This window comes from Mobula hypostoma, chromosome 1, assembly GCF_963921235.1.
Source record: "Mobula hypostoma chromosome 1, sMobHyp1.1, whole genome shotgun sequence".
Lineage (NCBI taxonomy): Eukaryota > Metazoa > Chordata > Chondrichthyes > Myliobatiformes > Myliobatidae > Mobula > Mobula hypostoma.
Window position 1 is genome coordinate 183,167,056 of NC_086097.1, and position 224,809 is coordinate 183,391,864.

The 224,809-nt window shown below is 47.1% G+C and overlaps 2 protein-coding genes across 2 annotated transcripts; both read right to left on the minus strand.

Annotated features, from left to right (window-relative positions):
- Positions 1–1,599: 1,599 nt before the first annotated feature.
- Positions 1,600–15,012, minus strand: LOC134342706 (pyruvate dehydrogenase [acetyl-transferring]-phosphatase 1, mitochondrial-like). Its single transcript, XM_063041153.1, has 2 exons — positions 14,835–15,012; positions 1,600–5,935 (listed from the first exon to the last, which is right to left on the minus strand). Exon 2 carries the CDS (start codon positions 5,885–5,887, stop codon positions 4,262–4,264), a length of 1,626 nt encoding a protein of 541 aa, XP_062897223.1. The 5' UTR covers positions 5,888–5,935; positions 14,835–15,012; the 3' UTR covers positions 1,600–4,261.
- A 1,692-nt stretch (positions 15,013–16,704) lies between these two features.
- On the minus strand, positions 16,705–216,620 carry tmem67 (transmembrane protein 67). Its single transcript, XM_063051072.1, has 26 exons — positions 216,531–216,620; positions 214,049–214,145; positions 209,698–209,797; positions 207,011–207,077; positions 206,552–206,626; positions 195,499–195,561; positions 187,966–188,115; positions 180,574–180,660; positions 172,789–172,854; positions 166,441–166,597; positions 164,377–164,500; positions 150,062–150,167; positions 149,068–149,124; positions 147,373–147,471; positions 145,795–145,893; positions 140,838–140,924; positions 55,164–55,263; positions 47,925–48,064; positions 30,974–31,114; positions 30,330–30,410; positions 29,822–29,938; positions 26,649–26,765; positions 26,442–26,546; positions 25,350–25,452; positions 17,885–18,027; positions 16,705–16,800 (listed from the first exon to the last, which is right to left on the minus strand). The coding sequence occupies exons 1-26, from the start codon at positions 216,618–216,620 to the stop codon at positions 16,720–16,722; spliced, it is 2,652 nt and encodes an 883-aa protein (XP_062907142.1). The 3' UTR covers positions 16,705–16,719.
- Positions 216,621–224,809: the final 8,189 nt, after the last annotated feature.

The following is a 224,809-nucleotide window of genomic DNA, read 5'->3' on the forward strand; positions in this document are numbered from 1 at the left end:
CATCATTATGTGCTGTGTCATGTGACATGGGTGATCATGGTCTTCCATGTGTCATTTTTCAAAACCTTTGCTTATTCTTTTCTTTATCCATGACCATAATTGCTCAATGAATTTTTCTACATCAGTGGTTTGCCATTGCGTTCTTCTATGCAGTGTCTTTACAAGAAGGGTGTTGCCAGCCTGTATCAATACTCTTTGGAGATTATCTGCCTGGCATCAGCGTTGACGTAACCAGTACTTGTGATTGCACCACCTGCTCCCATGAATTCACACGACCCTGATCGGGAGGGGGGCGGTGGAGATGCTAAGCACCTCACCCAAGGCTGCAAGGATGACCTGCAGGATAGAGGGAAGGAGACATATCTCCACCCCACTACCATGTGACGAATATTCCTTTCTAATATCCAGCTCAGAGTGAAGCACTCACTTTGTACCTTTGCTGCAAGGAGATAACATTTTATCTGCACATTTTTGAACATCATATACCATCCTTCCCTCTCAAAATGGGGTATATACTCCTAACTTCAAAGCAGTGCTCCTTTTTGGCAATTTATAAGGCCTTGTACAGCTTCAGAGAAAAAAAAACACCAGGTACACTAACATGCTAAAAGAGTTCAGTCACCATTGTAAGGCTGGAAATGAAATTATACCCATTAAATGTATAAATGTCAAGGGGATTTAATTTATGTAGTTAGAAAAAGGCTATTTGAGTAGAAAAGTTGTGTGGCAATACCAAGGCATAGATATGCACTGTTTTGGAATAGGATTAGTTTAAATATCAGGAAGTACTTTGTTTCAGGAAGCTGTAGATTTTACATTTTTCCCTCTTTAACTAGTTAATACTGAAACTTCACATTAGATGTCTGCTGCCATCTAGGAGCCAATCATTACCGGTAATTTATTTTCTAAATGCGGAAAAAATTCAAAATCAGAGGTGCAAAGGGACTTGGTTGTCTTCATGGAGGATTCCCTAAAGATTACCTTGCAGGTTGAGTCGGTGGTAAGGAAGGCAAATGCAATGTTAGCATTCATTTCAACAGGACTAGAATACAAGAGCAATAACGAAATGCTGGAGGTTTATAAAGTATTGGTCAGATGGCACTTAGTGAGCAGTTCCCGGCCCCTTATCAAAAAAAGATGCACAGGCATTGGAGAGAGTCCAGAGGAGTGTCACGACAATTATCCCAGGAATGAAAGGGTTAACATATGAGGAGCAATTGATAGTTCTCCGCCTGCACTCACTGGAGCTTAGATGATTGAATGGGGATATCATGGAAATCTATCCAACATTGAAAGGTTGAGACAGAGTGGATGTGGAGAGGATGTTTCCTATAGTGGGAAGTCAAGGATTAGACAGCATGACCTCAGAACTGAAGGACATCCATTTAGAACAGAAATGAGAAAAATTTTATTTAGGCAGAGGGTGGTGAATCTGTGGAATACAATGCCACAGGCAGCTGTGCAGGCCAGTTTATTAGGTATATTTAACGTGGAAGTTGATAGCTTTTTGATTAATCACGGCTTCAAAGGTTAAGGGGAGAAGGCAGGAGAACTGAATTGAGAGGGATAATAAATCAATTGCTCGGTCTTAATTGCATGTTTTCATTCATTCAATATTCTTACAAGATAAATCATTATTGATGGCAGACTAAAATGATGGAATGGAATCTGGGTAAAAACAAGTCACATTTGCTGTCCAGATGAAGGGTCTCAACCCAAAATATTGACTGTCCATTTCCCAATGTAGATGCTATATGATCTGTTGAGTTCCTCCAGTGGTTTGTGCGTCGCTCCAGATTCCAGCAGCAGCAGTCCCGTATCTCCACAGTACTATAGCAGCTCATGACTTCAGTCACGAGCTAGTCAATGAATATTGTCTTCTGTGAATGATACATTGCTGCATAATCAATATCGGTGGAGCTTTTACAGGAATTATTTTGTTGCAGTTCAATTTGAAATTAGTTTTTTAAGACAATACGCTAATACCTGCAATTCATGATGATCGTAGTTAGAAGAGAATGGTTCACTTTTCTCAAATTAACTGCTGGCAAATTCATAAAGAAACAAAGAAATCTGTGTTTTAATTCTTTAGGAGGGGTGCACTTGTGGAACACCTATCAGAACAGATGTTAAAAGGAATCATTATAGCTGCTGTGCTAGAAACCTGGCGTGAATCCCTGCCCTCTGTTGGCACTTCTGAGGCAACAAAATGCTCGGTGTAAAGGCACAGTAGTCTGAAAAGACTGACATTGGGGAAGTGGAGGCCAGCAATGAGGAATGGATCTGAGTGCTGTGTGTCGTCTGGCATTGTGAATACAGGCCATTGCTGGCGACAGCTCAGATCCGATGGTCTTTTCGTTACCTTCCACTGGGAGTGATGGAAGCTGCTGTCTTCTCTTTTCTTGATTACACAGCTCTGCCCAGCACTGAGGTTTCTCTGTAGCAAAAGGCTAAACATAATAGCAAACAGAATACTGAACTATATTATAATAGACAGAAGATGACATGAGGGAGGGAGTGGAATTAATGATTTATTTTGCCTTGAAAGTGAGTTCGTTGGAGGGAAATCAGAGAGACAGGTCAACAGTGTGAAAAACCAGTGTGAAATTGGCATGCAATAGCAAAAGCAAACTTTGTGATTTGCTTAAGAACCAATTGTTTTGATGAGAGAACACTAATGGAAAGATGCCAGGTTAACTGTGTGTAGGTATGTTAGTTCACTGGGATGAATCGTCATCACTATCTATGTAATCTGTGAGTGAATTTTGATTGATTTGCCTTGTTAGCACTGCAATACTACAGTTTTATTAATTAATGTTCAATAATTTCTCAAAATAATAACAAACAACATAACATAACCAATTTCACCATTAGCACTGCTTTACAAAGCTATCAAATTCATATTTACAAATCAACAAGTGAGCACCAATTAATATTTGTAGAAGTGTTCCAAAACACTTCCGTTGCTCTTTGTGAAAAATTTATTTCGAATTCTCCTACACTGGTTCTAAGTGTTAAAACACGCTCCCTTATCCTAAACTTGCCAATCATTGAAAAATTTTATTTTCTCAATAAGCCACAGATGCGCGAAGTGGTCATGTATCACGTGCATTCAAATTCAACGCTAGACAATGTGAAGCCAGGTTGGGAAGGTCAGTCCACAGAGAGACCATTACATTTTAGTGGGGTTACTACATAAATAATTTTTTTTTTTCCACTTGTTATTTGTAACAATAGCTATGGCAAAGAAAGGTCCAATCATGCAGTCCTTAAGGTCTTTTCCATAAGAAATAGATAATTAGATTTAATCCAGAGCAACTCATGCAACAAGATGCAAACATGTGTACCAAATACATCTACTGAAAACAGGGTTGCAGCTTTGCTGCAGTTTGTTTTCATAATTATTTCCTCAAAACAAAAAAAAACTTTTTAAATACATTTCAGTAGCTTTATAATAAATATTCCAACAGCTAAATATTTAATAACTAAAATATCCTGTGCATGCCAAGGAAACAAAAATTACAGTACATAAAGCAATATTTAGAAACCCTCTTCTCTTAACTGTAAGCTCAGGATAAACCTTTGGATATGAGTTTGAAAGGACAATTTTTTTTCTAATATGTATTTATAAAGTTAAAATCACACAAACCTTCCAACAAGCATTTCAGTGGATATTATAAATTTTCTTACAAGAAAAATGGTTGTCTTTGATAGACCTACCGAAAGCTATTTGACTGAATTCTTAAAGAAACAACTTAAGATGGCATCAACAATTATTTCTAAAAGTTTAAAACTTCAAAGTGACTGTTTTGAGCCATCCTGTATTTATACTTAAATTCAAATCAACAAAGCAAAGCATCTGAAATACAAAACAAGCACAAACTTTAACTCCTCCATTTCTACTCTCCATACCAATTTTTATGCAGTGTGGGTAGCAATATATTTACAGTCAGTATAATGTTACAGTATCTCTTTCACGCTACAGACATGACTTCAATTTGAATTGCATTGTACTTGGTTGCCTTCAGACTAATTTCCACTTCATACATGGCTAAGTGTTTAATAAATTACAAATCAGTGTATACCTACCTAGATTTTACTTCCATTACTTTTGTTTTAAATTATTAAATTTGAGCTGTCAATATTCAGATCTGGGTTCTGGAGACTAAGTAGTCATAATGACCTAATCTTAAACTAAAAGTACTATCATTCTATAATTCTTCAACCACCTTTCGCATTTGAACACTTCCCAGCATGAATTTTAGTTTTCTGAATTATGCTTGTAATGTGTATTTATAACATGAGAATTAAACTGCACTACTGTCACGGTTATATCATCTCTGTACATTCGTGCCAGATCTTCAGGAAGACTAAGCATTTTCGATAATCGCGCATGATCGATTGCCCCAAACTCATTGTGACCTACTGCATACCGTATAAGATGAGTTGCAGAATTCTGATCCTCAAATGTAGATGAAATACGAGCTCTTCTCTCCATTAACAATTCATGCATCTGACCAACTGTCACTTTGTAACCCCCAACAGTAATAGGCTGCTGAAGATGGACACCAGTTAGATGTTCCCCAACTATTCTTACAACTTCCTGTCTATGTAATATTTCCCACAGCCCATCTGTGGCTAACACAAGGAACTTATCCTGAGGCCTTAATTTATGGTAAGTGACTTCAGGCTGAGCTGTTAGATATGGGGGAGTGTAATAATTGGGCGGAATAAATTTTGTACATTCGTTTTCATGTAATAGCTCTGGACCAGACTCAAGTACTCGCTTTTGCAGCTCAATGCTCCATTTGAACTTAACGTCACCAAAAGCTCTAAATGGCATTAGCAAACCAAGTAAACGTTCCTGTTTAACAACAGTTTTTGCTTCAGATTTTGGGTGTTCAGATTTAACTCTTTCAACCTCACTTTTATTCTGTGCATTATGGTCATTGGACAGTGTGACTGCAGACCAGGTTCCATCTTCTTCTTGAACACCAAGCACTGCTCTGCTGTCACCAGTATTAGCAATATGCAAATCTACACCATCTATATGTGCAACACAAGCAGTGGCGCCAGAAAATGCCACTTGTAACTGCCAATAATTGAGATGCGAGTTATCACTACGCACTTGAGCTTCTAATGAAATATCATTATCCAGCCTTTTGAACGAATTTATCAGTGCTTCCATGGTGTCAGCTGTCTCCTCTGTATGGAGATCAATTAACTCTTGCCAATAGGTTCTTAAGCTTTCAAAGTACATTTTTGAAGCCTCTTTACTGAAGTAATCATTAGGATGTTTGTGCCATTGTAAAAGTGGCAGTACAACGCGGCCATTATCCACTGCATTCTCTATTTCCAACAAGGTCTCATGACTTAACAAAGAAACAGCAATATAGTAGAAGAGTCGCTCGCTGACTCCCTGTGCACAAGCACAGCCTGCATGACCATCAACAACGCCCAACAGCATTCCCCGAGTCTGCAAACATGTAGCAGCACATCTTCGATCTTCAACTGGAGAATTGGATGGTAACTGGTTAGTGTCAAACCCTAGAACAGAACTAACATTTTTCCCATCAAATTCCGGTACTTTAAAACTGAATTCATTTGCCTTCAAGATGCTGTTAACCTGAGGAGGGGTAAGGCTGTAAGGCTGAACAACTGTGGTCCTGTAATTCCTCAGATGGAGATGACCAAATAACACTACTGGCCTGTGTGATCCAAGTAAGGGAGTTGGTAAAGTCTTTATGAAGTATCTGCCTGTTGTGTGTTGATCAGCTTTAGTAGACAGGCAGTTTTCAAAGCTACAGCGGTGGCGAACTGTGGCACAGACCATACGTCTCTCTCCATTTCGAAGTGCTGAATACACTACTTGCATTGTCACCAACATTTCATCAGGTTATGTTGGAACACAAGAAGATAGACCTTCCAGCATTTCCTATTTAAAAAACACAAAAATTATTCCTTTATTGTATCCCACACAAACTCTTGTGCAAGAGTAAAAATACTCATTATATAGTTTTTAAATCCATTACCCTAGAAAGTATTTTTACATTTGTTGGAAAGTCCCAAGTATTGCAAAACAATTGGAAATCAATATATACCATCAATACAAAAGATAGTTCTATTTTCTTTGAAGTGTAGGAAAGCAAAGAGTGATATCGTTGAAATATAGAAGATCCTGTGAAAGCATTAAAGAGTTGATTTCAGCACACTCCCTGTCCTCTCCTATTAGATTTTTTCTTCAGCCCTTTACTTCTTCCACCCATCCCCTTCTGTCTTCTTCCTTCAATCCTCCTTGTCCACCCACGCACCTACCCCTCTCCAGGCCTCCAGTTTATACTTCTTCCCCTCTCCCTACCTTCTGCCCGCTTCATTTCCAGCCCTATTGAAGGGTCTTGCCCCAAAATGTTGATTGTTTATTCCCCTCCATAGATGCTGCCTGACTCGCTGAGTTCCTCTAACATTTTGTGTGTGTTGTTCAAGATTTCCAGCATCTACAGAATCTTTTGTGTTTAGGGTTAATGTCAAGTTTACACCAATAGTGCTTGGGAAACTGAAAGATCTGTACATAGATAACTCACTTGGACCAGATGGTCAACACCCCAGGGTTCTGAAAGACGTAGCTGAAGAGATAGTGGAGGCGTTAGTAATGACCTATTTAGAACCACTAGTTCCTGGCATGGTTCCGGAGGACTGGAAAATTGCAAATGTCACTCCACTTTTTAAGAACAGCATGAGGCAGAAGAAAGGAAAATATAGTCCAGTTTGCCTGACTTCAGTGTCTGGGAAGATGTGGTAATCCATTATTAAGGATGAGGTTTTAGGGTACTTGGCGGCTCATGATAAGATAGGCCAAAGGAAGCATGATTTGCTTAAGGGGAAATCTTACCTGACAAATCATTTGGAAATCTTTGAGAAAGTAACAGGCACGATAAACAAAGGAGAGTTGGTGGATGTTGTTTACTTGGATGTTCACAAGGCTACTGACAAACTGCCGCACATGAAGCTGCTTAACAAGAGCCCATGGTACTGCAGCAAAGGTCCTAGCATGGCTAACTATCAAGAGACAGACTGGGAATAAAGGGAGACTTTTCTGGTAGTCTGCTGGTGACTAGTGGTGTTCCTCAGGGGTCGGTGATTCTTTTTACACTATATGTCAACAATGTGGATGAAGGAATTAATGGCTTTGTGGCCAGGTTTGCAGATGATACAAAGACAGATGGAGGAGCAGGTAGTGTTGAAGAAGCAGGGAGTCTGCGGAAAGATTGGGTGGCTGGGCCAAGAATTTACAGATGAATATAGTGTAGGGAAGTACATGGTCATGCACTTTGGTAGAAGGAATAAAGTCAGACTGTTTTCTAAATGTTGAGAAAATTGAAAGATCAGAGGTGGAAAGAGACATAGGAGTTCTTGTGCAGGATTCCCTAAAGATTAACTTGCAGGTTGAGTAGGTGGTAAGGAAGGCAAATGCAATGTGAGCATTCAGTTCGAGAGGACGAGAATCTAAGAATAAGGATGTGATGCTGAAGCTTTATATGCTGTTGGTCAGTCTGCATTTGGAATATTGTGAGCAACTTTGATCCCCTTATCTGAAAAAAAGTTGTGCTGGCATTGGAATAGGTTTCGGGGATGAAAGGATTAACGTACAATGAGTGTTTGGTGGCTCTGGGCCTGTTCTCACTGGAGTTCAGAAGAATGGGGGGAGGGGGAAATCTCACTTAAACCTATTGAATATTGAAAGGCCTAGATAGAGCGGATGTGGAGAGGATGTTTCCTATTCTGGGTGAGTCTACGGCCATTTAGAACAGAGATGAGGAAGAATTTCTTTAACCAGATGGTGCTGAATGTGTGAAATTCATTGCCACAGACAACTGTGAAGGCCAAATCATTGGGTATATTTAAAGCGGAAGATGATAGGTTCTTGATTAGTCAGAACATCAAAGGGTATGGGAAGCAGGCAGCATAATAAATCAGGCATGATGGAGAGACTCAGTGGGCCGAATGGCCTAATTCAGCTCCAATGTCTTATGGCTATGAAATTATCTATTTGGATTGTATATAAAACAGTTTTCCATTGTACCCTGTACATTTTTTAAACTTATTTCTTAAAATATCATCAAGCCTGATTTCCTTTACTTAAGAAAATAAAAACTTGTCTTTGACAATTACAACAAAAGTTTACCAGAATAATTCCAGGGGAATAGTTCTATTCATGCAGAATTTAGAAGAATGAAAGACGGACAGTACGTGCGATTTTGGTCCCTATACTTTAAGGATACTCTAAGCCTTGGAGATAATGCAATTCAGATTTATAAGATTGATTCTGAGAAAGAGATGAATATCCTATGAAGTGCAATTGAGGAAGCTGTATGGGCGGCAATCTCATACAATATTACGTATCACTAACAGTTGTAGTCATAGGACAAAGGCAGCGTTGCAATGTGACTCCTTACAGCTGCAACAATTTCACTATATCTGACTTCCAGAGACATTATTGGTGTTGTCACTGGTTTATTATCGTCACATGTACTGAGATACGAGGAAAAAGCTTGTCTTACATACTGTTCATACACACAAGAAAACCGGCGGATGCTGGGAATCAAAGTAATACACACAAAATGCTGGAGGAACTCAGCAGGCCAGGCAGCATCTATGGAAAAGAGTAAACAGTCAATGTTTCAGGCTGACACCTTTCATCAGTCCTGAGAGAATCGCCAGGATGAGTGGGGTCTTTGATTATACTGGCTGCTTCACTGAGGTAGTGAGCACAGAAACCAACAGTTAAATTTGAGGGAAATAAAAAAAAACCTTTTAAAGCTAAAATGTTAACCAAAATACATAAATACATTGGATTTTGGTTAATTGGGTCATATAGGGACCAGTATAATCTGGGCCAATTAAGTAGCTGCCCCAATTAGCGCAAATTTCACAGAAATAGAAAATAAGGAATTACAAAGACAAACTACCATTTAACTTAGTATCAATTTATGTATTTAATTGAAATACAGAACAAATTTGAATACTACCAATTCTATTACAGTACTATAAAACTGCGTATTAGTTCCTAATAGTTATCGACAGAGGAATTCAGGTGTACGCTGCCATGTATGGGTGTCCAGGGAGGTATTGCACCTCTGGTAAAGGGGCTAGTTGTGTCCATTCTGGGGTAGCTCACTCATCTTTGGCTCCCACCGGACACTCAGCTCTCACTATAGCTCCAAGTATCTGTTTGCGTGCAACAGTGGCCACACCCTGGTAAACTGCTTTGACCGGCAGGCTAAACCAGGTGACTATAGTCGGTGGGCTTCATATCCCAGTGAAGTAGGGGCATGCCTGTCCCAGCATGTGAAGTCAGCTCTGGTGGGCTGGGCAGATGAGATCAACAGTGAGATCCATGGCCAAGAAGGTGGTTTTTCAGCGCCTCTTGGAGAGCACAGGGCATGTTAAGGCACAGAAGAAGACATGGTTGACCATTGCAACTAAGGAAGACCTCAGTTTGTGAGGACTATTCATACCACCGGACTCAGACCTCCGAGGTCAAGAGAGTGGAAGTAAGTGCAATAGCTTTTCCACTTTAACTGTTTTACTGTCCTTGTGGATACAACAGACAACCAACACACTGCCATGTTGTTTTGGTTGATTGTAAATGAACAAAATTAGCGCAGACACCTAGTGCAGATAATGGTCTGCCTTCACATAATGCTTTCAACAACTGCATCCTTCAAATCTTCACTTCAAATCTTCAGTGTAACATTCAAGATGATTGTCGATACCTCCAAATTCTTTGTAGATCCTAACTTGAAGTAGTGAAATCGTTTCATTTTCACTCCCGGCCATTTCTGACATCGCCAAGCCTGAATGCTTGAAACTGTAGTAAGCAAAACAATTCTAAATAGTCTTACTGCTTATTTCTCACCAACTATCAGTGACAAAATTCACTGCTGTTTGAATACAATCGACACTATTTAAAAACTGTTCACTCTAAGCACAGTGTAGTACCTAATGTCCGTACAAGTTTACGCGATTGACGCCAGTTAGAAACTGTTTGGCAATAGTTGCAAGACCAGATTAAGTGGCACAATATTCCAAATAAACAAAGGGAAACTTGGCTATTTTCTTATTAGTTTTTGTTCTTTTAGAGTCGTCCCAAATAAGCGGCTACCTTGATTAATCAATGGATCAATTAACCGGAATCCATTGTACATCCAGATATAATCAGGAAGTAAAGTGAAATAATTAAAACAACTTCTGCTTTACATCCTAATTCAAAGATCCACACATGCACTGAAATCTTCAAAGTCTCAGATTCTATGTTAGGTCTTGCCTGGGAAATTCTAGAAAGACTGGCCTCAGATGTGGAAAGCAGCAAGGCAGGTGAGGGAAATTTGTTACAAAGTAAGTCTCAGACTCTTGTTTGAGTGTATGTGTGGAAATCTAGAACTTACTTAAGCTTAACTGGTCAGAAGTGGTCAATCCAGTCACGATTCCCAACATTAACTGTTTCTCTCTCTCTCTCTCTCTCTCTCTCTCTCCCCACAATACGATGCCAGATCTGATGGATCCAGTGCAGACTTCAGCAAGTGAAGTACCACATTCAATCAAGTCTAACAAAGAAATGGAGTCCTGTTTGGATCAGAATCCAGCACAAAACAGTCCAGAAGCTGCTCCTCACTAAAATCTGCAGAGAGATTGTGAAGATCTGAAAGATGACCATAGATTTATCGGTCCTCATCAATTATTTGTACATGACTATTGGTTTAAGAAAATAGATCAGCTATATGTTTTATATGGAACAATCTGTCTCCTTTGCATTCACATAGTGATCCTACCAAGCAGCAGAGACATGGTGTGCCACTGACATTCCCTACAGCATTACTTTTTACTGCTTTGTGAATTAGCAGTTCTTTGGTGTATGTACATATTGCTGTCTCACTTATTTATGAAAAACATTTTGCATTTAAGAAAGGCAATTTGGTTTTAAAAGAGTATCCTCAAAAAGAAGTTCATATTCAAGGAAAACAAATTGATTTTATTGCTCAGTAAAAAAAAAGCACAGCACTATTCCACTTTTGATGTTTAAACTTCATCGATTCCATTGTGTTTTTTTGGTAATTCCGCAAGAAAATGAGTCTCAGGGCAGTTTATGGTGACAGATACAGTGCCTATAAAAAGTAACCCCCCCCGCCCCCCCAGTAAGTTTTCATTTTTTATTGTTTGACAACATCGAATTAGTGCGGATCAAATTTGGCTTTTTTTGGGAGACTGATCAACAGAAAGAGGCTCTCCACTAACAGATATCCACTAGGTCAGTGGTCCCCAATCCGCAATCATCTCTGATCTGGGCCAATATTTACGTACCAGGCAGCACCTAATTAATTAGCTTGTTTATTTCAGCTTTTTTCATAAAGATGTTCGGGTGCGTTCTGACTACGCGGCACTGCTGCATTCTTCGCAGCAATGTATTGGTCCGCGGCCTGGAGGTTGGGGACCACTGCACTAAGTGATCTAAGTTCGATCTCCACTAAGTGATCTAAATTAATTTCAAATATAAATCACAAAATAATTGATTGCACAAGTATTCAACTCTTCAAGTCAGTATTTAGTAGATGCACCTTTGGCAGCAATTACAGCCTTGAGTCTGTGTGGATAAGTCTCTATCAGCTTTGCACATCTGGATACTGTAATTTTTCCTCATTCTTTACAAAACTGCTCAAGCTCAGTCAGATTCTATGGGGATCATGAGTGAATAGTTCTTTTCAAGTACTGTACAGTCACAAATTCTCAATTAGATTGAGGTCTGGACTCTGACTTGGCCACTCCAGGACATTAACTTTAGTGTTTTTAAGCCATTCCTGTGTAGCTTTGGCTTTGTTTGGGGTCATTGTCTTGCTGGAAAACAAATTTTCATCAGACCACAGAATGTTCTTCCAGCTGACTTCAGAGTCTCCCACATACTTTCTTGCAAACTCTAGCCAAGATTTCATGTGAGATTTTTTCCCCAACAGTGGCTTTCTCTTTGCCACTCTCTCATAAAGCTGCAACTGGTGAGGCACCCAGGCAACAGTTGTTGCAGGTGCAGTCTCTCCCATCTTAGCCACTGAAGGTTGTAACTCCTCCAGACTTGTCATAGGTCTCTTGGTGGCCTCCCTCACTAGTCCCCTTCTTGCATAGTCACTCAGATTTTGAGAACACCCTGCTCTAGGCAGATTTACAGCTGTGTCATATTCTTGATGATTGACTGCACTTCAAGGGATATTCAGCGACTAGGAAATGTGCTTGTATCCATCTTCTGACATGCTTTTCAATAACCCTTTCATAGAGTTGCTTGGAGTGTTCTTCTATCTTCATGGTGTAGTTTTTGCCAGGATACTGACTCACCAGTAGATGGACCTTCTAGATACATGTGTAATTTACTACAATCAATTGAAACACATTGACTGCACGCAGGTGATCCCCATTTAACCAATTATGTGACTTCTAAAACCAATTAGCTGCACCAGAGATGATCTGTGTGTCATATTAAAGGGGTGAATACTGATGCATCAATTATTTTGTATTTTCTATCTGTAATTAATTTAGATCACTTTGTAGAGATGTTTTTACTTTGACATGAAAGGGTTTTTCTGTTGATCAGTGTCAAAAACAAACCAAATTAAATCCACTGTGATTCAATGTTGTAAAGCAATAAAACATGAGAACTTCCAAGGGGGGAACTGTACGTCCTTTGACAAAACATTTATTTTGAACTTTGAACATTCTCCTACTATGAATATCATGTTTAGTAGATATTAAAATCAGCATATCTAATGAAGTTCCAACAATTTTCAGTGTAGTGTTGTGCACAGTTCCAGTATACCAATTTAGAAAAAGGTATATAGTGTTGGTCATATTCCAAAAAAGAATGACCAGACTAATTCCTAGGACAGAGGGTTGTCCTTTCATCAATGACTAAAGAAATCCAACCTATATTCTTTAGCGTTTATAAGAACAAGGATGATCTTACTAGAACATATAAGAACATCAATTGTATAACTAGCTAACCTGTCGAGACTGGGGGAATAATCTCAAATAAGGGGCAAAGTTATCAGGTGAGAGGAATGGCATTTAAAACTGAAATTATGGATCACTGGAATTCTCTGTCATGGGTAGGTTGTGGAGACAAAATCACTCGGGATATTCAAAGAGGAAAATATATTTTTGAAAGACCAGGTTATTAAGAGCTATGGAGAACTGACACAGAAGTACAGATGAGAAGACCTGGGCCAATCAATTATGATCACATTGAATGGCAGGGCAGGTAGCCTCTATCGAAATGATGTTTCAGGCTGAGACTCTTCTTCAGGACTGGAAAGGAAGGGAGAAGACACCAAAACAAAAAGGTGGGGTGGGGAAGGAGAACCAGCTAGATGATAGCTGGCACAGGAGGAGGCCATGTACTGACATGGCAGAAAGTGAATGGGGATAAGAATGAAAATGGTTCTCCACCAGGAAATTCTGTTTTTGGAAGATGGCGCAGAGGTGCTCAACAAAGCAGGGTCCCAATTTATGTCGGGTCTCACCGATCTAGAGGAGGCTGCATCAGGAACACCGGATACAACAGATGGCACCAACAGATTCGCAGAGAAGTGTTGCCTCACCTGGAAGGACTGCTTGGAGGTAAATGGACAATGCCAGGAGGGAGATTAGTGGTGAGGAATGACTGGACAAGGAAATCACGGAGGGAGCCAAACCAGCAGAAAGCAGAGTGGGGGTGGAGGCAAAGATGCATTTGGAGATAACATCCCATTGAAAAGTGGCAGAAGTTGTGGAGACTGATGCATGGATGCAGAGGCTCATGGGGTGGTGGATGAGGACAAGAAGAACTCTATCCCTGTTAAGGCAACTGGAAGATATCCAGAAAATGTATGAAATACGGGTGAGGGCAGCATCAAATGTGGAGGAAGGGAAAACCTCATCCTGAGAAGATGCAGCTGAGACAAAGGAACTGAGAAGTAGATATCGCATTTTTACAGGAAACAGAGTGGGAAGAGGTACAGTCAAGATAGCCACGGGAATTGGTAGGTTTATAAAAGATGCTGGTTGACAGTTTGGTCTCCAGAGAGAAAGGCGAAGGAAGTGTCAGAATGGACCAAGTGAATATAAGGGCAGGTGGAAGCTGGAGACAAAGTTGATGAAATTGACGATCTTAGCATGAGTACATGAAGCAGCACCAATGCAATTGTCAATGTAGCGAAGGAAGAGCTGGGGAGCATCACCAGGGAAGGCTTAGAACATGAATTGATCTACGTAGCCAAAGAAAAGGTAGGCATAGTTGGGGCCCACGCAGGTGCCCATGGTTACCCTTCGAGTCCATACAAAGTGGGAGGATCCGAAGGAAAAAATTGTTGAGGGCGAGGACGAGTTCTGCCAGACAGAGGAGGGGAATTGGTTGGGTCATTTCTTTGTTCAACCCGAGCCATTAACTGTTCCTCCCGCACTGCTAGTCTGCATCTCACACTATTTCAATCGCAGGGATATTTTGACGAAGAGTCGTCAGCAGCATTTGTAGATTCACACCGAACCTTCGGAGCGCCAAGAGCGCCGCTTCCGGTCAACTTGTTTCAAACGCTTCCGGCTGGAAGATAGTTCTTGCCGCGCACCGGCACCGGCACCGCGCAGTAACTTCGCCGGCTCACAGGCAAGACAGGTTATGGGTGCCCGCCCATCCAGCCCTCGGTACAGACAGACGGCTGACTGAAAGGTGGATGAGGCGCCACCTCACCGTGTACTAGAACCCAGCCTGACCGACACAACCAAACCCAGCCTGCTGGACGTCACGGACAACCGGCACCAACCTGGGCGGCGCTGGCGCTGACCCTCGTCCTTCGTCCTCGGTCCCGGGGGAGGTCCCGCGAACTGAAGTACCTGACTTCCACCCAGAGCTCCTCGCGACCGTTTGACATTGACACCAGCCCTTCTGCCGCGTTCTGATTGGTTGCTACGGGGGCCGGGCTGGAATGACATGAGGCGTCGTGGAAGTTCCTATTGGCTAATAGCCGACCGCGCCTCTGATCTGAACCCTGCCGCTGTGCTCTCGCTGAGCGTGCCCGTCGGAAGCGGGTTGCCGCGATTTATATCCCCTAATCAGTTAGATTCCCAGTGTCACTCGCTTCTGGACTTCTCAATTAGGATAAACAATCTCTTCATATTAATCCCGCTCAGAATTTTGTATATCTTAACGTTTTAAGGGATGTTCAGATATCAGAAAACTATGATCACCAGAGTTTTCGATCTGACAGCATTAGCCAAGGTTCCTTCTGGACCAGACAGATGAATTACTATTTATCCTGACTGTTACCGCATATATTTATTTGCCAAAGGGAAATTTCTGCAAAAATGTCTCTTGATTTGCTGACTTGTACTACTTCTGGTGCCCCTCCAGCTAAATGCTCCATTCATCAAATGAACCAGTAAAGTTATTCAGCACTGCATGCTACCTACAGGGAATGTATTTGCTTTTTGTTTCTTCTGTCATCTACCCACAACATATTCTGCCACATTTATAACCTCTGTATTTTACTAGATGGTGTGCTGCCTCTTCAGTTTCTGACACAAAGTGAGTTCAAGCTCTGCCACTATGCAAATAAAATAAAAATTCTTAGAAATTGTCAGACTTGGTGAGTCATTCAGAAATTATGTGCATTGATATAAATCAGTCTTTTTAAAAAAATATAAATTACAAGTAGTATCAATTTTGAAATTAAAAGGACAGCCAATGGAAACAAACAGTACTGCTGACAGAGCACAGGTTGCTTGTCCACAGGAGTCCGCTCAATAGATACGGCTTGTAAAGTGACCCGACCGAGAAATTCTTTTATGTATCAGCCAGACATAACAGAACACATCAGTTTTAATTGGCCTACATCAAACCAAGAGTCAGACATCTTTAGCTCAGTTATTTTGCACCCTCGTGCCAGAGATCAATGAGAGATTGCAGACTGGACTGGTGGTATTATTTATCACAACAAAAATGGCATAGGCACCTTTGCTCCTTTTACCAATATTTGATATATTTGTGTCCCAGTGAGTACCCTGCTCCAAAACTAAATTATCAAAAATACCTCAGAATATTACAATCCTCTTTTGAATCTATACATAATGGGATACACAAACTATAAACTTCTTTGAAAATTATTTAATTGCAAAAACAAGATTGGTTGAAAGACAACAATTATAAACGTTTTTCAATATCGCCCTTAAGATTCAAAATGTAAATTTGATTCACACATTTGTACTGATGTTCTAATGTGGTTTAGAAGCATGAAAGAGCAGAAGCTAAGCATTTTCCAAGGGAAGAGAAAACACCACTAAATGTTACATTAAAGCCCCTCCAGGGGCTTAATTATAGAACAACAGGGACAAAAATAACCCACCTACCAATTATGTAGCAGAATATTGCTTGAGATAAGATTTGAGGAAAGATAAAGGAATGGGAAAAAGACTTGATAAATATATGTTAGTAAACAAATGCCAAATTGTTAATAAAATCACATTGTTACATTAACAGAGATAACTTGGAAAAGCAGTATCATTACCATACGTTTGTATTCACAACAAATGCAAACTTATTTATCTTGTTTAATGGGAAATATGTGAAACTATGCTGGAGTAAGAAATGTTTTCAATTCTAGAGTTGAGTGGATGTGCATCCTCCCAAATGTATGTTAAATTTCTGTGATTTCAGAGAAGGAACCTTTCATCAATCAATGCTTTCTCAGCCAAGTTCTTGCGTCCCATCGCATTTCGAATGAACTGAAAAACCTTTGAATTGGAGAGGAATATTAACATTTTATTGAATATTTATAGAAAAAAGAAGATTATACCACAGAAGAAAACCATTCAACCCACCAAGCTTGTGCCTATTTTTCTGCAACAGCAAATCAATTTAGTCCCAATCCCCTGACTTCTCTAATAACTTAGCAAAAAATTAAGATTCTTTCTCCCCTCTGCAATATGGTAATATAGACAATAACTTCACAAGTAGTAGCTGCTCTTTGGAACCTTGTCAGCCCACATTTTGAGGATTTTTCCCTCCTCTTTATAGTAATATATGGTTCAGTTTTTACAATATTATGGAAAAGGAGTAGATGGGAACTCAATAATACAATCTCAAAGATCCACTGCTTGATTTCCCTAGTTCAAAAGGGCAGAACAAAGATAAGAAAAATTAATTGCAAAAAAGTAGGTCAATCTCCTGCACCACTATGGTGGAACAATCACTGATCATGGAAATAGCACTCCAAATCTTCACTAACTATAAAAATCATTACAGCTAAGCTTAATCCTTCTAATGTAGAAGAGCATTTCCAAAGTACAAAATAAAGGAGGGGTGAAATTTCTCTTTGTCTGCCAGTATAAGCATCCTCGTCACCCATTACTCAATATTAACGAACAATGTTCCATTCATTCATAATAATAATAAACAAAATGATGTAAGCGATGTAAAACATGCTCCTCATTGGAGCTGATTTTGTTGTTGTGTGGGTTTAAATCAGAAAATGCCAGGAATTCTTAGCAAATCAGGCAGCATCTGCAGTGAAAAATGTAGTTATTTCACTAATTTGTTAATGTTTCATTAGAATGGTTCTGATAAACAGTCATTAGCAGAAGCATTGGGCTGAATCATTCTTACTCCAGCCAGCAGTTCTGTTGAGAAGGCTATGTATTTGTCTTTCTACTACTAGACTTAGCAATGGGTCTGGTAATGAACTACTGGGGCTTGCTGAGCTTGGGAGTAGAGTACACAGTGCACTTGGCCATAGCTAAACTGTCAGAAGGACAATAAACTCACACATTTTTCCTGCTTGCACTACTTATGTGTTCTAAGTAACAAATGCACACATACCTTTTGTTGTATGTAAGTTAGAAAGGAAGCAAGAATAAAATTTTGAGCAGCTAAATCCACAATACAGAAGAACAATGTATCAAAAATAAGAAGTGTTCCTTCGTTGCCATAGTATAGCACATCAGTGAATGAATAGTTTTCATCTGCAAAGAACAAACTATTTTAGTGACAACACAAAGTAAGTCAATAGTGTCATTAACATATACTTTAGAATCCATAAGAATTGAGGGTTTATTTTGTTTCAAGTTATGCACATTCAACCTGATGTGATGAAACTTTACCACTCTTTTCTAATCTTGAAAAAAGCTCTTTACAAAGATGTAGCAAGAGCTACCCCTTTTCTGAAGCCTGTTGCTATTAGCAATCTTTTCAAAACAATCCATGACATCCAGCAGTTATGAAAACATTAAACTGGCTGAGCAAATGAATATATGAGCATATGAAGAAACAAAAGCACATTTTTATCAGAACTTTTAAACATGATTTAGATTGTCACACAGAGGTCAGAGCATAGATTTGTAAGGGCAGAATCTGAATTTTATGATCTTCTTCAAAAAGATTTATTTTGAAATTACTTATTTAAAATAATCCTATTCTATGAATAAATTAAAGCACAATGTAATTTTTTCAGGACATTACCTTTCTTAAACACTAATTATATTTTAGAAGGTGTATCTTTAACTATTTGCTGAGCATAATCTTTTCAGAATATGTTTACTTGAATTTATATCAACTTTAGTGATTTCCCTTAATTGAAAATGAGGTTTAAAAAGAGCCCGGGGCCTTGTGGAAATTTTTGGTGGTCTGTAATCGTCATGAGAGGTTGTTCATTGGTGAGGCTGCACAAAGTTTAGAAAGAGCTTGGAGCTTTTTGGAAATTTGCGATGGACTGATTTTTTTTGGTTCTCGGCAGGAGCCAACATAAAGAAGAGAGGTGTAGCATAGCGGCCATTGTTGGAGTTGCCGGGCTCAGGCTCCGCATGCTTGGTGAGAACAGGTGCAGGCTATAACTTAAGCTTGAGAAGTTAGAGGCGTAACAAGAGCAGGCAGCATAGTAGTTCAGAGAAATGCTCCTACTGTGAGATGTGGGACTTCAGGGTCCCAACGGTCTCCTTGATGACTACATCCGCAGGAAGTGCACCTGTAGGGTAACGTAACTGGGAGAAATGTACATAATTCACAACCACTGACATTGAGTTGGGGTTTCATTGTAAAAGGCTGGTCTGACGTGATGACATTTTTACGTTAAGAGTTTTTGAGCACGCTTTTGTTGTGTAGGTTTTGGGGTTCATTAAAATGTGTTACGAGAATCGTTAAATATACAATGCCTCACTTCATTTTATTTGCAGAAATCTACTCACCCAACTTCAGCTCCTGACTGACAAGGTTAACGAATTGGAGCTGGAGGTGAATGTATTTAGACCACGTTGGAGGCTACAAACCTCATAGATGAGACCTTCACTGAGGTGGTCTTACTGAGTGCAGGTTTTCGGTGATCGTCAGGAGAAGTAAGGTAAGTAGGTAGTCAGTGCAGGGTTGCCCGGTAGCCATTCCCCTCAGCAACTTCTATACCCCTTTGGATACTGCTGCGCAAGGATTACCTATCAGGGCACAGCAGCAGCAGCCAGGGCAGTGACACTGTGGCTGGCTCTGAGGCTCAGGAGGGAAGAACAAAATCAGAGAGAAGGATAGTGATAGGAGACTCGATGCTTGGGGGGGAGGGCGGGGGTGGTGGGAAACAGCAGATACTATGGCCTCGAAACAGAAGCCAGGATGGTGTGTTGCCTCCCAGGTGCTAGGGTCCAGAATGTCTCAGAGCAGCTGCAGAAGATTCTAAAGAGAGGGTCAGCAGCCAGAGGTCGTGGTGCATATTGGCACCAATGACATTGCTAGAAAGGGGAAAGAGGTCCTGCACAGTGAGTATAGGGAATTATGGAAGAGGCTAAAGAGCAGGACATCTAAGGTAGTAATCTCTGGATTAATCCCAGTTCAAGTGCTAGATAGGGCAGGAATAGGATGATAGTACAGATGAATAAGTAATTGAGAGTGTGGTGCAGGGTACAGGGTTTCCGATTTCTGGATCATTAGGATCTCTTCTTGGGAAGGTATGACCTGTACAAAAAGGATGGGTTACACCTGAACCTGAGGGGGACAGATTTGCTCGAGCTTTTGGGAAGGGTTTAAACTAATTTTGCAGGGGGATGGGAACTGGAGTGATAGGGCTAATGATGGCGCAATTGGAAGACAACTTGATGCATTGTGTAGTCAGACTGTGAGGAAGAATAGGCAAATGAAAGGGAAAAATTGCAGTAAGTGGGATGAGCTGAAGTATAAAATGAGGGCAAAACCATAAAGGATGATGAATACAGGACCGATGAATACTGGTGTGTACTTGAATGCATGTCATGTACAGGATAAGATAGATGACATTGCAGGGTTAGAGATTAGCAGACATGATTTTGTGGGTGTTACTGAGTTGTGGTGGAAAGAAGCTTGATTGATTTAATGAGATACAGCACAGAATAGGTCCTCCTGGCCCTTTGAGCCATGTCGCCCAGCTATCCCCGATTTAGAAACATAGATAAACATGGAAAACCTACAGCACAATACAGGCCCTTCAGCCCACAAAGCTGTGCCGAACATGTACATACTTAGAAATTACCTAGGGTTACCCATAGCCCTTAAGTTTTCTCAGCTCCATGTACCTATCCAGGAGTGACTTAAAAGACCCTATCGTATCTGCCTCCACCACCGTTACTGGCAGCCTATTCCACGTACTCACCACTCTCTGCGTAAAAAAACTTACCCCTGACATCTCCTCTGTACCTTCTTCCAAGCACCTTAAAACTGTGCTCTTTCGTGTTAGCCATTTCAGCCCTGGGAAAAAACCTCTGACTATCCACATGATCAATGCCTCTCATCATCTTACACACCTCTATCAGGTCACCCCTCATCCTACGTCACTCCAAGGAGAAAAGGCCAAATTCACTCAACCTGTTTTCATAAAGCATGCTCCCCAGTCCAGGCCACATCCTTGTAAATCTCCTCTGCACCCTTTCTATAGTTTCCACATCCTTCCTTCCAGTGAGGTGATCAGAACTGAGCACAGTACTCCAAGCGGGGTCTGACCAGGGTCCTATATGGCTGTAACATTATCTCCCGGCTCTTAAACACAGTCCCACGGTTGATGAAGGCCAATGCACCGTATGCTTTCTTAACCACAGAGTCAAACTGTGTAGCAGCTTTGAGTGTCAAATGGACTCGGACCCCAAGATCCCTCTGATCCTCCACACTGCCAAGAGTCTTACCATTAATACTATATTCTGCCCTCATATTTGACCTACCAAAATGAACCACCTCACACTTATCTGGGCTGAACTCCATCTGCCACTTCTCAGCCCAGTTTTGCATCCTATCGATGTCCTGCTGTAACCTCTGACAGCCCTCCACACTATCCACAACACCCCAACCTTTGTGTCATCAGCAAATTGACTAACACATCCCTTCACTTCCTCATCCAGGTCATTTATAAAAATTACAAAGTGAAAGGGTCCCAGAACAGATCCCTGAGGCACACCACTGGTCACCAACCTCCATGCAGAACATGACCCATCTACAACCACTCTTTGCCTTCTGTGGGCAGCCAGTTCTGGATCCACAAAGCAATGTCCCCTTGGATCCCATGCCTCCTTACTTTCTCAGTAAGCCTTGCATGGGGTACCTTATCATATGCCTTGCTGAAATCCATATACGCTGCATCTACTGCTCTACCTTCATCAATGTGTTTAGCCACATTCTCAAAAAATTCAATCAGGCTCGTAAGGCATGACCTGCCTTTGACAAAGCCATGCTGACTATTCGTAATCATATTATGCCTCTCCAAATGTTCATAAGTCCTGCCTCTCAGGATCTTTTCCATCAACTTACTAACCACTGAAGTAAGACTCACTGGTCTATAATTTCCTAGACTATAGTACTCCCATTCTTGAATAAGGAACAACACCTGCAACCCTCTAATCTTCCGGAACCTCTACCATCCCCAGTCATGATGCAAAGATCATTGCCAGAGTTTTGAGCCCTATATCTTAAAAAAGGATGTGCTGGCATTGGAGAGGGTCCAGATGAGGATTTTGGGAATGAAATGGTTAATGCTATAACTTGCTGGAGTTTTGAAGAGTGAGGGGAGGATCTCATTGAAACCTGTTGAATATTGAAAGGTTAAGATAGAGTAGATGTGGACAGGATGTTTTGGTAGTCTTGGACCAAAGGGCACAGACTCAGAATTGAGAGATATCCATTTAGAATAGAGGTGAGGAGTAATTTCTTTAGCTAGATGGTGGTGAACCTATGGAATTCATGGCTGTGGAGACCAAGTCATTGAGGTTGATAGGTTCTTGATTAGATAGGACATCAAATGTTATGGGATGAAGTCTGAGAATGGGGATGAGAAGGATAATAAATCAGTCATTGTGGAATGACAGTGAAGACTTGATGAGCCAAATGACCTAATTCTGCTCCTATGTCTCAATGGCCTTATGGAAAGAAGATTATCACAGAAATTGTGGAAGGCATCAAGTTACTGCCAGCAACTTTGCATTTAGTTGTATTTGAATTTCCTTGGATTTGCTTTCAGTTCCCAGAAATATGATAAAAAAAGGAAATCATTTCAGAATCTTGATGCAATCCAGGTTATTTTGTTTCTGACATTTCTTAATGCAGTTTGTGTAGCTGGTGAACAGTTTAATTTGTAAGCTGCTTGTTGGAAACAAATATCTGTGTTCAAAATACATACTACAGAGTCTCTGTGGGTGGAAGTTAGGAACAGGAAGGGGTCAATAACTCTACTGGGTGTTTATTATAGACTACCCAATAGTAACAAGGACATTGAGGAGCAGATAGGGAGACAGATTCTGCAAAGATGTAATAATAACAGGGTTGTCGTGTGGAAGATTTTAATTCCTCAAATATCAATTGGCGTGTCCCTAGAACGAGGGGTTTAGATGGGGTGGAATTTGTTAGGTATGTTCAGGAAGGTTTCGTGACACAATATGTAGATAAACCTACAAGAGGAGAGACTGTACTTGATCTGGTATTGGGAAATAAACCTGGTCATGTGTCAGATCTCTCAGTAGGAAAGCATTTTGGAGATAGTGATCACAATTCTATTTCCTTTAACATAGCATTGGAGAGGGATAGGACCAGACAAGTTAGGAAAGCATTTAATTGGAGTAAGGGGAAATATGAGGCTAGCAGGCAGGAACTTGGAAGCATAAATTGGGAACAGATGTTCTCAGGGAAATGTACGGAAGAAATGTGGCAAATGTTCAGTGGATATTTGCGTGGAGTTCTGCATAGTTTCGTTCCAATGAGACAGGGAAAGGATGGTAGAGTACAGGAACCATGGTGCACAAAGGCTGTTGTAAATCTAGTCTAGAAAAGAAGAGCTTATGAAAGGTTCAAAAAACTAGGTAATGATAGAGCTCTAGAAGATTATAAGGTTAGCAGGAAGGAGCTTAAGAAAGAAATTAGGAGAGCCAGAAAGGGCCATGAGAAGGCCTTGGCGGACAGGATTAAGGAAAACCCCAAGGCATTCTACAAATATGTGAAGAGCAAGAGGATAAGACATGAGAGAATAAGACCTGTCAAGTGTGACAGTGGAAAAGTGTGTATGGAACCAGAGGAGATAGCAGAGGTACTTATTGAGTACTTTGCTTCAGTATTCACTACGGAAAAGGATCTTGGTGATTGTAGGGATGACTTATAGCCGACTGAAAAGCTTGAGCATGTAGATACTAAGAAAGAGGATGTGCTGGAACTTTTGGAAACCATCAAGTTGGATAAGACTCCGGGACCGGACGAGATGTACTCCAGGCTACTGTGGGAGGCATGGGAGAAGATTGCTGAGCCTCTGGTGATGATCTTTGCATCATCAGTGGGGACGGGAGAGGTTCCAGAGGATGGGAGGGTTGCGGATGTTGTTCCATGATTCAAGAAAGGGAGTAGAGATAGCCCAGGAAATTATAGACCAGTGAGTCTTACATCAGTGGCTGGTAAGTTGATGGAGAAGATCCTGAGAGGCAGGATTTATGAAAATTTGAAGAGGCATAATATGATTAGGAATAGTCAGCATGGCTTTGTGAAGGCCTGATTGAAATTTTTGAGGATGTGACTAAACACATTGATGAAGGTAGAGCAGTAGATGTGATGTATATGAATTTCGGCAAGGCATTTGATAAGGTACCCCATATAAGGCTTATTGAGAAAGTAAGGAGGCATGGGATCCAAGGGAACATTGCTTTGTGGATCCAGAACTGGCTTGCCCACAGAAGGCAAAGAGTGGTTGTAGACGGGTCATATTCTGCATGGAGGTCAGTGACCAGTGGTGTGCCTCAGGGATCTGTTCTGGGACCCCTTCTCCGTGATATTTATAAATGATCTGGATGAGGAAGTGGAGGGATGGGTTAGTAAATTTGCTGATGACACAAAGGTTGCAGGTGTTGTGGATGGTGTGGAGGGCTGTCAGAGGTTACAGTGGGACATCGATAGGATGCAAAACTGGGCTGAGAAGTGGCAGATGGAGTTCAAGCCAGATAAGTGTGAGGTGGCTCATTTTGGTAGGTGAAATATGATGGCGGAATATATTATTAATGGTAAGACTCTTGGCAGTGTGGAGGATCAGAGGGATCTTGGGCTCCGAATCCAGAGGACACTCAAAGCTGCTGCGCAGGTTGACTCTGTGGTTAAGAAGGCAAATGGTGTATTGGTCTTCATCAACCAAGGGATTGAATTTAGAAGCTGAGAGGTAATGTTGCAGCTATATAGGACCCTGGTCAGACCCCACTTGGAGTACTGTGCTCAGTTCTGGTCACCTCACTACAAGAAGGATGTGGAAACCATAGAAAGGGTGCAAAGGATGTTGCTTGGCTTGGGAAGCATGCCTTATGAGAACAGGTTGCGTGAACTCAGCCTTTTCTCCTTAGAGCGATTGAGGATGAGAGGTGACCAGATAGCGGTGTACAAGAAATTGAGAAGAATTGATTGTGTGGATAGGCAGAGGCTTTTTCCCAGGGCTGAAATAGCTAGCATGAGAGGGTATAGTTTTATGGTGCTGGGGAGTAGGTACAGAGGAGATGTCAGGGGTAAGTTTTTTACTCAGAGAGTGGTGAGTGTGTGGAATGGGCTGCCAGTGACGGTGGTGGAAGCGGATACAATAGGGTCTTTTAAGAGACTCCTGGACAGATAAGTGGAGCTTAGAAAAGTAGATGGCTATGGGTAACCCTAGGTAATTTCTAAGTATGTACATGTTCGGCACAGCTTTGGGGCCGAAGGGCCTGTATTGTGCTGTAGGTTTTCTATGTTTCTATATAATGTAGCAATGAAAGATGAGGTATTAGAATCTTATTGCAAATACTGCAGAAAATTCAAGAAAGAAGGATATTTAAGGGTTCAAAATTTGGAATAGTACCATTATAAAAAATCGTCTTGTCCAGTGGTTCATGCAATTCCATCCCAATTAGTCTTTCCAATAACAGTTTATCTTGTACAATATAATCCATGTCTTGAAGAGCCTGTAGCCATACAAAATTATAATATTAAGGCTTTTTTAAGTGTCAGCATTATTAGCAGTATAACCTTGATGGACCAGGGATACAACACTATGATAACAAATTGCCTAGTACAACAGTATCAAGGGCAAACTAAGCAATGGCTCTTCAGAACATTTAAAACCATCCTGGATGTCACATCTCTGTTAAATTGCATGACCAGTCTCATGCAATTGAAATCAATTTCTGCTTTCATATCCTTTCAAATAAAGTGAATTACTTCACATCTTCACCTATTTTATTCCCTCTGCTCTTTTTCCCCTTCCTTAACCTCTCTCTATGTCACCACGGACACTGTGGCTGCCTCACAATTTACCTTCCCATCTAGCCTTAGCAGAACTTGATAAAGCCTGGCTTTTCAAGTGGCTTGCAGGCTAAAACTAGCCAACTGAAAATGGTATCTTATTTTCTGACAGTTAACTAAGATCTCAAGCTGAAATTCAGTGATGTTCAATAGGCCAGAATCAGTCTTGTACATATGTCATGGAGATACAGGAGAAGCAGATGCTGTAAGCTGGAGCAAAATAATAAACTGTTGGAGGAGTATCACCCAGAAGCATCGATCATCCTTCTGTTTCCATGGCTCCTGACTGACAGTTCCTCCAGCAGGTTATCTTTTACTGTTGGATAAATTGCCTTTGTCTTTTATTTTCTATTGGCAGCTTTTATGGATGGACAGTCTATAGAATACTGCTCAGATGCTCACTCTGTGTCTTTGGCACCATGGAAAGTATTAATAAGTCTGGGACACAATCCTCTATATCTACAAATATATAGTGATCTGCTAAAAATTAAAATGTACTAATCAGAATTCTGATTTGATACAAAAAGGATTGGAGGTCAAGGTAAAGTAAATATCTTGCGATAACTAATAGAAACATAAAGACTTGACACAGGCCAACAGAATATCTAATTGTCATCTGTAAAATGATCAGAAACAACAGTATGCTTACGTGATCAATGAATGATCCAAGAAATCTATTTGTGGTATTATAAGCCTTCATTCTAAGTGCAACAGCATCCTCAGAATTATTCGCTAGGCGGCCAGGTGTTCTGGTCTACAAAATTGATTTCAAATAAAATCAGAATAGAGCACTTAACTGTTTTCTAAACAACTTGTTTATTGACCATGCCTTATGGTAATAAATTAGTACACAAACCAAATATAGCGGTTCTTGAATCTTGTCATATTGCTCCCTGAATTTGCTTGTGATGGATATTTGAAATGTCTCAATTTCTGTGTTGGGAACCAAGCCTCTTTGACCACAAAGATTGTCCTATAAAGGAATAATTATTTGTGATCAGAACATGTTCATTTACTTTACTTTATTGTCGCCAAACAATTGATACTAGAGCATACAATCATCACAGCGATACTTGATTCTGCACTTCACGCTCCCTGGAGTACAAATCGATAGTAAATATTAAAAATTTAAATTATGAATCATAAATAGAAATTAGAAAAGGGAAAGTAAGGTAGTGCAAAAAAACTGAGAGGCAGGTCCAGATATTTGGAGGGTACGGCCCAGATCCGGGTCAGGATCCGTTCAGCAGTCTTATCACAGTTGGAAAGAAGCTGTTCCCAAATCTGGCCATACGAGTCTTCAAGCTCCTGAGCCATCTCCCGGAGGGAAGAGGGACAAAAAGTGTGTTGGCTGGGTGGGTCATGTCCTTGATTATCCTGGCAGCATTACTCCGACAGTGTGCAGTGTGAAGTGAGTCCAAGGACGGAAGATTGGCTTGTGTGATGTGCTGGGCTGTGTTCACGATCTTCTGCAGCTTCTTCCGGTCTTGGACAGGACAACTTCCATATCAGATTGTGATGCACCCCAGAAGAACGCTTTCTACGGTACATCTATAAAAATTAGTGAGGGTTTTAGGGGATAGGCCAAATGTCTTTAGCTTTCTCAGGAAATAAAGGCGCTGGTCAGCCTTCTTGGCAGTGGACTCTGCTTGGTTGGACCAAGTCAGGTCATTTGTGATATTGACCCCGAGGAACTTAAAGCTTTTGACCTGTTCCACTTGCGCACCACCGATGTAAACTGGGTCGTGCAGTCCGCTACTCCTTCTGAAGTCAACAACCAATTCCTTGGTCTTGCTGACGTTGAGGGATAGGTTATTGTCTTTGCACCATGCCACCAGGTTCTCAATTTCCTCTCTGTACTCAAACTCATCATTACCCCAGATACGGCCTACAGTTGTGGTGTCATCAGCAAACTTATATATTGAGTTAGATGGAAACTTGGCTACACAATCATTTATTATACTGATATGTATTCACTTAATTCTTTTTGATTTAAATAATAAGAGAACAAATAAATGAAATAATAAAAATACATGGCCTTGAGATTTTTAAGAAAACATAAAAGAGAAGTCTTTTCAGACAGTAATCTACTAATAGAATATTACCTTTTGCCTGAATGCATTGGTAGATTATTGAATTGAACTCATAATTTATTGGATTCATAATCAGTAGGTGTAGCTCCCACCGAAGTGGATATAGAAAACTAGTCATGGAAGGAATTTATTTGTTTTCGCTAAAATGATGCATTGTAGGAACAGAAATGCTCAAAATTAGTAAATTATTAATTTATAAAATATTGAAGAAATGGTACCTAAAAAGTAATATTACCATAAGCACTCACATGCAAAATTTCTCAGTTTGAAGTTGTATGCTGTTCAATTTATAATTATAATAACACAGGTACAATATAATGGATAGTTTTTGATGGGTTTAAAGGAAAGCAGTAAAGTATATTATGAGAGCAGAAATATTTTCAAACATGCATCTTTAATCATTATGAATCCCATAAAATAGATATGTCTGAATCCTCACATAGACTAGAAAATATAATGTAAAGTGGGTTTATCTCTACGTAGGTAATTGAAATAAACTGCACCATGAATGTTGTGACATTAGAAAGAAAAACAGAAAATTCTAAAAGGCCAATGAAAGAGAAGTTAAAAACGCAAACACGAGGAAATCTGCAGACGCTGGAAATTCAAGCAACATACATCAATGTTGCTGGTGAACGCAGCAGGCTAGGCAGCATCTCTAGGAAGAGGTACAGTCGACATTTCGGGCCGAGACCCTTTGTCAGGACTAACTGAAAGAAGAGCTAGTAGGAGATTTGAAAGTGGGAGGGGAGGGGGAGATCCAAAATGATAGGAGAAGACAGGAGTGGGAGGGATGGAGCCAAGAGATGGACAGTTGATTGGCAAAAGGGATATGAGAGGATCATGGGACAGGAGGCCCAGGGAGAAAGAAAAGGGGGAGGGTGGGGAAAACCCAGAGGATGGGCAAGGGGCATAGTGAGAGGGACAGAGGGAGAATAAATAACAGATGGGGTACAAGGGGGAGGTGGGGCATTAGCAGAAGTTTGAGAAGTCAATGTTCATGCCATCAGGTTGGAGGCTACCCAGACGGAATATATGGTGTTGTTCCTCCAACCTGAGTGTGGCTTCATCTTCACAGTAGAGGTACCCCATCCATTATTTATTTATATACACACATTCTTTTTCTCTCTCTCTCCTTTTTCTCCCTCTGTCCCTCTCACTATACCCCTTGCCCAGCCCATCCTCTGGGTTTTCTCCCCCTCCCCCTTTTCTTTCTCCCTGGGCCTCCTGTCCCATGATCCTCTCATATCACTTTTGCCAATCAACTGTCCAGCTCTTGGCTCCATCCCTCCCCCTCCTGTCTTCTCCTATCATTTTGGATCTCCCCCTCCCCCTCCAACTTTCAAATCTCTTACTCACTCTTCCTTCAGTTAGTCCTGACGAAGGGTCTCGGCCTGAAACGTCGACTGCACCTCTTCCTAGAGATACTGCCTGGCCTGCTGCGTTCACCAGCAACTTTGATGAAAGAGAAGTGGTAGTTTAACATTACAGGAACAAACATCTGTGGACTCATTTGTCCAGATCTTGGTGACCTGACCCGTCTGCCAGAATCATTGTTCTGGTACCCACTCCTCATGCCTGTGGCTACCAAGCCTGTAAACGAAAGCCTTTGTGGCTTTGATTTCTCTCAAAGGCAAAACTGACTAGGATGTTGATCTGAGAAGTTACTGCTTCTTCGATGCTCTTTAAGTGTTTGCAAAGCTGTCTTTGCTGTCCACGAAACCTATAATTAATAATTTCAAGTATCTTTCACATTTAGAGGACTTGATAGAAAATTTCTTTGTATCATTCTGGGGATGGCAGCAAGTCTAGGATTATTCCTGTAAGGACATTAACAATTCCACATTTCACAGTTCAAACACATTGTTTACTTTCACTATTCTTTACTTTTATTTTGGTTGATAACTTTATGTAGATTTGTATAAAAATATTATACCGCTTCTCTCTTCAGATTAAGGTCCATTTCTTCCATATTAGTGTCAGCATGGCCATGTACAGACCTCCCATGGATATAGTATCCGAAGCATCTGTGTGACAGAATAATAACGGATATCTGCAAAATACCAATGAAAATGTAGAATAAATGTCTATTCAGAATCAGAATCAGGTTTAATATCACTGGTATATGTCATGAAATTTGTTGTTTTTGCAGCAACAGTATACTGAAATACATAATAAAAACGTGAATTACAGTAAGAATATATATTTATAATAGTTAATTAAGTAGTGAGGTAGCACTCATGGGTTCAATGTTCATTCAGAAATCCGATGGCAGAGGGGAATAAGCTGTTACTGAATTGTTGAGTGTATGCCTTCAAGCTCTTGTATCTTCTTCCTGATGGTAGTAATGAGAAGGGGCCATGTCCTCTTTTTATTTTGTGAAAGCAATTACAAAATATGTGGAAACATTTTTTTGTAAAGATGTCAAATTTTACAGTACTCACATTGCTGACTGAGCAGACATCAATAAACTGACTTATTCTATCTTCCACAAATCGTTCATAAAAACTTGTGCAGAAAATTATCTACAAACAAAATGTAATTACTTAACTATTTCAAAATGATTACTCTTCATTTACACATATAAAACTGGCCTACTTACAAAGTTATATACATACTAAATATGAACACACCAAACTAACAGAAATGTCAGTAATTCTTAGACTAAACACAGAATTTCACACTTGAGCATGCAAAGTGCTATAACTATCTTTAATATAATTAATTTTATTGATTTTTAACCAATTGATTTAAATAATATGGGGAACACTCAAAACATTTACTGAGTCTGGAAGAACTAAGCTCCATTGAAAGGAATCAATGACCTTTATTAAAAGTTAGGAGGAATGGGAATTAAAATTACCTGTGTTCTTACAGTCCTATACCTGACCATTAATAATTCCTATAGGAACATTAATAATTCTTTCACAATTTCACAGGAATATCATTAATATCAAAACTTTACTACAGTATTAGTTATTGGTGAACACTTTTCCTGACTGTAGAATGGAAGAATAAGAATTATGAAAATTAATTTTGGCCCTGGTGACTGTTTCATGACTGTGTATCTTTCCATTTACACATTTACCTGAATAAGACTGACAGACAGCCAAACAGTTGTAGCTACACCATATCTCAGAATACGGCTGGACGGTGTAACACTGCTTTCAGAAATGTTATTCATTTTAGTATAAGGATCCATTGTAGCTAGATTTGCAAAGCCAACAACCTAAAGAGAACAAAAGAAAGTCAATTTACTTTCAGCTTGTGATAGATTAAAAGTGTTACTAATTGAATTATAAATTCTGTTTTTTATTTATTTAGTGATACAGCACAGCAAATGGCCCTTCTGGCCGAATGAGCCTATTCCAACCATTACATCTGTGTGACCAATTAACCTATTAGCCTATACGTCTTTGGAATGTGAGAGGAACTCCGAGCATCTGGAGAATGTACAAATTCCTTGCAGGCAGTGGCGGGAATTGAACCCATGTCTTTACGCTAACTGCTAAGCTACCATGCTGCCCTGGTACAATAAATCTGATTATAAAATCAGATTTGGAACAATAGAAACTTTAAATTGCATCATGTTACATTGCAAATCCTAGATACTAAAATTGCAACAAAGGGGTTTATCATTAAATCAGCACAATAGAGTGTTTGTTTCAAGTTACACGTTTTCCTGCCTTGGAAAATTCCGTGTAGGCTTTCTAGTGCAGATGTATAAGCATGTTTCCTAAGCATCAAGCATAAATAATGACTGGCAGTGGTGTAAATAATGTTGATATTTTCAACTGAGTACAGTTCTGCCTTAGAGCAGTAGCTGGGTTAAGAAAGTGATTTCTTGACTTGGTGATCTATTCATGTGAAGGTAGTAATGTCAATCCTTTTATCTTGATCCACCACTGCAAAGCTCCTTTTGATTCATTTTCATTATATTTTCGGAAGTAAAACAGATAATACTGGAAATACTCATTAAGCAAGGCAGCTGATAATTTGAGTATTTCCAATGTTTTTTAAAAATTTATTGCAGATTTTGTTGCTGCTTGGTGAAACATTTTGAGATTTATTCCTTTATTAAGTTATTGCATTAAACCAGAATATTGTTGTTATTAGCAATACCAGCCAGAGTGAAAACAAATGCCTTTAATTTTTGATCACCACTGTTAGTTCTCAGCCAGTGCCCATCCTGCAATTAATTTTAGGCACTTTAGGTTAAACGAAGAGAAACTAATGTTCTGCTTCCCATTGCTTTCTAGAGACATTTCCTGGAGAAGGCATTTGCTGTTGTATTAGGATAAGGTCAATCTTTACCGCTATGCCATCAGAATGAAAAGGTAGCCGCTGTTAAATTATGTAGGTTCAGGAATGAATAATGACCACTCACAAAAAGTTGATATCTTTGGAGTTGTATGCTGTAAGAATAAGTGGTGCTGATATTCAGTTCTAAGCAACTAATTGTGTATGGTTAAATTTTGCCAACAACATGATAGATGCATAACATGAATTTCTGGAATACATTATACACATGTAGATTTTCACTGGTAAATGTGGACTTTAGATAAGTCTACATTAAAAACTCTCAAGTTAAGGAGTGCCATATGGTGAAAGAAGCATAAATTAATTAGAAAATATTTAAAAGAGTACTCTACAAGACTTCTGTCTCCAAAATATTTGGCTGAACCATTAAGTTGCTGAATGATCTATGTGCTCTTTTGTTCTATGTGCCTTTAATTGGGATCCCTCACCCAAAGCACGTCCAAAGTTTAGACATATTGTCCAGGAATTTTAGGTAATTTAAATTTTACTACATAAAACAAGGCTGTTTGTTGCGTTACATCTATGCCCCAAGTCTCCTAAATACTTGTAATATTTTTTTCTCATTTTTCTTTTTAAGATTCAATAGCTTGTGATAGATCATTTATTGCCCTTAAGGCTTTCTAAAGGCATCACAATAAAAAATCTGTTATTTATCTATTTATTTGAGATACAGCATGGAATAGATTCTTCTGGCCCTTCAAGTTGTGCCACCCAGCAATCCTCGATTTAACTCTAGCCTAATCACAGGACAATTTACGATGACAATGAACCTCCTGTTACACCTTTGGACTGTGGGAGGAAACCAGAGCACCTGGAGAAAACCCATACATTCCATGGGTGGATGTACAGGCTCCTTACAGAACTCTGAACTCTAGTGCCCTGAGCTGTATTAGTGATGTGCCAACTACGCTACCACTTCTCCTTTTGTTTTTCGACTGATCAGCAATAAATTCTTGCTTTATCATATCAATTCATTAACCATTTCCCCCTAATTTACTACCTTAAAATCTCTCATTGTTTTAAATTTTTCTGTTGGGTCAACAGTTTTTCTTCTTTATTTCAATGAAAGTTCTCAGTTTTCTCTCGCCTACTTTAATATCTGAAATAAATGAAGCATTGTCTGTTCCTACACTGTTCCATGAAGGATTCCCATGAATTTTGCTATCAATATCCTACAATTGCTGTAAAAAAGTGATGAAATATCGGAATTAATTCTTTGCAGAGGTACTAAGCTATTCCTGATTTTAGCACCGTCCATTGGACCATCTGAATTACACAGACTTCAGGCTGCAGGCCCAAATCTGATGTAACACAAAAGTCAAGGTATTTGGTAATGCATGTAAAGGTACAGTGTAAGGTGTACATGTGGTGACATGAACTGAGTTTGCGATGTGGTTTGGTGAAGGTGGTTTTGAATTGCTGTGCCCAGATTTCAATCCAAAATTCTTGAAACAGAGCTAAATCTGTATTGTTAATTCATATTGCAGAAGTTGTTAGCCCTTCATGGAAATCTGCTATTCATTGATTATAAAATACTTCAGTATGTTAGTAATTTGGATGATAGAATTGATGGCTTTGTGGCCAAGTTTGCAGATGTTACGGAGGTAGGTGGAGAAGCAGGTAGTGTTGAGGAAGCAGGGTGTCTGCAAAAGACAGATTAGGAGAATGGGGAAAGAAGTGGCAGACGGAATATAGTGTCGGGAAGTGTATGGTCATGCACTTCGGTACAAGAAATAAAGGCATAGACTATTTTCTGAATGTACAGAAAATGCAAAAAACAGAGGTGCAAAGGAACTTGGGAATCCTTGTGTAGGATTTCCTAAAGGTAACTTGCAGGTTGAGTCAGTCGTAAGGAAGGCAAATGCAATGTTAGCATTCATTTTGAGATAACTAGAATATAAAAGCAAGGATGTAATGCTAAGTCTTTATAAGGCATTGGTCAGACCATACTTGAAGTTTTGGCCCCTTTATCAAAGAAAAGATGTGCTGGTATTGGAGAGGGTCCAGAGGATGTTCACAAGAATGATTCCAGGAATGAAGGGTTAAAGTATGAGGAATGTTTGAAGACACTGCACCTGTACTCACTGGAGATTCAAAGAATGAGGAGGGATCTCATTGGAACCTATCAAACATTGAAAGGCCAAGATAGAGTGGATGTGTGTAGGATGTTTCCTATAGTGGGGGAGTTTAGGAGCAAAGGGCACAGTCTCAGACTAGAGGGACATCCTATTAGAACAAAGGGGTGAGAAGGAATTTCTTTAGCTAGAGGGTTATCACAACAGGTCAACAGCAGATGCCATTTTATTGGCTCTTCACTGAATCTTGGAACATCTAGACATCGAAGGTGCATACATCAGGATGTTCTTCATTGACTACAGCTCAGCATTCAATAATATCCTTCCCTCAAAACTAATCAATAAGCTTCAAGTCTGGCCTGAATACCTTGTGCAACTGGATCATCGATTTCCTCACTTGCAGACCCTAGTCAGTTCGGATTGGCAACAACATCTCCTCCACGATCTCCATCAACAGAGATGCATCACAAGGATGTGTGCTTAGACCCTGCTCTACTCACTTATGACTGTGAGGCTAAGCACAGCTCCAATGCCATATTTAAATCTATGACAGCACCCACTGTCATAGGTCAAATCAAAGATGGTGACGAATCAGCGTATAGGAGGGAGATTGAAAATCTGGCTGAGTGCTGCCACAACACCTCTCACTCAATATGAACAAGAGCAAGGAGATGATTATTGACTTCCGGAGAAGCATCAGAAACTGTAAGTTGCTCACTGTTATCATTTCAGAGAATTGTACTGGACCCAGCACTTAAGTGTCATTAGGAAGGAAGCATGGCAGTGCCTTTAATTTCTTAGAAGTTTGAGAAGATTTGGCATGTCATCTGAAACTTTTACAAACTTATTTAGCTTTGTGGTGAGAGTATATTGACTTGTTGCATCATGACCAATGCTCTTGTACAGAAAAGCCTACAAAAAGTAGTCAATATGGCCCAGTCCATCATGGGTAAAGCCCTTCTCACCATTGAACATATCTTCATGGAACGCTGTTGCAGGAAAGCAGCATCCATCATGAAGGACCCCCATGATCTAGGCCATGCTCTCTTCTCATTGCTGCCATCAGGACGAAGATACAGGAGCCTCAGGACAGGTTCAGGAACAGTTATTACCCCTCAACCATCAAGCTTGAGAACCAGAGAGGATAACTTCTCTCAACTTCACTTGTCCCATCAGTGAACTGTTCCCACAACTTATAGTCTCATTTTCAAGGACTCTTCATCTCATGTTCTCGATATATCTTGCTTATTTATTTATTTTTATTATTATTATTATTTCTTTTTATTTCTCTTTCTTCTTGTATTTGGACAATTTGTTGTTTTTTTGTATATTGGTTGTTGTCTGTTCTGTTGGGTGTGATCTTTCATTGATTCCATTGTGTTTCTTGTATTTACTGTGATTGTCTACAAGAAAATTAATCTCAGGGTTCTATATGGCATATATGTAATTTGATCATCATCACTGGGTGCCGTGCCCAGTTTGAGCTTTAACTGCCATGGCCCACACACTCCTGTTTTGGGTCAAGTGGATCAATTTATTGGTATTCATTTCCAATTCTCTGGCTGCTGTCTCCATCATCATTTGTCTTTGTCTTCCTCTTGCTTTCTTCCCTTCAGTCTTTCCTATGATTACTGTGCATTCTAACTCCTCTTTCCTAATCACATGTCCAATGAAGTTACATTGCCTTTTCATGATCTCATACATTATTTCTCTTTTTGTGTTTGCTCTGTTCATGACATCCTCGTTAGATATTCGTTTCGTCCATGATATTCTTTGCATCCTCCTCAAAAACCACATTTCTGCTGCTACAATTCGTTTCCTCATGTTACTAGATATTGTCCAACATTCTGAGCCATATAACATAACTGGATAAACATAATGTTTCAGTACTCTGAGGCAGGTTGTCATGCCTAGTTTAGTATTGGTCAGTATACTCTTCATTCTCGTAAAGGTGTCTTTTGCCATCCCTATTCTTCTTTTGATGTCCAAGTTGCACCTGCCATCTGATATCACCCAGTTTCCCAAGTAGCAAAAGTTCTTTACTTGTTTTATGTCTTCCCCATTTATACTCAGCCTGAAGATAGGATTCTCCTTCTTTTTGGATATCACCATACATTCTGTCTTTTTGCAACTGATAGATAGACCCATTTTTTGCACTTTCTTCAACAATGATATCAATTAAGTTTTGCAGTTCTTCCTCCGTACTTGCAATTAACACAGTGTCATCTGCATATCTGAAATCATTGATGTTTTCACCACCAACTTTGATTCCCAAGTTGTCTCTTATTTTTTGTAATATTGTTTCACTGTACACATTAAATAAGTCAGGGGAGAAAACACACCCTTGTCTAACGCCTCTCTTGATTTTCATAAACTGACTCACTTCTCCATCTATTCTTACAGCGGCAGTTTGTTCCCAGTACAGATTTCTGATTAGTGGAGGTTTTTCGAATCTAGATCTAGAGTTTTCTGTAATATTTCAAATAACTTATTGTGCTTCACTTTATCAAATGCTTTTGTGTAGTCTATAAAACAAACAAACAAATCTTTTTGCGCTTGACTAGCTCGTTCTGATAGTATCCTTAACATCAATATTGCATTTCTTGTACCTTTGTCTTTCACAAAACCACATTGTTCTTTGCCTACTTCAGCTTGTATCTTACTTTTAGCTCTTGTCATTAAAATTCTTAGAAGTATCTTGGTGATATGACTCATTAAACTTATGGTCCTATGTAATTCACATTCTATTGCTCCAGCTTTCTTAGGAAGAGTGATAAATACTCATTTTTTCATCTCTTCTGGTATTATTCCAGTCTCATAAATGTCATTGTTTAAATCAGTAAGTTTTTCAATTCCATAATCTTCAAGGGAAATAATTTGTTCTGTTACTAACTCATCAGGACCTGCTGCCTTTCCTTTCTTCATCTTATTTATTACATTACGAACTTCAGACTTTAAAATACTTGGACCGTCAATGTTTTTCTTAATTTCTGGTTTTTCGCCTCGATCGTCTTCAAACAATTCCTGAATATACTCAGTCCATCTGTTCATAATCTCATCTTTTTTCATGATAATGGTACCATCCTTTGCTTTCAAACATCCACCTGAAGAACAGAGGAGCTTTTTACCAGTGATATTCTTGATTTGTTGATGTAACCTTTTTGGATCAGTAATAGGGATTCTTTCTATTTGCTCACATTCCTGGATTAACCATTCTTCTTTGGCTTTTTGACATAAGCTTTTAACTTTTTAAATCTAAGGACTTATATTCTATTGGATTTGCTTTCTTCCATCTCCTTTCTTCCATTAGATTTTTGATTTCATCTGTCATCCATTTATTCTTTGTGCTTTTTTCTTTTTTAGGAATCACTGACTTTGCTGATTCTACCAAGGCATCCTTTAGAGAGTTACATTTCATTTCTACATGATTGCTACCATCTTCAACAGATTCTATTTCTAGACTTTGAAATCCATTCCTTACTTCAATTGTAAATTTTTGCCTTAAGTTTTCTTTAATTAATTGCAAGTAGTCAAGGGACTGTTCGAGTATTTTCTTCTTTAGTTTTTTAAGTTTTACTTTTACACTATTACAGTCTGCACCTGGATATGTGTTGCATTGAGTCACTGAGTTTCTAAACCTTTGGTTTATAGTAATAAAGTCAATTTTATTTCTAGTGTTATCACCTGGACTTTTCCAGGTCCACAAGCGTCTTAGATGGTTTTTAAAGTAGGTATTCATAATGACCTGATTATTCATTTTGCACCATTCTATCCATTTCTCACCTCTTTCATTTCTGTCCCCTAGTCCAAATTTTCCTGTGGTATTTCCATTAGCACCTTGTCCTACTTTAGCATTTGGTCTCCCATGACAATAACAATACCTTGAGATTTGCATCCATTCTTTGCTTGTTCAAGCTCTTCATAGAATTTATCTATATCCTCATTTGTTCCATCTGTTGTTGGTGCATATACCTTGTACAATTGCTAAATCAAACGGTTGTCCTCTGAATCTAACAAGGAGCATTCTTTCTGATTTTGCCCAATGTCCTAAAACACTTTTTGCCATGTTTTCATCCATAAGGATTCCTACTCCATTAGTATGGGATGTTCCACAAGAATAAACTAGTGTTTTATTTCTAATCTGACATGTTCCAGCACCTACCCAACAAACTTCGCTAATTCCCATGATGTTAATCTTTAGTCTTTCCATTTCATTTATCACATTGTCCAATCTTCCTGCTTGATATAGGGTTCTTACATTCCAAGTGGCAATAATTTTCTTTTGTGTTACTTTAATTTTATGAGCAGTAGCCTGATGACGGTCAGGGATCCCCTGCTGGCCAGAATCAACCCTACCAATCGAAACATCTTCAGGGTTGTCTTGAAGATCCTCTTGACGCTGTTGTTGTGTGATACATTTTGTGAGTTTGACCATGGTTTTCTTAGCAAATTGCAATGGTGGTTTGCTATTGCCTACCGTTGGGCGAACTAAAGAAATCCCATTTCTCTTCCCAAATGGCAGAGGCGAGGATAGGTTCCAAATTTCAGTCCTGGGTATGACTCTAACCGCAACCGGTGATGAGGCTCTGATTGGGGACTTTCAGAGCTTTGAGGAAAGTGGAGTTACCCCTTAGCCATTCATTGCTCCCAGGGCCGCTCTGGCCCGGAGCGGTACCACCTGCAAGGGTTCCTGCTCAGGATAAGAGCGAAGGCCAGCGACAGATCCGGCAGGTTCAGTAACTGAACTCATGATGGAGAAGGCGGATGTAATTTGATAAGAAATTTATTTTGAATTTTTGTGAATCTGTGGATTTCACTGACATTAGCAGCTGTGTAGACCAAGTGATCGGATACATTTAAAGAAGAGGTTGGTGGATTCTTGGCATCAAAGGTTACGGGGGAGAAGGCAGAAGAATGGGGTTGAGAGGGATAAAAAAATCATCCATGATGGATTGGTAGAGCAGACTGAATGGGCTGAATGATTCAGCAGACTCGATGGGCCACATGGACTAATTCTGCTCCTGTGTCTCTATGATCATATAGTATTATGGTTTTGGGATTATAAAATTGGTATTGAAATGTAACTCTTTCATTGAAATATCATTTTTCAGGATACCTGAAATACCTAGTCAATCAAAATTATGGAAAAAATGGTGAGTATTAGGGTGCAAAAATATTGAATGTGGCATTAAGAAATGAACAATGATTATGCATAAATAGCACAGTGTGCTAAATAGCATACATACTTCTTCAAATCAAGAATGTACTGTACATTGTAATTTGCTTGCATATCCTTCCCCATGCCACCTACCACAAGAAGTATTTTTAGGCATGGGGATTTCCTGATACACATTTTATAAAAAATGATTGCTTCTCCGCACTCTTCACTACATTATGGAACTGATTGTTCTTAAATGCCTTCAATTAACATATCACAGAGATATAGAGTGTAACACTATTACAGCACCAGTGACCTGGGTTCAAATCCTTACAGACCCACTGCCTGAAAGAAGTTTGTATATTCTTCACATGGCTATGTGTTTTTCCTCTGGGTGCTCCAGTTTCCTCCCACATTCCTAACTTCAGAGTTCGAAGTACATTTTATTATCAAAGTACATATATGTCACCAGAAACAACACTGAGATTCATTTTCTTGTGGGCATTCTCAATAAATTATAACCATAACAAAATCCTTTGACAGGTTTCTATGCTATCCAGAACACCATCAATCTTCATTTTCTCTGCAGACTTACTAACACCCTCATCTATGCTTTCATCCAGCTATGAATTCAAACAGCCAATTCACCATGTATTCCATGCATTTTAATCATCTAAATGATCCTCCTATGAGGGATCTTGTCAAATACCTTACTAAAATTCACGTAGTCAACATCCACAGCTCTACCTTCATCAATCACCTTAATCATTTCCTCTGAAAAGCTCAACCAAGCTAGTAGGACGTGACTTTCCCTGCACAAGGTCAAGCTGTCTGTCGTAATTAGATCATGGCTATCAAATTGCTCATAAATGCTATCCCCAAGAATCAACTCCAGTAAATTCCCTATCACTGACACAACATTTACCGATTTGCATTTTCCAGGAATATCCCTATTTCTCTTCTTAAATGATGAAACAACATCAGTTACTCACCAGTCCTCCAGAAACTTACCTGTGGCTAGAGAGGACCTGAAGATATACTGTAGGTCAATGCCTCAACTATCTCATCATTTGTCCCTCTCAATAACCTAGGGTATATCTCATCAGGCCAAGCAAATTAGCACACTCCGCATTGGTCTCCCTGTCCTCCATGTCTCTCTCTTTGGTAAATATCAATATAAAGTACTCACCATCATGAACTCCCACAGCCCCAATGACCCTGTGATTTCAGTCTCTGAGACTGATGCTCAAGGTTCAAAATTAAAAGTGGATTTATTGTCAAAGTACATATATGTCATCATGTACAACACTGGGATTCATTTTCTTGTGGGCATGCTCAATAGATCTATAGAATAATAACAGAGTCAATGGAAATCCATCCAACCAGGACAGCATTTCATGTCGATGTGTTCAATGGTTTGGGGGGCTCTACCTGTGATGAGACTGGGCCGTATCCACTACTTATTGTAGGATTTTTCATACATGTGCATTGGTGTTTCCAGGCTATGATGCAGCCAGTCAATATACTCTCCACTACACATCTATAGAAGTTTGACAAAGTTTTAGATATCTTGGCGAATCTCCAAAGTTCCTTAGTCTTGCTGACATTGAGTAAGAGATTGTTGTTATAACATCATTCAGCCAGATTTTCAATCTCCCTCCGATATGCTGATTCATCACCACCTTTGATTCGGTCTACGGCAGTGATATCATCAGCAAACTTGTTTATGGCATTGGAGATGTGCTTAGCCACACAGTCATAAGTGTAAAGTGAGTAGAGCAGGGGACTAAGCACGCAGTCTTGTGCACCTGTGCCGATGGAGATTGTGGAGGAGATGTTGTTGCCAATCTGAACTGACTGGGGTCTGCATGTGAGGAAATCCAAGATCCAACTGCACAAGGAGGTATTGATGCTGAGGTCATGAAGCTTATTGATTAGTTTTGAGGGGAAGTTAGTATTGAATGCTGAGCTGTAGTTGATAAAGAGCAACCTAATCACCCTTGCTGTCAAGGTGTTTCAGGGTTGAGTGAAGAGCCAATGAGACAGCATCTGCTTTGGGCCTGTTGCTTCGATAGGAAAACTGGAGTGGATCTCAGTCGCATCTCAGGTAGGAGTTGATATGTTTCATCACCAACCTCTGAAAACACTTCACCACTGTGGATGTAAGTGCTACATTGAGGTAGGTCAACACACTCTTCTTGGGCACTGCTATAATTGAAGCCTGCTTGAAGCAGATGGGTACCACACACTGCTGAAGTGAAGGGTTAAAGTTCCCAGGGAACACACCAGCCACTTGATCAGCACAGGTCTTTAGTATTTGGCCAGGTACCCCACCTGAGCCAGATGCTTTTAATGGGTACACCCTCCTGAAGGCTGCTCGCACATCAGCTTCAGCGATTGAAATCATAGGATCATCGGGGGGGATGAGGGAGTTCATGATGGTTCCTCCATGTTTTGATGGTGAGAGTGAGCATAGAAGGCATTGAGCTCATCTGGAAGTGAAGCCCTGCTATCTCCACTGTTGCTTGTTTTAATGTTAAACGAGGTGATATTATTCGTCCTGCCATAACTGTTGCCTATACATCGTTAATTCAAATTTGGTCTAGAATTGCCATTTTCCCTGTGAGATGGCTTTCCAGAGATCGTACCTGGACCTCTTGTAACCTTTTTGGTCACCAGACTTGAATGCCTCTGATCTGGCTCTCAGCAGATTTCAGATCTCATGGTTCATCCAAGGCTTCTGATTGGGGAAGACTGTGAATGATTTTGTGGGGATACACTCGTCCACAGCTGTTTTAATAAAGTCTGTCACAACCATGGTATATTCATTCAGATCTCCAGATGAATCCTTGAACACGGCCCAGTCCACCGACTTCAAGCAATATCATAGCTGCTCCTCTGTCTCCTACGACCACCTCTTTGTTATTCTAATCGCTGGAGTTTTGCTCTTTAGCTTTAGCCTGTATGCAGATAGGACAGCCAAGTGATCGGATTTACCAAAATGCAGTCTGGGCGTGGAATGGTAGGCACTCCGGCACTCCTTATCTTGGTATAACAGTAGTCCTGTATATTGGGACCTCTGGTGCAGCAGGTTATATGCTGGTGGCAACTGGGCAGGTTTTTCTTCAAACAAGTCTGGTTGAAGTCTCCGACTATGATTTGAAATGTGTTGGGTTGAACTGTTTCTTATTTGGAGACGGCATCATGAGTATCGCAAGCACTTGATTATAGTTGGAGGGCAGTTGTGATAGGGGACTCGATAGTAAGGGGGTCAGATAGGCGATTCTGTGGACGCAGTCCAGAGACCCGGATGGTAGTTTGCCTCTCTGGTGCCAGGGTCCCGGATATCTCTGATCGTGTCCAAGATATCCTGAAGTGGGAGGGTGAGGAGCCAGAGGTCGTGGTACATATAGGTACCAATGACATAGGTAGGAAAAGGGAAGAGGTCCTGAAAGGAGAATATAGGGAGCTAGGAAGGGAGTTGAGAAAAAGGACCGCAAAGGTAGTAATCTCGGGATTACTGCCTGTGCCACGTGACAGTGAGAGTAGGAATGCGATGAGGTGGAGGATAAATGCGTGGCTGAGGGATTGGAGCAGGAGGCAGGGATTCAAGTTTTTGGATCATTGGGACCTCTTTTGGTGCAGGCGTGACCCGCACAAAAAGGACGGGTTACACTTGAATCCTAGGGGGACCAATATCCTGGCAGGGAGATTAGCGAGGGCTACTGAGGTGACTTTAAACTAGAATGGTTGGGGGGTGGGAATCAAATTAAAGAGGCTAGGCGAGAGGAGGTTAGTTCACAACAGGGGGATGGAAAAAGTAGTAAGGAGAAAAGTAAAAGTGGCAGGCCGACAAATCCAGGGCAAGCATCAAAAAGGGCCACTTTTCAACATAATTGTATAAGGGCTAAGAGAGTTGTAAAAGAGCGCCTGAAGGCTTTGTGTGTCAATGCCAGGAGCATTCGTAACAAGGTGGATGAATTGAAAGTGCAGATTGTTATTAATGATTATGATATAGTTGGGATCACAGAGACATGGCTCCAGGGTGACCAAGGATGGGAGCTCAACGTTCAGGGATATTCAATATTCAGGAGGGATAGACATGAAAGAAAAGGAGGTGGGGTGGCGTTGCTGGTTAAAGAAAAGATTAACGCAATAGAAAGGAAGGACATAAACCGAGAAGATGTGGAATCGATATGGGTAGAGCTGCATAACACTAAGGGGCAGAAAATGCTGGTGGGAGTTGTGTACAGGCCACCTAACAGTAGTAGTGAGGTCGGGGATGGTATTAAACAGGAAATTAGAAATGTATGCAATAAAGGAACAGCAGTTATAATGGGTGACTTCAATCTACATGTAGATTGGGTGAACCAAATTGGTAAAGGTGCTGAGGAAGAGGATTTCTTGGAATGTATGTGGGATGGTTTTTGAACCAACATGTCGAGGAACCAACTAGAGAGCAGGCTATTCTAGACTGGGTTTTGAGCAATGAGGAAGGGTTAATTATCAATCTTGTCGTGAGAGGCCCCATGGGTAAGAGTGACCATAATATGGTGGAATTCTTCATTAGGATGGAGAGTGACATAGTTAATTCAGAAACAAAGGTTCTGAACTTAAAGAGGAGTATGAGACGTGAATTAGCTAAGATAGACTGGCAAATGACACTTAAAGGATTGACGGTGGATATGCAATGGCAAGCATTTAAAGATTGCATGGATGAACTACAACAATTGTTCATCCCAGTTTGGCAAAAGAATAAATCAAGGAAGGTAGTGCACCCATGGCTGACAAGAGAAATTAGGGATAGTATCAATTCCAAAGAAGAATTAGCCAGAAAAAGTGGCTCACCTGAGGACTGGGAGAAATTCAGAGTTCAGCAGAGGAGGACATAGGGCTTAATTAGGAAGGGGAAAAAAGATTATGAGAGAAAACTGGCAGGGAACATAAAAACTGACTGTAAAAGCTTTTATAGATATGTAAAAAGGAAAAGACTGGTAAAGACAAATGTAGGTCCCCTACAGACAGAAACAGGTGAATTGATTATGGGGAGCAAGGACATGGCAGACCAATTGAATAATTACTTTGGTTCTGTCTTCACTAAGGAGGACATAAATAATCTTCCAGAAATAGTAGGGGACAGAGGGTCCAGTGAGATGGAGGAACTGAGCAAAATACATGTTAGTAGGGAAGTGGTGTTAGGTAAATTGAAGGGATTAAAGGCAGATAAATCCCCAGGGCCAGATGGTCTGCATCCCAGAGTGCTTAAGGAAGGAGCCCAAGAAATAGTGGATGCATTAGTGACAATTTTTCAAAACTCATTAGATTCTGGACTAGTTCCTGAGGATTGGAGGGTGGCTAATGTAACCCCACTTTTTAAAAAAGGAGGGAGAGAGAAACCGGGGAATTATAGACCGGTTAGCCTAACGTCGGTGGTGGGGAAACTGCTGGAGCAGTTATCAAAGATGTGATAACAGCACATTTGGAAAGCGGAGAAATCATAGGACAAAGTCAGCATGGATTTGTGAAAGGAAAATCATGTCTGACGAATCTCATAGAATTTTTTGAGGATGTAACTAGTAGAGTGGATAGGGGAGAACCAGTGGATGTGGTATATTTGGATTTTCAAAAGGCTTTTGACAAGGTCTCACACAGGAGATTAGTGTGCAAACTTAAAGCACACGGTATTGGGGGTAAGGTATTGATGTGGATAGAGAATTGGTTAGCAGACAGGAAGCAAAGAGTGAGAATAAACGGGACCTTTTCAGAATGGCAGGCAGTGACTAGTGGGGTACCGCAAGGCTCAGTGCTGGGACCCCAGTTGTTTACAACATATATTAATGACTTGGATGAGGGAATTAAATGCAGCATCTCCAAGTTTGCGGATGACATGAAGCTGGGTGGCAGTGTTAGCTGTGAGGAGGATGCTAAGAGGATGCAGGGTGACTTGGATAGGTTGGGTGAGTGGGCAAATTCATGGCAGATGCAATTTAATGTGGATAAATATGAAGTTATCCACTTTGGTGGCAAAAATAGGAAAACAGATTATTATCTGAATGGTGGCCGATTAGGAAAAGGGGAGGTGCAACGAGACCTGGGTGTCATTATACACCAGTCATTGAAAGTGGGCATGCAGGTACAGCAGGCGGTGAAAAAGGCGAATGGTATGCTGGCATTTATAGCAAGAGGATTCGAGTACAGGAGCAGGGAGGTACTACTGCAGTTGTACAAGGCCTTGGTGAGACCACACTTGGAGTATTGTGTGCAGTTTTGGTCCCCTAATCTGAGGAAAGACATCCTTGCCATAGAGGGAGTACAAAGAAGGTTCACCAGATTGATCCCTGGGATGGCAGGACTTTCATATGAAGAAAGACTGGATGAACTAGGCTTCTACTCGTTGAAATTTAGAAGATTGAGGGGGGATCTGATTGAAACGTATAAAATCCTAAAGGGATTGGACAGGCTAGATGCAGGAAGATTGTTCCCGATGTTGGGGAAGTCCAGAACGAGGGGTCACAGTTTGAGGATAAAGGCGAAGCCTTTTAGGATCGAGATGACGAAAAACTTCTTCACACAGAGAGTGGTGAATCTGTGGAATTCTCTGCCACAGGAAACAGTTGAGGCCAGTTCATTGGCTATATTTAAGAGGGAGTTAGATATGGCCCTTGTGGCTAGGGGGATCAGAGGGCTGGTGCAGGGTTCTGAGTTGGATGATCTGCCATGATCATAATAAATGGCGGTGCAGGCTTGAAGGGCCGAATGACCTACTCCTGCACCTATTTTCTATGTTTCTATGGTGGTATGTAAGCTCGGTCAGGATCATGGATGAGAACGCTCTAGGTAAACAGAACAGACAGCATTTGACCATTAGGTTTTAGAGCATCCTTCAGGACTTATGACTGAGGTTAAGCACAGCTCCAATGCCATATTTAAGTTTGCTAATGACACCACTATCATTGGTCAAATCAAAGGTGGTGACAAATCAGTGTATAAGAGGGAGATTAAAAATCTGGCTGAGTGGTACAACAGCAACATCTCACTCAATGTCAGTAAGACCTTCATACTTACTTCAGGAGAGGGAAACCGGAGGTCCATGAGCTGGTCCCAGAGGTGGAGAAGGTCAGCAACTTTAAATTACTTGGTATTATAATTTCAGAGGATCTATCCATGATCCAGTATGTAAGTGCCATTATGAAGAAAGCACAGCAACTCCTCTACTTTCTTGGAAGTCTTCAAAGATTTGACATGCCATCAAAAACTCATCATGACTTGGTATAGAAACACCAATGCCCTTGTATCGAAAAGCCTACAAAAAGTAGTCGATGTGGCCCAGTCCATCAAAAGTAAAGCCCTCTCCCCTATTGAGCACATCTACATGGAGTGCTGTCGCAGAAAAGCAGCATCCATCGTCAAGGACCCCTATCATCCAGGTTATGCTTTCTTCTTACTGTTGCTGTTACAAAGAAGGTACAGGAGCCTCAGGGCCCACCACCATGTTCAGGAACAGTTATTACCCCACAACCATCAGGCCCTTGAACCAGAAGGGATAACTTTACTCAATTTCATTCGCCCCATCACTAAACTGTTCCAACAACCTATGGACTCACTTTCAATGACTCATTTTCTAAATATTTTTCACACAGAGAGTGCTGGGTGCATGGAATTCACAGCCAGCGGTGGTGGTGGAAGCGGATACAATAGGGTCTTTTAAGAGACTTTTAGATAGGTACATGGAGTTAGAAAAATAGAGGGCTATGAAGTAGGGGAATTCTAGGCAGTTTCTAGAGTAGGTTACATGGTTGGCACAGCAATGTGGGCCAAACTGCCTGTAATGTGCTGTAGATTTCTATGTTTCTATTGCTTATTTATTCTTATAATTTTGTTTTTTTCTTGTTTTGTATTTGTACAGTTTGTTGCCTTTTGCACATTCGTTGTTCTCTGTCCTGTTGGGTGTGGTCTTTCATTGATTCTACTGTGTTTCTTGTATTTACTGTAAATGCCCGCAATAAAATGAATCTCAGAGTTGTATATGGTGACATACATGTAGTTTGATAATACATTTACTTTAAACAATACTTGTGCTGAATGAAAATGTGCGCTAAAATCTAATGAATCACAGAGTTGCTGATAATAGGTAATGACACTCTGTATTTTTGTCTTGGATACAAGGTAAATTTCAGTATTGGGAAGTACTGTAAAGTTTCATTCTGCAGGCTCTAAAAACTACTCATCATTCCCTCACACATGCATACATTTACCATACTATATACCTCCATTCTGTAAACACATACAATATTTTAAACATTTATCACGTTATGGAGAAAGCAGGTAATCTGATATCTGTGTACATTCCCTCATCTAATCACAACTTCCTTTCCAGAAATTGATTTTATGACATCTGAAGTGTGTTACTTGATTACATTTATCTATTCCTTTAAGAATCTTGAAATTCATACTTTATTTACTTCTGTAACAGATGTTAAACTTACTTCCAAAAGAAAAACAACAGCAAGAACTTGAAAAACAGGATTAATTTTCCTGATAGTCTGAATATTATTCCATTCATTTGCAACAAAATATGTTCTCCAGATGCTCACAGGAGCTGGTGCAGTCATTATATCACCTCCACCTACAAACAAAGAGCAAACAGGTAATAATATGTAAAATGGAAAAATGTGTTCAGTATGTAAAAATAGAAATTCAAACCAAGATAAAGAATATGCTAGAAATGCATAATACCATCATTGGGATCTATGAAAAGAAAATGTAGGTTGAAATTTCAGATGGAACTTAGTTTCATAAAGACCAAGCTTAGGTATAGTATCTTATTATTCTCCTGTGCCCTCAGAGGCTCTCTGAACATCCATCATTATCACTGCTGGCTTTGTCTTCTACTGTATTTTCTTTACAGTGGGCAGTAATGGAAAAGAAGAAGCCTCTTGGTGACTGGGAAAGAAGATGGGAAGTCACAGTTTTGCACAGATTCTTTGCCAGAACTTACCTAGGGAGGGGAAAGAAATGTCAGTCTTTTACCCTTCTTTTAAAGTCCTTTATAAGATATAGCCATCATTTACAAAAGCGAACTGTGTTGCCCGTTTCTGGTTCAATCGAGAGGTTTGTGCTGTCATCTTTTTTTAATTGGTGGAGGCCCTCTGATGAAGTACTTAACTTTCATGGTTATTGTGTAAGGAATTCCTGGATTCAGGCAGAATGGTGATGAAGGAACTGTGATCATTTCCAACTCAGGATGGTGTGTGACTGGGAGGGAAACCTGTAGGTAGTTGTTCTCCATTTTTAATTGTCTTGGTGACAGAGGTCACTTAGAGCATAATGGGAGCAGGAGTGGATCACTTGGACCCTCAAGTTTACCGCATAATTCAATATGATTCTAGATGATCTGCTTGAACATCATCTTCTCTTCTGTACTCATTTCTCATATCACTCAATTCCTTGATCTTTCGAATATTTATCCCCTTTATTGTTTGTAATTTATATAAACAATTTGGAAGTGAATGTACAGGGCATGGTTGATAAGTTTGCCATTGATACTAAGTAGGTGGTATTATACATACTGTGGAAGGTCCTGCAAAATTCTTGATTGTCATATGGGCTAAGGAATGACAAATGGCTTTTAATCTAGATATATATGAGGTGTTGCATTTTGGGAAATCAAACCAAGGTAGGATATTTATAGCGAATGGTAGAGCCCTGGGTAGTGTTATGGAATAGAGGGACTTGAAGATTGCCAAAGATGACACCTTAGGTAGATAGGGTGGTGAAAAAGACATTTAGTAGCTGGCCTTCATCATTCCGTGGTATTGAATATAGGAGCTGGGAAGTTATGATGCAGTTATATAAGATGTTGACCACGCCTCACTTGGTGCACTGTGTACAGTTTTGGTCAGTCTGTTCTAGGAAAGATGTTAATAAACTACAGAGAGTGCAAAAAGGTTTACCAGGGTATCGCCTGGACTTGGTAACCTGAGTTACAAGGAGAGATTGGCATTGACAAGATTTCATTCGCTGAAACAAAGGAGATGATCTGATGGAGGTATATAAGATCATGAGGGGGCATAAACTAGATGAAAGCGCATAGTCTTTATTCTAGGGAGAGGCTGCTAACAACAAAAGGCAAAGGTTTAAGATTAGAAGTGAGAGATTAGAAAGGGATATCTGGGCAGCCTCTTTATTCAGGAATGGTGCATATTTGGAATGAGCAGCCAGAAGCAGTAGCTGAGAGAGGTAAATTTTCAACATTTAAAAGCCATCCAGATAAGTACAGGGTTAGGAGAGGTTTAGAAGCTTATGAGCTAAATGCAGGCAGATGGGACTAGCTCAATGGTCAATACAGTCAGCATGGAAAAGTTGGGCCAAAGAGTTTGTTTCCATGACTCAATGACACTGGATGACTAACTATTTCTTCCTTGAAGATAGAATCTACTGTTTTGCCAATCATAAAAGATAAGCTAAAGAGGCCTGTGGTTTTCCTCATTTTGTTTTTCTCCCTTGAGCAACAGAGGCATATATGTGATTTTCCAATCCAATGGTACCTTCCTAGAACTCTGAGGCTTGGAAAACCACAAGCAATGGCTCCTCCCACTTCAGAGCTACTCAGGTGCAGGCCATCTGAACTAGCAACTTGTCTGCCTCTTGTCCCATTAATCTTACTAATATCTTATTTTTCATTACAGTAATTGTACTTTTTTCTATAGTATTTAAAACTCGGCCACTTGAAATCCTCAGGATGCATGCCGTGTCCTTCATCATGAAAACTTATACAAAATATTGACTTAAGTCATTTCCTTGTTTCCTGTTATTAATTTCCCAATCACAGTCTCTAGGGGTCCCAAATTTATGTTAGCTATCTTCTCCATTTTTATATAATCATAAATGCCCTTGCTGTTTGTTTTGATATAACTTAAACATTTTCTCTCAAAGTCAGTTTTCTCCCTCCTTATTAACATGTTCATCTTTTAATGCTGTTTCTTGTAAAATTCCCAGTCCACTGGTCTACCAATTGCCCCTGCCATCTTATATGTTGTAGTCTCTGATTTAGTATTATCCCTTACCACCTTTGTTAACCATGGATGATTTGTCATTCTCCTGGATCCCTCTTTATAAAGGGATTAATTTCTGCTGAGTACGGAGGAATGATGCAGGGCATTTTACAGATGATACACATAACACCTGCAGTGCATTGGTGGTGAGGGAGTGAATATTTAGCATGATGGATGGGCTGCCAGTCAACAGGCTTTGTCCAGGATAGTTCTGAACTCTTGCAGCAGTATTCACTCAGAGGAGAGTTTTCCATAATATTACTGTCTTATACTTTGTTGATGGAAGAAAGCTCACACATTGTTTCTGACCTGTTCTTATAGTATATTATTTACAGTATGTGGCTGATCCATCAAATTTCTTGTCTATAGTTAACCTGCAGGATGTCAATGGTGGAGTATGGTGATGGGAATATACTGATACTGAAAATCAAAGGCAGAGGGCAAGACTCCAAACAATTGGGTGGTTAGACAAAATGTCTTAAGAAAATTTGTCCTTAATGTTTCTGTGCTTTGAAGTTTCTGTTATCCAAGTTTGTTGCTCCCCTTCAGTACTCCTGTTGTCCTGTGTTTCTGTGCTCATTCAATATACAACAGTTCAGCACAGTACAGGCTCTTTGATACACGATGTCGTGCCAACTTTTTAACCTATTCCAAGTTCAATCTAACACTTCCCTTTTTTCTTCAAAGAAAATAGATTAAATCTTTAAAAGCTCTCAAAGTAATTTGTCTAATTTGAGTAAATTTACTGTGCCTTTCCTGCAGCCTCAAAATCATTCACCAAGTGAACCAAACAATGTCAATCTGCTGTTGGCTGATTTTTATTTGAAATTAGATCATCATAACACTGCAGCCTAATAGCTTAATTGCTTTGTTCTTCACTGCATGACTCTTCATATGGAACTTAACTCAATTCTATACTGTAACACTTCTGCATCTCTAAGAGTGTGATTAGATTTGTCCTTGGCTCTATCTACTTGCATTTCTCTCAATGCCATTCGCCAAATATTGTCAATGAGAACCCTGACACCAGACTTAATTGGAGGGGATTTCCTTCTAAATTGGTTATTTGCACATTGTATTCTGCCTTTGCATTAAGATCTGTCTGTGGTAGTCTATTTTCAACTACTGCACTGCTGCTAACACAGGTCACCACGTTCAGTGAATAACTAAGTTTGTGAAAGGCTGCTAGAGAACTTCATTGACATGTGATCTCAAAGTCAGCACATCACGGAAGCTAGCCTCTCCTTTACGGACCCAGTCTGTATGTTTTGCTGCCTCAGTAAAGCAGCCGGTAGAATCAAAGACTACACCCATGCCCAGACATACTCTCTTCTCTCCCCTGCCATAGAGCAGAAGATGCAAAAGCCCAAAAGCGTATACCACCAGGCTTAAAGACAGCTTCCACTCCATGGTTATATTACTATTGAATGATTCCCTAATAAGATAAGATGGAATTTTCACTTCACAGTCTATCTCATTACAATCCTGCACCTTATTGTCTACCTGCACTGCACTTTCTCTGTAGCTGTTACACTTTATTCTATTGTTTTACCTTAAAGTACCTCAGTGCACTGTGTAATTAATTGATATGTATGAATAGTATTTAAGGGAAGCTATTTGCTGTACCTTTGTACATGTGACAATAATAAACCAATTCCAATTCAATGATGATAAAGAATTATTTTAATTACACCTGATGGGCATGGATTGAAGATTGATTATAGTCTAGAAGACAGAATCAGAATATAAGGTCCTCTGAGGTTGGAAGGAGTGCCCCATGAATTAATTCTTGACTCTAAATCCTTTATGATTTTCATTAATGACATAAAGGATGGGGTAAAGTGTAATCTATCCAAGTTTTGTTGAAGACATAAAAATAAGTGGGAGGGTATGCCCAATGAGATATTATGGTTCTGCAAATAGATATAGATTTTTTAAATCCATTTAAACATTTTCTCACCATTTCAATTACATTACTTCTTGCAGATGAATCTGTGTTTTAACCTACACATAAAAACCTCCAAACTGCGAAAAGACAATGGTTTGGAAAGTCTAAAAATGAGAGAGCAAGTTATTTCTTGTTTACCCTTCTGAGGTAATTGAAAACTCTATTTAACTTTGATTCTTTAAAAATTTAATTAACTTGCACAAAGTTTTGCATATCTATCAACCTTGTACTCACAATGTTGCATTGGCTCTTAATTTAGTAATGCATCATTTGCTTAATTTTCATCCTTGTTTCAAACCTTTCTATTGTCTTCTCCTTCCCTAATACTACAATCTCCTCCAGCCCCACAACCATCCAAGGTATCTGCAATATCAATTGTTCTTTTCATCATCTCAGAATTAAATAACTCCACCAGTAATAGCCATGCCTTTACCTGCCAAGAACTCAGCACAGAATTTTTTCCTTCCCATCTCTCCTTCTTTAAGAAAGTTGAACCATTTCTCCTTTTTTATATTATATGTGGCTCAGAGTCAAATTTTGGTTCATTACACTCCTATCAAGAACTTTGGGATAGTTTTTCCATGCTAAAAGCAGTATATCAATATAAATTGAAGTTGAAATATTGATTGTTACTGTTGTTCTGAGGCCACACTAACCATGAGTATACTACAGAAGTTAAGATTTAGTTGTAGAAATCTAACGATAACCAATGACATCTGATGAAACATAAGCAGTTTAGGAGGACAAACCTGCTAATAACCAAAGTGGAGGGATGAGCCCTCCAAATAATACTGGCAGAGATTTCTAATTGAATATGAATCTATAAGTTATTAAATGAATTATTGTCACAATGAGCAAAGCACTGAGATAGCCCAATTTTATGATTGTGTCCTACAGCCATCATTGGATCTGAATTTGAATTTCCTAAATTGTTCTGTCACGTTCACTGAATGTAGGATCCTGAGCCAATATGATGCAGGATGAATGCCCACTTAACTGGGTATATAAACATATGATTTATGTTTTCAAGGCCATACCAATGGATTTCTCAGCTGCACATTTTTCCAAGTCAAGTGTCCTGGGTATTCTATGGTGCAGTGCAAGTTCCTAGTGTGTTATGTAGTAAAAATCTTAATGCTGTGTTTCATTAATTATAATCAGATCCTCTGCGTATATGGTAGCAGTCATTAATATATGGTGATGCTCTTTTGTATCTGATATTCACCGTGATGTTATTGCAAGAAGATATACTATACAGAAGAGCCCATGAATAGACAGCACCAAAGTAGGCCTTAGAAAACTGAGGCCAGATTTGACATTATTTAAGAAAATCCTGCCATTAACAAGGAGTCTCTGTCATCTAGTTCTTTCAGGTGAGTTTCTGCTTCTTTCTCAATTGCTGACACACCCAACTACTGGCACACTGAAATCCATGAGCAACTTCCAGGTCATATCCCAGTTGTTCTTCCTGATTATGTATAAGGCATTGGTAAGGCCAAATTTGAAGTATTGTGTACAGTTCTGGTCACCGAATTATAGGAAAGATGTCAATAAAATTGAGAGAGTACAGAGGAGGTTTACTACAATGTTGCCTGGGTTTCATCTCCTAAGTTACAGAGAAACAAGTTAGGTCTTTATTCTTTGGAGCGTAGAAAGTTGAGGGGGGACTTGATAGAGATGTTTAAAATTATGAGGGGGATTGATAGAGTTGACGTGGATAGGCTTTTTCCATTGAGAATGGGGGAGATTGAAACAAGAGGACGTGAGTTGAGAGTTAAAGGGCAAAAGTTTAGGGGTAATATGAGGGGGAACTTCTTTACTCAGAGAGTGGTAGCTGTGTGGAATGAGCTTCCAGCAGAAGTGGTTGAGGCAGGTTCGATGTTGTCGTTTAAAGTTAAATTGGATAGATATATGGACAGGAAAGGAATGAAGGGTTATGGGCTGAGTGCAGGTAGGTGGGACTAGGTGAGAGTATGAGTTCAGTACGGACCAGAAGGGCTGAGATGGCCTGTTTCCGTGCTGTAATTGTTATATGGTTATATATATTATCCTCTCAAGTGCTCCCAATCTTTCTATATCATCACCCCTGTGCCAAATCATTTCCCTCACAAAACATAAGATTATCTGCACCATGCAATGCGGACTCTACCCCTACTTCCCATCTTCTTGTCACAGTTTCTACCTTCTAATCTTCTCCACAAACACCACACATATAAGCCCACTTCCTCTGCAAACTCTGTTCCCTGCATTTCCAGAAAATCAGATATAATGGCATTGTGAGAGTTTCTTCACACAAGGCTTATGCTGTGCATGATTGCCTTGGAAGTTGAAAATGATCTGTTTGAGGTGTGGTCTAAAACATCTTTACCAGCCCATCGTAATTTTTAGGGCAATATCCCCAACAACTCCGTATCTATTGAGCTAATGGTAAAACTCAAAGTAACCCAGGATCACATACTGTAAACTGATGGAAACAAGATTTCTGCCAAGGCAGGTGAAGTTTTCCAGTTCTAACATGCTGCGAGAGATATGACCAAAGGTTCTTTTAAAAATACGCATGGTTATTAATCAGCTCACTCACAAATATTTTCTGTATTTTTATAGAGCTTCCAAAAACTAATACTAACACACCAAAAATATTTTAAATATTTTTGTCAAGATTTAACATGAATTTAATAAGACAAATAACAGGCAAATATGATGGAAAAAATTGCAAAATATACCTGCAATAGATTTGATGATCTTGCCTTTGGGTCTCTCCCAGTCAATAAAAAAGATATCCACAGTTAACTGGTTTCCTAGTTTGTGTAATAGCTGAAGAAACTAAGAGAAAGGGTATTCACAGTGATGAGAAGCAAAGTACGTGGCAGAAGTTATCAGGAATTGATTAGAGAAAACACAGTATTATGATTAATTACTAAAATAGAGGAAGTAAATAACCTAAGTACAATTCAATCACAAACCGGAGAAAATCTGCAGATCCTGGAAATCCAAGCAACACATACAAAATGCTGGAGGAAATCAACAGGCCTGGCAGCATCTAGGAAAAGAGTACAGAGTACGGAGAAGTATACATCTTCCCCTCACCTCCATCTTCTGCTTTCCACAGGGATTGCTCCCTACATAACTTCCTTGTCCATTCGTTCCTCCCCATTGATCTCCCTCCTGGCACTTATCCTTGCAAGTGGAACAAGTGCTACATCTGCCCCTACACCTCCTCCCTCACTACTGTTCAGGGCCTTAAACAGTCCTTCCAAGTGAGGCAACACTTCACTTGTGAGTCTGTTGGGTCTATGTATTATGTTTGGTGCTCCCGGTGTGGCTTCCTGTATATCGGTGAGACCCGACGTAGATTGGGAGACCGCTCCGCCAAGCACCTACCTCCATCCGCCAGAACAAGCGGGATCTCCCAGTGTCCATCCATTTTCATTCCCCTTCCCATTCTGATATGTCCATCCATGGCCTCCTCCACTGTTGTGATGAGGCCACACTTAGGTTGGAAGAATGGCACCTTATATTCTGTTTGGATAGCCTCCAACCTGATGGCATGAACATTGATTTCTCAAACTTTTGGAAATGCCCACCACCACCCCCCATTCACCATTTCCCATCCCCTTTTCTCTCTCTCATCTTATCTCCTGGCCTGCCCATTGACCCCCCCCCCACCTCTGGTGCTCCTCCCCCCTTTTCTTTCTTCCATGACCTTCTGTCTCTTTCACCAATCAACTTCCCAGCTCTTTACTTCATCCTTCCCTCTCCAGGTTTCACCAATCACCTTGTGTTTCTCTCTCCCCTCCCCTCACCTTTTAAACCTACTCCTCAGCTTTTTTTCTCCAGTCCCGCCAAAGGGTTTCAGCCTGAAACATCAACTGTACTCTTTTCCTAGATGCTGCCTGGCCTGCTGAGTTTCTCCACCATTTTGTATGTGTTACCTGAGTACTATTAATAGGATATGGAATTGTGAAAAGTATTGGCCTGGATTTTGCCATCAATGGTGAAACTAAGGAACTCTTCGTTAACCTGTTCAGAAGAGGAAATGATCATTGAGGCATGGGCTTCTCCTTTCTCAATGCTGCTAGGCACCAATTAAATTAAATCTCTGGCAGCCAATCTTTGGAATGTGGGAGAAAGCAGAGCATCTGGTAAAATGCTCATGATCATAGGAATCATGTGTAACAGAAGACAAAGAGTGGTTGTAGATGTGTCATATTCTGCATGGAGGTCGGTGTGCCTCAGGGATCTGTTCTGGGGCCCCTTCTCTTCGTGATTTTTATAAGTGACCTGGATGAGGAATTGGAGGGATGGATTAGTAAATTTGCTGATGACACAAAAGTTGGGGGTGTTGTGGATAGTGTGGAGGGCTGTCAGAGGTTACAGCAGGACATTGACAGGATGCAAAACTGGGCTGAGAAGTGGCAGATGGAGTTCAACCCAGGTAAGTGTGAGGTGGTTCATTTTGATAGGTCAAATATGATGGCAGAATATAGTATTAATGGTAAGACTCTTGGCAGTGTGGAGGATCAGAGGGATCTTGGGGTCCGAGTCCATAGGACACTCAAAGCTGCTGCGCAGTTTGACTCTGTGGTTAAGAAGGCATAAGGTGCATTGTCCCTCATCAACCATGGGATTGAATTTAAGAGCCGAAAGGTAATGTTACAGCTATGTAGGACCCTGGTCAGACCCCACATGGAATACTGTGCTCAGATCTGGTCACCTCACTACAGGATGTGGAAACTATAGAAAGGGTGCAGAGGAGATTTACAAGGATGTTGCCTGGATTGGGGAGCATGCCTTATGAGAATAGGTTGAGTGAACTTGGCCTTTTCTCCTTGCAGTGACGTAGGATGAGAGGTGACCTGATAGAGGTGTATAAGATGATGAGAGGCATTGATTGAGTGGATAGTCAGAGGCTTTTTCCCAGGGCTGAAATGGCTAGCATGAGAGGGCAGTTTTAAGGTGCTTGGAAGTAGGTACAGAGGAGATGTCAGGGGTAAATTTTTTACGCAGAGAGTGGTGAGTGCGTGGAATGGACTGCCGGTGATGGTGGTGGAGGTGGATACAATAGGGTCTTTTAAGAGACTCCTGGATAGATACATGGAGCTTAGAAAAATAGAGGGTTATGGGTAACCCTAGGTAATTTCCAAAGTAAGTACATGTAAGGTTTCTATGTTTCTATGTTTCCACATGGTCAGCAGTAAAGATCATGGTTAAACACAGGTCATTGGAGCTACACACATCAAAGTTGCTGGTGAACGCAGCAGGCCAGGCAGCATCTCTAGGAAGAGGTACAGTCGACGTTTTGGGCTTTTACTAGCTCTTCCTTCAGTTAGTCCTGACAAAGGGTCCCGGCCTGAAATGTCGACTGTACCTCCTCCTAGAGATGCTGCCTGGCCTGCTGCCTTCACCAGCAACTTTGATGTCTGTTGCTTGAATTTCCAGCATCTGCAGAATTCCTCGTGTTTACAGGTTATCGGAGCTTATTTGAAGAGCTTTTACTTCTTGAAATATTTAACATTGGGTTTTATTGTACATACAAATAAAATAAGTGATTTAGAAATGAAACATTTAACCTTATGACTTGGAGTGCTACTAAACATTTCTACACATCTCATGCCAAAATGATGTTTTCAGTGTACTTCTCTGTAAGGATAATCTCAGATATCAAACTGATATTCAATCATTATGCAGAAGATTACTGAACAGTGGCTAATGGAGCAATTCCTTAAAAATTAAACAAATTTGTGATTTATTCTTTAAATTACATGACTACTGAAATTATGAGAACATTTCTAATTTACATGACCACTCATCATAATCCAATCCATCTACCTTCACATTTATTTGTTTTTGTATTTTTCTGAATTCTTTCGAAAGAGTTGAAGACCTTTATTTAAATACTGAAGCAACTAGAATTGTGTACAAAATATTCTGAGTAGGTTCATGCAAATGATATATATTGGTGAATTATTATTCTGACTCAATAGCAAGTTTTGTAAATACCCTCAGTGGCCACTTTATTACATACTCTAATGTGTTATGCAGATATCTAATCAGCCAATCATGCGGCAGAAACTTAATGCGTAAAAGCATGCAGACATCATCAAAAGGTTCGGTTGTTGTTCAGAAAAAAAGCGATCTAAGTGGTTTTGATCCTGGAATAATTATTGGTGCCAGATGTGGTGGTTTGAGTTTCTCAGAATGTCAGTCAGGATCAGGCCAGCGTACAATGCTTCCTCGCTTGACATCTTCCAGATTGCCTACAAAAATGTCTATTTTACTTCTTTTACACCTGTTTTTCATTTTAATTGTGTTTCTGGGACTGGTAGAGCCTGTGATTTACAGTTAGGAGATCAAACAGTTGATCCAGCATTTTGCTGTCTCAGAGAAGATTCTGGGAAGCGAGTCCATACTCAGACAGCGTCGATGTGAACAAACTTCGAGATGGTGCTGATTAAAGTGTACATTAATCGCCAATTAAAACATCGAGGAATACTGAAACATTAAGACGAATGCAGAAGGTGAGCAAGAGTTTAATGCTAACTGCCTTCCTTTTGATCGCTGCCAGGGAGACTGTGAGCAGCCTATTGCTGTGTGGCTCAATATGGCAAGTGGGTAGGCCTCTCTGCATTTGTGTAGTGTCCTTCTCTTTTGATAATGAAGGAAGATGATATCGTGGTTCTGCGTTTATGGATTGGACTATTGTGTTTATAGACTGCGGATCTTTATCAGACTTATGGCTGTTTTTATTGTGTTTTTTCGCCTGTACCTTTCCATTTTGTTGTGCAAGGTGAGGGGTTTTAGGGTTGATGTTCTCACTTCATTCTGTTCATTTTTTTGTGTTGGGGGTCGATGATCTTGGTCTGTTTTGTGCGGGGGAGGGTGGGTTTGATTCTCTGTGAACAACTGTCATCTTTCTTCTTCAGGAGAAGAAGAATCTCAGAGATATATATGGATACATAAAATAATAAATGAACCTTTAAACCTTTGATCTACTGGGATTTTCACGCTCGAGTCACTAGCATTTACAGAGAATGGTGCAATAATCAAACAAACATCAAGTGCGTGGTAGTTCTGTGCACAAATAGGTCTTGTTAATGAGAGAGGTCAGAGGAGAATGGCTACACTGGTTCAGGCTGACAGGAAGGCAACAGGTGGTTATTTGAGTTACTGTTACAACATATGTGCAGAAGGGCAACTCTGAATGCACAACACATTGAACCTCGAAGAACCCAGCAGAAGACCATGACCATACACTCAGTGGCCACTTAATTAGTTCCAGGAGGTACGTAACTGAGTGTATACATCTATACCTAATGCCAGTCACAATAAAAACCAAACAAATATGAAACTGATTTCCTATGTACAATCCTTAAGTACTTGTCTTCCATCTAAGTTTGCTTCTCTTGCTCGTAGTTCTCACCCAGTTGTTCCAGTACTTTTGGTTAAAGCCAGCTGCTGACCTGCAGTGGAAGGAGGCTTCGCATGGTTTAAAACATGTCCATCCAAGAATTTCTAGCTTTTTTTGCACTCTTTTTACATAAACAGCAGCAATCTGGACTGATTGGCTGACATCTAGTGACTAAGTACTGGTGGAGGTGAGGGCAAGAATGGCAGAACAGGAAACTTATGCTCCATGGAGCCACTGTTTCTTTCCCAGTGCAGTGTCTTAACAATCCTTGCAATCTGTTTGAATACAGGTTATCATTGTGGATATCCATCTGTCTTCAGACTCTGAGTGATTATCAGATGATATATCTGTGTTCTACCAGACCTGCCAATCATTGTGGATATCCATCTGTCTTTTTTTATACCTACTTCTTCCAACTCCTCTCCAGGAGCACGTATATGATACCTGCTCTTCAAGGATTTTATATCGTCTAAATTTACCTGCCCTGACTGTATGTCCATCCTGCCCCACAATATTTGTTCACTGCAATACTTATTTGGAGGAAATCCCCACACACCTTGGATTGGAAGTTTGATAACAACTATGACAATTCAGAGACAAAGAAGGTGGCAATATGTTAGTGGTGAGATAGAGGTGGACACTGATAATGACACTGTATTTTCAGATGATGATGCGGAGCTGCAGCATGTAGATAAATATTAGGAAGGGGCAAATGAGGGACACTGTGGGCAACATTGCATGATTCAGGAAGAGAAGCAGTTGCCGGTGATTCTTCAGCAAAAGCTGAACATATCGGAATGAAATTAGGTTAGGGCAATCTCACAGAGTTGGAGGATGGAGAAAGATGCTAGAAAGAGATGACGTGCTCATATCAAGAATGGCTGAGAAGTTAAGCAAGGGAAAGCTAATCATGGCCAGAGATACAGAGGATGCTATATGAGATTTTATTAAGTATAGCATTCAATGACAGAACTGTATTCCACCACAGTCTGCAAACTTATGGTCCAGCTTCTCCATCACTTTAGCATTATTAGATAATCAACAGCCAGTCCTGGCTCAATAAGGAGTTGAGAAGATTAATAGGTAACAACTCAGTGAATGAAGTTACTGTATTTCTGAGAACAGTATAAGCATTACTCTATAGAAGCAAGTAATCTCATAACCAAAGCTCTGTAGCTCACCAGTTTTGCTGTATTCATTCATGAATGAGAGTGAACAACTAAACAACTAACAGGAAGGGAAGGCTCTATAGACAATCCAATCTTCAATGTTTATAGATGGTATGGGAAAAAAAAACTCATGACTGAATCCTCTTTATCCAGAAATCATGAGAAGATGATCCACACTTGTTTTCTTTTGAGGTTGTCAGAGACCAACCTTCACTCATTTTAAGTCTTTTGATATCAGGAAACGGCTGAATGCAATTGATAAAGACAATGAACCATTGCGCATTTCAAGCTCTGCTGCTAAGCAAGTACTCAGTACTAGTTGTATCATTAACCAAGTGCAACAACTCACCAAAGTGGAAAATTGTTTTTTGCTGATATGAAGGAAATCAAATTTCATCTAGATTCCATACAAGAGAAAATCTGCAGATGCTGGAAGTCCAAGTAACACACACAAAATGCTAGAGAAACTCAGCAGGCCAGGCAGCATCTATGGAAAAGAGTACAGTCAACATTTTGGGCTGAGACCCTTCAGCAGGACTGGAGAAAAAAGGATGAGGAGTCAGAGTATAGGAGTCATTTAGATTTTTGCTCAAGGAATCGACTCACACTCAAGTACAAAGTGACGGAAAATCAAGCCATAAGGTCAAAAGCCAAATATGAGTTTATTGTCCTATGCACAAGATGATATGTGCACAGGTGCAATGAAAAACTTGCAGCAACATCACAGGAAAGCACACCAGTGCCCCTACTTCCTCAGGAGTCTGCGGAGATTTGGCATGTCATCAAAAACCTTAACAAACATCTAGAGATATGTGGTGGAAAGTGTACTGACTGGCTACATTATGGCCTGGATTGGGAACACCAATGCACCTGAGCATAAAATCCTACAAAATATACTGGATTCAGCCCAGTACATCACGGGTAAAACCTTCGCAACTATTGATCACATCTACATGAAACACTGCTGTAGAAAAACAGCATGCATTATCAAAGATCTCACCCCCATGCTCTTTTCTCAATGCTGCCATAATGATCTTGAACAAAGGGGGATAACTACACTTATTTAAGGACACTTTTATCTTGTTATTTCATGCTCGTTATTTATTACTATTTATTTATATCTGCATTTGCAGTTGGTTATCCATTGATCCTGTTTACAGTTACTGTTCTATAGATTTGCTAAGTATGCCTGCAGAAAAGAACCTCAGGGTTGTACATGGTGTACTCTGATAGTAAATTTTACTTTGAATTTTGAACATAGCATCACACACACAACATTCACAAAGAAAACATAAATAAAGATAAGATGTATGCAATTTTGATGAGAAAGAACACAATTAGGGAAAAGAAAAACAAAGTCCATTGTAGAACAAAGTGTTTAATGTAGTCATAGATTTGCTATTCTGAGGTAGCAATTAGGGTTGTGTAGTTTGGTTCAAGAACCAAATGGTTGAAAGGAGGCAACTATTCTTGATTCTGGTGTTGTGGGTATTTCAGCTTTTGTACCTCTTGCTTGATGGTAGCTGTGAGAATTTGGCATGGTCAGGATAATGGAGAACTTAGACAATAGATGTTGCCTTCTTGAAGCAACGCATCACATAGATACTACCAATGGTGGGGAGAGATATGCCCATGGTGCATTAAACTGAATACATTGCTCTCTACAGCTTCATGTTCCTATGCATTCATATTACTGTTCCAGACCAAGATGCAACCAGTCAGGGTAATTTCAACAGTATATATGTAGAAGTTTGATAGAGCATTTGGTGGCATACCAAATGTCCTTAATTTTCTAAGAAATTAAAGACGCTGACATATAACCATATAACAATCACAGCACAGAAACAGGCCATCTCAGCCTGCCTAGTCCGTGCCAAACGCTCACTCTCACCTAGTCCCACTGACCTGCACTCAGCCCATAACCCTCCATTCCTTTCCTGTCCATATAGCTGTCCAATTTAACTTTAAATGCCTTCTTTGTGAGTGACCTGAGTTCCTCCAGCACTTTGTGTGTGTTGCTATGCCTTCCTTGTGACTGCATCTATGTCCTGGGCCCAGGGCAAGTCATCAGAAATGTTAACATCTAGGAATTTAAAGCTACTGACCCTCTCCACTGTTGATCCACAATGTAGACTGGTGTATGTTCACCTTTCTTAAGTCATCAAATTGATTCCTTAGCATTACTGACATAGAGTTCTTTCGGCCTAACTCAACCAAGCGTCCCATCATGATTCTGCACACTGACTTATCGCCGCCTGTGATTTTTCCAACAACACTGGTGTCATCAGCGAATTTGTATGGAACATTGAAGCTGTACTTAGCCACACAGTTGTGTACATAGGGAACAGAGCAGGGTCTATGCACCTGTGTTGATAGAACATGAGGAGGAGATGTTGTTACTGATCATTACTGATTGAAGTCTGCTGATGAGGAGGTCAAGCATCCAAATGCAGAAGGTAAAGAGGGCCATGTCTTGAGCTTGATGATAAGTTTACATGGAATGACTGACATGCAGTCATACAGTCCAACTCCCAACTCATCCATGCCAGCTGTGTTGCCCATCAAGTTAGTCCCATCTACCTGCATTTGGCCCATAGACCTCTAATCTTCACCTTTCCATGTAGTTAGTTAGATAAATGCTGCTAATATGTCAGATCAACCACAGGTTCTGGCAGCTCATTCCAAATATGCACCACCCATTGCATGAAGAGACTGCCCCTGATCTTCCATTTAAGTCTCTTGTCTCTGATCTTAAATGTATTACCTATTATTTTTAAACAGAAGAGATTCTGCAGATGCTGGAAATCCAGAGCAACACACTCAAGATGCTGGAGGAACTTAGCAGGTCAGGTAGTATCTATGGAAATTAATAAGCAGTCAATGTTTTGAGCCAAGACCATTCATCAGGACTGGAAAGGAAGGGAAAAGATGCCAGAAGAAGAAAGTTTGGGGGGGGGGGAGGGGAAGGAGCACAAGCTAGATAGTGATAGAAGAAGCCAGGTGGGTGGGGGAGGGGGATGAAGTAAGAAGCTGAGAGATGATAGGTGGAAAAGGCAAAAGGCTGGAAAGAAGCAATCTAATAGGAGAGGAGAGTAGACCATGGGAGAAAGAGAAGGAGGAGGGGCACCGGGGGAGGTGATAGGCAAGTGAAGAGAAGAGGTAGACGTAAGAGAGGGGGCAGAGTGGGAAACTGAAAAAAACAGAAGGGTGAGGGGAAGAAAATTACTGGAAGTTGGAAACATTGATGTTCATGCCACTAGGTTGAAATGTAAGATGTCGCTCCTTCAACCTGAGAGTGGTTTCATCTGGCAGAAGAGGAGGCCATGGACCGACATGTCAGAATGGAAATGAGGATTGGATCTAAAATGGATGGCCACTGGGAAATCCTACTTTTTGCCAATGGAGTAAAGGCGCTCGACAATGCAGTCCCCAGTCTACATTGGGCCTCTCTAATGTAGAGGAGGCAGCATTGGAGCACTGGATACAGATATTAATACAGGTATTATAAACCATGCTTTGTACATTTATCTTTAAACCATTTATATAAATTATAAACAACAAGGTCAGAGCACCAACACCTGTGACTCACCACTAGACACAAGCCTAGAGTTTGTCAAATAACCCTCCACAATCACCCTCTGCTTCTTACGACTAAGCTAATTATGAATCCAATCCACTATCCCTCCCTGCCGTGAGGGACCTTGTCAAAGGCCTTGCTGAAGTTCATACAGACAACATTCTTTATCCTAGCCTTATCTAAGAACTGCAAGAGAATTGTTAGAAATGACTTCCCACACACAAAGACTTGCTGATTGTCCCAAATCAGACCCTGTCTCTCTAAATAGTGGTAGGACTGCTTTCTCAGAATGCCCTTCAGCAATTCAAGTTTAATTATCTTTCAACCACATATGAATATCAACAAACAAACAGGCATTCGTCCAGGGCCAAGGTGCAAAACACGTTACCAACAGCACACAGCACATAACACATAAACACAAGACAATCTGCAGATGCTGGGGTCAAAGCAACACTCACACACATGCTGGAGGAACTCAGCAGGTTGGGCAGCATCCTTGGAAAAGATCGGCCGACGTTTCGGGCCGGAACCCTTCGTCAGGACGCATAACACATAACACAAATAACACATATTTTTATGCTTTCAGTAAAACATTCAGTAATAAAGAAAAAATAATACTATAGCCCAAGTTCCTGATCAGACCGGCATGGCACAGTAAGTTGTCCTGGTCCACCTTGTTCTTTTGCTGAGCAAACACCAGAGGACAACACTGAGCAAATACAGGAGAGCAGCACTGATGGAAGAGGCCAGCCCCATCCACAGAGGCCTCTCACATACTCTCTCAGTGTTTCCACCCTGGACAACTACAACAGGCGACCCCATGGTCTAGGCCTAGTTCTCATCACTACTGAAGCAAAGCAGCTTCTCCACTATTGGTCTCGCCAATGAACCAGTGAACCAGACTTACAGTATTCTACATTACCAGTGTCAAACAAGAGCTTGCAATCACAATAAAAATGTCCAAGGAAACCACTCACCTGGATACACAAGTCCAGGCGACAACACAACAATGGTATGCAATAACTCCAGCTCCAATGCTATTGAGTGACTTGCTGATAGGAGAGTACTGCACTACGTGTGTCATGGTCTGGTCCGTGAAGTCCGTATTCTGGTTCACGGTCCGGTCCATCAACCCTTGCTCCAGGTTTTCCTGTCTACCCTGTTTCTGTTCTTGTTGAGCTCTAACTGAGGCAGCTGATGCTTGTTTGGGCTGGCTGCATAAATACCTTAAGGGCGTGGCTGCTGGATTGTTCTTGTCCTTACTTCTTGTATCCCTTCCTCTGCCTTCTGTTTCCTAGCCTGAAGCCCTGCCTTGTGTCTTGCCGGTAACTCTCGCCTCGCCTGAAGTTCTCATCTCGCCTTGCTTTGCCAGAAGCCTTGTCTTGTCTTGCCGGTAACTCTTGCCTCATCTGAAGTTCTTGTCTCATCTTGCATTGCCAGAAGCCTTGCTTTGTCTTGCTGGTAACTCTCACCTCGTCTTGCCTGCAGTCTTGACCTGGAGCCGTCCTGGAGCCATCCTGGAGCCACCCTGTACCTAGATCCCTTCCTGTCCCTTGCCTCTGCCCAGGTAAAGCCAGGCCATCTTGCCATTACCTACGGTTGGTTCTGTCCCTTCCTGTTCCATGCCTCTGTTGGGTGGTGATCCGCGCCCTGCCCAGGAGTTCCGTGCTCTGCCCAGGAGAACCGTGCCCTGCTCAGGAGGAGCCTGCCTAGCCTCAAGCCTGAAGACTCCAGCCTCCTGCCTAGCCTCAAGCCTGAAGACTCCAGCCTCCTGCCTAGCCTCAAGCCTGAAGACTCCAGACTCCAGCCTCCAGCCTCCTGCCTCCTGCCTAGCCTTAAGCCTCGTCTACCGCCTCCTGCCTCCTGCCAAGACACACCTCAATTCTCCAGCCTCCTTCCTCCTACCTAGCCTCAAGCCTGAAGAATCCAGCCTCCTGCCTCCTTCCGAGCCTAAAGCCTGAAGACTCCAGCCTCCTGCCTAGCCTCAAGCCTGGTCTCCAGCCTCCTGCCCCCTGCCAAGCCTCGCCTCGTCTCCAGCCCCCTGCATCCTGCCAAGCCTCGACTCAAGTCTCCAGCCACCTGCCAAGCCTCGCCTCAAGTCTCCAGCCTCCTGCCTCCTGTCAAGCCTCGCCTCAAGTCCCTAGCGTCCTGCCACCTGCCAAGCCTCGCCTCGTATCCAGCCTCCTGCCAAGCCTCGACTCAAGTCTCCAGCCTCCTGCCAAGCCTCGCCTCAAGTCTCCAGGCTCCAGCTTCCTGCCAAGCCTCGCCTCAAGTCTCCAGCCTCCTGCCTCCTGCCAAGCCTCGCCTCAAGTCTCCAGCCTCCTGCCTCCTGCCAAGCCTCGCCTCATCTCCAGCCCCCTGCATCCTGCCAAGCCTCGACTCAAGTCTCCAGCCACCTGCCAAGCCTCGCCTCAAGTTTACAGCCTCCTTCCTCCTGCCAAACCTCGCCTCAAGTCCCTAGCATCCTGCCTCCTGCCAAGCCTCTCCTCTAGTCTCCAGCCTCCTGCCAAGCCTGCCAAGCCTCGCATCAAGTCTCCAGCCTCCAGCCTCCTGGCAAGCCTCGCCTCAAGTCTCTATCCTCCTGCCTCCAGTCAAGCCTCGCCTCAAAGCTCCAGCCTCCTGCCTCCTGCCAAGCCTTGCCTCAAGTCTCCAGCCTCCTTCCCCCTGACAAGCCTCGCCTCAAGTCTCTGCCTCCTGCCTCCTGCCAAGACTCGCCTCAAGTCTCTTTCCTCCTGCCAAGCCTTGCATCAAGTCTCCAGCCTCCTGCCTCCTGCCAAGATTCATCTCAAGTCTCCAGCCTCCTGCCTCCTGCCAAGCCTCGCCTTGTCTCTAGCCTCCGGCCTCCTGCCAAGAGTCATCTCAAGCCTCTAGCCTCCTGCCTCCTGCCAAGCCTCGCCTCAAGTCTCCAGCCTCCTGCCTCCTGCCAAGCCTTGCCTCAAGTCTCCAGCCTCCTGCCTCCTGCCAAGCCTCACCTCGTCTCCAGCCTCCTGCCTCCTGCCAAGCCTCACCTCGTCTCCAGCCTCCTGCCTCCTGCCAAGTCTCACCTTAAGTCTCCAGCCTCCTGCCTCCTGCCACCTCGCCTCAAGTTCTAGCCTCCTGCCTCGCATCGCCTTGCCTCAAGTCTCCTGCCTCCTGCCAAGCCTCGCATCACGTCTCCAGCCTCCTGCCTCGACTCATCTCAAGCCTCTAGCCTCCTACCTAGTACCAAGCCTCGCGTCATCTCCAGCCTCCAGCTTCCTGCCTAGCCTCAAGCTTGAAGTATCCAGCCTCCTGCGTCCTGCCAAGCCTCGCCTCAAGTCTTTAGCCTCCTGCCTCCTTGCAAGCCTCACATCAAGTCTCCAGCCACCTGCCGAGCCTCGCCTCAAGTCTCTAGCCTCCTGCCTCCTGCCAAGCCTCGGCTCAAGTCTCCAGCCACCTGCCAAGCCTCGCTTCAAGTCTCCAGCCTCCTCCTTCCTGCCAAGCCTCGCCTCAAGTCTCCATCCTCCTGCCTCCTGCCAAGCCTCGCCTCAAGTCTCCAGCCTCCTGCCAAGCCTGCCAAGCCTCGCATCAAGTCTCCAGCCTCCAGCCTCCTGGCAAGCCTCGCCTCAAGTCTCTATCCTCCTGCCTCCTGTCAAGCCTCGCCTCAAAGCTCCAGCCTCCTGCCTCCTGCCAAGCCTTGCCTCAAGTCTCCAGCGTCCTTCCCCCTGCCAATCCTCGCCTCAAGTCTCTGCCTCCTGCCTCCTGCCAAGACTCGCCTCGTCTCTTGCCTCCTGCCAAGTCTCGCATCAAGTCTCCAGCCTCCTGCCTCCTGCCTCCTGCCAAGACTCATCTCAAGTCTCCATCCTCCTGCCTCCTACCAAGCCTCGCCTCAAGTCTCTAGCCTCCTGCCTCCAGCCAAGCCTCGCCTTAAGTCTCCATCCTCCTGCCTCCTGCCAATCCTCGCCTCAAGTCTCTGCCTCCTGCCTCCTGCCAAGACTCGCCTCGTCTCTTGCCTCCTGCCAAGTCTCGCATCAAGTCTCCAGCCTCCTGCCTCCTGCCTCCTGCCAAGACTCATCTCAAGCCTCTAGCCTCCTGCCTCCTTCCAAGCCTTGCCACAAGTCTCTAGCCTCCTGCCTCCAGCCAAGCCTCGCCTTAAGTCTCCATCCTCCTGCCTCCTGCCAAGCCTCGCCTCAGTCTCCAGCCTCCTGCCAAGCCTCGCCTCGTCTCTAGCCTCCTGCCTCCAGCCAAGCCTCGTCTTAAGTCTCCAGCCTCCTGCCTCCTGCCAAGCCTCGCCTCCGTCCCCAGCCTCCTGCCGCCTCACCTCAAGTCTCCAGCCTCCTGCTAAGCCTCGCCTCAAGTCTCCAGCCTCCTGCCTCCTGCCAAGCCTCACCTCGTCTCCAGCCTCCTGCCTCCTGCCAAGCCTCGCCTCAAGTCTCCAGCCTCCTGCCTCCTGCCAAGCCTCCAGCCTGAAGACTCCAGCCTCCTGCCTAGCCTCAAGCCTGAAGACTCTAGCCTCCTGCCTAGCCTCAAGTCTGAAGACTCCTGCCTCCTGCCAAGCCTCGCCTCAAGTCTCCAGCCTCCTGCATCCTGCCAAGCCTCGCCTCAAGTCTCTAGCCTCCTGCCTCCTTCCAAGCCTCGTCTCATTTCTCCAGCCACCTGCCAATCCTCACCTCAAGTCTCCAGCTTCCAGCCTCCTGCCCTCGCCTCAAGTCTCCAGCCTCCTACCTCCTGCCAAGCCTCTCTTCAAGTCTCCAGCCTCCTGCCTCCTGCCAAGCCTCGCCTCGTCTCCAGCCTCCTGCCTCCTGCCAAGCCTCGCCTCAAGTCTCTAGCCTCCTACCTCCTGCCAAGCCTCGCCTCAAGTCTCTAGCCTCCTGCCAAGCCTCGCCTCATCTCCAGCCTCCTGCCTCCTGCCAAGCCTCGCCTCAAGTCTCCAGCCTCCTGCTTCCTGCCAAGCCTCGCCTCATGTCTCTAGCCTACTGCCTCCTGCCAAGCCTCGCCTCATGTATCTAGCCTCCTACCTCCTGCTAAGACTCGCCTGAAGCCTCTAACCTCCTGCCTCCTGCAAAGCCTTGCCTCGTCTCCAGCATACTGCCAAGCGTCGCATCAAGTCTCCAGCCTCCTGCCAAGACTCACCTCGTCTCCAGCCTCCTGCCTCCAGCCAAGCCTCGCCTCAAGTCTCTAGCCTCCTACCAAGCCTTGCCTCCAGCCTCCTGCCTCCTGCCTAGTCACGCCTCACGTCTTCAGCCTCCTGCCAAGCCTCGCCTCAAGTCTCCAGCCTCCTGTCTCCTGCCAAGCCTCGCCTCAAGTCTGCAGCCTCCTGCTTCCTGCCAAGCCTTGCCTCATCTCCAGCATCCTGCCAAGCCTCGCCTCAAGTCTCCAGCCTCCTGTCTCCTGCCAAGCCTCGCCTCAAGTCTGCAGCCTCCTGCTTCCTGCCAAGCCTCGCGTCAAGTCTTTGCCTCCTGCCTCCTGCCAAGTCTCGCCTCAAGTCTGCAGCCTCATGCTTCCTGCCAAGCCTCGCCTCGTCTCTGCCTCCTGCCTCCTGCCATGACTCGCCTCGTCTCCAGCCTTCTGCCAAGCCTCACCTCATCTCCAGCCTCCTGCCTCCTGCCAAGCCTCGACTCAAGTCTTCAGCCTCCTGCCTCCTGCCAAGCCTTGCCTCGTCTCTAGCCTCCTACCTCCTGCCAAGCCTCGCCTCAAGTCTCTAGCTTCCAAACTCCTGCCAAGCCTCGCCTCAAGTCTCCAGCCTCATGCTTCCTGCCAAGCCTCACCTCGTCTCCAGCCTCCTGCCTCCTGCCAAGCCTCGACTCAAGTCTTCAGCCTCCTGCCTCCTGCCAAGCCTCGCCCCGTCTCTAGCCTCCTACCTCCTGCCAAGCCTCGCCTCAAGTCTCTAGCCTCCAGACTCCTGCCAAGCCTCGCCTCAAGTCTCCAGCCTCCTACTTCCTGCCAAGCCTCGCCTCAAGTCTCTGCCTCCTGCCTCCTGCTAAGACTCGCCTCAAGTCTCTTGCCTCCTGCCAAGCCTCGCATCAAGTCTCCAGCCTCCTGCCTCCTGCCAAGACTCATCTCAAGTCTCCAGCCACCTTCCTCCTGCCAAGCCTCGCCTCGTCTCCAGCCTCCTGCGTTCTGCCAAGTCTCGCCTCAAGTCTCCAGTCTCCTGCCTCCTGCCAAGCCTCGCCTTGTCTCCAGCCTTCTGCAAAGCCTCACCTCGTCTCCAGCCTCCTGCCTCCTGCCAAGCCTCGCCTCAAGTCTCCAGCCTCCTGCCCCCTGCCAAGCCTCGCCTCAAGTCTCCAGCCTCCATTCTCCTGCCAAACTCGCCTCAAGCCTCTAGCCTCCTGCCTCCTGCTAAGCCTCGCCTCAAGTCTCCAGCCTCCTGCCTCCTGCCAATCCTCACGTTAAGTCTCTAGCCTCCTGCCAAGCCTCGCCTCAAGTCTCCATCCACCTGCCTCCTGCCAAGCCTCAAGCCTGAAGACTCCAGCCTCCTGCCTAGCCTCAAGTCGGAAGACTCCTGCCTCCTGCCAAGCCTCAAGCTTGAAGTCTCCAACCTCCTTCCCCCTGCTAAGCCTCGCATCAAGTCTCCAGCATCCTGTGTCCTGCCAAGCCTCGCCTCAAGTATCTAGCCTCCTGCCTCCTGCCAAGCCTCGCCTCAAGTCTCCAGCCACCTGCCAAGCCACGCCTCAAGTCTCTAGCCTCCTGCCTCCTGCCAAGCCTTGCCTCGTCTCCAGCCTTCTGCCAAGCCTCACCTTGTCTCCAGCCTCCTGCCAAGCCTTGACTCAAGTCTCCAGCCTCCTGCCTCCTGCCAAGCCTCGCCTCAAGTCTCCAGCCTCCTGCCTCCTGCCAAGCCTAGCCTCAATTCTCCAGCCTCCTGCTTCCTGCCAAGCCTCGCCTCAAGTCTCTGCCTCCTGCCTCCTGCCAAGCCTCGCCTCGTCTCCATCCTCCTGCCTCCTGCCAAGCCTTGACTCAATTCTCCAGCCTCCTGCTTCCTGCCAAGCCTCGCCTCAAGTCTCTGCCTCCTGCCTCCTGCCAAGCCTCACCTCGTCTCCAGCCCCCTGCATCCTGCCAAGCCTTGACTCAAGTCTCCAGCCACCTGCCAAGCCTCGCCTCAAGTCTCCAGCCTCCAGCCACCTGCCAAGCCTCGCCTCAAGTCTCCAGCCTCCAGCCTCCTGCCAAGCCTCGCCTCAAGGCTCCAGCCTCCTGCCTCCTGCCAAGCCACGCCTCAAGTCTCCAGCCTCCTGCCAGCTGCCAAGCCTCGCATCGTCTCCAGCCTCCTGCCCCCTGCCAAGCCTCGCCTCAAGTCTCCAGCCTCCTGCCTCCGCCAAGCCTCGCCTCAAGTCTCCAGCCTCCTGCCTCCTGCCAAGCCTTGCCTCGTCTCCAGCCTCCTGCCAAGGTTGCCTCAAGTCTCCAGCCTCCTGCCTCCTGCCAAGCCTTGCCTTAAGTCTCCAGCCTCCTGCCTCCTGCCAAGCCTCGCCTCACCTCCAGCCTCCTGCCTCCTGCCAAGCCTCGCCTCGTCTCCATCCTCCTGCCTCCTGCCAAGCCTTGACTCAATTCTCCAGCCTCCTGCTTCCTGCCAAGCCTCGCCTCAAGTCTCTGCCTCCTGCCTCCTGCCAAGCCTCACCTCGTCTCCAGCCCCCTGCATCCTGCCAAGCCTTGACTCAAGTCTCCAGCCACCTGCCAAGCCTCGCCTCAAGTCTCCAGCCTCCAGCCTCCTGCCAAGCCTCGCCTCAAGGCTCCAGCCTCCTGCCTCCTGCCAAGCCACGCCTCAAGTCTCCAGCCTCCTGCCAGCTACCAAGCCTCGCCTCAAGTCTCCAGCCTCCTGCTCCCTGCCAAGCCTCGCATCGTCTCCAGCCTCCTGCCCCCTGCCAAGCCTCGCCTCAAGTCTCCAGCGTCCTTCCCCCTGCCAATCCTCGCCTCAAGTCTCTGCCTCCTGCCTCCTGCCAAGACTCGCCTCGTCTCTTGCCTCCTGCCAAGTCTCGCATCAAGTCTCCAGCCTCCTGCCTCCTGCCTCCTGCCAAGACTCATCTCAAGTCTCCATCCTCCTGCCTCCTACCAAGCCTCGCCTCAAGTCTCTAGCCTCCTGCCTCCAGCCAAGCCTCGCCTTAAGTCTCCATCCTCCTGCCTCCTGCCAATCCTCGCCTCAAGTCTCTGCCTCCTGCCTCCTGCCAAGACTCGCCTCGTCTCTTGCCTCCTGCCAAGTCTCGCATCAAGTCTCCAGCCTCCTGCCTCCTGCCTTCTGCCAAGACTCATCTCAAGCCTCTAGCCTCCTGCCTCCTTCCAAGCCTTGCCACAAGTCTCTAGCCTCCTGCCTCCAGCCAAGCCTCGCCTTAAGTCTCCATCCTCCTGCCTCCTGCCAAGCCTCGCCTCAGTCTCCAGCCTCCTGCCAAGCCTCGCCTCGTCTCTAGCCTCCTGCCTCCAGCCAAGCCTCGTCTTAAGTCTCCAGCCTCCTGCCTCCTGCCAAGCCTCGCCTCCGTCCCCAGCCTCCTGCCGCCTCACCTCAAGTCTCCAGCCTCCTGCTAAGCCTCGCCTCAAGTCTCCAGCCTCCTGCCTCCTGCCAAGCCTCACCTCGTCTCCAGCCTCCTGCCTCCTGCCAAGCCTCGCCTCAAGTCTCCAGCCTCCTGCCTCCTGCCAAGCCTCCAGCCTGAAGACTACAGCCTCCTGCCTAGCCTCAAGCCTGAAGACTCTAGCCTCCTGCCTAGCCTCAAGTCTGAAGACTCCTGCCTCCTGCCAAGCCTCGCCTCAAGTCTCCAGCCTCCTGCATCCTGCCAAGCCTCGCCTCAAGTCTCTAGCCTCCTGCCTCCTTCCAAGCCTCGTCTCATTTCTCCAGCCACCTGCCAATCCTCACCTCAAGTCTCCAGCTTCCAGCCTCCTGCCAAGCCTCGCCTCATGTTTCTAGCCTACTGCCTCCTGCCAAGCCTCGCCTCAAGTATCTAGCCTCCTACCTCCTGCTAAGACTCGCCTGAAGCCTCTAACCTCCTGCCTCCTGCAAAGCCTTGCCTCTTCTCCAGCATACTGCCAAGCGTCGCATCAAGTCTCCAGCCTCCTGCCAAGACTCACCTCGTCTCCAGCCTCCTGCCTCCAGCCAAGCCTCGCCTCAAGTCTCTAGCCTCCTACCAAGCCTTGCCTCCAGCCTCCTGCCTCCTGCCTAGTCACGCCTCACGTCTTCAGCCTCCTGCCAAGCCTCGCCTCAAGTCTCCAGCCTCCTGTCTCCTGCCAAGCCTCGCCTCAAGTCTGCAGCCTCCTGCTTCCTGCCAAGCCTTGCCTCATCTCCAGCATCCTGCCAAGCCTCGCCTCAAGTCTCCAGCCTCCTGTCTCCTGCCAAGCCTCGCCTCAAGTCTGCAGCCTCCTGCTTCCTGCCAAGCCTCGCGTCAAGTCTTTGCCTCCTGCCTCCTGCCAAGTCTCGCCTCAAGTCTGCAGCCTCATGCTTCCTGCCAAGCCTCGCCTCGTCTCTGCCTCCTGCCTCCTGCCATGACTCGCCTCGTCTCCAGCCTTCTGCCAAGCCTCACCTCATCTCCAGCCTCCTGCCTCCTGCCAAGCCTCGACTCAAGTCTTCAGCCTCCTGCCTCCTGCCAAGCCTTGCCTCGTCTCTAGCCTCCTACCTCCTGCCAAGCCTCGCCTCAAGTCTCTAGCTTCCAAACTCCTGCCAAGCCTCGCCTCAAGTCTCCAGCCTCATGCTTCCTGCCAAGCCTCGCCTCAAGTCTCTGCCTCCTGCCTCCTACCATGACTCGCCTCGTCTCCAGCCTTCTGCCAAGCCTCACCTCGTCTCCAGCCTCCTGCCTCCTGCCAAGCCTCGACTCAAGTCTTCAGCCTCCTGCCTCCTGCCAAGCCTCGCCCCGTCTCTAGCCTCCTACCTCCTGCCAAGCCTCGCCTCAAGTCTCTAGCCTCCAGACTCCTGCCAAGCCTCGCCTCAAGTCTCCAGCCTCCTACTTCCTGCCAAGCCTCGCCTCAAGTCTCTGCCTCCTGCCTCCTGCTAAGACTCGCCTCAAGTCTCTTGCCTCCTGCCAAGCCTCGCATCAAGTCTCCAGCCTCCTGCCTCCTGCCAAGACTCATCTCAAGTCTCCAGCCACCTTCCTCCTGCCAAGCCTCGCCTCTTCTCCAGCCTCCTGCGTTCTGCCAAGTCTCGCCTCAAGTCTCCAGCCTCCTGCTTCCTGCCAAGCCTCGCCTCAAGTCTCCTGCCTCCTGCCAAGCCTCGCCTTGTCTCCAGCCTTCTGCAAAGCCTCACCTCGTCTCCAGCCTCCTGCCTCCTGCCAAGCCTCGCCTCAAGTCTCCAGCCTCCTGCACCCTGCCAAGCCTCGCCTCAAGTCTCCAGCCTCCATTCTCCTGCCAAACTCGCCTCAAGCCTCTAGCCTCCTGCCTCCTGCTAAGCCTCGCCTCAAGTCTCCAGCCTCCTGCCTCCTGCCAATCCTCACGTCAAGTCTCTAGCCTCCTGCCAAGCCTCGCCTCAAGTCTCCATCCACCTGCCTCCTGCCAAGCCTCAAGCCTGAAGACTCCAGCCTCCTGCCTAGCCTCAAGTCTGAAGACTCCTGCCTCCTGCCAAGCCTCAAGCTTGAAGTCTCCAACCTCCTTCCCCCTGCTAAGCCTCGCATCAAGTCTCCAGCCTCCTGTGTCCTGCCAAGCCTCGCCTCAAGTATCTAGCCTCCTGCCTCCTGCCAAGACTCGCCTCAAGTCTCCAGCCACCTGCCAAGCCACGCCTCAAGTCTCTAGCCTCCTGCCTCCTGCCAAGCCTTGCCTCGTCTCCAGCCTTCTGCCAAGCCTCGCCTTGTCTCCAGCCTCCTGCCAAGCATTGACTCAAGTCTCCAGCCTCCTGCCTCCTGCCAAGCCTCGCCTCAAGTCTCCAGGCTCCTGCTTCCTGCCAAGCCTAGCCTCAATTCTCCAGCCTCCTGCTTCCTGCCAAGCCTCGCCTCAAGTCTCTGCCTCCTGCCTCCTGCCAAGCCTCGCCTCGTCTCCATCCTCCTGCCTCCTGCCAAGCCTTGACTCAATTCTCCAGCCTCCTGCTTCCTGCCAAGCCTCGCCTCAAGTCTCTGCCTCCTGCCTCCTGCCAAGCCTCACCTCGTCTCCAGCCCCCTGCATCCTGCCAAGCCTTGACTCAAGTCTCCAGCCACCTGCCAAGCCTCGCCTCAAGTCTCCAGCCTCCAGCCACCTGCCAAGCCTCGCCTCAAGTCTCCAGCCTCCAGCCTCCTGCCAAGCCTCGCCTCAAGGCTCCAGCCTCCTGCCTCCTGCCAAGCCACGCCTCAAGTCTCCAGCCTCCTGCCAGCTGCCAAGCCTCGCATCGTCTCCAGCCTCCTGCCCCCTGCCAAGCCTCGCCTCAAGTCTCCAGCCTCCTGCCTCCGCCAAGCCTCGCCTCAAGTCTCCAGCCTCCTGCCTCCTGCCAAGCCTTGCCTCGTCTCCAGCCTCCTGCCAAGGTTGCCTCAAGTCTCCAGCCTCCTGCCTCCTGCCAAGCCTTGCCTTAAGTCTCCAGCCTCCTGCCTCCTGCCAAGCCTCGCCTCACCTCCAGCCTCCTGCCTCCTGCCAAGCCTCGCCTCGTCTCCATCCTCCTGCCTCCTGCCAAGCCTTGCCTCAAGTCTCCAGCCTCCTGCTCCCTGCCAAGCCTCGCATCGTCTCCAGCCTCCTGCCCCCTGCCATGCCTCGCCTCAAGTCTCCAGCCTCCTGCCTCCGCCAAGCCTCGCCTCAAGTCTCCAGCCTCCTGCCTCCTGCCAAGCCTTGCCTCGTCTCCAGCCTCCTGCCAAGGTTGCCTCAAGTCTCCAGCCTCCTGCCTCCTGCCAAGCCTTGCCTCAAGTCTCTAGCCTCCTGCCTCCTGCCAAGCCTCGCCTCATCTCCAGCCTCCTGCCTCCTGCCAAGCCTCGCCTCGTTTCCAGCCTCCTGCCTCCTGCCGAGACTCGCCTCAAGTCTCCTGCCGCCTGCCAAGCCTCGCCTCAAGTCTCCAGCCTCCTGCCTCCTGCCAAGACTCATCTCAAGTCTCCAGCCTCCTGCCTCCTGCCAAGCCTCGCCTCGTCTCTAGCCTCTGGCCTCCTGCCAAGACTCATCTCAAGCCTCTAGCCTCCAGCCTCCTGCCTCTAGCCAAGCCTCGCCTCAAGTCTCTAGCCTCCTGCCAAGCCTCACCTCAAGTTCTCCAGCCTCCTTCCTCCTGCCAAGCCTCAAGCCTGAAGACTCTGGCCTCCTGCCAAGCCTCAAGCCTGAAGACTCTAGCCTCCTGCCTAGCCTCAAGTCTTAAGACTCCTGCCTCCTTCCAAGCCTCGCCTCATGTCTCCAGCCACCTGCCAAGCCTCGCCTCAAGTCTCCAGCTTCCATCCTCCTGCCAAGCCTCGCCTTGTCTCCAGCCTCCTGCCAAGCCTTGCCTCAAATCTCTAGCCTCCTGCCAAGCCTCGCCTCAAGTCTCCAGCCTCCTACCTCCTGCCAAGCCTCGCTTCAAGTCTCCAGCCTCCTGCCTCCCGCCAAGCCTCGCCTCGTCTCCAGTCTCCTGCCTCCTGCCAAGCCTCGCCTCAAGTCTCTAGCCTCCTGCCTCCTGCCAAGCCTCGCCTCAAGCCTCTAGCCTCCAGCCTCCTGCCTCTAGCCAAGCCTCGCCTCAAGTCTCTAGCCTCCTGCCAAGCCTCACCTCAAGTTCTCCAGCCTCCTTCCTCCTGCCAAGCCTCAAGCCTGAAGACTCTGGCCTCCTGCCAAGCGTCAAGCCTGAAGACTCTAGCCTCCTGCCTAGCCTCAAGTCTTAAGACTCCTGCCTCCTTCCAAGCCTCGCCTCATGTCTCCAGCCACCTGCCAAGCCTCGCCTCAAGTCTCCAGCTTCCATCCTCCTGCCAAGCCTCGCCTTGTCTCCAGCCTCCTGCCAAGCCTTGCCTCAAATCTCTAGCCTCCTGCCAAGCCTCGCCTCAAGTCTCCAGCCTCCTACCTCCTGCCAAGCCTCGCTTCAAGTCTCCAGCCTCCTGCCTCCTGCCAAGCCTCGCCTCGTCTCCAGTCTCCTGCCTCCTGCCAAGCCTCGCCTCAAGTCTCTAGCCTCCTGCCTCCTGCCAAGCCTCGCCTCAAGTCTCTAGCCTCCTGCCTCCTGCCAAGCCTCGCCTCAAGTCTCTAGCCTCCTACCTCTTGCCAAGACTCGCCTGAAGCCTCCAGCCTCCTGCCTCCTGCAAAGCCTCGCCTCAAGTCTCTAGCCTCCTGCCAAGCCTCGCATCAAGTCTCCAGCCTCCTGCCAAGACTCACGTCAAGTCTCCAGCCTCCTGCCTCCAGCCAAGCCTTGCTTCAAGTCTCTAGCCTCCTGCCAAGCCTCGCCTCGTCTCCAGCCTCCTGCCAAGCCTCGCCTCAAGTCTCCAGCCTCCTGCTTCCTGCCAAGTCTCGTCTCATGTCTCTAGCTTCCTGCCTCCTGCCAAGCCTCGCCTCAAGTCTCTAGCCTCCTACCTCCTGCCAAGACTCGCCTGAAGCCTCTAGCCTCCTGCCTCCTGCATAGCCTCGCCTCGTCTCTAGCATACTGCCAAGCCTCGCCTCAAGTCTCCATCCTCCTGCCTCCTGCCAAGCCTCACCTCAAGTCTCCAGCCTCCTGCTTCCTGCCAAGCCTCGCCTCAAGTCTCTGCCTCCTCCCTCCTGCCATGACTCGCCTCGTCTCCAGCCTTCTGCCTCCTGCCAAGCCACGACTCAAGTCTTCAGCCTCCTGCCTCCTGCCTAGACTCGCCTCAAGTCTCTTTCCTCCTGCCATGCCTCGCATCAAGTCTCCAGCCTCCTGCCTCCTGCCAAGCCTCGCCTCAAGTCTCCAGCCTCCTGCCACCTGCCAAGCCTCACCTCAAGTCTCCAGCCTCCTGCCCCCCGCCAAGCCTCACATCAAGTCTCCAGCCTCCAGCCAAGCCTTGCCTCAAGTCTCCAGCCTCCTGCCTCTAGCCAAGCCTTGCTTCAAGTCTCTAGCCTCCTGCCAAGCCTCGCCTCGTCTCCAGCCTCCTGCCAAGCCTCGCCTCAAGTCTCCAGCCTCCTGCTTCCTGCCAAGCCTCGTCTCATGTCTCTAGCTTCCTGCCTCCTGCCAAGCCTCGCCTCAAGTCTCTAGCCTCCTACCTCCTGCCAAGACTCGCCTGAAGCCTCTAGCCTCCTGCCTCCTGCCAAGCCTCGCCTCGTCTCTAGCATACTGCCAAGCCTCGAATCAAGTCTCCATCCTCCTGCCTCCTGCCAAGCCTCACCTCAAGTCTCCAGCCTCCTGCTTCCTGCCAAGCCTCGCCTCAAGTCTCTGCCTCCTCCCTCCTGCCATGACTCACCTCGTCTCCAGCCTTCTGTCTCCTGCCAAGCCACGACTCAAGTCTTCAGCCTCCTGCCTCCTGCCTAGACTCGCCTCAAGTCTCTTTCCTCCTGCCATGCCTCGCATCAAGTCTCCAGCCTCCTGCTTCCTGCCAAGACTAATCTCAAGTCTCCAGCCTCCAGCCTCCTGCCAAGCCTCGCCTCGTCTCCAGCCTCCTGCCAAGCCTCGCCTCAAGTCTCCAGCCTCCTGCCACCTGCCAAGCCTCGCCTCAAGTCTCCAGCCTCCTGCCCCCCGCCAAGCCTCACATCAAGTCTCCAGCCTCCAGCCAAGGCTTGCCTCAAGTCTCCAGCCTCCTGCCTCCTGCCAAGCCTCACCTCGTCTCCAACCTCCTGCCTCCTGCCAAGACTCGCCTCAAGTCTTTTGCCTCCTGCCAAGCCTCGCATCAAGTCTCCAGCCTCCTGCCTCCTGCCAAGACTCATCTCAAGTCTCCAGCCTCCTGCCTCCTGCCAAGCCTCGCCTCGTCTCCAGCCTCCTGCCTCCTGCCAAGCCTCGCCTCGTCTCCAGCCTCCTGCCTCCTGCCAAGCCTCGCCTCGTCTCCAGCCTCCTGCCTCCTGCCAAGCCTCGCCTCGTTTCCAGCCTCCTGCCTCCTGCCAAGACTCGCCTCAAGTCTCTTGCCTCCTGCCAAGCCTCGCATCAAGTCTCCAGCCTCCTGCCTCCTGCCAAGACTCATCTCAAGTCTCCAGCCTCCTGCCTCCTGCCAAGCCTCGCCTCGTCTCTAGCCTCCGGCCTCCTGCCAAGACTCATCTCAAGCCTCTAGCCTCCAGCCTCCTACCTCCTGCCAAGCCTTGCTTCAAGTCTCCAGCCTCCTGCCTCCTGCCAAGCCTCACCTCGTCTCCAACCTCCTGCCTCCTGCCAAGACTCGCCTCAAGTCTCTTGCCTCCTGCCAAGCCTCGCATCAAGTCTCCATCCTCCTGCCCCCCGCCAAGCCTCACATCAAGTCTCCAGCCTCCAGCCAAGCCTTGCCTCAAGTCTCCAGCCACCTGCCTCCTGCCAAGCCTCACCTCGTCTCCAACCTCCTGCCTCCTGCCAAGACCCGCCTCAAGTCTCTTGCCTCCTGCCAAGCCTCGCATCAAGTCTCCAGCCTCCTGCCTCCTGCCAAGACTCATCTCAAGACTCCAGCCTCCTGCCTCCTGCCAAGCCTTGCCTCGTCTCCAGCCTCCTGCCTCCTGCCAAGCCTCGCCTCAAGTCTCCAGCCTCCTGCCTCCTGCCAAGCCTCGCCTCGTTTCCAGCCTCCTGCCTCCTGCCAAGACTCGCCTCAAGTCTCTTGCCTCCTGCCAAGCCTCGCATCAAGTCTCCAGCCTCCTGCCTCCTGCCAAGACTCACCTCGTCTCCAACCTCCTGCCTCCTGCCAGGCCTCGCCTCAAGTCTCTAGCCTCCTACCACCTGCCAAGACTCGCCCGAAGCCTCTAGCCTCCTGCCTCCTGCAAAGCCTCGCCTGAAGTCTCCAGCCTCCTGCCTCCTGCCAAGCCTTGCCTCGTCTCCAGCCTCCTGCCAAGGTTGCCTCAAGTCTCCAGCCTCCTGCCTCCTGCCAAGCCTTGCCTAAAGTCTCCAGCCTCCTGCCTCCTGCCAAGCCTCGCCTCAAGGCTCCAGCCTCCTGCCTCCTGCCAAGCCTCGCCTCGTCTCCATCCTCCTGCCTCCTGCCAAGCCTTGCCTCAAGTCTCCAGCCTCCTGCTCCCTGCCAAGCCTCGCATCGTCTCCAGCCTCCTGCCCCCTGCCATGCCTCGCCTCAAGTCTCCAGCCTCCTGCCTCCGCCAAGCCTCGCCTCAAGTCTCCAGCCTCCTGCCTCCTGCCAAGCCTTGCCTCGTCTCCAGCCTCCTGCCAAGGTTGCCTCAAGTCTCCAGCCTCCTGCCTCCTGCCAAGCCTTGCCTCAAGTCTCTAGCCTCCTGCCTCCTGCCAAGCCTCGCCTCATCTCCAGCCTCCTGCCTCCTGCCAAGCCTCGCCTCGTTTCCAGCCTCCTGCCTCCTGCCGAGACTCGCCTCAAGTCTCTTGCCTGCTGCCAAGCCTCGCATCAAGTCTCCAGCCTCCTGCCTCCTGCCAAGACTCATCTCAAGTCTCCAGCCTCCTGCCTCCTGCCAAGCCTCGCCTCGTCTCTAGCCTCTGGCCTCCTGCCAAGACTCATCTCAAGCCTCTAGCCTCCAGCCTCCTGCCTCTAGCCAAGCCTCGCCTCAAGTCTCTAGCCTCCTGCCAAGCCTCACCTCAAGTTCTCCAGCCTCCTTCCTCCTGCCAAGCCTCAAGCCTGAAGACTCTGGCCTCCTGCCAAGCCTCAAGCCTGAAGACTCTAGCCTCCTGCCTAGCCTCAAGTCTTAAGACTCCTGCCTCCTTCCAAGCCTCGCCTCATGTCTCCAGCCACCTGCCAAGCCTCGCCTCAAGTCTCCAGCTTCCATCCTCCTGCCAAGCCTCGCCTTGTCTCCAGCCTCCTGCCAAGCCTTGCCTCAAATCTCTAGCCTCCTGCCAAGCCTCGCCTCAAGTCTCCAGCCTCCTACCTCCTGCCAAGCCTCGCTTCAAGTCTCCAGCCTCCTGCCTCCCGCCAAGCCTCGCCTCGTCTCCAGTCTCCTGCCTCCTGCCAAGCCTCGCCTCAAGTCTCTAGCCTCCTGCCTCCTGCCAAGCCTCGCCTCAAGCCTCTAGCCTCCAGCCTCCTGCCTCTAGCCAAGCCTCGCCTCAAGTCTCTAGCCTCCTGCCAAGCCTCACCTCAAGTTCTCCAGCCTCCTTCCTCCTGCCAAGCCTCAAGCCTGAAGACTCTGGCCTCCTGCCAAGCGTCAAGCCTGAAGACTCTAGCCTCCTGCCTAGCCTCAAGTCTTAAGACTCCTGCCTCCTTCCAAGCCTCGCCTCATGTCTCCAGCCACCTGCCAAGCCTCGCCTCAAGTCTCCAGCTTCCATCCTCCTGCCAAGCCTCGCCTTGTCTCCAGCCTCCTGCCAAGCCTTGCCTCAAATCTCTAGCCTCCTGCCAAGCCTCGCCTCAAGTCTCCAGCCTCCTACCTCCTGCCAAGCCTCGCTTCAAGTCTCCAGCCTCCTGCCTCCTGCCAAGCCTCGCCTCGTCTCCAGTCTCCTGCCTCCTGCCAAGCCTCGCCTCAAGTCTCTAGCCTCCTGCCTCCTGCCAAGCCTCGCCTCAAGTCTCTAGCCTCCTGCCTCCTGCCAAGCCTCGCCTCAAGTCTCTAGCCTCCTACCTCTTGCCAAGACTCGCCTGAAGCCTCCAGCCTCCTGCCTCCTGCAAAGCCTCGCCTCAAGTCTCTAGCCTCCTGCCAAGCCTCGCATCAAGTCTCCAGCCTCCTGCCAAGACTCACGTCAAGTCTCCAGCCTCCTGCCTCCAGCCAAGCCTTGCTTCAAGTCTCTAGCCTCCTGCCAAGCCTCGCCTCGTCTCCAGCCTCCTGCCAAGCCTCGCCTCAAGTCTCCAGCCTCCTGCTTCCTGCCAAGTCTCGTCTCATGTCTCTAGCTTCCTGCCTCCTGCCAAGCCTCGCCTCAAGTCTCTAGCCTCCTACCTCCTGCCAAGACTCGCCTGAAGCCTCTAGCCTCCTGCCTCCTGCATAGCCTCGCCTCGTCTCTAGCATACTGCCAAGCCTCGCCTCAAGTCTCCATCCTCCTGCCTCCTGCCAAGCCTCACCTCAAGTCTCCAGCCTCCTGCTTCCTGCCAAGCCTCGCCTCAAGTCTCTGCCTCCTCCCTCCTGCCATGACTCGCCTCGTCTCCAGCCTTCTGCCTCCTGCCAAGCCACGACTCAAGTCTTCAGCCTCCTGCCTCCTGCCTAGACTCGCCTCAAGTCTCTTTCCTCCTGCCATGCCTCGCATCAAGTCTCCAGCCTCCTGCCTCCTGCCAAGCCTCGCCTCAAGTCTCCAGCCTCCTGCCACCTGCCAAGCCTCACCTCAAGTCTCCAGCCTCCTGCCCCCCGCCAAGCCTCACATCAAGTCTCCAGCCTCCAGCCAAGCCTTGCCTCAAGTCTCCAGCCTCCTGCCTCTAGCCAAGCCTTGCTTCAAGTCTCTAGCCTCCTGCCAAGCCTCGCCTCGTCTCCAGCCTCCTGCCAAGCCTCGCCTCAAGTCTCCAGCCTCCTGCTTCCTGCCAAGCCTCGTCTCATGTCTCTAGCTTCCTGCCTCCTGCCAAGCCTCGCCTCAAGTCTCTAGCCTCCTACCTCCTGCCAAGACTCGCCTGAAGCCTCTAGCCTCCTGCCTCCTGCCAAGCCTCGCCTCGTCTCTAGCATACTGCCAAGCCTCGAATCAAGTCTCCATCCTCCTGCCTCCTGCCAAGCCTCACCTCAAGTCTCCAGCCTCCTGCTTCCTGCCAAGCCTCGCCTCAAGTCTCTGCCTCCTCCCTCCTGCCATGACTCACCTCGTCTCCAGCCTTCTGTCTCCTGCCAAGCCACGACTCAAGTCTTCAGCCTCCTGCCTCCTGCCTAGACTCGCCTCAAGTCTCTTTCCTCCTGCCATGCCTCGCATCAAGTCTCCAGCCTCCTGCTTCCTGCCAAGACTAATCTCAAGTCTCCAGCCTCCAGCCTCCTGCCAAGCCTCGCCTCGTCTCCAGCCTCCTGCCAAGCCTCGCCTCAAGTCTCCAGCCTCCTGCCACCTGCCAAGCCTCGCCTCAAGTCTCCAGCCTCCTGCCCCCCGCCAAGCCTCACATCAAGTCTCCAGCCTCCAGCCAAGGCTTGCCTCAAGTCTCCAGCCTCCTGCCTCCTGCCAAGCCTCACCTCGTCTCCAACCTCCTGCCTCCTGCCAAGACTCGCCTCAAGTCTTTTGCCTCCTGCCAAGCCTCGCATCAAGTCTCCAGCCTCCTGCCTCCTGCCAAGACTCATCTCAAGTCTCCAGCCTCCTGCCTCCTGCCAAGCCTCGCCTCGTCTCCAGCCTCCTGCCTCCTGCCAAGCCTCGCCTCGTCTCCAGCCTCCTGCCTCCTGCCAAGCCTCGCCTCGTCTCCAGCCTCCTGCCTCCTGCCAAGCCTCGCCTCGTTTCCAGCCTCCTGCCTCCTGCCAAGACTCGCCTCAAGTCTCTTGCCTCCTGCCAAGCCTCGCATCAAGTCTCCAGCCTCCTGCCTCCTGCCAAGACTCATCTCAAGTCTCCAGCCTCCTGCCTCCTGCCAAGCCTCGCCTCGTCTCTAGCCTCCGGCCTCCTGCCAAGACTCATCTCAAGCCTCTAGCCTCCAGCCTCCTACCTCCTGCCAAGCCTTGCTTCAAGTCTCCAGCCTCCTGCCTCCTGCCAAGCCTCACCTCGTCTCCAACCTCCTGCCTCCTGCCAAGACTCGCCTCAAGTCTCTTGCCTCCTGCCAAGCCTCGCATCAAGTCTCCATCCTCCTGCCCCCCGCCAAGCCTCACATCAAGTCTCCAGCCTTCAGCCAAGCCTTGCCTCAAGTCTCCAGCCACCTGCCTCCTGCCAAGCCTCACCTCGTCTCCAACCTCCTGCCTCCTGCCAAGACCCGCCTCAAGTCTCTTGCCTCCTGCCAAGCCTCGCATCAAGTCTCCAGCCTCCTGCCTCCTGCCAAGACTCATCTCAAGACTCCAGCCTCCTGCCTCCTGCCAAGCCTTGCCTCGTCTCCAGCCTCCTGCCTCCTGCCAAGCCTCGCCTCGTCTCCAGCCTCCTGCCTCCTGCCAAGCCTCGCCTCGTTTCCAGCCTCCTGCCTCCTGCCAAGACTCGCCTCAAGTCTCTTGCCTCCTGCCAAGCCTCGCATCAAGTCTCCAGCCTCCTGCCTCCTGCCAAGACTCACCTCGTCTCCAACCTCCTGCCTCCTGCCAAGACCCGCCTCAAGTCTCTTGCCTCCTGCCAAGCCTCGCATCAAGTCTCCAGCCTCCTGCCTCCTGCCAAGACTCATCTCAAGTCTCCAGCCTCCTGCCTCCTGCCAAGCCTTGCCTCGTCTCCAGCCTCCTGCCTCCTGCCAAGCCTCGCCTCGTCTCCAGCCTCCTGCCTCCTGCCAACCCTCGCCTCGTTTCCAGCCTCCTGCCTCCTGCCAAGACTCGCCTCAAGTCTCTTGCCTCCTGCCAAGCCTCGCATCAAGTCTCCAGCCTCCTGCCTCCTGCCAAGACTCATCTCAAGTCTCCAGCCTCCTGCCTCCTGCCAAGCCTCGCCTCGTCTCTAGCCTCCGGCCTCCTGCCAAGACTCATCTCAAGCCTCTAGCCTCCAGCCTCCTACCTCCTGCCAAGTCTTGCTTCAAGTCTCCAGCCTCCTGCCTCCTGCCAAGCCTCACCTCGTCTCCAGCCTCCTGCCTCCTGCCAGGCCTCGCCTCAAGTCTCTAGCCTCCTACCACCTGCCAAGACTCGCCCGAAGCCTCTAGCCTCCTGCCTCCTGCAAAGCCTCGCCTGAAGTCTCTGCCTCCTCCCTCCTGCCATGACTCGCCTCGTCTCCAGCCTTCTGCCTCCTGCCAAGCCTCGACTCAAGTCTCTAGCCTCCTGCCTCCTGCCAAGCCTCACCTCGTCTCCAGCCTCCTGCCTCCTGCCAGGCCTCGCCTCAAGTCTCTAGCCTCCTACCACCTGCCAAGACTCGCCCGAAGCCTGTAGCCTCCTGCCTCCTGCAAAGCCTCGCCTGAAGTCTCTGCCTCCTCCCTCCTGCCATGACTCGCCTCGTCTCCAGCCTTCTGCCTCCTGCCAAGCCTCGACTCAAGTCTTCAGCCTCCTGCCTCCTGCCAAGACTCGCCTCAAGTCTCTTGCCTCCTGCCAAGCCTCGCCTCAAGTCTCCAGCCTCCTGCCTCCTGCCAAGACTCATCTCAAGTCTCCAGACTCCTGCCAAGCCTCACCTCATCTCCAGCCTCCTGCCTCCTGCCAAGCCTCGCCTCGTTTCCAGCCTCCTGCCTCCTGCCAAGACTCGCCTCAAGTCTTTTGCCTCCTGCCAAGCCTCGCCTCAAGTCTCCAGCCTCCTGCCTCCTGCCAAGCCTCGCCTCAAGTCTCCAGCTCCTGCCCCCTGCCAAGCCTCGCCTCAAGTCTCCAGCCTCCTTCCTCCTGCCAAGCCTCGCCTCAAGTCTCTTCCTCCTGCCTCCTGCCAAAACTCGCCTCAAGTCTCTAGCCTCCATTCTCCTGCCAAACTCACCTCAAGCCTCTAGCCTCCTGCCTCCTGCCAAACCTCTCCTCAAGTCTCCAGCCTCCTGCCTCCTGCCAAGACTCATCTCAAGCCTCTAGCCTCCTGCCTCCTGCCAAGTCTTGCCTCAAGTCTCCAGCCTCCAGCCTCCTGCCTAGCTTCAAGCCTGAAGACTCTAGCCTCCTGCCTAGCCTCAAGTCCGAAGACTCATGCCTCCTGCCAAGCCTCGCCACATGTCTCCAGCCTCCTGCATCCTGCCAAGCCTCGCCTCAACTTCTCCAGCCTCCTGCGTCCTGCCAAGCATCGCCTCGTCTCTAGCCTCCTGCCAAGCCTCGCCTCATGTCTCCAGCCACCTGCCAAGCCTCGCATCAAGTCTCCAGCCTCCTGCCTCCTGCCAAGACTCATCTCAAGTCTCCAGCCTCCTGCCTCCTGCCAAGCCTCGCCTCGTCTCTAGCCTCCGGCCTCCTGCCAAGACTCATCTCAAGCCTCTAGCCTCCAGCCTCCTACCTCCTGCCAAGTCTTGCTTCAAGTCTCCAGCCTCCTGCCTCCTGCCAAGCCTCACCTCGTCTCCAGCCTCCTGCCTCCTGCCAGGCCTCGCCTCAAGTCTCTAGCCTCCTACCACCTGCCAAGACTCGCCCGAAGCCTCTAGCCTCCTGCCTCCTGCAAAGCCTCGCCTGAAGTCTCTGCCTCCTCCCTCCTGCCATGACTCGCCTCGTCTCCAGCCTTCTGCCTCCTGCCAAGCCTCGACTCAAGTCTTCAGCCTCCTGCCTCCTGCCAAGACTCGCCTCAAGTCTCTTGCCTCCTGCCAAGCCTCGCCTCAAGTCTCCAGCCTCCTGCCTCCTGCCAAGACTCATCTCAAGTCTCCAGCCTCCTGCCAAGCCTCACCTCATCTCCAGCCTCCTGCCTCCTGCCAAGCCTCGCCTCGTTTCCAGCCTCCTGCCTCCTGCCAAGACTCGCCTCAAGTCTCTTGCCTCCTGCCAAGCCTCGCCTCAAGTCTCCAGCCTCCTGCCTCCTGCCAAGCCTCGCCTCAAGTCTCCAGCTCCTGCCCCCTGCCAAGCCTCGCCTCAAGTCTCCAGCCTCCTTCCTCCTGCCAAGCCTCGCCTCAAGTCTCTTCCTCCTGCCTCCTGCCAAAACTCGCAACAAGTCTCTAGCCTCCATTCTCCTGCCAAACTCACCTCAAGCCTCTAGCCTCCTGCCTCCTGCCAAACCTCTCCTCAAGTCTCCAGCCTCCTGCCTCCTGCCAAGACTCATCTCAAGCCTCTAGCCTCCTGCCTCCTGCCAAGCCTTGCCTCAAGTCTCCAGCCTCCTGCCTCCTGCCAAGCCTTGCCTCAAGTCTCCAGCCTCCTGCCTCCTGCCAAGACTCACCTCAAGTCTCCAGGCTCCTGCCTCCAGCCAAGCCTCGCCTCAAGTCTCTAGCCTCCTGCCAAGCCTCGCCTCAAGTCTCCAACCTCCTGCCTCCTGCCAAGCCTCAAGCCTGAAGACTCCAGCCTCCTGCCTAGCTTCAAGCCTGAAGACTCTAGCCTCCTGCCTAGCCTCAAGTCCGAAGACTCATGCCTCCTGCCAAGCCTCGCCACAAGTCTCCAGCATCCTGCATCCTGCCAAGCCTCGCCTCAACTTCTCCAGCCTCCTGCGTCCTGCCAAGCATCGCCTCATCTCTAGCCTCCTGCCAAGCCTCGCCTCATGTCTCCAGCCACCTGCCAAGCCTCGCCTCAAGTCTCCAGCCTCCTACCTCCTGCCAAGCCTCGCCTCAAGTCTCCAGCTCCCTGCCTCCTGCCAAGCCTCACCTCATCTCCAGCCTCCTGCCTCCTGCCAAGCCTCGCCTCAAGTCTCTAGACTCCTGCCTCCTGCCAAGCCTCGCCTCAAGTCTCTAGCCTCCTACCTCCTGCCAAGACTCGCCTGAAGCCTCTAGCCTCCTGCCTCCTGCAAAGCCTCGCCTCAAGTCTCAGCCTCCTGCCAAGCCTCACATCAAGTCTCCAGCCTCCTGCCTCCTGCCAAGACTCACCTCAAGTCTCCAGCCTACTGCCTCCAGCCAAGCCTCGCCTCAAGTCTCTAGCCTCCTACCTCCTGCCAAGACTCGCCTGAAGCCTCTAGCCTCCTGCCTCCTGTAAAGCCTCGCCTCAAGTCTCCTGCCTCCTGCCAAGTCACGCCTCACATCTCCAGCCTCCTGCCAAGCCTCGCCTCAAGTCTCCAGCCTCCTGTCTCTTGCCAAGCCTCGCCTCAAGTCTGCAGCCTCATGCTTCCTGCCAAGCCTCGCGTCGTCTCTGCCTCCTGCCTCCTGCCACCTCGCCTCAAGTCTGCAGCCACCTGCTAAGCCTTGCCTCAAGTCTCTAGCCTCCTGCCAAGTCTCGCATCAAGTCTCCAGCCTCCTGCCTCCTGCCAAGCTTCGCCTCATGTCTCCAGCCTCCTGCCTCCTGCCAAGATTCGCCTCAAGTCTCCAGCCTCCTGCCCCTGCCAAGCCTCACATCAAGTCTCCAGCCTCCAGCCAAGCCTTGCCTCAAGTCTCCAGCCTCCTGCCTCTAGCCAAGCCTTGCTTCAAGTCTCTAGCCTCCTGCCAAGCCTCGCCTCGTCTCCAGCCTCCTGCCAAGCCTCGCCTCAAGTCTCCAGCCTCCTGCTTCCTGCCAAGCCTCGTCTCATGTCTCTAGCTTCCTGCCTCCTGCCAAGCCTCGCCTCAAGTCTCTAGCCTCCTACCTCCTGCCAAGACTCGCCTGAAGCCTCTAGCCTCCTGCCTCCTGCAAAGCCTCGCCTCGTCTCTAGCATACTGCCAAGCCTCGACTCAAGTCTCCATCCTCCTGCCTCCTGCCAAGCCTCACCTCAAGTCTCCAGCCTCCTGCTTCCTGCCAAGCCTCGCCTCAAGTCTCTGCCTCCTCCCTCCTGCCATGACTCACCTCGTCTCCAGCCTTCTGTCTCCTGCCAAGCCACGACTCAAGTCTTCAGCCTCCTGCCTCCTGCCTAGACTCGCCTCAAGTCTCTTTCCTCCTGCCATGCCTCGCATCAAGTCTCCAGCCTCCTGCTTCCTGCCAAGACTAATCTCAAGTCTCCAGCCTCCAGCCTCCTGCCAAGCCTTGCCTCGTCTCCAGCCTCCTGCCTCCTGCCAAGCCTCGCCTCAAGTCTCCAGCCTCCTGCCACCTGCCAAGCCTCGCCTCAAGTCTCCAGCCTCCTGCCCCCCGCCAAGCCTCACATCAAGTCTCCAGCCTCCAGCCAAGGCTTGCCTCAAGTCTCCAGCCTCCAGCCTCCTGCCAAGCCTCGCCTCGTCTCCAGCCTCCTGCCTCCTGCCAAGCCTCGCCTCAAGTCTCCAGCCTCCTGCCACCTGCCAAGCCTCGCCTCAAGTCTCCAGCCTCCTGCCCCCCGCCAAGCCTCACATCAAGTCTCCAGCCTCCAGCCAAGGCTTGCCTCAAGTCTCCAGCCTCCTGCCTCCTGCCAAGCCTCACCTCGTCTCCAACCTCCTGCCTCCTGCCAAGACTCGCCTCAAGTCTCTTGCCTCCTGCCAAGCCTCGCATCAAGTCTCCAGCCTCCTGCCTCCTGCCAAGACTCATCTCAAGTCTCCAGCCTCCTGCCTCCTGCCAAGCCTCGCCTCGTCTCCAGCCTCCTGCCTCCTGCCAAGCCTCGCCTCGTCTCCAGCCTCCTGCCTCCTGCCAAGCCTCGCCTCGTTTCCAGCCTCCTGCCTCCTGCCAAGACTCGCCTCAAGTCTCTTGCCTCCTGCCAAGCCTCGCATCAAGTCTCCAGCCTCCTGCCTCCTGCCAAGACTCATCTCAAGTCTCCAGCCTCCTGCCTCCTGCCAAGCCTCGCCTCGTCTCTAGCCTCCGGCCTCCTGCCAAGACTCATCTCAAGCCTCTAGCCTCCAGCCTCCTACCTCCTGCCAAGCCTTGCTTCAAGTCTCCAGCCTCCTGCCTCCTGCCAAGCCACACCTCGTCTCCAGCCTCCGTCCTCCTGCCAGGCCTCGCCTCAAGTCTCTAGCCTCCTACCTCCTGCCAAGACTCGCCCGAAGCCTCTAGCCTCCTGCCTCCTGCAAAGCCTCGCCTGAAGTCTCTGCCTCCTCCCTCCTGCCATGACTCGCCTCGTCTCCAGCCTTCTGCCTCCTGCCAAGCCTCGACTCGTCTTCAGCCTCCTGCCTCCTGCCAAGACTCGCCTCAAGTCTCTTGCCTCCTGCCAAGCCTCGCCTCAAGTCTCCAGCCTCCTGCCTCCTGCCAAGCCTCGCCTCAAGTCTCCAGCTCCTGCCCCCTGCCAAGCCTCGCCTCAAGGCTCCAGCCTCCTGCCTCCTGCCAAGCCTCGCCTCAAGTCTCTTCCTCCTGCCTCCTGCCAAAACTCGCCTCAAGTCTCTAGCCTCCATTCTCCTGCCAAACTCACCTCAAGTCTCCAGCCTCCTGCCTCCTGCCTCGTGCCAAGACTCACCTCAAGTCTCCAGGCTCCTGCCTCCAGCCAAGCCTCGCCTCAAGTCTCTAGCCTCCTGCGAAGCCTCGCCTCAAGTCTCCAGCCTCCTGACTCCTGCCAAGCCTCAAGCCTGAAGACTCCAGCCTCCTGCCTAGCTTCAAGCCTGAAGACTCTAGCCTCCTGCCTAGCCTCAAGTCCGAAGACTCATGCCTCCTGCCAAGCCTGGCCTCAAGTCTCCAGCCTCCTGCGTCCTGCCAAGCCTCGCCTCAACTTCTCCAGCCTCCTGCGTCCTGCCAAGCATCGCCTCGTCTCTAGCCTCCTGCCAAGCCTCGCCTCAAGTCTCCAGCCTCCTACCTCCTGGCAAGCCTCGCCTCAAGTCTCCAGCTCCCTACCTCCTGCCAAGCCTCACCTCATCTCCAGCCTCCTGCCTCCTGCCAAGCCTCGCCTCAAGTCTCTAGTCTCCTGCCTCCTGCCAAGCCTCGCCTCAAGTCTCAGCCTCCTGCCAAGACTCACATCAAGTCTCCAGCCTCCGGCCTCCTGCCAAGACTCACCTCAAGTCTCCAGCCTCCTGCCTCCAGCCAAGCCTCGCCTCAAGACTCTAGCCTCCTGCCAAGCCTCGCCTTGTCTCCAGCCTCCTGCCAAGCCTCGCCTCAAATCTCCAGCCTCCTGCTTCCTGCCAAGCCTCACCTCATGTCTCTAGCCTCCTTCCTCCTGCCAAGCCTCGCCTCAAGTCTCTAGCCTCCTACCTCCTGCCAAGACTCGCCTGAAGCCTCTAGCCTCCTGCCTCCTGTAAAGCCTCGCCTTGTCTCTAGCATACTTCCAAGTGTCGCATTAAGTCTCCAGCCTCCTTCCTCCAGCCAAGCCTCGCCTCAAGTCTCCTGCCTCCTGCCAAGTCACGCCTCACATCTCCAGCCTCCTGCCAAGCCTCGCCTCAAGTCTCCAGCCTCCTGTCTCTTGCCAAGCCTCGCCTCAAGTCTGCAGCCTCATGCTTCCTGCCAAGCCTCGCGTTGTCTCTGCCTCCTGCCTCCTGCCACCTCGCCTCAAGTCTGCAGCCACCTGCTAAGCCTTGCCTCAAGTCTCTAGCCTCCTGCCAAGTCTCGCATCAAGTCTCCAGCCTCCTGCCTCCTGCCAAGCTTCGCCTCAAGTCTCCAGCCTCCTGCCTCCTGCCAAGCCTCACCTCGTCTCCAGCCTCCTGCCAAGCCTCGCCTCATCTCTAGCCTCCTGCCTCCTGCCAAGCCTCACCTCGTCTCCAGCATCCTGCCAAGCCTCGCCTCAAGTCTCCAGCCTCCTGCCAAGCCTCACCTCAAGTCTCCAGCCTCCTTCCTCCTGCCAAGACTCGCCTCAAGTCTCCATCCTCCTGCCAAGCCTCACCTCAAGTCTCCAGCCTCCTGCCTCCTGCCATGACTCACCTCGTCTCCAGCCTCCTGCCTCCTGCCAAGCCTCGACTCAAGTCTTCAGCCTTCTGCCTCCTGCCAAGCCTCGCCTCAAGTTTCCAGCCTCCTGCCTCCTGCCAAGCCTCGCCTCGTCTCCAGCCTCCTGCCTCCTGCCAAGCCTCGCCTCAAGTCTCTAGCCTCCTGCCTCCTGCCAAGCCTCACCTCAAGTCTCTGCCTCCTGCCTCTTGCCAAAACTCGCCTCAAGTCTCTAGCCTCCTGCCAAGCCTCGCATCAAGTCTCCAGCCTCCTGCCTCCTGCCAAGACTCATCTCAAGGCTCCAGCCTCCTGCCTCCTGCCAAGCCTCGCCTCGTGTGTAGCCTCCTACCTCCTGCCAAGCCTCACCTCAAATCTCTAGCCTCTAGCCTCCTGCCAAGCCTCGCCTCAATTCTCCAGCCTCCTGCTTCCTGCCAAGCCTCGCCTGAAGTCTCTGCCTCCTGCCTCCTGCCAAAACTCATCTCGTCTCCAGCCTCCTTTCTCCTGCCAAGCCTCGCCTCATCTCCAGCCTCCTGCGTACTGCCAAGCCTCGCCTCAAGTCTCTAGCCTCCTGCCTCCTACCAAGCCTCGCCTCAAGTCTCTGGCCTCCTGCTAAGCCTCGCCTCAAGTCTCTGCCTCCTGCCTCCTGCCAAGCCTCGCCTCAAGTCTCTAGCCTCCTGCCTCCTGCCAAGCCTCGCCTCAAATCTCTAGCCTCCTGCCTCCTGCCAAGCCTCGCCTCAAGTCTCTAGCCTCCAGCCAAGCCTGGCCTCAAGTCTCTAGCCTCCTGCCTCCTTCCAAGCCTCGCCTCAAGTCTCTAGCCTCCTGCCTCCTTCCAAGCCTCGCCTCAAGTCTCTAGCCTCCTGCCTCCTGCCAAGCCTTGCCTCAAGTCTCTGGCCTCCTGCCGAGCCTCGCCTCAAGTCTCTAGCCTCCTGCCTAGCCTCGCCTCGTCTCTAGCCTCCTGCCAAGCCTCGCATCAAGTCTCGTTTCTAGCTTATAGCCTGAAGACCCCAGCCTCCTGCCAAGCCTCATCTCTAGCCTCTAGCCTCAAGCCTGAAGACCCCATCCTTCTGCCTCCTGCCAAGCCTCGCATCAAGTCTCGTTTCTAGCTTCTAGCCTGAAGACCCCAGCCTCCTGCCAAGCCTCGCCTCAAGTCCCTGCCTCATCCCTCCTGCCATGACTCGCCTCGTCTCCAGCCTTCTGCCTCCTGCCAAGCCTCTACTCAAGTCTTCAGCCTCCTGCCTCCTGCCAAGACTCGCCTCAAGTCTCTTGCCTCCTGCCAAGCCTCGCATCAAGTCTCCAGCCTCCTGCCTCCTGCCAAGACTCATCTCAAGTCTCCAGCCTCCTTCCTCCTGCCAAGCCTCGCATCGTCTGCAGCCTCCTGCCTCCTGCCAAGACTCGCCTCGTCTCCAGCCTTCTGTCAAGCCTCGCCTCGTCTCCAGCCTCTTGCATCCTGCCAAGTCTCGACTCACGTCTTCAGCCTCCTGCCTCCTGCCAAGCCTCGCCTCAAGTCTCCAGCCTCCTGCCTCCTGCCAAGCCTCGCCTCAAGTCTCCAGCCTCCTGCCTCCTGCCAAGACTCATCTCAAGCCTCTAGCCTCCTGCCTCCTGCCAAGCCTCGCCTCGTCTCCAGCCTCCTGCCAAGCCTCGCCTCAAGTCTCCAGCCTCCTGCCTCCTGCCAAGCCTTGCCTCAAGTCTCCAGCCTCCTGCCTCCTGCCAAGACTCACCTCAAGTCTCCAGCCTCCTGCCTCCAGCCAAGCCTCGCCTCGTCTCTAGCATACTTCCAAGTGTCGCATTAAGTCTCCAGCCTCCTTCCTCCAGCCAAGCCTCGCCTCAAGTCTCCTGCCTCCTGCCAAGTCACGCCTCACATCTCCAGCCTCCTGCCAAGCCTCGCCTCAAGTCTCCAGCCTCCTGTCTCTTGCCAAGCCTCGCCTCAAGTCTGCAGCCTCATGCTTCCTGCCAAGCCTCGCGTCGTCTCTGCCTGCTGCCTCCTGCCACCTCGCCTCAAGTCTGCAGCCACCTGCTAAGCCTTGCCTCAAGTCTCTAGCCTCCTGCCAAGTCTCGCATCAAGTCTCCAGCCTCCTGCCTCCTGCCAAGCTTCGCCTCAAGTCTCCAGCCTCCTGCCTCCTGCCAAGCCTCACCTCGTCTCCAGCCTCCTGCCAAGCCTCGCCTCATCTCTAGCCTCCTGCCTCCTGCCAAGCCTCACCTCGTCTCCAGCATCCTGCCAAGCCTCGCCTCAAGTCTCTAGCCTCCTGCCTCCTTCCAAGCCTCGCCTCAAGTCTCTAGCCTCCTGCCTCCTTCCAAGCCTCGCCTCAAGTCTCTAGCCTCCTGCCTCCTGCCAAGCCTTGCCTCAAGTCTCTGGCCTCCTGCCGAGCCTCGCCTCAAGTCTCTAGCCTCCTGCCTCCTGCCAAGACTTGCCTCAAGTCTCTGGCCTCCTGCCAAGCCTCGCCTCAAGTCTCTAGCCTCCTGCCTCCTTCCAAGCCTCGCCTCAAGTCTCTAGCCTCCTGCCTCCTGCCAAAACTCATCTCGTCTCCAGCCTCCTTCCTCCTGCCAAGCCTCGCCTCATCTCCAGCCTCCTGCGTTCTGCCAAGCCTCGCCTCAAGGCTCTAGCCTCCTGCCTCCTGCCAAGCCTCGCCTCAAGTCTCTGCCTCCTGCCTCCTGCCAAGACTCGTCTCAAGTCTCTTGCCTCCTGCCAAGCCTCGCATCAAGTCTCCAGCCTCCTGCCTCCTGCCAAAACTCATCTCGTCTCCAGCCTCCTTCCACCTGCCAAGCCTCGCCTCGTCTCCAGCCTCCTGCGTTCTGCCAAGCCTCGCCTCAAGTCTCTAGCCTCCTGCCTCCTGTCAAGCCTCGCCTCAAGTCTCTGGCCTCCTGCCAAGCCTCGCCTCAAGTCTCTGGCCTCCTGACAAGCCTCGCCTCAAGTCTCTAGCCTCCTGCCTCCTGCCAAGCCTCGCCTCAAGTCTCTAGCCTCCAGCCAAGCCTGGCCTCAAGTCTCTAGCCTCCTGCCTCCTTCCAAGCCTCGCCTCAAGTCTCTAGCCTCCTGCCTCCTGCCAAGCCTCGCCTCAAGTCTCTAGCCTCCTGCCTAGCCTCGCCTCGTCTCTAGCCTCCTGCCAAGCCTCGCATCAAGTCTCGTTTCTAGCTTATAGCCTGAAGACCCCAGCCTCCTGCCAAGCCTCATCTCTAGCCTCTAGCCTCAAGCCTGAAGACCCCATCCTTCTGCCTCCTGCCAAGCCTCGCATGAAGTCTCGTTTCTAGCTTCTAGCCTGAAGACCCCAGCCTCCTGCCAAGCCTCGCCTCAAGTCTCTGCCTCCTCCCTCCTGCCATGACTCGCCTCGTCTCCAGCCTTCTGCCTCCTGCCAAGCCTCTACTCAAGTCTTCAGCCTCCTGCCTCCTGCCAATACTCGCCTCAAGTCTCTTGCCTCCTGCCAAGCCTCGCATCAAGTCTCCAGCCTCCTGCCTCCTGCCAAGACTCATCTCAAGTCTCCAGCCTCCTTCCTCCTGCCAAGCCTCGCCTCGTCTCCAGCCTCCTGCGTTCTGCCAAGCCTCGCCTCAAGTCTCTAGCCTCATGCATCCTGCCAAGCCTTGCCTCAAGTCTGCAGCCTCCTGCCTCCTGCCAAGACTCGCCTCGTCTCCAGCCTTCTGTCAAGCCTCACCTCGTCTCCAGCCTCCTGCCTCCTGGCAAGTCTCGACTCACGTCTTCAGCCTCCTGCCTCCTGCCAAGCCTCGCCTCAAGTCTCCAGCCTCCTGCCTCCTGCCAAGCCTCGCCTCAAGTCTCCAGCCTCCTGCCCCCTGCCAAGCCTCGCCTCAAGTCTCCAGCCTCCTGCCTCCTGCCAAGCCTCGCCTCAAGTCTCTGCCTCCTGCCGCCTGCCAAACTCGCCTCAAGCTCTAGCCTCCTGCCTCCTGCCAAGCCTCACCTCAAGTCTCCAGCCTCCTGCCTCCTGCCAAGACTCATCTCAAGCCTCTAACCTCCTGCCTCCTGCCAAGCCTCGCCTCGTCTCCAGCCTCCTGCCAAGCCTCGCCTCAAGTCTCCAGCCTCCTGCCTCCTGCCAAGCCTTGCCTCAAGTCTGCAGCCTCCTGCCTCCTGCCAAGACTCGCCTCGTCTCCAGCCTTCTGTCAAGCCTCGCCTCGACTCCAGCATCCTGCCTCCTGCCAAGTCTCGACTCACGTCTTCATCCTCCTGCCTCCTGCCAAGCCTCGCCTCAAGTCTCCAGCCTCCTGCCTCCTGCCAAGCCTCGCCTCAAGTCTCCAGCCTCCTGCCCCCTGCCAAGCCTCGCCTCAAGTCTCCAGCCTCCTGCCTCCTGCCAAGCCTCGCCTGAAGTCTCTTCCTCCTGCCTCCTGCCAAAACTCGCCTCAAGTCTCTAGCCTCCATTCTCCTGCCAAACTCACCTCAAGCTCTAGCCTCCTGCCAAGCCTCACCTCAAGTCTCCAGCCTCCTGCCTCCTGCCAAGACTCATCTCAAGCCTCTAGCCTCCTGCCTCCTGCCAAGCCTCGCCTCGTCTCCAGCCTCCTGCCAAGCCTCGCCTCAAGTCTCCAGCCTCCTGCCTCCTGCCAAGCCTCAAGCCTGAAGACTCCAGCCTCCTGCCTAGCCTCAAGCCTGAAGACTCTAGCCTCCTGCCTAGCCTCAAGTCTGAAGAGTCCTGCCTCCTGCCAAGCCTCGCCTCAAGTCTCCAGCCTCCTGCCTCCTGCCAAGCCTTGCCTCAAGTCTGCAGCCTCCTGCCTCCTGCCAAGACTCGCCTCGTCTCCAGCCTTCTGTCAAGCCTCGCCTCGACTCCAGCTTCCTGCCTCCTGCCAAGTCTCGACTCACGTCTTCATCCTACTGCCTCCTGCCAAGCCTCGCCTCAAGTCTCCAGCCTCCTGCCTCCTGCCAAGCCTCGCCTCAAGTCTCCAGCCTCCTGCCCCCTGCCAAGCCTCGCCTCAAGTCTCCAGCCTCCTGCCTCCTGCCAAGCCTCGCCTCAAGTTTCTGCCTCCTGCCTCCTGCCAAAACTCGCCTCAAGTCTCTAGCCTCCATTCTCCTGCCAAACTCACCTCAAGCTCTAGCCTCCTGCCAAGCCTCACCTCAAGTCTCCAGCCTCCTGCCTCCTGCCAAGACTCATCTCAAGCCTCTAGCCTCCTGCCTCCTGCCAAGCCTCGCCTCGTCTCCAGCCTCCTGCCTCCTGCCAAGCCTCGCCTCAAGTCTCCAGCCTCCTGCCTCCTGCCAAGCCTCAAGCCTGAAGACTCCAGCCTCCTGCCTAGCCTCAAGCCTGAAGACTCTAGCCTCCTGCCTAGCCTCAAGTCTGAAGAGTCCTGCCTCCTGCCAAGCCTCGCCTCAAGTCTCCAGCCTCCTGCGTCCTGCCAAGCCTCGCCTCAAGTCTCTAGCCTCCTACCTCCTGCCAAGCCTCGCCTCAAGTCTCCAGCCTCCTACCTCCTGCCAAGCCTCGCCTCGTCTCCAGCCCCCTGCCTCCTGCCACGCCTCACCTCATCTCCAGCCTCCTGCCTCCTGCCAAGCCTCGCCTCAAGTCTCTAGCCTCCTGCCTCCTGCCAAGCCTCGCCTCAAGTCTCTAGCCTCCTACCTCCTGCCAAGACTCGCCTGAAGCCTCTAGCCTCCTACCTCCTGCAAAGCCTCGTCTCGTCTCTAGCATACTGCCAAGCGTCGCATCAAGTCTCCAGCTTCCTTCCTCCAGCCAAGCCTCACCTCAAGTCTCTAGCCTCCTACCAAGCCTTGCCTCAAGTCTCCTGCCTCCTGCCAAGTCACGCCTCACATCTCCAGCCTCCTGCCAAGCCTCACCTCAAGTCTCCAGCCTCCTGTCTCCTGCCAAGCCTCGCCTCAAGTCTGCAGCCTCATGCTTCCTGCAAAGCCTCGCGTAAAGTCTCTGCCTCCTGCTTCCTGCCACCTCGCCTCAAGTCTGCAGCCACCTGCTAAGCCTTGCCTCAAGTCTCTAGCCTCCTGCCAAGCCTCGCATCGTCTCCAGCCTCCTGCCTCCTGCCAAGCTTCGCCTCGTCTCCAGCCTCCTGCCTCCTGCCAAGCCTCAGCTCGTCTCCAGCCTCCTGCCAAGCCTCGCCTCATCTCTAGCCTCCTGCCAAGCCTCACCTCGTCTCCAGCATCCTGCCAAGACTCGCCTCAAGTCTCCAGCCTCCTGCCAAGCCTCACCTCAAGTCTCCAGCCTCCTGCCTCTCCTCAAGTCTCTGCCTCCTGCCTCCTGCCATGACTCACCTCGTCTCCAGCCTTCTGCCAAGCCTCACCTCATCTCCAGCCTCCTGCCTCCTGCCAATCCTCGACTCAAGTCTTCAGCCTCCTGCCTCCTGCCAAGCCATGCCTCAAGTTTCCAGCCTCCTGCCTCCTGCCAAGCCTCGCCTCAAGTCTCCATCCTCCTGCCTCCTGCCAAGCCTCACCTCAAGTCTCTGCCTCCTCCCTCTTGCAAAACTCGCCTCAAGTCTCTAGCCTCCTGCCAAGCCTCGCATCAAGTCTCCAGCCTCCTGCCTCCTGCCAAGACTCATCTCAAGGCTCCAGCCTCCTGCCTCTCCTCAAGTCTCTGCCTCCTGCCTCCTGCCATGACTCACCTCGTCTCCAGCCTTCTGCCAAGCCTCACCTCATCTCCAGCCTCCTGCCTCCTGCCAATCCTCGACTCAAGTCTTCAGCCTCCTGCCTCCTGCCAAGCCACGCCTCAAGTTTCCAGCCTCCTGCCTCCTGCCAAGCCTCGCCTCAAGTCTCCAGCCTCCTGCCTCCTGCCAAGACTTATCTCAAGGCTCCAGCCTGCTGCCTCCTGCCAAGCCTCGCCTCAAATCTCCAGCCTCCTGCTTCCTTCCAAGCCTCGCCTGAAGTCTCTGCCTCCTGCCTCCTGCCAAGACTCGTCTAAAGTCTCTTGCCTCCTGCCAAGCCTCGCATCAAGTCTCCAGCCTCCTGCCTCCTGCCAAAACTCATCTCGTCTCCAGCCTCCTTCCTCCTGCCAAGCCTCGCCTCGTCTCCAGCCTCCTGCGTTCTGCCAAGCCTCGCCTCAAGTCTCTAGCCTCCTGCCTCCTGCCAAGCCTCGCCTCAAGACTCCAGCCACCTGCCAAGCCTCGCCTCAAGTCTCTGGCCTCCTGCCAAGCCTCGCCTCAAGTCTCTGGCCTCCTGCCTCCTGCCAAGCCTCGCCTCAAGTCTCTGGCCTCCTGCCAAGCCTCGCCTCAAGTCTCTAGCCTCCTGCCTCCTGCCAAGCCTCGCCTTAAGTCTCTAGCCTCCTGCCTCCTGCAAAGCCTCGTCTCGTCTCTAGCATACTGCCAAGCGTCGCATCATGTCTCCAGCCTCCTTCCTCCAGCCAAGCCTCACCTCAAGTCTCTAGCCTCCTACCAAGCCTTGCCTCAAGTCTCCTGCCTCCTGCCAAGTCACGCCTCACATCTCCAGCCTCCTGCCAAGCCTCACCTCAAGTCTCCAGCCTCCTGTCTCCTGCCAAGCCTCGCCTCAAGTCTGCAGCCTCATGCTTCCTGCAAAGCCTCGCGTCAAGTCTCTGCCTCCTGCCTCCTGCCACCTCGCCTCAAGTCTGCAGCCACCTGCTAAGCCTTGCCTCAAGTCTCTAGCCTCCTGCCAAGCCTCGCATCGTCTCCAGCCTCCTGCCTCCTGCCAAGCTTCGCCTCGTCTCCAGCCTCCTGCCTCCTGCCAAGCCTCAGCTCGTCTCCAGCCTCCTGCCAAGCCTCGCCTCATCTCTAGCCTCCTGCCAAGCCTCGCCTCGTCTCCAGCATCCTGCCAAGACTCGCCTCAAGTCTCCAGCCTCCTGCCAAGCCTCACCTCAAGTCTCCAGCCTCCTGCCTCTCCTCAAGTCTCTGCCTCCTGCCTCCTGCCATGACTCACCTCGTCTCCAGCCTTCTGCCAAGCCTCACCTCATCTCCAGCCTCCTGCCTCCTGCCAATCCTCGACTCAAGTCTTCAGCCTCCTGCCTCCTGCCAAGCCTCACCTCAAGTTTCCAGACTCCTGCCTCCTGCCAAGCCTCGCCTCGTCTCCAGCCTCCTGCCTCCTGCCAAGCCTCACCTCAAGTCTCTAGCCTCCTGCCTCTTGCCAAAACTCGCCTCGTCTCTAGCCTCCTGCCAAGCCTCGCATCAAGTCTCCAGCCTCCTGCCTCCTGCCAAGACTCATCTCAAGGCTCCAGCCTCCTGCCTCCTGCCAAGCCTCGCCTCGACTCTATCCTCCTACATCCTGCCAAGCCTCGCCTCAAATCTCTAGCCTCCAGCCTCCTGCCAAGCCTCGCCTCAAGTCTCTAGCCTCCTGCTTCCTGCCAAGCCTCGCCTGAAGTCTCTGCCTCCTGCCTCCTGCCAAGACTCGTCTCAAGTCTCTGCCTCCTGCCAAGCCTCGCATCAAGTCTCCAGCCTCCTGCCTCCTGCCAAAACTCATCTCGTCTCCAGCCTCCTTCCTCCTGCCAAGCCTCGCCTCATCTCCAGCCTCCTGCGTTCTGCCAAGCCTCGCCTCAAGTCTCTAGCCTCCTGCCTCCTGCCAAGCCTCGCCTCAAGTCTCTGGCCTCCTGCCAAGCCTCGCCTCAAGTCTCTGCCTCCTGCCTCCTGCCAAGACTTGTCTCAAGTCTCTTGCCTCCTGCCAAGCCTCGCATCAAGTCTCCAGCCTCCTGCCTCCTGCCAAAACTCATCTCGTCTCCAGCCTCCTTCCTCCTGCCAAGCCTCGCCTCGTCTCCAGCCTCCTGTGTTCTGCCAAGCCTCGCCTCAAGTCTCTAGCCTCCTGCCTCCTGCCAAGCCTCGCCTCAAGTCTCTGGCCTCCTGCCAAGCCTCGCCTCAAGTCTCTAGCCTCCTGCCTCCTGCCAAGCCTCGCCTCAAGTCTCTGGCCTCCTGCCAAGCCTCGCCTCAAGTCTCTAGCCTCCTGCCTCCTGCCAAGCCTCGCCTCAAGTCTCTAGCCTCCTGCCTCCTGCCAAGCCTCGCCTCAAGTCTCTAGCCTCCTGCCTCCTGCCAAGCCTCGCCTCAAGTCTCTAGCCTCCTGCCTCCTGCCAAGCCTCGCCTCAAGTCTCTAGCCTCCTGCCTCCTGCCAAGCCTTGCCTCAAGTCTCTAGCCTCCAGCCAAGCCTGGCCTCAAGTCTCTAGCCTCCTGCCTCCTTCCAAGCCTCGCCTCAAGTCTCTAGCCTCCTGCCTCCTGCCAAGCCTCGCCTCAAGTCTCTAGCCTCCTGCCTAGCCTCGCCTCGTCTCTAGCCTCCTGCCAAGCCTCGCATCAAGTCTCCAGCCTCCTGCGTCCTGCCAAGCCTCGCCTCAAGTCTCTAGCCTCCTACCTCCTGCCAAGCCTCGCCTCAAGTCTCCAGCCTCCTACCTCCTGCCAAGCCTCGCCTCGTCTCCAGCCCCCTGCCTCCTGCCAAGCCTCACCTCATCTCCAGCCTCCTGCCTCCTGCCAAGCCTCGCCTCAAGTCTCTAGCCTCCTGCCTCCTGCCAAGCCTCGCCTCAAGTCTCTAGCCTCCTACCTCCTGCCAAGACTCGCCTGAAGCCTCTAGCCTCCTGCCTCCTGCAAAGCCTCGTCTCGTCTCTAGCATACTGCCAAGCGTCGCATCAAGTCTCCAGCCTCCTTCCTCCAGCCAAGCCTCACCTCAAGTCTCTAGCCTCCTACCAAGCCTTGCCTCAAGTCTCCTGCCTCCTGCCAAGTCACGCCTCACATCTCCAGCCTCCTGCCAAGCCTCACCTCAAGTCTCCAGCCTCCTGTCCGCTGCCAAGCCTCGCCTCAAGTCTGCAGCCTCATGCTTCCTGCAAAGCCTCGCGTCAAGTCTCTGCCTCCTGCCTCCTGCCACCTCGCCTCAAGTCTGCAGCCACCTGCTAAGCCTTGCCTCAAGTCTCTAGCCTCCTGCCAAGCCTCGCATCGTCTCCAGCCTCCTGCCTCCTGCCAAGCTTCGCCTCGTCTCCAGCCTCCTGCCTCCTGCCAAGCCTCACCTCGTCTCCAGCCTCCTGCCAAGCCTCGCCTCATCTCCAGCCTCCTGCCAAGCCTCGCCTCGTCTCCAGCATCCTGCCAAGACTCGCCTCAAGTCTCCAGCCTCCTGCCAAGCCTCACCTCAAGTCTCCAGCCTCCTGCCTCTCCTCAAGTCTCTGCCTCCTGCCTCCTGCCATGACTCACCTCGTCTCCAGCCTTCTGCCAAGCCTCACCTCATCTCCAGCCTCCTGCCTCCTGCCAATCCTCGACTCAAGTCTTCAGCTTCCTGCCTCCTGCCAAGCCACGCCTCAAGTTTCCAGCCTCCTGCCTCCTGCCAAGCCTCGCTTCAAGTCTCCAGCCTCCTGCCTCCTGCCAAGCCTCACCTCAAGTCTCTGCCTCCTGCCTCTTGCAAAACTCGCCTCAAGTCTCTAGCCTCCTGCCAAGCCTCGCATCAAGTCTCCAACCTCCTGCCTCCTGCCAAGACTCATCTCAAGGCTCCAGCCTTCTGCCTCTCCTCAAGTCTCTGCCTCCTGCCTCCTGCCATGACTCACCTCGTCTCCAGCCTCCTTCCTCCTGCCAAGCCTCACCTCATCTCCAGCCTCCTGCCTCCTGCCAATCCTCGACTCAAGTCTTCAGCCTCCTGCCTCCTGCCAAGCCACGCCTCAAGTTTCCAGACTCCTGCCTCCTGCCAAGCCTCGCCTCAAGTCTCCAGCCTCCTGCCTCCTGCCAAGCCTCACCTCAAGTCTCTGCCTCCTGCCTCTTGCAAGCCTCGCCTCAAGTCTCCAGCCCCCTGCCTCCTGCCAAGCCTCACCTCATCTCCAGCCTCCTGCCTCCTGCCAAGCCTCGCCTCAAGTCTCTAGCCTCCTGCCTCCTGCCAAGCCTCGCCTCAAGTCTCTAGCCTCCTACCTCCTGCCAAGACTCGCCTGAAGCCTCTAGCCTCCTGCCTCCTGCAAAGCCTCGTCTCGTCTCTAGCATACTGCCAAGCGTCGCATCAAGTCTCCAGCCTCCTTCCTCCAGCCAAGCCTCACCTCAAGTCTCTAGCCTCCTACCAAGCCTTGCCTCAAGTCTCCTGCCTCCTGCCAAGTCACGCCTCACATCTCCAGCCTCCTGCCAAGCCTCACCTCAAGTCTCCAGCCTCCTGTCCGCTGCCAAGCCTCGCCTCAAGTCTGCAGCCTCATGCTTCCTGCAAAGCCTCGCGTCAAGTCTCTGCCTCCTGCCTCCTGCCACCTCGCCTCAAGTCTGCAGCCACCTGCTAAGCCTTGCCTCAAGTCTCTAGCCTCCTGCCAAGCCTCGCATCGTCTCCAGCCTCCTGCCTCCTGCCAAGCTTCGCCTCGTCTCCAGCCTCCTGCCTCCTGCCAAGCCTCACCTCGTCTCCAGCCTCCTGCCAAGCCTCGCCTCATCTCCAGCCTCCTGCCAAGCCTCGCCTCGTCTCCAGCATCCTGCCAAGACTCGCCTCAAGTCTCCAGCCTCCTGCCAAGCCTCACCTCAAGTCTCCAGCCTCCTGCCTCTCCTCAAGTCTCTGCCTCCTGCCTCCTGCCATGACTCACCTCGTCTCCAGCCTTCTGCCAAGCCTCACCTCATCTCCAGCCTCCTGCCTCCTGCCAATCCTCGACTCAAGTCTTCAGCTTCCTGCCTCCTGCCAAGCCACGCCTCAAGTTTCCAGCCTCCAGCCTCCTGCCAAGCCTCGCTTCAAGTCTCCAGCCTCCTGCCTCCTGCCAAGCCTCACCTCAAGTCTCTGCCTCCTGCCTCTTGCAAAACTCGCCTCAAGTCTCTAGCCTCCTGCCAAGCCTCGCATCAAGTCTCCAACCTCCTGCCTCCTGCCAAGACTCATCTCAAGGCTCCAGCCTTCTGCCTCTCCTCAAGTCTCTGCCTCCTGCCTCCTGCCATGACTCACCTCGTCTCCAGCCTCCTTCCTCCTGCCAAGCCTCACCTCATCTCCAGCCTCCTGCCTCCTGCCAATCCTCGACTCAAGTCTTCAGCCTCCTGCCTCCTGCCAAGCCACGCCTCAAGTTTCCAGACTCCTGCCTCCTGCCAAGCCTCGCCTCAAGTCTCCAGCCTCCTGCCTCCTGCCAAGCCTCACCTCAAGTCTCTGCCTCCTGCCTCTTGCAAAACTCGCCTCAAGTCTCTAGCCTCCTGCCAAGCCTCGCATCAAGTCTCCAGCCTCCTGCCTCCTGCCAAGACTCATCTCAAGGCTCCAGCCTCCTGCCTCCTGCCAAGCCTCGCCTTGTCTCTAGCCTCCTACCTCCTGCCAAGCCTCGCCTCAAGTCTCTAGCCTCCTGCCTCCTGCCAAGCCTCGCCTCAAGTCTCTAGCCTCCTGCCTCCTGCCAAGCCTCGCCTCAAGTCTCTAGCCTCCTGCCTCCTGCCAAGCCTTGCCTCAAGTCTCTAGCCTCCAGCCAAGCCTGGCCTCAAGTCTCTAGCCTCCTGCCTCCTTCCAAGCCTCGCCTCAAGTCTCTAGCCTCCTGCCTCCTGCCAAGCCTCGCCTCAAGTCTCTAGCCTCCTGCCTAGCCTCGCCTCGTCTCTAGCCTCCTGCCAAGCCTCGCATCAAGTCTCCAGCCTCCTGCGTCCTGCCAAGCCTCGCCTCAAGTCTCTAGCCTCCTACCTCCTGCCAAGCCTCGCCTCAAGTCTCCAGCCTCCTACCTCCTGCCAAGCCTCGCCTCAAGTCTCCAGCCCCCTGCCTCCTGCCAAGCCTCACCTCATCTCCAGCCTCCTGCCTCCTGCCAAGCCTCGCCTCAAGTCTCTAGCCTCCTGCCTCCTGCCAAGCCTCGCCTCAAGTCTCTAGCCTCCTACCTCCTGCCAAGACTCGCCTGAAGCCTCTAGCCTCCTGCCTCCTGCAAAGCCTCGTCTCGTCTCTAGCATACTGCCAAGCGTCGCATCAAGTCTCCAGCCTCCTTCCTCCAGCCAAGCCTCACCTCAAGTCTCTAGCCTCCTACCAAGCCTTGCCTCAAGTCTCCTGCCTCCTGCCAAGTCACGCCTCACATCTCCAGCCTCCTGCCAAGCCTCACCTCAAGTCTCCAGCCTCCTGTCCGCTGCCAAGCCTCGCCTCAAGTCTGCAGCCTCATGCTTCCTGCAAAGCCTCGCGTCAAGTCTCTGCCTCCTGCCTCCTGCCACCTCGCCTCAAGTCTGCAGCCACCTGCTAAGCCTTGCCTCAAGTCTCTAGCCTCCTGCCAAGCCTCGCATCGTCTCCAGCCTCCTGCCTCCTGCCAAGCTTCGCCTCGTCTCCAGCCTCCTGCCTCCTGCCAAGCCTCACCTCGTCTCCAGCCTCCTGCCAAGCCTCGCCTCATCTCCAGCCTCCTGCCAAGCCTCGCCTCGTCTCCAGCATCCTGCCAAGACTCGCCTCAAGTCTCCAGCCTCCTGCCAAGCCTCACCTCAAGTCTCCAGCCTCCTGCCTCTCCTCAAGTCTCTGCCTCCTGCCTCCTGCCATGACTCACCTCGGCTCCAGCCTTCTGCCAAGCCTCACCTCATCTCCAGCCTCCTGCCTCCTGCCAATCCTCGACTCAAGTCTTCAGCTTCCTGCCTCCTGCCAAGCCACGCCTCAAGTTTCCAGCCTCCAGCCTCCTGCCAAGCCTCGCTTCAAGTCTCCAGCCTCCTGCCTCCTGCCAAGCCTCACCTCAAGTCTCTGCCTCCTGCCTCTTGCAAAACTCGCCTCAAGTCTCTAGCCTCCTGCCAAGCCTCGCATCAAGTCTCCAACCTCCTGCCTCCTGCCAAGACTCATCTCAAGGCTCCAGCCTTCTGCCTCTCCTCAAGTCTCTGCCTCCTGCCTCCTGCCATGACTCACCTCGTCTCCAGCCTCCTTCCTCCTGCCAAGCCTCACCTCATCTCCAGCCTCCTGCCTCCTGCCAATCCTCGACTCAAGTCTTCAGCCTCCTGCCTCCTGCCAAGCCACGCCTCAAGTTTCCAGACTCCTGCCTCCTGCCAAGCCTCGCCTCAAGTCTCCAGCCTCCTGCCTCCTGCCAAGCCTCACCTCAAGTCTCTGCCTCCTGCCTCTTGCAAGCCTCGCCTCAAGTCTCCAGCCCCCTGCCTCCTGCCAAGCCTCACCTCATCTCCAGCCTCCTGCCTCCTGCCAAGCCTCGCCTCAAGTCTCTAGCCTCCTGCCTCCTGCCAAGCCTCGCCTCAAGTCTCTAGCCTCCTACCTCCTGCCAAGACTCGCCTGAAGCCTCTAGCCTCCTGCCTCCTGCAAAGCCTCGTCTCGTCTCTAGCATACTGCCAAGCGTCGCATCAAGTCTCCAGCCTCCTTCCTCCAGCCAAGCCTCACCTCAAGTCTCTAGCCTCCTACCAAGCCTTGCCTCAAGTCTCCTGCCTCCTGCCAAGTCACGCCTCACATCTCCAGCCTCCTGCCAAGCCTCACCTCAAGTCTCCAGCCTCCTGTCCGCTGCCAAGCCTCGCCTCAAGTCTGCAGCCTCATGCTTCCTGCAAAGCCTCGCGTCAAGTCTCTGCCTCCTGCCTCCTGCCACCTCGCCTCAAGTCTGCAGCCACCTGCTAAGCCTTGCCTCAAGTCTCTAGCCTCCTGCCAAGCCTCGCATCGTCTCCAGCCTCCTGCCTCCTGCCAAGCTTCGCCTCGTCTCCAGCCTCCTGCCTCCTGCCAAGCCTCACCTCGTCTCCAGCCTCCTGCCAAGCCTCGCCTCATCTCCAGCCTCCTGCCAAGCCTCGCCTCGTCTCCAGCATCCTGCCAAGACTCGCCTCAAGTCTCCAGCCTCCTGCCAAGCCTCACCTCAAGTCTCCAGCCTCCTGCCTCTCCTCAAGTCTCTGCCTCCTGCCTCCTGCCATGACTCACCTCGTCTCCAGCCTTCTGCCAAGCCTCACCTCATCTCCAGCCTCCTGCCTCCTGCCAATCCTCGACTCAAGTCTTCAGCTTCCTGCCTCCTGCCAAGCCACGCCTCAAGTTTCCAGCCTCCAGCCTCCTGCCAAGCCTCGCTTCAAGTCTCCAGCCTCCTGCCTCCTGCCAAGCCTCACCTCAAGTCTCTGCCTCCTGCCTCTTGCAAAACTCGCCTCAAGTCTCTAGCCTCCTGCCAAGCCTCGCATCAAGTCTCCAACCTCCTGCCTCCTGCCAAGACTCATCTCAAGGCTCCAGCCTTCTGCCTCTCCTCAAGTCTCTGCCTCCTGCCTCCTGCCATGACTCACCTCGTCTCCAGCCTCCTTCCTCCTGCCAAGCCTCACCTCATCTCCAGCCTCCTGCCTCCTGCCAATCCTCGACTCAAGTCTTCAGCCTCCTGCCTCCTGCCAAGCCACGCCTCAAGTTTCCAGACTCCTGCCTCCTGCCAAGCCTCGCCTCAAGTCTCCAGCCTCCTGCCTCCTGCCAAGCCTCACCTCAAGTCTCTGCCTCCTGCCTCTTGCAAAACTCGCCTCAAGTCTCTAGCCTCCTGCCAAGCCTCGCATCAAGTCTCCAGCCTCCTGCCTCCTGCCAAGACTCATCTCAAGGCTCCAGCCTCCTGCCTCCTGCCAAGCCTCGCCTTGTCTCTAGCCTCCTACCTCCTGCCAAGCCTCGCCTCAAATCTCTAGCCTCCAGCCTCCTGCCAAGCCTCGCCTCAAGTCTCCAGCCTCCTGCTTCCTTCCAAGCCTCGCCTGAAGTCTCTGCCTCCTGCCTCCTGCCAAGACTCGTCTCAAGTCTCTTGCCTCCTGCCTCCTGCCATGACTCACCTCGTCTCCAGCCTTCTGCCAAGCCTCACCTCATCTCCAGCCTCCTGCCTCCTGCCAATCCTCGACTCAAGTCTTCAGCCTCCTGCCTCCTGCCAAGCCACGCCTCAAGTTTCCAGCCTCCTGCCTCCTGCCAAGCCTCGCCTCAAGTCTCCAGCCTCCTGCCTCCTGCCAAGCCTCACCTCAAGTCTCTGCCTCCTGCCTCTTGCAAAACTCGCCTCAAGTCTCTAGCCTCCTGCCAAGCCTCGCATCAAGTCTCCAGCCTGCTGCCTCCTGCCAAGACTCATCTCAAGACTCCAGCCTCCTGCCTCCTGCCAAGCCTCGCCTTGTCTCTAGCCTCCTACCTCCTGCCAAGCCTCGCCTCAAATCTCTAGCCTCCAGCCTCCTGCCAAGCCTCGCCTCAAGTCTCCAGCCTCCTGCTTCCTTCCAAGCCTCGCCTGAAGTCTCTGCCTCCTGCCTCCTGCCAAGACTCGTCTCAAGTCTCTTGCCTCCTGCCAAGCCTCGCATCATGTCTCCAGCCTCCTGCCTCCTGCCAAAACTCATCTCGTCTCCAGCCTCCTTCCTCCTGCCAAGCCTCGCCTCGTCTCCAGCCTCCTGCGTTCTGCCAAGCCTCACCTCAAGTCTCTAGCCTCCTGCCTCCTGCCAAGCCTCGCCTCAAGTCTCCAGCCTCCTGCCTCCTGCCAAGCCTCACCTCAGGTCTCTGCCTCCTGCCTCTTGCAAAACTCGCCTCAAGTCTCTAGCCTCCTGCCAAGCCTCGCATCAAGTCTCCAGCCTCCTGCCTCCTGCCAAGACTCATCTCAAGAATCCAGCCTCATGCTTCCTGCAAAGCCTCGCGTCAAGTCTCTGCCTCCTGCCTCCTGCCACCTCGCCTCAAGTCTGCAGCCACCTGCTAAGCCTTGCCTCAAGTCTCTAGCCTCCTGCCAAGCCTCGCATCGTCTCCAGCCTCCTGCCAAGCTTCGCCTCGTCTCCAGCCTCCTGCCTCCTGCCAAGCCTCAGCTCGTCTCCAGCCTCCTGCCAAGCCTCGCCTCATCTCTAGCCTCCTGCCAAGCCTCGCCTCGTCTCCAGCATCCTGCCAAGACTCGCCTCAAGTCTCCAGCCTCCTGCCAAGCCTCACCTCAAGTCTCCAGCCTCCTGCCTCTCCTCAAGTCTCTGCCTCCTGCCTCCTGCCATGACTCACCTCGTCTCCAGCCTTCTGCCAAGCCTCACCTCATCTCCAGCCTCCTGCCTCCTGCCAATCCTCGACTCAAGTCTTCAGCCTCCTGCCTCCTGCCAAGCCACGCCTCAAGTTTCCAGCCTCCTGCCTCCTGCCAAGCCTCGCCTCAAGTCTCCAGCCTCCTGCCTCCTGCCAAGCCTCACCTCAAGTCTCTGCCTCCTGCCTCTTGCAAAACTCGCCTCAAGTCTCTAGCCTCCTGCCTCCTGCCAAGCCTCGCCTCAAGTCTCTAGCCTCCTGCCTCCTGCCAAGCCTCGCCTCAAGTCTCTAGCCTCCTGCCTCCTGCCAAGCCTCGCCTCAAGTCTCTAGCCTCCTGCCTCCTGCCAAGCCTCGCCTCAAGTCTCTAGCCTCCTGCCTCCTGCCAAGCCTCGCCTCAAGTCTCTAGCCTCCTGCCTCCTGCCAAGCCTTGCCTCAAGTCTCTAGCCTCCAGCCAAGCCTGGCCTCAAGTCTCTAGCCTCCTGCCTCCTTCCAAGCCTCGCCTCAAGTCTCTAGCCTCCTGCCTCCTGCCGAGCCTCGCCTCAAGTCTCTAGCCTCCTGCCTAGCCTCGCCTCGTCTCTAGCCTCCTGCCAAGCCTCGCATCAAGTCTCCAGCCTCCTGCGTCCTGCCAAGCCTCGCCTCAAGTCTCTAGCCTCCTACCTCCTGCCAAGCCTCGCCTCAAGTCTCCAGCCTCCTACCTCCTGCCAAGCCTCGCCTCAAGTCTCCAGCCCCCTGCCTCCTGCCAAGCCTCACCTCATCTCCAGCCTCCTGCCTCCTGCCAAGCCTCGCCTCAAGTCTCTAGCCTCCTGCCTCCTGCCAAGCCTCGCCTCAAGTCTCTAGCCTCCTACCTCCTGCCAAGACTCGCCTGAAGCCTCTAGCCTCCTGCCTCCTGCAAAGCCTCGTCTCGTCTCTAGCATACTGCCAAGCGTCGCATCAAGTCTCCAGCCTCCTTCCTCCAGCCAAGCCTCACCTCAAGTCTCTAGCCTCCTACCAAGCCTCGCCTCAAGTCTCCTGCCTCCTGCCAAGTCACGCCTCACATCTCCAGCCTCCTGCCAAGCCTCACCTCAAGTCTCCAGCCTCCTGTCTGCTGCCAAGCCTCGCCTCAAGTCTGCAGCCTCATGCTTCCTGCAAAGCCTCGCGTCAAGTCTCTGCCTCCTGCCTCCTGCCACCTCGCCTCAAGTCTGCAGCCACCTGCTAAGCCTTGCCTCAAGTCTCTAGCCTCCTGCCAAGCCTCGCATCGTCTCCAGCCTCCTGCCTCCTGCCAAGCTTCGCCTCGTCTCCAGCCTCCTGCCTCCTGCCAAGCCTCAGCTCGTCTCCAGCCTCCTGCCAAGCCTCGCCTCATCTCTAGCCTCCTGCCAAGCCTCGCCTCGTCTCCAGCATCCTGCCAAGACTCGCCTCAAGTCTCCAGCCTCCTGCCAAGCCTCACCTCAAGTCTCCAGCCTCCTGCCTCTCCTCAAGTCTCTGCCTCCTGCCTCCTGCCATGACTCACCTCGTCTCCAGCCTTCTGCCAAGCCTCACCTCATCTCCAGCCTCCTGCCTCCTGCCAATCCTCGACTCAAGTCTTCAGCCTCCTGCCTCCTGCCAAGCCACGCCTCAAGTTTCCAGCCTCCTGCCTCCTGCCAAGCCTCGCCTCAAGTCTCCAGCCTCCTGCCTCCTGCCAAGCCTCACCTCAAGTCTCTGCCTCCTGCCTCTTGCAAAACTCGCCTCAAGTCTCTAGCCTCCTGCCTCCTGCCAAGCCTCGCCTCAAGTCTCTAGCCTCCTGCCTCCTGCCAAGCCTCACCTCAAGTCTCTGCCTCCTGCCTCTTGCAAAACTCGCCTCAAGTCTCTAGCCTCCTGCCAAGCCTCGCATCAAGTCTCCAGCCTCCTGCCTCCTGCCAAGACTCATCTCAAGGCTCCAGCCTCCTGCCTCCTGCCAAGCCTCGCCTTGTCTCTAGCCTCCTACCTCCTGCCAAGCCTCGCCTCAAGTCTCTAGCCTCCTGCCTCCTGCCAAGCCTCGCCTCAAGTCTCTAGCCTCCTGCCTCCTGCCAAGCCTCGCCTCAAGTCTCTAGCCTCCTGCCTCCTGCCAAGCCTTGCCTCAAGTCTCTAGCCTCCAGCCAAGCCTGGCCTCAAGTCTCTAGCCTCCTGCCTCCTTCCAAGCCTCGCCTCAAGTCTCTAGCCTCCTGCCTCCTGCCAAGCCTCGCCTCAAGTCTCTAGCCTCCTGCCTAGCCTCGCCTCGTCTCTAGCCTCCTGCCAAGCCTCGCATCAAGTCTCCAGCCTCCTGCGTCCTGCCAAGCCTCGCCTCAAGTCTCTAGCCTCCTACCTCCTGCCAAGCCTCGCCTCAAGTCTCCAGCCTCCTACCTCCTGCCAAGCCTCGCCTCAAGTCTCCAGCCCCCTGCCTCCTGCCAAGCCTCACCTCATCTCCAGCCTCCTGCCTCCTGCCAAGCCTCGCCTCAAGTCTCTAGCCTCCTGCCTCCTGCCAAGCCTCGCCTCAAGTCTCTAGCCTCCTACCTCCTGCCAAGACTCGCCTGAAGCCTCTAGCCTCCTGCCTCCTGCAAAGCCTCGTCTCGTCTCTAGCATACTGCCAAGCGTCGCATCAAGTCTCCAGCCTCCTTCCTCCAGCCAAGCCTCACCTCAAGTCTCTAGCCTCCTACCAAGCCTTGCCTCAAGTCTCCTGCCTCCTGCCAAGTCACGCCTCACATCTCCAGCCTCCTGCCAAGCCTCACCTCAAGTCTCCAGCCTCCTGTCCGCTGCCAAGCCTCGCCTCAAGTCTGCAGCCTCATGCTTCCTGCAAAGCCTCGCGTCAAGTCTCTGCCTCCTGCCTCCTGCCACCTCGCCTCAAGTCTGCAGCCACCTGCTAAGCCTTGCCTCAAGTCTCTAGCCTCCTGCCAAGCCTCGCATCGTCTCCAGCCTCCTGCCTCCTGCCAAGCTTCGCCTCGTCTCCAGCCTCCTGCCTCCTGCCAAGCCTCACCTCGTCTCCAGCCTCCTGCCAAGCCTCGCCTCATCTCCAGCCTCCTGCCAAGCCTCGCCTCGTCTCCAGCATCCTGCCAAGACTCGCCTCAAGTCTCCAGCCTCCTGCCAAGCCTCACCTCAAGTCTCCAGCCTCCTGCCTCTCCTCAAGTCTCTGCCTCCTGCCTCCTGCCATGACTCACCTCGGCTCCAGCCTTCTGCCAAGCCTCACCTCATCTCCAGCCTCCTGCCTCCTGCCAATCCTCGACTCAAGTCTTCAGCTTCCTGCCTCCTGCCAAGCCACGCCTCAAGTTTCCAGCCTCCAGCCTCCTGCCAAGCCTCGCTTCAAGTCTCCAGCCTCCTGCCTCCTGCCAAGCCTCACCTCAAGTCTCTGCCTCCTGCCTCTTGCAAAACTCGCCTCAAGTCTCTAGCCTCCTGCCAAGCCTCGCATCAAGTCTCCAACCTCCTGCCTCCTGCCAAGACTCATCTCAAGGCTCCAGCCTTCTGCCTCTCCTCAAGTCTCTGCCTCCTGCCTCCTGCCATGACTCACCTCGTCTCCAGCCTCCTTCCTCCTGCCAAGCCTCACCTCATCTCCAGCCTCCTGCCTCCTGCCAATCCTCGACTCAAGTCTTCAGCCTCCTGCCTCCTGCCAAGCCACGCCTCAAGTTTCCAGACTCCTGCCTCCTGCCAAGCCTCGCCTCAAGTCTCCAGCCTCCTGCCTCCTGCCAAGCCTCACCTCAAGTCTCTGCCTCCTGCCTCTTGCAAGCCTCGCCTCAAGTCTCCAGCCCCCTGCCTCCTGCCAAGCCTCACCTCATCTCCAGCCTCCTGCCTCCTGCCAAGCCTCGCCTCAAGTCTCTAGCCTCCTGCCTCCTGCCAAGCCTCGCCTCAAGTCTCTAGCCTCCTACCTCCTGCCAAGACTCGCCTGAAGCCTCTAGCCTCCTGCCTCCTGCAAAGCCTCGTCTCGTCTCTAGCATACTGCCAAGCGTCGCATCAAGTCTCCAGCCTCCTTCCTCCAGCCAAGCCTCACCTCAAGTCTCTAGCCTCCTACCAAGCCTTGCCTCAAGTCTCCTGCCTCCTGCCAAGTCACGCCTCACATCTCCAGCCTCCTGCCAAGCCTCACCTCAAGTCTCCAGCCTCCTGTCCGCTGCCAAGCCTCGCCTCAAGTCTGCAGCCTCATGCTTCCTGCAAAGCCTCGCGTCAAGTCTCTGCCTCCTGCCTCCTGCCACCTCGCCTCAAGTCTGCAGCCACCTGCTAAGCCTTGCCTCAAGTCTCTAGCCTCCTGCCAAGCCTCGCATCGTCTCCAGCCTCCTGCCTCCTGCCAAGCTTCGCCTCGTCTCCAGCCTCCTGCCTCCTGCCAAGCCTCACCTCGTCTCCAGCCTCCTGCCAAGCCTCGCCTCATCTCCAGCCTCCTGCCAAGCCTCGCCTCGTCTCCAGCATCCTGCCAAGACTCGCCTCAAGTCTCCAGCCTCCTGCCAAGCCTCACCTCAAGTCTCCAGCCTCCTGCCTCTCCTCAAGTCTCTGCCTCCTGCCTCCTGCCATGACTCACCTCGTCTCCAGCCTTCTGCCAAGCCTCACCTCATCTCCAGCCTCCTGCCTCCTGCCAATCCTCGACTCAAGTCTTCAGCTTCCTGCCTCCTGCCAAGCCACGCCTCAAGTTTCCAGCCTCCAGCCTCCTGCCAAGCCTCGCTTCAAGTCTCCAGCCTCCTGCCTCCTGCCAAGCCTCACCTCAAGTCTCTGCCTCCTGCCTCTTGCAAAACTCGCCTCAAGTCTCTAGCCTCCTGCCAAGCCTCGCATCAAGTCTCCAACCTCCTGCCTCCTGCCAAGACTCATCTCAAGGCTCCAGCCTTCTGCCTCTCCTCAAGTCTCTGCCTCCTGCCTCCTGCCATGACTCACCTCGTCTCCAGCCTCCTTCCTCCTGCCAAGCCTCACCTCATCTCCAGCCTCCTGCCTCCTGCCAATCCTCGACTCAAGTCTTCAGCCTCCTGCCTCCTGCCAAGCCACGCCTCAAGTTTCCAGACTCCTGCCTCCTGCCAAGCCTCGCCTCAAGTCTCCAGCCTCCTGCCTCCTGCCAAGCCTCACCTCAAGTCTCTGCCTCCTGCCTCTTGCAAAACTCGCCTCAAGTCTCTAGCCTCCTGCCAAGCCTCGCATCAAGTCTCCAGCCTCCTGCCTCCTGCCAAGACTCATCTCAAGGCTCCAGCCTCCTGCCTCCTGCCAAGCCTCGCCTTGTCTCTAGCCTCCTACCTCCTGCCAAGCCTCGCCTCAAATCTCTAGCCTCCAGCCTCCTGCCAAGCCTCGCCTCAAGTCTCCAGCCTCCTGCTTCCTTCCAAGCCTCGCCTGAAGTCTCTGCCTCCTGCCTCCTGCCAAGACTCGTCTCAAGTCTCTTGCCTCCTGCCTCCTGCCATGACTCACCTCGTCTCCAGCCTTCTGCCAAGCCTCACCTCATCTCCAGCCTCCTGCCTCCTGCCAATCCTCGACTCAAGTCTTCAGCCTCCTGCCTCCTGCCAAGCCACGCCTCAAGTTTCCAGCCTCCTGCCTCCTGCCAAGCCTCGCCTCAAGTCTCCAGCCTCCTGCCTCCTGCCAAGCCTCACCTCAAGTCTCTGCCTCCTGCCTCTTGCAAAACTCGCCTCAAGTCTCTAGCCTCCTGCCAAGCCTCGCATCAAGTCTCCAGCCTGCTGCCTCCTGCCAAGACTCATCTCAAGACTCCAGCCTCCTGCCTCCTGCCAAGCCTCGCCTTGTCTCTAGCCTCCTACCTCCTGCCAAGCCTCGCCTCAAATCTCTAGCCTCCAGCCTCCTGCCAAGCCTCGCCTCAAGTCTCCAGCCTCCTGCTTCCTTCCAAGCCTCGCCTGAAGTCTCTGCCTCCTGCCTCCTGCCAAGACTCGTCTCAAGTCTCTTGCCTCCTGCCAAGCCTCGCATCATGTCTCCAGCCTCCTGCCTCCTGCCAAAACTCATCTCGTCTCCAGCCTCCTTCCTCCTGCCAAGCCTCGCCTCGTCTCCAGCCTCCTGCGTTCTGCCAAGCCTCACCTCAAGTCTCTAGCCTCCTGCCTCCTGCCAAGCCTCGCCTCAAGTCTCCAGCCTCCTGCCTCCTGCCAAGCCTCACCTCAGGTCTCTGCCTCCTGCCTCTTGCAAAACTCGCCTCAAGTCTCTAGCCTCCTGCCAAGCCTCGCATCAAGTCTCCAGCCTCCTGCCTCCTGCCAAGACTCATCTCAAGAATCCAGCCTCATGCTTCCTGCAAAGCCTCGCGTCAAGTCTCTGCCTCCTGCCTCCTGCCACCTCGCCTCAAGTCTGCAGCCACCTGCTAAGCCTTGCCTCAAGTCTCTAGCCTCCTGCCAAGCCTCGCATCGTCTCCAGCCTCCTGCCAAGCTTCGCCTCGTCTCCAGCCTCCTGCCTCCTGCCAAGCCTCAGCTCGTCTCCAGCCTCCTGCCAAGCCTCGCCTCATCTCTAGCCTCCTGCCAAGCCTCGCCTCGTCTCCAGCATCCTGCCAAGACTCGCCTCAAGTCTCCAGCCTCCTGCCAAGCCTCACCTCAAGTCTCCAGCCTCCTGCCTCTCCTCAAGTCTCTGCCTCCTGCCTCCTGCCATGACTCACCTCGTCTCCAGCCTTCTGCCAAGCCTCACCTCATCTCCAGCCTCCTGCCTCCTGCCAATCCTCGACTCAAGTCTTCAGCCTCCTGCCTCCTGCCAAGCCACGCCTCAAGTTTCCAGCCTCCTGCCTCCTGCCAAGCCTCGCCTCAAGTCTCCAGCCTCCTGCCTCCTGCCAAGCCTCACCTCAAGTCTCTGCCTCCTGCCTCTTGCAAAACTCGCCTCAAGTCTCTAGCCTCCTGCCTCCTGCCAAGCCTCGCCTCAAGTCTCTAGCCTCCTGCCTCCTGCCAAGCCTCGCCTCAAGTCTCTAGCCTCCTGCCTCCTGCCAAGCCTCGCCTCAAGTCTCTAGCCTCCTGCCTCCTGCCAAGCCTCGCCTCAAGTCTCTAGCCTCCTGCCTCCTGCCAAGCCTCGCCTCAAGTCTCTAGCCTCCTGCCTCCTGCCAAGCCTTGCCTCAAGTCTCTAGCCTCCAGCCAAGCCTGGCCTCAAGTCTCTAGCCTCCTGCCTCCTTCCAAGCCTCGCCTCAAGTCTCTAGCCTCCTGCCTCCTGCCGAGCCTCGCCTCAAGTCTCTAGCCTCCTGCCTAGCCTCGCCTCGTCTCTAGCCTCCTGCCAAGCCTCGCATCAAGTCTCCAGCCTCCTGCGTCCTGCCAAGCCTCGCCTCAAGTCTCTAGCCTCCTACCTCCTGCCAAGCCTCGCCTCAAGTCTCCAGCCTCCTACCTCCTGCCAAGCCTCGCCTCAAGTCTCCAGCCCCCTGCCTCCTGCCAAGCCTCACCTCATCTCCAGCCTCCTGCCTCCTGCCAAGCCTCGCCTCAAGTCTCTAGCCTCCTGCCTCCTGCCAAGCCTCGCCTCAAGTCTCTAGCCTCCTACCTCCTGCCAAGACTCGCCTGAAGCCTCTAGCCTCCTGCCTCCTGCAAAGCCTCGTCTCGTCTCTAGCATACTGCCAAGCGTCGCATCAAGTCTCCAGCCTCCTTCCTCCAGCCAAGCCTCACCTCAAGTCTCTAGCCTCCTACCAAGCCTCGCCTCAAGTCTCCTGCCTCCTGCCAAGTCACGCCTCACATCTCCAGCCTCCTGCCAAGCCTCACCTCAAGTCTCCAGCCTCCTGTCTGCTGCCAAGCCTCGCCTCAAGTCTGCAGCCTCATGCTTCCTGCAAAGCCTCGCGTCAAGTCTCTGCCTCCTGCCTCCTGCCACCTCGCCTCAAGTCTGCAGCCACCTGCTAAGCCTTGCCTCAAGTCTCTAGCCTCCTGCCAAGCCTCGCATCGTCTCCAGCCTCCTGCCTCCTGCCAAGCCTCAGCTCGTCTCCAGCCTCCTGCCAAGCCTCGCCTCATCTCTAGCCTCCTGCCAAGCCTCGCCTCGTCTCCAGCATCCTGCCAAGACTCGCCTCAAGTCTCCAGCCTCCTGCCAAGCCTCACCTCAAGTCTCCAGCCTCCTGCCTCTCCTCAAGTCTCTGCCTCCTGCCTCCTGCCATGACTCACCTCGTCTCCAGCCTTCTGCCAAGCCTCACCTCATCTCCAGCCTCCTGCCTCCTGCCAATCCTCGACTCAAGTCTTCAGCCTCCTGCCTCCTGCCAAGCCACGCCTCAAGTTTCCAGCCTCCTGCCTCCTGCCAAGCCTCGCCTCAAGTCTCCAGCCTCCTGCCTCCTGCCAAGCCTCACCTCAAGTCTCTGCCTCCTGCCTCTTGCAAAACTCGCCTCAAGTCTCTAGCCTCCTGCCTCCTGCCAAGCCTCGCCTCAAGTCTCTAGCCTCCTGCCTCCTGCCAAGCCTCGCCTCAAGTCTCTAGCCTCCTGCCTCCTGCCAAGCCTCGCCTCAAGTCTCTAGCCTCCTGCCTCCTGCCAAGCCTCGCCTCAAGTCTCTAGCCTCCTGCCTCCTGCCAAGCCTCGCCTCAAGTCTCTAGCCTCCTGCCTCCTGCCAAGCCTTGCCTCAAGTCTCTAGCCTCCAGCCAAGCCTGGCCTCAAGTCTCTAGCCTCCTGCCTCCTTCCAAGCCTCGCCTCAAGTCTCTAGCCTCCTGCCTCCTGCCGAGCCTCGCCTCAAGTCTCTAGCCTCCTGCCTAGCCTCGCCTCGTCTCTAGCCTCCTGCCAAGCCTCGCATCAAGTCTCCAGCCTCCTGCGTCCTGCCAAGCCTCGCCTCAAGTCTCTAGCCTCCTACCTCCTGCCAAGCCTCGCCTCAAGTCTCCAGCCTCCTACCTCCTGCCAAGCCTCGCCTCAAGTCTCCAGCCCCCTGCCTCCTGCCAAGCCTCACCTCATCTCCAGCCTCCTGCCTCCTGCCAAGCCTCGCCTCAAGTCTCTAGCCTCCTGCCTCCTGCCAAGCCTCGCCTCAAGTCTCTAGCCTCCTACCTCCTGCCAAGACTCGCCTGAAGCCTCTAGCCTCCTGCCTCCTGCAAAGCCTCGTCTCGTCTCTAGCATACTGCCAAGCGTCGCATCAAGTCTCCAGCCTCCTTCCTCCAGCCAAGCCTCACCTCAAGTCTCTAGCCTCCTACCAAGCCTCGCCTCAAGTCTCCTGCCTCCTGCCAAGTCACGCCTCACATCTCCAGCCTCCTGCCAAGCCTCACCTCAAGTCTCCAGCCTCCTGTCTGCTGCCAAGCCTCGCCTCAAGTCTGCAGCCTCATGCTTCCTGCAAAGCCTCGCGTCAAGTCTCTGCCTCCTGCCTCCTGCCACCTCGCCTCAAGTCTGCAGCCACCTGCTAAGCCTTGCCTCAAGTCTCTAGCCTCCTGCCAAGCCTCGCCTCAAGTCTCCAGCCTCCTGCCTCCTGCCAAGCTTCGCCTCAAGTCTCCAGCCTCCTGCCTCCTGCCAAGCCTCACCTCCTCTCCAGCCTCCTGCCAAGCCTCGCCTCATCTCTAGCCTCCAGCCTCCTGCCAAGCCTCGCCTCGTCTCCAGCATCCTGCCAAGACTCGCCTCAAGTCTCCAGCCTCCTGCCAAGCCTCACCTCAAGTCTCCAGCCTCCTGCCTCTCCTCAAGTCTCTGCCTCCTGCCTCCTGCCATGACTCACCTCGTCTCCAGCCTTCTGCCAAGCCTCACCTCATCTCCAGCCTCCTGCCTCCTGCCAATCCTCGACTCAAGTCTTCAGCTTCCTGCCTCCTGCCAAGCCACGCCTCAAGTTTCCAGCCTCCTGCCTCCTGCCAAGCCTCGCTTCAAGTCTCCAGCCTCCTGCCTCCTGCCAAGCCTCACCTCAAGTCTCTGCCTCCTGCCTCTTGCAAAACTCGCCTCAAGTCTCTAGCCTCCTGCCAAGCCTCGCATCAAGTCTCCAACCTCCTGCCTCCTGCCAAGACTCATCTCAAGGCTCCAGCCTTCTGCCTCTCCTCAAGTCTCTGCCTCCTGCCTCCTGCCATGACTCACCTCGTCTCCAGCCTCCTTCCTCCTGCCAAGCCTCACCTCATCTCCAGCCTCCTGCCTCCTGCCAATCCTCGACTCAAGTCTTCAGCCTCCTGCCTCCTGCCAAGCCACGCCTCAAGTTTCCAGACTCCTGCCTCCTGCCAAGCCTCGCCTCAAGTCTCCAGCCTCCTGCCTCCTGCCAAGCCTCACCTCAAGTCTCTGCCTCCTGCCTCTTGCAAAACTCGCCTCAAGTCTCTAGCCTCCTGCCAAGCCTCGCATCAAGTCTCCAGCCTCCTGCCTCCTGCCAAGACTCATCTCAAGGCTCCAGCCTCCTGCCTCCTGCCAAGCCTCGCCTTGTCTCTAGCCTCCTACCTCCTGCCAAGCCTCGCCTCAAATCTCTAGCCTCCAGCCTCCTGCCAAGCCTCGCCTCAAGTCTCCAGCCTCCTGCTTCCTTCCAAGCCTCGCCTGAAGTCTCTGCCTCCTGCCTCCTGCCAAGACTCGTCTCAAGTCTCTTGCCTCCTGCCTCCTGCCATGACTCACCTCGTCTCCAGCCTTCTGCCAAGCCTCACCTCATCTCCAGCCTCCTGCCTCCTGCCAATCCTCGACTCAAGTCTTCAGCCTCCTGCCTCCTGCCAAGCCACGCCTCAAGTTTCCAGCCTCCTGCCTCCTGCCAAGCCTCGCCTCAAGTCTCCAGCCTCCTGCCTCCTGCCAAGCCTCACCTCAAGTCTCTGCCTCCTGCCTCTTGCAAAACTCGCCTCAAGTCTCTAGCCTCCTGCCAAGCCTCGCATCAAGTCTCCAGCCTGCTGCCTCCTGCCAAGACTCATCTCAAGACTCCAGCCTCCTGCCTCCTGCCAAGCCTCGCCTTGTCTCTAGCCTCCTACCTCCTGCCAAGCCTCGCCTCAAATCTCTAGCCTCCAGCCTCCTGCCAAGCCTCGCCTCAAGTCTCCAGCCTCCTGCTTCCTTCCAAGCCTCGCCTGAAGTCTCTGCCTCCTGCCTCCTGCCAAGACTCGTCTCAAGTCTCTTGCCTCCTGCCAAGCCTCGCATCATGTCTCCAGCCTCCTGCCTCCTGCCAAAACTCATCTCGTCTCCAGCCTCCTTCCTCCTGCCAAGCCTCGCCTCGTCTCCAGCCTCCTGCGTTCTGCCAAGCCTCACCTCAAGTCTCTAGCCTCCTGCCTCCTGCCAAGCCTCACCTCAGGTCTCTGCCTCCTGCCTCTTGCAAAACTCGCCTCAAGTCTCTAGCCTCCTGCCAAGCCTCACATCAAGTCTCCAGCCTCCTGCCTCCTGCCAAGACTCATCTCAAGAATCCAGCCTCATGCTTCCTGCAAAGCCTCGCGTCAAGTCTCTGCCTCCTGCCTCCTGCCACCTCGCCTCAAGTCTGCAGCCACCTGCTAAGCCTTGCCTCAAGTCTCTAGCCTCCTGCCAAGCCTCGCATCGTCTCCAGCCTCCTGCCAAGCTTCGCCTCGTCTCCAGCCTCCTGCCTCCTGCCAAGCCTCAGCTCGTCTCCAGCCTCCTGCCAAGCCTCGCCTCATCTCTAGCCTCCTGCCAAGCCTCGCCTCGTCTCCAGCATCCTGCCAAGACTCGCCTCAAGTCTCCAGCCTCCTGCCAAGCCTCACCTCAAGTCTCCAGCCTCCTGCCTCTCCTCAAGTCTCTGCCTCCTGCCTCCTGCCATGACTCACCTCGTCTCCAGCCTTCTGCCAAGCCTCACCTCATCTCCAGCCTCCTGCCTCCTGCCAATCCTCGACTCAAGTCTTCAGCCTCCTGCCTCCTGCCAAGCCACGCCTCAAGTTTCCAGCCTCCTGCCTCCTGCCAAGCCTCGCCTCAAGTCTCCAGCCTCCTGCCTCCTGCCAAGCCTCACCTCAAGTCTCTGCCTCCTGCCTCTTGCAAAACTCGCCTCAAGTCTCTAGCCTCCTGCCAAGCCTCGCATCAAGTCTCCAGCCTCCTGCCTCCTGCCAAGACTCATCTCAAGGCTCCAGCCTCCTGCCTCCTGCCAAGCCTCGCCTCGTCTCTAGCCTCCTACCTCCTGCCAAGCCTCGCCTCAAATCTCTAGCTCCAGCCTCCTGCCAAGCCTCGCCTCAAGTCTCCAGCCTCCTGCTTCCTTCCAAGCCTCGCCTGAAGTCTCTGCCTCCTGCCTCCTGCCAAGACTCGTCTCAAGTCTCTTGCCTCCTGCCAAGCCTCGCATCAAGTCTCCAGCCTCCTGCCTCTTGCCAAAACTCATCTCGTCTCCAGCCTCCTTCCTCCTGCCAAGCCTCGCCTCGTCTCCAGCCTCCTGCGTTCTGCCAAGCCTCGCCTCAAGTCTCTAGCCTCCTGCGTTCTGCCAAGCCTCGCCTCAAGTCTCCAGCCACCTGCCAAGCCTCGCCTCAAGTCTCTGGCCTCCTGCCAAGCCTCACCTCAAGTCTCTAGCCTCCTGCCTCCTGCCAAGCCTCGCCTCAAGTCTCTAGCCTCCTGCCTAGCCTCGCCTCAAGTCTCCAGCCTCCTGCCTCCTGCCAAGCTTCGCCTCAAGTCTCCAGCCTCCTGCCTCCTGCCAAGCCTCACCTCGTCTCCAGCCTCCTGCCAAGCCTCGCCTCATCTCTAGCCTCCTGCCTCCTGCCAAGCCTCACCTCGTCTCCAGCATCCTGCCAAGCCTCGCCTCAAGTCTCCAGCCACCTGCTAAGCCTTGCCTCAAGTCTCTAGCCTCCTGCCAAGTCTCGCATCAAGTCTCCAGCCTCCTGCCTCCTGCCAAGCTTCGCCTCAAGTCTCCAGCCTCCTGCCTCCTGCCAAGCCTCACCTCGTCTCCAGCCTCCTGCCAAGCCTCGCCTCATCTCTAGCCTCCAGCCTCCTGCCAAGCCTCACCTCGTCTCCAGCATCCTGCCAAGCCTCGCCTCAAGTCTCCAGCCTCCTGCCAAGCCTCACCTCAAGTCTCCAGCCTCCTTCCTCCTGCCAAGACTCGCCTCAAGTCTCCATCCTCCTGCCAAGCCTCACCTCGTCTCCAGCCTCCTGCTTCCTGACAAGCCTCGCCTCAAGTCTCTGCCTCCTGCCTCCTGCCATGACTCACCTCGTCTCCAGCCTTCTGCCAAGCCTCACCTCCTCTCCAGCATCCTGCCTCCTGCCAAGCCTCGACTCAAGTCTTCAGCCTTCTGCCTCCTGCCAAGCCTCGCCTCAATTTTCCAGCCTCCTGCCTCCTGCCAAGCCTCGCCTCGTCTCTAGCCTCCTACCTCCTGCCAAGCCTCGCCTCAAATCTCTAGCCTCCAGCCTCCTGCCAAGCCTCGCCTCAAGTCTCCAGCCTCCTGCTTCCTGCCAAGCCTCGCCTGAAGTCTCTGCCTCCTGCCTCCTGCCAAAACTCATCTCGTCTCCAGCCTCCTTCCACCTGACAAGCCTCGCCTCGTCTCCAGCCTCCTGCGTTCTGCCAAGCCTCGCCTCAAGTCTCTAGCCTCCTGCCTCCTGCCAAGCCTCGCCTCAAGTCTCTGGCCTCCTGCCAAGCCTCGCCTCAAGTCTCTAGCCTCCTGCCTCCTGCCAAGCCTCGCCTCAAGTCTCTGGCCTCCTGACAAGCCTCGCCTCAAGTCTCTGCCTCCTGCCTCCTGCCAAGACTCGTCTCAAGTCTCTTGCCTCCTGCCAAGCCTCGCATCAAGTCTCCAGCCTCCTGCCTCCTGCCAAGACTCATCTCAAGTCTCCAGCCTCCTTCCTCCTGCCAAGCCTCGCCTCGTCTGCAGCCTCCTGCCTCCTGCCAAGACTCGCCTCGTCTCCAGCCTTCTGTCAAGCCTCGCCTCGTCTCCAGCCTCCTGCCTCCTGCCAAGCCTCAAGCCTGAAGACTCCAGCCTCCTGCCTAGCCTCAAGCCTGAAGACTCCAGCCTCCTGCCTAGTCTCAAGTCTGAAGAGTCCTGCCTCCTGCCAAGCCTCGCCTCAAGTCTCCAGCCTCCTGCGTCCTGCCAAGCCTCGCCTCAAGTCTCTAGCCTCCTACCTCCTGCCAAGCCTCGCCTCAAGTCTCCAGCCTCCTACCTCCTGCCAAGCCTCGCCTCAAGTCTCCAGCCCCCTGCCTCCTGCCAAGCCTCACCTCATCTCCAGCCTCCTGCCTCCTGCCAAGCCTCGCCTCAAGTCTCCAGCCTCCTGCCTCCTGCTAAGCCTCGCCTCAAGTCTTTAGCCTCCTACCTCTTGCCAAGACTCGCCTGAGGCCTCTAGCCTCCTGCCTCCTGCCAAGCCTCGCCTCAAGTCTCCAGCCTCCTGCCAAGCCTCGCCTCAAGTCTCCAGCCTCCTGCCTCCTGCCAAGCCTCGCCTCAAGTCTCTGCCTCCTGCCTCCTGCCAAAACTCGCCTCAAGTCTCTAGCCTCCATTCTCCTGCCAAACTCGCCTCAAGCTCTAGCCTCCTGCCTCCTGCCAAGCCTCACCTCAAGTCTCCAGCCTCCTGCCTCCTGCCAAGACTCATCTCAAGCCTCTAGCCTCCTGCCTCCTGCCAAGCCTCACCTCGTCTCCAGCCTCCTGCCAAGCCTCGCCTCATCTCTAGCCTCCTGCCTCCTGCCAAGCCTCACCTCGTCTCCAGCATCCTGCCAAGCCTCGCCTCAAGTCTCCAGCCTCCTGCCAAGCCTCACCTCAAGTCTCCAGCCTCCTGCTTCCTGCCAAGCCTCGCCTCAAGTCTCTGCCTCCTGCCTCCTGCCATGACTCACCTCGTCTCCAGCCTTCTGCCAAGCCTCACCTCGTCTCCAGCCTCCTGCCTCCTGGCAAGCCTCGAATCGTCTTCAGCCTCCTGCCTCCTGCCAAGCCTCACCTCAAGTTTCCAGCCTCCTGCTTCCTGCCAAGCCTCGCCTCCTCTCCAGCCTCCTGCCTCCTGCCAAGCCTCGCCTCAAGTCTCCAGCCTCCTGCCTCCTGCCAAGCCTCACCTCAAGTCTCTGCCTCCTGCCTCTTGCCAAAACTCGCCTCGTCTCTAGCCTCCTGCCAAGCCTCGCATCAAGTCTCCAGCCTCCTGCCTCCTGCCAAGACTCATCTCAAGGCTCCAGCCTCCTGCCTCCTGCCAAGCCTCGCCTCGTCTCTAGCCTCCTACCTCCTGCCAAGCCTCGCCTCAAATCTCTAGCCTCCAGCCTCCTGCCAAGCCTCGCCTCAAGTCTCCAGCCTCCTGCTTCCTGCCAAGCCTCGCCTGAAGTCTCTGCCTCCTGCCTCCTGCCAAGACTCGTCTCAAGTCTCTGCCTCCTACCAAGCCTCGCCTCAAGTCTTTAGCCTCCTACCTCCTGCCAAGACTCGCCTGAAGCCTCTAGCCTCCTGCCTCCTGCCAAGCCTTGCCTCAAGTCTCCAGCCTCCTGCCCCCTGCCAAGCCTCGCCTCAAGTCTCCAGCCTCCTGCCTCCTGTCAGGCCTCGCCTCAAGTCTCTGCCTCCTGCCTCCTGCCAAAACTCGCCTCAAGTCTCTAGCCTCCATTCTCCTGCCAAACTCGCCTCAAGCTCTAGCCTCCTGCCTCCTGCCAAGACTCATCTCAAGCCTCTAGCCTCCTGCCTCCTGCCAAGCCTCACATCGTCTCCAGCCTCCTGCCAAGCCTCGCCTCATCTCTAGCCTCCTGCCTCCTGCCAAGCCTCACCTCAAGTCTCCAGCCTCCTTCCTCCTGCCAAGACTCGCCTCAAGTCTCCATCCTCCTGCCAAGCCTCACCTCAAGTCTCCAGCCTCCTGCTTCCTGCCAAGCCTCGCCTCAAGTCTCCATCCTCCTGCCAAGCCTCACCTCAAGTCTCCAGCCTCCTTCCTCCTGCCAAGCCGCGCCTTGTCTGCAGCCTCCTGCCTCCTGCCAAGACTCGCCTCATCTCCTGCCTTCTGTCAAGCCTCGCCTCGTCTCCAGCCTCTTGCCTCCTGCCAAGCCTCGCCTGAAGTCTCTGCCTCCTGCCCCCTGCCAAGTCTCGTCTCAAGTCTCTGCCTCCTGCCAAGCCTCGCCTGAAGTCTTTAGCCTCCTACCTCCTGCCAAGACTCGCCTGAAGCCTCTAGCCTCCTGCCTCCTGCCAAGCCTCGCCTCAAGTCTCCAGCCTCCTGCCCCCTGCCAAGCCTCGCCTCAAGTCTCCAGCCTCCTGCCTCCTGCCAAGCCTCGCCTCAAGTCTCTGCCTCCTGCCTCCTGCCAAAACTCGCCTCAAGTCTCTAGCCTCCATTCTCCTGCCAAACTCGCCTCAAGCTCTAGCCTCCTGCCTCCTGCCAAGCCTCACCTCAAGTCTCCAGCCTCCTGCCTCCTGCCAAGACTCATCTCAAGCCTCTAGCCTCCTGCCTCCTGCCAAGCCTCACCTCGTCTCCAGCCTCCTGCCAAGCCTCGCCTCATCTCTAGCCTCCTGCCTCCTGCCAAGCCTCACCTCGTCTCCAGCATCCTGCCAAGCCTCGCCTCAAGTCTCCAGCCTCCTGCCAAGCCTCACCTCAAGTCTCCAGCCTCCTTCCTCCTGCCAAGACTCGCCTCAAGTCTCCATCCTCCTGCCAAGCCTCACCTCAAGTCTCCAGCCTCCTGCTTCCTGCCAAGCCTCGCCTCAAGTCTCCATCCTCCTGCCAAGCCTCACCTCAAGTCTCCAGCCTCCTGCCTCGCCTCACCTCGTCTCCAGCCTCCTGCCAAGCCTCGCCTCATCTCTAGCCTCCTGCCAAGCCTCGCCTCGTCTCCAGCATCCTGCCAAGACTCACCTCAAGTCTCCAGCCTCCTGCCAAGCCTCACCTCAAGTCTCCAGCCTCCTGCCTCTCCTCAAGTCTCTGCCTCCTGCCTCCTGCCATGACTCACCTCGTCTCCAGCCTTCTGCCAAGCCTCACCTCGTCTCCAGCCTCCTGCCTCCTGCCAAGCCTCGACTCGTCTTCAGCCTCCTGCCTCCTGCCAAGCCTCACCTCAAGTTTCCAGCCTCCTGCCTCCTGCCAAGCCTCGCCTCGTCTCCAGCCTCCTGCCTCCTGCCAAGCCTCACCTCAAGTCTCTGCCTCCTGCCTCTTGCCAAAACTCGCCTCGTCACTAGCCTCCTGCCAAGCCTCGCATCAAGTCTCCAGCCTCCTGCCTCCTGCCAAGACTCATCTCAAGGCTCCAGCCTCCTGCCTCCTGCCAAGCCTCGCCTCGTCTCTAGCCTCCTACCTCCTGCCAAGCCTCGCCTCAAATCTCTAGCCTCCAGCCTCCTGCCAAGCCTCGCCTCAAGTCTCCAGCCTCCTGCTTCCTGCCAAGCCTCGCCTGAAGTCTCTGCCTCCTGCCTCCTGCCAAGACTCGTCTCAAGTCTCTGCCTCCTGCCAAGCCTCGCATCAAGTCTCCAGCCTCCTGCCTCCTGCCAAAACTCATCTCGTCTCCAGCCTCCTTCCTCCTGCCAAGCCTCGCCTCATCTCCAGCCTCCTGCGTTCTGCCAAGCCTCGCCTCAAGTCTCTAGCCTCCTGCCTCCTGCCAAGACTCGCCTCAAGTCTCTGGCCTCCTGCCAAGCCTCGCCTCAAGTCTCTGCCTCCTGCCTCCTGCCAAGACTTGTCTCAAGTCTCTTGCCTCCTGCCAAGCCTCGCATCAAGTCTCCAGCCTCCTGCCTCCTGCCAAAACTCATCTCGTCTCCAGCCTCCTTCCTCCTGCCAAGCCTCGCCTCGTCTCCAGCCTCCTGCTTTCTGCCAAGCCTTACCTGAAGTCTCTAGCCTCCTGCCTCCTGCCAAGCCTCGCCTCAAGTCTCTGGCCTCCTGCCAAGCCTCGCCTCAAGTCTCTAGCCTCCTGCCTCCTGCCAAGCCTCGCCTCAAGTCTCTGGCCTCCTGCCAAGCCTCGCCTCAAGTCTCTAGCCTCCTGCCTCCTGCCAAGCCTCGCCTCAAGTCTCTGGCCTCCTGCCGAGCCTCGCCTCAAGTCTCTAGCCTCCTGCCTAGCCTCGCCTCGTCTCTAGCCTCCTGCCAAGCCTCGCATCAAGTCTCGTTTCTAGCTTATAGCCTGAAGACCCCAGCCTCCTGCCAAGCCTTATCTCTAGCCTCTAGCCTCAAGCCTGAAGACCCCATCCTTCTGCCTCCTGCCAAGCCTCGCATCAAGTCTCGTTTCTAGCTTCTAGCCTGAAGACCCCAGCCTCCTGCCAAGCCTCGCCTCAAGTCTCTGCCTCCTCCCTCCTGCCATGACTCGCCTCGTCTGCAGCCTTCTGCCTCCTGCCAAGCCTCTACTCAAGTCTTCAGCCTCCTGCCTCCTGCCAAGACTCGCCTCAAGTCTCTTGCCTCCTGCCAAGCCTCGCATCAAGTCTCCAGCCTCCTGCCTCCTGCCAAGACTCATCTCAAGTCTCCAGCCTCCTTCCTCCTGCCAAGCCTCGCCTCGTCTGCAGCCTCCTGCCTCCTGCCAAGACTCGCCTCATCTCCTGCCTTCTGTCAAGCCTCGCCTTGTCTCCAGCCTCTTGCCGCCTGCCAAGTCTCAACTCACGTCTTCAGCCTCCTGCCTCCTGCGAAGCCTCGCCTCAAGTCTCCAGCCTCCTGCCTCCTGCCAAGCCTCGCCTCAAGTCTCCAGCCTCCTGCCTCCTGCCAAGACTCATCTCAAGCCTCTAGCCTCCTGCCTCCTGCCTCCTGCCAAGCCTCGCCTCGTCTCCAGCCTCCTGCCAAGCCTCGCCTCAAGTCTCCAGCCTCCTGCCTCCTGCCAAGCCTTGCCTCAAGTCTCCAGCCTCCTGCCTCCTGCCAAGACTCACCTCAAGTCTCCAGCCTCCTGCCTCCAGCCAAGCCTCGCCTCGTCTCTAGCATACTTCCAAGTGTCGCATTAAGTCTCCAGCCTCCTTCCTCCAGCCAAGCCTCGCCTCAAGTCTCCTGCCTCCTGCCAAGTCACGCCTCACATCTCCAGCCTCCTGCCAAGCCTCGCCTCAAGTCTCCAGCCTCCTGTCTCTTGCCAAGCCTCGCCTCAAGTCTGCAGCCTCATGCTTCCTGCCAAGCCTCGCGTCGTCTCTGCCTCCTGCCTCCTGCCACCTCGCCTCAAGTCTGCAGCCACCTGCTAAGCCTTGCCTCAAGTCTCTAGCCTCCTGCCAAGTCTTGCATCAAGTCTCCAGCCTCCTGCCTCCTGCCAAGCTTCGCCTCAAGTCTCCAGCCTCCTGCCTCCTGCCAAGCCTCACCTCGTCTCCAGCCTCCTGCCAAGCCTCGCCTCATCTCTAGCCTCCTGCCTCCTGCCAAGCCTCACCTCGTCTCCAGCATCCTGCCAAGCCTCGCCTCAAGTCTCCAGCCTCCTTCCTCCTGCCAAGACTCGCCTCAAGTCTCCATCCTCCTGCCAAGCCTCACCTCAAGTCTCCAGCCTCCTGCTTCCTGCCAAGCCTCGCCTCAAGTCTCTGCCTCCTGCCTCCTGCCATGACTCACCTCGTCTCCAGCCTTCTGCCAAGCCTCACCTCGTCTCCAGCCTCCTGCCTCCTGCCAAGCCTCGACTCGTCTTCAGCCTCCTGCCTCCTGCCAAGCCTCGCCTCAAGTTTCCAGCCTCCTGCCTCCTGCCAAGCCTCGCCTCGTCTCCAGCCTCCTGCCTCCTGCCAAGCCTCGCCTCAAGTCTCCAGCCTCCTGCCTCCTGCCAAGCCTCACCTCAAGTCTCTGCCTCCTGCCTCTTGCCAAAACACGCCTCGTTTCTAGCCTCCTGCCAAGCCTCGCATCAAGTCTCCAGCCTCCTGCCTCCTGCCAAGACTCATCTCAAGGCTCCAGCCTCCTGCCTCCTGCCAAGCCTCGCCTCGTCTCTAGCCTCCTACCTCCTGCCAAGCCTCGCCTCAAATCTCTAGCCTCCAGCCTCCTGCCAAGCCTCGCCTCAAGTCTCCAGCCTCCTGCTTCCTGCCAAGCCTCGCCTGAAGTCTCTGCCTCCTGCCTCCTGCCAAGACTCGACTCAAGTCTCTGCCTCCTGCCAAGCCTCGCATCAAGTCTCCAGCCTCCTGCCTCCTGCCAAAACTCATCTCGTCTCCAGCCTCCTTCCTCCTGCCAAGCCTCGCCTCATCTCCAGCCTCCTGCGTTCTGCAAAGCCTCGCCTCAAGTCTCTAGCCTCCTGCCTCCTGCCAAGCCTCGCCTCAAGTCTCTGCCTCCTGCCTCCTGCCAAGACTCGTCTCAAGTCTCTTGCCTCCTGCCAAGCCTCGCATCAAGTCTCCAGCCTCCTGCCTCCTGCCAAAACTGATCTCGTCTCCAGCCTCCTTCCACCTGCCAAGCCTCGCCTCGTCTCCAGCCTCCTGCGTTCTGCCAAGCCTCGCCTCAAGTCTCTAGCCTCCTGCCTCCTGCCAAGCCTCGCCTCAAGTCTCTGGCCTCCTGCCAAGCCTCGCCTCAAGTCTCTAGCCTCCTGCCTCCTGCCAAGCCTCGCCTCAAGTCTCTGGCCTCCTGACAAGCCTCGCCTCAAGTCTCTAGCCTCCTGCCTCCTGCCAAGCCTCTCCTCAAGTCTCTGCCTCCTGCCTCCTGCCAAGACTCGTCTCAAGTCTCTTGCCTCCTGCCAAGCCTCGCATCAAGTCTCCAGCCTCCTGCCTCCTGCCAAGACTCATCTCAAGTCTCCAGCCTCCTTCCTCCTGCCAAGCCTCGCCTCGTCTGCAGCCTCCTGCCTCCTGCCAAGACTCGCCTCGTCTCCAGCCTTCTGTCAAGCCTCGCCTCGTCTCCAGCCTCCTGCCTCCTGCCAAGCCTCAAGCCTGAAGACTCCAGCCTCCTGCCTAGCCTCAAGCCTGAAGACTCTAGCCTCCTGCCTAGCCTCAAGTCTGAAGAGTCCTGCCTCCTGCCAAGCCTCGCCTCAAGTCTCCAGCCTCCTGCGTCCTGCCAAGCCTCGCCTCAAGTCTCTAGCCTCCTACCTCCTGCCAAGCCTCGCCTCAAGTCTCCAGCCCCCTGCCTCCTGCCAAGCCTCACCTCATCTCCAGCCTCCTGCCTCCTGCCAAGCCTCGCCTCAAGTCTCTAGCCTCCTGCCTCCTGCCAAGCCTCGCCTCAAGTCTTTAGCCTCCTACCTCTTGCCAAGACTCGCCTGAAGCCTCTAGCCTCCTGCCTCCTGCCAAGCCTCGCCTCAAGTCTCCAGCCTCCTGCCAAGCCTCGCCTCAAGTCTCCAGCCTCCTGCCTCCTGCCAAGCCTCGCCTCAAGTCTCTGCCTCCTGCCTCCTGCCAAAACTCGCCTCAAGTCTCTAGCCTCCATTCTCCTGCCAAACTCGCCTCAAGCTCTAGCCTCCTGCCTCCTGCCAAGCCTCACCTCAAGTCTCCAGCCTCCTGCCTCCTGCCAAGACTCATCTCAAGCCTCTAGCCTCCTGCCTCCTGCCAAGCCTCACCTCGTCTCCAGCCTCCTGCCAAGCCTCGCCTCATCTCTAGCCTCCTGCCTCCTGCCAAGCCTCACCTCGTCTCCAGCATCCTGCCAAGCCTCGCCTCAAGTCGCCAGCCTCCTGCCAAGCCTCACCTCAAGTCTCCAGCCTCCTTCCTCCTGCCAAGACTCGCCTCAAGTCTCCATCCTCCTGCCAAGCCTCATCTCAAGTCTCCAGCCTCCTGCTTCCTGCCAAGCCTCGCCTCAAGTCTCTGCCTCCTGCCTCCTGCCATGACTCACCTCGTCTCCAGCCTTCTGCCAAGCCTCGACTCATCTTCAGCCTCCTGCCTCCTGCCAAGCCTCATCTCAAGTTTCCAGCTTCCTGCCTCCTGCCAAGCCTCGCCTCGTCTCCAGCCTCCTGCCTCCTGCCAAGCCTCGCCTCAAGTCTCCAGCCTCCTGCCTCCTGCCAAGCCTCACCTCAAGTCTCTGCCTCCTGCCTCTTGCCAAAACTCGCCTCGTCTCTAGCCTCCTGCCAAGCCTCGCATCAAGTCTCCAGCCTCCTGCCTCCTGCCAAGACTCATCTCAAGGCTCCAGCCTCCTGCCTCCTGCCAAGCCTCGCCTCGTCTCTAGCCTCCTACCTCCTGCCAAGCCTCGCCTCAAATCTCTAGCCTCCAGCCTCCTACCAAGCCTCGCCTCAAGTCTCCAGCCTCCTGCTTCCTGCCAAGCCTCGCCTGAAGTCTCTGCCTCCTGCCTCCTGCCAAGACTCGTCTCAAGTCTCTGCCTCCTGCCAAGCCTCGCCTCAAGTCTTTAGCCTCCTACCTCCTGCCAAGACTCGCCTGAAGCCTCTAGCCTCCTGCCTCCTGCCAAGCCTCGCCTCAAGTCTCCAGCCTCCTGCCCCCTGCCAAGCCTCGCCTCAAGTCTCCAGCCTCCTGCCTCCTGCCAAGCCTCGCCTCAAGTCTCTGCCTCCTGCCTCCTGCCAAAACTCGCCTCAAGTCTCTAGCCTCCATTCTCCTGCCAAACTCGCCTCAAGCTCTAGCCTCCTGCCTCCTGCCAAGCCTCACCTCAAGTCTCCAGCCTCCTGCCTCCTGCCAACACTCATCTCAAGCCTCTAGCCTCCTGCCTCCTGCCAAGCCTCACCTCGTCTACAGCCTCCTGCCAAGCCTCGCCTCATCTCTAGCCTCCTGCCTCCTGCCAAGCCTCACCTCGTCTCCAGCATCCTGCCAAGCCTCGCCTCAAGTCTCCAGCCTCCTGCCAAGCCTCACCTCAAGTCTCCAGCCTCCTTCCTCCTGCCAAGACTCGCCTCAAGTCTCCATCCTCCTGCCAAGCCTCACCTCAAGTCTCCAGCCTCCTGCTTCCTGCCAAGCCTCGCCTCAAGTCTCCATCCTCCTGCCAAGCCTCACCTCAAGTCTCCAGCCTCCTGCCTCCTGCCAAGCCTCACCTCGTCTCCAGCCTCCTGCCAAGCCTCGCCTCATCTCTAGCCTCCTGCCAAGCCTCGCCTCGTCTCCAGCATCCTGCCAAGACTCGCCTCAAGTCTCCAGCCTCCTGCCAAGCCTCACCTCAAGTCTCCAGCCTCCTGCCTCTCCTCAAGTCTCTGCCTCCTGCCTCCTGCCATGACTCACCTCGTCTCCAGCCTTCTGCCAAGCCTCACCTCGTCTCCAGCCTCCTGCCTCCTGCCAAGCATCGACTCGTCTTCAGCCTCCTGCCTCCTGCCAAGCCTCACCTCAAGTTTCCAGCCTCCTGCCTCCTGCCAAGCCTCGCCTCGTCTCCAGCCTCCTGCCTCCTGCCAAGCCTCGCCTCAAGTCTCCAGCCTCCTGCCTCCTGCCAAGCCTCACCTCAAGTCTCTGCCTCCTGCCTCTTGCCAAAACTCGCCTCGTCACTAGCCTCCTGCCAAGCCTCGCATCAAGTCTCCAGCCTCCTGCCTCCTGCCAAGACTCATTTCAAGGCTCCAGCCTCCTGCCTCCTGCCAAGCCTCGCCTCGTCTCTAGCCTCCTACCTCCTGCCAAGCCTCGCCTCAAATCTCTAGCCTCCAGCCTCCTGCCAAGCCTCGCCTCAAGTCTCCAGCCTCCTGCTTCCTGCCAAGCCTCGCCATGAAGTCTCTGCCTCCTGCCTCCTGCCAAGACTCGTCTCAAGTCTCTGCCTCCTGCCAAGCCTCGCATCAAGTCTCCAGCCTCCTGCCTCCTGCCAAAACTCATCTCGTCTCCAGCCTCCTTCCTCCTGCCAAGCCTCGCCTCATCTCCAGCCTCCTGCCTCCTGCCAAGCCTCGCCTCAAGTCTCCAGCCTCCTGCCTCCTGCCAAGCCTCGCCTCAAGTCTCCAGCCTCCTGCCCCCTGCCAAGCCTCGCCTCAAATCTCTAGCCTCCAGCCTCCTACCAAGCCTCGCCTCAAGTCTCCAGCCTCCTGCTTCCTGCCAAGCCTCGCCTGAAGTCTCTGCCTCCTGCCTCCTGCCAAGACTCGTCTCAAGTTTCTGCCTCCTGCCAAGCCTCGCCTCAAGTCTTTAGCCTCCTACCTCCTGCCAAGACTCGCCTGAAGCCTCTAGCCTCCTGCCTCCTGCCAAGCCTCGCCTCAAGTCTCCAGCCTCCTGCCCCCTGCCAAGCCTCGCCTCAAGTCTCCAGCCTCCTGCCTCCTGCCAAGCCTCGCCTCAAGTCTCTGCCTCCTGCCTCCTGCCAAAACTCGCCTCAAGTCTCTAGCCTCCATTCTCCTGCCAAACTCGCCTCAAGCTCTAGCCTCCTGCCTCCTGCCAAGCCTCACCTCAAGTCTCCAGCCTCCTGCCTCCTGCCAACACTCATCTCAAGCCTCTAGCCTCCTGCCTCCTGCCAAGCCTCACCTCGTCTACAGCCTCCTGCCAAGCCTCGCCTCATCTCTAGCCTCCTGCCTCCTGCCAAGCCTCACCTCGTCTCCAGCATCCTGCCAAGCCTCGCCTCAAGTCTCCAGCCTCCTGCCAAGCCTCACCTCAAGTCTCCAGCCTCCTTCCTCCTGCCAAGACTCGCCTCAAGTCTCCATCCTCCTGCCAAGCCTCACCTCAAGTCTCCAGCCTCCTGCTTCCTGCCAAGCCTCGCCTCAAGTCTCCATCCTCCTGCCAAGCCTCACCTCAAGTCTCCAGCCTCCTGCCTCCTGCCAAGCCTCACCTCGTCTCCAGCCTCCTGCCAAGCCTCGCCTCATCTCTAGCCTCCTGCCAAGCCTCGCCTCGTCTCCAGCATCCTGCCAAGACTCGCCTCAAGTCTCCAGCCTCCTGCCAAGCCTCACCTCAAGTCTCCAGCCTCCTGCCTCTCCTCAAGTCTCTGCCTCCTGCCTCCTGCCATGACTCACCTCGTCTCCAGCCTTCTGCCAAGCCTCACCTCGTCTCCAGCCTCCTGCCTCCTGCCAAGCATCGACTCGTCTTCAGCCTCCTGCCTCCTGCCAAGCCTCACCTCAAGTTTCCAGCCTCCTGCCTCCTGCCAAGCCTCGCCTCGTCTCCAGCCTCCTGCCTCCTGCCAAGCCTCGCCTCAAGTCTCCAGCCTCCTGCCTCCTGCCAAGCCTCACCTCAAGTCTCTGCCTCCTGCCTCTTGCCAAAACTCGCCTCGTCACTAGCCTCCTGCCAAGCCTCGCATCAAGTCTCCAGCCTCCTGCCTCCTGCCAAGACTCATCTCAAGGCTCCAGCCTCCTGCCTCCTGCCAAGCCTCGCCTCGTCTCTAGCCTCCTACCTCCTGCCAAGCCTCGCCTCAAATCTCTAGCCTCCAGCCTCCTGCCAAGCCTCGCCTCAAGTCTCCAGCCTCCTGCTTCCTGCCAAGCCTCGCCATGAAGTCTCTGCCTCCTGCCTCCTGCCAAGACTCGTCTCAAGTCTCTGCCTCCTGCCAAGCCTCGCATCAAGTCTCCAGCCTCCTGCCTCCTGCCAAAACTCATCTCGTCTCCAGCCTCCTTCCTCCTGCCAAGCCTCGCCTCATCTCCAGCCTCCTGCGTTCTGCCAAGCCTCGCCTCAAGTCTCCAGCCTCCTGCCTCCTGCCAAGCCTCGCCTCAAGTCTCCAGCCTCCTGCCCCCTGCCAAGCCTCGCCTCAAGTCTCCAGCCTCCTGCCTCCTGCCAAGCCTCGCCTCAAGTCTCTGCCTCCTGCCTCCTGCCAAACTCGCCTCAAGCTCTAGCCTCCTGCCTCCTGCCAAGCCTCACCTCAAGTCTCCAGCCTCCTGCCTCCTGCCAAGACTCATCTCAAGCCTCTAGCCTCCTGCCTCCTGCCAAGCCTCGCCTCGTCTCCAGCCTCCTGCCAAGCCTCGCCTCAAGTCTCCAGCCTCCTGCCTCCTGCCAAGCCTTGCCTCAAGTCTGCAGCCTCCTGCCTCCTGCCAAGACTCGCCTCGTCTCCAGCCTTCTGTCAAGCCTCGCCTCGACTCCAGCCTCCTGCCTCCTGCCAAGTCTCGACTCACGTCTTCATCCTCCTGCCTCCTGCCAAGCCTCGCCTCAAGTCTCCAGCCTCCTGCCTCCTGCCAAGCCTCGCCTCAAGTCTCCAGCCTCCTGCCTCCTGCCAAGCCTCGCCTCAAGTCTCTGCCTCCTGCCTCCTGCCAAAACTCGCCTCAAGTCTTTAGCCTCCATTCTCCTGCCAAACTCACATCAAGCTCTAGCCTCCTGCCAAGCCTCACCTCAAGTCTCCAGCCTCCTGCCTCCTGCCAAGACTCATCTCAAGCCTCTAGCCTCCTGCCTCCTGCCAAGCCTCGCCTCGTCTCCAGCCTCCTGCCAAGCCTCGCCTCAAGTCTCCAGCCTCCTGCCTCCTGCGAAGCCTCAAACCTGAAGACTCCAGCCTCCTGCCTAGCCTCAAGCCTGAAGACTCTAGCCTCCTGCCTAGCCTCAAGTCTGAAGAGTCCTGCCTCCTGCCAAGCCTCGCCTCAAGTCTCCAGCCTCCTGCGTCCTGCCAAGCCTCGCCTCAAGTCTCTAGCCTCCTACCTCCTGCCAAGCCTCGCCTCAAGTCTCCAGCCTCCTACCTCCTGCCAAGCCTCGCCTCAAGTCTCCAGCCCCCTGCCTCCTGCCAAGCCTCACCTCATCTCCAGCCTCCTGCCTCCTGCCAAGCCTCGCCTCAAGTCTCTAGCCTCCTGCCTCCTGCCAAGCCTCGCCTCAAGTCTCTAGCCTCCTACCTCCTGCCAAGACTCGCCTGAAGCCTCTAGCCTCCTGCCTCCTGCAAAGCCTCCTCTCGTCTCTAGCATACTGCCAAGCGTCGCATCAAGTCTCCAGCCTCCTTCCTCCAGCCAAGCCTCACCTCAAGTCTCTAGCCTCCTACCAAGCCTTGCCTCAAGTCTCCTGCCTCCTGCCAAGTCACGCCTCACATCTCCAGCCTCCTGCCAAGCCTCACCTCAAGTCTCCAGCCTCCTGTCTCCTGCCAAGCCTCGCCTCAAGTCTGCAGCCTCATGCTTCCTGCAAAGCCTCGCGTCAAGTCTCTGCCTCCTGCCTCCTGCCACCTCGCCTCAAGTCTGCAGCCACCTGCTAAGCCTTGCCTCAAGTCTCTAGCCTCCTGCCAAGCCTCGCATCGTCTCCAGCTTCCTGCCTCCTGCCAAGCTTCGCCTTGTCTCCAGCCTCCTGCCTCCTGCCAAGCCTCAGCTCGTCTCCAGCCTCCTGCCAAGCCTCGCCTCATCTCTAGCCTCCTGCCAAGCCTCGCCTCGTCTCCAGCATCCTGCCAAGACTCGCCTCAAGTCTCCAGCCTCCTGCCAAGCCTCACCTCAAGTCTCCAGCCTCCTGCCTCTCCTCAAGTCTCTGCCTCCTGCCTCCTGCCATGACTCACCTCGTCTCCAGCCTTCTGCCAAGCCTCACCTCATCTCCAGCCTCCTGCCTCCTGCCAATCCTCGACTCAAGTCTTCAGCCTCCTGCCTCCTGCCAAGCCACGCCTCAAGTTTCCAGCCTCCTGCCTCCTGCCAAGCCTCGCCTCAAGTCTCCAGCCTCCTGCCTCCTGCCAAGCCTCACCTCAAGTCTCTGCCTCCTGCCTCTTGCAAAACTCGCCTCAAGTCTCTAGCCTCCTGCCAAGCCTCGCATCAAGTCTCCAGCCTCCTGCCTCCTGCCAAGACTCATCTCAAGGCTCCAGCCTCCTGCCTCCTGCCAAGCCTCGCCTCGTCTCTAGCCTCCTACCTCCTGCCAAGCCTTGCCTCAAATCTCTAGCTCCAGCCTCCTGCCAAGCCTCGCCTCAAGTCTCCAGCCTCCTGCTTCCTTCCAAGCCTCGCCTGAAGTCTCTGCCTCCTTCCTCCTGCCAAGACTCGTCTCAAGTCTCTTGCCTCCTGCCAAGCCTCGCATCAAGTCTCCAGCCTCCTGCCTCTTGCCAAAACTCATCTCGTCTCCAGCCTCCTTCCTCCTGCCAAGCCTCGCCTCGTCTCCAGCCTCCTGCGTTCTGCCAAGCCTCGCCTCAAGTCTCTAGCCTCCTGCCTCCTGCCAAGCCTCGCCTCAAGTCTCCAGCCACCTGCCAAGCCTCGTCTCAAGTCTCTGGCCTCCTGCCAAGCCTCGCCTCAATTCTCTGGCCTCCTGCCTCCTGCCAAGCCTTGCCTCAATTCTCTGGCCTCCTGCCAAGCCTCGCCTCAAGTCTCTAGCCTCCTGCCTCCTGCCAAGCCTCGCCTTAAGTCTCTAGCCTCCTGCCTCCTGCCAAGCCTTGCCTCAAGTCTCTAGCCTCCAGCCAAGCCTGGCCTCAAGTCACTAGCCTCCTGCCTCCTTCCAAGCCTCACCTCAAGTCTCTAGCCTCCTGCCTCCTGCCAAGCCTCGCCTCAAGTCTCTAGCCTCCTGCCTAGCCTCGCCTCAAGTCTCTAGCCTCCTGCCAAGCCTCGCATCAAGTCTCGTTTCTAGCTTATAGCCTGAAGACTCCAGCCTCCTGCCAAGCCTCATCTCTAGCCTCTAGCCTCAAGCCTGAAGACCCCATCCTTCTGCCTCCTGCCAAGCCTCGCATCGTCTCGTTTCTAGCTTCTAGCCTGAAGACCCCAGCCTCCTGCCAAGCCTCATCTCTAGCCTCTAGCCTCAAGCCTGAAGACCCCATCCTTCTGCCTCCTGCCAAGCCTCGCCTCTAGCCTCAAGCCTGAAGACTCCAGCCTCCTGCCTCCTGCCAAGCCTCGCCTCCAGCCTCAAGCCTGAAGACTCCAGCCTCATCCTTGCCTAGTTCTGTGGTCCGAGCCAGAGGCAAGACCCAGGTACTGGGTCCTTGTCCAGTCTCTGGCTCGGAGTCCAAGCCCAGGCTCCTAGCTCTCTGGTCCAGTCCTGTTCCGGGTTCCCTGTTTTCATGTCCATGTCCTTGCCCTCAGCCTGTATCCTAGTCCTGTCCCTAGTCCTTCAGTGTCTGTGTCTTGTACTTGGGTCCGTTCCCAGCCACCTCTCTATGACAAAGTGATGTTTTTAGTATCCAGTAACAACTTGCGATTGTTAAAAAAGATGTACAAGATGAACAAATACACCCTTGATTAGATCCGGAGCAATCACTGCATCCAAGCGTTCTGCCATCTTACTGCAAGAATTTACCTATCACTGAAGTTAGGCTCACTTGCCTGTAGATTTTTGGCTTATTTTTGCTCCATTTTTTAAACAATGGCACCACATTAGTCAAGTCCTGCAGCTAAAAATGATGTAACAATTTCGCAATGTCTTCCTGGAAGGTCCAAGAATGCAACAGGTGAGGCCTTGGGGATTTATTCACCTTAATGCAGATTCATATGTGGTTCAAGACATCATTACTCATTTCCCTTATTCCCTTAGCCTACATCCTTTAGTCCACAGTAAAAATTGAAGAGAAATATTCATTAAAAATCTCACCGCTTTTTTTTGCTTCCACATACAAATGGCAATGCTGATTCTTAAGGAAACCTATCCTCTTCTGGTCACATTTTTACTATTAATATGGATTTTGTGTTTCTTTGTCTGCTAGATCCTTCTCATATCCTCTTTTTGCCCTTCTAACTTCTCTTTTAAGTGTACTCACACTTCTTATAGTTACCACTGAGATTCACTAGTTCCCAATTGTTTATGCAGTGTTTGCCTTCTTGATTTCTTAAGCAGAGCCTCAATATGGTTTACCAACTTGGGTTCTCTAAATCTGCAAGCTTTGTCTTTCAACCCAGCAGGAATATTTAGGCCCTGACTTCTTGACATCACACTTTTAAAGGCATCCAACTTGGCAGACACTCTTTCCCTGAGAGCCATCTTGCCCAGTCAATCACTGTAAGATCCAACCTAATAGCTCCAAAATTTGTGTTTGCTAAATTCAAACACCTTAACCCATGAATCAGCCACTCTGTAACTGTTTTAAAATTAATCGAATTATGGTCACTGGGCCAAAGAGCTTGCAAACAGGCACTTCTGCTACTTGTCTTACCTCATTTCCCTTGAGGAGGTCCAGTGTTGCACTTCTCTAGCAGGTGTCTCTATTTATTGATCAAGGAAGCTTTTTTGATATATATTTTATCAATTCTAACCCGCCCAAACCTTTCACACAATGGTTGCCCAGTCAACATTAAGAAAATTAAATTTGCCAACTAATACTACTCTATTACGTTTACAACCTCTCTATATTTCTGCTCCTTCAGTACACATTGACTTTCACAAAACTTATAATACAATCTCATCAGAGTTACCATTCCATTTCTAATTCTAAGTTCTACCCATATGGCGTCACTGGATGCTCCTTCAAGAATATCCTCTCCAAGCACCAAAGTCATGCCCTCTGCAATTCTCTCACACCTATAACATCAAAATTAGAATCAGGTTTATTATTACCGGCATGTGACGTGAAATTTGTTAACTTAGCAGCAGCAGTTCAATGCATACATAATCTGGCAGAGAGAGAGAGAAAAAAAAACATAATAATAAACAAGTAAATCAATTGTGTATATTGAATAGATTTTTTAAAATGTGCAAAAAGCAGAAATGCTGTATATTAAAAAAAAAGTGAGGTAGTGTCCAAAGTTTCAATGTCAATTTAGGAATCGAATGGCAGAGGGAAAGAAGCTATTCCTGAATTGCTGGGTGTGTGCCTTCAGGTTTCTGTATCTCCTACCTGATGGTAACAGTGAGAAAATGGCATGCCCTGGGTGCTGCCTTTCTGAGACACCGCTCCCTAAAGATGTCCTGGGTACTTTGTAGGCTAGTGCCCATGATGGAGCTGACTAGATTTGCAACCTTCTTCAGCACTTTTGGTCCTGTGCAGTAGCCCCTCCATACCAGACAGTGATACAGCCTGTCAGAATGCTCACCATGGTACAACTGTAGAAATTTTTGAGTGTACATGCCAAATCTCTTCAAACTCATAGCCACTATCTTGCCTTCTTTATGACTACATCGATATGTTGGGAGCAGGTTAGATCCTGAAACACTAAGTTGCCAGTGCTGCCCTTCCCTCAGCCAATTTCTGTTTTGGCTATAACATCCCAGACCCCAGAGCTAATCTACACTCTGAGTTCATCCAGCTGACGTGTCAAGCTTCTTGAAATAAATGCATTTAAAACAATGGTATTTCTTCCCCTTTTACTGTGCTCTTCTCAAGCGTCACAATGAAATTTACTCTCATTGACTGGACTGCAGTGTTAACCCCTGTGTTAACTCTCTCATCAGCCGCTCTGCTGCTCAGGACCCTACCCCGGGCCATACAATTTTGTTGAACTCCAAGTAGTAGTCGATGAACAGAAGCTTGATATGTGCACTCCTGTTGTCAGCAGAATGAAGAGCCAGAGAATTTGCATCTGCTGTTGACCTATTGTGGTAGTAGGCAAATTGAAGCTGGATCATCTCTGAACCAGGAGTTAAATTGCACCAGCCTGTCAAAGCACTTCTTAAAGTTGGCCTTAAGTATTGCAGTTGATATAAGTAAATGATTGTAGTCATTTAAGCAAGTTCTTGTTGGGCACTGGTACAAAGTATGTCATTTTGAAGCAGGTGGGAACCTCAGCCCGCAGATGCAAGCTAGTGAATATATTTGTCAATACTCTAGCCAGTTGGTCCACACAGATCATTAGTACGCAGTCATCTGAACCGGGTGTTTTTCATGAGTTTACTCTCGTGAAGGATGCAGAGACATCAGCCTCAGACGATGGGTGGCTAAGGCGGGTGTAGAGAAATTGGACAGATCAGAAGGAGCAAGAAAAGGGACATAGAGCGCGCCGTTTACATGAAATTGGAGAATTCAATGTTCATGTCATCACGTTGTAAATGACTCAGGCAGAATACAAGATGCTCGTCCTCTAGTTTGTGCTTAAATTCATCTGGTAGTGGAGAAGACCAAGGATAGACAGGTTGGTGTGGGAATGGAGATGGGAATTAAACGGCTAGCAACTAGGAGCTTCAGAAGACCTCGGCACACAGAACAAAGATGTTTGACATAGCAGTCATCCCCAGTCTGCACTATGTTTAACCAACATTTTTGTTTGTGTGAATGTATTTTACTGCTACCTTATATGTGTCTTGTGCTGTGTGTGACTGTTGGTACTGTGTTTTGCACCTTGCACCTTGGCCCTGAGTAACACTGTTTCATTTGGCTGTATTCACGGGTAGTATGTATGGTTGAATGTCAATTAAACTTGAACTTGAACTTAAAGGCCATGTTAGGAGCACTGAATGCAATATACGAAGTTTGAGAAGATGCACGTGAATCTGTCTCACCTGCAAGGGCTGTTTGGGGCCTTCAACGGTGGTGAGGGAGGAGATGTGGAGACAGTAGTTATGGCTCCTTATGTTGCAGGGTAAAGTGCCGAAGGGTATGGGATGCTCGGTTGGTGGGGAGGAATGAGCAAACTGGGGAATCATGGACTGTGTGATCCCTATGGAATGCAGAGAGGTTTGGCAGGTGGCAGCATTTTTCTGTACGTTACACATGGCAAATGAAGGTGCAAAACCTTGGTCAGAGCCCCAGCAATTTTATCCCCTGCTCCCTGTAGCACGCACTGTCATATAATAATTATTCCCTGACTGGGCTCCTGGACAACAATACATCATAGTAAAATCTTCATCTTTGTTCACTAATTACTCACAGCAGGTTAGCAGTGTAAATTCCTCTGATCCTTTTGTTCTTTGTTATTCGATCTGTACAAATGTAACCGGGTGACCGTCGGATCTTATTCAGTATTGTTAAAAGTGTACTTAGGCATCCATCCGGGTAATGCTAGAATAGTTGTCTGTGCCTTTAAGGGAGATGGTGATGTCATTACGCATGTGCAGTATAGTGGGGAGACCACTTTGTTTCTGCTGAAGACGCTGGTGGGGCGTTGGAATTGAGTTCCTCCCAGAGATACTGGGCATGGTGAGGAAAGGTGAGCATTAATTGACGATATCCATGTGAATTCGTTTATGCTTGTTGGCAAATCGAGAATATCGGTAGTTTGACATGTTTTGCATGTGGATGCTATAGATTTTCTCAAATAAATGACTCAACGCTGGATCGCGTGGCTTAGGCAAAGTTCCTCACGATCCAAGTAGAATTGCCACTACCGTATTAGTACCGTATTAGTTCTGGTATTTTTTATACTGCTTTCGCAATTCTGTCCATACACAAGCGTGTGGATCGAAAGTTAAATTGAGATTGTAATGGCAAGAACTGGTTGTAAATTCGTTTGTTTTGTTTCGCGACCCTCTTCTGTAACTTAAACATTTAAAACAGATATAAGGAATTAAAACCCGAAAGAAGTATTTGTTGCCCTGCGTGTGTACTTTTCCCCAGGCTACACATATATAGTGCATTTAATTTCAACTCATCGGTTTTACATTAGAAAGGAGAATTTGTTGAAAGGATTTGAATTTTGCATGCTTAACAGTCCTAGATCAATGTTATCTATATTCTTTAAAAATACATACCTTCAGTGAAAATGCACTGGCCACAGAATAAATAAAATGGGTCTCTTGGCTTGGTGTTGGTAGAAAAACAAAAAGAACCTTTTGACCCTAAAGAAACAGATGATCTCTAAGCCAATGCTAAGGTCATGTTAAAGCATCTGTACAGTAAATAACATTTTAAATGAATTTATAAGGAGCTTCACAGAAGATTGATGTACAGAAATGTCACTATAGGAATTTCTCGGGACACTCTCCTGGGCTCAAACATCTTCAGCTGCTTCATCTGTCTTTCTTTCTACCAAAAGCTTAAAAGTGGGATATTTGCTGGTGAATGCATGATATTCAAGTCCATTCACAATTTCTCAGCAAACACAGCTGCTTATGACTGCAGCTAGTGTGAACTAAACAGGATTCAGGCATAGGCTGATGAGTGGGAAGTAGAATCACTACCACAGAAGTGTAAGACAATGGCCATCTTTACCTATTGTTTTCATCACCATCAGTGTCCTGGGGGGTCACTACTGATCAGAAATTCAACTGGAGCATTCTGTGATAATGTGACCTCAAGAGAGCAGGTACCTCTGTAATGGGTGTCTCAATTTCTGACAATCTACTGCCTTTCCATCATCTACAAAGCACTAACTGGGAACACGATAGAATATTTTTCATTTGCCTAGATGAAAGCAGCACCAACAAATCTCAGAAACCATCAAAAATAAAGCAGCCTGTTGTAATCAATATTCTATAAAATACCCCTCAATATACTGTACAGTCTCTCTGCCACTGCCACACAGTGGCTGCAGTGTGTAATATCTACAGGCCCTCTACTAAACCCTCAACCTCTATCACCGAGAAAGACAAGGACAACAGGCAGATGAAAGTAGCACATCCTACAGTTCACTTCAATGTTTTGCACCATTCTGACTTGGAAATATATTGCTGGGCCTTCACTGTCATGGTGTCCAAATCCTGGAACTCCCTCCCCAACAGCAATGTGGAGTACCTTCACCAGAAGGACTATAGCAGTGCAAGGTGGTGGCTCATCACCTTCTCAAGGGCTATTAGGAATGGACAATAAATGTTGGTAATGCCTAGATCCCAAAAGCAAATTCTCAAAATTTGGTAGTGTGGAGGAGCAGAGGGATCTTGGGGTACATGTCCACAGATCCCTGAAAGTTGCCTCACAGGTGGATAGGGTAGTTAAGAAAGCTTATGGGGTGTTAGCTTTCATAAGTCGAGGGATAGAGTTTAAGAGTCGCGATGTAATGATGCAGCTCTATAAAACTCTGGATAGGCCACACTTGGAGTACTGTGTCCAGTTCTGGTCGCCTCACTATAGAAAGGATTTGGAAGCATTGGAAAGGGTACAGAGGAGATTTACCAGGATGCTGCCTGGTTTAGAAAGTATGGATTATGATCAGAGATTAAGGGAGCTAGGGCTTTACTCTTTGGAGAGAAGGAGGATGAGGAGAGACATGATAGATGTGTACAAGCTATTAAGAGGTATAGATAGAGTAGATAGTCAGCGCCTCTTCTCCAGGGCACCACTGCTCAGAACGAGAGGACATGGCTTTAAGGTAAGGGGTGGGAAGTTCAAAGGGGATATTAGAGGAATGTTTTTTTACTTAGAGAGGGGTTGGTGCATGGAATGTACTGCCTGAGTCAGTGGTGGAGGCAGATACACTGGTGAAGTTTAAAAGACTACTAGACAGGTATATGGAGGAATTTAACAGAAATAAATCTAAGACAGTGAGCAGTAAAGATGTCAGGAAAGACAGGCAGGTGATGGGGCAAATGTGTAGCCATTGGGATGAGTTGAAGTGCAATAAAGTTGCAGTGAAATCAAAGCAAAAAGTATCAAATACTGGTCTTAAGGTGTTGTACTTAAATGCACGCAGCACAAGGAATAAGGTGGATGATCTTGTTGTACAGCTACAGATTGTCAGGTATGATATTGTGGCCATCACTGAGACCTGGCTAAAGGATGCATGTCTCTGGGAGCTGAACGTCCAAGGATACACGGTGTATCGGAAGGATAGGAAGGTAGGCAGAGGGGGAGGCGTGGCTTTATTGGTAAGAAATGATATTAAATCATTAGAAAGAGGTGATATAGGATCGAAAGGTGCAGAATCTTTATGGGTTGAGCTAAGGAATAGCAGGGGTAAAAGGACCCTGATGGCAGTTATTTATAGGCCTCCAAACAGCTGCAGGGATGTGGACTACAAATTACAACTGGAAATAGAAAAGGTTTGTCAGAAGGGCAGTGTTATGATAATTGTGGGGGATTTTAACATGCAAGTAGATTGGAAAAATCAGGTCGGCACTGGATCTCAAGAGAGAGAATTTGTAGAATGTCTGCGAGATGGCTTTTTAGAACAGCTTGTTGTTGAGCCCACTAGGGATCGGCTGTACTGGATTGGGTATTGTGTAATGAACCAGAGGTGATTGGAGAGATTGAGGTGAAGGAACCCTTAGGAGGCAGTGATCATAACATGATTGAGTTCACTGTAAAATTAGAAAAAGAGAAGCCGAAATCTGATGTGTCGGTGTTTCAGTGGAGTAAAGGAAATTACAGTGGCATGAGAGAGAAACTGGCCAAAGTTGACTGGAAAGAGACACCGGCGGGAAAGACGGCAGAGCAGCAGTGGCTGGAGTTTATGCGAAAAATGAGGAATGTGCAAGACAGGTATATTCCAAAAAAGAAGAAATTTTCGAGTGGAAAAAGGATGCAACCGTGGTTGACAAGAGAAGTCAATGCCAAAGTTAAAGCAAAGGAGAGGGCATACAAGGAAGCAAAAATTAGTGGGAAGACAGAGGATTGGGAAGTTTTTAAAACCTTACAAAAGGAAACTAATAAGGTCATTAAGAGAGAAAAGATTAACAATGAAAGGAAACTAGCAAATAATATCAAAGAGGATACTAAAAGCTTTTTCAAGTATATAAAGTGTAAAAGACAGGTGAGAGTAGATATAGGACCGATAGAAAATGATACTGGAGAAATTGTAATGGGAGATGAGGAGATGGCAGAGGAACTGAACAAGTATTTTGCATCAGTCTTCACTGAGGAAGACAGCAGGATACCGGACACTCAAGGGTGGCAGGGAAGAGAAGTGTGCGCAGTCACAATTACGACAGAGAAAGTACTTAGGAAGCTGAATAGGCTAAAGGTCGATAAATCTCCTGGACCAGATGGAATGTACCCTCGTGTTCTGAAGGAAGTAGCTGTGGAGATTGCGGAGGCATTAGCGATGATCTTTCAAAAGTCGATAGATTCTGGCATGGTTCCGGAAGACTGGAAGATTGCAAATGTCACTCCGCTATTTAAGAAGGGGGCAAGGAAGCAAAAAGGAAATTATAGACCTGTTAGCTTGACGTCGGTGGTTGGGAAGTTGTTGGAGTCGATTGTCAACGATGAGGTTACAGAGTACCTGGAGGCATATGACAAGATAGGCAGAACTCAGCATGGATTCCTTAAAGGAAAATCCTGCCTGACAAACCTATTACAATTTTTTGAGGAAATTACCAGTAGCATAGACAAGGGAGATGCAGTGGATGTTGTATATTTGGATTTTCAGAAGGCCTTTGACAAGGTGCCACACATGAGGCTGCTAAACAAGATAAGAGCCCATGGAATTACAGGAAAGTTACATACGTGGATAGAGCGTTGGCTGATTGGCAGGAAACAGAGAGTGGGAATAAAGGGATCCTATTCTGGTTGGCTGCCGGTTACCAGTGGTGTTCCACAGGGATCAATGTTGGGGCCACTTCTTTTTATATTGTACATCAACAATCTGGATTATGGAATAGATGGCTTTGTGGCTAAGTTTGCTGACGATATGAAGATAGGTGGAGGGGCTGGTAGTGCTGAGGAAACGGAGAGTCTGCAGAGAGACTTGGATAGATTGGAAGAATGGGCAGAGAAGTGGCAAATGAAGTACAGTGTTGGAAAGTGTATGGTTATGCACTTTGGCAGAAAAAATAAACGGGCAGACTATTATTTAAATGGGGAAAGAATTCAAAGTTCTGAGATGCAACGGGACTTGGGAGTCCTCGTACAGGATTCCCTTAAAGTTAACCTCCAGGTTGAGTCAGTAGTGAAGAAGGCGAATGCAATGTTGGCATTCATTTCTAGAGGAATAGAGTATAGGAGCAGGGATGTGATGTTGAGGCTCTATAAGGCGCTGGTGAGACCTCACTTGGAGTACTGTGGGCAGTTTTGGTCTCCTTATTTAAGAAAGGATGTGCTGACGTTGGAGAGGGTACAGAGAAGATTCACGAGAATGATTCCGGGAATGAGAGGGTTAACATATGAGGAACATTTGTCCGCTCTTGGACTGTATTCCTTGGAGTTTAGAAGAATGAGGGGAGACCTCATAGAAACATTTCGAATGTTAAAAGGCATGGACAGAGTGGATGTGGCAAAGTTGTTTCCCATGATGGGGGAGTCTAGTACGAGAGGGCATGACTTCAGGATTGAAGGGCGCCCTTTCAGAACAGAAATACGAAGAAATTTTTTTAGTCAGAGGGTGGTGAATCTATGGAATTTGTTGCCACGGGCAGCAGTGGAGGCCAAGTCATTGGGCGTATTTAAGGCAGAGATTGATAGGTATCTGAGTAGCCAGGGCATCAAAGGTTATGGTGAGAAGGCGGGGCAGTGGGACTAAATAGGATAAAATGGATCAGCTCATGATAAAATGGCAGAGCAGACACGATGGGCCGAATGGCCTACTTCTGCTCCTTTATCTTATGGTCTTATGGTCTTAAGGTGGGGGGTTATATGGGAGGTAGTATTTGAGCGTCGGCACAACATTGTGGGCCAAAGGGCCTGTAATGTGCTGTACTATTCTATGTTCTATATTGTGAAATACATAGAAAAATAAATATATTTTGTGTAAATATTAATTATACTTAGAAAATATCAATAAATTAGATTGAACATAAGCTGATGTATATGATCATGTTAAATACGTAGTGATACCTTAAAAAATATAAGCCAATAAAGGCCTGTTCCAAATGTCACAATAAAGAAGGTGTTTGCCAGGTCTCCCAAATAAAACAGCATGAACTTCAAAACAGTCTGAAATAAGAGAAAATTCATGTTTAACTGAAAAATATCCATACAACACTTCTATGGATTCAGTATAATGCTGCTTAGATAATCAAGCTATTGTTTTGTCTACTGTATATGTATTTATACCACGCCAAACGCAAATTCAAATTCAATGCTGTAATGTCCTCTTGATCAAAATAAATGGCCATATCCAGATGCAAATCGGGGTTGCCACATTTTTATGTGGCATGCTCTAAAGGAACTTCAATAATAGCATTCATTGGCTAACTGAACATTTCTCAGTGTAAATGATAGTCACACAGGAAGCCACAGATGGATTTTCAGTCTACATTGAGTTAGGTGATTTCAGCCACAATAGCTGTGCATGCACTGGCACATGACATCAGCTTGGCTTATTGACTTGTAAACTTCTATACTCAAAATTTTGTTGAGGTACTGGAGGTCAGTACCAAATGTGAAATGCCCTATAACAAGGAGTCATTGGCTTTAGAATAGGACATTAAGGGAAAATGCATACGTTCTGTACGTACTAAACAAAGGCTGTCTACTTGCCTTATTAATTTGAGCAACACACACAAAGTTCTGGAGGAACTCAACAAGGCAGTCAGCAGCTATGGAGGGGATAAACAGTTAATGACTTGGACCGATGCTCTTGATCAGGACTGGAAAGGAAGGGGGAAGAAGCCAGAATAAGAAGGTGCAAGCTGGTAGGTGATAAGTGAAAACCAGGTGAAGGGGAAGATGGGTGGGGTGGGGGAGATGAATAAGAAACTAGGGGGTGATAGTTAGAAGGGTGAAGAGTTGACAAAGGAGGAATCTGATAGAAGATATTGGGCCATGAAAGAAAGGGAAGGAGAAGGGGCACGAGAGGGATTAATTTTCTTTAATCCATTTTTTTCAGATGGATCACGAAGCATCTTCTTAGATTCAAAAGGTAAAATCTCCATGGATTATCAAAATAGATACCAGTTGGGCTTGTTTGTCTGCAGTTAGTATGTGCCAAAACTACTTATTTCTAGTACTCTTCTGCAGTAATATATAAAGTTCAAAATATGATGCCCATATTATTTGGGGGAAGATACTCTGCTCATTAGGGATCTTTCAGGAACAGGAAACTATTAAAGGGGAAAGCAATTCACGTAGCATCTGAAGCAAGCAGAAGCATATTACTTGACTCATATGCATTCCTTCCCGGTTGGGATATGATACATTACATTGAAAGAAAGCAAGAGGAGACTAGAAATTATATTTAAAACATTTGAAGAAAAACAACAAGAACAAATTTAATTTCATATTTGATTACTTTCTAGTTTTAAGCTTCTGTAGAGGCTTGCCATAAGTGCATACTAGAAATACAAGTGTTTTTCACATATATTTTGACCTATTAACTTTTTATTTTTACACAAAGTCAGGTTCAGTCCATGTGCTATGAGAAGTTGAGATGTGATATACTCGTCTTAATAGTGCCTCTTAAATTCTACATACTGGAATATCAATCAACGGAGATCCAATTCGTCTTTTCCAACTGGCTGTCTTTACCACTGAATATATAGTTGATAAGCCTGCCAAGAAACCAAGCGCAATCTAAAGCAGAAGAAAACAGTTAAATATGCATGATAAAAAAAATTACTGATTATATTTTTTTCTGCTCATCATCCTCCCAATACCCTCTGATTCTGAGAGTGAATTAGTCCAGCTTGAGCACTCAGGACTTGGTGTTTATAGAGGCACACAATCACAGTGAGATACAGAATGGAAAAGTTCCTTCAGCCCATTGAGTCCATGCTGACCGCTAACCACCCGCTTACTCTAATCCTACATTAATCCCGCATGTTATTCTACCATTATTTTGATCAACTCCACCAACACTCGTCTACCATATGTGCTAGGGACAAGTTACAGTGGCTAATTAACCTATCAGTCCAAACATCTTTGGCATGTGGGAGGAAATCGAACCACCCGCCCATGTTGTCATAGCAGGAATGTGAAAAAAGACAGCACCCATGGTCAAATTTGAACCCAGGTCTTTGGTGATGTGAGGCAACAACTCTACTAGCTGTGCCACTGTGCTGCTCCATATCCTTTAAATGGACATTAAAGTGGCTTCCTCCTTTCTCAAAGTGAAAAATCCATATCTCCCTGTCAATCACAGTCAAGATAATATTTAATATAAGTTGAAAGATACATAAGATAAACTTAAATTTGGAACATTGACCTTTTGGTAAATTTAAAATAGATCCTGCAAACTTATTTTTCAATGCTTGACAAAACTAATTTCTGTAAAATAAGAGAACTATGTTGCATGATGAGGTATCAGACTCTTTAAATGCAGAATCCAGGTTCTATTTTAGAAACAGTATAGAAAATTGGACCCTCTGCTGATAATGATGATGTTCTAGAAATGTTTGTATTTTTTTAATTTAGGAGTATTACACAACACATCTATATACGTTTGCACCTAACTTTTTTAATGAGATACTTTTTTTGGGAATTATGCCCAGCCAACAAAAAAGAATTCACAAGATGTGTCTAACATTATGTGAAAATCACCTCTTGAAATTATTTTGATAAGTAAAAATTAATATTTCAAGAGGTGAGTTTAACAGAAGTCTGAGGCAAAAATGTACATATACCTTAACAGACCCTTACACTGTCATTTGTCCCTGGCACACAGATGAATGTGGTAGGATTAATCAGACCACAAAGTCAAGGCTTGTGACTATCCATCAGCACAGCTCCACAGCTATACTGGTATCGCAGCATAATATTAGTTTTTCCACTATAACCACTATATATGTGACAATCAAGATAGACAAATTTATTTAAGAATATTTTACCTACTATTCAAAAATGAAATGAGAAACAATAAATAAGCTATTTTGAAACAAGTTTTGAATGAGGTAATGTAATTTACTTCATAGTAAACAAAGTACCATTTGGAATTCAGTCTGATTATAATAAACAGGCTGAGCTGATGTTGGATCGACATAAGCAAGATTAACTGATACACTTTAAATACTTAACATCAAACTTCCAGTAATAGACACAGATGATAAAAGCTCAGTTTGAGGTAAAGACATACAATAATGACATTGGATGCTATGAAAAACAAAAAGTAGACAGTACGTTGTTGTTTTAACTTTTAGTTTAAATGACAGGCTAACTCTTACAGAATATTACCTTTGTATTTTGAAATGCTGTAGTCAAGTCCATTTGATATTCAACAGAAAAAGATATCTGTAGAGTATATGAAAAAAACAGCAAATAAAGCATTAGTTTGGTGCAACCAAATTATAGTGACACTTATAATCCATCATAAGTCTGAAACCCATTCTGTTTGGAACCCCAGATACCTCAGCATATTGGTTATTGGTTTGAGGTATAAGTTGGGGGATCAGTGTATGAACTGTATTGTTAGCCAGATGTGTGGCAGGAGCCAGGGTTAGGTTTGAAGCACCAAGGGTAGGAACATGGACAAATATGCGGCTGGAGCCGGTGTCTGAAGTTCATGTATATTTCTTTCTCTCTTTAAATTCATTAAATTCAGTAGAAAATGTATACCATATCTAATATGTAAAAAAAAAAGTGAGTGAAATAAAAATGTGTTGGTACAACATCCAACAGTTTTAAAAATCTGCAAATCTGGCATAACGAAGCCCTGAAGATGCCAGAGTTTGTGAGACTTTGTTATGTATATTCACTTGTAAAGATAGTTTCCCAATCTTCCTGAAACCTTTCTTTAATCTGTACAGCTAGTTTGCTGTTCATTATTGCTTATTTTAATATAATTTAACAAATTTAAAAAGTTACATTTTTGCCTAAATTTGGAAGATTAAACCCAATGTTTTCTGGTTGCTACAGATCATGAGCAATGAATAGTACAACTCACTAATTAGAGTATAAAAGCTTACGAGGAGGATGCAAGAGAATGGGTTTGAGAGGGATAATAAATCAGGCATGATGGAATAGTAGAAATGATGGGCCGAATGGCCTAATTCTGCTCCTCTGTCTTATGGTTTTATTATTTAAGGATATAGAAGTTTCACATAGAAATACTAAAGATTATATCAATGGTTCAGTCTTCAACAGACTTCATGACAAAATTAACATGATAACGAGTAACGCCTATGTTCATAATTGAATGTGTTTTTTTCAAAAAAGGAATCATACTTACTGAAATAGTTTGTTGATCTGGATTTTGAATCTTCACATCTGTGTAAGAGATAGTCATAACAGGAGGAACGATCTTTCCTTGTAGAGTATCGGGCTTAAGAATTACACTGCAAAATCAATATGATAACACCAAAACTTTCTTGAGTGTTCATTAATTCAAACACAGACTAAATAATTTTAATATCCAAATCTAATTATTATAATTTTAATTGAACAAAATCCCAAATAAATTAGCTGACTCAAATATTCCAGCGTTTGGCCAAGAACAATGTAAATACAACTATTTAGTACCTCAACCATGTCCTCTGACATAAGATTTCTCTTCTGATCTCTTAAGCTGCATTTATCTTCTTTGCAGTTCACGTGTGTGTGAAATATATTTGCATGTAAACCTCTTATAAACAATTCACCAAGTCACTCAGAGCTAAGTGTCTCACAGAGCTCTGTGATTTCCACTATTTTGATGATGAAACACAATTTATTTTTCATGTCAAAATGGGTGGTTTCACAATTGTTGTATTATCCTCCACTTGTAAGATCCTTGTTGTCCCACCTACTAATATCCTCCTCGCATCCTCTTCACACCTGAGCTTCCCATATATGTGTGTGTATCGGCAAATTCAACAACAGTTGTATTGTTTTCCTGTACCCAGCAGGAAGCTTGAGAAGAGTTTAGTTGTCATATATTTCATGCCAGGAAAGCACTAGATCCTTTTTCAACAACAGTGCCTCAATGCCTTCCTCTAAGTCATGTATCTAAATCGTAAATAGTTGAGGCCCAAGTACTCATCTCCATGCTACACACCCTGTTACATTTTGCCAGTCAAAAGAAGGACCTTTTTTTTTGTTTCCTGATGGCCAGATTCCTTATATCTACACTGGTATGTTTCCTCCAAAATGATGAATTTTTATTTTCTACTATAACCTTTGATATGGCACCTTATGCCTCTGGAAATCTGGATAGTACATTCACCAGTTTCCCCTTTATCCATGGTAAGTTATTTCTTCAACGATTTTATTGCATTAACAGCATAATTTATCATCAAATCATAGAGTCATACAGCTTGGAAATGTGTCCATTGGCTCATCATATCCATTGAAAACTCTCAAGTACAGAACCTACCTATACTAAACCCATTTCCTGGCGCTTGGTCCAAATCCTTCTGTGCCTTGTTACCTTTTCAGGCAGTGCATTCCAGACTGCTGAAAAGAATTTTCCTTGGCTCAGCTTTAATCTGTTATTCCTGAATTTAGACTAATGCCTGGTTTACGTACCTCTGTTATTAGATGTTTCCCACTATCCATCCTTTTCATGCACCTCATAATTTTGTATACTTGTCATATTTTTTTCTGTCAGCTCTGTTTTACATTCCACTTTTTTTTTACCAACTTCTGGCTTTAATTTCTTTAACCTTCTCCATCATGTATCTAGTTTGGAGTTGAAATATTTTCATCTTTAAGGTCCCTAATTATTCAAGTAAAATATTTCCAAGCCTAGATTACATTTTACTTGGGCCAGACCAGATTTGGCTTTCTTCCAATTACATTTTTTTAAAACTTGAAATGGTCTATATCCTCTCTCAAGGCCATTTTAAGCCTTACAATATTAGGGATACTGTTACCCAGATACTTCAGCACTGATCAGTGCTCCAATTGGCCTTTTTCCTTTTCCAGAACTAAGTCTAGCAATGCTATTTTCCTCGTTGTGTCAAAGTAGTACAGGAAAACAAAGGTATCTTGAAAACACTTCAGAAACTTCACTTTGCTGTAGACACAGACCAGCACATCTCAGAAATCAGCATTCCCTTGTGAATTCTGTTTATATTTCTAACTGGTTTGGTAAAGCGGACAACGTAATCAAATACCAACTCTGCTCTGGACATCTTTTCTGCGCACCGTACCCCCCACCTCTCACCATCCCATCAGCCAAAAGATACAAAAACCTGGAAACTTGTACTGCTAGGCTCAAGAACAGCTTCTATCCTTCTGTTATTAGACCATTTAGGCTATAACTCATTATAGCCTTGCACCTTATTGCCTACATGAACTGCATTTCTTTCTGTAACACTTCATCATGCATTCTCTTATTGTTTTCCCTTGTATACAGTACTGTGCAGAAGTCTTACGCACCCTACACACACACACACACGCACACACACACATGCACACACGTATATGTAAGGGGTTTCTTCTCACAACACACATCAAAGTTGCTGGTGAACGCAGCAGGCCAGGCAGGTTAGTCCTGACGAAGGGTCTCGGCCTGAAACGTCGACTGTTCCTCTTCCTAGAGATGCTGCCTGGCCTGCTGCGTTCACCAGCAACTTTGATGTGTGTTGCTTGAATTTCCAGCATCTGCAGAATTCCTGTTGTTTGAAGGGGTTTCTTCTTTTATGTTACTGCGTAGGCTAATCAAAATGGCTTCTTTGTTATGTTAACTGCTGAGAAAGTTCTCTTGCTAGCAGCTTGTTTGGGTTATAGAGGAAGTTGTATTCAGTTGCTAACCAATTGGGATAGATGTTATTCTTTCTTGTGGGTCTGTAGGCTATAATGATGCACGGGCTTTTGGGGAGAAGGCGCGATGAGGAGAGAGAGAGAGAGAGAGAGAGAGAGAGAGAGAGAGAGAGAGAGAGAGAGTGGACGCGATGCTGTAAGCTGGCCGATGGGATGGATCCTGAGCCGGAGTCCAAGGTCCAGGGTCTTCAACGAGGAGAGGAGACGAAGACAGACTCATGTGGAGCGTCTGGTCGATCACCGTGGTTGGTCCCAGGCGGCGGGTCGAGGTGGTCAGAAGGGATCGAATGGTGAAAAGAGGATCATTACTAGAGCTCCAACTGTTTGTGCATGAAGAGGTTGAACTTTGATAAGTCTGGTGCCTTTTACTTTCCTTTTATATTTTATCTCTATTAATTACATAGTTCCAGTAATATCTATAAATTGTAATCATTTACTCGTATATGGTGTATTGTCTGTTATTTGGTGGGGTGGGTACATCACACAGCATCCACACAAACTTACCCAGTTTTGCGGGGCCAAAGTCTGCTTCCCCTAGCTGACAGCGAGTTGGGCGAGCCTGAGGCTTACCAAGGGCTACAGATATATATGTATATATAGTGGGATTGGGATGACCAGAAATGCTCACAGTACTCCAGGTTTAGTCTCACCAATGGCTCATACATTCTCAACATTATATCCCAACTTCTGTACACAATCAATTGACCAATGAAGGCAAGCATGCCACGTACCTTCTTCAACACCTTATCCACATGTGTTGCCGCTTTAAGGGAACCAAACATGTACCCTCAGGTCTCTCTGTTCTACAATATTCCTCAGTCCCATCATTTACTTTTTAAGTCTTACAATGGTTTCACTACATGAAAATGGCAACACCTCACATTTGTTGAAGTTGATTTCCATCTGCCTTTCCTTATTCCATTTGCCTAGTTCATCTGTATCCTGATATAATCTTAGATGACCTTCCTCAGTGTCCACCATACACCAATTTTGGTGTCTGCAAACATACTAACCAAGTTAATAATATTGTCATCCAAATCATTAATATAACTGACAAACATCGCCAATCTCTGCTGCATACCACTGGTCACAGATCTCCAATCTGAATATCAGCCTTCCACTACCACATGTGAAGTTCTACAAGCCTGTTGCCGCCAGTACAATCTTCTATGATGTGGTGTGCTGGGGATGTGGCATCAACATGGATGATGCCAACAGGACCCTATGGAAAACCCTGGCAATTCTGGACATTGTTTCTCACTGTCTGCATGCCACCTTGGCTGAACAGAGGAACACTTTTAGTAATAGACTAAGACAAATGTACTGCTCCAAAGAGCACTGTATGAGGTCATTCTTACCCTTGGCCATTAGGCTCTATAATGAGTCAACCTGTAACCGGGGAAGTGATGACCCCCCCACTCCTGTTAGACTGTTTGAAGTAACTTATTTATTTATTCTTTCTTACTTCTCTTCTAATATTTGTATATTTGTATATCTGTGAACTTGTGCACTTGTATTGCTACTGTGACAATGTAATTTCTTTGGAATCAATAAAGTATCCATCTATCTATCTACCACCCTCTGTTTCTTTGTATCAAGCTAAATTTGTAACCCTGGATCCATGTGATCTCACCATCCAGACTAGTCCATCATATGAAGAAGAAGAAAGAAGAAAGTCCTTAACTCCGAGTGGAGTCATCGGGACGCCATCATGACGCATTTTTTAGCAGGCTTTCTTATTTTTACGAGGCTGAGTTGCTAGCTTGACGCTCAACCCAGCACGGATGCTAAGTGTGCAAGGGAGCCAGCTGGATTCAAACTCGAGAGCCTTCACTCCGAAGTCTGGTGCTGATGCCGCTACACCACCAGCCGGCTATCCATCATATGAGACCTTGTCAAAGGCCTAGCTGACATCTACAGACATATCTACCACCCTGCCACCATCAATCTTTTTTGTTACCTTCTTGAAATATTCAATTAGATTTGTATGGCACGATTTCCCATGCACAAAGTCCCGCTAACTTTCCCTTATCTGATCCAAACTTTCCAAATGCTGGTAGATCCTTGTTATGCTTGTAACTCTAGAAACTAATCAAAAGAAAAATACAGTAACCAGGAAATGGGTCTACAGTACTTTCTTTTTACTTTTTTTTGTTAGCGAGGCGCACACGTATGACGTGGTGGCATAATGAGGTATAGCATTCACATACTTCTACACATAAGCTGTAATGAATTATGTAAACAACAAAGAATGCTTGATGAAACAATATACTTACAATATTAAATCAAACATTACTGAAATATTAAATTTACAACACTCATCCCTACTTAGTTATAAACTCCAACTCTATATACAATGCATCTCAACATACACACACACACACACACACACACACACACACACACGCACACACACGCACGCACACACACACGCACACACACACGCACGCACACACGCACGCGCACACACACACACACACACGCGCACACACACACACACACACACGCACGCACGCACACACACACGCACACACACACGCACGCACGCACACACGCGCACACACACACACACACACACACGCACACACACACACACACACACACACACACACACACACAGTATACTACATAATACAACTACTACATAGACATCTGCAGCATAGTAAATTTTAGATTGTCCCATTCAGGACTGAAGATTTAATTGCTGTGCAGGATTTCTTACTCTTGTGGGATAATGTATTTCCTGGCAAGGGGAAGAGGGTAATCACTCGGCTTGGCAGATGAGACTTGTGGCTGTGAAACTATCTCAGGTTCTGGCGTCTCCTCCATGATGGTTGCAGGAGTTGACTCTGGGACTGTGGGAAGTGGTTCTGACAGCTCTGGACATCTTTCTTCTCAAACAATTGACTCTGCTCTCAACTGATCAATATGTTCTCTCCAGATGACATCAGACACAATCTTCACTGTGTAGGAGAGTAGTCCAGTTCTGACATAAATCTTTCTAAGTGTCCACTTTAGATCACCTCTGTAGACCCTCACCAGGACTTCTTGTGTAGGAATGAAACGTCGAGCCTCCTTGTTTGAGGAGCCTTCAATTTCTCTCAGCTGTTTGTCTTGCATACTCCTTCTGCATTGAGTTGGAGCAGAGCACATTTCCAACTTTCAAACTGCTTGGGTAATGGGTAGTTCACAGGCGTTCAACCTTGCTGTACCCTGGAGACAACCTGTACTCACTTAACTTGGATCTCAAATCTGCAATTCCAGCAGTCATGGAACAGTCTTAGAAACAGAGTACCTTATGCAAGTTTTATGCTTTTCTTGCAATTTAAAAAAAATAGAACATAGAACACAGGACAGACCATTTGGCCCATAAAGCTGTGTATATCTTGATGCTGATTTATACTATGTGTCTTCCTTCTGTTTATCATCCATGTCCTTCTGTTCCTTTTGTATTCACATATCTATTTAAAAGCCTCTTAAACTCCACCAAATTGCCTGGTTCCACTACTATCTCTGGTAATCCAATCCAGGCACCTACCCCTCTCCATGTAAAAAAAATTGCTCCTCATGTCACTTTTAAACTTGTCCCTCATATCTCCTTTAAAGTTACACCCTCAAACCTTAAAAGCATGTCATCTTATGTTAGACATTTCTATCCCAGCGAGCTGAGTCTGACTGTCTACCCTGTCTATGCCTCTCATAATTAAAAAAAAACTTTAACAGGTCACCCCTCAGCCTCTGACGCTCTAAGGAGAACAGTCCAGCTTTGTTCAGCCTATCCTTGAGCTCAGGCCTTTTAATCTAGGCAGCATCCTGGTAAAATTCTTCTATACCTTTTCCACAATTTCTACGTCTTTCCTTCCCAATAAAGCTCAGCAACGGAATCAGGATCAGCTTCAATATCACTGGCATACGTGAAATTTGTTGTTCTGCAGCAGTAGTGCATTGCAATTTATAATAATTTTTAAAAAAAACTATACTCACAGTGAGAAATATATATAAAAATTAAATCAAGCAAACCAGGAGCAAAAGAAGTGAGATAAAGTTTATGACTTCATTGTTCATTTAGAAATCTGACAGCAGAAAGGAAGAATTTGTTCCTGAAACATTGAGTGTGTCTTCAGGCTCTTAAACCTCCTAGTTCATGGTGGCAAAGAGAAGAGGGTAATGATAGATGCCACCTTCTTGAGGCATTGCCATTTGAGGCTAGTGCTCAGAGTTTACAACTTTCTGCAGCTTTTTCTAATTCTGTATAGTGGTCCTTCCATACCAGACAGTAATGCAATCAGTTAGAATGCTCTCCAAAGGACACCTGTAGAAAATTGCAAACTGACATATCAAGTCTCCTCAAATTCCAAATGAAATATAGTCGGTGTCGTGCCTTCTTAATAACTGCATCAATATGTTCCCCCCAGGATTGGTCTTAACCATATAACCATAAAACAATTACAGCACGGAAACAGGCCATCTCGGCCCTTCTAGTCCGTGCTGAACTCTTACTCTCAGCTAGTCCCACCGACCTACACTCAGCCCATAACCCTTCATTCCTTTCCTGTCCATATAGCTGTACAATTTAACTTCAAACGACAACATCGAACCTGCCTCAACCCCTTCTGCTGGAAGCTCGTTCCATACAGCTACCACTCACTGAGTAAAGAAATTCCCCCTCATGTTACCCCTAAACTTTTGCCCTTTAACTCTCAACTCATGTACTCTTGTTTGAATCTTCCCCACCCTCAGTGGAAAAAGCCTATCCACATCAACTCTATCTATCCCCCTCATAATTTTAAATACCTCTATCAAGTCCCCCCTCAACCTTTTACGTTCCAAAGAATAAAGACCCAACTTGTTCAACCTTTCTCTGTAACTTAGGTGATGAAACCCAGGTAACATTCTAGTAAATCTTCTCTGTACTCTCTCTATTTTGTTGACATCTTTCCCATAATTCGGTGACCAAAACTGTACACAATACTCCAAATTTGGCCTCACTAATGCCTTGTACAATTTCAACATTACATCCCAACTCCTATACTCAATGCTCTGATTTATAAAGGCCAGCATGCCAAAGGCTTTCTTCACCACCCTATCCACATGAGATTCCACCTTCAGGGAACTAAGCATCATTATTCCTAGATCCCTCTGTTCTACTGCATCCTTCAATGCCCTACCATTTACCACGTATGTCCTATTTTGGTTAGTCCTACCAAAATGTAGCCCTCACATTTATCAGCATTAAACTCCATCTGCCATCTTTCAGCTCACTCTTCTAACTGGCCTAAATCTCTCCGCAAGCTTTGAAAACCTACTTCATTATCCACAACTCCACTGATCTTAGTATCATCTGCATACTTACTCATCCAATTTACCACCCCATCATCCAGATCGTTAATGTATATGACAAACAACACTGGACCCAGTACAGATCACTGAGGCACACTACTAGTCACTGGCCTCCAATCTGACAAACAGTTATCCACCACCACTCTCTGGCGTCTCCCATCCAGCCACTGCTGAATCCATTTTACTACAATATTAAAACCTAACGATTGAACCTTCCTAACCAACCTTCCATGTGGGACCTTGTTGAAGGCCTTACTGAAGTCCATATAGACAACATCCACCGCTTTACCCTTGTCAACTTTCCTAGTAACCTCTTCAAAAAATTCAATAAGATTTGTCAAACATGACCTTCCACACACAAATCCATGTTGACTGTTCCTAATCAGACACTGCCTATCCAGACAATTATATATACCATCTCTAAGAATACTTTCCATCAATTCACCCACCACTGACATCAAACTCACAGGCCAATAATTGCCAGGTTTACTCTTAGAACCCTTTGTAAACAATGAAACAACATGAGCAATATGCCAATCTTTCGGCACCATCCCTGTTTCTAATGACATTTGAAATATTTCTGTCAGAGCCCCTGCTATTTCCACTCTAACTTCCCTCAAGGTCCTAGGGAATATCTTGTTAGGATTCGGAGACTTATCCACTTTTATATTCCCTAAAAGGTCCAGTACCTCCTCTTCTTCAATCTTCATAGTTTCCATAACTTCCCTCCCTGTTTCCCTTATCTTACACAATTCAATATCCTTCTCTTTAGTGAATACCGAAGAAAAGAAATTGTTCAGAATCTTCCCCATCTCTTTTGGCTCCACACATAGCTGTCCACTCCGATTCTCTAAGGGACCAATTTTATCCCTCACTATCCTTTTGCTATTACTATAATGGTAGAAATACCTTGGGATTTATTTTCACCTTACTTGCTAAAGAGACCTCATATCTTCTTTTAACTTTTCTAATTTCTTTCTTAAGATTCTTTTTACATTCTTTATATTCCTCGAGTACCTCATTTACTCCATGCTGCCTATATTTATTGTAGATATCCCTCTTTTTTCGAACCAAGTTTCCAATATCCCTTGAAAACCATGGCTCTCTCAAACTTTTAACCTTTCCTTTCAACTTAACAGGAACATAAAGATTCTGTACTCTCAAAATTTCACCTTTAAATGACCTCCATTTCTCAATTACATTCTTCCCATAAAACAAATTGTCCCAATCCACTCCTTCTAAATCCTTTCGCGCCTCCTCAAAGTTAGCCTTTCTCCAATCAAAAATCTCAACCCTGGGTCCAGACCTATCCTTCTCCATAATTATATTGAAACTAATAGCATTGTGATCAATGGACCCGAAGTGCTCCCCAACACAAACCTCCATCCCCTGACCTATCTCATTCCCTAATAGGAGGTCCAACACTGCCCCCTCTCTAGTTGGTACCTCTATGTATTGCTGCAAAAAACTATCCTGCACACATTTTACAAGCTCCAAACCATCCAGCCCTTTTACAGTATGGGCTTCCCAGTCTATGTGTGGAAAAATTAAGATCTCCCACAATCACAACCTTGTGCTTACTACAAATATCTGCTATCTCCTTACAAATTTGCTCCTCCAACTCTTGCTCCCCATTTGGTGGTTTATAATACACCCCCATAAGTGTTACTACACTTATTCCATTCCTCAATTCCACCCGAGTAGCATCCCTCGACGAGCCCTCTAATCTATCCTGCCAGAGCACCGCTGCAATATTTTCTCTGACAAGTAATACAACACCTCCCCGTCCTGTCCCTCCCATTCTATCACACCTGAAGCAATTAAGTCCAGGAATATTTAGTTGCCAATCACACCCCTCCTGTAACCATGTTCCACTAATAGCTACCACATCATACTTCCAGGTATCAATCCATGCTTTCAGCTCATCCACCTTTCTTATAATACTCCTAGCATTAAAATAAATGCATTTAAGAAATTTTCCACCCCTTACTCTCTGTTTATCACAAACGGTGCAAACAACTTTACTATTTTCTTTTTCTTCCTTCTTCCCCACATCTGTTCCTACACTCTGGTTCCTCTCCCCCCCTTGTATCTAGTTTAAATCCACCGGATCCTCTCTAGCAAACCTACCTGCAAGAATATTTGTCCCCCTCCAGTTCAGATGTAAACCGTCCCTCCGGAACAGGTCCCATCTTCCCTAGAAAACTGCCCAATTATCTATAAACCTGAAGCTCTCCTTCCTGCACCATGTCTTCAGCCACGTGTTGATCTGTGCTATCTTACTATCTCTAAACCCGTCTGCATGTGGCACTGGTAGCAATCCTGAGATTGCTATCCTGGAGGTCCTGTCCTTTAACTTGGCGCCTAACTCCCTAAACCCACCTTTCAGGACCTGCTCACTCTTCCTACGCACGTCATTGGTCCCTACATGGACCACAACATCCGGCTGCTCACCCTCCCTCTTGAGAATACTGAGAACTCGATCCAAGATATTGCGGACCTTGGCACCAGGGAGGCAACAGACCATCTGGGATTCTCGATCTCTTCCACAGAACCTCTTATCTGTCCCCCTAACTATCGAATCCCCTATCACTACTGCTCTCCTCTTTTCCCTCCTTCCCTTCTGAGCTGAGGGTCCAGTCCCGGTACCAGAGATGCAACCACTACAACTTGTCATCTCCATCAACAGAATCCAAAACGATGTACTTATTATTGGTGGGAATGGCTACAGGGGTGCTCTGCTCATTCTGTCCATTTCCCTTCCCTCTCCTGACAGTCACCCAGCTACCTGTCTCCTGACTCTTCAGAAATTTTGATGCCCAGGAACCTTAAACTGCTCACCCTTTCCACTGCTGATCCCTTGATGAAGACCAGTATGTGTTCCCCCAACTTTTACTTCCTGAAGTACACAATCAATTCCTTGGTCTTACTGGTGTTGAGTAAAAAGTTTTGCTGCCACACCACTCAACTAACTGATCTATTTCCCTCTTGTACACCTCCTTGTCATCATCTAAAATTCTGCCAAAAATATCTCTTGAAAACCAAACTTCCCTATACTTATTATTTTTACTTTTTATTTTGACAGGCACATACAATCTTTGTACTCTCAAAATTTCACTCTTGAAGGCCTCCCACTTACCAAGTATGCCTTTGCCAGAAAACAGGCTGTACCAATCGACACTTGCCAGATCATCTCTGATCCCATCACAATTGGCCTTTCTCCAATTTAGAATCTCAACCCACAGGACCAACCTATCTTTTTGCATATTTACTTCGAAATGATTGGAATTGTGGTCACTAGATGCAAAGTGTTCCCCTAGATAAATTTCTGTCACCTGACCTATCTCATTCCCTAATAGCAGATCCAGTATCACATGGTCTCTTGTTGGGACTTCTACATACCAAAGAAGGAAACTTTCTTGAACACATTTGGCAAACTCTGTGCTACTTAATCCTTTTACAGTATCTGATTCCCAGTCAATACGTGGAAAGTTAAAATCACCTACTATAGCAACCTTATGTTTCTTGCAGCATTCTGTGATCTCTCTACAAATCTGTTCTTCTAAATACCATGGGCTAATAGGTAGTCTGTAATACAGGCCTATTAACATGGTCATACCACTCTTATTTTTTATTTCCACCCATAATACCTCACTGGACGAGTTCTCCAGTCTGTCCTGACGGAGCACTGCTGTGACATTTTCCCTAACTAGTAATACCACCCTTCCTCCTTTAATCCCTCCCACCCTGTCATGTCTAAAACAACGGAACCCTGGAATATTGAGCTGCATGTCCTGCCTTTCCTGTAACTAAGTCCATGCCCTGAATTCATCTGCCTTTCCTATGATACTTCTTGCATTGAAATATACACAGCTCGAGACACTAGTCGCAACATGCCCAACATTTTGATTTCCGATTTTGTCTGAGTCTTACAATATGTGTCACCACAACCTCTCCATTAACTGTTCTGGCAATCTAGTTCCCATTCCCCCGCAATTTGGGTTTAAATCCCACTGTGCAGCATTAGCAAACCTTCCCATAAGGATATCAGTTCCCCTCCAGTTCATGTGCAAACCGTGTCTTCTGTACAGGCCCCACCTTCCCTTTGATTTGGCTCAGCTACTCCAGAGCCTGTCTGATACTGGACTGAGGTGCAACATACACCACGACCTGGATGATGGCGGAAAGCTCCCTTGGCAGATAAAATGGACGACACTTGGCTGCTAGATGCTGCAGGTCAGGTGGGTAGGATTGAGTCAGAACCACCATGTCTGTGCACCATGATGAGTTAATCATAAAGCATACTCTGCCTCCTCTACCTTTAAAAACTGAGCTGTTCTGTCTTTGTGAAGAATGGTGAATCCACCAGGCTGCAGCGATGCATCCAAAATGGCAGGGGATAGCCTTGTTTCCATGAAGTAAAGTACACAGCACACCCTGATGTCCCCCTGGTACTGCAATCTTGCTCTGTGATCTTCAATTTTGTTTTCCCAAGACTGTACATTAGCCTGCAGGGTGGTCAGGAGTGGGACTCTAAAGCCTCCGAGTTTGAATCGTACCTGCAGACTAGCTTAGCTTCCGTGCTTCGGCTTTCTTAAAAGGGAACTGCACTCGCAACCCAAATCTGCCATCTACCGATATCTGGAGTCTGCCAATATCGCCAGATTTGAGCATTGATAGAATTTTGAGCATCTTAAGATATAGTTGCTTACTGAAGTACATATGGCTCTGTCTGTGGATTTCAGCTGTGGTAGTCCTAAATGGGAGTATTTGATGATTCCCATTGGAGCTGCATACAAAGAGCCGCCACTCAATAGCGGAAACCATCCTTTACTTCCTCAAGACGCTAAAGAAATTTGGTATGTTCTCATCGAAACTTACCAACTTTTATTGAAAGCATCCTATCTGGTGTGGTGACAGCTCTGCCCAAGACCGCAAGAAACAGCAGGGAGTGGTGACCACAGCTCGGCACATCATGGAAACCAGCCTCCCCTCCCTGGATCTGTCTACACTTGTCAATGTATCAGTAAAGTAGCCAGTGTAATCCAGAACAACACCTAGAGGATACAAAAGCCTGAAAGCACTTAACACCAGGCTCAAAGGTAGTTTCAACTCTGCTGTTATAAGTTCCTTAGGATGTTAAGATGGACTTTTGACCTCATGATCCACACTGTTATGATATTGCACCTTATTGTCTACCCACATTGTACTTTTTCTGTAACTGTTGCACTCTATTCTGCAATCTGTTATTGTCTTACCTTGTATACCTCGATATACAATATAATAATTTGTTCTGTTTTAGCAGTATGCAAAACAAGCTTTTTGCTGTACCTTGGTACATATGACAAGAATAAACTAATACCACTTCCAATCAGCAATTTTTTCAGTTCACTTCTAATGGTATTTCTTGTGAAAATCAATGATGTAGAACAGATATGCCGTTTTGTTATTTGATTTTTGATCTTGATGCTGAAAATATTTGTGTAAAGCTGAAAATTACCATTGTGCAAAAATGTCAACCCCAGTGTAAAAAATCAGAACATATAGACATTGAACTATTACTCTAGCACTGTTTGACTGTGTTGCAGACCAGCAGCAGGTCACACACACCAGTGCCGAGAAACAGGATTCCAGCTGATTCTGGGGCACTAAAAAGGGTTGTATTTACTGTTAATGCCAAAAGAGATCTACTGAAAAATAACTGAAAAACAGATTTGCACCCAGAAACGTGCTAAGTAGAGAGATCACTCAGTTCAGTAGCTATCAGTGCTGTCATTCTGATGGTGTGTCAGCAGTTAAAGGTAGACTCGCCATGGCAGCTGGAAGGCGTTTACACATTTTATGATTGACATGCTGGAGAGAGACTCTGCAAGGGAGTCAACTTCCACATTCAGTCAAAGGAAACATGCAAGATCTGGTCAATAAGTGTCTGGAGGGCAGACCTGTGTGCCAAGGGGCTTGAAGAACTGCAAGGGCCACCATAAGAAGAACCTGGCAATATTTGTCTGTTCCAGACATTGCAAACCATATACAATGCAGCAATGTGAAAAGATATATTGGGTGTTTTGCCTGTAGATCGGAAATCCTCATCATAAAGCATAGCTTTTCATAAAAGTTTGAGTTACTCATGAGGTGCTACTCATCAAGAAATGCAAAGATATTATAAGCAAGTTAGGTAATTAAACATTTATTCATATGATGATTAGTCCAGATAAACTGGAAAGCAGGATTTAAGTGATTTTATGCATTACTTAGGCTCCACTGCCAAATTATTAGTGCACTATATTGGCAGAAATAATTGCAGAATGGTGTGGAATGCTTGGCTTACACTGGGGAGTATGGTTTTGCAGGGCCCTTATGGCTATCCCTGTATCAGGGAGCTACTGCTAGCCTGTGTTAATAGTGCTTCCTTCCGCACAGCAAGGAAAGAATTTCTCTGTTTCCATGTCAAAGTTCTCTTACCTGATTTTTAAGTAGCTAGCAACTCTAATCACTCTTGGCTGGCTATCTATGTTCCTTTCACGACCACTTAGGGTATCCACCAAGAAAATACGTCTGGTTAAATACCAACTATTCATCGTGTTATCTGTGATTCAATAAAAATAAATTAAAAGTTGAACTTGAAATTCAGCTCAAAATCAAATATGAATTGTTCAGCATTCTTGTCATATCCATTAAACCCCCAATAATTTGGCATCCAATTGTTTAGAAATTCTAATGACTTAGGCTTGCTTACTGGTCTAAAATGTGAGACAGGAATCCAGATTGTGGAACAATTGCACAGTTGGAGCTAGAGTTAATTCTAGAACATCAGGATTAGAAATATGGATTGGTTTGCAGCCAGAGGCAAATTCCCTGCTTCACCAGGTTCACTAGAAAAATTATTATACCATTGTGTAACATGTAAAAGATGTAAAATAAAAAAGTGCAATGAAAATAACATTCAGTAGTCTGGAAAATCTGCTGGTGCCACACTATTAAAGCCCCAAGAGAGACAGAATATTGGAATTTTACTATGTTGGGAATAACTATCAGGAAATTGTGCAACTGCACACCATGATTTTCAGGCTATTAAAATTAACCTTTGTAATATCACAGCCTAGAGTTTCTGCAATGTCCCAGCAAGCATTCACTAGAGTACTAGGAGTACTAACATAGAAAATCCCAAGCAGAAGCTTTTCTTTTCATTTTCAATGTGTTATGAAATCTCCAATTTTATACAAGTGCTTTTTCCAAGTAATTTTACTTTAGTTCCTTTTGTTTGTTTTTTTTTTCAGCTGAACCAAAGGCTATAATTCTGAAATTTCTGCTATTGCATTATTTAATTTACTGCTAAAGAGGCTCTGGCAATTATCCAGTATAGATGACATCTCAATTTTTGTTCCTTTTTGTAGGAAATGCCATGATTTTGTTGAACTATTCCCATGATGCTTTGATTGACATTAGAGATTCTTGTGACCTTCTCTTATACGGTTATGGTTTTACTTCTGACATTGTTGGACTGGCTTCTATGACCGGCTTCACAGTTATACCTGTAACGAACATCAAATCCCCCAAACATCTATCAAGCATGAATGGTGTCTAAAGGATGTTCAATTTGCTAATACAATTTTGTTACAAATAGTTCTTTAAAAATAGGGCTTCTCTAAAGTTAAACATGAATACAGAATATGAGGTTCTCCTGTCTCTCCCTTTATTCAAGATAAATCATTTGAAAATCAAGAACACATAGATCTGAGCACTGGCATCCATGCTTAATTTAACTCATAACAAAAGACCATTGAACAGTTGTCTATCTGAGTATTGACACCATTTTCTGTTTTTATTTGTAATAAATATGTCTAAGGTTCGTAGTCACAAGTATAATGGATTGCACATAAAAGTAAATTAAGATTGATATTTTCTGGGCCAAACATTATCCTCCAATCCCAGAAATAAAAATAATTTGAGTAATTTGGTAAATGATGGAATAGTCTTTTCCTTCTTATTTCATTGCAATGTTAAATTAAGTGAAATTTGAATTTAGGAAACGTATAAAAATTTATGAGCTAAAACCATTTTGTTAGGAGTTGCCTAGGCTTAACTTCTATTCATAGTTATATGGCCATACACTCCACTCAAGCTCATAACCAAATTAAACATGATCAAATAACACACAAATAAAATGTAACCACCCTTAGCATTTTAAATTCATGACCACAGTTTGAGATTATTTGCAGTTAAAGTTTCAATAAAATAAAACAACTCAGCCATCACATAATATAAAGGAAAAGCAAAACAGATTAAAAATCAATAGAAAGCTCTATTTCAATAGAAGTTTTCATAACACCTAGTATTAAAATATCATTTGAAAAACAAGTTTTTAAGTCACTTTGCTGTACTGTTAAAAGATGCACATAATTGAGAGAGCATTTCCACCAAAAGTCCAATGATACCTTCCTTGGGATAGATTTGCTGTACGTAACTAGCTTAATGAGGGGAATCTGCAGAATAAACATGAGTAATTCAACAGAACACTATGCTTACCTTGATTTATGAATTTTCCATTATATTGAAGATTTAAATTATGAACTGCGATAGCTCTTAGTTTATCCTCACCATCCTCTCCTTTGTAAAGTATGTAAATGTCATAAAAGTAAGTTTCACCATATGTAGATAAAAGTTTCGAAACAGGAAGTGTACACTGTTCAAAAATTAAAATATATAAACTGTAATTGGTTACAGTACATAGATATTTTTTGAGGCAAAAAGTATGTAATACTTGAATTTCCTTAACACCATCCAGTTCAGGTGCTTTATTTCGCAGTGTAAAGTTTAACATGTTTTTATTGGTTTGATTATTTATTCCTGATTTGCCCAAAGAGTTTGATTATTCCTCTTGCAAAACACGACCCTCCAATGTGTTAATATCTCACGATGCTTAACACTGTGACTGGAATTCTTCAATGACCTACTTGCAACCTTTTCTCCTCTTGTTGTCATGTACAGTTCTTCATGAAGATCTGAATTATTTTAGAACATATTAAGCTCCACCATCTTTATACATCACAGATTCTCATTTTAAAATTTATCAGCAATCTTCCAGCTTTTAATTTCTATAATTTCCTCTAGATCACATCATTATACAAGTTTCTTGTTGAAACCTTGTTTTTTCAGCATGTCTACCTTTCTGTTTCTGTGTCCCTCACCTAACATTCATCAACATCCTCCTAAGTGTTCTCAATGGCTGCTAATATTGAATGAGGGATCTTTAGGGGGTGGGGTTTCAAGTTCAAGTTCAACTGTCATTCAACTATATATGAACACCCATGAATACGGCCAAATGAAACAGTGTTACTGCAGGGCTAAAGTACAAAACACACTACCCACAGTTTTACATAGCACAAGGCACACATAGCACATAGAACATTAGTAAAATACAGTCACATAAAAAAAATAGTCCAAGTCCCTGAGTCCATTAATGTTGCAGCAGTCTGCAGTTAAATAGAATACATCTTGTCTTCTGCTGAAGGAAAAAGAAGTGGCAAATGAAATACAATGCGGGAAAGTGTATGGTCGTGCACTTTGGTGGGAGAAATAAACAGACAAACTATTATTTAGATGGGGAGAGAATTCGAAACGCAGAGATGCAAAGGGACTTGAGAGTCCTTGTACAAGATACCCTAAAGGTTAACCTCCAGGTTGAGTCAGTTGTGAAGAAGGTGAATGCAATGTTAGCATTCATTTCTAGAGGTATAAAATAAAAGAGCAGAGATGTGATGTTGAGGCTCTATAAGGCACTCGTGAAACCACACTTAGTGTTGTGTGTAGTTTTGGGCTCCTTACTTAGAAAGAATATACTGACATTCAAGAGGGTTCAGAGAAGATTCAGGAGAATGATTCCAGGAATGAAAGGGTTACCTTACAAGGAACATTTGCCAGCTCTTGGGCTGTATTCCCTGGAGTTCAGGAGAATGAGGGGGGATCTTATAGAAACATTCTGAATGTTAAAAGGCCCAAACAGATTAGATATGGCAAAGTTATTTCCCATGATAGTTGATTCTAGGACAAGAGGGCACGACTTCAAGATTGAAAGACGTCCTTTTAGAACTGAGATGCGGAGAAATTACTTTAGTGAGAGGGTGGTAAATCTGTGGAATTTGTTGCCACGAGCGGTTGTGGAGGCCAAGTCACTGGGTGTATTTAAGGCAGATAGATAGGTTCTTGATTAACCAGGGCATCAAAGCCTATGGGGTGAAAGTAGGGGAGTGGGGATGACTGGAAGAATTGGATCAATCCATGATTGAATGGCGGAGCAGACTCAGTGGGCCGAATGGCCTACTTCTGGTCCTATATCACTGACTCCACCATTTATATTGCATCACACCGCATCCAGCAATCCAGCAGAGTGTACCGACTCTCGCCTCTCTCCTCGGTGGCTGCAAACAGACGACACCGTGGCTTGAGCCCTAGTCCTCACTACGACTGAGGCCAAGCAGCTCTCCCGCAGTCCACCCCCACCATTCGCCGATTAGCAGTGAATCAGGCTTGCAGAATTCCACATCAACCATGCTCAACGGGGTCTTGTGCTTGCAAGAAAAGCAACTAAGATGATCACTCGCTGTAAGACTGCACACGGCCTTGGTGCACCAACATCTCTCTAATGCAGGCAGCAGCACGATCTGCATGAAGTCCAGCTCCTTTACTTTCTATGCCAACGAGCAACTCACTGACAGGGTAGACCTGCAGTACTTTAAGTTCTTAATGTACAGCAAAGTCTTGTGATTGTAAAAATAAGTTTTTAAAAATACTTTTGGTTGGCCCCATAGAAGCACTGCATCTGAGCACACCACCATCTTATTGGAAGTCCAGTTTGTGCTCAGGGCTAAAGGTAATAGGCACCCCTAAGACTTTAATAATTGTAAGATAATTTAGAAAGTTCACAGAAAGATAAAAGTGAGTAAAAACCCAAGTGCCTTGACATTGTGTTGCTGACTGCCCTCAAGGAATGGCTGTGACATCATCAAGTATTCAATGTTGTGGGGCCGGGGGGTGCAGTGTGTATTTTACTGACTGAAAGGGGGTGAAAAATACTGTTTACAGTTTTACAATTAATTTATTCAACTGATCAAGTATATAAATTTTAAATATTTCAAACAGTATGTAAAAACAAATTTTAAAATTTTATTTATTTATCTAGATACTGAGCCAATTAGGACATTCTGGCCCTTCGAGCTGCACTGCTCCACAACCCCTGACAATCTCATTCTAACTCCAACCTAATTAGGGGACAATTTACAATGACCAATTAGCCTATCTGGTATGTCTTTGAACTGCAGGAGGAAGCTGGAGTTCCTGGGGAAAACCCACACATCCCCCAGGAGGACGTACAGAGATTGCTTACAGATGATGCTGGAATTGAACTCCGAACTCCAGTGCCCTGTGCTGTAATAGCATTGCACTAACCATTATGCTACCGTACAGCCCAATAAAAATAAATAAATGTTAATCATAAAGATATTACTTGCTGTCAAAGCTAACATTTATTACTCATCCCTAAAAGACCCTTAATAGGTGTTGCTGAACCAATAGTCAGAGCGCAAAATAGAAGTGGTAGAGGCAGATACTATAACAATGTTTAAAAGACGAATAAACTCTTTTTGGGCTTCTAGCCAGGTATAGATATCGATTTTAACCAACATTTTGATGACAGACTCTGCCATCTTCTTCAGGGATGATGCCTGGGCATCTTCAGTCCTGTGGTATATATAACCCTGTTGTCCATCCCTCCTGATTGATTAGTCATCATCCAATCAGGCTTCCGCTGTTCCACCTTGTTTACGATGGAATTCCAGTTCTTGGAGTGAGATCTTCATTTTTGTTAAAATTCTTTTCCTCTAGTTTTATTTCCACGTCTTCCTTCACCAGGTGATCCCAAAAGCCATTGGCATGGTACAGTAGTTTTGTGCCGTCAAAGTCAATCCTGCCGCCACTACGAATGCAGTGTTCTGCTGCCATCCATTTCTCCAGGGAACCCAACAAGGTACACTTCCTGTGGTCCTCGATGCAGGTTTCCACTGTGTGTCCTGTCCCCATATACGTTGCTCCACATTCATAGGGAATCTTGTAAACATCAGCCATCCTGAGTCCCAGGTCATCTTTGAACTACATACACTGTGATTTAAGCCTCCCTGCTGGTTTGTGGATGGTTTTAATCCTGTAATTCTTCAGGATCCTAATGACCCTTCCAGAACTTTGGAAATATAACGAAAACAGGTGGTAGTGATAAGCAGAAGGAATCTGTCCGCAGAGCTTGTCATCGAAACGTCGGTTAAAATCAATACTCGTACCCGGCTGGAAGCCCGAAAGAGTTAATTCGTCATATATGCCATGAAAGCACTAGATCCTTTTTCGATGTTTAAAAAATAGTTAGATAGATACCTGATAGGAAATGTGTTGAGGGGTATGAGCTTAAGTGGGCATATAATATCAGCAGAAACAGGTATCCGTCACATTTTCAGATTCTAAATAGTTTACGCTGTCTTTCTCCCAAGCTAATGAGGAAATATTAATGCTATAGAAATTTATTGCTCCACAGAAGATTACTAATCCGGTTGAATAGATCAGAATTTACATGAAGTTTAAGTTCAAGTTTATTAAGAGACAGAATCTACAAGCATTTGGATAGACCGGGACTTATTAGGGAGAGTCAACATGGCTTTGTGCGTGGTAGGTCATGTTTGACCAATCTATTGGAGTTTTTCGAGGAGGTTACCAGGAAAGTGGATGAAGGGAAGGCAGTGGAAGTTGTCTACATGGACTTCGGTAAGGCTTTTGACAAGGTCCCGCATGGGAGGTTAGTTAGGAAAATTCAGTCGCTAGGTATACATGGAGAGGTGGTAAATTGGATTAGCCATTGGCTCAATGGAAGAAGCTAAAGAGTGGTAGTAGAGAATTGCTTCTCAGAGTGGAGGCCTGTGACTAGTGGTGTGCCGCAGGGATCAGTGCTGGGTCCATTGTTATTTGTCATCTATATCAATGATCTGGATGATAATGTGGTAAATTGGATCAGCAAATTTGCTGATGATACTAAATTGGAGGTGTAGTGGACAGTGAGGAAGGTTTTCAAAGCTTGCAGAGGGACTTGGACCAGCTGGAAAAATGGACTGAAAAATGGCAGATGGAGTTTAATACAGACAAGTGCGAGGCATTGCACTTTGGAAGGACAAACCAAGGTAGAACATACAGGGTAAATGGTAAGGCACTGAGGAGTGCAGTAGAACAGAGGGATCTGGGAATACAGATACAAAATTCCCTAAAAGTGGCGTCACAGGTAGATAGGGTCGTAAAGAGAGCTTTTGGTACATTGTCCTTTATTAATCAAAGTATTGAGTATATGAGCTGTTTGTATGGGAGGTGTATGGAGGGATATGGTCCGTGTGCAGATCAGTGGGATTAGGCAGAAAATGGTTCGGCACAGCCAAGAAGGGCCAAAAGGCCTGTTTCTGTGCTGTAGTTTTTCTATGGTTTCTATTGACATTCAGCCATATACAGCTAAACCAAATGATGTTTCTCTGGAACTAAGGTGCAAATCAGTACACATATCACATACAGCAGATAAAATAATAATAACACAATAATATTGAGATAATAAAAAATAATGTAGATGTACATATTAATATAAATTGCAAGTATGACATACAGTTGAAAATACAACAGTATAATATACCGGCGCTGTCATAAATCTTGTGCACTGTATGGTAGCAGAGTGTTCAGAAGTCTCACCACCTGGGAGAAGACGCTGTTACCCAGCCTAACAGCCTTTGTTCATAAACTGCGGTTCCTTCTGCTTGATGGTAGGAAGTCAAAGTGATTGTGGAATGGATGGGAGGGGTCCTTGACAATTCTGAAGGCTCTACAAACAGTACTTCTGGTTTATGTCTTGTATGGGGGTGGGGGGGGGTAGGACAGAAACCCCGATGATTCTCTCAGCAGTCCTCACAATCTGTCAGAGTCATAGAATACTACAGTACAAAAACAGGCTTATCGACCTATTTTAATCTGTGCTGAAACATTAATCTGCCTAGTCTCATCGTCTCAGACCATTACCCTTCATACCCCTCTCATCCATGTCCCTACCCAAACTTCTCTTAAATGTTGAAATCAACCCCGCATCTTCCATTTGCGCTGGCAGGTCGTGTGACATTCTCCCCACCTTTTGAGTGAAGAAGTTACTCCTCGGGTTCTCACAAATCATTTCACCTTTCACCCTTAACCCATGACCCAGCCTCATGCAACCTCAATGGAAAAAGTCTGCTTGCATTTTCCCTATCTATACTCCTCATAATTTTGTATAACTCTGTCAAATCTGCCCTCAATCTTCTACGCTCCCAGGAATGAAGTCCTAATCAATTCAAACCTTCACTACAACTCAGGTCCTGTTGCAAGAAATGTCTCGCAATTCCCATACCAAATGGTGAAATAGCTGGTCAGGACCCTCTGGGTGGTACTCCAGTAGAATATAATTAGCATGGGGATGAGGAGCCTCACTCACCTCATTCTCCTCAGGAAGTGGAGGTGATGCTGTATTTAGGTAGTGTTGAGGAACCAGGTGTGATCATTGGTGACATGAACTCCAACAAACTTGGTGCTCTGGACTCTTCCATGGAGGAGCTGATGATGTACAGTAAGGAGTGGTCAGCCTGCACCATTTTTATGAAGTATAAAGCTGAGGTAGAAAATATCCATTGGTGTATAAATGGATATTTTTCACATTTGTGTAATGAGTAGCTTATTGTTGGAAAATAATATGAAATAAACAGGTTTGAACTTTACAACCCTTGGCATAGCACCTTTGTTAGCCATTATCAATAAATAAACATTAATCATGCTCACGCTTTGTTGATACGTGGTTCCAAAAATATAAGCAGCATTCAGCTTCGATATGGTATCTGGACACAACTGTAAAACCAATAATTAAACTATCAGACAAATTGGCATATACATAATGCCACTATTACAAAGATACAAAATATTTTTGTTGCAGAATTCAAGAATTTCTCCAAACTTTCATTGCCCTGTGCTTTTGTGATGTGAATAATAATCAAGTTAGCAGTGCACACAGATAAAATGGACAAAATAAAGGGAAAAGTAAAATCTTGTCTGACAAATTTATTGGAATTCTTTGAAAAATAATAGGCAGAATAGACAAAGGAGAGTCAATGGATGTTTATTTGGATCTTCAGAAGGCCTTTGACAGGTGCCACAGGAGGCTACTTAACAAGAAAAGAGCCCATGGTACTACAGCAAAAGTACTAGCATGGATAGAAAATTGGATGATGAAATTGATGGCTTTGTGGTAGAGTTTGCAGATTATACAAAGACAGGTGGAGAGCCTGGCAGGGTTGAGGAAACAGGGAATCCGCAGAAGGACTTGGAAAGATTAGGAGAATGGGCAAACAAGTGGCAAGTGGAATATAGTGCAGGGAAGTGTATGGTCACACACTTTGTTGAAAGGAATAAAGGCACAGACTATTTTCTAAACCGGGAAAAGAATTCAAAATTCAGAGGTGCAAAGGGACTTGTGAGTCCTTGTGCAGGATTCTCTAAAGGTTAACTTGCAGGTTGAGTCAGCAGTAAGGAGCACAAATGCAATGTTAGCATTCATTTCAAGAGGACTAGAATATAAGTGACTTTATTAAGAAGTGTTGTTGAGGCTTTATAAGGCATTGATCAGACCACATTTGCAGTATTTTGAGCAGTTTTGGGCCCCTCATCTAAGAAAAGATTTGCTAGCATTGGAAAAAGTCTGGAGGAAGTTCATGAGAATGATTCCATAATTGAAAGGGTTAATGTGTGAGAAGCATTTGACGGCTCTGGGTATGCACTCGCTGAAGTTTGGAAGAATGAGAGTATCTCATTGAAACCTATTGAAAACGGAGACACCTCCTTCTCCCTTATTAGGGAGAGAGAGCGAGCCTGTGGTATGTCGTATACTGGGTGAAATGCAAAGTCTTTGGGGTAACTGCAAGTATGTGTCTTTGCTATTGCTTTGCTCACACTTGAGTGCTCGGTGGCAGGTGCCAATGTTTTTTTTTGCCAGTGGGGGAGGGGGTTTGTTGCTTGCTGCCACCTATGCATGGGAGGGGAGCTGGGGGGTACTTTGGGGTTCTAACATTTAACTGTCATTCATTCTTTGGGGCACTCCTGTTTTCGTGGTTGATTGTGAAGAAAAGGCATTTCAGGATGTATATTGTATACATTTCTTTGACATTAAATTGGACCTTTGAACCTATTGAATATTGGAAGGCCTAGACAGAGTGGATGGGGAGAGAATGTTTTCTATAGTGGGTGAGATAATGTATTTCAGTAATTTTTGAGTAATATTGTAAAAACAATCAAAAAAAAAACACAGGATAAGATGTTAATATCCCTTGTGCCTACGGGTTGTGAGCATTTGCTCGAGACTGCCTTGATGTTGGGAATGGCATGCAGGGGTCTTCAAGTGGCACCCTCTTTCCTCAATGTTTCATTGATTAGCCCGCTACCTGATGATGACTTCTAGCATCCCAGAGTTACTGTATGTTGTGTCCTCCCACTCTCTTGATGTTGTCTCGGAGCTCTTGCTTGATCCAAAGCCACTGACTGCTTCTTTCTGCTGCCTCTGATGGCTTGCCTTAGATCCTTCAGCAATTTGATGGTGGATGCAGCTATAAATCCTCTACACCCCACGTTCAATGAACAAACTTTATTTCTCCAGTTCTTCGTTGAGCTTCAGCTGCTATATCTGCATAGTGCAGCCTCTTGTGCTCATACGTTTCAGCCACAGAATCCTCCCATGGGACTGTGAGTTTCACAATGTAGACAATCTGTAATGAATTGGACCAGAGAACCAAGTCTGGCCTGAAGTTGGTGGTAGCAATTTCTGGTGGAAAGGTGAGTTGTTTATTAACATGCGCCAGCAAATTTCCAGTCACGGGCCATATTCATCTGTCCTGTTTCTGGCTTAGGAGGTAGATTTTTTGGTCTTTTTGCTCCCTCCCAGACGAATGCTGCTGCTGTCAGAGTGGGTTGCTATCCTCTTGGTCTTGATTGCCACTGCCAGACTCTTCAAGACCTGGTTGTGATGCCACATGTATCTGCCTGTGTGAGGCTGGTTTTGCAGCTTGCTAGGATATACTTGAGGGTTTCCGGAATTGAGCACAGGGCACAAGTTGGGTCCTCACCAAACCACTGATGGAGGTTTTTTTTGTGAAGGAAGTGCATCATATGTAACTCTGATGAGAAAGCTAAGTCTGTTTGCTTCCATCTCCCATATGTCTTTCCAGCTGATTTTCCTTCTCTCAGTGCTTTCCCACCACATCCATTGCCCCTGCTTAGCCAGGGAGACAGCCTTTGCACTTCTGTCTGACTCCTCTTGTCATCACACTTCCTTGACAACCATGTTCTTTCCCTCTGGAATTGTGGCCTTGCGCCAGGTGGGTCTACTTGCTGTCAAACCAAAGCTATATCTGCCCTGTTGGACTTGCCCCACAATGTCTCCATGCCTAAGGGCTGCTGTTGCTTGCTGGACCGCATCAGCTGGGCTCCATTTCCACCCAGATGATAAGGTCCATGCAGCATTACTGATGGTCTTGTCACAAGAGTCTTTGAGTGTCATCTGTGGGTGTACCTTAGAACACTTGAATTCTTCTGTAAGGCTAGTGAAAGGCAGTTCGACTCCTTTACCATAGAGACCGATGTTACTGATACACCTTGGGACTCCGAGCCACTTCTTTATGAACGTGATGGCTTGCTCGAGCTTCTTCACGGTTGTTAGTGGGACCTCATAGACAATGAGTGGCCACATCATCCAGGGTAGGAGTCCAAACTGCAAGTGCCAGACCTTCAGTTTTCCAGGCAGCATGGTCTTTTTGATGTTATCCAGGCCACTGGCGATGTGTTGTTTCAGTTGCTGCACGTGCTCTTCGTCCATGAGGCTGATGTTTTACCATCTACCCAGGCTTTTTACAGGCTGTTTAGACACTGTTGGAACTGGGTCACCACTGCTGAAGAACTTTATGTCTTTCAGCATTCCCTTGACTATGGACTTGCTGGGTTTGATTTTCATTCTAGCCCACTTGATGTTTTCCTGCAGCTTACCAGGTAGTCGCTTGGTGCATGTTACAGTAGTGGTCAGTGTTGTTATATTGTCCATGTACGAAGTCCAGCACTTGTTCTTTCACTGCCCACCACCCATCTTGAAGCCCTGATAATGACCTCCATTGTGAAGGCCAGGGGTGAGATAGTGAACCTGCCATAATGTCTACTTCCCATCTCTGCCATATTATGGTAAAATCTAATGTTGTGAAGCAAAATTGCAGGTCTTGGATGTACAACTTCACCAGCATTGTGATGGGCTCTGGTATCTTGAAGAAGTCAAATGCTTCCCAGGAGTGCATGGAGAATTGATCCAAATGCATTGTCAAGGTCCAGGAAGATCACAAAGAGATTTCTTTTTTCCTTCGTAGCTGCTCGGATCTGGTGCCATATCATGCTTGTATGTTCCAAACACCTGGAGAACCATGGAATTCCTGCTTTCTGTACAGATGTATCAATGTACTTGTTCCTCTCCAGTTAGCTGGCCAGCCTCTGTCCTATTACAGTGAAGAGGATTCTCTCCTTGATGTTCAAGGCAGATTGGTTGAAACTGACTGATGCTTTCAGCATCTTTTTCTTTTGGAATCAGGACACCGACAGCCCTTTGCTTATTGTTGTTTGCATAATTCATTATGGGTTATAAATATATGAATGGTGTATGTCATTACAGCACCATGAGATATGTGCATGCTTCATTAAAAGTTAAGAACGAAGTGGGCATGTTTATTCCCAGGTCCATGCTTTTTTTTTGATTGTTTTTATGTTTTGGAGTTACAAAATATAACATCTAGGACACAACTAGAGCCTCAGAGTAGAGGGGTGTCGATTTAGAACAGAGATGAGAGGGAATTTCTTTATCCAGCGAGTGGTGAATCTTTGGAATTAATTGCCAAGGACAGCTGTGGAGGCCAAGTCATCGAGTATACTTAAAGCGGAGGTTGATAGCTTCTTGGTTAGTTGGGAGAAGAGGGTTGAGAGGGATAATGAATCAGCTATGATGGAATGGCGAAGCAGACTTGATAAGCCGAGTGGCCTAATTCTGCTCCTATATTTCATGGTCTTAAAATCTGACAGCAGCTTCTGGAGTATACCATGCACACTTAAACTCTGAAATGCAGAAACTGTAGTTTGCTGCTCTGTCACATGGGAATCTTCCTCCAATATAATCAGTGGAAATCAGTGAAATAGCAACAACATTTATAAGCTTACTTCATTGTAAAAACTCTGAAAATATCTTGTCTTTTTGAATGACCTGCAGGCTGGAAAATTTGTGCAATGAACATATAGCAGCTTAAACTGCTGCAAGTATGCCAGGCCCTGTGAAATAAATAGGGAGAAATTGCTGCCGGTTTAACAATGGAGAGAGCTTTTAATTTACATTTTATTTTGATTTTTTTAAATTCATTTACTTTAAATAAATTGTTTTGTTCTAATCATGTGTGAATGTTTTAGTGTTTTAATGTATTAAATATAAACTCATATTTTGCAATATATATGTTTATATTTTCTATATTAAATACAAATGTCAACTGTACTTTTTTCCATGGATGCTGCCTGGCCTGCTGAGTTCCTCCAGCACTTTGTGTGTGTTGCTTGTATTTCCAGCATCCGCAGATTTTCTCTTGTTTGTGATTCACCCCAACCCCCCCCCCCCACCCCCCGGCCTGGAAATTCTTATGTTTCATTGTTTCACAACACTGAATCACAGCAGATTTAATTTGGCATTTTTTGACACTGATCAATAGGAAAATAACTCTTGTGTCAAAGTGAAAACAGATCTCTACAAAGTGATCTAAATTAATTACAAATATAAAACACAAATCAATTGATTGCATAAGTATTCACTCCTTTAATATGACACAGAAAATCATCACTGGTGTAGCCAATTGGTTTTATAAGTCATGTAATTATTTAAATTGAGATCACCTGCCTGCAGCCAATGTTTCAATTGATTGTGGTAAAAATACACCTGTTCAACTGCTGGTTAGTCAGTATCTTGGTAAAAACTACATCATAAAGACAAAAGAATACTCTGAGCAGCTCTGTGAAAAGGTTATTGAAAAGCACAAGTCAGGAGATGGATACAAGAAAATTTCCAAGTCACTGAATATCCCTTGGAGTACAGTTAAGTCAATCAGCAGGAAATGGAAAGCATGTAGCACAGCTGCAATCTGCCTAGAGCAGGCTGTCCTCAAAATCAGTGTGCAAGAAGGGGACAAGTGAGAAAGGCCACCAAAAGACCTGTGACAATTCTGGTGGAGTTACAAGTTTCAGTGGCTGAGATGGGAGAGACTGCACAAGCTATAATTACTGCTGGGTGCTTTACCAGTTGCAGCTTTATGGGAGAGTGGCAAAGAGAACTCAAATGAAATCTCCGCTAAAGGCCATGTGGGAGACTCTGAAGTCAGCTGGAAGTTTCTATGGTTTGATGAAATCAACATGGAGCTTTTTGGCCATTAGACTAAATGCTGTACATTATCAAAAACACATCCATCCCTACTGTGGAGCCTGGTGGTGGCAGCATTATGCTGTGGGGATGCTTTACTGCAGTAGGTCCTGGGAGGCTTGTGAAGGTAGAGGATAAAGCAAATGCAGCAAAATACAGGGAAACCCTGGAGGAAAACCTGATGCAGTCTGCAAGAGAACTATGACTCAGGAGAAGATATCTTTTCCCTAACAGGACAATGACCCAAGCCTAAAGCCAGAACTACACAGGAATGGTCTAAAAACAAAGAAGTTAATGTCCTGGAGTAGCTAAGTCAGAGTCCAGACTCAATCCAATTGAGAATTTGTGGCTGGACTTGAAAAGGGCTGTTCACTCACAATCCTCATGTAATCTGACAGAGCTTGAACAGTTTTGTAAAGAATACAGAAAAATTGCAATGACCAGATGTGCAAAGCTGATAGAGACCTAGACACACAGACTCAAGGCTGTAATTGCTACCAAAGGTGCATCTAGTCAACACTGATTTGTAGGGGGTGAGTAATTATGCAATCAATTATTTTGTAATAAATTTAGACTAATTTATAGAAATTTGTTTTCACTTTGACACGAAAAGATCTTTTCTGTTGATCAGTGTCAAAAAAGCCAAATTAAATCCGCTGTGATTCAATGTTGTAAAACAATAAAACATGAAAACTTTGGGGGGTGGGGGGGTGGTGAATACTTGTTGTAGGAACTGTAATGTTCAAAGTGCATTTACTATCAATGTATAAATTATACAACATTGAGATTTATCTCCTTACAGACAACCACAAAATAAGAAACCCAAAAGAACCCTTTAAAATAAAATCCATAAAAATCCAATGTGCAGAGAGGAAAAAAAATCAAATTGTGCAAGCAATAAAAGCAAGCAAATAGCATTCAGAACATAGGTGAGTCCATAGACATTATCTGGAGCAGCCAGAAGAGGCCCACAGCCTCTGTCTCAGTTCATCACATAGGAGAGGAAAACGTCACAGATCCCACAGACACAAAGCCTGGTGCAGCTGCAGAAGGCCCATATCCTCAGCCTCAGTGCAGTGGAGCGTGGAGCAAACGTCGCGAAGCAACAAGCAGAACCGGCCCAACCCACACCTCTGGTCCCGACACCTTGCCTTATCAATCTACTTGGTCCAGTATATAAATCGCCCAAACATCGGGTCGTTCCTCACTCTTAAGAGTCAGGCCCTTTTGCATTGATGAGGTCTGAGCCTGGACCCTGCTGCCATGTCTCAGCCTGTAAATGACCTTTCCAAATTGGCCTGCAGCTTAGATCGATCGAACCTCACTTTTGCTTTAGGTGGATGGGCTCCAAAACTCCTCCAATTTGACTTTTCTCCGCTTTGCTCTTTCCAACTCCGTCTTGAACCTGCCTCGACCTTGCTCCCATCACTTCTCCTCGAACGTGCCTTGACCTTACTCACATCCATATGCCTCGACCTTTGAGTCAGCCTCACCTTCAATTGACTCTTCATTGTTTGTGGTGATTGTAATATTTTACAGAAAAAGTATTATTATGAAAGTATTTAGTTGTACTTCTTACTTTGAGAACCACCAGTAAGTTGCTGCCTGCCTTCAGGAGCACCATCTTAAAACAAAAGTGTTATAATGTCTGGAGTATATACACATTTTTGGGAACACAACTAGCAACTTGTACTTGGAAAGGACCTCTACTGCAACATGCTACACTGAACCATGTCAATAAGCTGGAAGAAACAGCATGATTCAAAGGCCATGACTGGTGACTCGGAAGACTCGCATTCAGGAGAAGATCCAGGTCAATGTGTTTTTCAACATTAAATAATAATCATATGATTATATAGGGAACATTATTTTAAAATGCTTTAAAATAAAACAAACATTATTAAGGTTCAATAGATCTCATTAACTGATTCTGATACCTTGACAAATAATTCTGGTAAAAGTTTAACTGGAAATATTGTACTAGAATTCAACTCATTTTTTCAGACATCCAAATTGAAAATATGAAGTGTTATTAGCTTTTTGATGAATAGAGAATTATCAAGTTATATTTTATGTAATTATTTTAGAAATATTACCTGCAAAGTACCTCCAGTTACTTTTTCCCAATTAAGAAAATAACCACGAGCATCATATTTGGCAAGGATAAATTGTAATTCCATATGCTGCAAGCAGTAAAACATAAACAATGAAAAAGAAGCAATCACATTCACAACTTACAAAACTGTTTGTATTTAAGGTGAAGGGTGCTGTGTAATAAATCTCAACACCTGGCCAGGTATCAGCTGCTGATGAAAATAAATAGCTTTGATCACTGAAGTAAAGGGTGTTTGGCTAACCTGGCTGAATTTTTTTAAGGAGGTCTGTAGCTTGGTGGATTGATGGTGAAATCTTGAATAGAGTGTGCAAGGCAAGGCAAGTCCATAGAACAAACCTTACTGACAAATGCTCACTATCCAGAAGAAATAACAATGGTTCCTTTACCTTAAACTACCTGGCAAGAAAAATGAAACAACCTGTTATCCTGGTATGTTAGAATCTAATGTCTTAGGTAATCTAATGATTTGTTGTTGCATAATTAAAAGATAGTGATAGAATTGTGTAGCCAGAACTACAGTGTCAATGGTTGTAAGTATTTTAGACTAGGTCCATGCCTCTGAAGTACTTTGGAAGGCAATACTAAAGTGATTAACCAGCTGAGAAGAATCAATACATTCAGAAGGGGAAACCATGTAAGTAACGTACAACTTCACTAGCTGTTTACTTAAACATGGTCTATTAAAGTTGTATTTGCTTGGACACTGTGCCTGCTTTATTTAATGCACGTGGTATGCAACTATCATGTTATTTGAATACAGTGGCACTAATTTCCTCCTTCAAACTGGTTTAAGGATCATTTTAAAATCCTTGACATTCCTGTTCATTATCAGTTCCACTCATTAGAATTTTCTTCAATCTTCAACACACAAAAAAGATTATAAATGAACTCAGTAAATACTACCAGCAAATCAGTCTTGTGCATTCAATTAATGACTAGATTTAATTGTCACATGTACACCAAAATATCAAAACTTTTGCATCAATGAGCAACACTGACCAAAGATGTGCTGGGAGCAGCCTGCAAGTGTCATCACACTTCTGGCCCCAACGTAGCATGCCCACAACTTAGTAACCCTAAGATGGATATCTTCGGAATGTGGAAGGAAATCCATGTTGTCATGAGGAGAACGTAAAGACTCCTTATAAATAGCGGCAGGAATTGACTACCTTCTGTCTTTGCCTATACTAAACTGCTGATGGTTCTCCCTGATGATTGCCATACGGGAAATGGCAAACTGCTGGCCTGTGCCTCATTGGAGGACAATCTCGATCTGCTCTGGGTCCGAAGGACATAGTTTCACATTAAAGCATTTAAGCTCGAGGTCCAGCAGTCTCAGTTGATTGACCAGCAAGGCATATGCAAGGTAACAGGGAAAAGAGCTGAAGTGTTATTGGCATTTGAAATGTAGGGAGTCTCTTCATGTTTCTTGGAACTTCTGTCACTCTTCCTGTTTTTTTTTGTTTCATTATAAAGACCTGGGCATTCATTGGCAAGGCCAGTGTTTACTGGCATCTGGAGAAGTGGTAATGAGCCACTTTACTTATCTGCTCCAAATATGATGATAATGTTCAAGATTTGGATGTGGGAATGAAATGTAATATTTCCAAGTTGGTGACTTTGAAGAGTGAAGTGGATTTCAAAGTGATTTACATAAGGTGGGCAAGTGGACAAATGCATGGCAGCTGCACTGTAATGTGAGATGATCTACTGATTCTAAATTGGAAAGAAAGATTATCTCGGAAGCACAAGAGGCCTGTTGTGCTTGTAGATCAGTTGCTGAAAGCAAGTGTTTAGGTGCAACAAATAGTTGGGAAGGCAGTTGGATTTCATTGCAAGAGGATTTGTGCCTATCTTGTGGCAGCTGTGCAAGCCTTAGTGAGATCCGATCTAGAATTCTCTGTGCTGTTATGAACACTTAATCTAAGAAAGGATGTTTTTAGCATGGAGAGATTACAAAAAAGGCTTTCTAAATTGATTCTTATGGCTGCAGGACTGATGGATGAGGAGAAATTGGGCCAATTCAGTATATATTCACTGGAGTTTGGGAAAATGAGATGGGATCTCATTGAAACCTATACAATTCTAAAAAGACTAGATATTCTTGGTGCAGGGAGGAATGAAAATTATATAAACCTTGTGAACTGAAGGGATAATTGATAGAGATCATTGATGGTTGTTCTGAGAGTAATGAATTGATCAGCAGATGAGGTTTCTGAGCGCAGCTGATGGGTTGGAGATAGATTGAGTTCAGTCATCTTGAAAACTCATGTCAAATCACGAAAACTCTTTGTGCACCAACGTCATGCCCTTGGAGCTAGCTACTCTCATGGTACTGATTATTGGAGTTAAGGCAAGGGACTGGAAAGTTAGAAGGGAATTGAGGAAAGATTTCTTTCACTCTATAGATGTCTGGAATCTGAAACCCAGTGTCAGTGGGAATGGTGGAGGCTGAAATTCTCATAATATTTAATAATATTTTATTCAATATTTAGATGAGCACTTGAATTGCCCAAGTATAAAAAGCTACTTGCAAACTGTTGGTAAATGAGATTAATATAAATGGTTGCTTGATAGTCATACAAACATGAAGGGCTGAAGGTGGAGTCTTTAGGACTTCATTATTCAATATTCATTGTACCTCATGCCTCCCTATAGTTACACAAATCTTCACTGTACTGCTCACTAAACATGCTCAAGTATTGGCAGCAATGATAGGGGACTCTGTGAATGCAGGAAAGAAACACGGATGGTAGTTTGCCTCCCAGGTACCAGGGTCCGGGATTTTTCTGATTGTGTCTACGATATCCTGAAGTGGGAAGGAGAACAGCGAGAGGTTGTGGTACATATTGGTACCAACGACATAGGTAGGAAAAGGGAGGAGGTCCTGAAAACACACTACAGGGAGTTAGGAAGGAAGTTGAGAAGCAGGACCACAAAGGTAGTAATATCGGGATTACTGCCTGTGCCACGTGACAGTGAGTATAGGAATAGAATGAGGTGGAGGATAAATGTGTGGCTGAGAGATTGGAGCAGGGGCAGGGATTCAGATTTCTGGATCATTGGGACCTCTTTTGGGGTAGGTGTGACCTGTACAAAAAGGACGGGTTGCACTTGAATCCCAGGGGGACCAATATCCTGGCGGAGAGGTTTGCTAAGGCTATTGGGGAGAGTCTAAACAAGAATTTTTGGGGGGTGGGGACCGAACTAAAGAGAAGGAGGAAGAGGCAGTTGGCTCACAAAGAGAGAAAGCTTGGAGACAGTGTGAGAGGGAGGATAGGCGGGTGATAGAGAAGGGACGCGCTCAGGCCGATGGTTTGAGCTGTGTCTATTTTAATGCAAGGAGTGTTATGAACAAAGCAGATGAGCTGAGAGCACGGATCAGTACTTGGAACTACAATGTTGTGGCCATTACAGAGACTTGGATGGTTCAGGGGTAGGAATGGTTACTTCAAGTGCCAGGCTTTAGATATTTCAGAAAGGACAGGGAGGGGGGCAAAAGAGGTGGGAGCGTGCCACTGTTGATCAGAGATAGTGTCACGGCTGCAGAAAAGGAAGAAGTCATGTAGGGATTTTCTACGGAGTCTCTGTGGGTAGAAGTTAGGAATGGGAAGGGGTCAATAACTCTACTGGGTGTTTTTTATAGACCACCCAATAATAACAGGGACATCGAGGAGCAGATAAGTAGACAGATTCTGGAAAGGTGTAATAACAACAGGGTAGTCGTGGTGGGAGATTTTAAATTCCCAAATATCGATTGGCATCTCCCTAGAGCGAGGCGTTTAGATGGGGTAGAGTTTGTTAGGTATGTTCAGGAAGGTTTCTTGACACAATATGTAGATAAGTCTACAAGAGGAGAGGCTGTACTTGATCTGATATTGGGAAATGAACCTGGTCAAGTGTCAGATCTCTCAGTGGGAGAACATTTTGGAGATAGTGATCACAATTCTATCTCCTTTACCATAGCTTTGGAAAGGGATAGGAACAGACAAGTTAGGAAAGCGTTTAATTGGAGTAAGCAGAAATATGAGGCTATCAGGCAGGAACATGGAAGCATAAATTGGGAACAGATGTTCTCAGGGAAAAGTACGGAAGAAATGTAGCAGATGTTCAGGGGATATTTGCGTGGAATTCTGCATAGATAAGTTCCAATGAGACGGGAAGGATGGTAGGGTACAGGAACCATGGTGTACAAAGGGTATTGCAAATCTAGTCAAGAACAAATATGAAAGGTTCAAAAAATTGGTAATGATAGAGACCTAGAAGATTATAAGGCTAACAGGAAGAAGCTTAAGAAGGAAATTAGGAGAGCCAGAAGGGGCCATGAGAAGGCCTTGGCGGACAAGATTAAGGAAAACCCCAAGGCTTTCTACAAGTATGTGAAGAGCAAGAGGATAAGATGTGAGAGAATAGGACCAATCAAGTGTGACAGTGCAAAAGTGTGTATGGAACCGGAGGAGATAGCAGAGATACTCAATGAATACTTCGCTTCAGTATTCACTATAGAAAAGGATCTTGGCGTTTGTAGGGATGACTTACAGTGGACTGAAAAGCTTGAGCATATAGGTATTAAGAAAGAGGATGTGCTGGAGCTTTTGGAAAGCATCAAGTTGGATAAGTCACCGAGACTGGACGAGATGTACCCCAGGCTACCTTGGGAGGTGAGGGAGGAGATTGCTGAGCCTCTGACCATGATCTTTGCATCATCAGTGGGGATGGGCGAGGTTCTGGAGGATTGGAGGTTATAACCATATAACAATTACAGCACGGAAACAGGCCATCTCGGCCCTTCTAGTCCATGCCGAACTCTTACTCTCACCTAGTCCCACTGACCTGCACTCACCCCATAACCCTCCATTCCTTTCCTGTCCATATAGTTGTCCAATTTAACTTTAAACAACAACATCGAACCTGCCTCAACCACTTCTGCTGGAAGCTCGTTCCACACAGCTACCACTCTCTGAGTAAAGAAGTTCCCCCTCATGTTACCCCTAAACTTTTGCCCTTTAACTCTCAATTCATGTCCTCTTGTTTGAATGTGCTACCTGCAAGGCAAACTATGTACAGGTGCTAGTTAATCACATACTCTGGACTCTACATTCATGTGATTTAGCTTACAGCTTCTTTCTTTCTTTCTTTCTTGATTCTTCAACAGTCAACTGCATATATAGAGGCCTCACTTTGATGTGTCAATTCTTACAGTTAAACATATTCCTAATTATATTAAGTGGTAGCACCCAATTTCTTTTTACTTTGTCACTAAGTTGAAAGTTCATTTATACTCTAAAGTTCTGTTATCAGGATACTGTAGAGTTCCTGGTATTGCATAAGGAATAATAATTTAATTTATTTCACTCCATGTTTCATCAATAAGGCAGTGCATGGAAAAGAAAACCCATGTACTTACTTTAGTGGAATTAAAATGAAATAATGTTTGAAATGGTTCTTGTTCGAGAAGTCTAGGTCCAAACCCATACTGAATATCAAAGTATAACCAGGGCAGATTCCTTCGCCTGAAAGGAAGGTAGATTGTCAATAAATAACTTTTGGTATATACGAATGTGAGAATAAGGATTGGTGCGACAGTTCAAAATGTAAAATTTTTTCATTTTATTCTGACATTTTTCCATCAGAAACATATATACTGTATGTACTTCTGAATTTCTTTCTGTTTCGCTTTATTGGAGTCAGTAGATCATCCACATGCAAGAGTCTCATCTGGACAGTTATGACTCATCATAAATAATATTAGTCATAGAGTAATAGAAAAGTAGAGTACAGAAACAGGACCTTTGGCCCATCTAGTTTGTGCCGAAACATTTAAACTGTATATTCTCATCAACTTACACCAGGACCATAGCCTTCCATAGCCCTACCATCCACGTATCTATCCAAACTTTTCTTAAACGTTGAAATTGAACATTTATGCACCACTTGCACTTGCAGCTCCTTCAACACTCTCATGAGCCTCTCAGTGAAGAAGTTTCCCCTTGTGTTCCCCTTAAACTTTTCACCTTTCACTCTTAAGCCATGGCCTCTCATTGTAGTACCACTCAACCTCAGTGGGAAAGGCCTGCTTGCATTTACCCTATCTATACTCCTCATAATTTTGTATACCTCTATCAAACCTCACATCAATCTTCTACATTCCAAGCAATAAAGCCCTAACCTATTCAATCTTTCCATATAACTTAGGTCCTCTAGATCTGGCTAAATCCTTGCAAATTTTCTCTGTACTCTTTCAACCTTGTTTACATCTTTCCTGTAGGTCGGTGACCAAAACTGCACACAATACTCCAAAGTAGGCCTCACCACCCTTATATAACTTCAATATAACATCTCATTTTGTGTACTCAAAACTTTGATTGATGAAGGCCAATGTGCCAAAAGCGTTCTTTATGACCCTATCTACCTGTGATGCCACTTTCAATGAATTATGGACCTGTCTTTCTAGATCCCTTTGTTCTACCACACTCCTAAGTGGCCTACCATTCACTCTGTAAGACCTACTCTGGTTGGTCCTACTGAAGTGCAAAACTACGAACTTGTCTGTATTAAGTTCCATCTGCCATTTCTCAGCCCATTTTTCCAGCTGGTCCCGATCCCTCTGCATGCATGCTCTGATAGTCTTCCCCACTGCCCACTACATCCCCAAACTTGATGTCATCCACAAATTTCCTGACCCAGTTAACCACATCATCATCCAGATCATTGATATACATGACAGATAACAACAGACCCAGCACCGATGCCTGTGGTACTCCACTAGTCACAGGCCTCCAGAGAGGCAACTGTCTACTACAACTCTCTGGCTTCTCCCACAAAGCCAATATCTAATCCAATTTACAACCTCATCTTGGATGGTAAACAACTGAGCTTTCTTGAACCACCTCCCATGCAGGACCTCGTCAAATCCATGTAGACAACATCCACTGCCTTCATCAGCTTTCCTGGTAACTTCATCAAAAAGCTCTATAAGATTGGTTAAACCATGCACAATGTTTTATTGGAGTTCTTTGTTTTGTGGCTGCAGGTAAGGTTGTATATAGTATACATACTTTGATACTGGTGATCCATTTGGGAATTGTGAAGGAAATACAGTATAAGGTTCTGTATTTAGAGGATGAAGTGAACAGGGTGCAGAAATTGATACTAGAACAATATTTATTCCTTTTAGCTGAAGTCCTCAGTATTTTAGTGGAATTAACATTGATAGAATAGTGGCAAAATTTTGACAAGTATCTTAGAAAATGTTAAAGTAGAAAATTTCCTATGACAAAAATGCAAATTAATTAAAATACCAATGCGCTAACTGCTCAAACAGGAAATTCATATACTCTTTAACCACAGCATTTTCTTACCATGAAGATACTGAATGGGTATTTCCTAAGCTTATTGTCTCCTTAAATATTGTGTGATAAAGGGTACAAGCATCATTAGGAGTTGTTGCCATGTCTATTGAATTCATGATCATGACACACATATTCCCTACAGCCTGACAGGCAGTAAGATTTGCAAATCTCTGAAAAAGAAATGAACTAAAACAGTGAACTTGTTAATTAACATAAACATACGCAGCTTACTAATGATTCTTCTGCACTAAACTATGTAATGGCTACGTAAATAGCTTGCAAGCTTAGCATTTACTTGTATTATAGAATCAGAGCCTTTCATGTTTTCCAAATAGCATTTTTAATTATCTGAATTAATTCATTATAAACATTTAAGTAAGTTATTAAAACAGAAAAGAAAGGAACATTTTATTCAAGAGTTTACAAACCTAAATTTCAAGCAGTCACTCCTACGCTATAGATGAACTTATGTGATACAATCAGAGAGTCATTGAGTCATACAGCACGGAATCAGACCCATCAGCTCAACTTGTCCATGTTGACTAGTTGCTTACCTGAGTTAGTCCCATTTGCTTGTATTTGTCCTTATCCTCAGGGTTTCCAACCTGGACCCCTTGCTTAATAATATTGTCATAAGAAAGGTTGGAAACCCCTGCTCTAAACATTTCTCACCCATATATCTGTCCAAATGTCTTTTAAATGTAGTAATAAACACCTCTGCCACTTCCTCCGGCAGCTCACTCCTCGTACCTGCCACACTCTGTATGATAAGTTACTCCTCGGGTCCCATTAAATCGTTTCCCCTCGCTCTAAAACTATGGTGACTATCCTGGTAAAAAGATTGTGAACATTCACCTTATCTATGTTCTTTCTAAATCTTCTATGCCACAGTGAAAACAGTCTCAGCCTATTCAGTCTCTTTCAAGTTGTAATTTATTCTCAAATCTTGAGATTCATTTTCTTGCGGGCATTCACAGTAGATACAAAGAAGAACAATGGAATCAAACAAAGACGGCAAACAACCAATGAGCAAAAGAAGGCAAATACAAAAAAAATATTAATAACATGAGTTGTAGGGTCATTAAAAGTGAATCAATAGATTGTGCAACCAGTTCAGTGTCAAGGTGAGTGAAGTTATCCACATTGGTTCAGGAGCCTGATGGTTGAGGAGTAATAATTGTTCCTGAACTTGGTGGTATGGGACATAAGGCTCCAGCACCTCCTTCATGGTGGCAACAGCAAGAAGAAAGCATGGCCTGGCTGGTGGGTATCCTTGATGATGCATGTGGCTTTCTTGTGGCAACACTCCTTGTGGATGTGTTCAATGGTGGGTGGGGGGCATTAACTATGATGGACTGGGTATCTACTACTTTTTTTGAAGCCTTTTCCATTTATATGCATTATTGTTTCCATAACAGCCATGATGCAAACAGTCAGGATACTCTCCACTGTGCATTTATGGAATTTTATAAAAGTTTTAGATGACATGCTGAGCCTGTGCAAACTTCTAAGAAAGTAGAGGCTCTGGCGTGCCTTCTTTGTAATGACACTTGTGTGCTGATCCCAGAACAGATCCTTTGAAATGATAATGTCAAGGAATTTGAAGTTGCTGACCCTCTCCACCACCGATCCCCTAATGAGAACTGGATCATGGGCCTCCAATTTCCTCTATCTATACGCAATAATCAGCTCTTGGTTTTGCCGTTGTTGAGTGAGAGATTGTTGTTGTGACACCATTCAACCGGATTTTCAATCTCCCTCCTATGTGTTGATTCGGCTTATGACAGTGGTGTTGTCAGCCAACTTGAATATAGCATTGGAGCTATAATTGGCCTCACAATCATAAATATAAAGTGAGTAGAGCAGAGGGCTAAGCACGCAGCCTTGAGGTGCACCTGGGCTGATGGTGATTGTGGAGATGTTGTTGCCAATCGGAGCCAAACGGGGTTTGCAAGTGAGGAAGTCAAGGATCCAGTTGCACAAGAAGTTCTTGGACTTAATTAGTTTTGAGGGGAGGGTGTTGATTACAGCTCTGTATTCAATAAAGTATATCCTGATGTATGCATCTTCACCATTTTGATTTTTCTGAACTGAATGGAGAACCAAGGAAATGGTATCTGCTGTTGACCTGTTAAGACGTTAGGCAAAATGGAGCGGTTCCAAGTTACTTATCAGGTAGCAGCTGATATGTTCCATCACGAATCTCTCAAAGCACATCGTCATAGTTGATGTAAGTGCTACTGGCCGACAGTCATTGAGGCACGATACCATGTACTTCTTGGGCACCAGTATGACTGAAGCCTACTTGAAGTAGCTGGGTACTTCAGACTGCCGAAGCAAGAGGTTAAAGATGTCAGAAAATACTCTAGCCAGTTGATTAGCACAGGTCTTCTGTAATTGGCCAGGGAGACCATCTGGGCTAGACACTTTCTGTGGGTTCACTCTCCTGAAGGATGCTCTCATGACAGCCTCAAAGACTGAAATCACAGGGTTCTTTGGGGCTATGGGTGTTTGTGAAGGTGCCTGCATGTTATATACAAACCCCATTTCCAGAAAAGTTGGGATATTTTCCAAAATGCAATAAAAACAAAAATCTGTGATATGTTAATTCACATGAACCTTTATTTAACTGACAAAAGTACAAAGAAAAGATCTTCAATAGTTTTACTGACCAACTTAATTGTATTTTGTAAACATACACAAACTTAGAATTCGATGGCTGCCACACACTCAACAAAAGTTGGGACAGAGGCATGTTTACCATTGTGTTACATCACCTTTCCTTTTAATAACACTTTTTAATCATTTTGGAACTGAGGATACTAATTGTAGTAGATTTGCAATTGGAAATTTTGTCCATTCTTGCTTGATATAAGACTTCAGCTGCTCAACAGTCCGTGGTCTCTGTCGTCTGATTCTCCTCTTCATGATGCGCCATATATTTTCAATAGGAGATAGATCTGGACTGGCAGCAGGCCAGTCAAGCACACGCGCTCTGTGTCTACATAGCCACGCTGTTGTAGCCCGCGCAGAATGTGGTCTGGCATTGTCCTGCTGAAATAAGCGTGGACGTCCTGGGAAGAGACGTCGCCTTGATGGCAACATATGTCTCTCTAAAATCCTAATATACGCCTCAGAGTCAGTGGTACCTTCACATACATGCAACTCACCCATGCTGTGGGCACTGATGCACCCCCATACCATCACAGATGCTGGCTTTTGCACCTTTCACTGATAACAATCTGGATGGTCATTTTCATCTTTGGCACGGAGAACTCAACACCCGTTTTTCCAAAAACTAGCTGAAACGTGGACTCATCTGACCACAGCACACAGTTCCACAGTCTTTCGGTCCATCTGAGATGAACTCGGGCCCAGAGAACTCGGTGGCGTTTCTGCATAGAGTTGATGTATGGCTTCCTCCTTGTGTAATATAGTTTCAAGTTGCATTTCTGGATGCAGCGACGGACTGTGTTGAGTGACAATGGTTTTCTGAAGTACTCCCGAGCCCAGGTGGCTATAATTGTCACAGTAGCATGACGGTTTCTTAGGCAGTGCCACCTGAGGGCTCAAAGATCACGCGCATTCAACAGTGGTTTCCAACCTTGCCCTTTATGCACTGAGATGTCTCTGAATTCTCTGAATCTTTTCACAATATTATGTACTGTAGATGTTGAAAGACCTAAATTCTCTGCAATCTTGCGTTGAGAAATGTTCCTTTTGAACTGACTAACAATTCTCTCATGAATTTTGGCACAAAGGGGTCAGCCACGACCCATCCTTGCTTGCAAAGACTGAGCCTTTGATGGACGCTACTTTTATACCCAGTCATGATACCTCACCTGCTACCAATTAGCCTGCTTAATGTGGAGTCTTCCAAACCGGTGTTACTTGAATATTCTGTGCACTTTTCAATTTTATTTTAACTCTGTCCCAACTTTTGTTGAGTGTGTTGCAGCCATCAAATTCTAAATTTGTGTATATTTACAAAATACAATTAAGTTGGTCAGTAAAATTACTGAAAATCTTTTCTTTGTACTTTTGTCAGTTCAAAAAAGGTTCACGTGAATTAACATATCACAGATTTTTGTTTTTATTGCATTTTGGAAAATATCCCAACATTTCTGGAAATGGGGTTTGTAGATCAAAGTGAGTATTAAAGGCATTGAGCTCATCTTGGAGCAAAACCCTGTCGTTATTCATGTTGCTTGGTTTTACTTTGTAGGGGATGACAGCATTCAAGACCTGCCACAGCTGTTGAGCATCCTTCTGTGATTGAAATTTGGTCCAGAACTACCATTTCACATAAGATGGTAGTTCAGAACGTTGATAAGGTAAATATGGATGACCACTCTTAGAGAGGTCCTATATTCTCCCTAGTTACTCATCTATTTTAAATATGTGTAACCAGGTGACCGTCGAATCTTACTCATTATCGTTAAAAGTGTACTTGGGCATCCGTCCGGGTGAAGCTAGAATAGTTGTCTGTGCCTTTGGTGGAGATGGTGATGTTATTACGCACGCACGGGATAGTGGGGAGACCATTTTTGTTTTCTGCGGAAGAAGCTGGTGGGGCTTGGGATTAAGTTCCTCCCAGAGATACTGGGTATGGTGAGGAAAGGTGAGTATTAATTGATGATATCTATGTGAATTCGTTTATACTAATTGGCGAATTGAGAATATTGATAATTTGACATGTTTTACATGTGGATGCTTTAGATTTTCACCAGTGAAGGCATCGGCACTGGATAGCATGGCTTGTGCAGAGTTCCTTACTGGCCAAGTAGGTCAGTCTTCCTGTAATTTAACTACCAGGCAATATCTTGTAGAAGTTGTGCTAAAATGTACCTTTTGTCTAACTTTATTGTATCATGACTGATGGTGAATGTAACAGCATAACGTGAATGTTTAGTCTCTGTTTGGAAGTTAAGCATGTGTGTACTAAAAGGGAGTAGACATCTTAGTTGAAATGTATTCGCTTACATTTTCCCTGCTATGTATAAGATACAGGGTTGGTGGGATTCTAATGTTGTTTGTATTGTGTTTCTTCAAAATTGCCACTACCGTACTAGTTTTGTATTAGTTCTGTGCGGTTTGCTTTATGTATTTTTATACTGCATACGCAATTCGTTGATACACAAGGGTGTGGATTGAAAGTTAGACTGAGACTGTAATGGCAGGGACTGGTTGTAAATTCGTTCGTTTTGTTTTGAGACCCTCTTCTGCCACTAAAACATCTAAAACAGATAAAGGAATTAAAACCCGAAAAAGTGTTTGTTGTTCTGAATGTGTACTTTCTCCCAGGCTACATATGCTTATTTAATCTCTTAAGATTCTCCTTTACTTTAACTGCCAAGATACTTCATATCACTTTCGACCCTCTTGATTTCCCCTACAGCCCTTATACCCCTGAAGGAATACACTTGATCATAGCTGTCTATATCTGACATATTCCTCTCTTTTTCCTACCAGAGCCTCAAAATCCTTCATTAGTGAGGGTTTCTTATCGTGCCAGCGCTCTCCTTCGTTCTCATGGGGACATGTTGGCTCGTCACACTTCCAATCACACTATTAAAAGCCTCCCATTTACAAAACATCGTTTACCTGTAAACATCCTCTCTCAAATCAAGCTTTGCAAATTCCTGTCTAAGCTTTCAAATGCTTGGTTTACCGAGAGAAAACAGTTGGAATTAACAGGTGCAAGATGATGCATTTTGGGAAGTCAAGAAAGGGCAGGATATGTACATTAAATGATAGGGCACACAGAAGTTTTGATGTACAAAGGTGTTAAAGTCCATAATTTTCTGAGAGTGGCAACGTACGTTGGGTCGAGAATGCACAAGTTAAGGGTATAGGTTATCAGAATTGAGGCATTATTTTGCAAATTTTTGAAATTTGGAGCATAGTGTGCAGTCTGATAAGGACCCATTTGAAAGCTGAGAGACTCTGAGTCCATGATGAAAGTAAATATGTTTTACTATTATTACACGTGGCTTTGGTGAAATCATGCTTGGAGAATTGTCCATATTTTGGACTCCTTACTTAAAGAGGATATACTTGCTACATAGCAAATGTAGTGAACATTCATCTAAGTGGTTCCTGGGATGGCAAGTCTGCCACATGAGCAGTAATTGTGCAGTCTAGGCCTCTATTTGAGCTTTACAAAGATGACAAATGATCTCAAAGAAACATGCAAAATCGATTGAGGAATCGACAAGGTAGACCAGGATGTTTCTCTTGATTAAGTAGTCTGGAATTAGGGTCCATAGTCTCAAAATTAACAGTAGTTCATTTGGACAGAAATGCAGAGTCCAAACAAAAACATGGTAAATTTTTGAAATTCCCTGGAGGATTGTGGAGGATAGTGTTCCAAAAAAATAAATATATATTTGGATATTGCAGGAAATAGGGAGCATTAAGCCGGGCTAGGGAATGGTGTTTGCTATACTATACATATGCCATGTTGAGGCTTCAAAGACCAAATGACTTAACCCTATTCCTTTATCTTACATGTTTATATAAAGATCATATTCAATGATAAGGCCAGGTAGATATTTGCGACATTACAGATATGGAAGGTGGGGAGAAGAGGGGTCAATACTTTGAGATTCCAAACAGGAATTCCAAATGTCCTGCTGTATTTAACAGGAGAACATAATTTAGCATTTTCAGCAAGATTGATCAACTATTTGGAAGTCCACAGCACCAAATTACATTTTTATGTGGAACTGAAATGGAGATCAAGATTAAGTTGGTAAAATGGAGATGCAGTTTATTTCTTTAAATCAACGTCAGGAGTTTGTGGAGATCAAGAATTGAAGATTAGTCAGAGACCATTAATACACACAATCAGAGTGGATAAGGAACAGGATGAGACTATGGAATTGAGAGGAGTGGTTGGGACAGGGTTGAGTGATTGGGGTGGGTGTGTAGAAATCTTGGGAGAAGTAGACAGAATTGTCAAGAGTGAGATGGGCTAGTTAGTTCTCTATAATAATGGCAAAATCTTTTGGGGTTAGAGTAACTACCTACTCCTGATGGACACAAAGACATTAATTTATGCAGTCATTCACTTCTGGCTCCTCTTATCTGCCTAGTTTTCTATGTCTCAAAACATTGCCAACACAAACTAAGATTCTAATTCCTGTTAAAGCAGAGATACATAGCCTCCTTAATAGCATGTATTAACTCATTAGTTTTCTGAGTGTGCATGAGTCTTCCAGCCACTAACCATCTCCATTAAAATCATATCTAGGTGGAACAGTTCAGATTTGAGAATTCAGCCATGTGTAATCCTGCCTATTCCTGGGGATACAGATATTGTTCAATTCTGCTGTTGTCTGTACAGAATTTATACATTCTCCTCATGAGTGCATGGGTTTCCTCCTGATGCTCTGTTTTCTACCCACATTCCAAAGACGTACAGGTTGGTAAGTTAATTGGCCACATGGCTGTAATTGGGCTGTGTGGGCTCGTTGGACTACTAGGGTCAGTTACCGTGCTGCATCTCTAAATAAAATACATTTCCCCCAAAATACATATTCAAAACTGACCAGGCATGCAATAGCTGATGCTTTCAAATGAGCAGCAAACCAAGCAGATGAAACTTTGAAACCCTGCAAAAATTACAGGAAATAGTCTCGATAGTAACTTTGAACAATGCCTCACAGTTCCCAAATGAATACATTTACATAATTTTCATCTTAAAATAATACCCAGGTTATATAATTATTTTATTACATTGTTTGTAATCAGATCATACACTGCTACTGCATCTACACAATGAAATCCTTTAAAGATTTGTAGCTGTAAAAGGATCTAGTGCTTTTCCAGCATATATGACAAATAAACTCTTCTCGGGCTTCCAGATGGTACAGGATTTTAACTGACGTTTTGATGACAAACTTTGCCATCTTCATCAGAGATGATCAAAATTGATACCTATACCTGACTGGAAGCCTGAGAAGATTTGTAGCTATTTACTGTTTAAAATCTTCAGGCTGTATTTGTCAGGAAACATTCTTTCATGAGTTAAGATAGAAATATAATTTTAATAAAGAACAATTTTAAATTAATGACAAATAGGAGAAAATGTGCAGCTGCTGGAAATCCAACCAACATATACAAAATGCTGGAGAAACTCAGCAGGCCAGACAGCATCTATGGAAAACAGTAAACAATCAATATTTTGGGCTGAGAAAGAAGATGAGAAACCAGAGTAAGAAGGTGGGGGGAGAGGAGGAAGAAATACAAGGTAGCAGGTGATAGGTGAAAGTGGATTCAGTCTTATGAATTCAATCAAATGTAAATCCAGAAGCCATGTCCAGCGGGATTCCACCACCAAACACATCTTTCCCTGTTCCCCACTTTCCGCTTTCTGCAGGGATCGCTATGGGACTCCCTTGTCCATTCGTCCCTCCCGACTGACCTCCCTCCTGGCACTTATACTTGCAAGCGGAACAAGTGCTACACCTGCACCTAAATCTCCTCCCTCACTACCATTCAGGGTCCCAAACAGTCCTTCCAGGTGAGGCAACACTTCATCTGTGAGTCTGTTGGGGTCATCTACTGTATTCGGTGCTTCCAGTGTGGTCTCCCGTATATCGATGAGACCCAACATAGATTGGGAGACCGCTTTGCTGAGCACCTATGCTCTGACTGCCACAAAAAGCAGGATCTCCCAGTGGCCACCCATTTTAATTCCACTCTCATTCCCACTCTGACATGTCAGTCCATCATCTCCTTTACCCTTTACTGCCACCAAGATGCCACACTCAGGTTGGAGGAACAACACCTTATATTCTGTTTGGTCGTCTCCAACTTGATGGCATGAACGGAGATTTCTCAAACTTCAGTAATGCCCCCCAGCCTCCACGTAATCATTACCTATTTCCATTTCCCTTTCTCACCTTATCTCCTTACCCGCCCATCACCCTCCTCTGGTGCTCCTTTCCCTTCCCCTTTCTTCCATGGCCTTCTGTCCTCTCCTATCAGATTCCCCCCTCTCCATTTATCTCTTTCACCAATCGACTTCCCAGCTCTTTACTTCACCCCTTCCTCCCTCCCGGTTTCACCTGTCACCTGCTACCTTGTATTTCTTCCTCCCCTCTCCCCACCTTCTTACTCTGGCTTCTCGTCTTTTTTTTTGCTCCAGTCCTGATACAGGGTCATCAACTGTTCATTCTTTTCTATAGATGCTGCCTGCCGTGCTGAATACTTCCAGCAATTTGTGTGTTTAAATTAATTACTTCACTTTCAAACAAACATGAGGAATACTATTGTCTTCACTCATCCAAAATGGTAGATTTTTTTTGTTGCTCTCCTGAGCTATCAATTCCAACAACAAAGATTGAACTAATAAGCAAGAAAATATGAACACCCAGGCAGTAATAAAAGTTATTGGATGTTTTCACAAATAAACACGATTTACAATCTGGGCTGCCGAATCAAATGGCAGATATCAAATTACAGATAAACAGCTCTGAGCAGGTAATTTTTACACGGCCGGAAAACTGCATGGCACTTTAATTTTTTTTGTAATTATGCATACTATTGATGTTTAGAGTGAAAATTGAAGAAGTCACATACTTTTGATTATACTTATTAATTGAAGAGTATAATGAAATAAAGTACAACAAAGAAAATCCTTCATGTTTCATAAACTTTTTCTCATCCATCTTTGTTACAAATTCATTGTTTATCTCTCTCTCTCTCTCTGGCTATCCACCCCATGGGATGATGATGGTTCCTTTCAGTCAGTTAGTGGGGAACCCCACTCCTCAGAAAGGAACAGCATGTGCGTGATTGGATTTTAGGTGAGCAGGGGTTTGCACAGGTCCAGACCTACCCTCTCGACATCCCCTCCCAGATCCAGTAGCATGGCTGGGGGAAGTTCTGTTGCAATGAATGGCCAGACCAAGCTTCGATGCAAGGGATGCCCTTTCCGCACTTCACAGCATATGTTTGTTAGATGGCCGTTGACCCTACGAGAGGGTTCATCTGCTCTTCGACAGGTCTTGTTTTTCGTCCTGCAGGTTTCTAGCCACCCTCCTCACCAGGCAAGCCTGGTGGGGGAGCTGGTTTAGTCGCTGACCACCTGACCATGCGACAGGTAGTACTGGGTTACATGGCATCAGTAGCACTCAGACGAGTGACCTGACCTTATTTATAAACATTGTTTATAAACACTGTCCAGATTAAAGATATATCGTAATCCTCATTAGATCATCCAAATGTTTCACCTCTAGTCTGCTTCTGGTTTTACATTTATTTGAATTCATAACACTGAACCCACTTAGAAGACTGAAATATTCCAACGATGTCAACAACTTTTGACAATTCTTCGAATTCTTCTTTTCTAAGCAAGTAGTTCAACATATCAATGAAACATCTTAATTGAACCAGTCCCAACTTTCGCAGAAATGACAAATTTGAAATCACAATATTGCTGCAATATTTGAGGCATCACTATCGTCATAGTTCATAATAGTAGCAGAGTATTTTTTGTCAATGTTGTACAACATTCTCTTTCCAAGTTCAAAAATTGGTTGCATTTGCAATAACAACTTGGTCAAAAGCTTTTCTTTCTCTTAACTCTTTGTCGGGAAATCTACTATCCAAGTGATTATGCTCATGTTGAAAGAGTTGAATAAGAGTCACAGAATGAACGTTAGAACTTGTAGATACAAGCAGATCTTTCACTTTGTCAGTCCAATAAACGGTATCGCCTAGAATCTGTGACCATAACTTGTCGACATCGGCGTTCAGTGGGCTAATGATTTATTAACGATGAGCTACTGACTTCCATTCTGTGTGTATTGTTACAATTTATAACAGTGTTGTAACTTGAAACACTGACAATGTAAGTAAGTCGAAGCTCTAAAATGTAGCAAAGTAAAGATTATGGTACATTTATTATTTAGAACATTTATTGATTATATGCATTAACATAATTACAGGGTATTCCACAATTATATTAACATTGATTTCAAAATTATACCAGCATAATTTCAAAATTATATTAACATTATATAAAATAAAATTGCAGCTGCTTGGCAACAAAGGATGTGTGTGCAGAGCATTTCAGTTACTGCTTGGCATGCAACTGTGCATCTTAGAGGGAAGAATGCTAGCAAAGAAAAAGTTGATACCAAGTAAATCTACTGAAACCAACATATAAAAATTAAGATATAAAAGATGATCCCAAAGATGCCAGCTCAATACATTGCCAAATGGAGGATTGTGCCAATCATTACCAGGATATCAAGATCATGGAAATTTCAACACCGGAAGGACCTTGATCTAATACTCCTCACCTTGTTCACTAATCGAAAGAAAAACAAGGAAGTCTGAGAGATGCGTGTAAACTTTGTATTTTTACTTTTAGTGAGGTGTGCACTTGTGATGTGGTCATGTAATGATGTATGCCATTCACATACTTTTCGCCAGGTCACTATAGCTGGGTGGTATGGCGCAGATTCCATTTGTTTTCAGAAATGGCAAACTGTTCAGCAACAAATTGTGATCCATTGTCACTAAGTTTCTGGAATACCAGTCCCTGAGAAGAGGCTTCTCAGCACATCAACAATGTGCAAGTCTGTAGTGGAGGCTACTGGGAATACTTCTGGCCACATTGTAGCTGCATCCACTACTATCAAGAAATTTGTGCCCATGAATGGTCTGGCAAAATCTACATGAGTCCTCTGCCAGAGCAATGTATGCCATTCTCAGGGATGGATGAGTGCTGCTTTTGGCATCTTCTGGACAAGTTGGCATCCGGAACAGTGCATGGCAAGCTACTCAATCTGCTGATCTATCCCAGGCCACCTGACAAAGCTTCGAGCCAACACTTCCATTCTGACCATGCCTAGCTGGCCAACATGTAGCTCCTCCAACACTTTAGATCTTAGTTTGACACAACTCTCAATCCCCACATAAAGAAACCTCCATCAAGGGGCAGTTCACCCCTGTGCTGGTAAAAATGGGGGAAGTGGGATTTCTGCTGCACATTCCAGCCATTTTGGGTTACCATGTAAACATGTGACAGTGTAGGGAATTTCCTGGTTTCCCTTTGGATTGCCTCTGTTGTAATAAGGAGACTTTCAATTTGCATTAGGGAAAATATGTCAAAAGGAACATCCTCTTTTGTAAATTTTTCAGGTACTGTACTTCAGACAATCCATCATCATTTCCATGATTAGTTGTCCTCTTGAATTCAATATTATAATGGTGTCATCCAAGAAACAGAGACCCTAACTTTGTATTCATGGTGCTGGTGTTAATGGAACACCCTCCTGTGGATTGAAAATAGACATTAGTGGTTGATGATCATTAATGAGGGTAAACTTTCTCCCATACAAGTACTGGTTGAAATGTTTTACATCCCAAACCAGACTCAAGGCCTGTCTATCTTTGCTTAATTTTTCTCTGCAGCGGTAAGGGAATGTGATGCAAAGGCTATGGGCAATTAACTTCCATCATTCATAATGTGACATGATGCACCTATACCATAAGGCGAGGCATCACAGAAAAGTTTCACTGGATGATATAGATCATATTATTTGAGTACAGTGTCTGATGCCACCATTTTCCTTACCTTTGGAAAAGCTCCTCACACTGCTTTGTCCATTGCCATTTCTCCTTGATCTGTAGTAATGAGTTCAAGGGCTGGAGCACAGAAGCCAGGTTTGGCAGGAACCTGTTTTAGTAATTGACAAATTCTAAAAAAGGACTGCAACTGTGAAACGTCCTTTGGTCTTGGGACTTCCACCATTGCTTGAGTTTTGTTAGCACACATGTAAATCTTGTGCATCAATGGTGTGACCACAGTAAGTGATGCTTGGTTTAAAGAATTCACACTTGATGTGTTGTGCTCTAACCCTATAATCTAATCTTTTTAACATTGTCTTCATATATTGAAGACATTCCTCGTGATCCTCACTGGCAACACTGAATTCCTGGACAGTCTTGCAGCTCTAGGTCCATAGCTTTCTGTCAGAATGAAAGTGTAGGTCCAAAAATAAGCCTATTATAGCAATAAAGTCCTGTGTGAGTTTATGGTGAGAAATACTTTGGACTCTTCTTCCATCTCCATCTGTAGGTAGGCCTCAGCTAAGTCCACTTTGCTTAAGTGTTATCCTCCAGAAATGGTAGTGCATTGAGGAATACTGTAGAACAAAGAGACCTGGGAAGACAGATCCATATTTCATTGAAAGTGGTGTCACAAGTAGATAGGGTCGTTAAGAATGCTTTTCGCACATTGGCCTTCATAAATCAAAATACTAAGTAGAGGAGATGGGATGTTATGTTGAAGTTATATAAGATATTGGTGATGCCTAATTTGGAGTATTGTGTGCAGTTTTGATCACCTACCTACAGGAAAGATGTAAACAAGGTTGAAAGAGTACAAAGAAAATTTACAAGGACATTGCAGGGACTGGAGGACCCAAGTTGTGAGGAAAGATTGAATAGGTTAGGACTTTATTACTTGGAACGTAGAAGATTGAAGGGAGATTTGATAAAGATATACAAAATTATAGGGGATATAGATAGGGTAAATGCAAGCAGGCCTTTTCCACTGAGGTTTGGTGAACTACATCCAGAGGTCATAGGCTAAAGGTGAAAGGTGAAAAGTATAAGGGGAACATGAGGGGATACTTCTTCATTCAGAGGGCTGTGAGATTGTGGAATGAGCTGCAAGCACAAGTGGTGCATGCGAGCTCGATTTCAATATTTAACAGAAGTTTGGATAGGTACATGGATAGTAGGTGTATGGATGGCTATGGTCCCAGTACAAGTTGATGGGAGTAGGCAGCTTAAATGTTTGACGCAGACTAGATGGGCTGAAGGGTCTGTTTATGTGCTGTACTCTTCTATGAGTCTATAACTCCATAAAGGTTTTCAAAGATATCCTCCATCCTGGACAGAGGGTATTGATCTACCTTTATCACTGGATTGATGGTGACCTTAATATCACCTCGGATCCTGACAAACCCATTCTTCTTGGGTACTGGGACCACTGGTGTTGCCTATGGGCTCCACTCAACCTTGGAAAACACTTCTTCAGTTTCCATGCAATCTAGCTCACTGGCTACTTTGTCACAGATGGTATAAGGAACCGGATGGGCTTGGTAAAACTTGGGTGTGGCATTTTCATTTAACACTTATTTTATCCTTGATATGTTTCAGTTCTCCAATACAATCCTTGAACACTGCTTAGCATCATCCAGTACCTTTCTTAATTCATTTTCTGTTGCCTCTTTTGCACGCTATATGCAATGCAAATGGTGGATGGATCTCCAATCAAGTTATAGTTGTCTCAGTCAATCACGACCCCACGATGTGGGCCCTCCTGTTTTTACCATTTACAAGCACAATGTGGCTTGTTGGTTGTTGTATTTCACTATTTCAAATGTCATTCCCACAGGAGTTTTTTTTTCTCTCCAGTATAAGTTGTTAGTTGGATATCTGCAGGTTTCACTTCAGTATCTTTGAAATGCAATTCAACCTCATTTTGTGGAGTGACTAAAACCGCCGAGCCAGTGTCCAATTTCACTTTAATTAATTTGCCGTTCACTTCTGGTGTAAGCCATATTGCTTATCTCATGTTAGTTTTTACATGTAAATTTCAAGGCTACTCAGTCCTGAGTCATTCTCATCATTATCAGATTTTTTATTAACAGCATGCAGATTAGTGCACCTTTTGAAATTTCAACTTTACTTTTTATTTTTTTCTCTTCCCTGTGCAGTCCATTTATTTTTGTCTGCCCGATATACTCTTTATACAATAAATATTCTACTTTGTCGCATTTTCTGCATGTTGTGCCTTTAAACCTGTATTAGTCTGGTGTATATAAGCTCCTGCCACAATGGTAACGCAATTCGTTTGGTCAGGTAGGTCTCTGTTCAGATGTTGAATTTCGTTCACGCGTGCATTCATTCCTGACTGCAACTCAATCGCGACTCTGACCGTTGTTTCCATTGATACAACCATTACAACTACAACTACTTTCAAGTGTGAGTTTTGCTTCAGTTAGTAGCTGTTTTTGAATGCTTGCTTATAATATTCCACAAAATAAACAATCTTTCAGTGCACCATTAAGCCAATGACTGAACTGACAATGGTCAGACAATCTCTTCCATTCAGCTACCCCAGCGGCCTTTTGATTTAGCTTATGAAAACTAAAGTGTTCTGCAACCAGCAATGGTTTCATTTCTAAATGTTCCTGCATTATATTCATGATATCAGCAAAGGAGGGAGGAGAAGATGGCGGCGCGACACAGCGCGCACGGCCTCTCCGGTAAATGATATCTGTATTTGTTAAGTAGGATGCCGTGCACAATCCTGATTTGATGGAGACAGACGTGAGAAGCATGGAGGAACATCTGGAGAAACTTCTGAAATGCCTGCTTCGCTGCTGCTGCTACTGTGCAATCAAGAATCTCCGGAGGGGAAGGCCCCAAATCCCTCGGCTTTGCTTGTTGCTTGGCGGCCGGGGCCGGGGTCGAAGCGCTCAGCAGAGATGGTGCTCAGTGCTCAGTGTTGGAGGGCTAGTCGGAGGCTCAAAGCTTTCGGACGGACTCGAGTCGGCTGTGGTCGGGTGCTTCCAGGGTGCTGCATCGGCAAGTTTGCGGCGCTGGAGGTTCATGGCGGGGAGAGTTTTCTTCCTTCTACCGTCTGCGTGAGATGAGGGGGCTATCGGGACTTGAGACTTTTTTTTATCATGCCCATCATCTGTTCTTTATCAAATTATGGTACTGCTTTGTACTGTTGTAACTATATGTTATAATTATGTGTTTTTTGTCAGTTTTTTAGTCCTGGTCTGTCTTGTGTTTCTGTAATATCACACTGGAGGAACATTGTATCATTTCTTAAATAGGTCTTAAATAGGTTTTTTGAGTCTGTATTTACTAAGGAAGCTGGCATGAAATCTATGGAATTGAGGAAATCAAGTAGTGAGACCATGGAAACTGTACAGATTGAAAAGGAGGAGGTGCTTGCTGTCTTGAGGAAAATTAAAGTGGATAAATCCCCGGGACCTGACAGAGTGTTCCCTTGGACCTTGAAGGAGACTAGTGTTGAAATTGCAGGGGCCCTGGCAGAAATATTTAAAATGTCGCTGTCTACGGGTGAAATGCCGGAGGATTGGAGAGTGGCTCATGTTGTTCCGTTGTTTAAAAAAGGATCGAAAAGTAATCCGGGAAATTATAGGCCGGTGAGTTTAACATCAGTAGTAGGTAAGTTATTGGAGGGAGTACTAAGAGACAGAATCTACAAGCATTTGGATAGACAGGGGCTTATTAGGGAGAGTCAACATGGCTTTGTGCGTGGTAGGTCATGTTTGACCAATCTGTTGGAGTTTTTCGAGGAGGTTACCAGGAAAGTGGATGAAGGGAAGGCAGTGGATATTGTCTACATGGACTTCAGTAAGGCCTTTGACAAGGTCCCGCATGGGAGATTAGCTAGGAAAATTCAGTCGCTAGGTATACATGGAGAGGTGGTAGATTGGATTAGACATTGGCTCGATGGAAGAAGCCAGAGAGTGGTGGTAGAGAATTGCTTCTCTGAGTGGAGGCCTGTGACTAGTGGTGTGCCACAGGGATCAGTGCTGGGTCCATTGTTATTTGTCATCTATATCAATGATCTGGATGATAATGTGGTAAGTTGGATCAGCAAGTTTGCTGATGATACAAAGATTGGAGGTGTAGTAGACAGTGAGGAAGGTTTTCAGAGCCTGCAGAAGGACTTGGACCAGCTGGAAAAATGGGCTGAAAAATGGCAGATGGAGTTTAATACTGACAAGTGTGAGGTATTGCACGTTGGAAGGACAAACCAACGTAGAACATACAGGGTTAATGGTAAGGCACTGAGGAGTGCAGTGGAACAGAGGGATCTGGGAATACAGATACAAAATTCCCTAAAAGTGTCGTCACAGGTAGATAGGGTCGTAAAGAGAGCTTTTGGTACATTGGCCTTTATTAATCGAAGTATTGAGTATAAGAGCTGGAATGTTATGATGAGGTTGTATAAGGCATTGGTGAGGCCGAATCTGGAGTATTGTGTTCAGTTTTGGTCACCAAATTACAGGAAGGATATAAATAAGGTTGAAAGAGTGCAGAGAAGGTTTACAAGGATGTTGCCGGGACTTGAGAAACTCAGTTACAGGGAAAGGTTGAATAGGTTAGGACTATTCCCTGCAGCGTAGAAGAATGAGGGGAGATTTGATAGAGGTATATAAAATTATGATGGGTATAGATAGAGTGAATGCAAGCAGGCTTTTTCCACTGAGGCAAGGGGAGAAAAAAACCAGAGGACATGGGTTAAGGGTAAGGGGGGAAAAGTTTAAATGGAACATTAGCGGGGGCTTCTTCACACAGAGAGTGGTGGGAGTATGGAATGAGCTGCCAGACGAGGTGGTAAATGCGGGTTCTTTTTTAACATTTAAGAATAAATTGGACAGATACATGGATGGGAGGTGTATGGAGGGATATGGTCAGTGGGACTAGGCAGAAAATGGTTCGGCACAGCCAAGAAGGGCCAAAGGGCCTGTTTCTGTGCTGTAGTTTCTATAGTTTCTATGGTTTCTATGGTTTCTTAATGCATACATTACTAAATGACAATAAACGAGGACTGCATGTCCTCATAATCTAATCTAAGCTTATTTCAGCTGGTTTGATTGGAGGAGTCGAACTTCCAAGCAAACTGTATGCCTTTCCACGAATAGCACTCGGCAAAACTGGCACTCATTTTTCATCGGCTATTCCATTTGCTTTAAAATACATATATTCCAGTTATCTGTTGTGCAACTGAACGTGACTATCTTTCCAATGAAGCCAGCCATTTCTACTTTTTAAAAAAATTATTATTATCATCTTCTAGTTATCACTGTTTATGAACCCCTGAATTCGTCCATATCAGCCTTTTTTAAAAAACTCAAATGTGTCACTGCGTTTTTTTTTACTTGAATGTCTTGCGGTGCTTCAACAGGTAGGTAGTCATCTCAGGTTCATTTAAAACTTTCTCATTGCTACTGTTGTGTTTTGTAACACGAAAGCATAAAAGCATAAAGCAAAAACAAGGGAGCCTGAGAGATGCATGAAAAATTCATTTTTTATTTTTAGTGAAGTGTGCACATATGACATGGTGGCGTATGCCATTTATGTACTTTTACATATAACCTGCAATGCATTATTTAAACAAAGAATGCTTAATCAAACAAAGATTTACAATGTAACTGAAATATTAAATACAGAACAGGGCTGGCTTCCTGAAGTGCTGGCATTTTTGCCAGCTATAAAAAGAACCCTCACCCAAACTTGCAAGACCTCCATAATTAAGTTATTTCAATGTTTTTTGAACCATCGTGTGTATGTTACCTTAAAAACAGTTTACTGTAGAAGATACAAAACTATTTTAGAAATTACACACCCTATGTTGATAGTTCATACCCTTTATACAAATTGTTTTTTGATTATACATCCACAGAGATGTGTTGTGACAGCATTTATAACTGAATATAAATTTGTTTCTATTATTTTAAACAAGTAGGTCTTTGAGTAAGTATTTACTCATTTTTGGCATGATTAATTAAGCTTCATTACACTTACTTGCTCATAGACAATATTTGTAACCACTGAGGAGGTCAAGTCTTTAGGATAATGAAGAAAGCATAATCCTCCAGTCTAGAAAAAAAAAGAGAAATGCTACTAATTAAAACTAATTGTAGGTTCTTCTCTCAGATTTGTTTCTTAACTAAGTATTTTAATCTAAATATTTTATTACATCTTGAAACTACATTATTTTACAAAAGTAGCACAAATAAAACTATTTTTCCTAGGCAACTATCAACTGTGTGAGTATACAAAACCTATTGCTTATTATCAGATTTATAATTGATGTCTGTTCGGAAAGTACAGAAGCAAAAGCATAAACTGCTGGATGAACTTTGCTTGCTCCTGAATCAGCACCAGCAGCCTTTTGTATATCTAATATGCACAAGAAATTTTCCTCCAACAGTTACATTAAAGAATACAGCACTTATGAACAATTTTTTAAAAATTGCTTACCAAAATATTTGACTGACAATCACATGATTGTGTAGTATTAATGAATGTTTCATGACATCTGATGCATCTAATGAATGGAGTAAGAGCAATTGAAATTCATTAGTAAAATAATTCCCCACCTATCCTCAATTCACCTTAACCAATACTATCATTCCTCTAGCAACATTTCTTTTGGAGCATTGCAGGAGACCTCAGACCAATTTGCCGTAACACTCCCTGCGCATTTTTATGCCAGCCAAGACCTCCACAGCGAATCTTCAGTTTACTAGGTCTGGTTTCCCCATTTCCCAAGCAATCTGCTTGTTCTGATCATTCCTGTTTCTCTCCCCAGGCAATATGTCAGTCTGTTTTCTTTTAATTCCCCAGGCAAACTGCAGTTCCTACTTGGTCAACACAAGTTCATTTCCTATTTATAAAGTTAATAACAAAGCATATTAAATCTGAAATCTCTTCTAAAGAATTCCAATGCTTAAATGCAAGTAAGTATGTAAGTAAATAAGTTTCCAAAGTAAATCTGGAAAAAGATTGGTCCAGTTTGTGGGTTGAGATTCTAAATTGGAGAAGGGCCTATTTTGATGGTATCAGAAAGGATCTGGCAAGTGTGGATTGGAATAGGCTGTTTTCTGGTAAGAGCGAGGGCTTCAAAAGTGACATTTTGAGAAAACAAAGCTTGTACTTGCCTGTCAGATTAAAAGGTAAAGATAACAGCTGTAGGAACCTCGGTTTTCAAGAGATGGTTGAGAACAAAAAGGTTAATTGCAGGTATAAGCAGGTAGGAACAAATGAGGCACTTATGGAGTACGTGTAAGAAATGCAAGAGGTCACTTAAGAAAGAAATCAGGAGTGCTAAAAGAAGGCGTGAGGTTGCCTTAGCAGACAAGACAAAGGAGAAGCTTAAGGGCTTCTACAAATATGTTAAGAGCGAAAAGATTACAAGGGATAAAATTGGTCCTCTGGAAGATCAGAATGGTAATCCATGCATGGAGCCAAAAGAAATGGGGGAGATGTTAAATGATTTTTTTTGCATCTGTATTTACTCAGGAGATGGACATAGTCTATAAAAGTAAGGCAAAATGGCATCAACTTCATGAACTCTATAACAGATTACAGAGGAGGAGGTGTTTACTGTCTTGAGGCTAATTAGGGTGGATAAATTCACAGGGGCTGACAAGGTGTTCCTTTTAACCCTGCAAGGGCAGAAATTGCCAGGGCTCGTACAGAGATATTTAAATCATCCTTAGCAACAGGTGAGGTGGCAGGAAATTGGAGGATAGCCAATGTTGTTTCGCTGCTTAAGAAAGGCTCTAAAAAATAAGCCAGGAAAATGTAGGCCAGTTAACCTGACATCAGTAGTGGGAAGGTATTCTAAAGGACTGGATACATGAATATTTGGATAGACATAGACTGATTAAGGGTAGTCAGCATAGCTTTATGCATGGTTGGTTGTTTCTAACCAATCTTATAGAGTTTTTCGAGCAAGTTACCAGGAAAGTTGAAGAAGACCAGGCAGTGGATGTTGTCTACGTGGACTTTAGCAAGGCATTTGACAAGGTTCCACACAGAAGGTTGGTCAAGAAGGTTCAGTCGTTTGGTTTTTTGGATAAGGTAGACATTGGCTTTGTGGGAGAATCAGGAAGTGGTAGTAGATGGTTGTCTCTCTGACTGGAGGCCTGTGAATAGTGGAACGCTGCAAGGATTGGTGCTGGGTCCATTATTGTTTGTCATCTATATCAATGATCTGGACGATAATGTGGTTAACTAGATCAGCAAATTTGAGGATGACACTCAGATTGGGGGTGTAGTGGACAGTGAGGAAGGCTATCATGGTTTGTAGCAGTATCAGGGCTAGCTGGAAAAATGTGCTGAAAAATGGCACTTAGAATTTAATGTACACGAGTGCGAGGTATTGCACTTCAGTAGGACCAACCAGGGTAGGTCTTACACAGTGAATGGTAGGGCACTAAGAAGTGCAGTTGAACAAAGGGATATGGGATATGAGAGGTCCATAATTTATTGAAAGTGGTGTCACAGGTAGATAGGGTTGTAGAGAAAGCTTTTGGCACACTGGACTTCATAAGATGCAATGTTATGTGGAAGTTGTATGAGACATTGGTGAGGCCTAATTTGGAGTATTGCGTGCAGTTTTGCTCACCTACCTTCAAGAAAGATGTGCATAAGGTTGAAAGAGTACAGAGGAAAACTTACAAGGATATTGCTGGGTCTGGAGGACTTGAGTTATACGGAAAGATTGAATAGCTTAGCACTTTATTCCATTGAGCACAGAAGATTCTGAGGAGGTTTGATGGAGGTATACAAAATTGTGATGGGTATAGATAGGGAAAATACAAACAGGCTTTTTCCACGGAAGTTGGGTGGAACCTCAGAGATTATGGATTAAAGATGGAAGGTGAAAAGTTTAAAGGGAACATGAGGGGAAACTTCTTCACTCAGTGGGTCATGACAGTGTGGTACCAGCTGCCAGTACAAACGGTATATACAAGCTTGATGTCAATGTTTAAGAGAAATCTGGATAGGTACATGGATGGGTCGCGTATGCAGGGCTATGGTTCCCATGCAGGTTGATGAGAGTAGGAAGTTAAAATGGCTCGGCACGGACTAGATGGGCCTAAGGGCCTGTTTCTGTGCTGTACTTTTCTATGACTCTGTAAGAAATAAATGTAACTTACTGGTTTCCTGAAGCATCCGGGGTGGAAAAAAATGGCTGGCTAATAATGCAGGCAACACATTTTGCTTCAGTCAAAGGTATTCCAGAAACAGTCTTTTCCACTTTAACAAAATCAAAAAATCTACATTAAGCAATTTTCATTTCATTATTCTTTTCAATAGAAGACTTCTGTATGTCAAAGTTGAAAATGAATAATCAAACCATATACAGGTTTCCCCCGCCATCCAAAGGTAGAGTGTTCCTATGAAACGGTTCGTAAGCCGAAATGTCGTAAAGTGAGGAAGCAATTACCATTTATTTATATGGGAAAATTTTGTGAGCGTTTGCAGACCCAAAAATAACCTACCAAATCATGCCAAATAACACATAAAACCTAAAATAACAGTACCATATAGTAAAAGCAGGAATAGTATGATAAATACACAGCCTATATAAAGTAGAAATACTTTTCCACAAACATTGCCGGCACTGTTCGCCGAAGCAAAAATCTCACGCAAGCGCTGTTGGCAAAAACACGGCGCAAGTGCTCTCCAGTAACCTTTAAGCTATGAAGCTGCAAATCATATCAAATAACATGTAAAAATACACAGCCTATATATAGTAGAAAGAATGTGTGTACAGTGTAGTATCACTTACCGGAATTGGTTCAGCGCCGAGCACACTGATGATGGTGTGTTAGACTGAGTCGTCGCAGGTTGGGTGGTGCAGTGGCCCCCACCCTCCGGGCCGCCAACCGATACATTGCCACGAAGCATGCAGGGGTCCAGTAGTAGCCGGGAGGCACACAGCACATCCTTAAGAAAAAAGCCAAAATAAACATGCTAATTAATTAAGTGCCACCCGACACATAATTGTCAGCTCAGATCAGTGCCGATTGCATTGCCTCTGATCTGGGCCGGCATTTACGTGTGGGGCGGCACCTAATTAAATAGTGTGTTTATTTCGGCTTTTTTCTTAAAGATGTGCTGTATGCCTCCCGGCTACAGCTGCATTCTCCGCGAATCGGTATCTGTCCGTGGCCCAGGGGTTGGGGTGGTGGGACACTGGGGTGTCATCTGTTTCCATTAGGGCAGACAGCTCATCTTCTCCTATGACTGCCCGCATCAATGTTGAAGGTCGAGGTTCGTCGCCTGCTGTGGTTGATGTGGAAGGCTCGCTTGACTGCTGAGCCTCGCACATTTTTCTATCATACAGTTCTTTGTAAGGACTCAAACCATCTTGCAAATATCCCCAAAACTACATACCGTTTCAAAATTAAAGTCGTACTTTATCATTGCAGCGAAAATCTCACACAGTTGCTTCACATTCATTTCGCTACTGCATTCGGTTTTGATTGTTATCCTTTCCTCTTCCAATTGCATCAGCTCTTCATCTATCAGTTCTTGGCCACGGGATGCCAAAACCTCTTCAACATCATCTTCGTCAGCTTCCACAAGCCAAACTCACGTTGTCCTTACTTCATTCACCACAATCAAAACGCTTAATTATGTCTAGTTTTACGCTACGTGTAACACCCTTACGAGTTCTTTCAGGCTTTTCTGACACCTCAGAACTCATCTTGCAAATGGCTGCTCACAGGCGTGTGTTGAAGCAATGCTGTTCCGAATCCGGGAGAGAGCGGCTGCTCGGGGCGCACGCTGCCTTTTATTGTGTGCTGATTTTTTATCGCGCGCTGATTTTTTTCGTAACAGTGAAAACACCTTTTAGTGAAAACAGGGTACTAATATAGGTCTTTCGTAACAGTGAGGTTTGTCAAAGCAAACATTCGAAAAGCGGGCGACACCTGTAATACGAAATCCACAATTCACTGATAAACTACTCCTTAAATAAGGTATTTCTGAGCAAAATGCAGTGCCCTAAAATCCATCTACATAGTGCTGTTTCTTTCAGATTTTTGTAATTAAAAATTGACTTTACCCAGAGTGAACCATGATATTGACCATTTTCAAGCTGCTTCGCATCATTCCTGAAAACTGACTGGGTACTTCTGGAATAATTGACTTGTATCCTACAAGATTTCATCATTTGTCCTGCAATACTATTTTTGGAGAATTATGGGGAAATATGTTTAGGCCCTGGCTCACTCCAACTGATTTTGTAGGCCACACAACTTCCCTACATTCCAAGACTTAAGAAACTATAATGTCAGATGTACCAGAGGGCCAGTCCATCCACACACCTGGCCCACTGATATCTCCAGGATCGCTGAATCTCAATATTTGAATCTTCAGAACCTCAAAGTCAAGGTTTATTGATTGGTCAAAATATAATAACACCCTGATTTCGAGAACCCCTACAAATATCCAATTAGCCAACTAGTTGGTAGATAAAATGTTCACTGTAAATTGTCTCATGATTAGGCTCTGATTAAATTGTGGGATTGCTTGGAAGCATGGCTCAAAAGGCTGGAAGGGCCTATCCTATTCCTGGCTGTATCTCAATAAATAAACAAATTAAATGATTGACGTCCACTTAACTAATCACCATCATCTATTCCAGTTTACTCTTCTACTTCAGAAGCCTCCACCTGTTCCTTAACTTTTTTTTTGCAAACTGTTCCTCCAGCTCTTCCCAGCCACTTTCCTTCCTCAGTATCCCAACACTCGGTTCCCAGTTGTCAGCAACTAGTTGTCAAGACCTGATTCTTATGACTTAACAGCTGACCTCACTCTCAACAGCACATCTTCCATTATAAACACTCAAAATGTCCGAGTTTTCATCAGAACTATTACTGATTTACATAGCTGAAAAGTACTTTTCCCCGTACAAAGGTCTTTTATAAGTCTGCATTGTTGCTAATTACTGAACAGGCATTTTGATGATGATGATGATTATGAAGACATGCAGTCCTCTTTTATTGTCATTTAATAATGCATGCATTAAGAAATTATACATTATTTCCTCTGGTGTGATATCACAACACACAGGACAGACCAAGACTGAAAAAACTGTCAAAACCACATAATTATAACATATAGTTACAACAGTGCACAATACCATAACTTGATGAGCACAGTAAAGTCCAAAGTTTCTCAGACGTCCCACATCTCACGCAGACGGGAGAAGGAAGAAAAACTCTCCCTGCCATGCCGACCACAATCCAACTCTGAGTCATCTGAAAACTTCGAGCTCTGATCAGCTCTCCGACACCAAGTACTGAGCGCCATCTCTGTCCGAATGATTTGACCTCCTTCTCGGTCGCCAAAAGCAGACAAGGCCGGGGATTTTGAGGCCTACCCTCCGAAAGATTCCCAACCACACAGTAACGACAGCAGTGAATGGGCGTTTCAGAAATTTCTCCAGATGTTCCTCTGTGCTTTCACGTCCATTCTCCATCAAATCAGAATTGTCCACGGCCCCTATTTAACAGATACGATATCATTTTTCACCGGAGGGCTGCGCACACGCAGGCGCGCCGCCATCTTCTCCTTCAACCTTTTATAGGGTTGATTGGGGCAATTCATTCATTCAAAAGAAAAAAAAAGGTTTAAAGCATATTTATCAAATACATAACACAACTTGTAAACTTGACAGTATTTAACTGTTAACCATTCTGAAATTTGGATGCTGTCATGAAGAGGAATTAATATTTTTCAGGTCATCTTCAAACTGTTCTTCAAACAGTAATGTCAAATCAACTGTAAAGACAAAGCTTTAGGATGATACTTCCCCTAAAAGACTGGGAAGGTTGAATGTTATCTTACTTTACTAGATTTAGGCATAGGTAAGAATATGAGCAGCTGGTTGTGCTCTTCTCATTCATAAGGCCATAAGACATAGGAGCAGAATTAGCCCATTTGGCCCATCGAATCTGCTCTGTCAATTAATCATGGCTTAAAGGCATCCATTAGTCTTGCGAGACCATGGATCTGCGCCTGGAAAGTCTTCACTCTCCAGGGTGCAGGCCTGGGCAAGGTTGTATGGAAGACCAGCAGTTGCCTATGCTGCAAGCCTCCCCTCTCCATGACACCAATGTTGTCCAAGGGAAGGACTTAGGACCCATACAGCTTGGCACCAGTGTCGTCGCAGAGCAATGTGTGATTAAGTGCCTTGCTCAAGGATACAAAACGTTGCCTTGGCTGGGGCTCGAACTCACGACCTTCAGGTTGCTAGTCCAATGCCTTAACCACTTGGCCACGTGCCCACATGGCTACTTGTCCTAATAATTTCCTATGCATTTGGTGAATTTCTTTATTGTGATTAAGGAGTTTCCTTAAATTTAAGTTCTATTATTAAATCTACATTTCTGCAACATTTTACAAATAGTTTCTCAGAAAGCTTCAGGTTACAAGTGAAAACCAAATTAACATGTCCTAAAACATGGCTAAATCATATTACTGAGCAAAACATACCTAGAACCTGTCCTGTTGGACATCGACATTTCCCATTATTATCCATAATAGCACTTGAGGAACATTTAATACAGTTCCATCCATCTTGTGTTACAGCCTTGAAGAAGGAAATTATAATAAAAAGTTACATAATAATAGGATGAAAATGAACAACAAAGAATGATATAAATTGGTTATAACTTATGTCTTTCACCTTCTTTATATAACCTTTAAAGCACCTGTGGGCAGGCAAAATTGGTACATACCGCACTCTCAGAGTTTCAGTTGGAAATGCAGTCAATAATGTATTTGGGGATTGTGCATGCATACCTAAATACTGCATACAGAGCAACTATATTATTATGTGTCGTTACTTATGAATTAATTCCACATTTCACCCTGCATAATGTCATAACTTCATACAAATGAAATATTTTTTAAAAATTCATTCCTGGTGTGTGAATATCACGGAGAGTTTATTGCATTATTGTATGTGATAATTGCTGCTGATTGAAAAAATAGTTGAGACCACTCATATTGGTGGGTTTGGAGAGAGTTGTGTGTGCCCTTTCCTGAAGAAGATTAATGAATCAGTGAGTTTTGGAAAATTGGGTGATGATTTTATTCATCCATGAAGATCCTTGGGGCGGTGGGGTTGACAAGATAGAAGTTGAGATTATTTTACTAATCACGGAATCACAAACAAGGGAACATGTGGGTAGCATAAATAAGGAGCCATACATATACAATTAGGATGTATAGAATTTTTTTTCCCTTTGGTCTTGAGGGAGGTAGAGGCCAGATCATCAGCTATATTTACGATAAAATAGATATCTGAAAGGTCGAAGAACTGAGGGTTGTGGAAACCCCCTTACAGTACAGAGGAGGAAAACGGTCGGCGTAGCTCAGTTATGATCATACTGAATGGTAGGCATGCCTGGGGGCCCGGTGGTCCACTGTTCCAACTATTTTTTGTGTTTTGAGATAATCCATAGTCTCATGGTTACCCATTCCATTGGAATATTTCTAAATATTCCAATAACAGAAAGAACTGATGCCAATGCATATGCAAAGATACCAGGTACATAGCCAAAACCTAGTTTGAAGATGGAGGTTACAAAAAAAACAAAAGAAAGGTAGAGAAGCTAAGAAGTTTTAGTCAAGAATTCCAAGCTTAAGACCTTGATCGGTTTAAAAAAAATCATTCACCTATGTTTAGTGATCTGGGGAAAATTATTAGGCTAGGATTAAAAAGAAACATTTTTCACACATTTTAATTCCACATCCCATTCCCATTCTGACATGTCTATCCACGGCCTCCTCTACTGTAAAGATGAAGCCACACTCAGGTTGGAGGAACAACACCTTATATTCCGTCTGGGTAGCCTCCAACCTGATGGCATGAACATTGACTTCTCTAACTTCCGCTAGGCCCCACCTCCCCCTCGTACCCCAGCTGTTACTCATTTTTATGCACACATTCTTTCTCTCACTCTCCTTTTTCTCCCTCTGTCCCTCTGAATATACCTCTTGCCCATCCTCTGGGTCACCACCCCCCCCGTCTTTCTCCCTAGGCCTCCTGTCCCATGATCCTCTCGTATCCCCTTTTGCCTATCACCTGTCCAGCTCTCGGCTCTATCCCTCCCCCTCCAGCTTTCAAATCCCTTACTCACTCTTCCTTCAGTTAGTCCTGACGAAGGGTCTCGGCCTGAAACGTCGACTGCGCCTCTTCCTATAGATGCTGCTTGGCCTGCTGCATTCACCAGCAACTTTGATGTATGTTGCTTAAAAAGAAACAGGCATTTTGCAGGACAACAGGAATTCTGCAGATGCTGGAAATTCAAGCAACACACATCGAAGTTGCTGGTGAACGCAGCAGGCCAGGCAGCATCTGTAGGAAGAGGTACAGTCGACGTTTCAGGCCGAGACCCTTCGTAGTCCTTCAGCTTCGACCCTTCAGGCCGAGTCCTGATGAAGGGTCTCGGCCTGAAACGTCGACTGCACCTCTTCCTACAGATGCTGCCTGGCCTGCTGCATTCACCAGCAACTTTGATGGGGGTTGCTAGACATTTTGCAGGGCTTGGGGAAATTGTGAATTTAAGGGTCAAAAAAGCCATGGATGGATTTCAAAACAGAGATAAGATTTTTTAAAATTAAGTATTGTTTATTGGGATGCTGGGTCTGTGAATGAACCGAAATTGTACCGAGTTAATTCATAGGCAGAAGAGCTTTGGATCAATTTATATCAGTGGTGGCTAGAACAAGTCCACGATTAAGCAGGACTGTCAAGCATTAAGGTGACAACGGTGCAACTGAGCATTTCGACAGCAGATTGGATGAGGCAACTGAAAAGACACAAAGGAGATAGAAACTGACAGTCTGAGCCATGGAACAGATATGTGGTCAGAAATTCATTCAGTGTCAAATACAGTAACACAATTGCAAACTTAAACCTAGTACAATAGGTTGGAACTCAGATAAAATACAAAACCAATTTACTTACTGGAGATAATTCAGGACATTTTTTGCAAGTGATGGAAAATGCGCCTTTGTTTGACGTTAATTGGTAACCAGGTAGGCATATGCACGACATACCTTTAAAAGTAAGACAAATTATTTTAGGCCAAACCAAAGTGGCATGTACAAGTCAAACTTCTGAGGCAGTGGATATAGTTGTTGGGATCCAATTTATTCCAGAAGTTAGAATCAAGAGAATAACTGAAGAACGGTGCACAAACATAATCTAGTACCCATTTTAAAGTTTAATATTCTCTAAATAATTTAATTTAATATCTCCATTATATATTATTATCTAGCATTTAGAGAATATCATTTAATTTAGAAATCAAGCAAACAGAGCAGATTGGAAATATGAGAAGCTTTGTATTAAACATTAAAAAGCTTAGCATTCCAAATCTTAGTGCCACAGTACCACTAGATAGAGAATCCGTGCAACATATGAATCCATCCCTTTGACTGGCAGCTCTTTGAAACTAAACCAGAAAGTTGCAGTCCTATTACACTGTGAAATGAGTTTTGAATATCAAATATTTCCACCTCATAGTCTTACTCTACCCTTCCTCCCTGAAGATGCATTCATTTCCATGTTATTTTTGGAGTTGACAATTCCAAAACAGCTGACTTTCACTCTGGTTTCCACAAATTTGTTTACTAAAATTCTGCTGTCCAGACACTGTAAAGTATTATCATTGTTCTTCTCCGTATCTTGTGGCACATCGTCCAGCAACCTTGCTGTTTCCTTAACATTTGTCTGTTTTTTTTTAATGAGACTGAGTTGCTAGCTTGATGCTCAACCAAGCATGAACGGAAAACATGCAAGGACCCGGCCGGATTCGAACCCGGGACCACTCGTCTCGAAGTCCGGTGCTGATGCCAGTACAACACTGGTTAGCATTGTAAAGTACTATAGCACTTCTTAATTTACTGGAATAATATGCAGATTCTTGGATCATTAATCCAGGGACATAAATTGAATTACAATTCGCATAATACTAATATCAGTGTAAGAATCCATCTGGTTCACTATTATCGTTCAGGGAAGGGGAATTTTACCTAATTTTCCTAAGTATAACTCCAGACCACAGATGTTTAATACTTTACTGCATCTTCATTTAATCCAATTTGAAAAGGACACAAACATGAGAAATAGGAGGAGTAAGCCATATGGCTCAATGTGTCTTTGGCATTTTGCTGCACTAACCCCATACTCTTGTATCCCTTAATGTCTAAAGATCTATTAATCTCAGACTTGAATACTCTGGAATTCACTACCCAAGAGGGCTGTGGGGAATTAAGTTAAATTCACAACTGTCTAAAAGAATAAATTTCTTCTGATCTTTATCCTGAAGGACTGACTCCATTTACTGAGACCCATCTCAGTCACCGGAAATATCAGCTCCACATCCACCCAATCAAGGATGTAAGAATTTTGCATGTTTCAATGATGACACATCTTATTTTTCTAGAGGGTAGGCCTAGTCTGATTAATTTCCCTGCGTGTAACTAACACACCATGCTGGGAATGAATCTGGTGAACAATCACTGTACTCCTATCACCAATAAACTTTAGCTTTACCATGTAACCATCAAAGCTCATGAATAAATGAATTAACAATTCCTAACTTACTTATTCACATTTGGAGCCCTGTACTTGTTGACCCACACTGGCTCTAGGTGTTGTGTTTCCCTTATGTTAAAATACCAACCCTAGTTTTCAGTTCTATTTGTGGTATCTCCTTTAGCTCTATAGTCTTAAGATAACTGCATTCTTCCTGAAAGAAGCATAAGAATGGAATTAGGAGAGCTAGAAGGGGATGTGAGTAGGATTAAGGGAAACCCCAAGGTGTTCACATGTACAGTACATGATGAACAGGAGGATATTTAGAGGGTAAAACTGATCAGGGATAAAAGAGGCAAGATGTGCCTGCAGTCAGAGAAAGAAGAGAAAATTCTTAATTAATATTTTTCTTCAGTATTCACCAGTGAGAGGAACCTTGGCAAATGTGAGGTCAATGTAGAACAGACTGATATGCTAGAACATGTTGATGTTAATGTTAAAAAAAGAAAATGTACTTGAACATTTGAAAAAAACAATAAGATAGCTAACACGCTGGGGCTGGATGGGATATAACCCAGGTTACTACAGGAAGCGATTGCTGCACCTTTGGTAATGGTCATCCTCACTGGCACTAGCCAAAGGAGTAGCAGCCTAAGATTGAAGGGTGGCAAATGTTCTTCCTTTGTTCAAGATAGGGATCACCCTGGGAATTATAGACCAGAGAGTCATACATCAATGGTGGGAAAATGATTGGAAAGGATTCTTAGAGTAGAATTTACTGTACGAGTATTTAGAGAGTCTGATTAGGGATAGTTAGCATGGCTTTGCAAGGAGCAGGTCATGCCTCACCAGCCTAATTGACTTGAGGAAGTGACAAAACAAGCTAATGAAAGCGGAACAGTAGATGTAGTGTATATGAATTTTAGTATGGCATTTGACAAGGTTCTCCTTGGTAGGCTCATTCAGAAATTCTGGAGGCTGTGTGGATTCAGAATTGGCTAACACACAGAAGGCAGAGGGTAGTAGTGGATGGAGCATACTCTTCCTGGGACCCTTGCACTTTGTGATCTTTGTAAGTGATTTGGATGAGGAAGTGGAGGTTTGGTTATTAAGTTTGCAAATGACACGAAGATTGGTGGTGTTGTGGATAGTGTAGAAGGTTGTCATGTTACAATGGGACATTGATAGGATGCAGAGCTGGATTGAGAAGTGACAGATGTAGTTCAATCTGGAAAGGTGTTAAGTAATACACTTTGAAAGGTTGAACTTGAAGGCAGAATATAGTGTTAATAGCAGGATTCTTAACAGAATGGAGGAACAGAGCGATCTCAGGGTCATGTCCATAGATCCCTGAAAGTTGCAGTGCAAATTGCTAGCGTGGCTAAGAAGGTGTATGGGCCAGTGTCAAAATGCAGTGTCCTTCCTTCTTCCCTACCTTGCCCCCTCCCTTCTTCCTCTCCCTTCTTCCCCTCCTTCCTTGCTTTATTGTTAGAGCAGTAGGAATGTCAGGCAGGATAGTGGAACGCTTCTCTTGTAGGAAGTGGGAAGACAAGAAAACCTCCAATATCCCTGACAACTACAACTGCAAGAAGTTCATCCAGGGGAACCTTCTTACAGATCAAGCTAGGAAGCTGGAGCTGGATGAACTCCAGATTATTTGGGAGGCAGGGAAGTTGATAGGTGATACAGGGAGGTACAGTAGTTACACTAAAATGCAGGACATGGGTAACAGGGTGACTCTAAGGAGAAGGAAAGGAGATTGACAGCTAGTGCAGAGTACCCCTGTGACAGTTCCCCTCAAGAAATGTATACTGCTTTGGATACTGTTAGTAGGGGGAGGGAGGAGGCAGCTGAACTAAGAGAAAAGGCACAGTGGTCAGATCACTGGCATTAATTCTGGCTCTGTGACTTAGAAGTGAAGGGGAAGAAGAAGACAGCAGTGGTAATAGGGGATACATTGATTAAGGGAACAAACAGGAGGTTCTGTGGAAGTAAACAAGATTCCTGGATGGTATGTTACCTCTCAGGAGCCAGGAACAGGAACATCTTGGATCAAGTCCAAAGCATTCTTAAGTGAGAGGATAAGCAGCGAGAAGTCGTGGTCCACGTCCGTGCCAATAGGCAGGAAGGGTGACAAAGCCCTGCAGAGTTCAGGGAGTTATGGACAGGACCTCCAGGGTAGTGACCTCAGGATTTCTACCCACACCATGAACTAGTGAGGCCAGAAAAAGGAAGATAATACAGTTTAAAATGTGGCTAAGGAAACGGTGCAGGAGTGAGTGCTTCAAATTTTTGGATCTTTGGCCTCTCTTCCAGGGAAGGTGGGACTTGTACAGATGGGGTGGTTTGTACCTGAACTGGAGAGAGACTAATATCCTTTGCTGCTGCTTTGGGGGTTTTAAATGAGTTGCAGCAGGATAGGAACCAGTGTGCCAGGGCAGAGAGTGGAATGGGGAAAGATGTTGCTAAGCCTACATACAAAGACAGGAATCAAAATGTTGAGTATGATGGAACTAATGTTCTGAGTTGTGTCTATTTCAATGCAAGGAGTATTGTAGGTAAGGCTGATGAGCTTACAGCATGGATCGCCATGTGGAATTATGACATTGTAGCCATTAGTGAGACTTGTTTGTAGGAGGAGCAGGACTGGCAGCTCAATATTCCAAGGTGCATTTGTTTTAGGCATGATAGAGCAGGAGGGATTTAAGAAGGGTTGGCATTACCAATCAGGGAAATCATCACAGCAACGCTCAGATAGGTCAGACTGGACAGCTCATATGGATGGAACCAAGAAATAAGAAAGGGATAACCATGTTAATGGGATTATACTATAGATCAGCCAACAGTCCGCAGGATTTAGAGGAGCAAATTTGCAGAGATTGCAGACTGCTGCAAGGGAAATAAGGTTGTGATAGCAGGTGGTTTTAACTTTCCACATATTGACCAGGACTGCCATAATGTAAAAAGACTGGATGGGTTAGTTTGTCAAATGTTAAATGTGTCATGGAAAGTTTCCTTAATCAATATATAGAGGTATGAATCAGAGTGCAATACTGGGTCTTCTGTTAGGGAAAGAGACAGTGCAGGTGACAGAAGTATGTGATTGACTTTGGATCTGGTAATCCTAATTTCATTAGTTTCAAGATAATTATGGAGAAGGATAGGGCTATAGGTTGAAATTCTAAATTGGAGAAAGGGCAATTTTAATGACATCAGAAAGGATCTGGCAGGTGTGGAATGGGATAGTTTGTTTTCTGGCAAAAGTGTGCCTGGTAAGTGGGGAGACCTTCGAAAACAAAATTTTGAGAGTACAGAGTTTGCATGTTCCAGATATCGAGGCCTTAGTTGAGAAGAAGAAGGAGGTGCAAATCAGGTAAAGGCAGCAAGGAACAAATGAAGTACTTGAATCCAAGAAATGCAAGAGAACACTTAAGAGGGAAATCAAGAAGGCTAAAAGAAGCCATGAGGTTGCTCTAGCAGACGGTGAAGGAGAATCCCACAAGCAAAAGGAGAGCAAGGGGCAAAATTTGTCCTCTGGGAGATGAGAGTCACCTATGCATAGAGCTGATAGAGATAGGGGGAGATCTTAAAGGTAATTTTTCCCCTCTATATTTATTCAGGAGATGAACAGAGTGTATTAAATGAAAGCAAAACATCAGTGAAGTCATAGATCATATACAGATTTACTGAAGAGGAGCTATATTGAGGCAAATTAGGGTGGATAACTTCTCAGTACCTGACAAGGTGTCCCTTCGGACTAGTGCAGAAATTGCAAGGGCACTAGCAGAGGTATATAAAACATCTTAACCACAGGTGAGATGCCAGATGAGTGGAGGATAGCTAATGTTCCGTTGTTTAAGGAAGACTTTAAGAATAAAATGGGAAATTATAGCCTAGTGAGCCCAATGTCAGTAGTGGGTAAATTATTGGAAGGTATTCTAAGGGACCGGATATATGAGTCATTTGGATAGAGAGAGCCAGATTAGGAATAGTCATCATGGTAAATTGTTTCTAACCAATTTATAGAGTATTTTGATAAGGTTATCAGAAAACTTGATGAAAGAAAGGCAGTAGATGTTGTCTACATGAACTTTAGCAAGGCTTTTGAAGTTGGTCAAGATTTGGTCACTTGGCATTCAGGATAACACAGTAAAATGAAATCAACAGGAATTCTGCAGATGCTGGAAATTCAAGCAACACACATCAAAGTTGCTGGTGAACGCAGCAGGCCAGGCAGCATCTGTAGGAAGAGGTGCAGTCGACATTTCAGGCCGAGACCCTTCGTCAGGACTAACTGAAGGAAGAGTGAGTAAGGGATTTGAAAGTTGGAGGGGGAGGGGGAGATCCAAAATGATAGGAGAAGTCAGGAGGGGGAGGGATAGAGCCAAGAGCTGGACAGGTGATAGGCAAAAGGGGATACAAGAGGGGGACAGGAGGTCCGGGAAGAAAGACAAGGGGGGGGGCGGGGACCCAGAGGATGGGCAAGAGGTATATTCAGAGGGACAGAGGGAGAAAAAGGAGAGTGAGAGAAAGAATGTGTGCATAAAAATAAGTAACAGATGGGGTACGAGGGGGAGGTAGGGCCTTAGCGGAAGTTAGAGGAGTCGATGTTCATGCCATCAGGTTGGAGGCTACCCAGACGGAATATAAGGTGTTGTTCCTCCAACCTGAGTGTGGCTTCATCTTTACAGTAGAGGAGGCCGTGGATATCAGTAAGATTGAAAGAATACAGGGAAAATAAACAAGGATGTTGCTGAGTCTTGAGTATCTGTGTTATAGGGAAATCACAGACAAAAGAAAATCTGCAGGTACTGGAAATCAGAGCAACACACACAAAATGCCGGAGGAACTCAACAGGCCAGGCAGCATCTAGAAACAGAGTACAGTCAACACACATCAAAGTTGCTGGTGAACGCAGCAGGCCAGGCAGCATCTCTAGGAAGAGGTACAGTCGACTGTACCTCCTCCTAGAGATGCTGCCTGGCCTGCTGCGTTCACCAGCAACTTTGATGTGTGTTGCTTGAATTTCCAGCATCTGCAGAATCCTCGTGTTTACGTTTTTAAACAGAGTACAATCGATGCTTTGGCCTGAAATGTCGACTGTACTCTATTCCTAGATGCTACCTGGCCTGCAGAGTTCCTCCAGCATTTTGTGTGTGTTGCTCCGTGTTATAGGGAAAGGTTGAAAAGGTTAGGACTTTATTCTCTGGAGTGTATGAAAATGAAGACTGATTTGATAGAGGGATACAAATTATATGGGGTATAGATAAGGTAAATACAAGGAGGGGTTTTTCCACTGAGTTTGGATGAGACTAAAATGTGAGGTCATAGGTTAGGGATGAAAGGTAAAATATTTAATAGGAACTTGAGGGGGGACTCCTTCACCTTGAGAGTGAGAACTGCCAGTGGAAGTGGTGGGTACAGGTTCAATTTCAACATTTAAGAGAAATTTGAATAAGTACATGGATGGGAAGGATATGCAGATCTATTTTCCAGGTGCAGGTTGATGGGAATAGGCAGAATAATAGATTGGCACCAACTAGATGGGTCGAGGGGTCTATATCTGTGTTGTAGTGCTCTATTATAGCATTTTGATCAGTAAGTACATCAATAGTTATGAGAAGAAGGTAGGACAATGGGGTTAAGATGCATAATAAATCAGCCATGATCAGCAGAACAGACTTGATAGGCTGAATGGCTTAAATCTGCTTCTACTTCTTATGACAGAATGCTGTATTTATATCATAAATTTCTGCCATAACAGCAAACACTGCAGACTACTGAAAATCTGAACTATAATGCAGGGAATCTAAAATCTGACCTGAAGCATTAAGTCTCTTTTTCTAACTGCTCTGCTGAATCTTTACCGCATTTTGTTTTTATTTACTGTCTACATAAATTGGTTTAGTGAGATCACACCCCAGCAAGTGGTAGAAAAACGGGAAAAAACCACTAAGCAGACAAATATACCAAATCCCGCATTTTTCTATTTTATTAGCTTCTGGAGTTACAAAACGTAACATTGGCGACAAGGAATTTTAAAAATGAACCTCAGATGACTATCCACTGTTGAAGCACAGCACATTGTTTTTTGGACTGGGAAAGTGACGTTTGAGATTTTTTAAAAATCCAGACAATGGACAAAATTAACAAGCCACAGGTTCATGAACAGTGAGTATCAAGTAAAAATAATAAATTTAAGAAAAACAGATGGCTGGCTACATCAGAAAAATGGATATGTTCGATTGCAGAACAGATAACTGGGTGATATATACTGAACGAATTGAGCAGCATTTTGAAGCAAATGAAAGAGCCAGTGAGAAACAACTGCCAGTGCTGCTGAGAGCAACATGTGAAAAAGCACAGTTTGGTTGGAGCAGTTCAACCTCTAAGCAAACCAGCCAAAATGAAATTTGCTGCTACTGTGAACATAACGTAAGGACATTTAGAACTGAAACTATTGTTGATTGCAAAACACATTAAGCTTCATAAGCACAATCGAAAGAAAGGGGAGTCTATTTCAGCTTACATAGCTGAATTGAAGTAATTATTCGAGCTTTGTTAGTTCAGTGATGGGCTAATGATGCAGTGAGAGATTGTTTAGTTTATGGAATCTTACAAGAAAACATTCAAAACAGCTCCTAACTCAGGGATAACTCACATTTATAAGAGGAGATGAAATTGCAGGCAGAGATGTAATTGAG

What these genes read in the sequence shown, in the direction of transcription:
- LOC134342706 (XM_063041153.1), bottom strand. Translation starts at nt 5,887, where the DNA reads ATGTTGGTGACAATGCAAGTAGTGTATTCAGCACTTCGAAATGGAGAG.
- tmem67 (XM_063051072.1), bottom strand. Translation starts at nt 216,620, where the DNA reads ATGTCGTGCATATGCCTACCTGGTTACCAATTAACGTCAAACAAAGGC. An exon ending in CCGGATGCTTCAGGAAACCA is followed by an intron (nt 207,078 to 209,697) that starts GTAAGTTACATT and finishes TCCATTCATTAG; the next exon opens with ATGCATCAGATGTCATGAAA. An exon ending in GAACCACGTATCAACAAAGC is followed by an intron (nt 166,598 to 172,788) that starts GTGAGCATGATT and finishes ATTTTTGAACAG; the next exon opens with TGTACACTTCCTGTTTCGAA.